The sequence below is a fragment of the Cnephaeus nilssonii genome (assembly GCF_951640355.1).
Source record: "Cnephaeus nilssonii genome assembly, chromosome: 20".
Classification (NCBI taxonomy): Eukaryota; Metazoa; Chordata; class Mammalia; order Chiroptera; family Vespertilionidae; genus Cnephaeus; species Cnephaeus nilssonii.
In genome coordinates, this window is record NC_137091.1 from 23,199,810 (window position 1) to 23,488,167 (window position 288,358).

At 43.7% G+C, this 288,358-nt stretch overlaps 4 protein-coding genes across 6 annotated transcripts in view; all 4 read left to right on the plus strand.

The window, feature by feature from the left end:
- Positions 1-10,507: 10,507 nt before the first annotated feature.
- NUDT7 (nudix hydrolase 7) lies at positions 10,508-21,798 on the plus strand. Its single transcript, XM_079800723.1, has 4 exons — positions 10,508-10,616; positions 13,583-13,736; positions 18,574-18,732; positions 20,445-21,798. Exons 1-4 carry the CDS (start codon positions 10,585-10,587, stop codon positions 20,811-20,813), a joined length of 714 nt encoding a protein of 237 aa, XP_079656849.1. The 5' UTR covers positions 10,508-10,584; the 3' UTR covers positions 20,814-21,798.
- A 33,534-nt stretch (positions 21,799-55,332) lies between these two features.
- Positions 55,333-207,826, plus strand: VAT1L (vesicle amine transport 1 like). 2 transcript variants are annotated; one of them, XM_079759506.1, is made up of 9 exons: positions 55,333-55,652; positions 80,314-80,443; positions 84,566-84,781; positions 123,701-123,843; positions 131,361-131,464; positions 133,566-133,621; positions 137,410-137,604; positions 203,524-203,607; positions 205,355-207,826. In XM_079759506.1, the coding sequence occupies exons 1-9, from the start codon at positions 55,426-55,428 to the stop codon at positions 205,451-205,453; spliced, it is 1,254 nt and encodes a 417-aa protein (XP_079615632.1). In that variant the 5' UTR covers positions 55,333-55,425; the 3' UTR covers positions 205,454-207,826. The 2 variants fall into 2 exon arrangements, with proteins under 2 accessions (XP_079615632.1, XP_079615633.1); XM_079759507.1 differs by lacking the exon at positions 55,333-55,652 and adding an exon at positions 56,597-56,711.
- A 30,104-nt stretch (positions 207,827-237,930) lies between these two features.
- On the plus strand, positions 237,931-245,058 carry CLEC3A (C-type lectin domain family 3 member A; the record flags this gene model as incomplete). Its single annotated transcript, XM_079759532.1, has 3 exons — positions 237,931-238,045; positions 242,702-242,785; positions 244,397-245,058. The coding sequence occupies 3 exons, from the start codon at positions 237,931-237,933 to the stop codon at positions 244,786-244,788; spliced, it is 591 nt and encodes a 196-aa protein (XP_079615658.1). The 3' UTR covers positions 244,789-245,058.
- A 38,790-nt stretch (positions 245,059-283,848) lies between these two features.
- WWOX (WW domain containing oxidoreductase) overlaps positions 283,849-288,358 on the plus strand; it is a 948,216-nt gene continuing 943,706 nt past the window's right edge. Inside the window, exon 1 of one of the 2 annotated variants that reach the window (XM_079799408.1) lies at positions 283,849-284,085. In XM_079799408.1, the coding sequence (XP_079655534.1) occupies positions 283,979-284,085 (107 nt within the window). In that variant the 5' untranslated portion in view covers positions 283,849-283,978. The remainder of the gene's footprint in view (positions 284,086-288,358) is intronic. The other variant, XM_079799409.1, reaches the window with a different exon arrangement.

Consider the following 288,358-nt stretch of genomic DNA (forward strand, 5'->3'; position numbering starts at 1 on the left):
TCACCTTTAACCTGAGTTATATAATTATCAAATATTAACAGCTATGTGTGTGTAGATTATATAGGTTGTATGTGTGTGTGTTTATATATAGGGTGTCCACCCAAAGTGTATACACACGCTTTGAATGATTATAAAGGCAGTGTTTATTAAAAATACATTTCATTTTCAAAATTGAGTTATGAGCTGTTAAAATGTGTAAACATTTTTGGGGACACTGTGTGTGTGTGTGTGTGTGTGTGTGTGTGTGTGTGTGTGTGTAGGCTTTGTACTACTTGATAGATTTATGGGGAAATATGCAATTGACTATAAGGAACATTTCCTACAACAACATAATAGAAATGAAAACTGCTTAATGTGTAGTATTACAGAAAAACATCTCACCCTAATTAACATGATCTCAGTATTTGTTAGAGAGAAGGTTATAATTTCTCAGTAAGAGTACAAACAAGCTTATGATCATAATTTTATGAGCTCTGAATTTAATTTCAATAGAAATTGAGATGTTTGTTTCCACTGTATCAAATTTGCCTCTGAATACTGGGAGAGTATATTATTCAAGATAGAATAGGCTAAGTAGCACATAAATAGAAATTTCCTTTCATGCTCACATTACATGTCCAGCACAGTGTGTGTGTGTGGTGGGGGAGGGGGGTGAAGGTGGGAGGAGTGCTCTGGTCTACTCAGTCACTCGCACCCCAGGCTAAGAGAGCTCTACCTTCTTGGGATACAGCTACCGCAGCCTGTGCTCTAGGATACTGGTACAGGGCAAAAACTGAAGACTTCGATAGGGCTTTTTCACTCTCTTATCACTTTCACTCACATTTCATTGGCCTAGCTGCAAGGGTAGCTGGAAGAGTGGTCCTCTATATGTCAGGGAACTAGAACTAGAGAAAAGAGAACTAGAAATTGGTGAACAATAGTAATGTCTCCACATGAAGCTGAAATATGTTGCATTTAAATCCCTAGTAAGAGCAATAAGTAATAAAAATGATCAACAATCAACAATAAGATCTTTATAAATCAGTATGTGTGAAGCTGCCATTTATGAATAATTTATTATGTGCCAGGCACTGATTATCCTATTTTACATATATTATTTCAACTGGTGCTAAAATAGCCTACGAGGTGATCCCATTATTTATTTAGCCAGCGTAAACCTCTAGCCAATCTGAGGCAGCATTTGAACTCAGTTCTGTCTGGACTCCAGAGCACTCAGATCCAACCCAGGTACAGTACTCCCAGGTAACAATGCTAGTCTCCTCTCCATTCTTCAAAGCTCTCTCTGGTTACACATTGCCTTTCTGTGGACTGTTAGGGTTACCAAAGGAAGAATGCATGAGGCCAAAGTGGTAAGGGATTATGAATTTATTATGTCATCTGGAAAACCAGATGGGCTGAGCCCCAAAATGGTGCCAGCACCCAAAGATGGGGAGTCAGAGGTTTCTAAAGGATTCTAGGCGGGCTTTTTCTGGGCAGAGAATTCTCTGTGGGGGTCTGGATTCTGGGAAACTCCGGAGGGAGAGATCATGGTCTTAGCAAGTGGAATGTGGTCTAAGCAGGTAGAATGTCCACTGTGAAGTGGCCTAAAGGTCAGTTCCCAGAGGAGGGGGTATTGATTCAATTATTTGATCAGACCTAACATGGACTACGTAGTGATTTAAATCAGATGCTAGCAGGGATGAGCCCTAATCTCTGTAGGACCTCCCTTGGTGTCCTGGAATGAGTCCAGGAGGGCATCCAGGTAGGACTTTGTAAGGTCAGGTCCTAGCACAGCCTGAAGTCTTAGATGCTGATCTATTCTCATTTTCTCTTCTGTCCTACTGAGAGAGATGGGGCCCTGGTTTTCTCCAGCAGCTAGAAGAGCCCATCATCTCTGAAAGCACGACAAAGAAAATGCAAATTGGAAACATTTAGCAGGATGTAGACATGGAATGGAAAAGAGAGAAGGCTTCTTGTCAACTTTTACCTGGAGGTTCAAAGATAACCTTAAGTGCAGCGAACATCTTGCCCACCTTGCCCTCAGCTTCAGGTACAATTTCCTCCCCTTTCCCATGCAAATAATTCATGATCTCCAGTCATTTTTAGTTTTAATAGCAGGCAAACCACGTAAACCATTGTTGTTGTTTTTCTTGAATCCTCACCCAAGAATATGCTTTCATTGATTTCTAGAGAGAGATGAAGGGGGAGAGAGAAACATCAATAGGTTGCTTCCCATATCCTCCCGACCAGGGATCAAACCTGCAACTTAGTTATGTGCCCTGACTGGGAATCAAATCCACAACCTTTTGGTGAAGAGAATGATGCTCCAATCAACTGACCCACTTGGCCAGGGTTAAACCATTATTTTAATAGGCAGAGTATGCATTACAAATAAAGTAAATATGCCCAGCCGGTGTGGCTTGATGGTTGAGCGTTGACCTATGAACCAAGATGTCATGGTTCAATTCCCAGTCAGGGCACATGCCCAGGTTGTGGGCTCAATCCCCAGTAGGGGGCATGCAGGAGGCAGCCAATCAATGATTATTTCTCATTGTTGATATTTCTATCTCTCTCTCCCTCTCACTTCCTCTCTAAAAAATATTAAAAAAATAAAGAACATCTGAAGTCATATATATATACATATATATGCATACATATGTATGTATATATTAACGGGCTATCAAATGGACATTTACAAAAATAGACATAAATAGCATAAAAACCTTGCTCAACAGGATCAAAATGCCACCGAATGCATGTTGACATTTGAGTAAAATGGTTTTTATTCAAATCCTAGCTTCATCTACAGCTGCTCTAGGACATTCAGTTCTTTACCTGCTGTCTGCCTCAGCACGTTCATCTGCAAAAGGAAAGAAAAGTCTCTCTACCTGGGAGGGTGGTTATGAGGATTAATGAAGCCCAACCATGCAAAGCAATAAGCACACTCTCCCTCAGTGCCTCACACGCAGGCCCTCCACACAAGCGGTGGCAACAACTCACCCAACTGTGGCAGGAGATTAAGAAAAGAAAGCTAGAACCCCTGGGGCTGCTGTGTGGAGGATGCGATAGGGGTACATTTGTACCTGTATTAAACAGGGCGTACATTTTAATCTCTACACAAGGTCGGAGGAGGTCTTGCATTGTAGAGACTATAAACATCTCATTTTCCAGGAGGCCATACAATAGGGCTAGTTAGCTGTCCAGAGTCTATTTGGGGAACAAAATGTACATTTAACTATGAAGAAAGACAAAACAACATTAAAGGAAACATGTTCTGCCTTCTCTCCTCGCCTCTAAAGCACGCCTGTATTCTGAATGACGAAGCAGAAAGGAGATACAGCCTGGCAGCCCGTGCCCTTTCCCAGAAGGATGACTCACCGCCCCAGTGACTGCCCCAGGGAGACCTGTTTATGAGGATGGCGACCTCGGAGAGGCTCTGGCTGTGCAGGTTTTATGCTCTGTGTTATGCCTCATGTAGATAAACTGAAGCACGTTCACTTTGAATGCACAGTCTCATAAAATTTCATAAAAGCAGGCACCATGCATATATTGTGTGTGTATATATATCAATGGACGTGCTGTGGTCTGGTAACCTAGCCAGAATTCCGGAAAATAGATTGTGGCCACAACCCACACTGCCTCTTCCTAGGTAGAGAACCCAGCACTCTCTAGAGCCCTGGAGGTGCCTACAACATCTCGCACCCACCCCCTTTACCGGCCCCCCGCCCCTCACATGCATACACCCCACTGCCCTCCGCAGCTAGAAGTTGACCCTATAAAGCCAGCCAGTCCTCCTCTCTCACTTCCTTCATGAAAGGGCCACAGTGTACCCTAGCAGTGTCACCGCCCACTACTAGGTCCACCCTTTCTTTAATCAAAGCCAGCTTCTTTCTACAGGACTCTCCATGGCTTTTATTCTTCAGTGTCTCTTCTTCTAGAATGAATGTCACCTCCCCCTCTAGCCCACCAAAATCCTTCCTCTTTTTCAAAGCTCAGTTGAAATGTTTTTCTATATTTATAGTTAGAAGAAAAAAAAAGCAAAATGTATTAGTTACCTGGGTACTGAGGCCAGAGCAATGGAGAAAAGATGTCTCTCTCTCTCTCTCTCTCTCTCTCTCTCTCTCTCTCTCTCTCTCTCTCTCTTCTCTCTCTCTCTCCTCCCTTCCGCCCCCGAGCTTAGAACTTAGTGGAGGGAGGCAGAGAATTAGGGCGAACTCACTATGTATTAGATCACCTAGTGATGAGTGCTATGAAGAAAAACAAAGCAGATGAAGGGAATACGGAATGGCAGTGTTTTAGATACTATCTGGGGCAGCAGCATCAGGCTTCTCTGTCAGATGTTCCTTTATTCCCAGGGAGAAAAAATTTATCCTTCCCCTACAAGCCTACCCATTGCACTACCCCAAGTGCCTAGAACAAAACACCAGCTCAGATCTGTGTCAGCGGGGATTATGGGGTAAAAAGAACTCTGCGACCAAGTACATCAGAGGAAAGGGGGGCTAAACAAAGTCTGGAAACGTTACCATGTGAACAGATTATATGTCTGTGAGAGGTAGTTATCAAAGGCAGCCTTTCCAAATGTATTTGACATCAGCGCCCTCCCACAGGGCACATCACAGGTGTAAGGTTGCTTGGAACACATTTTGGAAAGTACTCTATTTCCCCTTCCACAATATTAACTCTGTAAGGACAGGCATGGCATCCAATCACTGTGTCCAACACATAACTCAATACAGTTCATCCTATGTAATAGGCATAAAGAAATAAGCACTTTTGTTTGCTAACAGTTTATTGTCTTGGGTAAATCGAAAGGCTTATTTCAAACTCCTCACTGTTGTGATGGGAGGTGGGGTAAGAGTAGGTGCCTATTGGGGGTAATGTGAGCTTACTTTTTTTTGGGGGGGGGGGTGGTAAAAGAAAGGTGTTAGTGACACTTGCTTCTAGCCTTCATTCCCCAACAATACCCTGGGAAGAAGCCTCTAGAATGTTCCCCCAAGCATATGTTTAACCTGGAAGACACTGTACCCTTTATGGAGGTCTTAAGCAGATACTTCCAAGAAGGTTGCAAGAGGGAAGGAAATTCAGAAATTGCAAATCTGCCTATGCTAATATGGTAGCCACTAGACACATATGGCTATTTAAATAACCTAAGAGCATATAAAATGTAAATTTTAGTTCCTTATTCACACTAGCCACATGTCAAGTGCTCAATAGCCATATTTGGTTAGTGGCCACCGTATGAGAAAGCACAGATATAGAGAATTCCCATCACGGCAGAAAGTCCCATTGGACAGTGATGCAAGAAGTACAATCCTCCACCATCAGATCTGAAATTACTCCATGACAACCCATGTTCTTTTCTGCCTCCATGAAAGAACTCAAGTAAGGACCAATGCCCACCCTCTCTCCCCCAACAAGAGTAGTGTGCAGCCATCTTCAGACAAACAGCCATAGGAAAAGCCAGAGGTTAGCATCAAATGGACAGCATCCTTCTCAAAGGGCCTGTCCTTCTATCTCGGGTCTGTCTGTCTGTCTCTCTGCCCCCCTGTAGTACTAATTACCCCAGATACACCAGGAGGCTGCATGCCAGAGTGTAATCCCCGTGAACAGAGCGCAGAGGGCATGGTTTTCCTTGCGGTATAAGCAATGGGCTGGATAAGGTACCAAACCAGGTAAGTGGTGGAGTCTGGATTTGGGGAGGGATGTGAGTTTCCATCTCCCCTCACCAACCCATAAAAGCAGGAGTTTAACTAGGGTTGGGCTGTGGGCAGACCGGAGGCCAGGGTGAGGACACAGAGGGTAACTCCCTGTGGAGTGGAGTCTGTGCTTCCTCCACAGACACTGAGCTTCCCCATGCGCTGGAAAACCTTAAGCCAATTTCACGACTCATTCACAGGCTAATTGAGACCAGACTGTGCCTCATTGTAAGGCAGAGTTACAGCATTACACCATTACGTACATCCTAGGCCGAGCCTTCATTTAGATCACAAATTTCCCAGCACAGTTGTTATTGGTAATTAAACCTACTTGATTGTTCCATTACACAGAGATTCCATGACAGTAAAGAAATTAAACATAACTAATCTTTAGCTCATTTCTAAAGGTGCAGGGAAATGAGAACCGACAACAGCATAAAATATGTGAATGATGCACTCCCATCATTTTCTGTCAGTTTTTGGCAGGCCTGGCTCATGGAAGCTCAGAGATTTAAGACCCTTTAATACGCAAGCATATATCTGTTTTACTGTTACACAATAAAAATTAAACATGGATGAAAAACAGCATGAATCACTTTGAAAAAACCACATTTGCAGCGCCCAGATGTAAATTCCCAGCAATTTACATGTTTGTAATCCAGGGCAGTTCTAGAAGCAAGTTCCCTCTAATCTGTGTCTAACCTTTAGTTCCCGGGCTGATTTCCACTCTTCTATTTTTCCAGATTCCAGTTCCGTTTCTCCCCCTTCAAAGTGTAGACATATCAGAATCACCCAAGGGTCTGGTTGCAAATGCAGATGCCTGGGCCCCACCTGTGTCAACATCCCTGAGGCTGCTGTCCAACAACCTACATGTGTAATCAGCCCCAGGAGACCCTTGTGCAGACTAAAGTCACTCACTGCCACATGTGATACCAAAGCTCTCGAGTACAAGAATTAACTGTCATGTGTCTCTATATCTCCAGCATCCAACTCCATGCCTAGCCATGAACGGTCATCAACGGGAGGACATATGGACCCAAATTCATAAGTTCTTTCCTTTTTCAAATGGGTCTTTAAAAAAAAAAATCAAAGACCACATTATGTAGGGATCTATCTGCTCCAGCCCATTTTTTACAAAATAATCCACTCACCTTTCCTGAGACAGACCTGCCCACATTGCCAACTCCAAAGACCAGAAAGAAAGATTGTTCCAATGCTACCAGGAATGGTGCTTTCTCGTGCTGGTGGCCACCATCTGCCCTCCCCTCTGGGGCAAGGAGGTGGCTTCTGTCCTCAACATCAAATGTCTCTCTTGGAGCACTTAAACCAGTCTTTAACTTTTACAACAGAATCACCTAGAAGCTTGCTCAGAAATGCATGTTCCTGGCTGAATTTCCACCCTGAGATAAGTGCCCATCGGGTCAGATTTGCGGCACTGAGTTGTCTGTGATGATTTTCATGCGGAGGACCCTGACCGATTCTTGGAGAAATTCCCGTTTAATTCCAGTCCTCAAAAAAAACTCCCTCAACTTCCCCTCCTCAAAAGGTGGGAAGGCTATACCCCTTCAGTGCTCTCTGATTTGGCAGGAGGTGGGGGGCGGGGAGTAGATGGAGGATGAATGCCCAACCCAGCAATGATAACCGTTATACTCTGATGGATGCGATACTTAATATGAAAGCCCTTCCCTGAGACTGGCCTCCAAGAGCTTAGAGACCCTCCTGTAAATTAAGGAGGGAATGGGGGAAACTCACATTTCTTGAGCATTAGAAAATAATGCTAAGGGCTAAGTATTCCTGTTCTCTTACCATCTCTCCACAGCCCATCTAAACCTCACCATGTATCCCCAGGCAGAATTAATAGTTGGCCTGCGGCACCTTACTCCCCAGAGCACTTATTCCCTTTCCTCGATTAGTGAATTTATCTGGCATTCAAGCCAATGGTTTGCTGTAGGTCTTTTTTTTCAGACATCCTTTGCTCTAAGGCAGGTTGGAGTTTCTTTATCTCTGCAGCGCCCAGGCTTGGCTGTAAGGTGCTACTCAAATAAAGGTTCCAGGCGGGTGGGCTGCAGGTAAGGTCCACCTTGGCACCTAGGAACTACTTCTTTGAGAGAAATGCACATCGAGGTGTTGGCTTTTCATGCTGCCCTGAACCTTTTTATAGCTGTGCTTCTCTTCAACCCATTTTCTAGAATTATGTCGCTACCAACCAATCCGTGTACAAAAGCTACAGAGATGAGTACTTTTCCCTAAAGACATTGCCCATTAACTGTGAAGCCTGTGTTGCTTTGCAGGTTTGAAGATACATGCACACATATACATGTATGTGTATATACCATGTATATATAATCTTATTATGATGCATTTCACCTTGTATAGTTCCACGTGCTATGGCTCCCAGCCTCTCTGATCTTGAAAGAAAATGCTGTGCATTTAGCCTTGACGTACAGCAAAGTGTCTCCATCCTGCTTTTACATTAAGAGCATCCCCTGCTACACTCTGACATCAGGAATATGGGGGGTTTCTGATATCAGGAATATGGGGATTTTTCAGAAGGTATGAAGCATCTTTTTCTGGTTCCTGGAGCCCAGACTTTTGGGAGAGCCCCCTGTTTAGCTCCAGTCTCTCCCTACTTCCATTGCACCCACCCCGATTCCATAGAGATCTTCCTGAAAACCCAGACTTGTTATTCCCCTCTTTAGGCAGAAGGTCAATCTGCACCTTGCCGAGGCTTCCGAAGCCTTTTCACCTGTTTCCAGGGCTCTTCGCTCTTGCTTGGCTTCTGTTGTTCCCTCTGCCCAGAAAGCCATCTCCCCCACTTTGGCCTCTTGAAATCCCACCTATTCCTCAAAACCTACCTGCGTGCCAACTGCAGCTCCGTGGATGGGATCCACACCTGGCTCCACAATTCACCTGTTGTGTGACCCTGAGCAAGGCACTTGACTACACTGAGCCTCAGTTTGTTATTCTTCAAATCGAGGATTCAATCAAAGGATGTCTAAAAGACAAGAAACTAAAATCTCCAGAAGTAATTTTTAGTCCCCAATTCAATCCTCTGAACCGCTTCCCCTTCCCTTCTCCTACAGAGCTGAGCATGCACTCTGTGTTACTAGACTGAGTCGTGTTTATTATAACCCCCAATAGATTAAGAGGTCTTAATGGTCAAGGCGTCACACTTTAGACAGGCCTAGCACATAGTAAGCATGCAACAGATATTAGAGGAAGGGTTAATTTATCTCCTCATTCATAATCAGAGCCATATAATTCACAGGTCAGTTGCTTCTGAGAGGTGATGTTGAAACAAATGAACTCAGAGGTCAGAATGATCTAACCTTGAACCCTCGCTGTGTGAACTTAAGAAAGACATTGTTTTTTATTTCCTAATTTGGAAAGTGAGGATGTTAATACCGCTATAGAAATGACCCTACTTCATAGGGTTCCTCAGAGGGTGAAGTACACAAATGTGGGTGAGGTGCCATCATTGTTATTATTAGGCTGTCATCAAGCTTTTGGTTTGGGCTCACAGCCTTGGCAGACTCACTAGGGGAACATCTAAGCTCAGTGGTTTTAGAGATCTTGGGAACTGTGGCCCAACTGTCCCACCACCCAGGGCCACACTGTGAATTTCACAGTCCCTAGGCAATTTTGGTTTTATGAACCCCTTCCTCCATAAACTAATAATAATAATAATAATAATAATAATAATAATAATAAATTCTATGTTATGACTGTGTTGGTATAAAGATGAATGTAATCAGGCTGGATTTATTATTTTATATTGCTTATTATTATATTCATTTTCTTCTGATTTTAAAAGAAATGAAAATGAAAACATTATTGTGGGTTTCAGGCATTGCACCTCCTGTACAGGACAGAGAAGTCAGCCTGGCCTTACGTCTCTGAAGTCTGACCTCCCAAGTGCCAGCTCCAACCAGGCTCCCTCTCACTGGCTCTTCTCAAGCCACTCCTCTCGGGTCTTTGCACACCATGGAGTCTTCGCACAAATTTGTCCTTCTTCCTGGAACTCTCTCCTCTGCCCCCTTCCCTTGTTTACTTTCCACACAGCCAGAATCTCCTATGCACAGATCAGTGGTCCTGACCCCCATTTCTGATTCAGCAGCTCTGGGATGAGACCCCGGAGTCTGTATTTAACAGCACCCGAGTGGTGCTGATGCTGCGGGTCCTGAACTAACTGCACTTGGGGACAGCTGCCTTGGAGGGCTGCTCTTGTTTCCATTCTCTCCGGTAGGTAAGCCGTCTCTGATCTGATTTGGTCACGTTTCTCCCACAGATGTTCTCCAAGGACTGAAGGCCTCTGCTTTATCTATGTAATTTTCTGCTTCCTGTCTCTCTCCCCCATTTGACGGTAAGCTCCACGTGCCTTTTTGCCAGCTGTGGGATTTGTACCCAGCACATAGCAGGTGCTGAGTAAATGCTGTTCAGAAAAATGGAACCAACTTAACCTCCTAGCAACAGTAAATACGAGTGTCAGAATCCTCTCAACTCACCAGCACTGCATTTTCGTTTTCTCTCTCCTTTTTTTTTTTACAATTCTCAATTTCAGAATTCCTCATATGCCCAGTATTCCAAGGACAGAGCAAGGAGCAGGGCAGAAACCGTTTCCCAGGACCTGGAAGGCCCTGCATTAAGCCCCGCAAGCCCCGCCCTCACGTGTCGTCCCGCCCTGATTCTCCGCCTACGGCGCCAGGCCCCGCCCACTTCCCCACGCCCCGCCCCATCACCATCTCTGGACTTAGGCCCCGCCCCATCGCCGACTCTGGCCATAGGCCCCGCCTCCTACCCGTCCCTAGGCCCACCCTCATCCCCTCCCCAGGCCAGCTGCCTCTGCGCATGCCCGGCCGCCCCAGCACCGCTGAGGAGTCACCCGCTGGAAACAAACTTTCCCGGAACAATGTCGCGACCCCGTGCTCCGGAGACAGTCAGGTAAAGCCTCCCCGGGCCCTGGCACTCTGAGCCGGCTTTGATCGGGGCGGGGCCGAGCTGATCGCGGGCCGCGGGTCCTAGGGGCTTTTTACCCGCGATTGCTTTTGCCGAGCCCGCACTCTGCCCTCATCTCCTTGGCCGCCGGCAGGGTCCAGGGACCTCTGCATCTTCTCTGGCCCCAGACGGAGCCGGGCTCTGGCATCTTGAGTTAACACCTGTCATCATGGGTTCCCCCGTCCCCCAAGGGCAAGGCGTTCCCCTGCCCAGCCGCTTACGTCTTCTGCTCCAGGCGTCTCCAGAGTTCGACCTCTGGAACCCCAGCCCGCACCTGGCAACCCAGGGTTCAAGTCCTCCGGTGGCTACTCCCAGTCGTGGCCTTGGGTCTCAGTTACATAACCCTGTGGTTCTGGACCAGATTAGGCGCTCACCTCGCTGGGCTGGTGTGAAGATGAAAAGAGAAAAGCAAGGCAAGAGTGTGGGGATAAGCCCATGCTCAGAACAGGGTGGCTGCTACGTTTTTGTTAGTGTTTTTATGGTGATGATTCCCAGGATCAGCCCCTAATGTGGACAGACACATTTTTGCAGACTTGGCATCTGCTGGACCCTCTGATTAGTCCTGGGGCCTCTTCGAAGCCACACTGGGCAGGCCCGTTTCCTCTTCTGGATGCCTCCCTGGAGTTCCCAGCACTCTGATGCCTTTCAAGCCTTTGGTCGTTATTTTGCAGTCCACTGTGGTTATCCAACCACTTTTAGGGAGCATCTGCCAGTAGAAAGAGGCATAAAATAGCAAACACCTCCCACAAACAACTGCTCATTTAATGATGGAGACATGACAGTAGTCATCATTCGTAGGCCACTAGCTGAGTACCAGCCACCGTATAGGAAATATGTCTTTAAATCCTCATAAATACTTTCAAACATGTCACAGGTGAGGGGAGGGGAGCTCAGAGAGGTCATTCCTAAGCATTTTGAAACCAGTTCTAGCTGACTTCCACATCTGATTTTGCCCTCTCTGCAAAACTGCCTTTCCCATAGAAAAATTACAACTAAACTGTTAGTTTATTGGGTTGTCAAGAACAATGTGCCACAAACTGGGTAGCTTACAAAACAGAAGTTTATGCTCTCACAGTTGTGAAATCTAGAAGTACAAAATCCTGCCATCCTCCCGGCCAGGTTCTCGGGGAGGACCCTTCCTGGCCTGTGGCAGCTTCTGGTGTTCCCTGGCTTCTGGCAGCATCACATCCCGTCGCTGCCTCTGTCTTCACCTGGCCTTCTTTCTTGTGTATCTGCCTCTCTGTGTCCTCTCCTCTTTTTATAAGGACACCAGTCACTGGAATTAGGGCCCACCTTAAAACCAGTCCTAAACTAATTACATCTACAGAAATTCTGTTTCCAAGTAAAGTCAGATTTGTGGTTTAGGGAGGACACTATTTAAGCCACTACACAAACCAGCAGCAAAATACAGCATTCAAAAGGACCCAAACAAATTCACAGTCACGGATTCAGGGCACCATTTGTGGTCATAAATCCCAATACTCGTATATTCTCAAAGTGTGTTCCCCTGGTCTGCAACATCACCATCGCTTGGGAGTTTGATGTAAATGCTAAGTCTCAGGCTCCACCCCACACTTACTTCACACCAGCCCAGTCACAGTTTGGGGTGGGCCCAGCCAACCCTCCAGGGGATTCTGTTGCTGTTAAAGTTTGGGGACCACTGTTATAAAGCAGTTGAATATTTAATAACAAAAGGAATGCTTGATAACATGACATAAGGGCCAGATTAAGAGAAAGTTCTTAACTTTACAATGATCTGACCTTACAATGTCTTATTTAGCAAACCTGTCTTACCTGAATATAGTTATGGATTTTGATAATTAACTATTGCTTTGTTAAAAAGTATTTTACCATAATTTAAATTTAGTTTTCAAATGAACTTGTGCACTAAACTGTGTTCTTAGTACATAGTTGCACCCCTCACCCATGGGGGATACGTTCCAAGACCCATAGGAGATGCCTGAAACTGCAGATAGTACCAAACCATAGATATATATACTATAATGTTTTTTCCTACACAGAGTTAAGACAGTGGTTGGCAAACTCATTAGTCAACAGAGCCAAATATCAACAGTACAACAATTGAAATTTCTTTTTGAGAGCCAAATTTTTTAAACTTAAACTTCTTCTAATGCCACTTCTTCAAAATAGACTCGCCCAGGCCGTGGTATTTTGTGGAAGAGCCACACTCAAGGGGCCAAAGAGCCGCATGTGGCTCGAGAGCCACAGTTTGCCGACCACGGGAGTAAGAGATTAACAATGATAATACAATAGAATGAGTATAACAATATACTGTAATAAAAATTATGTAAGTGTGGTCTCTCTCAAAATATCTTATTGTACTGTACTTACCTTTTCCCTTATGGGAAGCACTTTACATCTTCTCTTTGGCATATCAGAATTGCCAGCATCATTACTCTTGTGCTTTGGGGCCATTGTTAAGTAAAATAAGAGTTACTTGAACACAAGCACTGCATCTGATCACCAAGAAGGCTACTGAGTGACTAATGGGCAGGTAGCATAGACAGCCTGGACACCTGGATAAAGGAATGATTCATGTCTCAGGTGGGATGGAGTTGGGCAGGGCAAGATTTCATCACCCTACTCAGAACAGCACATATTGAAAACTTATGAATTGTTTATTTCTGAAATTTTTAACTTAATATTTTTGGGCTAAGGTGAACTGCGGTTAATTGGAAAGTGAAACTGTAGGTTTTTGCCTCATTTTATCTTGCTGAAAATCATGTTATTTTTTTAAAAAATTATTATTTCTGTCATGTTATTGAAAAGTACACCGAGACTCAGAAATGGTAAACCTCAAGATACTCAGCAAAGCAGAAACATAGGCAGGACAAGGAGATTTTTTAAATTATAACGCTGGTACTATAATGTTTGGTTTATTTCCCTTTTAGAAACAGTTTGATAGATGATGCTAAGGCCCGCTTAAAAAAGCATGATGTTGGGACCAAATATTCTCACTTGTCGTCTAGTAAATATTCCATCCTTTTACCGTTGTTGGCTAAAGAAGGAAAACTTCATCTGTTGTTCACCCTCCGGTCAGAGAAGGTAGGTGACAAGAGGTTCTGCCATTAAAGTCTCATGACATTTGAAAACCCCATGAAATGTTGTCACTTGCACACATTTTGAGGCCAGAGATTCCCAAATGGACTTTCAGAATTGTGATGTTTGAGGAGCCACAGGATAACATGGCATTTTGGGGAAATTTTTTGGAAAGAAAAATAAGTAATTTAGAATACTTTTAGACCTGGGTTTCTTAACCTTGGGGCCACTGGCATTTGGGCTGGATAATTCCTTGTTGTGGAAGCTGCCCTGTGCATTATGGGATGTATGTTCAGCATCATCTCTGGCCCCTACCTACTAGATGCCAGTAACATCTAGTTCACACACACACACACACACACACACACACACACACACACACACACACCTTTGTGATAACCACAAAAGTCTCTAGACTTTGTCTCCTGTCCTGGAAGGAATGGGGGAGAGGGGGGACAGTTTGCCACTGTTTTAGACCAATCCCACCCCAGGTATAAAGTGAAAATTCTGGAGCAGCAAAGTTAACAGTCTGGGCCCTGAAGCTGGCTGCCCATGTTTGAATGCAGGCTCTCTCCTTGTCAGCTCTGTGACTCTGTCTTACTTAGTTCTCCTCTCTGTGCTGCAGTCTCACTTGCAAAATGAGGACAAAATATTAACACCTGTCTAATAGGGCCTCCGTGAGAATTTCACAGGGTAACTAATGTAAAGCTTCTAAAACAAGCCTGGCACTTGGCAAGGACTCGGTAAGTTTCAGATGTCATCATTATTAGCGCCATTAGCAGACAGACATGGCTTGAGGTTTTTAAGATAACTGTTCAACTTAAAAAAAATATTTGGCTGGGAATGGAGTTCCCCTGGGTACACACCTGGGTACGGTCATTGTCTCTTGCTGTTAGGGGTACTTCTGAGGAAAAGTTGGAAAGCAGTAATTTCAAATTGTCACAAGTACAAAAAAGAAAATGGGCCATAATAAAGTGTCTTTCTACACAGAATAACCAAAAGTATCTCCATAGGGGAAAAAGCAAGCTGAAATATCAGCTGAAGTTTCCTGGATTTGGTATTAGACTTGTGTGGATTCTTTCCTGTCTGGGTCAGATGATGACAATCAAGTTTCCAAGGGGAGATACTTAACGAGGAACCAGGGGACCAGGTCTGTTCCCAGCTCTGCCGGGAAATACAGCAGAAACTTGTTTTTTTAATTATCAATTGAACAATCATGTAGAAAATCTAGACAAGACCAAAACGGGTCTCTGATCTCTGTTTCACCTAGAGTAACTTTGTCTATTGACTATTAAGTGAGAATAATCTTAGACCATGAACTCTGATATGCAAAGGTCACATTTTAAAAAAAAGTATGTAAAGCTAATTAAATTGAACTCTAAGCCTCTCTGGCTGTGAGGGCAAGAAATTCCCTCGGGCATTACCTGAGCTTGCCTCCTCCCTGGAGTCACACAAGCTGGGCCCATGGATTTCCTCCCGGTAGATGGGGAAGGAGGCGCATGTCATCAGTCCCTCCTGCGCAAGTGTGGGCTCTCCTGCTAGCTCTGGAACCTGGAGCAAAGTTCTCTCTGAGCCTCCGTTTTCTTCCTAAAATGGGACTGAAGACAGTGCCTAATGTTATGAGGGTAAGGATATCGCTCTCCCTCCTCCTCATGCTCCTCCCTCTTCCTTCTCCTCTCTCCCCCCTGTCATTGTCTCTCCTCTCCTCTCCTCTCCTCTCCTCTCCTCTCCTCTCCTCTCCTCTCCTCTCCTCTCCTCTCCTCCCCTCCCCTCCCCTCCCCTCCCCTCCCCTCCCCTCCCCTCCCCTCCCCTCTCCTCTCCTCTCCTCTCCTCTCCTCTCCTCTCCTCTCCTCTCTCTTCTTCTTCTCTCTCTTCTCCTCTCCTCTCCTCTTCCCTCTCTTTTCCCTCTTCTCTCTCTGCTCCCAGCTCTCTAGGGCTTGAAACAGGCAAGAGGAAATTCAAGAAAAAAAACATAGATGGAAGTCTAAGGAAATTAGGCTGCAACCTTATTTGGCTTTTGAGTAGAATTCCATAAGGTTTTATTTAATAAAAATATTATGCTTTTTTACAAAAAGAAAAAAACTTATGTACTTAGATAGGGCCCTTTCTGATCTGACAGTTTGTCAATCATCATTTTTATGAATGTACTAGAAGCCCGTTGCACGAAGTTTCGTGCAATAGACTTTCCTTCACCTGGCTGCCAGCACGTTTTCCGCCAGCACCAGTTTTCCTCTGGCCACCTGCCGATCTGAGCGCCTCCCAAAGGCTGGGGGCGGGACTCGGGAGGCGCTAGGATCAGCGGGTGGCCAGAGGAAAACGTGCTGGTGGAAAACTGGTGCTGGCAGCCACGCAATCGGCCACCCGGAGTTCCGCCACCGGCACCTTCAGCCGGCCCCATGGGTCCTCCCGCAGCGCCGGCCATTTAGGAGCGGGGGGCGGGGACTCGCGAGTTCCCACCCCCCACTCCTACCGCCAGCCAATCGGCCTCCCTGAGTCCCGCCCCCCCGCGCCTCCAGCCGGCCCAATCGTGGGCGTAGCGGAGTGATGCAATTTGCATATTACCTTTTTATTATGTAGGATTTTCTTTGAAACAGCATGACATTTTCTTACGAGTATTTAAAATAGGCATTAAATCAGGCCTGCATTTCTGTCGAGCCCGATGAGTCCCTGCAGGTGTCCCTGTCAGTGTGTCAGTGGTCCCTTGCTGCTGAATGAGCTAACGCTATGGAGTAAGCTTTCAGAGGTGATGTGGCATTAGGTCTCTCTCTTATGCATTTGGATGGTGAATGGTCAAGACAGTAGAGACATGTCCATCAACCTGGTTTTCACCTACACTCATGTCTACAATTGATGTGAAGATGGGTGAGGTTTCTGTGTATTGTAGCAACTTCTGCACTGTTACTGATTTTTTAAATGTATTTTTGTTACTGATTTATTAACAGAGAGGAACTTTAAAATGTTTTCTTTCATTTTTAAGAAGCCTGCCCAAATGGGACTTTAAACTGTAGAACATTACAAAATTTATAATGGCATCTTACGTGGATATATTGGCCCCAGTGCTAAAAATGCCTGCATGACCTTTTGATTTAGCTTCTAAACGTCAAGAACTGTCCTTACGAGTTCTCATTAATAAATATTTAACATGGGCCAGGCGCTGTGCCAGGCACTGCAGCCATCAGCTCATGTGACGGACTCCCTGAGGACAGACATTACCCGCATTGCACACTGTTGAGAAGACGCAGACCCAGGACCCCTGCTGACCTTGAGGTCCCCTGGACGGTTCAGGAGAGAAAGGATGGTGGGCACTGGCGGAGTGAGTGTGAAACAAATTGAGATCACGTTTGCTTAGAAGTTTGGTCCTGCAGAGGAGAGAAGCGGGGGTTGGAGGGGGTGGTTGTGCTCCTCCAGCCGAGGATAGGAAAGAAATCATTTTAAAGACAGAGATTTTTAAAAGGGGGGAATTATTCAGGATGCTACAAATGGAGACAAACGGTTCTCCTGAAGTCGGAGGCATGGGATCAAGGATATATGTGGAAGGGGCTTTGCAGGGAGAGGCTCCTGTTCCTTTAGTCTGTGCAGAGATAGGGGGTGGCATCACAGGTCAGTGCTGACGACCGCATGTTCTGTGTAATGTCTTAAATGTATGGTTCGATACTTAAGGGCGTGGCTCTAGAATTAAATCCTGGTTTATGTTCCAGCTCCACTACTCACCCTATGTGAAACTGGTCAGATTATTTAACCTCTTTGAATTTTAGTTCCTTTATCTAACAGTGTAAATAATTCCCAGCCATCGTGGCACAGTGGTTGAGCGTCAACCTGTGAACCAGGAGGTCACGGTTTGATTCCCAATCAAGGCATATGCCCGAGTTGCAGGCTCGATCCCAGTAGGGGGTATGCAGGAGGCAGCCAATCAATGATTCTCTTCATTGATGTTTCTATCTCTCTCCCTCTCCCTTCCTCTCTGAAATCAATTTTTAAAAGTATTTTTTTAAAAGTGGAAATAATAATATTATAGTAGCCTATATGCTCATTAATGGAAAGATAAACAAATTACAATATATATATACAGTGGGAAACTATTCATCCATAAAAAGGAAAAAGGTACTGATACATGGTACAATGTGGAAGAATTTCAGAAACATGACGGGCTAAGCGAAAAAAGCAGATGCCAAAGGTCACACATGTCATATGATTCCATTTACAGGGAATATGCAGGAAGGTAAATCCATAGGGACAGAAAGTAAGGGCAGGGAGGGGAGGCAAGTGGGAATCCACTGCTTGGTGGGTACAGTCTCTGGGGTGATGAGAATGTCCTGGAACTAGACGGTGGTAGGAGTTATGTAACACTGTGAATATTTTAAATGTCACTGATTGTTTAGTTTAATTTTATGTTATGAATTTCACTCAATTAAAAAATAACTTTTAAAAAACAGCTTATAAAACTGTTCTGATGACTCAGTGAAAAAAAGTCCCTGTGAAGCAACATAGTAAGCACTCAGTAAAAGTTATCTATTGGTAGCATCGCCCTTTTCTTTATCCTTTCTTTCAGCCTCCGCCCCCCATCAATGTAAATCTGTTTGTGTGTGAATGGTATTTGGGGGGGGGGGGGCAAGGGGGAGAGGGGCAAATAGAGAAAAGTCAGAAGTGAGAGCAGTTTTCAAAGTTCATTTTTATAAAAAGATTCAAGTACAACGTGTTTTCTGCTCCTGTTCTTTACGTATTTCCACTATTTTAAGAATGCCCTGCAGCACAGCATAGAGGTTCAGTAAGTGCTTATTGAGTGAGTGAGTGAGTGGTTCCCACATTGGAATCACCCTGTGCCGCTCTGTTTCTCACTGTCCAGCTGAGACGGTCGCCTGGAGAAGTCTGCTTCCCTGGAGGAAAGTGCGAAACCACGGATGCGGATGATGTGGCCACGGCCCTCCGGGAGGCCCAGGAGGAAGTGGGGCTGTGTCCTCATCAGGTGGAGGTTGTCTGCCGCCTGGTGCCGTATCTGTTTGATGTAAGGGCTGGAATGGACTGGGTTTCTTGGACTCGTGAGCTCCCAGTGCACCCACTGGCTTCAGGATGGCAAACCTGACCTCTGAGAGTGCCATCCGTAGAGTGAAGAGACTGGTCCTTGTGTGGACTTTGCCCTTATTAGCTAAGTGGCCTTGGGCAAGCCCCTTTTCTTGTCTGGTCCCTTCCCCCATCCAGAAATGAAAGGGGAACTCCATCAGTGGTTTCCAAACTGGGTGCTGTGGAATCCTGTAGGTACTTCTACACTAAACCCCAGGCCTCCCCGCCAAAATTCCCAGTAGAACCTTTCACTTAACAACACTCTACATTTATTTTCAAGCAGTTGTGAAGGTAAATAGAAATCCTCCCACATATAAATATATGAGCTACGTAAAATAGTTCATATATGATTTTATATATATAATTTCCCATAAATGGGAATATGCCACAATATTATGTCATTTTTCTATTGATAAGATGATTTTTCCTATACTGATAGGGAAAGTTATCTATCGCATTTTTTTAAGGGGCATATTATCCCATTACGAATTCGTGCACCAGTGTGGTCCCTCGGTCTGGCCTGCAGCTCTCCGACATCCCCCGAGGGGTCCCAGAGTGCGAGAGAGCACAGGCCAGGCTGAGGGACCCCACTGGTGCACGATTGGGGCCAGGGAGGGACTGCTGGAAGGCTCCAGGGCATGTCCGACCTGTCACGCCAGTCCCCATCGGCTAGACCCCAGCAACAAGCTAACTTACTGGTCGGAGTGTCTGCCCCCTGGTGGTCAGTGTGCATCATAGCGACTGGTCGAACAGTCCAGTGGTCAGACACTTGGCATATTAGGCTTTTATTATATAGGATATGGCTATACTCCTAATTGATCTACCCTAAATGTCTGTCAATTGAAGGGTGGTAACTTTAGAGTTTTGGGCTATTGCAAATAATGCTTCAGTCTTGTGCAGTAAGTCCTTACTTAGCATTGTCGACAGATTCTGCAACTTTAAGTGAACAACATAACAAAACCAATTTTACCCTAGGCTAGTTGACATAAACCAAGTTCCCACAACATCTCATCAATGTTATAATGGAACGAGATTATTAGAGGACCTGAGCATTTGTATTTTTTCTCACTGGTAGGAATTTACTTACACAACTGCAATTTCTAAGTCAGAGGGACCATGAATTTATAATGCTAAATTGTCATTCCAAAATATTGTGCCTTCTTATATTCACAAAATATTTACAAAGCTATCTTACAGAGGCTGCGGGTAAGGGCAGGGACTCCCCACATTTCATGGGTAACATAAAGTTTACAACTGTAGCAAGTTCCTCCTGCCCTGCCCACCTTATGTACTGATTACTTCAGCCTTTCTTCTTCTTTTTTTTTTTTTCCTTCTTTTTTTTAAAAAAAATATATTTTTATTGATTTCAGAGAAGAAGGGAGAGAGAGAGAGAGAAACATCAATGATGAGAAAGAATCATTAGTGGGCTGCCTCCTGCATGCCCCTGCCCCACTGGGGATGGAGCCCGCAACCTGGGCAGGTTCCCTGACAGGGAATCGAATTGTGACCTCCTGGTTCATAGGTTGATGCTTAATCACTAAGCCACGCTGGCCAGGCCAGCCTGTTTTCTTAGTTTACATGGAAGTGGCATGACTTTCACATTTGCAACAGTATCTCTTCACTTCTTAATTTGTGTATTTTGTTTTCTGCTTTTAGACAAATACATTTATAACACCAGTTGTAGGGTTCATAGACCACAATTTCCAGCCCCAGCCGAATCCCGATGAAGTGAAGAAAGTGTTCCTGGTGCCTCTGGACTATTTCTTGCACCCACACGCCTACCACCAGAATCAACTGACACAATCTGGTCATCATTTTATTATTCATTGCTTTGAGTACACAAATCCTGAAGATGGTGTGACTTACTATATCAAAGGACTAACAGCAAAATTCGCTGTGTTCATTGCCTTAATTATTTTGGGGGAAAAACCCACCTTTGAGGTTGAATTTAATCTCAACGATCTGACATCATCCTCGGAGGAAACCTTCCTGAAGCTTTATAAACATGCACCAAGCAAGTTATGATTTATGAGACCAACATCCAAATAACTATCTAAGCAGCTTTGTGTGTGCTTATCCGCGGAACAACAATAATGCCAGCTGGTGGAATTTGACAGGTGCGAATATTTTCCAGGCAATATGAAGATAAAAACCTTGCCTTATTTCCAGTTGCCCTCTGTTATCTGAAAGAGCAAAAGTTTTTCAAAAGTGGAAAATGTGTTTATGGTATTGCATAATTTCACCCACAATATATTAGCCCCATTTTTATTACATGGGTAAGAAAATGTATCTGGCACACAGTAGGCACTTAATAAACATTTATTAAATATATAACCATGTAGCATTTCTCTTTATAAGAGCTAATATTTCTTTTTTTTAAATATATTTTATTGATTTTTTACAGAGAGGAAGAGAGAGGGATAGAGAGTTAGAAACATCGATGAGAGAGAAACATCGGTCAGCTGCCTCTTGCACACCCCCCGAATGGGGATGTGCCCGCAACCAAGGTACATGCCCTTGACCAGAATCGAACCCGGGACCCTTGAGTCCGCAGGCCGACGCTCTATCCACTGAGCCAAACCGGTCTCGGCAAGAGCTAATATTTCTTTCTGTCTGATGTTACATATGTCAGCAATTTCTGGCTGGCCATCAAAATCTCTTGTCCCTTTATTCCATGGCAATAGAGTTGAAGCTGAGACCAAAGCGCCCTGGTAGAAATAGCATTACCCAGAATGCTTTGCAGGTAAATGTGGCTCTCTAGAACTTAGTCTAGGCCAATGGGATGTGAATGAAAGTTGACTTTGCAGGTCATCTCCAATTTAAGAGGTAAGCCAGCCTCCCTGGACTCTTTTCCCTTTTCCATGAGCTGCAACATGAATTTATCTGCACCCCAGCTTTGACCATACAGATGAAGACAATTCCTAGCAGAATGGCAGAACCAAAAGATCATAAGAGCTTGGATCTCTGAATGACTCTGTGGAGCAAAGCAACTTGCCACCCTGAACTATTCACGTGGGAGTTGGGACTATTATATGGGAGAAGAATAAATCCTGTTACCTTTCTGCCACAATAATTTGTAGTCACTTTGTTTGAGCAGAGCTATAACCCTAAATATAACACTTGAAAATGGCCAGGTAGAGAGTCACCCAAACCTGAGGTGTTTGCCAGCAGTTAGAATTGGGATGAGTTGTGACATGTAACATGGGCTCTGTGACAGGCACAGGACACCCTTGGATATTAGTGGGGCTCAGCAGGCGTCACCCAGAGCAGCTGTAATGAAGGGATATGCCTACCAATTGGGGGAAATGATGTTGTCTACCTCAAAATGCTGAGAGCAGGAAAACACTGATATACCCCATATCAAAAGTCATAAAGGCAAACATTCTGAATTGCATGCTTTGAGATCTACCACTTTTTACATGGGCATCCCCATATATCATGCCTTACATTTAACAGAAATTTTTTAGTTTATGGTATTAACCATCCTGCATGAGGTCAAGGAAGCAGGTGAGTAAAGCAGCATAACATGGATTGTCTGGGGGCAATTGCCCATCTTACTGACTTACTACATTTTTAGAAAGCCAAACCATTTTTAATAAGACTGCAATCGCTGAAAACAATCATGTTATACTAATGCCGTAAACCCATCAATCAGCCATGCAACTGCCCAGTGCTGCTGAGCTTTTATTTTCTGAGAGTTGGCAGAGGAAAATATCCGTGCTGCTGTTTTATACCCGTAAGTGTTGAAACAGCACAAATCTGGCTCCAACCATGAAAGCAGATGTTGGGTAAGGTTCCCATTAACAGTCTGTAACGAGGCCTGCATGCACAGGCCTAAATTGTCTCTGAACAATTACAGAGCCATTTGCAAATGTGTGCTTACAATCTGACAGCAGTGTAATTGCCGGGCAGATTGTTGACCTCTCGGGCAGTGCAGAAAGTAGCCTTTCTGAACTGTTGTGAACTCCACAGACCTGCCTGGTTTCTAAGAGGAGTTGGCCTACCCGAAGTCTACGATCTGGATGACACTCGTGGCCACTCAATTTAAGGAGCTAAATATTTAGCGATGGAGGTATTGTCCCCCCGCCCCCGCCCCTTTTTTAGTGGTGTATTTTATGACATCTATGTCCAAGGTTCTAGTTAAATATCCTTTGGTTAAAAGGAGCAGAAGTCTAGAAAATCTGGCTGAAATAAAAGCAAGTTATTGGTAGAGTGCTGATTCCAGGGAATCTACACAAGTCACGGAACAAGTTGGGCTCTAGAAGCAAAGCACTGGGCAGTGACCTCAACAGCAAAAGGTTGTGAACCTTCTTCACTTTTGCCTCCTGTTACATTGTGACAGTAACCATCTGTTTGGGTTGATTGACGTGGACATAGAAAATCAACAGAAGCTCATTGGTTCAGTCCTCAGTTCCCTGGCGAAAGCTTCATTGGGCCTAGCTTGGGTCACCTATGCACACATCTCCCTGAGTCACCTGAGTTACCAGGCTGTGGGGTTAGAGCATTTCTCAAGTCAGTTAGGTAGACAACCCAAAATGTCTATTCTCTCCCGTCCCTAAAATCTGTAAAGTCTGAGGATTCTGCCATCCAGAAAGCTCAACTCTCTCCTTTGCATCCCCTGCAGCCCTGCGTCTGCAGTCAGAAGGCCTGGATTAGAATCCCAGCTCTAGCATCAACCTATTCATGGACCTTAAGCAAGTTACTCTTCCTCCACAGGCCTCGCCTCAGTTTCCTCTTCGTAATGTGGGAGAAATACACTTTTTGTTTAGGGATGTGAAGGGGGTTAAAGGAGCTAATATATGTGACCCCTTTAAGCATGCCCAATTGCTCAGAACAGTGCCTGGGAAATAGGAAGGGCTGAATTACATGTTAGCTAGTAGCTATGACATTATTATGACTGTGGCATTTGTTATAACAATAGCAATAATCACTGTCATTTCTCTAGTTCAGAGCATCAACATTTTCCTATACACAGGTTCCTGATCTCTCTTGGTTCACAGTAATATTTCTCACAGCACATCCAGGCCAAAGAAACACTTAATTTTTTTGTTAATGTTATTACATTTAAACAATTTAATGAGTGTTTATGTCCTACTAATGTGGTAGTCCTTTGAAAATATACTGCATGTACATTGAAAGAAAAAAATACTTATTTACTTCAATCTTAAATAACTGCAATTTCCCATTAGTTGGGCACCCCAGTTGGGCACACAAGTAATGGAGGATCAGATACAGCCACGTGATAGGGATAAGCACACAGTCAAAGAGAGGCGGGACACCTGCACAGATTTGGGACTCAGGGAAGACATCCCAGAGGAGATGGTGGTTGAGCTGAGCCTTGATGGATAAGGAGATGCCATCTCAGGTAAGTAGGATGGTGGTAGTGATAATGGGGACTATTACACACCTGCTTCTTTGCTTTCATTATTTCATTAAACATGCACAACAAATCTCAACAAATAGTACTATTATTATTCCCATTTTTAGATGGGAAATTTTAAGGATCAGAGAAGTTAAATATTTTCCCATAGTCACACAGCAGAGCCACATGTATGCATTTCAAAGTCCATACTCTTTCTACTATATCAACTTATTCCAAAATCAGGCTCATTTCATAGGCACAGAGGCAAGACTAGAAGGTTAAATGTATGTTTCCCTTGAATCACTATGGGTGCAAGGAAAAACAATTCACACCCTCATCATGTCCTCCAGCTTATTCAGCTGGTGTTGCACACAGTGAAATGAGTCATTAGCTAGGATGATTTTAATTAAAATGGACCATACCAATTAATAATTTAAAGTGCTGGCATACTTGTTAATTTAACAACTTTGTGCATAGTGCCAACTTTCCCGTTAAAGAACTGAGATGGGAAAATATTCCTCCATCCCTTAGACAAGATGATTAAATATAATTCAAGTCTTTTTCTTATTTCCAGTTGGCTTCTTATATGAGAATAGCACAAGGTTTTGATAAAATCGCTGGAATGCTCATCCCAGGTCCAATTGTCTTATTTGAAGTCCTTAATGGGCTCTGTGTGCATCTTCCATTCAGAATTCTTGATTGCCCTCCCATCACCCCTCAGACACCTCCCTGTGCTTTCCACTATTGAACACTACTCAGATTTTAAGAGTCAATCCCTCTGTGCTCACTTCTCCAATCATCCCTACTTTATAGCATGGACACTGCTCCATTGCACCCCTCTGCCTATCTGTTTAATATATGTACAATTTTGTGTTTATTCCAGCCACGACCCTGGAAGGAACAGATCCACAAACGATGAGACCCCTCAGTTTGACTTCCCCTGACCTGTGGTGAATGGGCCAGGGATCAGTGGTCAACCCATTAAACTAGATGCCAGTAATCTATGACTTGTGTGGTCCACTTAAATAATTGAGCTTAGCCTATTAGATTTTCCAAAGAATTTGAACTATGCCAGAAGATAATATGTGTTTGGGAACTATTTTAGCCATGCGCATGCTGATGAGGAAGCCCAAGAAGTCAGAGTTTCAAGGTTAGTTGGCCAATAATTGGTGGAAGTGTGTCTTTGATCTAGGCACTAGGTATGTTAGAGATTCCACAAGATACAACTGGAAGAAGAAGAAATATTTCCTGAAGCAACTTAAGGTCTCATATTCAAGTCCATAAATTTTTATTTTATTGGTGTAGCCTTGGTCTAGTACTCCCTTGACTATAACTTTCCTCATTTTTCATTTTATATTTTCAAGACTTTATTCCTTACTTCATCATGATTGTCAATAGCACTTTAGTTTCCTTTCTTTCTCTTTCACTTATTTCCCATGTGAATCTTGAAGTTTCCCTTCTGCTTATTTTTTTTCTGCCTTCTTAATTCATTTGTGTCTCTATTACTTTGTGAACAGATTCTGCTCTGGGCTCATTTCATCTCCTTCCACCAGCCTGAAGTTTTTCTTTTAAATCCCCTACATCCCAAGGAGTTCATAAAGCAATCTGAGACATTACCTACAGGTGTTTTGTTTTGTTTTTTTCTGACTATAAATCTGTATGGCCTAACATCAGATCAAATAATAAACTTATGATAGTTTTGCTAGAACTCCTAACCTGTTGTAAACACATATCAATGGACTTAGCCCCCTGTAGTTAATTGAATACTGGCCCCCAAAAGATATGTCCAATTCCAAACCCATAGTACCTGTGAATGTGACTTTATTTGGAAGTAGGGTCTTCATAGATGTAATTATGTATCCTAAGGTGATATTATCCTGGATTTAATGTAGGCCGTAAATCCAATGACTGGTGTTCTTATGCAAAAAAAGGAGAAGGAGATTTGAGACAGACACAGAGACATAGGGAAGAAGGCCATGTGAAAAGAGAGGAAAAGATTGGAATGATGCTGCCAGAAGCCAAGGAACACCAGGAGCCACCAGAGCTGGGAGAGGCAACTCCTGATGTAGAGACTTCAGGAGAAGTGTGGCTTTGGCAACACACTGATTTTGGACTTTGGTTGGAGAATAAATTTCTGTAGTTTATTTTTTTATATTTCTATTGATTTCTGAGAGGAAGGAGAGGGAGAGAGATAGAAACATCAATGGTGAGAGAGAATCATTGATTGACTGCCTCCTGCATGTCTCCTACTGGGGATCAAGCCTGCAACCAGGCATGTGCCCTGACGGGGAACCGAACTGTGACCTCGTGGCTCATAGGTTGATACTCAACCACTGAACCATGCCGGCCGGGTAAATTTCTGTAGTTTAAAGCCACCAAATCTTCAGTAATTTGTGACACCAGCCCTAGGAAAAACTAATTCCCCTCACTTCTGAAACCACCTCTCATTTAAGGAATAGCCCTTCCTTCTGTCTCAGGATTAAGATGGGAACACTGCACTGTTGACTGCCCAGGGACTGACCCCCAGCCCAAGCTCAGTTCATCATATTTCTTCCCTCAGTGGTTCCCTCGAGTTTAGAACAAGCAGCACCAGAGTCTGTCTGCCTGCTCCCTGGAGAACATCCTTGGATGTTCTCACTAACTAGCTCAGTTGCTATATTGTAAGTCCCATGAGGGTAGGGGCTGCTCTTTGCTGGTACTCCCAGGGCCTGACATTGTCTGGCATGCAAAATTTCCCAATGTTTCTGATTTCAGTAGTTCAACCCAGAAATCTGAGTTGTCCTTGACGCTCACCTTTGCCCTCTATAGCAGACACATCGCATTGAGATCTAGTCCATTTCCAACAGCAATTCTTATATCTCTGTTTCTGAAGAATTTTTCTAAATCCATAGTAGGTAGGTTGGAGGTGGTCCCAGAACAGCCCTTAACTAATGACTAGTGGAATTTGGTATGTCAATAGCACAGTTTCTTTGCCCCTCAGGTGGGATAATTTAAGGCACAATTCTTAACTACCTTCAGTTGTCCATGATGGAAGCTGGCTTAATACTTCACTTTTTAGAGGCTGCCTGCCCCACTCCCATACCAATGTGCCCATGTATTCCAATACCTTACTTGAATCTTTGTCTCAGAGTTTGTTTCTAGGTAAACCCAAACTAAGATACTCCTATATTCAAACTATCACCAAATTGTATTGAATTTATCTTCTGAATATCTGTCAAATCTAGTTCTTCCTATATCTGCTGACATGAACTTAGTTTAAGTCATCATAGACTTCTGCAAAATATACGTATATCTGGTAACCAGTGTTCTGAATCATTTTCCTCTACAGCTATAGTTATTTTTTCAACATTTATATATGATCATATTTTCTTTGAGACACCTTGATGGCTTCCCATTGTTTTTATTTTTTATTTTTAAATATGTTTATTATTTCAGAGAGGAAGAAAGAGGTAGAGAGAGCCAGAAACATCAATGATGAGAATCATTGATTGGCTGCCTCCAGCATGCCCCAAACTGGGGATCGAGCCTGCAACCCAGGCATGTGCCCTTGACCGGAATCGAACCTGGAACCCTTCAGTCTACAGGCTGATGCTCTATCCACTGAGCCAAACAAGCTAGGGCTCATGTCTCAATTTTACCCTAACCACTTATTGCAGTGGTTGGCAAAAAGTAGATGCTCAACAGATATTAAATGAAAGAATAAAACTGAATAAAAAGGCAGCTATTTTTCATCATATAGCCAATTCACTGGGCTGAGAAGAAATTCAGTCTCTTCCCAATAGCTTACCTGACAAATGTCAGCCTAAGGTGACCAACCTTGTTGTTAGTCATCTCCCACTTACTGCATAAGGTGTATAAAGTGCCCTACCAAGAGTGGACATGAATGAGCAGCTCTTACCTTTAACCAATTTTGCCTTGTAACTTATTTCCATACCTATCTGTCTTGATGAGCCACTAGAGATAAGAATTCACCTGCAGTCCATACACAAGTCTCCACTTTTCTGTGTTTGGGGCCCATGCCCCTTCACATCTAGAATAATTTGACTTAAATCCCCATTGTAATTCCAGGGGGAGTCGCATCTCTTCTAATCACCTCTGGTTGCATTTCTAGCTTCAATGAATTTTAGTTCTGCATTCTGTATTTTGAGGTCTTCCCCCACCCCTTAACCCAAGTGCCAACCCAAATCCAGGACAGAACCTGCTTCTGATTTTTCCCAAGACTGCCTTTCATATAAATCTCTGAGTGACTTTAGTTGGAGACATAGGGGTGTCAGCCAGGTTAACTTACTTTGAAGCATGAGAGAGCAAAACAAAATTTAAATATTGTGCTTTCTTATTTTTACAAGGTCCTGCCCATTTCTGCCAAATCCGGTTCCAGATTGATGTATTCCTCAGTGCTCTTGCCCTTGTCCTTCTCTTCACTCTTTGCTTGCACTACCAAAGTGGCACTCATTTATTTGCAGAAGGGTTGTCTCTACCTATTTGACTCCTTACCTCTCATGCCCACTAGGACTCACCTTCCACATCCAATAAGCCTAGCAGTGACGTTTTCTAAATAAGAAGAATTTATCTACACATGGTACATTGATTCCAATCAACTTTTCCTTACTCCACTGGGTCTTTCTGTTTTGTTTTTTTTTTGTTGTTGTTGTTTTTTTAATGAAATGACAGGGTCAAGTGAGGACAGCCTTGTAGCAAAACCCATGGGTGCTAGATTGAAAAAAAAAACACCAAAAACCCTACACTTATGAAAAACACATTTTATATGTAATTTTTTTTTATCTTAAAGGAGATAGATGAGCCTGAGAAATGGTGATGGGAGTGAATGATAAGATCAGAAGTTGAACTTGACATAAGAAGCTGTATTTGAGGAGTGGGCAGGGGAAGATAGGGATAGGCAGGGGTGGTGAAAGGAATAACTTGGAAACAAATAAAGATAACATTGGGTCACCAGCCAGTGGAAGTGGGCATTGGCCCTGGTGTTGCCCATTAATATATAGGTGACCTTGAAGACATAAATCAATCTTTATGAACCTCGGGTTCCTTATGTGTAAAGCAGATTTGAACTAATTGGTCTCTAAACAACTTCTACTTCTGAAATCTCTACTCTGGACTTTCTCGAGCCATATTTGAACATATACAAGTACTAGTATTTAAGCAGTTTTGCTTAATGTTTTACAAAAGAAAAATCTGAGGAAAAGAAAAGAATTGCCTATTTGTCTACTGTTTGAAGCATGTGGAGAGTTCATTTTGTGAAAATACCATTTTGGGGAGATTAATTAAAAATTCTGACATTCAAAGCAGGGATTTGGGGCAGGAATGTACAAGTACAGAACTCTGGGTAGAATTAGACAGGCATTTAAACATTGAACCTTATTAGGTATATAGTTAGGCATTAAGAAGGGGACATTTGGAGCCAATATTCCAAACCCAAGTGCTTGGTTGGCTTTGTGTGTTTTGTTTGAATTATTGCATGTTTAATAGGATTTAGCTACAGTGCCTCTGCTTAACAATCCGTTTCCTTGGCAATGCAATCCTCAGAGGGGCAAAGGCCATATGGAAAACATGGGTCATTTGTAATTTAGTAACTGAGATGAAAGGAATAGAATTTAATTCAATGTACATCTTTGTATCCCCCATACACACACAGTAAGGAAAATAGTGACCAACACATGGTAGGCATTTAATAAATGAAAAGTACTATACTTATAAAAAATAAACAATATGTCTTGTATTATAATAGATGCCCAAACATTCTTTTCCAAAAAATTGTTATTAGACAAAATAACTACTCTTCTCAGTAGTTTAATTGGCATTATCCTTGATTCTGCTTAGGTTCTCCTCCTGCATTCACCTGCAGTCCATACACAAGTCTTATTCATTTAGCATCCAATTCAGACCCCAAATTCAACCATTTCTCCCCATTTCCCCTGTGACACCTGGACTCAGCCACCTCCCACTGAGATCTACAATAGCCTTCCAACTGTTCTCCCCCTCATTCCTACTCTAGCCTGCTGTACTCCATCCTTCAGTCAACACCTAGAATGATCTTTTGAAAACATGGCTAACATCCTATCATGGCTTAAAACTTCATGGCTTAAAACCCTCTAGTACCTTTCAATTGTACCTATAATAAAGTTCATCTTTCTTTCCTGGCTGGCTGACGAAATTAGCACATCCTGGACCCTGCCTACTCCTGACCCCTCTCACTCCGGGTCACTTCTCTGGCTTCATTTGTGAACAGAAATGCATATGATCTTCCTTCTCTTCCTAAAACATTTCAAGATCATCTCTAGGATAGAGCTTCTGCACAAGCTGTCCCTTCTCCCTGGACTTGCATGGCTGGCAGTAGTTTTATTATAAATTCTCAGTATACTTCTCTTTTCCAGGAGAGTCCTACCACAGGCCACTCTCTGTTACACACCCATATTTTAATTTTCTGCACACCACTTCTGTATATATTTTTGTATTTTTATCTGCTTGTTTATTTGTTCCCTCCCCCCTTTCCCATTAAAACGTAAGTTCTGGGAGTGTGGGGATCCTTTATTATACTTTATTTTCTGCCAGGAATGTAATAAATAGGTCTTGAATAGATAAATGAATTAATTTTATTGAAAATGAAATGGTCAAGTCATTTTGCCACAGAGAAGTAGGTCAACACAATAATGAAATCATATCAATGATTAGGTAAAATAAAATATTCCCAAACACTTCAATATTTTTTAATATTGACAATTTCTTTCACTAAAAGATATTTTGTAATTGTGTATGCATTCTAATTATGTTTTATAAGTATTAATATTTTTCTTTTTTTAATGTCTAATTTAATCCAGCTAATTATCCCAGCTCTATATGTGCATACATTAGGAAAAAATGGGGACACCCTAAACACCCAACAACTTGTGAGCCATTTATTTTTATTTTTAAAAATTCTTCATTGTTGAAAGTCTTACATGTATCTCCTTTATCGTGAACCATTTAAACAAATTATAGTAAATGATAGAAAAGTATATACTTTTGTCAAATAATTTTATTCATACTTCTCCATGTAGAAGAATATTCACAAAAGTATTTAAAATTCTCTTATTGGGAAGGAGGTTGGGATTATGACTATCCTTTAAATCAAAAACCTTGAGTGGCTATAATATAAGCAAGGTTAGAGTAGAATGAGAGTTTTTTTCCCCCAGATAAAACAAAAACAAACTAATCCCTAGGTTTATAAAAGATGAAAAATAAAAATTTAAATTCTGAAACCAGGACTTTCAGCTGCAGGATTCAGCTGGGGTGAGGAGATAAAAGTAATCCTTGGTGCATCTTTGGCAGGCATTGGCTAAGCTGATGGCTAAGCATGCCTGCAGCACCATGATAGAATATTGATGACTTTGAGACCTTCCCTTTCATTCTCTCTCCTGCACCATTGCCTGCCTGCCCTACTATAGCTTCCTTCAACATGCCTTGCCCCACTCCCGCCCGCCAGTCTATTGTATTCAAGTACCTGCCTTACACATTGGTCATGTGTAAAACACTCAGAGAAGTTTGAGGAAGTTTTCAAATATAAGGAAGGTCTGTGAGGCTGTGACCACCCCCTGTCTTGGGCATTAATTCTTATCAACTAATTCACATGGGGGCTGAACCATGTCCTGGGAAAGTAAATTAAAACTTGCCAACAATGGGGTCCAGCAATGTGCTGGCATGTCAGAGCTTGGTGGGGGACCCCACTGCAAGCAAGCTGCCAGGAGCACCACAGGGCCCCTAGGAGAATATCAGCCTGGAAGGAAGAAATTCTGGACTAGCAGACTGAGACTGGACAAAAGCACCAGAGAGTTCTTTGGAATTTCTGAAAAGGGGAATCATGGTACAAGATGAACAGTGCTGCCTGGTTTCCTGCTGCCACTTCAGCAGCGCCCAGTGCGTGCAGCCTCCGAGGAGAAACATGTGCCCTCAGAGAGCTGAGTGTGCGAACCCTGCAGGGCTCTGACGTGCTTGCCCCTCACTTGTCTTAAACAATGTTGCTGTAGCCAAAACCGGTTTGGCTCAATGGATAGAGCGTCGGTCTGCGGACTGAAGGGTCCCAGGTTTGATTCCGGTCAAGGGCATGTACATTGGCTGCGGGCACATCCCTGGTAGGGGGTGTGCAGGAGGCAGTTGACCGATGATTCTCTCTCATCTCTCTCTCATCGATGTTTCTAGCTCTCTATCCCTCTCCCTTCCTCTCTGTAAAAAAATCAATAAAGTATATTTTTAAATAAAAAACAAACAAACAAACAAACAAAAAACAATGTTGCTGTATATCTATCCCAAGACCATCCCCTAAGACTGGTTCACCAAGATGCGGCGGGGGGGGGGGGGGGGGGGGGGCGGGAGAGGGGGGGAGATACCTTGCAATCATGCAAAATGTCAAGGCCACTTGACAGTCACAAGCATCCTGAACTGAAGACATGAGTGTAAGTTATGGCCAGCTGTGGGTAATTATTTGAAAACAAATTATTGTAACTAAATAAGAGTCTGAGACTTCACATGCAGAAGACACTTGCTTCTCATTCCACAGATTTTTAATATGAGACTAAGAGCAGATCCTTTTGTGGGATATGTAGATTTTGAAAACTTTCATTCCTCTTTCCACCTGGATGAGGCAACTCTTTCCCTGTGGCCTCCTCTTCCACCAACTCCTACTGGAAACAGGTGGGTCTAAAAGGATCCACATAACAAATGGGATGAACAAGTATGTGTATTTACAGAGCTCTTTCATACTGCTTAGTTGTCCTGGTAATGCTATGTGCGAGACTGAAACAGTCGCACAGTGTGAGTAAGCTGGTTTGGTGACGTTCAAGGCTTGCCTCAAAACACAGGGCTACTGCCTTGCTGGCTAAGTGATTGAGCATCGACCTATGAACTAGGAGGTCACGGTTCTGACACATGCCTGGGTTGCAGGCTCGATCCCCAGTGGGGAGTGTGCAGGAGGCAGTCAATCAGTGATTCTCTGTCATCATTGATGTTTCTATCTCTCTCTCTCCCTTCCTTTCTGAAATCAATAAAAAATATATATATTTTAAAAGAACATAGGGATACTTAAGCAAGGATAACTATAGCAGAACCCATTCTCCAGTTCCACCTACGTCAATTTTCCCATGAAAGAGGAGCAAGATCAGGTACATTACGGTAGGACTGTATAGTAGCTATGTTTTCAACCTGCCTGGCATGTTTTCCTATCTCCTTAGGCCAACTGTCATGAATGAACTTCCTGTCTACAGTGTCTAAACCATTATTTCTTGCTTAAGCTAGTCTTAATTGGGTTTCTTGCAAGGGACCCTAACTTCAAATGTATTAACTACCAACATCTTTGACTTTTCCCAATCATTCCTATTGAGGTTCCTGTCATAGATCCCAGTGCTATTTTTCCGGCCGAGGCACCAGAATTATAGACATTTTAAAGAACATTATGAAAATAGGGGTAATGCAATATGAGGCAATATTAAGTTCAGAAGACCCTTACGAGTAATGTTAAGAAAAAACACTAAGCGGATGACAAAGTGGGAATAGACTGCCAAGCATTCTATCCTTTCCTGTCTCCACTGCAGGCAATCTGATAAAATTCATTAATTTTGCCTCCCAGCTAAGAACACATTAGGAGATAAGCTTGATGAACTTTTTCATTAAGGCCATCCATGTTTGTAGGGCAGGCAGTACTTAAATTAACGCTCATGCTCTGCTAGTTGGGAGGAAATAAAGTTGTGTTTCTGGGACCAAGCTCATTAAATAAATTCTCTTGGCTACAAGAACTCAGACCCCAGGGAGAGCTAAAAATAAACAAATTAGATTATCGTGATCGACTCACATTTTGCAGTTCATTTTTCTATACTATAGAATTTCCCTCTCCAGCTCTGCAGTTGAAGCTTGGCTACGTTGAAGAGAAATGAACTCTGCTGTCTATTATTTATTTCTCAATTTATCCTCAGTTACTCGAAGGTTTGATCAATAAAAATTAAATCATTAAGGGGCCAACATATTAAAAAAGCAATACCAAAACGCTTGGGTTATAGAATTCTGTTGTCAGGTTTAAAGCCCAAAGGAGAGAACCCACCCCCTCCCCCGGCATTTCATTTACATACTGCCTGCGGCTGCTCTGGCTCTATTTGGATTGAGTTCAGAATTGCCTCAGAGACAATCACAGGACTTGCAAAATATTGACTCTTGACCCTTTAGTAGAAAATGTTTGCTGAACCCTGACCTACATGCTTTTCCAGCATTTTCCTATTTAACCCTCTTGATGCTACAGTATTTCCATTTCCACTTTACAAAAAAGAAATGGAGACCCAGAGAGGATTACCAGTAAGTAACTTCACGGAGTGAAGCTGGGCTCAATTTACTTCTAATGGTAAAAATTCATTGTTCTTTCTTTTGTTTTGTTTTTTAACAAAACCCACAGCACCAGTATAACCATTCCCATGGCTAGGAGACCACCAAAGCCACAGACCTGGTGGGGGGTAAAGGACACGGTCTCCCTCAGTGGCTGCTGGTCCCATTCTAGTTTTGAATCTGCACGTTCTCTTCCCATTTTATCCCCGTTCCTGCCCCCTTGGACTTGCTGAATGCCCTTGGCTTCCCTGATAGAACTCTTTGCAAGCATTTCTCAGTCTACTTCCTTCTCCACCCGCCAACAGGAAGGGGGTGCCTTTACTTCTCCGCCTCTCAGCCCCACACTCTATGGAGGACGCCCTCTGCCCAATCAGCATTCGGACTGTCACTTTACCTAAAAGGATGCTCTGGCCAAAGCTGTCAGCCTGGGTCCTAGCAAGTCCAATTTCAATCCCTGGTGACATGAACATATTTCATTGGGGATTTGAAGATGTCCATTGGGGTGGACCCCAGACATTACAGAAAATCACTGCTCTCTCTTCAAAGTCCAGCACCACCTGTATATTATTGATGATGGAGAAAAGATGGTGGAGGAAAGCAGGAAACCCCCACTGATTTTGGAGTTAGGTCATTCTGGCCCCATCACGGCTGACCCCATGCCGATGTGGCCAAAGTTCTTCAATCCTGCGAGACTCCACATTCTCATCTGTAAAGGAAGCATGAAGGTGCTACCCTGCAGGCTGTCGGAAGTGATGGGGACAATAAAAGTGTGCAGCCTCCAGAACCCTGACCAAGCAGGCACTGAGCAAGCACTGTATTCTACCCCCATTCCAGGGTCCTCACTGCATGACTCCTGCCCATCAGATTTTTATCTCTAAAACGATGTGCCCACGGCGGCCTCTCTAAAACTCTCCAGTTTGATCACTGCACTTGTGCTCACATCACTGCTCTCGAATCTGTTGCTACTCAAAGCCTGGTCCCTGGGCAAGCAAGATGGTCCTCACTCCAGAGCTAGTGAGATACACAGAACCTCAGACCCTTCTGAGGAGCGGAATCCACACTGTAAACACATTCCCAGGGATTCTTGCGCATGTTGGAGCCTGAGAAGCACAGCTCTGCTTCATCATCTGCTATCATTACCATCTGCAATGCTTGTTCTCTAGTATATGCTATCTGGTGTGTTCGATTTCTATGGCTGCTGTAACAAGTGATAACAGATTTGGTGGCTTTAAAACAGCACAGGTTTATTCTCATGAACTTCTGGAGGCCAGAAGCCCAGGAGCAGTTTCCTGGGTTGAAACCAAAGTGTTGGCAGGACCTGGCTGCCTCCAGAGGCTCCCAGGGAGCAGCAGTTCTGCTGCCTTTTCCAGCCTGTAGAGCAGCATCCCTTGGCCATGGCGCTCCTCTCCGTCTTTGAAATGAGCAGCGCAGCATCTTGCTTTAGTCTTCACACAGCTCTGAGTCTCTCCCTCTGCTGTATCCTGTGATTATACTGAAGACCCAGCAGTCCATCCAGGATTCTCTCTGGGTTATAATTGGAAGTTTCTTAACCTAATCACATGTGCATAGTCTCTTTTGCCATGTATGGCTATATTCACAGGTTCCAGGGGTTAGGATATGGATGGTTTGGGGGGGCAACTATACAGTCTATCACGCCGGGGTCTCTAATTTGGCACTTAGTAGGTCTTTAATAAAGGTTGGTTGACATTTTTTATTTATTTGGTGGATGTCATGCTTAGTATATGTCCACCTGGAGATGCGTTTATGGAGACAGGCAACTAAATAATTCACTATAATTTGTCATAATTATTTATGAGCATATCCCTGAGGTTCATATGTTTTCAATGGAAAAGGTAATTAACCTTCAAGGGTTCACAAAAGAGGTGAACCGAGTCTTGAAAATGAATGGAAATGTGGCATGTGACTGAGATAGGGAGAGACATTCTAAGCAGAGGGGGCAGCATCTGAATAGCACGGAGACACCAAAATAAAGCCTTTTCAGGGGGCTTTAAGCATGAGGGGAAATAGAGTGTAAATGTGAAGCCAGGAGATCAGAGAATGAAGCACAGAGAGTCAGTAAGGATCATGTCATGAAGGGTTTTGAGTGTGTCACTAAGGAAATTCATGTCTATCCTATAGATAACAGGCAATGGCTGAAGGGTTAAAATCAGGGCATTGACAAGACCAGAGCATGGTGCAGGAAAGGTTATTTGCTAACAGTGTGGAGGCTGTTTTGCAAAAGCAAGACACAACTAAATTACCGTTTCAGTTCCTGGTAGGTGTTTGATAAATATCTGCTCAATGTCTCTCATTTGTCCCATTATGCTTGAACTGCCATAGGAAAAGGGACCCAGAATAACAAGATGTTCTGTTCCAAGCAGATGCCACTCTGATCTGAGCTGGGGACACAGCTGCTCAGTAGTAATCAACATGCCAGTTGCTATTTCAATCCTTTTTAACTCGAGAGGGGACGCCAGGTATTAAATGGCGAGAGCGCTCTTGGCACAGCATGCCTGGAAGGCACCTCGATTCCCTCAAGACAAGCTCAGTCTGTTCTCTGCTGGGCGCTTAGATTCAGAAGGTTTGTGCTGGTCTTAGCTGCCTTTTGAACGGGCATCTCCAGGCAGCTCTGAGGTGAGCAGAATTAAGGAGCACCGGCCCAGCCACCTGAGCTGTCCTTTGGTTGTCAGATCCGTGGACCATCTGTTTCAACACAGGCAGCCAACTATTTTCCTGGCTTGTTGAGAGATGCAGATGATGATGATAACAATGACCATTTGATCACTTACTATGTGCCTAGCTCTTGCTTTACCTGTTTCTAATACTGTGGAGTATCACCCACACTAAGAGATTCATTTTATATTGCAATGCATATGCACACATATGCTTGTAAACATTCCATCAAACCACCCTGAGTGCAAGCACTATGGCATCTTCTATTCCATTCTGCTCTGTTTTATTTTGTGTGTGTGTTTTTAAATGTTGGTCATCATGCACTAAATTGACTTAGTGATCTAGAGTTCAAGAGTAAAAGGTGAGCCGAAACCGGTTTGGCTCAGTGGATAGAGCGTCGGCCTGTGGACTGAGGGGTCCCGGGTTCGATTCTGGTCAAGGGCATGTACCTTGGTTGCTGGCACATCCCCAGTAGGGGGTGTGCAAGAGGCAGCTGATCGATGTTTCTCTCTCATCGATGTTTCTAACTCTCTATCCCTCTTCCTTCCTCTCTGTAAAAAATCAATAAAATATATATTTTTAAAAAAAAGAGTAAAAGGTGAGTATTATTTCTATTATCCTAGCAAAACAATAAAGGGTGAGGTGGATTAAGCAACATGCTCAAGACATCACAAATCTTAATCTACTGCAAACTCCATGCTCTTCCCATCATGTCATCTCTCATCCCAAACCAGAGTCTGCTATTGGGACAAATGCCTCAGTGAAGTGATGACAAAAACCACAGCAGTGACATCAAAAGTGACGTGATAACAACCGCAGCAGTGACAGAAAAGAATAATAATAGCTGACACCTTTTAAGCTCCGATGACACGGTAGCCATTGTGCTAAGTGGAAGTGTTCCGTGCTTGCCTAATTTAAACGATGGAGAAATAGCACAAGAGAGACAACATAATGAATGCAATGGAACGTGTACTGAATCAAGCACTGGAGGTTTTGTATTTGCTCAACACTCATCACTGCTCCTACTAATCGATTCCTGTCTCAGGTTACTCAACTGTATATGGAGATCAATGACTCACCTGACACCAGCTAACGACACCTGTCCCTCCCATTAGTTATATTAAGAATCAAAAGCGCTAAAGCCCTTTGTAAACTATACAAATGTCAGTTCTTTACTTGTTTTACCTTTCTTGAAAGTCCCACTTTGCAAAGAGGTTGGAAAAATGCAAAGCCCTCAGCTTTGCCCTTTTATCAAAGAAGACAAATATGAAAGTCATAGTGTTCCCTGCTTCAGAAAAAGGACCAAACACAACAGGGCATTTTGCCAAAAAAAAAAAAAAAAAAAAAAAAAAAAAAAGAACTTGTTTCTTTCCAAGGTAACAGTGATCTCCTGGCTAACATGTACATTTCAAACAGGAGCTTGTCCCTTCCAGGCCTCTTGGGATGTCCGTCCCTTAACTGCCATGCTACACAGGCCCTGGTGATAAACTCTGGGATTTAATTTTGGCTGTAGCCTGTAGCAGCCCATAGAATGTAGTATATTTGCCATGTCACTAATCCCTCCAAGTCTCAGCTTCCACAGCTAAAAACTGAGAAAATGGTGGTGTCTTCTTCCTGGCATAGCTGTGAGGATCAGCACCTTAATAGGACATATGTGATAACGTCATCGCTATCTGAGACTCAGTTTCCCCATTTCAGGGTTGTTGTGAGGATGTCAGGATGGGCTGTGTACAAGGTCCCTAAGACTGTTCATGGCAGTAAGAGTGGCTCCATATCTCTTATCCCTCTTCTTGGCTGGGAAAAAGGAAACCCTCATTTCCTCTTGCTTATTCTTGGGGCTCTCTCTGTGCCAAATGATTTGCTTTGCACATAGTGGGCTCTTGGTTAGTATTTGTGAAGAGAACAGCACTTGAGGAGCAAGTTAACCAATATTCCAGAGTGGTGAGGGGCCCAGGCCACACCAAATCTCCTAAAGTAGGTTCCAGGAGAGGAAAAGATGTCACAGGAAGTCAACTTGCTGCTGGTGAGGAGTATTCAGGAGGCAAGAAGGCAGGGCACTGCAACCAGGGTTTGAAAGGTTAAGACTTACCTCAGGTCTCCCTGAATTCATTCATTCATTCATTCACTCACTAGTGAGATCTTTCTTTTCCTTCTCTGAGCTTATTAAACCCAAGGAGAAGTTTCATCTTTATCACCACCCTCTGAAACATCACCTTGGCCAGCCTCAGAGGCCTTCATTCCAGCCTTCCAAAGAACCAGTCATGAGGACTGGCGGCCACTCTCACCAGATAGACTGCAGAGCAACAAGCAGGGCCAGAGCTAATGCAGCATTTCCTCTGCACACAATGCGACTGCACCACTGTCCTGTGCAAAACACAGGGCACGGGGCCAGCTGTCTGCACTCTAGCGCCTCTTCTTCTCACCCTTGCTGTGCATCCCAGGGGAAATCACTTTACCTCTCTGGGTAGCCGATGGGATGCATACTTGTTAATATGTAAATATGACACAGCTGTGGAAAAGAAAGGGAAAAAGGACAAATAACGTTCTCATGAAGTGACTAGTGTTATTTAATGTCACAGCAATGTGCCCAAGGACTAAATTGTGTGTGTGTGTGTGTGTGTGTGTGTGTGTGTGTGTTTGTGTGTGTGTGTGTCCCACACTTTGGGAAAACCTGCTATAAGGTAAGCCACTGTAGGGGCAAGACTAGAGTCAGGAGAGTGAGACACTCCCCTCGAGATGCAAGATTTAAAGGGATGACTCAAAAGTGATTAGGTAAATAACATTCTAAGGCGTGATTTCTATAAATTGAAATGAATGAGAAAATCCATGATAACTGGAACATCAATATGTTAATAAAGACAGGATCCACCCCTGTGTTTGCACAACTCAGTCTCACTTGCCTCATCCTAATCCTGGATCTATAGGTAGTGTCTGCTCTTGGTGGGTATGGCAGTAGTAGTACTTTTCACATCTAGAGAGTACTCTTCAATTCCCAAGACATTATTAGCATCTTTCATCTGCCCTGTGGCCTCCTGCACACCCCCACCAATGCAGAACCTTCTTTGCACCCACTGAAAGGTCACTTCTAGAAGTTGGAAGGGAAACAGCTTTTTAATTTAGACTCTTCATTTCCTACTAAATTCACTCACACTCATTCACTGTAACAAGCTTCTACTGGTTAACTTATTTCCTTTCTTATGCACGAAAGGAGCTGAAGGTCTAAAAATCATTGTCCACCATGTGCCCAGAGAAGCAAACAAAGAGGGGAGGAAAGAAAAGCAAATTTTCAGAGAGAAGCAAAGAGGAAACACCACACTGCCCCAGAGAAGGAGAAAGCACCGGTCTGTGTCCCAGACTTCTTCCTTGTTCAGCTCCCCCATCTGCCCTTGGTGTCCCAAACACCACCTTGCTTTCTCTTTAAGCTCATTGTTAAAGGTTTTCATTTCCTTTCAAGAAGACAGATGTAATGAAAAAGCCAGGCCCCCTTTCACAGTCAGTCTCATTAGCTCACCCAGCACTCTTCATGGCTTCTTGTCCTATTTGGTGGGAAACTGCCCCTTTCCCAACCAAGAGGTGAAAATGAATTAGGGAATTTGTAAAATGTGCCAAATAAGTATCCCTCGCTGCTTCCTCTGCTTATGCAAATCAGCCCTGGGCATGTACAGATGCACTTGTGCAGACTCCACAGCACAGAATCCTTGGGTCTGCTCTGTGCTTCCCGGACTTTGAACAGAGCGACAAAACACACCAATGAGCATTCTTCAGCTCTGAGAGACTGTGATTCTCGTGATCAAGGGCTGACGGCATGGTCAGGGATTGAGAAGTATTACTGTTTGAAGAAGATGGTCTGGGGATTAGTGCTTCAGACAAAGGGTATATAAATCCCAGTTTTGCCACTTATTTGCCGTGTGTTGTTGGGCAAGAAACTTAGTCTCTCTGGATCATTTAAACTCGAAATGTTTACAGTGGGAATAATGTCTTCCTGGCAGGAGTTCTGGGAGAATGAAATATGGTAGTGTAGATATGAAGGGGAAATGAATTGCGCTCCACAAACTGGGTGTAAGAAATGTCACATTTGTTTCTCTGAATAAAATTGGGCCTACTAACCAGCCTTCTGCATCTCAACAACAAACAAGAAAGTAAAAACAGAGGAAAAAATCTATGGTGATCCCTCTCCCCAGTAGGATGACAGAAACACAACGATCAGACTCCCCTCAACTTGTGAAAGCCCTTAGAGGTCTTCCAAAGGGCAGAGCATCCACTCGGGAGGCTCCTGGTCCTTGCTGATATGCGCTTGGAGGAGGAGCTCTTTATTGCTTTCACCGCATGGCTGAGAGCAAGGGCTTTGCCGAGGCTGAAGGTCCTGGTGCCTGGAGCTCAGCCTCTTTATGAGCTTCCTCCCCACAGCCACTTTCTCTGATGCCTGTCCCCTCTCTGGTGCCCAGTGAGGACATGGGATGAAGGACCCATCGCTTCTTCCTTCCTTCTTGCCTTTCTTAACTTCCTTTCTTTTTTCCTGAAAAGGAGGCTTGGCCTCTCAAAGCCAATCGAAGGACTGAACTCTGGGGAGTGAAAAGCAGGGGTAAAAGTGCCCCCAGAAAATCCCTGGGGACCTGAGTGACTGCGGGTATGGGTTTGGTACCAGCCGATGTGGTCGACCCCAGGTTTTTCACTTCCTTAGTGGGGTACACCTCAGTTTCTTGTAAACAGAAATAAAATAAAGATAAAAGTATTCTTTCTACCTCACAGAATATCGTGTCAATTAAGGAAATGATATATATAAAAACATCATACACCACACAGCTATTCACTTACTTCACAAAAACGACTTCTTTCTTCTCCCATCAATAGAGCTGGGAGGGAAGATGTATGCTGGAATATATATTTTCTTAAAATGTGTAAGTATAAAAGCAATACTTATTATTGGTAGAAAAATGATAAAGTACAGATCTGCATAAAGAATAAAATTTTCAGGATATCCATAAAGTCACCAACCAGAGGTAAATCACCATTAAGACCTTTCTTGGTATTTTCAGATCTTAACATCAAGTACAAATGCACACGTGTAGGTAGCACTTATCCGTGCTCCTCAACCTGCTTAAATATCCTGGTCTTGATAATATTTTCAAAGGCCCCATGGTTTTCAATTGTATGGCTATGAAAAACAAGTCTCTTATCCTGTCTCCTGTTGTTAGAACTTTAGGTTTAGACTATTATAATTAATGCTGCAGTAAAAATGCTTAGAGCTGAAATACTTGCACGTCTTTAATTATTTCTTTAATATATCTTTCTGAAAGGGAATTGCTGAGTCAAACGTTTACATCTTCTAAAGGCTTTTGTTTCACTTGCAGAAATTTCCCTCAAATGCTTGTACCACTTCCAAAAACACTTCCTACAGAGCCTTTGTCCTAGGCCTACAACTGCACTGGATTGTAGTATCAAAGACACACACAGCGACACACAAACACATTCTCACACACTTTTCAAATTTACTTGCAAAAGAAAGGAGGTCAGTATTTAAGTTTGTGTTTATTTCAGCCTACCTTTTCAGATGCTTCTTGCTTACCAACTGGAAAATTCTTAAATTGCTGCCCTGTTTAGATGTTCTCTCTTGGGTCTTTTCTATGAATAGGAATGGTCTTGTCACTTGAGCTGTGTCTCTCTGAAAAATGACTTTTACTTCTGAGCATATGCCTTCCCATGAAATCCCAGGTTAATCCCCAGATGTCCAAAATTATAGATGGGAAAGTCTTTAAAAGATTATGTAGCCCACCTGTTTGCAATACTCTTCTTAAGGGAATAATTTTCTTTGTACACAATTAGATAAATTTACCTGGAACCCTAGAATCTTTTTATTAAAAATAATTAAACCTTCATTAAACTCTAGGGTGTTAACTGAAGTCAGTGAGAGCTGCTGCTCAAATGGTCTTGATTAGTAGATTTCCTCTGAGTTTCATTTCTGGGGCAAGACCGTGGAAAGCCAAGTTACTCTTGAATGTTCCCCTGGCTCGTATTTCCTGTAGAATACTTGGTATTCTGATAAACACCTTGGTCTTATGCCGACATGTTATTTCTTCAAACCATGGCTGAAGTTCCCTAGGCTTCAAAATACCTTTGCTCAGTCTCTTTTCTCACAATAAGTGGAACTCTTTTCTGCTATATCCTAAAACTTGTACTTCTCTCCTCGTTCCTGCTAAATCAGTGTCCAATCTATTCGTGTTCAGGAGCTGAAGACCTAATATAAACTGTTTCCTTTCCTCCCTTGCCACCTCCTTTGAGCATGAACTCAATGCCTGTTCTTATTCACAAGTAAACAAATAAGACACGACCCTGGCTTTCTAGAATGAGATATAGCAACAGACACGCAGAGACAAGACTACACTGATTTCTGTACTAAACACTCTCCATTTCCCTATTTTTGGAACTTTAAAATACCTTTTTAGTTTTAGACCACCCCACTAACTTTCGGGGATACGTTCAATAGACTGTGACCAGCCCAGCAAATGTTTCCTTTGCTTCTTTAGTTGTGACACCCTAATGAAAAAAAGCAAAGGGAAAGATCACAGTGGGCCTTAGTCACCTTTTCTGGTTGCCCAGCATCTCAATCTTTTGCCCATGTCTGGGGGATGCTCCACGTTGAACCCAAGTCCCACGCTAGAACCCATTGACAAGATGTTGCTTTGCCAGTTAGGATGTAGGCTCATGGTCCAAGCTCCACTAATCAGATTCACACCCAACCTGGGTTTTGCAGCAAGGTAGCAGAGAATTGATTCTGGTGATGGGTGGCTGGAGCAGTAGTAGCGTGTCAGGATTTTAGTAACAACAGGGCAATGGAGTAGCAATGGTACCTAGTGTCTGCTCTTGGTGGTGGAGCACAAGCTGAAGTGTTTCATGTTTACTAGCAGTGGTGACAGCAGTGTCCTCACCTCAAGGGTTTCATGCATAATTTTCCTGGGGTCTTAGCTGCTTCCCAACCTCCATGGTTTCTGCAGGACAGCAGAGCCTAGCTCTCTAATCTTCCCAGGGCTTCTGTAAGCTACCCATCACCCCTCCAGTAAACTCCTTTCTTTTATATGTTCAATCAGCCAGTTTCATGAAGAATCTTGACTGATAAAAAGACAATACAAAACGAGACATTTATGTCATGTGAAGACCAAATAACCTCATAGCTATACAAGTCACTTTTGCAGCAGCTGGAATATAGGAAAGTGAGGAGAAATCTAGTTATAACAGGATATTATGGGAAATCTGGATTCAAAATAACCTGCCCCTTGGTAGTGAATACCATATTTTCATTACGAAGATTGACTTTGTTTGACCGAACAATACCTCCCATCACATTGAGTTATTGTTGTAATTTTGAATTTTATTGGGGTTTTTTACTGCTTAAAAAATGTAATATGTAAGTGTGTTTTGCTCTTTTGGAGCTGTTTATAAGAGCTGTAAGTTTAAGGATATTGCAGTTGAATTGTGCTCATATAAGTAGTATATGACAGCGATAGTTTAAACCAATATGCTACAGCAGGTGCCAGCCCTGCTCAACCCATATATCCGTAACACTCACCTCTGCACTCCTACAGCCTCGCCGAGAGCACCTGCTACTCCCTGCCTGAGGGCCTTTGCCTATGGGAGCCCTGTTGGCCAGACAGCAGGGCAAGCTGTACGTTCTGAAATGTTAATGCTCCTGAAAGCAGCAACAGCCCTCAACAAATGACAGAAGGAGAATGATTGGTGCATAAATATCCCGGCTTTATCAATGCCCACGTAGGAAAACTGAAAAGCATATTCTACACCAAGCATGTCAAACTCGCGGCCCGTGGCCACATGCGGCCCACAACGGATATTTTTGCAGCGCAGCCAATATAACGGTATGTAAGAAAACTTTAATTTTATCATTGCTCTTGTTCTATTTTATACTATACTTTTCGAAATAAACCTATGTTTCTACGAAAATTGAAGCTTGTGTTTTTTTGCGGCCCACATAAACTTAAACCTTATTTATTTGGCCCGTGTTAGCCTTTGAGTTTAACATACTTGTTCTACACTCTCTGTTGGAGTTTCTCAGGGGGGTGAGTCCCAGGTGACCGACCACTTGCTTACAGATGCATCCTTCACCCATTTCCTTTCATTCCCCATCTAACGTTTCTGCGCCACTACCAGTGCTTCCTGGGATGCTCTCCCAAATAAACCCGGAGGAGGCACATCCTAGTCTCAGGGTCAGCTCTAGGGGAGATCTTAACGGAGACACCTGCACACCCGTCAGCATTGTCCCGCCCCCCTGTGTTAGGGGCTGGCAGGGATTGCCTCCATCGCTCATACGCCTGCCATACAATTTGATTATTTCCAAGCTCCATAGGCTAAGGGTACAGGAAGCTATTGGAAGAGTGATCGCTACCCAGGTTGGGAGCAGAGGTAGCAGGTTGGGTGCGGTTCCTCTGGGCCCCAGACCTCTACCAGGGGCACACCTGCTATGACACCGGAACACAGCGTCAAGGTTTTGCTTTGCTGCTGCTCTTGTAGCTTCAAACTTGTACCTAACATCCACATGCCGCTGCAAAAGCAAATGCTGCGAACACCTGGCTCTGCTGGATGAAACTCAGCAGCCCCAAGGTCACAACCTCCTTCAGGGGGTGTGGGGGTCAGGATAAGGTCTGCCCAGGAGTCCCTAAACAACGTCTCTGCCTCTCCCTCCCCAGGACTGCAGGAAGCCCCTTCTCTGTAGCAATCTGTTCCAGTGTGAGAAACGCTGCAGCAGGTCAAGGGAAGGAGGAAGGATGGCACGGGAAGGCAGCCTGAGTAAGTGGTGACTCACACTGCCTAGAGATAGGGTGAGAGTTGACATTTGCAGTGATGTGATGAGTATTGGAGACTTTTGTCTTCATTACCTTCATTTAGTCTCTGTTCTGTTCACCCCCCTCCCCCATCACTGCTTGTGCTGCTCAGAGAATCAGCCCCTCCCCACAGACCTCATCCTACAGCCTGCCTCAGTTCCACTGTGGGCATGATTGAATTGAATCCTTAAGGTTAAAAAGAAAAACATTGCTCATGATAACCAACAGGATAAACAGGCGCATGCAATGCCAAAACTCAAAATCAATATCCGAGAGCCTGTTCCTATTTGGAAGGGCTGTGGTGAATTAAATTAATGTGTGTCCTTTGATTTTTCCTTCAACAAAATATGAATGGTCTCTAAAACAAAATCACCCAGAATGATTTAGTAGCCTTCTAAAACCAGCTCCAAATGTATGCAACTGTCTGGAAGGAGGCCGCACGACACAGGCTTTTGAATGCATCCAAAGGACACACAGTCCTGCAGGTTGGAAACATTCTCCTTGTGTGTGCTGTCATCTCAGTAGTTACATTTCTGATCAATGTCGTTTCTGCAGGGAGAGGAGCCCTTGTGCCAGGCCACTGCCAACATTGATGGCTGATGTGACCTCAGCCCCGGGCTGAAAAGTCCCCTGAGCATCAATTAGTCCAAGTATCCGCTTTTGCCACCCTAGAACAAGGACATTTCCAAAGTCACACAGGCAGCAAGTCAGAACCAAAGGCTGCCTCCCTTGCAGGATCTGAGGATCTGTGGCTTAGAACACGGTTCCTCAACTTGGACATCATTGACATTCAGGGCTGGATAATTCTTTATTCTGTGCATTGTAAAACGTTTAACAGCATCCCGCCCTCTGCTCATTAGGTGTCTGTAGCACCAGCGTTGACAATCAAAAATGGGTGGGTAGGTTGGAGCATCTTCTCATGCACCAAAGGGTGGCAGGTTCGATTCCAGGTCAGGGCACATACTGAGGTTGTGGGTTTGATCCCCTGTTGGGGCTCGTGTGGGAGGCAACAGACTGATGGTTCTCTCTATCTCTCTCCCCTTTTCTCTCTCTCTCTCTCTCAAAAAAAAAAAAAAAAGGCAATAAAAAAGATTTTATAGTTTTACACAGTCATTACTCTGAAACAGTCTCAACCAACTAGATATGGGCCATTAAAATAATAAAGGAAACAAAACTCTCAGGGAAATCAGCTCTTGGCCCAAAACAGAGACATCAGGGAAATAAAAGACTGGGTTAGCTGGAGGATTCTTTCATACTGATTTGTAGTATTATGATGTGTCAGCTTGTAAGAAAAAAAAATGGTGGTGATGGGATGGGCGGCGAAATTCTCCCACTTTCTGATTTCTCCTGGACTCCACCTGAGGAGTAAGTGCTTTGTTTACTTCTGAACCTGAATTTTACATCCCCATCCATCCCATTACCATTATTCACAATGATGTATAGCAAAGTACTTTGGGGAGAACACAGCTCTCAGCAGCATTTGAAAGAGGCAGACAGCACCATTGTAGAGATGATTCATACAAGAAATCATATAGCTGCACACCAGGGGGAAAACCCCAGATAATATTCAGGGAAGGGGGTAAAAGAAATCACTCAGAAATTATCTTTTAACATAAACAAGGCTCCAAAAACATAAACTACTTGATTTAAATCCCCTTTTCAGTCCTACGTGGTATATTCTCCTTCTCACTTGGTATGTTTACCAAATGACATTAAACAATTGACAAGATTATCTCTCTATGGATAACAGCCAGTTATGGATAAAAGAATAAGAGCAGGTGCAATGTTTCTGATTCTATTCATACGCGATCGGGTTCCTAGAGAGCTGAGATGGTTCTCAGTGTCTTGATTCTAGCATCTTTGGGTTATGAAAAGGGAATTGGGGTTTCCTGTTAACTTCTGTTAAGAAATTACAGTTGAATTCTTATGGAGAGAAAATCCAACAGTGTGAAAACTAGGAGAGAGGGAAGGAGAGAGACAGATAGACAGAGAGAGAGAGAAAGAGAGAGACCTGGGCTCAAACCCACAACCTAGGTAAGTGCCTTGACCAGGAATCAAGCCTGCAACCTTTTTGGTGTATGGGACAACATTCCAAGCAACTGAACCACCCACCCAGGGTGGTAAAAACTCTCTTTATAAAGTTGTTGAGAGGGGGCATTGAGTCCCAGAGATTGAGATCCGTGGATAATTTTGTGCTTTCACGAGGCACAGGAAGGAACTAGCCTCCATTCTCCACACAGTCTAACATTCATTTGTTAAAAGCCCCTCAGTGGCATCTGCTAAATGGCACTGCTCTACCTCCCAAAAGTATCTCTCCTCTTCTATATTAATTATAGAACCCTGATTTTTCCCGGGGACATTGTCACCACATTTCTCAGCCTCCTCTGCAACAGCATGTGGCCATGAGAGTTCGGTAGATGTACTGTCGCGGGGCGGGGGGGGGGGGGGTTGTGGGGGTTGTGGGGGGGGGACTCCTGCAGTCTCCTTTAAAAGAAGGCTGTGGGCCTTTCTCCTCCTCCCACTCATCTCCATCCTGCTACTTGAAACATGGATGATGTTGGCTTCATCTTGAACCACGAGAATGAGGGTCAATCCTCCATTTAGCTGATTTAGAGATGGAAGGAATATTGATTCTTGATGAATTTGTGGGGCTTTCATACCATCGTTATATCGTCTATCTTCTTTAAACCACTTTTTAAAATTTGTTGCTGAATCTAATACTTTACCATCACTTGCATAGTGAAGGCTCCCCTGACCCTTCAGATAACACCTAATATTTCCTCTTCCTAGCACTTACCATACTAGTAAATGATTCATTAGTTATGTGAGTTTTTGGTTTAACATCTGTAGCAGAAAATGTTGGTGCTCTTGAAACTCACCATTACCACACACAAGACCCAATGGCTTTCAACTGAAACACCTGCAACTCATTTCAGACAGCTTGGGCTAGGTGCCGATTTTCAAACAGCCCATGTGCAGGGCAGAGCAAGAGAGGTAGATGAAGGACCCTTCAGAAACATCCCAGGACTGACAGAGTTGATGGATACTTCATTTACCTCGCCTCTCTTTGTTTTTAACCCTCCATTGATTTTCAGAGAGAGAGGGAGGGAGGGAGGGAGGGAGGGAGGGAGGGAGGGAGGGAAGGAGGGAAGGAGGGAAGGAGGGAAGGAGGGAAGGAGGGAAGGAGGGAAGGAGGGAAGGAGGGAAGGAGGGAGGGAAAGAGGGAGGGAGGGAAGGAGGGAGGGAAAGAGGGAGGGAGAGAGGGAGGGAGGGAAGGAGGGAGGAAGAGGGAGAGAGGGAGGAAGGGAGGGAGGGAGGGAGGGAGGGAGGGAGGGAGAGAGAGAGAGAGAGAGAGAGAGAGAGAGAGAGAGAGAGAGAGAGAGAGAGACATTGATTGGTGCCTCCCACATGTACCCTGACTTGGCCAGGGATCGGGCCTGCAACTGAGTTACGTGTCCTTGACAGGAATTAAACCCATGACCCTTCAGTCTGCAGGCTGATGCTCCACTGAGCCAAATCATACGTTGCCCCTTGATTGGGGTACCTTTGAGGTGTGCTTTACACTAGAGCCATCTAGAGTCATCCTGCAGGATTTAACCTGCGACATTACACACCTTGTATTGACTTCTTTCCATCTCCTGTCTCATTTCCACAGACTCCTACTTCCTGGAATCACCACACAAATAACACTCAGATCCTTGAATTAAGAAAGGGTTGCTTTTGGGGAATCCAACCTAAATTGATATATAGAGTGTCCCAAAAATGAATACACACTTTTTTTCTGATAGTTCAATTGATGTTTCTTTCTTTTTTTTTCTTCCAGATTTAACCCATAGGAGTTCATAATTATTCAAACTGTGTATACATTTTGGGGGACACCCCATACATCTACTTAATTAGAAAACTAGCTCCATGAGGACTGAGAATATGTTTGTCTTTTTCATCATTCTACCTCCAGTACTAAGCAGTAGCCCAAGGTCAGTATTCCAAAGGTGCTGGATACATACTGGTTCACATTATTCCCACTCTGACACATCTGGAGTTTGCTGCCTATGACTGGTCCTGCGAGATATCAATAGGCAGCGTATTTCAGCTCGTTCCGCATGAGCTGCACACCTATCCAGTGCTTCTCTGAAGATAATGCTGTGCTCATGGCATTCATGCTCCATTATCTCTTAAATTGCATCAACACAAACTATAAGAAATTGTGCACATATCCTTTAATATGAGCCCCTGGATTTTAGTAAGCAGTTTCATTGCCAGAATCTGTTGCCTCTCTCCATTATTGACCTTCTAAATGTGTCTCCTTCCTCTTGACCTACTCTATGCCATTTCTGAAAGGTACAGCAGCAAAGACATTATAGCATGGTCTTAAGAATCCACATGTTAGAGTCAAATGGCTCCCACTTCAAAACCCAACTCTGCCACTGACTAAGTAGGTGACCCTGGGGAAGTTACTCAGTTTCTATTAAAGTTCTGTCTGTGTAAACTAGGCATGATAGTGTCTATGGCACAGGATTACTTTGAAGATTAAGTAATATATGTGTATGTATAATAAATGATTCTCATTGTGTTCAGTAAACTACAATAGATTTAATAGTAAGGGATATAGTTGAAGACACTGAGTATCTGCCCCAGGTAATATATTTCTCTGGAAAATTATTCAACCATCCTAAGTTATTTAAAACCCATTCCTTAAATCATACTAAAACTGTTTCCTATATATTCTTATTCAAATACCTAACCTTTGTTGGGTGACACTCCCCTAAGATGGCCAACACCTTGAGGAATTCCTGCATTTGACCCTCTACACTCCTCTCACAGGCACTTACACCTTTTCTCTGGCCATATACAAGTTAATTGAGCTGAGCTTTAATGCTGTGTTTCAGCAGGAGTGGCCACCGTTTCACACTGTCCTACATGTAAGATATTTCACAACTGAAGCTCCAAGTGAATGCCCAAGGAATCAATTTTATAAATTGAAAATAGATTTATTGTGTTTGTTTGAAGAGATGCCTTGCAGTGTGGCTCTTACAACATTCCTTAGGGAGGAGCAGATTTGGGAATACTTAACCATCCAAATAGTGGTAGATGGCACACAGAAGAAGTATTCCTCCCCAAGCAGCACAGACTGCAATGTGTTTCCTTTCGGTTGTTGTGACAATCAGCTGCATACCAATTATAATTGGGGGTTTGTAAACAGCCAGAAGATTTCCTTGGAGAGAGCAATTACTAGTATATTCCCTTTAACATACTACAGGGCAAACACTTTCTCTAAAACATGCTGTGTGCTGAGTGCAAAGTAGATTTACTTTACTAATGCTGAAGGAAAACCTTCAAAACCAAGGCAAGGGATCTTGGTGGGACAGAAACATGAAAAGGCCCACATAAGAGCAGAGAATTTAAAAAATACCATGGAATATTATCAATCAGGGGAAGAACTGATTTGGCCCATCCAGATAAACATGCATGGAAATTGTTAAGAGCATCAATTTGGAGTTGGTTTTGTATCTATCTTACTACAATCCCTGTGTTCCTTGGAGCATGAAAACTCGCCATGTGAAGGCTCACTTTCCTCTTCTGAAAAGTGGGAATGATAATGCTTACCTAATAAGGTTATTCTAACAATCAAATTACAAAACATACCTAAAGTGTTTAGAACAGTAGACACCCCCAAAACAGTACCATCTATCACATGTTATCACTGCTGATCCCATATATCCCCTTGGAATTCACCATTACCTATATAGATAGATAATGGCTTCCTACTGAGAGGACCTGCAGTTCTCTGCTTGGGGATTTTCTTTTTCTTTCTTTTTTTAAAAAATATTTTTATTGATTTCAGAGAGAAAGGGAGAGAGAAAGAGAGACAGAAACATCCATGATGAGAGAGAATCATTGATTTGGCTGCCTCCTGCACGCCCCCACTGGGGATCAATCCTGCAACCCAGGCATGTGTGCAACCATGACCTCCTGGTTCATAGGTTGTCTCTCAACCACTGAGTTACTCTGGCTGGGCATGCCGGGGGGATTTTTCTCATCCCAGGTACATGGGGTGGGAAGAAAGTGCCAGGGAGTTAACACTTCCAGAACAGACCTTAGCCAATCATGCAGAAAATGTAGTGATGAATACTCATTTCCTCATTCCTTGCGCAGGACAACTGTGAGGCTTGTTCCACTCTGCCTCTCATGGGTCTCCTGTGGGCTTGAGCCCCGTTTGTCCCTGCGGGAACCTGCTCATTAGTGCACCTGCATTGGCTTCTGTCACTTCCCTGTCTCACTGTCTTACTTCCTGGTAGGAGCTTCCTGGGATTACCTCCAAAGCAAGCCTCTGCCACTCAAAATCTTGATGAGGATAAAGTCCAACCTAACACAATACTCAACGGGCTTAATAATTTGGACACTTGGGTTTACAGTAAAATGTTCAATTCGCTAACCAAGCCTTGTCTATTCAGCTTCCTTTCAACCCCTTCTCTCCCATCCCACAGCCACTGCCTCCACTGAGGCTCTTCTTGCTTATTTAGTTTTTCTGCACCACAGTCTCTGACCGACCTCCATGCTTCCAGTACCTCTAGCGTCTAACCCATCACCCACTTACTACCAAAGTTATCATCCTAAAATACAGTTCTGCTAATGCCAGTCCCTTACTGTTGTTTTTTAAGACTTCAGTGGTGCTCACTGCCTCCATGATTATGTGATATCCTATATAATAAAAGGGTAATATGCAAATTGAGCGCACCTTTGCTACGCCCAAGCCACGCCCACCATCCAAAGCCACGCCCACCAGTCAATCAGGGCGAGTATGCAAATTACCCAACAAAGATGGCGGTTAATTTGCATACGCTGAGGGAGGGAGGAGTGAAGACTGAAGACAACTTAGAAGGAAGACGGAGGAAAAGCAGAAAGCAAGATGGCTGCCAGAGGGAAAGCCCGGGCGGGGCGGGGCGGGGCAGAACGGGGTGGAGTGGGGCGGAGCAGGGCGGGTGGCATCGGCGCATGGGTGCAGGCGCAGCGGCCGCAACAGCAGCGGCAGCGGCAGCGCATGCAGCCGCAGCGGCCGCTTGCAGGATTTTTCCTGCAAATGGGCTACTAGTCCTATATAATAAAAGGGTAATATGCAAATCTACCAAACAGTGGAACAAACGGTCGCTATGATGCACATTGACCACCAGTGGGCAGACGCTCAACGCAGGAGCTGCCCTGTGGTGGTCAGTGTGCTCAGCCACAAGCCAGGCCGAAGGCTGGCGAGCGCAGCAGCAGTGGCGGGAGCCTCTCCCGCCTCCGCTGCAGTGCTGAGTATGTCTGGCTGCGGCTTAGGCCCTCTCCCCATGGGCCTCAGTTAGTATTCCCCGCGAGCTCCTGGACTGCTAAAGGCACAGGCCAGGTTGAGGGACCGCCCCCACCCCCTGCAGTGCATGAATGTAGTGCACCAGGCCTCTAGTATTTTATAACATGGTATGCAAAACCCTCAAAATCTGGTTTCAAACAACCTTCCCACTTCATCTCCAGTGATTGCTACACATAGGCAATGCTCAGCTCACACAGAAAAAGCCAGTGTTGAGTCAAAGCCCTATTGCTTGTCACCTTTTTGTGTGTGTTTGAATGTACATGTGATCTTCCCTGTCTGAAGAACTGGGCTCAACCTTCATGGTCAGCTCAAATGCCCCCTCCTCTCTGAAGACTTCTCCACTCCCTGAGCAAGTCGGTGGTTTTCCCCTCTGGGCTCCCACTATAGCATCTGTATTCACTGACTCATTTATTCATTTAACAGGCATTTTCTACTATAAACCAATCACGCTCTAAGTTTCAGGGAAACCATGCTGGATAAAAGGCAGAAAATGCATGAAGATCACAGATGGGAAAAGGAAATAGAGCTTATCAGGAAAGCGTATAAAAGTTTGTTACTCACTGCCATGAGTTTTCCATAAAGGATGCTAACCCAACCTGGGGGTTGGAGAGCCTTCCACAAGGAATGGACACTTGAGGTGAGCGTGCAGTAGGAGTTATCACCAGATGAAGGACATGGAACACAGGTTCCAGGCCTGGGGACAACCGGAGGTAGGGGGAAACACAACACATGTACTCTCTGAGGAACAGAAGGCCAGGGTGTTGAAAGCATAGAAGCAGCGGGGAAATGGAGAGAGAAGAGACACTTAGACCATTCATTATGAGTGTCTGTTTGTGGGCTGTGTCATCCCTGCCTTACGCTCCCAGAATGAGCTCCTCAAAAGTAAGGACCATGTGTCACTGAAAATCATACCCACCCAGCACTTAGCACAATGCAAATGAACAAAATTCATGTATCCACTTGATGGATGAGAGTTGAGGCTCAGAAAGGTTGAATGCATCGCCTAAGATCCCAAGGCTGGCAGAGGCTGCACAGTAACTAGAATATGCACCTACCATTCCTCAAGTATGTTTCTTATAAACTGGCACAAAGCAACCCCCCAACTTTTTATCTTGAAAACTCAAGTTTTCCTGGGAGTTCTTTTTCGAAGGGCTCTATAACAAAAAATAAAGCATAAAGCCAGTTACTGGTGTGTGTGTGTGTGTGTGTGTGTGTGTGTGTGTGTGTGTGTGAAATGAGAGAGAGACAGGGAAGGAGAGCAGAGGACGCTTTTTATAATGGCCCGAAATGATGAGGGGCGGGGGTGAGAATAAGACGCTCTTAGTGCTGCTGAGTAAAGACCACCCTCACTGACCCTGGATGTCCTGAGCGAAAGGACTCTGAGTTTGGACTCTTCGCATGGGTGAGCGGGATGGGATCTCTTGCCTCCCGCTTCCAGAACCTCCCTGCACTTCCAGCCGGGACCGGTGGTGTGGGAAACAGCCCAATTTCCCGTCTCTCCCGCAGATCCGTGGGAGAGGAGGCAACCTCGTCGCGGGCGGCATCCTCCAGGCCCAGACATTCATCTCTGTCCATTTCAAGGCCCCGAGCCTGAGCCGTAAATAACCAAGTACTGCGCCTACAACGAAGGACACGGTGGCTTTTCTGCGTGTTTTATTCGCGGGCGGCATCCTCCAGGCCCAGACATTCATCTCTGTCCATTTCAAGGCCCCGAGCCTGAGCCGTAAATAACCAAGTACTGCGCCTACAACGAAGGACACGGTGGCTTTTCTGCGTGTTTTATTCACGAATCTTGAGAAAAGTCTGGCTCTGGGGCTGCAATCAAGATCCTGCTTTGAGACTGCTTCAGAAATTGGAGTTGAGACTTCGTTTGGCAGTAAAGAAAAGAGGTGAGCGGGTGTGGGCGCAGCTCTTGTGAGGATTACGGCGGAGGCTGTGGACCACGGCGCCGCTCGCCGGGGCTGCAGCCATTGCACAGAGCACCCCACATTCAACAGGAGGGACCGCGGGAGCGGACCTCCGAGCCCCCGCAGCCGCCGCAGCCCGTGCCCTCGCGCCCCCCGCGCCATGGCCAAGGAAGGTGTGGAAAAGGCGGAAGAGACGGAGCAAATGATCGAGAAGGAGACAGGCAAGGAGCCTGCGGAGGGCGGCGGCGGCTCGCACCGACTCGGGGACACCCAGGAGATGCGCGCCGTGGTGCTCGCAGGCTTCGGGGGGCTCAACAAGCTGCGGGTCTCCAGGAAGGCTATGCCCGAGCCGCAGGACGGCGAGCTCAAGATCCGCGTCAAAGCCTGGTCCAGTATCCGCGCCTTTCTCGCTTTCTCTCTGTGCGCGCTCGGCGCTCCCGGGAGGCGGTGGCGGAGCATGGTGGGGCCGGGGGCCGGGGCCCCTGCCGCGGGCGCCCCGCTCCGCGCCCTGACCCTGGCCTCAGAGCCTGTCCGCGGCCAGCCGCCGCTGATGCTGGGGAGGATGCTGAGAGGTGGCCCTTCTCCTCCCCAAGCCAGATCCAGGGGTGACCAGGGGAGACTGAGCTCCCGGGAGGGGACGCGAGGGTGGATGGTGGCATCCGGCACTCTGGGTCTTTCGCTGCGGGGGAAGCAGCCAGTATAGTGTGTTTGATGGTAACATGGTTAAAAAAATAACTACAACCGTCGGCTTACTGTGCACCAGCCATCGTTTTTAAGTTTTATGTGAGCAATCGCATTTAATACTTCCTGGGACCCAGTGAATTAGGTGCCTTCAGCATCTCCCGTTACAGGTGCGGAAACCAGGGTTCAGAGAGAGTGAGTGATTTGCTGGAGATCATCCAGCCGCAGCTAAGTGCCACGGCCAGGGTTTGGTCATTGATCCTTGTCATCTCTATGTGACCTGCTGATGGGGCTGGGGACATGTGTCCTTTTTCCTGCTCCTGCACACTTCCCTCCTTGTGGCCTGGGATGGGAAAAGGAACTGGGAAGCTAGGGGAAAGGAACTGGGAAGCCAGAGTTAGGTACCAAGCGTCTAAGCTTGGTGTTGGTGGTGTTGGTAGTGTTGGTGTGTGTTTGTGTGTGTGTGTGTGTGTGTGTGTGTGTGTGTGTGTGTGTGTGGCGGGGGTGGGGGGGTGGGGGGGTGGGGGTGGGAGAATGGGAGAATGGGATTCAAGCCTGAAGCCTAACCCTCCCTCTTCCCCCCCCCCCCCCCCCCCCCCCCCCCCGCTAGCATCTTCTGCCTGTCTCTGAAAGGGGAAAATCCCAAATCTGATTAATCTTCCCCGAACTCCCGCTCCTGTCTTGGATGGACTCATCAATCTGAGTGACCTTCCCTTCCCCACTCCTCCTGGGGGAACTTCCTTGGAACCAAACGGATGCCAAGTGGTGTGTTTAAGACTCTCTGGTTGCTGTCACTATAGGATCTTTCCCCTGCAGTTCTGGGGGGAGGGCTCACCTGGAATGCTTACTGGACCCAACTGAGTTCCATATGCAGCAGCTTGGGAAGCTCCTCAGGGGAACTTGCTGTTAGCACAGTCAGATGGCCTATCCCTTCCCATCTACTATATTTTAAATCCCGCAACAGACACTGCTTCTTAACACAGCAGCCAACTCAACCGTTCCCAGAACCTGGGACCATATCTACAGGCAAAAGAAAAAAGAAAAAAAAAAAAAAGGCAAAGGAGATCCCCCTGCCTTGCTACTTTGAGAGCAGACGCAGGTTTCATTTGCCAGACTGGAAGGCAGCTGGTGAGAGAAGCAGGGACTGGTCTCTGGCTGGCTCTGCATATATGTAGCTGGTCATGCTTGACTCTAAACAGGACGCTTGGGCTGGGCCTCGCCCTGGGGAATTCAGGGCAAGGAAAGAGGCTTTTGCAAACTGGGACTCCTATATAGTTCTATTTTGTTAACTCTTGACTGGACCAAACCGATTGATCCCTGAAGGCAAAGCTTATGTCTGACCTTTTCACAGATAAATCCCCAGTGCGTGGCACAGTACATCCTAAATAAGTTATCGCTGGATGGATAGAGAAAAAAAATGCTTGGAGGGGGATTGTTGCATCATTACTTTTCTTCACTTGCTGATGGAAGAATGTCTGCCTAGTAAGAATAAAATCATGTATATTGATAATTCACCTTCCATAACCACCAATCAAAAATATGTTGTGTGTGTGTACGTAGGTGTAATTTATGACTCTCCATCCAAATTGAGATTGGTTCTAGGAATCTGTCTGAGTATGTATCCAGGGAGTGAAAATGTTGAAGCTCCTTTTTGAAGAAAAGGCTATCAGCTGTAGTGTCAATAGGTCTGGGTTCTCCAGCCTTATGCTAAGTGCATAAATGCTGACAGGCGCTGAAGCATTTTGAGATAATAAATGTCAAGATGAAAGCTAGGAGATTGATTTTTCAAAGCCAGATACACAATCCTGTTCTTCATTAGAGCTGTGTGCATGTGTGTACACACACACACACACACACACACACACACACACACACACGGCAACCACTGCAGAACCTTCACCCCAGTTGCTCAGAAAGCCAGCCAGGGCTGGGGGCATTTGGAATACAGTATTGCAAAGGCCCCAGATTGATTTCCATTTCACCAAGCTGGAAGCAGAGTTCATCCGTTTTTTTAAGGGGGGTGGGAATAGGTTTTGAAGATTGCCTGCTGGGCCCTTCCTCCTCCACTGGGCTGGGATTGGCTGGCCAAAGATGCTCATTGATTGTAAGTTTAGCCTTGAGAGCCAGGATGACTCATTCTGTATTTTTATGAATCAGTGGATGGCCTCCTGGATGAAGGTCCCCCTTTTATCTGCTCTCTATTTTTAATGGATAAGCTTTATGCTTGGGAATAAAGCATAGTTCATCTGAACTAGTATTCAGAATGAAGGTCCAAGTTGGTTTCTGTATAAATTTGATGGGTATGGAAGAGAAGGGGTGGGAGGGGGGAATACATATGATATCTCACTTATGGCCCAATGAGATAGGTATTAATGGTAGAGCAAATTGGGGCTTGGAGATGTTGAGTAATTTGCCAAAAAACATCACACAGATAGTAGAGTTAGGATTTGAATCCTGGTCTGTCTCTCCTGAAAACGCTGTTATTTTCCTTTTATTCTATTTTGTCTCTCTCCATGGTAAAGCCACGAGAAATGTGATTTACTTCTCCAGACCTCTGGCATGTCAGCTTGCTTTCCCTTTTTCCGTGAATTTAGCTCCTTTGATCTTTTTATGTCTGGCTTAAGGGAATGCTCTGTGGCTGTTTCCAGAGTAAAATGGCTTTTCCTCTAAAGTAGAGACATGATGGTCAAACACAGCTCAAAAAGAACCAACTCAAGGAGCGTGGGGTAGGAGGGATAGGAGAGTTCTCTGTCTAAATTGTTACAAGAACATTAACTCTGATGGGGAACTCATTTTATCAACCATTCTCTGAACAAGCTACATGGCAAGTGATTTAAGCACCAAACGGAAGCAGCACGATGCCTTTGGAGAAAGATGGGCCTGAATGGAAGGCAAAGCCCCACCACTTTTTATCTGTGGACCTACCTCTTAACTCCTCTGAGCTTTCCATGCCTTGACTGCAAAATGGGGATAATAAGATGGACTTCATGGTATTGACAGGATCAGTTGCAGGAAAGAGACTGACCCACAGTTGGCACTAAATGAACCGTAGCTATTGTGACTGTTGTCATTTCTTGGTGCCTTGATAACTTTGGAGGCTATCATTTTAATCGTGTATATAATTAGGCAACATCATGTCACATCTGCTTAATGATTAAGAGTAAGATCTTCCTAGACACGAGTCCCAGCTCTGCCACTTGCTAACGGGGTGTCTTAGGTCTGGTCCCTGGAAGTAGAGCCTGAGACTGGGATGTTTTTTTAAGTGGGTGATTGAGGGCACTTTCAGGAGAATGGGAGCAAGAGGAGCAGGGCAGGGAAAGAATTAAGTAAGGATTTGGTTTCAGCTGGATCCCATTAGGAGTTCTCGAGCATGAATTGTACCACAGAGCTAATCTGACCTAGAAGCAACAGGAGAAGCATTTTGCACCCCTCCACTGCTCGTCCTTCCCACTTTCTTCAGTTAGTTTTGGACTGTGGGCTACTTCCTGAGTTAGGGCATGTAGCCTTTCGAGCAGAGTTGGCTTCTGTTTGACTGAGGGCAGTCCCCCTTGGAAGTGGGGAAGCAGGGAAGGGGACTGCCCTATTCCCATCCCCCCTTGCAACCAGCACTCCCAGCAGGTGGTGGATGGGTGCACTTCCTAATAAAAGGGATGGGGTGAAGCACTGACAGCGTGCCCTCTACACTGATGGTTAACCTTGAACAGGTTGCTTACTCCTCTAAACTTGAGTTTCCTATAAAATGGAGATAAACATAGCACCTTCCTTTAAAGTGTTGTAATGGAGTTTAAATGAGATACTATGCACAGAGTTCTTTCTGATGATGCCTGGCACATAGCAAGTGGTCAATAAATGATAGCAATTAGTATTTCAACTATTATTTTTGGTTTCCATAGACACCGTCTATAGTTTATCATTCACACTGGGTCTCTTTTGAAAGGGGCACTAAAATAATTGTTCTGGGACTACAGGAGCGTGGTCCCCCCTAACAGGTAAGGATCCGATCGATGCCTTTGCTGTGAGCAGTCTTGTCACAGTAGAGCTTCTCTGGGGAAGGAGCTGGTAGAATCTGGGGCGGAGGGTCCCAGGTGGGGCTTCAGGAATGTTTTTAAGTGGCCATTAACAAGCCTTGTCTGGTTTGTGGCTCCAATTGGCGTGTGGTGGAAAGGCACTAATGGATTGGGGACGTTTATTTCCCCAGACTGATTTACAGCAAGAGGCTTCATGAAACTGCTGGAATGAGACCAATTGGATGAAAAATGGTTCCAGCCAGTCATGGCTCCACTGGTTGATCTGAAAATGGGCTGAGGGCAGGCCACACTAGAGGAAAGCCAACAGATTGATGGGACCCTATATATCATGAGGGTAAATTATATTGGAGATACGAGAAAGAACTAACATTTATTGAACCCTTGTTATGAGCCAGGAACTGAGTTGCCTGTTATATACTCTTTGTTCCATTTTATCCTAATGGCAACTCAATAAGACCGGGACTGCTGTCTCCATTTTAAAGATGGGAAACTGCCATTCAGAGGCATGTCAAGATCACTAACTGCTAAGTGGAAGAGTGGCATGATAATCCAAGTTCTGCCTTGTTCCTGGATGCTTTACATTTGGGAGTTGGAAAATCAGAGAGACAGTGACAAAGGCGAGAGAGAGAGAGGGAGAGAGAGAGAGAGAGAGAGAGAGAGAGAGAGAGAGAGAGAACACAGACAGACAGACACAAAGACTGGAATCAGGAATATATAGAGAGAAGTGTTAACTAATAAGACTCAAAATTGTACAGTGACATCTTGCCTCCACCCTCCAAAATGAAATGTGTTTTGCCTGGACAGCGAGGCTCAGTGGTTGAGCATCTACCTATGAACCACGAGGTCACGATTTGATTCCCAGTCAGGGCATATGCCCAGGTTTTGGGCTTGATCCCCAGTGTGGGGTGTGAAGGAGGCAGTCGATCAATGATTCTCTGTCATCACTGATGTTTCTTTCTCTCTCTCTCTCCCTTCCTCTCTGAAATCAATAAAATATGTTTTTTTAAAAAGAAAAAATGTTTTAAAAATATGTTTCTGCATCACATCCACTTTTCCTCCCTTCATTTCTGAGGTATGGGATGTTCTTGGGATTCATCAAGGATCAAATTGCTATGCCTGTTGACCCAGAATATACATGCTAATTAAAACCAATCACCACTCCTGAGATCCACTCAAGACATTCGAGCTCCTTCCTCTGCCCCCTTGGCCTCAATTGGGCTATTGCTACTCTGGCAGCCTGAGCACAAAATGGCCCCAAACAACACAGCATTAAACTGTCACTGCTAGATCCAAGGAAATGCAGCCAATATGATCTTCCCTGTGTTTATGAAATAAACAAATGGAGTACATGAGGTTAAGTGGCACAGATGTTGTAAAACTGAGAAATTGCTTGGAGTGTGTCTAATACCCAAGCCAGGAGCCACCCTGGCACAGAGATGGGAAGAAAGTGCTCGGAATCACTCTGTGTTGGATGGAGATGTCAGGATTTGACAGGAAAGGATGACTATGCTGAGTCACACTGAGCCCCATTTGGTGATGGGAAGATGGAGCTGCTACCTCAGGGTTCTTTCTTATTCATTGAAGTTTGCATGCTCCCTTTAACTCTGTCCTCACTGGTGAGGGCTGGGGATGGTGACAATGTCTGGTTCTTTAGCCAATAAATGGATTGAGTTCTTGTCTTCCTGCCATTCAAAGACAAAAGGAAGCCCAGAATCAGTGATTCTTCTATTTCATCAAAAAGGAAAGTATAGAATAACAGACAGAGAGTAGGTTCCCATAAACATCAGCCTGATCTTAATTATCAGGCACTAGACGGAAACCAAGGGCAGGTGGCTCATGATGGGCACAGGGAATGATGACTGATGATCATGCTCACTCTACCTGCCACTTGCAGCATCTTTGCAGGGACAGAGCTAATATTCTTGCCCATTTTTCATCTGACTCCCTCAACTCCATGAGCATATTATCCTTCCTTCCTAAAGAGGACATTGGGACTCAGAGATGAGAGCAAATAGTTAGAAGCTTCAACAGATCTGACTTGCAGACTCACTCTGCCTCACCATGCCTGTGTGATCACAAGCAAATAACACTTTTTACTTGCCTGTATCACCACCTTGTAATAACACTCACTTTTTGGCATCATTTTTTTAATTTTAATTTTTTAAATTAATTTCAGAGAGGAAGGGAGAGGGAGAGAGAGATAAAAACATCAATGATGAGAGAGAATCATTGATTGGCTGCCTCCAGCACACCCCCATGGGATGGAGCCCACAACCTGGGCATGTGTCCTCGACTGGAATCGAACCTGGGACCCTTCAGTCCATAGGCCGACTCTCTATCCAGTGAGCCAAACCAGCAAGGACATGAAAGTCCTGACTATTCCTTGCACACTGCAGGTACTCAATAAAGGTTATTTTCCTTTCTAAGTCACTTGAGCTGTAAAAGACTGAAAGAGGACTTGATGCCATCCACTTAGTCCTTGTCCTCCCAGCAAACTGCATAGGGTGCTGGCTTTTGAATTGCATTCCCAGGGTTGGGAATGAATTTGAACTGATCTATTGCTACCGTCACACCAGCTGCCTGCATACCCACCGATGAGTGGCAGCAGAGGTTTCTCTGATACCGGGGTGTGCATACATAGTCCAGCCTCTGGACTTTGGTTCACTCTCATTCCAATGAACCAAAATTCATGACTTTGGCACATCACTGACACTCAACACTGACAACAGAGCTCACCCAGGCATGGGAAAATAGCACCTCATGGCCCCAAGTTCCTGGCACTTCTCATTCTTAATAGGGATCTTTTATGACATCTTGGCATTTGTCATAGAAGATAAAGTTCAATTTGAAACAAGAAGAGACTCTTCATAAGAAAGGGCAGCAGGAGTGCAATTTCAAATTAGTTTGATTCCTAAGTGTGTGATCTCACACAGAAAACCGGCTGGAGTCATGGTATTAAAATGAGTAAATTTAATGTCTGAAGGCCCAGGAGACAAAAATAGATACTCCAGTCAAAGGGGCTGTTTCATCATTGAATGTGATATTTTCTTGATGAAAGCACGCAGTGAGCTTCTGACTTCAATCTCCTTCTGTGTGTGACTCTTCACCCCTTAGCCAAGCCTCGTCCCCACCATTGGTCTGGAGTCATGAACCCCCTTGGCAAGTAAAAGCATTGGGTCCCCTCCCTCCTGACTTCTCTAAACAGATGTAGTCCCCAGAGCGTAGTGCAAGATAATTCTCTTCTGTGAGAGGAATGATAATGATTTATTTTTTAGACAAGACTATACACCCAAACTGGATGGGAGGCAGTATGCTTTTTTGTTATAAAATAGTTAATGTTGGAAGTGGAACAGACCAGAATTCAAATCTTGGCTCTGATAATGTTAGCAATTATTTATTACTAGAAGCCCGGTGCACGAAATTCGTGCACGGCTGGGGGTTGTCCCTCAGCCCAGCCTGTACCCTCTCCAATCTGGGACTCCTGGAGGGATGTCCGACTGCCCGTTTAGGCCCGATCCTGGTGGTATCGGGCCTAAACGGGCAGTCGGACATCCCTCTCACAACCCAGGACTGCTGGCTCCCAACTGCTTGCCTGCCTGCCTTCCTGATTGCCCTAACTGCTTCTGCCTGCCAGCCTGATCACCCCCTAACCACTCCGCTGCCAGCCTGGTTGATGCTTAACTGCTCCCCTGCCAGCCTGTTTGCCCCCAACTTCCCTCCTCTGCCATCCTGATCACCCCTAATTGCCCTCTCCTGCAGGGTTGATCACCTCCAACTGCCCTCCCTTGCAAGCCTGGTCCCTCTCAACTGTCCTCCCTTGCAGGCCGGGTGCCTCCCAGCTGCCCTCTCCTGCTGGCCATCTTGTGGTGGCCATCTTGTGTCCACATGGGGGCAGGATCTTTGACCACATGGGGGCAGCTATATTGTGTGTTGCAGTGATGATCAATCTGTATATTACTCTTTTATTAGATAGGATAGAGGCCTGGTGCACGGGTGGGGGTCAGCTGGTTTGCCCTGAAGGGTGTACTGGATCAGGGTGGGGTTCCCTTGGGGTGTGGGACGGCCTGAGCGAGGGGCCTGTGGTGGTTTGCAGGCCAGCCACGCCCCCTGGTAACCCAAGGGGAGGCCCTGGTATCTGGAATTTATTTTCCTTCTACAATTGAAACTTTGTAGCCTGGGGCGGCAGCCATTTCTGGGGCGGCAGCCATTTCTGTGGCAGTTAATTCACCTTCTACAATTGAAACTTTGTAGCCTTAAGCGGGTGAGCCTGGCCAGGGTGTGCGGAAAGCTTTGCTTCCCCTGTTGCCGCTGGCAACCCTGGCCTGCTCTCTCAAGCTCCATTCTGCCGCCATTTGTTTCAATTTGTTTACCTTCTATAATTGAAACTTTGTAGCTTGAGTGGAGGCTTAGGCCTGCAACGGCTATGGAAAGCTTGGCTTGCTCTGTTACCTGGGAAACCTTGCTCTCTGTGGCTGTAGCCATCTTGGATTGGGGTTAATTTGCATACTCGCCCTGATTGGCTGGTGGGCATGGCTTGGTGGGTGGGCATGGCTTATGTAGCGGAGTGATGGTTAATTTGCATATTACCATTTTATTAGAGAGGATACCCATACTCTGTGGATATAATAATGACTATGGGGCACATTTTGTGTGTGTGTGTGACTATAAAATATAATGTATCTTAAGTACTTAGCAATGATGTTGGCACATTTAATATTTGTTGAATGAATGAAGACCTCTGTCACATAGTATATATCCAATATAGTATATTGATGGTGGAGAGGAGATGCAAAGAAATAGGACATTAGAAAGTTCCTCTCTACTTCATAAAGTTTTCTATTCAGACCCCACTATCTCCCCCCAAAGGGTATAAGACCTTAACATCAAAAGAGGCCCAGACATGGCCAGATGGCAGATGGCTCAGTTGGTTGGAGCATCATCTTGTACATCACAAACATACAGGAGGCAACTGATCTATGTTTCTCTCTCTCACATCTCTCTCTCTCTCTCTCTCTCTCTCTCTCTCTCTCTCTCTCCCCTTCCCCTTCCCCTTCCCCTTCCCCTTCCTCTCTCACAAAAAAAATTAATAAAAACATATCCTCGGGTGAGGACTAAAAAAAAAAAGGGGGGGGGGGCCCAGATAGGATGTCCCACTATACCATGATATAAGCAAGAATATCCAGATGAATTCCTGAAAAAAAAAAAAAAAAAAAAAAAAAAAAAAAAAACAGGAGAGGAGGAAAAAAAACCCCAAATGCATTGTGCTCCTACTGTGTGCCAGAAACTGGGCCAAGCTTAGAAATATTTAAACAGAAGACCAATCACTTCTGTCCTGACTTCTTTTTTTCTTTATTTTGGCCTCCCTGGCCACCATGATGCATTTGTTGCTGGAATTCCTGGCTCTCCCCTTTCTTTTCCTTCCATCTTTTTTCTCTTTTCTCTCCTCGCAAGTTAGTTTCAGGTGCCCCTACTGCAACGAGCTTCCTTCGTGGCACTAGAAAAGATGGTGGCCTTTAGGTCCAGCTGCCTGGTGCAGGTGTAGCAAGAGCCAGTGCAAAGGGAATTTTTTTCTTCCAATTTTCATATATCAAGGCAGGAATCTGATTGGCCCTTTGTGAATCACATACCTGCCCCCTGATCTCTTTTTCTCTGGCCCAAGGGAATGAGGTGCTGTGATTGGACATTGTGATTGGACATGTGTGTCTCATGCCCTCCTACCCTGACCTAGAATGAGGCATCATGACTGATAGCCCCATGAGGAAAGCATGAAGTGTGAGTGTGTGTGTGTGTGTGTGTGTGTGTGTGTGTGTGTGTACGTGCACATGTGTTGTGTTGGGGTGGGGGTAGATACTCCAAAAGGAAAGGAGGACAGTTAGCAGAAGACAATAGTAAGAAACACCTAGGACTGATAAAAAATGGTAGCCACCATGGGGGATAAGAGTATGTCTTATTCACCAGAGAAAGTGAAGAATCAGAGAGGGGACTGGAGAAGACACCTCCATTCTCTACCCTGGGACCTTAATTTTTCAGCACAATGTTATTGGATCATATTAAATAACATGTATAATACTTTCAACTTTGAGGCCCATCATTTTTTCCAGTTGCAGAGGGTAGTTATAGCACCCTGGGAAGGGGTAGAAAATGCCTCGCACTATTGATAGAAAAAATGCTCATTCTCCCATCCCTTTAGATTAAAGCTGTAACAGGTGTGGGGTTTTTTTTTGTTTTTGTTTTTTTAGCCTGTTGATTGAATGTATTGGGGCAACACTGGTTAACAAGATTATACAGGTTTCATGTGCACAGTTCTACAACACATCATCTGTACACTGTGTTGTGTGTTCACCACCCCAAGTCAAGTTTCCATCCATCACCATTTATCCCCCCTGTATCCTCCTCCAATCTTGGAAATTCCAGAAACATTCTCTATTATCGTTTAACTGATGAACGCCAAGCCTGGTGCTTGGTTAACAGCAGGCACTCAATAAATTTTTGAAGAATGGGTGAATATGTTACTGACATTTCCCAAAACTTAGGCAGAAGTTGCCATCTCACTTGTAGATATGGCTTTCTTAATACAAACAGTGGCCATTCTAAGCCAGTGTGGCTTCCAGCTCCCCTCTGTCATCTCAGCTTCCTCTGATAAGAGGCCTATATCTCTCCAGCATGCTATGTTTTCAGGGAGATTTACCTCTCCTTTACACAGTCTGTTCTCTTGAATCTCCAAGTTTATCTCTAATAACTACTTTCCCTAGGCTGGGGAATGTGGGTTTCTGACTTCCCAAGATGCTCTGTAATTTTCTCCTTATCGACATCGGCTCTATGGAGTGCGGGAGGCCAGGGCTCTTGGAGAGCACCCACTGCAGGGCTTCTGATGATTGTTATTCCAAGAGCACTTGCTTGTATACCTGGGAACCCCAGAGCCCACCAGCTGGATATGAGAACAATGCTTACCTAAAAACATACTGTGCTAATCATTTTGCAATATGTGCGTATATAAAATCATTATGTTGTACACTTGAACCTAATGCAATGTCAATTATATCTTAATCAAACTTGAAAATAAATACTTCAAACTCTTGGAGGGAAAACAATTTTCAAACAAACCATATGTCCATGACTCTGTCCCTATCTTTCTTTGTAGGTATCAGGACCCCAACCCTTCAATATCTTCCAATAGTTGCAAGGGTTTCCCAGGGGCTATTGCTTGGGCGCTCAGAACAGTTATCCTGGTTCCCCATTGCTTCTGGCCCTCTCATGTTGCCTGTTCTGCTCCTCCTACCTTACCCTGAAGCCATGAATGACTTTCCCACTTCCTCTCCACTCCAGGTCTGGCCCTCTGCTTGGGCTGTGGTGCCCTTTCCACCCAACACAGATTGCAAAGCAATGTATATTTAGTAGGCCTCCTTCTTAGGCTAATCAAATTAATAATAATGAAAGTCTTGGCATTAATTATTTATCATCATTATTATCATAATGACCTTTATTGAGTACTCTCTGTGTGCCACAAGTACTGAGTTAGGTGTTTTAGGGGAATTTCTATGATACCAAACCTTTTACAGCTAAAGAAACAGGATCAAAGAGGTGAGGGAGCTTGTTAAAGACCACACAACTAATAAGGCAGAGAGCTGTGATGTGACCCAGGGTTTGTCTCTCCTCTCCAGAGTCCACATCTTCCCTCACTGTACACCCACCTTTTCCTGCTCTGTCTTAGACACAGCCCCTGGAGCTGACCGGTGACCTGAGTCATGGCAACTTCACACCCAGAGTCAAGCTTTCCTCTTGTTTTGCCACAGGCTTCTTCATCCAGGCTTGTATTCTCCAGCTCACACTTAGGATGAGTTTTGGGTTTTTCCTTTCCCTAAGAAGGCTTATCTGCTCTTCATGCAGATAGATGTATATGATGGGGCAACCCCACTGGCTGAGACAATCCGAATTCTACAGTGAACTCTGATGAGGCTTTCCAACTGCATTCTACATGGCCCCCTGCCCTTCCTCCCAACACAGACACACTCGCTCCTTTAAATAGACTATCCATCAAGTTACAGACATCCTTTAAAAAAAAAAAAAAAAAGATCCCTTGTCTAAGATTAGAAAGAATTGCTTTACTTATCTATGCCACATCTAGTTCAATCAGCTAATGAGATGCTATTAAACCTGCAGTTCCTATGATTCATCTGAGCGACTTTGTGATTGGATCCTCTTTATCCTCCTGGCTAAACTTGCTAAAATTGTTCTGATCAGGGACCTTGTAATAAACTCTGACTCAACATTTGGCAGCCAGGACCGGAACCAGGGGTGTGTAACGCAGCTAGCAACGTGCCCACCTTCCCGAAACGGTGCTTTCAGGTTTATCTGCCTTCAGATCCTTGAGAACCTTCTCTGTCTGACCACAGAGGAGACGGCCTATGCCTCTGGGACTGCTGCTTCATGGGAAAGAAAGCAAAGGCAATTTTCACCCTCTCCTCTCCTGGGAGCCTCAACTGTCTCTGCCCTCAGCCAGCAACACTTATGAGAGACTCAACTTCTTCCTTTTGCTCTTTTAACAATTTTTTCTTTTCCTATTTTCTCCCCTCCTGCTTCCACCTTTTGTGGCCTTGAAGTAGTTGGGCCTATTTGCTCTTGAATAGAAGCCCAACTTCCAACATACTTAAAAAGCACTGTCAAATTCTGTTTGGTCCTTTAGAAAACACAAAAGCTGGATCCATTCATGCTGCGGAGGGAAACTTCTCAAAAATACACTTTCCATTTGTATCTCCCCAGTGCCTCCTATTACCTCCACTGTCTCCCTGCACTCTCCTAACTCTCCCAGGCTCTCAGCCCCTGCCCTGCCCCCTCTTTGTACCTCTGCTCACTTTTCACAACTATTCTTTTCTCGTTCAGGAGTAAACCTTTGCTTTTCCCAAAGCAGGCCTCTGCTCTTCCTTCTCCCCCTTACCACTCCCAGCATACACACAAGGCTGCCAGCCAACCATGGCTGAGATAAGTTAGCAAGAAGAAAGAAGGAAAGAGCTTGAACCACTCCTACGTATGTTCCTATTGACTCCTTTAGTGGAGGAACCATTGTTTGCAAGACTGGAATGTACTAAGCAGTGAACTCTGAACAATGGGTTTTAAAGCACTCTGCCTCTCAGTTGCTTGTAGTGTATGGGGAAGACAGTAGGGTAGTGATTCGATGACTGCCTCTTTTGTAGGCTAATTAAATGTAGATATTAGTTAACTGAAATTAAAAGTTCAGTCCCTCAATCATACTAGTCACATTTCAGATGTTCTATAACCACATATGGCTGGTGGGCGCCATGTTGGACCCACACACATACCCATTTCCATCACTGAAGTATTCTATTAGGCAATGCTGCCTAGTCTTAACCCCATTTTTCCTATTGAAACAACTGTTTCACTAAACGCTTTTGTCAGCAGCAATGAATTATAATATAACAGTCATGTTATAGCAAAAATAGATTGTTTCTCTATGGGGATCCTGTCCCTCTGGGTCTCCAATAAGAAGTCAAGCACTGCCTGACACTATCTTTCCCCTCCATGGAGAGGTGGGGTGAGGCTGGAGAGGTTGGGGAGCAAAGGACACACCGTTCCTAAGTGATACTTTCCTGTGGATGCCTCCATGCCTCCTGCAAAGTGAGCCAATAACTGCCCTCTGTGCTAACTCTGACCCTTGTACCACCTCCTATGGGCAACTGTCATGCTATGTAGTCATTTATTTGTTTATCTCTGAACTCTTGGGAGGCAGAGTTGTCATTGTCACAGTTGTAACATTAGTGTCATGCTCCAAACCATGGAAGGTCTGCTGAATTTAAATGGAAGTAGATCGAATGTTCTACATAACCAATCACTGCCAGGCACCAATTTGAAGCCAATGACTTGGTCAACATCTAACATGGAGCATAGAAATTTTAACTTTTAGGAGCCTTCTTAGGACTAAATACCTGCTGTGTCCCCAGGAGAGGCTGAGAATAAATAAATGACTCTAGGCCCCAAAATCAAGGTGGTCATCTTGGTATCAAGGAAAACCTGTTTTGGGCCCATTTGTACCATACTTTTCAGTTTCTGTTGAAAACTGGCTCTTGATATTCAGATTCTCAATCTATTTCTTTGGCCACTTTGTTCCATGTTTGAAATACTACTGAAGGGTGTTTTTTTTTTTTTTGTTTTTTTTTTAAATATATTTTATTGATTTTTCACAGAGAGGAAGGGAGAGGGATAGAGAGCTAGAAACATCGATGAGAGAGAAACACCGACCAGCTGCCTCCTGCACAGCCCCCACCGGGGATGTGCCCGCAACCAAGGTACATGCCCTTGACTGGAATCGAACCTGGGACCTTTCAGTCCGCAGGCCGATGCTCTATCCACTGAGCCAAACCGGTTTCGGCTGAAGGGTGTTTTGAATACTAATTCAGATGTATTATCTGAATCTATTTCCTCTCCAGGAGGGAACAAAAGAGGCTTGTACAACTATAACTATTAGCCCTCACCATCAGCCCAGATTTCATGGATAAAAGGGATCCAGGTGGGGCAATAATAAGCATTTACTTAATAAGTAAAGTGGTAGGTTACAAAAACATTGACCACGTCAGACACTGAGGGGACCAGTATGACGACCCATGGACCAGCAATGGTCTGAGAATTTAGAACACACTCCAACCTGGGATGGAGCGCAGATGACCTCTCTCCTGAGGTCCATCCAGGACAATTGTGGTTGTTCTCAAATGACAGATGCCATTGGGGATTTGCAAAAAAAGGTGTCCTTGCTTTAGACAAGGAGAAGCAGATTTGTATCAGTCTATTCTCACAGTCTTGAGATAACAAAACAGGTGTTTAAACAAACCCAAAAGGAAAAAACAGGAAAAGAGTTGGGAACAAAGTCCTTTAAGATCAATGCCTATTGCCTTAGGCATTTTCAAGTTATCAGCTGAGATGAGCAAACAAAAAGGAAAACTTCAGATCTGGGGAAATGAGGGAATAACTCAAATACCTGCCTCTCTGCCCCGTTTGGATTTGGAGGTAAATGCTCTGATGAATATAGCAGCAGCAAGACTAAAGAAGAATAAAGAAGGGCACACCTTCCGTGATGCTTTTGCTCAGAACAAAGCCTCACACTAAGCCCTCTCCCTCTATTACTGCTGGCAGAGGGTGCCGTGGCTGCTGGGTCATAGATGTTCACCAAACTGAGGGAATCCCAAATTCTGCCTTTGCAATTCGATGGTGTTCTCACAATGTCCAGGTCTCCTCCAGCATTCTGTGATCTCTGACTTCCAACACACACAATGAAAACCCTGTGCTAGTATTTTTCATGGGTTTTCCTGAGCGATTTACCAATCCTACATGTTTTTTTCTTTAATAACAGAAAATTGTTTATAAAACCCTATAAAAGGCCCGCCTTTTCTTCTCAGCGTTGAGATACAACTGACATTTAATATGAAAGTTTAAAGGGTAGAATGTGTTGCTTTGATACTTTTATAAATTGCAAGTTGATTACCTCCATAGTGTTAGCTACCACCTCCATCCCATCACAGATTCCATTTCTTTTGTGTGTGACCACATTTAAGATCTACTCCTGCATGCATTTTGACAGTTCATCTGCCTTTACCCTTCTCTTTTTTCTTGGTCTCCATGCATCGCTTGATTATTTGATCCCTTCAATTCCTCTTTTTTTACCTTTCTCTCATTCCTTCAGGTCCCTATTTAAAGATCTCATTCTCTTCTCTGCCTTCCCAGCATTAGTGATAAGATCACCCAGACCCTTTCTCATCAGGGACTGCTGTGCAAAGGAGCTCCGTAAATATTCACCGTCAGTTACAACTGCTCTAACCACAAGGGAGTGAAACCCGAAAGGGAGACGGGGCCACCCTTCTTGTAGTGGATACTGAGCACACCACTCAGAACAGCCTTTTAGGACCCAGCTGTTCCTTCTCCCAGCTACTGGGAGTGATGGCTCCTGAGGGCTTGTGGCTGCATCTCCCCAGAAGAATTAATTGCCTTCCTTGCCCAAGGTTGCACACCCCCAGCCCCACAGGCAGCTCTCATCTGAGGAGTAGCTGATGCAAGGGTACAAAGGTCCAGTCTCCTTGCCTTGATTCACGAAGACTTGAGGAACCATAGTGACTCTGAAATTTCTGTGGATAAATTGAGTCCATTTCACTGCTACATCAATGTTCAACTTCTCCCTCTACCCAATCCAGATTCCATCACACCCAAACAGGGTGTGGTCCCCTACAGCCTTCCCTTCTGCAGGCAGATCTCAGTCTCAGAATCTGCTTCTCAGGGAACCTGACCTGTGACACCTTCTTTGTGTGATGATGATGATGATGATAATGATGATGGTGGTGATGGAGGAGGTGGTGGTGGTGATAATACTGTGTGAGGCACTCTGTCTTACATGTACTGGCACATGGAATCCACACCAATGCCCCCAGGATGAGTGTGTTACTATTACATTTTTAAGACGAGAAAATTAAGAATCAGGGAAGTCAAGCAACCTACTTGAGGAGCCAGAAAGCTAAAGCTAAGAATGAAATTCGGCCCCGGTGCTTGCAGAGGACCACTAGGACAATTCTTTGGGGAAGTTCTGGGCGTCAGTGTGTTGTGTTAGCACATCTTCTGATAGTTGTGCGAGCCCTCTGCCTACACTTCTATAAAACTACTCATCACAGCTTTGCAATGGGCTTTTCTGGTTCTACTTCCCCATGAGAATTTTGAGCCCCTGTTAACTTTGGATATCCAGTACCTAATCTGTGTTCAGTATATAGCATGTGTTCAGTGTGACAGACGAGTTGAGAAGTCCCCGCTTTGCAACTGGGGAAACAGAGTGATGGTCTCTCAAAAGGAGAGCAAAGTCCAGAAGTTAAGACCAAAGGCGCCGGAGTCACATCACTTGTGTTCACCACTTGGCTTTGTGAACCTCCATGTGCCTCAATTTTGTGCATAATATAATTTATCTCTTAGCATCATATGGTTGTCATGAAAATTAAACATTATATCATGCTTATAAAGCACTTAACATGGTGCTTGATACGTAGTAAGCACTCCATAGATATTATCTATTACAATTACTAGCCACAGATAATTCCTTTTCTCCCGCTGGCCCATCTCAGAGAAATTAGAACGGGGTTCCTAGAGATCGGCTAGCTTCCTGGGGCCCCTCACACAGTCACAGAGCCCTCTGTGAGAAATGGCACATCTTTTCTTGGACATTCTTCATATGCACAGCTGACATTGGGCTACTAAAGCAGTTTTTCTCAGTCCTAATGGCACATGAGAGTGTGTGCCTCTGCTAAAGAGACTCTCAGAGTTGGGGCCAGGATGTGCACATTTAGGAAAAAATAAAAATAAAATAAACACCATGAGGATCCAGACATGCATCCAGATGATTGCACTAGAGGCTCAGTCAGGCTGTGCCATATGTGGTCAGCAATTACTGCTATTGGGGGAAAGGGCAATTCACTGCCGTCACCCACCAAGTGTGAGGCCGCATGATATTACTGCATACTTGTTACACATAAATTCAAAGTGTCTTAGAGATAGTTCATAGAATCATAAGAGCTCATGAGTCAAGGAAACTTGAAGCCTGTCAGCTAATCCTGTGTTTCAAATTCCCTCCATGACATCTCATGATCTTCACAAACATCCTCAGTAACCAGGAGCGTGACAGCCCATTTAATACGTTTATCAGCAATTTGGACTTACATGCCAATGGCCTGATAACTACATTTTCAAAGGATACAAATCTCAGAGGAAGAGCCAAGAATGAAAGAATTTAGGATTCAGGAAAGAGCCAGGCAAATTGGAATGATGAACCTAATCTAATAAGACCACATTTAATAAGAGTACATATCATCCATTGGATTACAATAAAAAAATTCAACTGCCCTAGTGGACATGAGAGAGCTTTTCATTTTCTTATCTATTTAATAATCATCTATTAATTTTTATCTAGCCTCATTCCAAAAAGGATTTGAAGTAGCTTAAAAAGACATGATACAGCTGTGGTTCTCTGTGTGGTCTCCAGACCACCAGAGGCAGAATCACCTAGAAATTTGTTAGACATGCAGATTCTTGGATCTCACCCTAGACCTAATGAGTCAGGAACTGACGGACCCAGCAATCTGTGTTTTAACAATCCCTTCTGGGAATTCTGATGTGCAATAAAATTTGAGAACCACTGTAATAGAGTTTAAGATTTTTAAAAATGGAAACTCAAAAGCATCCTGAAAGTTGAGAGGATGTTGAGTGTTAGGATAACATAGAGAATAAATGACTAAAGCCCTGAAATTTTGGGAGAGGGGCACTACAAATTTGGCTCAGAGCTTCCTAATAGCCAATGCAAAAAAGAAATATAATCAGAACACTGTACTGGGCCTGTAAGATCCGTACCACCAATCCTTGTGCTGAGATTCAAAGAAAATTCCTCTGCATGAAGAAGCAAATATGTATTACAACAAATGATATGCTTAACAGTATCCCTTTAGTAAGCAAAACAATGAATTTCTGAAGGTTCATTTTTTTGGCCATCGACCTCTTAATTAAATCAATGATGGGGCAAGATTTAATTTCTACTAAGTGTGAGATCAAAATGCTCTATGTCTGCATCAATACAGAAGTAGGCTGCTTGAAGAGGGACATTTTTCTCATACTGTTTCTTTGTCCAATGGTCTGTCAGTGTTTGGATTCCCAAGGTCACTGCTGAAGATACCTACAACCTGAGGAAGGAAGATGGCAAGAGATCTAAAATCCTTTCATTTGAACAACCCCTGCCCTCAGTAGAAGAGTAAAAGACAAGGAGCCCTGTCTATGTCCACTTGTCTCTGCTTTGCTTAACTCCTTTAGGTCAATTTTATCTCAAATTGGAAAGTTAACAAACTACAGCTGAGCTGATCTTCTGTCATCCACTTAGTGGTATCATTTAAGAAATCATTTGTGTCTTCTTTGATATTACTATTGTATCCAAAAGAAATGAACAGATCCCAAACCACAATGTTGGGAGAATACCTAGCAGCCTACCATGGATAATAGAATGACAGCTTAGCAGTCAAAATTCAAGCTTGGAAGTCGTATGAAAAGGGCTTGTTTCCTAGGTCTGGTACCTACTTGCACAAGGTACTTTATCTTCTCTAAGCCTCACCTTTATCTTGCAGAAAAGGGATATTAAAATAGTTCATACCTTAGACCTCACATGTAGCATCACCACCATGAGGGATGATGACTCCAGTAGACTCTAGCAGATGGACTCTACCGGAACACTAGCAGACTCCAGTAAAACACAACATGAAGACAGCTAAGCAACCCTGAGACTTTACAGTGTTGACATTCATCATAATAGATAACAGAAAACATAAGAGGCCAAGACCAGCTTGCCTTACTTTAGCTTCTAGATAGATATTAGTATCCCAAGTTAGTGTCTTTTATGAAGACCACCAAGCATCTCTCCCTCTCTATCTAAACTTTAATTTTGATATTTTAAGCAGAGCCCACGGGATAAAGGACCATCAAGTGACCAGAGTGTGGGAGCTGGGAGGGCTTCAGAGACTCAGCCCAGACCCCACAGCTCACTGGTGGCAGCCCAGGAACTAGCACCCAGGAACCCTACATCTGTTTCCTTTGACCATTTCCTCTTAGTCTTCTTATCTCTGAATATTGAAAGTATTGATTTCAGTAACATTTACTTTACTTATTTGAGATGTCATGGTGTCATGGAATATACAATGAGCAAAGAGTTTGAAGACCTTCATTCAAGTCTCAGTTCTGCCAGTTATAAATTGAGTTATCTTTGACAAGTCAGTTTTCTTATCAGAGTCTCAATGTTCACATCTATTTAATGGGAATAATTATAGCTGCATTTCTTATCTCTCTGGGATTGTTACAAGGTTTAATGAGATGTGTGTGAAAGCACACAGTAATATGCATTATGCTATGCAAATGTAAGAGTGCTATTATTTAATCCTAAATTTCCCTGTATCTTCTATCACATCCCTCATCCTGTAATTTGAGTTTTTCAGGGTCCCTATCTCAAACCTCTGTCTCCATTCCTTCAGGAGACTATGACTCAGTAATAATCCTTTAAGCCTAGCCTTTGACTAAGCTTTAGTCATGGGAGGAAAAAAATAAAAGTCTTAGTAAAATTATACCAATGTTTGAGAGAAATAGGATTACCTAGCAGAAAATTATGTCAAGCACTTTCCAGAATTACTTTTTTTTTTTTTGCAATGATCTTAAATGTTTAAGAGCCATATAAAAATCAGCTAAGTGTAACATCTTAATATCACCCTCTATGTGGATCTGAGTCATCAGGTACACTCATTTGCCAACCCCCCAAAAAATTCCAGGTGAAAATCAAATTATCTTAGAGAATACTGGAAACCATAATTATAAACACGTATAGCTTGATCTGCCCTGTTTGTTTTTTTCTGGTGGGGTGGAAAAGAAAAGTTTTAGATGGACCCAACTTTAGGTCCATGGCTTCTCAATTCACTGTCTGTGTAGCCTTGGGCAAATGGCTTATTATCTCTAAACAATGATACTGGTTTGTCTGAAAACACAATGAGGTCAATGGGTAAGATTTAGGGTTATTGATTGTGGTATTTGCTTTAATGTATATCTTTTGGTTTTATGAGACAGAGACCACACACATAACCAAAACTAAGAGGTTCTATTATGAAGACAGTAACTATAAAAAAACAACTCTTGGAAATCAGAGAGCAGGAGGCACACTGGGACTGGGCGAGATTGGTTCCTCCCATTCTTGGTCACAACAGTGAAAACTGTAAAGCCTGATCCTGGTATAGGCTTTTGGGTTGACTCTACTGCTTTTCATGTTTTTTCTTTTCTTTAATTCTTCTACCTACTGGGTTTTCACTTTGCTTCCCCAAAGCACAAGCCAACTAGGTCTTTCAAGCTCAATTCTATCTTTTGACATGCTTTCTGATAACAAGTTGTTCACTTGCTGCATGGTTCCCAATTCATAGTTTTTGAGCAAACATCCAGTTCCTTTATTTCATGCTAAGGAATGGGTTCCTGCTTAGATTATGGATGGCCACTCCTCCACCATTGGGTCCATCACTAGTATAAGCATCTGTTAAAGAGATAAGCTACAAACATGGTGCCTTGGGCGTGCCTCTTCAGCAAGGACAGTGGGTAAAGTTCCCACAAAGAAGTCATTGTCATGTGTAATGGCTCAGGTTCTAGAATTTGCTTGAATTCTAATCCTGACTTTGACTGTTTCTGAAGATATAAGGAACTTAAACAAGTTCCTTAAGCTTGCTGAGTCTCAGGTCCGTCATCTGAAAAACGGGTATGATAGTTCATATCTCACAGAAGTCTGGTTGAGTTATAAATAACAAAAATAAAGCACTTAGCACAGTTCCTGCCACAAATAAAACCCTCACTAAATGCTCACTATATCCATATCAGAAGGTTGTGTGGGCGGGCACCATGAGAAGGTCTACCTATAGAAAGGTACTCCATTAACAACTGTTCACCTTTCCTTTGTGCTGAGATAAACAACACTGACTCCTTTCCTGTCCCTCAGGATATAACTGCTTCAATTTTTTTTCCTGAAGATGGGTGGCATTCTCCATGACCCTGATGGGATCACTGCATACCCCAGTGAGCAAATGGGATGATACAGGATTTCATAGTCAATTTTAGTCCTTCTCACTGGAATTGGGTAGCTGGCTCTCAGTTTCCCATCACCGTGCCCATTTCATTCTGGATGGAGATTGAAGGCAACCCAATTGAACAGGGTAATGAGTGTCCATGGTGATGCCTTCACCTGGGGGCTGGCATGTTTACCGAACTGTCAAGTAACTTCTTCTGGCATTTCTCCATCAGGGTCTGGGGAAATCATAGATTTTCACACAAAGGAAAAACAGTGTGCTGAGATGGAGTGTTTGATTTGGGACATAGAAATTCCTTTTAAGTGATGCTTTATTTATTTGGTGGTGTTTATTTATTTGATGGGCTATTTCACAGAAATGAAGATTATAGACAGCTGAAGTTTTTCCATTTCAGTTCTGAAACTATTTTTAACCCTTGTTTAATAGAGTCTTCCTAAACTGTATTACATACTTCTGCCTTCTTAACAGAGGTTGCAAATTTCAAGGCTAATGTTTGAGTACTTCCTATGTATGTGGCACCACATTTATGTGATTAACTCTCATTAATTTTCCCCATAAGCCTGTGAGAGAGGTATTAACATAACCTTCATTTTACAGAAGAGGACGTTGAGGCTTAGAGAGGTTAAGTAACTTACCCAAGGTTACAGAGGTAGAAGGTGATGGAGGTGGGATTTGTGCCCAGGACTCCCCAAGCCCTTTAGAAACCGGCCATGTTATTGGAGAACACTTTGGTTAAGAAATGACTCTAAAGGCTATTAACCTTCAAAGTTTGACCTTTGCAAATCCACACACACATTTCAGAAATGTGTCCATTTCTCTGAGCATCCCTTGGCCACTTTTGAGAAGTAGTATGCAAACTGGCAAACACAGATTTTTGAATATTCAAGAATAATCCTTCATTCAGCAGGTGTTACTTGAGTACCCACTATGTTACTGTGCCAGGCATCCTGGAGGCAAAGGAATATGAGGCACACAGCTGCTTTCAAGGAGGACACACACTAGAGGCACTCCAGTGGGACAACATGTGAAACATGCCTACTTTGTGAGCAGGAAACCCTTGAGAAGATGGTGATTTTTGAACGTACCTATCAAGGCAATTGTCCTCCTCATTAATACCTGCTCTCTATCGATCAAACTGATGAGTTAAGACTAGCGGGAATTAGATGCTTCCTTGGCTCCAAAGAGGCCAAGAAAGAAATAGGTGAGCTGTGTTTAAGAGATAGTTCAAGTTATCTTGCTTGGAAAAGAAGCTGTAGTCAGATGTTAATAAGCTTTGGGCCAGACCAAGGAGTTTGGTTTCTATAACCCAACTCTTTCTTAGATGGTGGTTTATAAAACCAGGAAGTCTATTAGAAACACATCTGGCGGAAAAAATACATGTTTAGCGGGATGTGTTTTCTCATTTAGTTAGTAAATGGGTGTTAAATGCAACTCCCAATTGTAGCTCTTAAAAATATATACAGTTTAGACCTAGCTGGTTTGGTTTAGTGGATAGAGTCGCAGACTGCGGACTGAAGAGTCCCGGGTTCAATTCCGGTCAAGGGCACATGCCCAGGTTGTGGGCTCAATCCCCAGTAGTGGGCATGCAGGAGGCAGCTGATTAATGGTTCTCTCTCATCATTGATGTTTCTCTCTCTCTCTCCCTCTCCCTTCCTCTCTGAAATAAATAAAATTACATTAAAAAAATATATATAGTTTAGAGCAGTGGTCAGCAAACCGTGGCTTGCGAGCCACATGCGGCTCTTTGGCCCCTTGAGTGTGGCTCTTCCACAAAATACCACGACCTGGGCGAGTCTATTTTGAAGAAAGGGCGTTAGAAGAAGTTTTAGTTTAAAAAATTTGGCTCTCAAAAGAAATTTCAATCGTTGTACTGTTGATATTTGGCTCTGTTGACTAATGAGTTTGCCGACCACTGGTTTAGAGCATCATTACAATCAATTATACGGTTTTCCAAGGTGATGACTTTGACATACTTTAATGATAATGTTCTTATCTTAAAAGTAATATGTTAATAAAAAATATGGAGTAACTTCTTTCATCCAGAGATACCTAAAGATTTTGAAAGCAGCCCTCCATTATTCCTACATCCAGTGGTCCATCCCTGTGATCTCTCTTCTTCGAGTCACCCTCCTCCATCTGGACATAATGTCGTCTCTTGATGACTCATATTCACCATTATGGGTGCTGTTTATGGCACTGCGCTGATGTCAGTTCGTGTGATAGTTGGAGTGTGACGGTTCTTTTGAGACCTTTTAAATTAGGTCCTTTTTCTCCTACTCTGGCTAATGGCCATTATGTCTGGCTGCTTTCCATGTGTCTTATAACTTCTTCCTAGTGTATTTTCTACCCATGATTAAGTGCTAGAATGGCTAATGACCTGGCTAGTCAATGTGTATTTCTAAAGTAAGAGTAAGCTGGCTCAGAGAGAGCGCAAAGGGACTGTCTTTTGAATTAGAGTGTAAACTCTGCAATGGCTATTTTAACTGCCAGGAAAGCATTACTTGTCTATAGAGATAATTGAGGTTTGCTTTATTGGTGACATTGAGCTAAGTGATGTTACTATTGGGCACCCTCTTCCAGAAAGGAAAAGAGAGAGAGAGGAATGGGGGGAAGGAGTGAGGGAGGGGTAGGGAAGGGAAGAGAAGAAAAGCCATGCCAGTGCTTGCTTTGGGATCTCATTTTGAATTTCTCTCTTTTCACATTTGCTGATCACAGTGGTTTAAACTTCATTGACTTGATGGTGCGACAAGGGAATATCGACAACCCTCCCAAGACTCCTCTGGTGCCAGGCTTTGAGTGCTCGGGGATTGTGGAAGCTCTGGGGGACAGCGTGAAAGGATATGAGGTAACATTCTGACTTTTGACTGAAAGAGTAGTATCAATCTGGAATTCATTGAGATAATGAAAGATTATGCAAAAATGCTTGACACAATCTAAAATGTGCATTATTATTGATGTCTTATTGGTTGGTTTTATTAACAATGTTTATAAATGACAGGACTTTCCAAAGGTCTCAGTACCATCTTGGTGCTCCTGGCAACAGTCTGGTGACCAGAGAAAATCTTGTCATTCCCTCTATTCATACTATACAGTTATTAAATAAGAGTATTTGGCTTTGGTTTAACTAAAGTGTGTATACCCCCCTCCTCCCACCCATAGATCACACTTTCCCATCACTTCTGGCCCAAAAATCAATTACAAAACACAAAAGTTGGGGAGAAATAGCCTCTATGTTTTAATGTTTTGATTCTGTTAACTATCTACTTAACTGATACATTTAAGTAATCATTTATAATCATTATTTCAGACAGTGGGGATGTGGTCTTTTGGGGTGAAATTTTTAAAAAATATATTTGTATTGATTTCAAAGAGGAAGGAATAAGGAGAGAGAGAAACATCAATGATGAGAATCATCGATTGGCTGCCTCCTGCACACCCTACACTGGGGATCGAGCCCATGACCTCCTGGTTGATAGGGTGACACTCAACCACTGAGCCATGCCAGCTGGGTTTGGGGTGAAATTTTAAAGCCACAAGGTAGCGGTACCTGAGAGTGGGACGGAGTAGGCCATGGGTTGATGGATTGGGAGTAGAGCAGTGGATAAAGAGGGTTATTATATCATTCTGACTATTTCCATACATGCTCAAAATTCTCCATAATAAAAAATTTAAACAGTGAAAAGATATAGGACTCTTTCTCCCATTATAATGCAAATAGACTAGAATTTGGTCTATAAAATCTGAAAACTGTGGGCAAATCAATCACACAAAATTGCAGTAGTTTGGAGTCAGGAAAACCAATGGAAATTAGGTACAAGAGCTTTCTCTTATAACTAAGTGCTTCCCCAGAGAGACATGAATGCAGCTAGCATCTGAGAATCCACTATAACCAGAAACACGGGCAAGTTATCTTTTTTTCAGCCTCACCACAGCCCTGTGAAGTAAAGATTGTTACTGTCTCCTTAGAGATGAGATTCAGCAGGGTTTATTAATTTTCTGTGGAGTCCAAAAGGTGGTACATAGTAGTAGAACCTGGATTCGGGTCACCAGAGCCTTTTCACTCCCTCATGATCTTTGCCCTTGCTCCCAACCTGCAAATGCTGCAATGCTAAGTGCAGGAAGAAACATCCTATAAAATGCAATGCCAAGATGCCCTTGGAGTTGACTTGGAGCCTGCTGATCAGTCTCAGTGCATCTGAGCCTCAGTATACTCTGAAAGTATCAATATGCTCCAAGTTCATTATGATAAATGTCTAGAAATATCTTCTCACCCCTCATTCTTTTTGTCCATGGTTTTCAGATAATATAGCAGAGAAGTGTTGAGCAAGAAGTATGTGTGCTTTTTCTTTTCTTGTATATGACTTTGCATTTTCTGTCCCCAGATAAGCAATATAACAGAGGCAGCAGCATCTCTCCCCGAAATTGCTGCATATAAGAAATATTATCTGCTCTTCACTCCTTCACAGGGTCCCAAAGGAAAAGATCATACTACTAACTCTATTAATTCTGAGCATTGGATTAATAACCCATTATTTTAGAATATAACAGCAGGTAGGGATGTTGTTGACTTTGGTGTAGAGGGAGGACTTACTCTGCTTGATTATAAATATTTTCCCTTCTATATATGACCTTTCTTCCGCTAGTTAGCTCTGGCTTGCATATTGTCCAACCTATCCTTCACCCCCACTTCCCTCCAGTGACTTTCAGCGGCACAAATAAAAGACGCCACCTACAGGTTTCCAGTCAGGGGATGATTTGGGAGAAAACCAATACTAAAATTCCTTCTATAATTTTGATTTAAGATTTTCAATCCTGTTAGAGATGGAATTCCATGCAGCAGCACACTAATAGCTCTCCTGGTTGATCGATTGCAACAGAGGCTTGAAAAACTGTAGCCAGAGGCACAGCAGTAAAGGAATAATTCTGTCTCCATCACCCAGGGCTATTTTTTTCTTAACAGAATCAAATAATGAAATGAATTGGATTTTTTTTAAGTTGCCTACCCCTGGTCTCTGGGACTGGGGCTGGTCTGATGGCTTAGCCACTTTTGCCATTTGATAATGAAATGAAAAAGAGGGAGGCAGTCAGCCCTGCTCTGGTGGCTGTGACCCTCACTGTCAAGGTGGTTGAAATACTCTTCATTCCACTCCATGTTGATACTGGAGGCCATTAGCCACTCTGGGGTACTGAGTCTGTTTTGGGTTTTGGATTTTGATGATTCTGTGCAGGAGAGGAAGCCAGTGTTAGACCACAGTGATCCTCTGGCCCAAGTCGTTTCATTTAAGGTGATATTCCCAACATTCGTCATTTAGTCTTTAACATTCTCAGGGATTAAGACATTCATTGCCAGTGGGACAGCCTCTTCTTTCCATCAGTTTCATAATTAGACAGCTACTCCTTCCGTTTCATAAAGTTTACTGGGTCTATATTTAGCTTTTGATCATTAAACAGTGAATTCCATGAGATCAAGAACCATCTGTTCTTTTTAAGTCAACACTGATTGCTCTTTCCTCATTTTACATGCATACTGCCTAGTGCATTGCATGCATATGATGTTATTTAATCTTCATAAGGACCCTTTCCTAATAATATACCCATTTGAGAACTGAGGAAACTGAGGCTTAAAGAGTTAAACTAACATTCCTAGACTTGGTAGGTTCAACTGTTGGACACCCTTATATAACTTTGTCTTTTTGTATCCCTTATCTCAGGTGTAATGAATTATTTTATCTGCAGTCAGCCTGCCTAGATTCAAATCCTGGCTCAGCTGCTCTCTAGCTACATGACCTTGGGCATATACTTTAATCTCTCCTTGCATCAATTTAAATGTCTGAAATCTACAATCATTCATCTGTAATATGGGATTCTTATAACCTATCTCATAGGAGCCTTTTGCAGTTTGTTGAGTAGGGATAGAAGAGAAATACTGAGCTACAAAGAAATTAAAACAGCAGTAGGATCCATTATAAATATATATACGACAACACACATATAGGAAAGCCATTAATTTATTGAGAATTTATTAGGACCACAGCAATTTGAGTATTGCATTTGAAAGTCATAATACAAGCCACTAACATAAATAGCAGAATGGTTCGCTTTAGCTAGCACTCTGCAGCTCCTACAAGCTATTAGTATTGGTTCACTTGTTTGTTTTTTGCTTTAATAATGATAAAGTATGAAAAAAAACTTAGCATACCATCATAACGGCTTTAACGAGATGATTGCTCTTTTTTTTTTTTTTGCATGATAAAACACAGTACTTAGCCATGCCTTTATAGGGGTTTTGAAGATTACGTGAGTTAAAACATGCGATGTTTTTAGGACAATGCCTGCCATATAATATATGTCCAATAAATGGTAGTTGTTCTCACACCCGGTGGCATATTCCTATTTGCCTCTGAGCCTGGTTGCTCTTGTCAAGTCTCCACTTAATTCACATGGCTCTTCTGATGCACCGCATTCCCGTCCACAGTGATGGGTAACCCAGTGCTAACCTTTGATGCAAAGGCCACAATGAACTAGCCTGTCAGAGCATCCATGTGGGTTGGCAGAGAACAAACAAGAGTAGATTTTACTCCTAGCCTTGGCCCATTAACCTTTCTTGTGGTTCAGTTTTTCTCGGCTCCAAAACAGAGAGGTTAGTTAGATGAGTGGTTGAGTTAGTAAAATGACCTGACACTGACATTCCATGGTGTGCAATGTGCTCCACACTGTATATTTATGCTTGAGAAGAGGGGTAAAGAACCTGGCCTCCATGGTCCCTGGGAATATTTTATAGATGGGCTTCAAAGCATCCAAAAATGCCTTGAAATTGGAAGGCAGGTGAGGGGTGCATATTTGAAGGTGGTTGTGTGTTTTTTTTTCTGGGAAGGAATCTATAATTTTCATCATATTATTGAGTATTTGAGAAACCCCTCAAAAAGGTTAGGAAACCTCCACTAACCCTGTGCTTCCCTGTGCCCAGATTGGGGACCGTGTCATGGCGTTTGTCAATTACAACGCCTGGGCAGAGGTGGTCTGCACGCCCATGGAGTTTGTCTACAAGATCCCCGACGACATGAGCTTCTCTGAGGCTGCTGCTTTCCCCATGAACTTCGTCACAGCCTACATGATGCTGTTTGAAGTTGCCAACCTCCGAGAAGGGATGTCTGTGCTCGTGCACTCGGCTGGTGGCGGCGTGGTAAGTTGGCTGCTTGTGAGGCCTCTTCCTCAAGGCCATGATGGTGAAAGTGGAGTGACACCCACGTGACAGTGAGATTCCTATGTGAGCTATTTCCAGGAGTAGGGATGATCTCTGGTGAAGCTCACATGGATGGAAGAGATCGTATAGATCAGGCGTCCTCAAACTACGGCCCGCGGGCCACATGCGGGTGTTTTTGCCGTTTTGTTTTTTTACTTCAAAATAAGATATGTGCAGTGTGCATAGGGATTGGTTCATCGTTTTTTTTAAACTATAGTCCGGCCCTCCAACGGTCTGAGGGGCAGTGAACTGGCCCTCTGTTTATAAAAAGTTTGAGGACCCCTGGTATAGATGATTGTGTTGTGGATAGGGTGAGCCTCAGAGATGGTTTCTCTGGAGTTTGGGAAGGTCCCCAAGATGGCATGTTAGGACTCAGTGGGTCTCAGAGATGGTTACTGTAAGCAGCACTCTCAGTCTTGGTATGATGATGAACTGTTTCTGTCAATCACTGTGAGATACCTCACACGCACGGTCCTGCACTACTATTATTTGAAATGCCAAAATGGTGGATGATTTACTCTTTCAATACATTGCCATGAATTCAAGATTGTTCCTATATTAATGACATCCTTATTCATTTGTGTTCTGATGTATTTTCTTGAGTGGGAGAGAGGGAGACTGAAATTGTACTAGCACAATCGGAATGTCACATAAACCTACTAGTAAGTACACCCGTGAGAGTAGTTGCACGTGCGAATGTCATCTGTCAGGCATGTCTTTGACAAGGGGGAAAATAATTACTGCTCTGGAGTTCAGGGATGACAGAAATTTCTTCCATGGCTTGGATGTGTCTCAGTGACAGCCACTCAGTACATACTGCATGCCTGCCACATGACAAGCCCTGTGTTCCCTTCATGGTCTACTGTGGTTGGAGTAGAACTCCAGTCTTTCTGTGAGAGGTATTACTCATTAATTCAACGAGTATTTGTTGAATACATACTATGTTCTGGACTCAATGGGTTAGAGATTAATAAGAGAAGGTCCTGATATCCTATCTAGTAGGGTTTGAGAGGTTCTCAGTGTTGGAGATTCTGTAGTTTGATGAACTCAGAGATGTGAACTTTTATGCTTGGGTCTAACTTAGAGATATTTTCACTGGAGGTCATGCTAACATTGATTTTTTTTTTTAAATATTGAGTTTCTACCATTACCAAAACCCTACAATGTATAAAGCATTTTTCCTTTCTGAGAAGACAAGTTCACATACAAAATAAAAAACAGGAAGGCAAAGAGATGACACTTGAGGAATGCCTTAAGAGGAATATCTTCAATCACTTTAGCAAATTTGCTAATGGCTTTTGACCATGAATAAAGATATAATAAAAGCTAAACATCCCTTAGAAAAGAAATAGATTTCAGTGCCAGCTAGTGTGCGAACAGCAAGCAAGCCATTTAGAATGCTGGCATTTATGATCTCAGTGTGCTCAGCATACAAAGCGTTGGAGACTTGTTTTCATATTATCAACAGAAGCACCAGTCTTTACAATGATGCTAAACCCAGTTCTCCCGAGAGTCAGTTTCTAAACATTAGCACTGATGATGTTTCCTTTTGTGTTTTTAGATTTTTCATTTAAATGGCCATATTCCTGGAACAAAGAGGCATGTGTCAGGAGCATGTGTCTTACAAAAGAGAAAAAAATTCTGCAAATGAAAGTTTTTACTATGCCATATTCTGGGCTTTACAGACATTACAATATAATAAGAACTAAAATGTGAAACAGATGAAGCCCCTGGGGAAAAGGGACAATAAGGGTAGGAAAATAAGTTGTCACACATAATGTAGGCTATGATGTCCTAAAGCTTTGCTGAAGATGGACAGTAGTCTTGGTACTTAGCTTCTTAATACTGTGTGCAAATAGGGAAAAATGACCAGCAATGTGAATACATAGTATGTATTCAATAGTGTCCACTTGGTGGAAATAACCAGTTATGGTAGAGAATTATAATTAGTACTGGGTTTTGAGAACTGAGGAATATTTCTCAGTGTTTTTTCATAAGAAATATATGCAGAAATGTGATTAACATCCTCAACAAACTGTTACAATAAATGCCATTATTTCCTTGATTTTTTTTTAAAGGTGTATCTCTAGTATAGTCTAGTAGCACCAAAGTAAAGCAAAATATAGTGAAAGAAAGCAAATATCCTGGGGCCAAAAGGAAGCAGTCTGTCTTGATCTTAGGTCAGTTTAAAGGTGTGGTTGGACTGCCCATCTCAGGTGAGTGGGTCTTCTTGAATAGTGTTTCTTCCCCGCAAGATTTGATGGGTGGTGTGAATCACAGTTCAAGGTTACCATTAAAGGAACGACTTCTGGCCAAGTGCACACTTATATATATGAACACTCAACCAAGAGGTGGTGGAGTTGACCCTGTCTTACAAAATCTAAGGAAGCCTAATGAGAACCAAGACCTTTCCACTGCCCCACAGTGGGAAGACCACTGAGTCACCCTCAGGTAGAAATAGCTTCCTTCCAAGCAGTCTCTGCTTTTGTGGTGGAGGATGCTCCCTGGGAGCACTTTTTTTAAAAATATTTTTTTTTATTGAATTCAGAGAAGGGAGAGGGAGAGAGATAGATACAAACATCAATGATGAGAGAGAATCATTGATCACCTGCCTCTTGCACACACCACTCTAAGTATCAGGTTCACAACCCAGGCATGTGCCCTGACTGGGAATCCAACCATGACCTCCTGGTTCATAGGTCAATGCTCAACCACTGAGCCACACCAGCACTTTTAATGTATAATCTGTGTTACCCTGGAGGGGAATGGAGATGCTTCCCATCGCTGTTGGACCAATCTGATAAGTGCAGCCATTGGCTGCATGGTTACTGTGGCAGGCAGGATAATACCCCTCAATCCCCTCATAGACATCCATGTCTAATTCCTGGCACCTGTGAGCATGATACCTTACACGGCAAAAGGAATTTTGCAGATGTGATTAAGGTAAGGACCTTGAGTAGGAGAGATTATTCTGAATTATCCAGATGAGCCCAATGTAATCACAAGCGTCCTTAAAGATTGGAGAGGGAAGGAGGAGGGTCAGAAAGAGGTTTAAAGATGCTACATTGCTAGCTTTGACGATGGATAAAAACCATGAGCCAAGGGATGTGGGCAGCCTTCAGATGCTGGAAGAGACAAGGAAATGGATTCTCCCTCTGGAGCTTTCAGAAGGAACACAGCCCTGCTAACACCTTATTTTGGCCTAGTGAGGCCCATTTTGGACTTCTGATCTCCAGAACTGTACTATAATAAATCTGTGTGTGTGTGTGTGGGGGGGGGGGGGGGGAGAATGGTTTGAGCCACTGAATTTGTGGTCATTTGTTATAATAGCAATAGGAAATTAATGCAGACATTTCTCTGGGCTGCCTTCCATTTCATTGTGGAGAGCCCACAGAGGCCTGAACAAAAGCAAGTAGCAAGTAGCAGAAGTAGGATTCATACCCTAATCTGGCTGATTCCCAAGACTAATTCTCTTTCCATTTTATAACCTAAAATGGTGGGATAACCCAAGTCATTCATTCCTTCATTTATTCATGCATTTAACAAGTATGTGTTCAACTTCTACCCAGTGCTATAGATTTTATTTTATTTATTTTATTTTATACTGTGAATGAGGATTTTCATATTTTTCTTAATTGAATTTGTGGGGGATACATTGGTTAATAAAATTATATAGGTTTCAAGTGTACAATTCTATAATACATCATCTGTGTATTGTATTGTGTGTCCACCACCCAGAGTCTAATCTTTCGTCACCATTTGTCTCCTGTTTACCCTCTTCTACCTGCCCCAAACCCCTTACCCTCTGGTAATTATCCTACTGTTATCTGTATCTATAAGTTGTTGTTTTTTGCTTAATCCATTCACCTATTTTATCCAGCCCCCAGCTGTCGGTCTGTTCTCTGTTTGCTAGTTTATGTTATAAGTGAAATCATATGGTATTTGTCTTTCTCTGACTGGCTTATTTCACTTAGCATAATATCTCCTAGGTCCATCCATGTTGTCCTGAAAGGTAAGATTTACTTCTTTTTTATAGCTGCATAATATTCCACTGTGTAAATGTACCATAGCTCTTTTATCTACTCACTAGAGGCCTGTGGGGATCGGGTGAAACCGGCAGTCTGACATCCCCCGAGGAGTCCCGGAGTGCGAGAGGGCACTCTGCAAAGTTTCTGTCGCTCAGCAGCTCCCCGCGTTGAGCGTCTCCTCTCTGGTGGTCCTCGTACATCATAGCTACCAGCCAGTCGGCCAGTTGTATAGGTTTTTATATATATAGATGTACTGATGGGTACTTGGGCTGCTTCCAAATCTTGGCTATTGTAAATAGGGCTGCAATGAACATAGGGGTGCACATATTCTTTCAAATCAGTGTTTTGGGTTTCTTTGGATATATTCCCAAAAGTGGAATTGCTGGATCATAAGGCAGTTCCATTTTTTATTTTTTGAGGAAACTCCATACTATTTCCACAGTGGCTGCACCAATCTGCATTCCCACCAACAATGCATGAGGGTTCCCTTTCTCCACATCCTCACCAACACTTGTTTGTTGATTTATTGATGATAGCCATCTGACAGATATGCGGTGATACCTCATTGTGGTTTTAATTTGCATTTCTCTGATGATTAATGAGGTTGAGCATCTCTTCATATGTCTATTGACCATCTGCATGTCCTCTTTGGAGAAGTGTCTATTCAGGTTCTTTGCCCATTTTTTAAATTTGATTGGTGTTTGTTTGTTTGATGTTGAGTTGAGTTCTTTATAAGTTTTGGATATTAACCTTTTATCAAATGTATCATTGGCGGATATGTTCTCCCATTTAGTGGATTGTCTTTTCATTTTGTTGATAGTTTCCTTTGGGGTATAAAACCTTTTTAGTTTGATGTAGTCCCATTTGTTGATTTTTTTTCTTTTATTTCCTTTGCCCAGGGAGATAAATCAGAAAAAATTTTTTTGCTACAAGAAATGTCTGAGTAACTATAGACATTTCAAGGAGCCAAAATATTGTGGCCTGGGCACATGTTTCCTAACTTGGTGTCGAAGAGGTGACAAGAAGATTAAACCTAATTAGAATAAAGTTTCCTAAATTGACCTAATAGTATGTGTGCAGTTCTAATGTCACCAAGATTTCTTTTTTATTTTTATCAAAGTCTGGGATGGAGAATTTGCAAACAGAATATGACAAATGCCAGTTTTAAGCTATAATTTTGAAGGAAACTTTAATATAGAATAGGAATATAATTTCATCCAGAGCATGTTACTTTCTCAATGGAATTGCCCAAGTGTCTATACATCTTTGAAGACACTCTTTTCCTCTGACAACAGCACAACTAGACAGTCTGAGAGGGTAATGCCTCTATTCAAATGGTTGAAATGGGTTTATAATCTCTTAAAGGAAAAAATAACAAAATAAGCAACCAAGTGGAGCTCATGTTAAGAATTTCAAGATGAGGGTTTTGTTGCTAATTCCATTTCACAAGCTACTATGACTTTGAGTCTCTTGATTGGTGATGTGCTCCATTTTTGGAGAGTAACATTACTGTTACTAAGTGGTTAACTGCACTTGTGTGTGACATTTGATGCTTTCCAGTTTTTAGAGTCCTTTTATCTTTTCCTCATCTCCTCTGAACAGAGAGAGTACCAGCCTGATCTGGGCCACAGATCTTGGGAAGGAAAGCAGAACTTAATTTTCAGACAGAGTTAAGTAGCTACTGCTCAATTATTAAATTCTATTCATTATGGATGGGGCATCTCCCAGTGTCATTCAAATCACTTCAAAGGAGAAACCACAGAAGGAGGAGCGGAATCTATAGAGCAGGCGCCATGAGGCTCCCTGATCTCATCTATGGGCCCGTGAGCAGATGGCCCTCCCTGAATGACTGATTAACCATACATTGTCTTAATCTTAAACTGGGAGAGCCTGGGTGAGTAGGAATACTCAGTGTGTTGGAGGATTGGGACATATTGGCTAGTCATTCAATTTCAGCAGAAAGACATGACCGTCAGCAAAATCACTATAGGAGAATATTTTGTTGAGACAAAACCATCCTTGATCATGGAAGGCACCAAGCTATCCAGCTACCCAAGCTAGCCACCCAAGAATTGTAGTTAGCTCTTCTCCAACATGTTACAAGTTCCCAAATCCTATGATTCATTTATTTATTCTTTCACTCATTCAACATATATGGAGTGAAGGTCTACTCCATTCAGGACATTGAATTATACACTAGGTATTCAAGAGAATATGACCGATTTTCTTCCATTGAGAAGCTTGATAAATCAAACGTGGGCATATAAATCAAATGACCATGTGAATAACTGCAAGTGCTATAAAGGGAGATACAAGCTGATCTCAGTGCTTATAATAGGAACCTGAACTGGGATAGAGGTGGGGGATGAAATCAGGGAAGGCTTCCCTAAGGACGTGGCATTTGTACATCAATCTGAGGCTTATAAGCAGGTAAATTGGACAAGAGTGGAGGAGGGGCGTGGGCATTCATAAGAACTGGAGATGGGAGCCAGGCAGGCTTTCATGTAAATAATTCCAGGTAATAGGGTATTTCTTATATCTTCCTACCTCTCCCTGTGCCATCAACCATTGTTTTACTTTTGGCCCCAGCATCTCTCATCCAGATTACTGCTGCATACATTTAACTGGCCTCCTGCCTGCAATTTCCTGTCTAAATCAGCCCTTTACTCACAGCCAAAGTTTTTTTCCCAACACACCAATCTGCTCTGGTCATTCCCTGCTTATAATCAACAGAGACCCCCACTGTTGTCAGGATAAAGTTCTCCTTGCTTCTTGGCACAAATGGCCCTCATCATCTGGTCTCTCTCTTTCTCTCTCCTTCCATGGGGGGTGTGGCTGAGCTGGATATCCACCAAGCTCTGTGTTCTCCTGTAGATAGAGTTGCTGCTGGTAAGTGGCTGCCCAGCCAGGGGCTGTATTTTTAAGTACCTTCCCCACCTTTGCCCCTCCATCTAGCTGGGACTATGCATCTGTACTTGTGCCAAGGAGGTGAGGGCAGGGCCATGTGATATGTAGCACTTCTAGGCCTGTCCCTTCTTATGAGAGTCTCTGTGCTCTTTCTCTTCCGTTTCCTGGCAGATGTTAAAGATGGCAGAGCCTGCACCCTCCCAGGAACCTCAATAACTACACTTTCATCCCTTGTCCTGTCCCTGCCCCATTGCCATTTAGACTTAATGTGAGAAAGAAGAAGAAAGAAACTCCTATTATTTAAACTACTGACATTCCACGGGTTACTTGTTATAGCAGCTAGCATTCCCCTTACTCCACACACAGAGCATATGGCTTTTCCACCTCTCCAGGCCGCACCTTCCTTCACCCTCTGCTCTCCTAAGAGTAATGGTGGAGTCAGGGGTCCTGAAGTCAGGTAGTCTGTGTCCAAAGCCCACCTCCCTCGGCAAGCTACTGAACTTCTCAGTTTCCTCATTCATATAATGGGAAGAATAACAATACATTCATTCCTCAGAGGGTTTCTATGCATGTTCAATGAGCTTATGCTCAGGAAGCACTTCACATTAGGACCAGGTATAAAGTAACTGTTAGCTGTTACCATTATTGTTATTAATTATTGATTTATTCGTCTTATTCTCTTCTCCAACCTGTATGTCCCTCCATCAGAGCAACTGGTCTTGTTCATTTTGTGCCTGTTTCCTAGCACATAATAAATGCACTAAACATTTGTGAATCAACAAGCGTTGCAAGTCATTTTTCCTATGCTCTAGAAAAGTTATCTGCGGAGCTAATGGGAGCCTTGTTATTGCATTAATCCCAGAAGAAGAAACACATTCCAGAGTGGTCTTGCAAGTTTCCATCTATTAGGCAGTGTTTGGTGCCCTTGATCATGCCATCCCACATTCTGAATATTCTTCCCAGATTTTTTTTTTTTTTACCATATCTGATTGCATTATTAGCTGAATGAGGTCCCCTCTTCATGGCCCCTGTGGCTGCCCCAGTCAGCATCCCCTCCATCATCCCATGTCCAGCTATGCTCAGTCTGTATCCTTCAGCACCCCAACTAGCATTTGCACAAATGAGATCTCAGAGCAGAAAGGAAACAAAGATGGACACCAGCTTGTGTCAAACTAGTTCGTGGCAGTGAAGAGATCAGATGATGAGTTCTAGAGTGACGCTCCGTGGGTTTAATCTCTCCTCCACCCTCAGATTCAATTTCCTCCTCTGTAAAGTGGGATGGTATTAGTGCCAGCCTTCGACGGTACTTATGAACTTGGAGCATGCTTAGCATATGGTAAACACCCAGTGAAATTTAGCTATTGTAATTTTCCAGGTTAATGAAGAGGTTCAGTGTTGTTTTTAAGGCTATAGTGTTAATGGGTAGGAGGGTCATATTTGAACCTAAATATCTAGTGCCAGGAAGTCCTGATCCAGTGTCCTTAGCACTAAACCACAGCAGTGGCTTCAGAAACATCTGCACTGCTCTCATTCTTTCACTTGTCCCATCCTGTGCCTCTGGATAAGGGGGACTTCACTATAGCAAGACCTCGTGGTCCCAGGGGCCTGCAACAATAGGAAACAGAACCTCTGAAAGTTTAAAGAAAACCAAGTGGCTCTATCTTACCCTTTGTGAATAATCATAGGGATGATGATTAATTGTATCTCAACATCTACAGGAAGGGCCGTGGTCTGGGGACTCGCTGGAATGGATAAAACTCTCATTCTCTAACTGATGACCCCAAGGAACACATCCTCACCTTCCTAAATGTCAGAGATGCTTCAGAGACAAGTCATAAAGCCAGGGCCCACTTCCCTGCTTCTGGAACCTCTGATGCTCGTGACCAGTGGACTTCCACCTGAAATGTGGACTTCTCACAAGTCAGGTGAAGGTTAAGACAAACTATATCTAAAAACACTTCTTCCAAGCTATCTATGCCTGCTTTTTTTTTTTTCTAGATGCTTTTAACTCTTTTAGAGTCAATCATGACTGGGTCAAAGAAACAGTCTTTATCATAAACATTAAAAAGGTTAAATTTGACTTCTGAGACAAGATTCATTGATTCAATATTAGTTGAATTAGTAGATCAGTTCACAAGGGGATAAGAGCTAAAATAGATTGAGTCCAGTAATTTCCATGTCTGTCTACGAGGTAAATGCTATTGTATCCTCATTTCAGTGGAGGAAACTGAGTTACAGAGGGGTTAAGTAACTTGCTCCAGGTCACACAATGATGAAGAGGAAGAGCTGGTATGTGAACTCTTTGAATACAGAGCCCATGTTTTTAAGTACAGGGCTGTGCTGACAGGTAGGCAGTGCTGAAAGCAGTCCGGCTTCTACTTAGAGTGAGCTGGAATAGATTCCACTCCAATGGCTTTGTTAATGGGCTTTCTTCCCCAGTACTGAGGACAACCAGGGGTTTCCCCAGAGCTGAGGAATCCTTGGGAGGAGGGGAGGAACTTCCATTGATACAGCCAACTTCTTGAAGAGTTGATCAGATTAAGTCCTGGGGTTGCCCTTGATTCTAACTATCCAGCTGAAATTAAGCCCCAGGCTGCCATGTCCATGAAGGCAGGGATGGTGTGATCTCATTATCCCTGTATCCTGAGCACTGAGCCTAGTGCCCAGCACACTGATGTTACTTGAAATACATTTGTAGAGGAAATGAAGGAAGAAAGAGAAAGGGGAACGAAAGGGGCCAAAAAGGCAGCAGGTAAGTTATGGAGACAGCATAGAACTTAAGGGCCTAGATTCTGGAAACCCAAAGTTAGTTTTCATCTTACGTCCTCTGGTTTCCAGGCGAGAGAGCTGGAACAAGTATTTTAATTTCCTTGGGCCTTGTTTCCTCATCTATGAAAGGTATAATACCCAGCTCATAGTTTTTATATGAGGATTATGTAATCAGCTTAGCCTACTATCTGGCACAAAGCAAACTCATATGTCAGCTGCTATTATTACTATTGTTATCATTATCTGATTAGAAAATAGTATTCAATAGTTCTCTGGCATTTGTAGCCAGAATCAAAAGAGCACCAAATAGGACAGGCAGCTGGTTGTTGAAACTTTGGAGCAAGGTGCAGATAAAGTCAATTTCCGCTCCCTCTGTGCATCTTCCCTGACAGCCGGCTGCTCTTTGTTCTCATGTATTAGCGAGAACAAGCCGCTTTCCAAACATCACTTTCTTCAAACACATAAGACATAATTAGGCTTTTAAGGAAAATTTAACTCCATCATTTCAGTCCTTGGACATGCGCCAAGAACTCTAAGCACAAGGACTAGTCTTTGCTGAGTTTATATGACCCTGCGGACCCATAACTTCCCCAGCCACATACCCGAAAGGCCACAGTTGCTTTTCAGAATATTATTGCCCTTATTAAGATGAAAAATCAGTTCAGCGGGAGAAGATGAGATGCATAGCAAGAAGCAGCCTAGTCTGTTCTCATGGGCACCCACCAGGGTATGGGGTATCCTGGCCCCCAGGCTGGCCACTGCTCACTCTGATTGTGTCCATCCTACAGCTTCACCATGAAACACGCAACAGTATCTCTTGTGATGTTGTCACTTTACCTCCTAGATCAAGCATGTCAAACTCAAAGGCCAACAGGGGCCAAATAAACAAGGTTTAAGTTTACTAGTATGTGGGCTGCAAAAAAACAAAAGCTTCAATTTTCATAGAAACGTAGGTTTATTTCGATAGAGGCTTGCTGAATACAAAGGGATGAAATAAATGAGTAATCGTTAATATAAAATAATAGAACATTTTAATAAAAACTAATATTTTTCCTTGAACATTAACTTACCAGACACTGAATAACTGCACAAATTAATAAGGGTAACACAAATAAACCTATTTTTCTTGTCCTCCAAAAGCGAAATATTTCCTGTTGCACATACCAAACAAGTCAGTATAAGACTAATGATGTGGCAATCAGCTGCTAAAATATTCACTGCTAGTATTAGTGGAGAAAAATGATGCACTTGCGCATAAGGCACATAAGGGAAAAGAATGCAACATGATTATAGTAATCAGTCATTAGCAAACTTTGTAGTTAGTTATTAATAATTATGTATAACAGGATATTGTAAAAATTAAGTTACAAAATTTTTATTAAAATGTTTCTTACATACCATTATATTGGCTAGGCTGCAAAAAATATTTGTTGTGGGCCACATGCTACCAGTGGCCTGTGAGTATGACATGCTTGTCCTAGATGAAAACTTCCCTATCTATTACTCTCTCACTAGCACACCCCACCCCCATAACCCTTTGCACCACCGTGATCCCCTTGTTTAAATTTTTAGAGAATCAGAGAAATAGTTAACAACAGTTGTTAAGCATTCAGTCTTTGGAGGAGATTTCCTGGATTTGAATCCTGATTTCTATGACATTACTTAGTTGTGCTTTAATTTCCTCATGTTTAATATACACTGAGTGGCCAGATTATGACCTCTGAACGCATAATAATCTGGCCACTCAGTTTATGTCCTATATAATAAAAGGCAAATTGTCCCCTCGACCAGGAGTTCGACCAGCAGGCAGGCCAGCTAACCGCCCATGTCCCCTCCCCCTGGCCAGGCTGGCCGGACCCCACCCATGCACGAATTCATGCGCTGGGCCTCTAATATATATGTATATACACTCAGTGGCCAGATTATTATGCATTCAGAGAGCATAATAATCTGGCCACTCAGTGTAGTTATTATACTTAGTTCATAGTACTGGGAATCTGGAATGAATCAATATGTGTAAAACATTTAAACAAGGCTTGAACATAATAAGTACTCAATAAATGTTGTCTAATATAACTGTAGTGGGTGCTGCGATGTGCCATCCAGAACCCCCTTCAGGACTCGGTCACTCATTTCCCCTGGCTGCCAGTACAGTACAGTTAGCTACTGATGACTCACCGCTGTACCCCTCTCTACGGGAAGAGAGCTGCCTCACTCAAGGGGCAGTCCGCATCTAATCATTGCTGGATGGAGGACTGCAAAAGCCCAGTTCCCTTCCTCAATGAGACAACTTTGGAGATCTTTGTGGAACTGACTAAAGCATCTCTTGCAACCATCACAGCTCAGTCTCTCTCCGTCCAATCTTCCTTCCTTCCCTCACTCGTTTGCAGATGCTATTCCCAAGAGTACTCCCCAGTGCAATCTCCATTCAGAGTCCTTTTCCAGGGGTCCTGGACTACAACAATTATTGTGATGACCATGTGGATTATCCAGAATCATATCTACTGTACAGCCCAAGCAAGCCTGCTTGCCTACCTGGTCCACTGGTTGAATTCCCCAAAGATGGCCCTCATTTAGACCTTGCTCCTCAGCCTTATGCTTACCTAGTTCAGAAAGTTTATCTTCTTTCTGAGAATTCTCCCTGCTATCTGCTGAGTGACCAGAAGAGGCTAATAATGCTAATGGGTTGAATAAGTGGGTCGACAAGGGAGCTGGAGAATACTTGTTTCTAGCTAAACCATTTGCATGTCTCCTGGTATTAATAAACCCAGAATGTGTGCTAGCCAAAATGACTTCACAACATGGCCCTCGGTGTTAGCCCCCTATGGTGGGATTTGATGGAGTAAGAAGCAAAGTTATTTTGGGCTCAGCTTAAAGAGGAGAAGCTCAAATAAACGATTAAAGGTGTATTTCTCTTTACTTGGGCAAATTACTTAATCTCTCAGCTCACCAGTTTCCTCATTTTATAATGAGGATTAAAATGTTAATATGAGTGTTCAGTGAGTTAATTCATATAGAGCAGTGGTTTCCAAAGTGTGGTCCCTGGGCCATCAGCATCACCTAGAACTTGTTAGAAATGCATGTTCTTTGTCCCCATCCTAGACCTACCATGGAATCTGAAATTATCTGGTACTATGGAATCTGAAACTCTGGGGTGGAGCTAACAATCTGTTTTAACAATCCAACTAGAAGACCCCAATGCATGTTCAAGTTTGAAAGCCGAAGATACAGAGAGCTTGGAACAGAGCCTGACACTCAGAAGTTCACCAGGAATTAGGTGCCACTGTCATTGTGTGATGGTACTTTGTAATGCACATTAAATGCAAACTTAAGGAATACCTTTGTATTCATTTTCATCTTCTGTATTTGTATATACTCGTTTATGCTTACTATGGCATAGAAATTTAGAGTCTTGGAATTCAGACCAACCTGCATCTGCATTCCAGATTCAACAATTTACTTGATCCTAACCAAGTTGCTTTTTTTTAAAAAAAAATTACTTTTCAATTACAGTTCACATTCAATATTATCTTGTATTAGTTTCAGGTGTACAGCATAGTGTTTAGACAGTCATATACTTTACAAAGCGATATCCTGATCTTTCAAGTTGTTTCACCTCTCTACGTCTTAATTTCCTTGTGTGTAAAATTGGCACAATAGCACCGCCCTTCTATGGTGGTTGTTCAGCTAAAAAGATAATGGAGACAATCCTTAAGGCAATGCCAATTCCGACTGAGCATGCAGTAAATGGTGCCTGTATGTCCAAATCATACCCTGCCTTGGAGGTAATAGGTAATGGAATAATGACCTTGTACACATTTTAATGTTTGCAAATGTTTGCAACCCAGGTTATTGTGTGGGGAGGAGGGTGAGCAGGGAAATCTTTGTAAAATGGCACCTGTATGTGTCACACTGGAATGAATGGTTATTTCAAAATCTCTCAACACCAAACCTGTGCTTTTCTGATGTCCAGCTTCTCTGGCTGCTCCCCCAGCTGGTAAAAGGGCTGACTTTTTGCTGGAGCATGAAGTTAGTAGTTAGAAAGTGTCAGTAACACACTTTACGGTAAAATGCCAAGAAAGCCCCTAAGGAGTATTTGGACACGAAGGCTGCTATTTATCCTCCTTGGTTTAATTTTTTATTTTGTGTCCATAAAAATCTGTCTGGCATTCATGACCATGTTCCTCAGCCTGCAGCAGGCATTCAGGTTTGCATGCCAGGTTGTTGACTCAGTTGGTAGTAGAGTGCAGTGGTTAGGGCTTTGGATGTGGCAGATGTGGGCTCAAACCCTGACCCTCATTCTCATTTGTAAAATGAGAAAACGAATTTAACATCTATCAAGTAGTCAGCGCAGGGTCTGGCACATAATACCTACTTAGCTATTTCTAATTCTCTTGGAAATGATATTATTAGACTATCCAGCATGGATTTAAGGAGGCATAATTCAAATTATACAAACATGCTTGTTTTTGCACTATTTTTTCTCCTGTTCATCTTCAGGTTTAATTGGGGTCACAAAAACTCCAGTCGCAAACCTGAAGCAAGCTACATAGATTTAAAAGTTAATCATTAGCCCAGCCATTTTGGCTCAGTGGTTGAACATCAACCTATGAACCAGGAGGTCACAGTTCGATTCCCAGTCAGGGCATACGCCCGGGTTGTGGGCTCAGTCCCTGGTGTGGGGAATGCTAGAGGCAGCCAATCAATGATTATCTCTCATCAGTGATGTTTTATTTCTTTCTCCCTCTCTCTTCCTCTCTGAAATCAATAAAAACACATGAAAAAAAAAGTTAACCATTAAATCAAAGGCCCTCCTCTACAAACGTAATGTGTTTCTCATGCGTATTGCTAAATGCTCTTATACAACTCTGATGTTGGGCAGGCATGCACATTTGTACTTCCTCCTTGCCGACCCATTGCACATGGCAAAATGTCAGAGCCGCTGACCCAGCTTGGAGCAGTGGAGGGATGATCCTCTCTCATAGATGTCTAGGCCATACTGAGGCTGAGTCAGGTGTACCGGAGGGGAAAGTCCTGTCACACTGCCTGCCGGCCTGTCTCCTGTCTCCAGGTCTCCTTGCCTTTAAGACCTGGGGCTCCATTGTTCTCACAGGAGAAAGGGAGGCAGGAGGAGTTCCTGGGTGATTGCTAGAGCCTGGAGGCTGGTTCCTTGGGAGGGCCATTGTCCTGAGCTCAGCATGGGGATGGGATGTGGTGTCAAAATAAGAGTTTCAGCTAAGGCAAGGACAAGCCTGGACCCCACTTTTTCTGAAAGCCATGGTGGTGCCCAAGACTGTATCCATCAGGGGAAGCTTCCAAGGACTTTCAAAACCAGGCTGGCCACTCTTTTCTAAGGGAAAACATTGAAAACTCTTTTTGGGGCCAAATGAACCCTATATGCCATGGGGAAAGACAGGATGGGCCAGCTGAAATAGAGCCATATCTCTGGGTGTCCACTCCATGCTGATACTGCGCTGGGCCCCGGCAGACAAGGCTTGGAGGAGACAGTCCTTGCATCCGGAGGACCCCATGGTCTCTGGAGGAGAGTGTGGAATCTGCTCTAATTGAAGCAATAGAATACTCTGGAAAAAAGTAATTAATTCTTCATGGGGGAGGGATGATATGTCAATAGAATTGTTAAAGATAAATGGGAGTTTTCTAAGTTGCCAATAAAAATGGCACAAAGGCTGGAGGAAAGCATGGAGCTCAGATGTCAGGTAGGTGGTGACACGGGACAAGGGCAGGCAGGGATAAACCACCAGAGCCCTGACCCACCTCGAGTGCTGGCTTCACAAGACTCTTCCCTCCCTGTCTCCTAGCTCCCAGTTATTAATTTCATTTATAACTCTGGACAGATGTATTGATCGATGGATCAGTGCCAAGATACTATGCAGGAGCAATTTTTAAAAAAATTCAAATCGTCAATTTTCCAAATTCTATACCTAATGTGTATATGTCTTATATATGTGAAATTAGGCATGGGGTGCATTTTTGCTAATTTTTACAAGCATTCTGTCAGTGCCTTGCACTTATTGTATTATTTATGCTCACAAGAACCCTATAAGGTATCAACCCATTTTGAGATTTAGGAAATTGAGGTTTGCTGAAGTCAGTTAACCAAGGCCACATGATTGGCAAAGAAGATGGATGTGGAATTCACACTGGGATGGGTCTTTCTCAAAGCCTGTGTTGTAAACTACTAAGGTAGGTCAGGAAACGAGGAAGAAGACAGCAGGTCCGGGTCTACCCATCTGCTCATTTTTTTCTGCCTACTTGCCTATTTTTGGAGCATCAGAATGACCTTGCTACAAGCTGTCTTTCTCCATGGCATACAGGGTCATGCTGGCCTCTGAGGAGCCAGGTGGGCAGTGGGAGGACAGGAGTGAAGCTTGTGGAGCAGGGCAAGGTGGTGGGTATGCACCCAGCTTAGAGGGTGGGCACTTACTCCCCTGTCTCCAGAGCCCCAGCAGAGGGCCAATCCCATTAGGCTTGCCAGATTCAGCAGGTATGGATTTTATCTGGCAATTCTTACTTCCCAGGGCCCCCAAGAGTTCTTTCACAATAATTTCTAAACCTTCAAGGGAATTAATTACCCTAGTGAGTCTGAAAAGCTGGATTTGAGGTGATAAGGAGACACATCCAGTCAGAATTGCATTAAGGAGGGCAAATATTTTAAGCTTCAAGAAAAGCAATTAAAAGGAATCCTATTGTCTAGAGCCCATCCCCATGATGGGAATATGGCTGTGTGTTCAATGCCAAGACCTGGACTCCCCTTCCCAGGGCCAAGCAGAGGCCAGTCTTACGCCCAGCTGCTCAGGATTCTTCCCCAGCACACAACTCTGCAGCATGGAGAGGTGCTAGGACCTGAAGACTGGGGCAATGAAGACGGGACAATGGAGGAGACCAGCCTTCCTCAGCCAGAAAGTGCATGAGGCAAGTGGTCGACTCTACTAGTCACCAGACAGGCCTTTATTGAGCAATTACTATGTGCAGGCAGCATGCTAGGTATCTAGAATGCAGTGACAAGTAAGGGAGATAGGCACATAGCCAAGTAAATATCAAATATATATATAATGCACTGTGTATATGTGTATAGTTTATAAATATCTATAAATAAGAATGTGTATATATTATAAAGAATCAAGGATATATATATTTTTGAGATGCTATCACAGAGAATAAACAGGGAGAAAGACACACTGCCTGTTGAATCATCAAAGATGACCTCACTGAGTGGGTGACATTTAAGCAGAGACAAGGAGGTAATTATATGAAAAGCAAGAAAGAAGCACATTGCAGGCTTCAGGAACAGCAAACACCCCAGGAAGGAAGTGCTGATGGTATTAAGCCATTGAAAGAGAATTATTATTCTTGTCTAATCACAGAGTTGGCTGCTGAGATCTAGCCTGTTACCCACTAGGCTTTGTGGCAGACACCCGGACACCCACCAAGCCCCCATCCCTGAGGTCAGTGCAGACAGTCCCAGTTCAGCCAGCAGATTCCTGCAGCTCTCAGCCTGAGGTTGTTTTCTGCAACTTGGCCCTTGCTGAGGACAGGCTGGAAGCTTCTGGGAGTCATGGCCTTCAAGAGCATCCCTCAACAAACGAGCGATGGAAGCTGGGGGGGATGAATACCTGAGCCTCCTCCCCCAGGTGGGAGAATTACGAGGTGTGTTCTACATGGCCTCTCAGACTGGCCCCACGAGACATGAGCTCTAGCTGTTCTCTGGGTAAGCCATTTTATAGGCTTTCTGCCTACCCCATTTCTTCATCTCACTTCCTGGGGACAATTCTCAAATAAACAATGCACACACAAATTTTCATCTTATGATCTGCTTTTGGGGAAACCCAAACCCTCTGAACAAGTCATTTATGATCAGCCAAAGATTAACTCAAACATCTCTCCCCATCATCTCCTCCCCACCGTTTTTATCTCCAGCCATGCCTGTCTATTCATCTTCCCCTTGCAACCACGCAATTTTCAACCTGACAGCCCTTGCTGGCTCTCCTTATTTCTCTACCTGGAAAATTCCTATTTATCATTTAAATATCACTTCCTCTTAAAAGCCTTTCCTGCTTTCCCATTTCTACATCTTCAACATTGTCTTATTGATATTGCCTTCCCAGACTCCATCCATCCATCCTAGAGATATGTATTAACTACCTCCTTATGCCAGACAGGCACCAGCATGCTGCACCTGTCCTGCACAGGCCTTCCTGTCTGGATGGATCTTTTTGAGGTCAGAGTAGGTCTTAGACATGTCTGTGCTTCTAGTACACAGCACAGGGTTCAGGATAGAGTGGGTGCTTGGCAACTGCTTGATCAAATTAAATAGATGAGCTTTACCTGTTCCAGGCAGACAGCATCTGTGTAATGATAATGATGTTCTTAATTACACAGAGGTGGATACATTTATTAAGCATGTGGAATTAATAAGTGAGTATGTTATCATCAAAATGTGAACGACATGTAGCCAATTTCATTACTTAAAATAGCTTGTAAGCCATTAAGCCAGTGACCATGCTTGATTTCCCAATACAAAAATTATTCTTCAAAGCAGAAATGGCTCTCAGCAGACTCTACTTCATCACTCTGTGAACCAGAGCCTGGAATTCCTGCTTTGCCTTCCAAATCTTCTCGTTAGAACTGTGCTAAGCTGTCTGACCTTGTCATTTCATACTGGTAAGGTTACCATATAAAATACAAGATGCAACCTATCTACTGGCAATATATTTTTAAATATATTTTATTGATTTCAGGGAAAAAAGGGGAGAGAGAGAGAGAGAGAGAGAGAGAGAGAGAGAGAGAGAGAGAGAGAGGTCCATGATGTGAGAGAATCATTGGCTGCCTCCTGCACACCCCACACTGGGGATCAAGCCTGCAACCCAGGCATGTGTCCTGACCGGGAATCGAACCGTGACCTCCTAGTTCAGAGGTTGACACTCAACCACTGACCCACACCGCTGGACACTGGCAATATCTTTTAAAGAAAGAATCAAACAGGCAGCCAGTCTGTAATCAAACATTGAGCATCTACACTTTGTCCCACCATGTGGTAGACACAAAATATACTGCAGGTAAAACTGATTTAGACTCTGCCTTCTAAAACTTACAAAGATTTATGTACCAAAATTTTTCACTGAAATATGGCTTATAGTGATATGGCATTCTAATTTCCCATAAAACAGGGATTGGTAAAAATGGAATTATGGTAAATCCACACAATAGAATATGTCCCAGCCATTCAAAATTATGACGTTAAAGAATTTTTATGACCCACAAAAATGCTCACAATATAAGTTTAAAAAAATTGATCAGGGTACACATGGCATATTCAATGTGATTCCACTTCTGTGGACAACCAAATATTGATACATTTTTTCAAGTTGAAAAATTACTGGAACACAATAAGCCAAATTATGTAGAGTACTTACTTCTGAAATATGACATTATAGTTGACATTTTTATAGTTTCCTATATTTGCCAAATTTTATTCTTTACAATTGGCATGAACATATGTTGTCTTCATAATACTTCTTAAAAAAGACTTAGTAAGAGATCAGAACAGATCCTTTCATTGCAGAATGTGGCACTTCTTTCTCTCGTCTATCAGGAGAGCTTACTAAAATGCTCAGAGTCTGTGCTGTGCTTTGGGAAGTAATGGCTTCAGTCTAGCCAAGAGTTTTTGTGAATGAGGAAGCAGAGAGGAAACAATGGAACTGTGAGTGGTTTACCTTTAACTCTTGTGTTGATTGTGATCTATAAATATTTAGTGGCCAAAAGCAGTGGATATATGGGGAGAGGAAAGAAGACAGAAGCCAAACCATCTACCTCTCCCTCTGTCCCCCATGCTTCTCACCTCTAAGCACGTGGTCCTGGAATTGTGTTGCCCCAATACTGTGTCAGCAATGCACCTCAGGGCCTTGGCAATAATTGACCCATGTGTACACCTGACTTTTGCTACAATGGAGGACACATATATGCCTGTCCTCCAGAGTGTGGCCATGGAAGAGCTGTAAAATGCAGCGTAGCATGTGATACAACTTGCTGTGAGTAAAAGCAGCAGCTTAGATTGAAGCTGTTGCCTCAGGAAGATTGCCTATTTACTGGGCCTTGCGGAAAACTTGTCTTATGCGTACATGTAGAGAGCCTGGTCAGACCACTAAGCAGTTCTAAAATCAAGTGACAAAACCAAGGGAACAGTAGGATACTGGCGTTGCCTTTACAGACTGTAAAGATAATTGCTTTGCTATGGTTGTGAATAGCAACCTCGTCTTGCCTATTTTTTAGCATTGTTTTGACATTTTGTTTTTTTTTTTGTTTTGTTTTGTTTTTAAATATGTTTTATTGATTTTTTACAGAGAGGAAGGGAGAGAGATAGAGAGTTAGAAACATCGATGAGAGAGAAACATCGACCAGCTGCCTCCTGCACGACCCCCACTGGGGATGTGCCCACAACCAACGTACATGCCCTTGACCGGGAATTGAACCCGGGACCCTTGAGTCCGCAGGCCGACGCTCTATCCACTGAGCCAAACCGGTTTTGGCTTGTTTTGACATTTTGATTCATATAGGTGTGCTAACCAAAATTCTGTTACATAAAAGTAGGCTGAGAACACGGAAATATCTAGAACTGCTAACGCTCAGGTGGAGGGAGAGGGTCCCACTGTGCCGCATTTAAGAGGATTTTTACCCTACAGGCTGTTGTCCGTAGTTTCATTGATCAAAGAGAAGAGATTGAATGGACTGACCATTGGTCAGGTTGGAGAAAAGAAGAGTCAGGATGTGGAAGTAATAACAAGGGGTATGAGACACACATGTCTATTTTTGTGTGTGCCATATCTCCTGTGGACAAAACCTACAGAGAGGCTACTCATAGCACATTATAAATAGAACCTCTGAAACAATTAGAATTGGCCCCAAATAGAATGGGCTAACTTGGGAGGCAATTAGTTCACCATGTTCATGTCATTAGTTTTTCTCCTGGAAGTATACAGGAGGGAGCTGAGTCAGGCTTCCTCCATCAGGAAGGAGATGGAGTGGGTGACCCAAGAGCACGTGGAGGTCTTTGGAGTCTGAAAATCTATGTTCTCAGTGCTCCTTGTGTTTCTCCCTTCCTGTCTCACATGTGTGAATGACTGGCTGGAGACCTTGTTGGGGAGACAGAGAGGAACTAAAGTCCTTAACCACAGTATTAGCTGGTGCCAGGCAGGATATCCAATCATGTATGAGGTCTCATCCTTCACTCCTTTTACCCACCTTGAGGAGGGCACCATTGCCACACACGTGTGCAAATACTAATGTTCTGAAGGCTCACTCATGTGACCTGCTCAATTCCAGATGGCTAGTAAGTGTAGTCAGTTGTACTCCATAGGCCCTTCATGTCCAGAGCCCACCATTTAGTATTCCTATAACCTAGCACAGTGCATGTGCACAGAACACAATGATTTCTGTGTGTGGCACATACATTTTTACTGAATGGGACAATAAACACATTTTTTTATTTGCAGGACAGTGAAAAGGATACCATGAAAGGAATAGGGTGTGTCCTGAGATGTGTCAAAGAAGGAAAAAAATGTCAAGAGATTTTCATTCACTCGTTCCCACATTTTATGTACACTTACTGTGTGCCTGGTGTTCTATGGGGGTGGGGTGGGGGGACTCCAGATACAGAGATATTAACCACAGAGCATTGGACCTGGTGACATCACTGTTTCAGTAAGGGAGACGGCTTGATAAACAATATTAAGAGTGTAATAATTTTGCACATGTTGCATTTACAAAGAAAGTCCGTTAACTGAATGTTAACATTCCTTGGGAAATGAACTGCTCTTCAAAGAAAGCGGATATGGGGAAAAGGTCAGCGGCTAGCTCTGAACATCCCCGGGGGAATGCCCATCTAGAGACCTGCTCTGCACCCTCCTTTCCTACAGGACTGAATTTTAAAGGCACTCTCATCTGGAAGCTTTCGATGCCACCCTCCAGCTGGGAAGGGTTCTGCACCGCTCAGTTCAGAGCCTCAGCTCTGGGGTTTGAAGCTGCAGAAAGAGCCCCAATGTCTGATCTCTGAGGGCTGGCAGGGGCCAGCAGTGATCTGAGAGCTTAAGTTTCCTGCCCAGGGCGGGTGCTTCCAGTGAAGTTGTTGGTCACATCAGACAGGTATTGAGACCAAGGCCAGGCTCCTATGGAGAGGCCTGGTAAGGAGGCGCCTTCAATGGACAGGGACACTCAGAAAAAGGCAGGAAAGTCAGACCGCTGAGTGGTGAACACCATCCTTCCAAGTAAGGGCAGTTGCATCCGCTGGGCACTACTGCAGGTTGGTCTCACAAATCCCAGCGTTTAGGGCTCAGGAGATATAATAGATGGGGAAAGACGGGAGTAGCTTATACTTCCTTAGTGAGCTTAAAGTGAGCTTATACTTCCTAAGCCCCCACTTTTTGGACAGTCCATTGCAGACCCTTCTCCAGGTGTGTCTATTTGACAACCCTATGAGGTAGGCAGTATTATCCCACCTTTCAAGATAAAGCTGTCAGTTGAGAACAATTGGGCCATGTCATTCAAGTGAAGAGTGGTGGATCCAGGGTCAAAATTCAAGTCCCACAATGCCTACATTTATGCTTTACTCTCCTGGCCACCATATTAGTTCCTTTCCTTAACTTATATTAGGATGGCCACACCCTAGTAGATGGGATGACTCTATATTTGTCCAGGGCACTTCCAGTTTATGCCTGTTGAATGAGCAAAATTAACAATAGCATCCCCCTTCACTCTCAAAGAGTACCCTGATGTAGACAGTGATCACCTTACCTAATATGTTTTTGGTTGAAATAGAAGCATTTATCAAAACCACAGCTCCAGACAGTGGGGACAAATCATAATTTGGCTGGAAAAGTGAATCCGGCATCCCACTATGCAAACATAGTCATCCAGGAAATTTACGCGGATGCACTGCGTGGAAGGCAGCCAGCCTGGAAGTGGCAGTGCCCCATCATGGTTGAGAGCCCTGGTGAGGGGATTGGGCCATCTGGTGGGCTGGACTAGCTTCCTGGCTAGGATTCCAGCCACATGGATGCTGGAGTCCAGCTCTTGGGCAACGTGGGAGTCTGTGGGTGATGGGTTGCTCTGTGGCCACCCATGGTCTCAGTTACTTGGAAAGTGGTACTGATGACAGACACAGACTTGGCATGATCACCATGAGGGCTTGTTAGTAGAGTACCATGTGCATTTGGGAAAATTATACACTGCAAAAAAACACTTCACCCTGGGGCAAGCAGGGGATGCTGTTTTGTATTCTTTTATGAGATGGTCAGTCATATGTGGTCACAAGACGGCAGAGGACAGGGTCAGGAAAACCATATTTATTCTGTTCATGGGTCCTAAAGCCAGAAGGCACAACACACCACTCAGAGCCACCTGGGACCACACCAGGTGGTCAGGAGGCAGAAGACAGGAACAGAGGAAGGGCTTAGGCCATGGCTGTTATTGGGGTTTCTGCAGAGAAGGCAAGGCAGTTGGACAGGTTAGGACTGGCTTGTCTGGACAATTGCAGTGGGGTTTGGGCTACAGGGATGGTCTCTACTGCCTGGTATGTGGTCCTGGGATAATTAAGGCAGAGAAATGTTCCCTCTTGGGTGTATGGGCCAGATAGAGAAGTCTGGCTCTGGATTGGTTAGTTTGCACATCAGTGGCATGCTCCCAGTTGGGCACTTTGTTATTTCTGAAAATTGGCTAGCCCAGGGAAGGGCAGTCTCTCTCCAGCCAGAAAGGTTCTTAAGATGTCAAAACATCATCTTACCTTATAATAGAGAAACATGCAAATTGACCGCACCTCCGCTATGCCCACGATTGGGCCGGCAGGAGGCTGGGGGCGGGACTCCGGGTGGCATATCCGCCATTGAGAAGATCAAGATGGTGGTGCCCAGTGGCCGGGCCCATGCCTCCGCTCCCGGGGGTGCCTGGGGCGATCGGCACCCCGGGGGGTGTGGCCGGGCCCATGCCGCCGCTCCCGGGGGTGCCTGGGGCGATCAGCACCCCAGGGGGCGTGGCCGGGCCCATGCCGCCGCTCCCGGGGGTGCCTGGGTCGATCGGCACCCCGGGGGGCGTGGCCGGACCCATCGGCACCCCGGGGGGCGTGGCCAGGCCCATGCCGCCGCTCCCGGGGGTGCCTGGGGCCATCGGCACCCCGGGGGGCGTGGCCGGCCCATGCCGCCCCTCCCGGGGGTCCCGGGGGCGATCGGCTACCCCGGGGGGCGTGGCCGGCCCCGCCCGCCCCTCCCGCCCCTCCCGCCCCTCCCGGGGGTCTATCGGACACCTGGGGGGCGTGGCCGGCCCCTCCCGCCCCTCCCGGGGGTTCCGGGTCGATCGGCCACCTGGGGGGGCTTGGCCGGGCCCATCCCGCCCCTCCCGCCGCTCCCGGGGGTCCCAGGGGCCGAGGCTTTCCGGGCCTTGGGCACCAGCGGGGAGCCTGCAGGGATCGCAGGAAACCACTGGGGGTCGGCTCCTGTGATCGGTAGCAGGGACGCTGGGTGTGGCGAGCCCAAGGCCAGGAAAGCCTGGGGCGGAGGCTTTCCCGGCCTTGGGCACCAGTGGGCAGCCTGCATGGATCGCCGGAAACCACTGGGGGTCGGCTCCTGCCATCCTTAGCAAGGATGTTGGGTGCTGCAGAGCCCAAGGCCACCGCCCGGGGCCAAGCCCCGACCCTGAAAAAGGCAGAAGGCGGTGGCCACAGCCAAGGCCTGGGTCCCTGGTGCCGGCAGAAAACTGGTGCAGGCAGCCAGGTGAATGAAGGTCTATTGCACGAATCTTCGTGCAAACGGGCTACTAGTTAATATATAAATTGTTTTAAACAAACAATACAGATACTCCTATTTCAGCTGCCAGGGCTCGCTGTGGCTGCCAGGAAGTAGGGGAGTGGGGATTCCTAGCCATAAATTGAACCCTTCCACACCAGCTACCTGCCCTGCAGCGGACTGTCACAAATCCCCGGGGCCTGAGAAAAGCACTTAACCTGGAACGAGTAGGGTGAAGATCATAACAGCCTGTGCATTCTTTAGCAGAGGTGGGAACCTTCTTTCTGCCAAGGGCCATTTGGATATTTATAACATTAATAGTAGCCCTGCGCACGAATCCGTGCGCCAGTAGCTCTCTGCGGGGCCTGGCTGCTCCGTGCCCGCTGCCCAGAGGTTCTCCTTGGCCCAAAGGCCCTCTGCGGCCGGGGCGGGACACTTGCCTTGTCGCCATGGCGATGAAGCAAGCATTCCACCAGCCTACTCATGCTGCCCACTCTCAGCGGCCATCCCCCTAGGACTGGGGGACTCCGGCGGAGCTGAGGGGACTGGGTGCCACCATCTTGTGGCTATGGGTGCCGGCATATTTGTGATGGAGTGATGGTTAATTTGCATATTACCCTTTTATTAGATAGGATTTGTGGGCCATACAAAATTATCCACTTAAAAATTAGCCTGCTCTATTTAGTCAAACATTTAATTGACTCACCTTGGCAGGGCCAGACCAAATGATTTCATGAGCCTTATATGGTCCACGGGCCAGATGTTCCCCAACCTTGCTTTAGTGTAAGAAGAGCAAAAGGGGCCTAGGATTTCCTGAGTATTTGCTGTGTGCCCAGCACAGTACTAAGTACTTTTTCTGTATTAAATAGCACTTTGCATTGCTAGCCCATTCTCCATTTTATAGGTGAGACCATTGAGGCTCCGAGAGGTGAAATGTCTTTCCAAAGTCACACAGCCCATCAATATATCAAGGTTTCAAATTCAGGTTCGCCTGACTCAAAATATGCTCAACATCACTAATCATCAAGGAAAAACAAATCAAAACCACAGTGAGATATCACCTCACAGCTGTTAGGATGACTATTTTGAAAAAAAAAAAAAAAAAGATAAGTGTTAGAGAGGATATGGAGAAATGGGAACCCTTGTATACTGTTGATGGGAATATAAATTGGAATAACCATTATGGAAAACAGTGTGGAGGTTTCTCAAAAAAATTAAAACTAGAACTACCCTATGATCCTGAAACCCCCTCTGGGTATCCATCCAAAAGAAGTGAAGTCAGGATCTTGAGGAGATATCTGTACTCCTGTGTTCATTGCAGCATTATTGCAAAGACACGGAAACAACCTAAATGTCCATGAGCAGATGATGAATGGATGAACAGAATGTGGTATAGACATGCAATGGAATATCATTCACCTTTCTGAAAGAAGGAAATCCTGCTACAACGTGGATGACCCTGAAGGACACTGTGCTAAGTGAAATAAGCCAGGCACAGATAAACAAGTCTTACACAATCCCATTTATATCAGGAATCTAAAATAGTCAACTCATAGGAGCAGAGAGTAGAATGGTGGTGACCAGGGGCTGGGGGGAAGGGGCATAGTTTCAGTTTTGCAGGATGAGTAAGTTCTAGAGATCTACTGTGCAGCATAGAGTCCATAGAGGACAATATTGTATTGTATACTTACACATTTGTGAAGAGGGTAGATCTCATGTTAAATGTTATCACACACAAAAGGAGGCAAGGGGGAAATTTTAGAGGTGATGGTTAAGTTCATAGTGGCAGTTTCATTGATGTATACCTCAAACTCACCACGGTGTATACGTTAAATACACAGAGCTTTTTTTCTATGTCAGTCACATCTCAGTTTTTTATGAAGTCCACCTTTTCCTCTCCCCGTATCAAAGCTGACTCCTGAAGACCCTCAGAGATGCCAGGCCCCAGCCCTCCCTGTTCATAGGAGCAGCTCGAGGCGGAACAGGAGGAGGATCAGGACTCAGCTTCCTGCTCCTGTGTGTCCAAGGCTCCCTTCAGAGCCAGCTTGCACTGGGTGTTGTTCTGAAAGAGGGGACCTCCTACAGTCTGCGTCCCTAAGGCCCCACCTCTGGGTTTCTCCAGCTCCTGTCTAGAGGCTGCCTTTCCTAATTGCTCCAACAAAAATCCCCCATGTGATTCGACCCTCCAACATTCCACAAAGTGAAACCATACTGACCTCCCTCTGGGCCAGAGCAGAGCCGGCCTGTCACTGGTGTATGATCACTATAGGCCCAGTGCTCCTGGGACCACCTCCTCAGAGGTGAACCCTGCGAAAGTGAAAGTCACCTCCCTCCCACCCTGGTCCCAAAGCTGCCTGCGCTGCTCAGCGATGACTGGTCCTTAGGAAACACAGCTGTGCTAACACCAAGTGTTGTAGCACCAAGTAGGGAGCTGGGCTCAGGCTGGGCAGTGGGAGGCATGCTTGCCCATCCCTTCATGCACCTCCCTATGTTCCCACAGGTGACCAGGTTCTTGGGAGCAGGCCTCGGCTGGCAGGTGTGCATGGGTGGGAGGTCCACCTCTCCCGGCCCAGGGAGCATCTGCAAATTGCCCGAGGGGAACCGGTGCCATGAACTAACTCTAGTAAGGGTCCAGAGGCTCTTTGAGAAATACATTTCTATGCCCAAACCGATTTTATCTGAACTTTTATCCTAACAGTCTTTCTATATTCCTCCCTCAGTTATTACTCTCATCTTACCCTTCTCCCCTCTTCATGTGAGGTTGAAAAGAAAAGCAGGAAAATGTTTACTCTTGGAAAGCACACAGATTTTGCCCCATCGCTGATGGAAAGTTGTAACGCTGCTAACAAGATATGGGGCAGACCTTGTCCATGTCCCACCAAGGGGTAAGGCAGGAAGTTGGCAGAGCAGCTGGACGGGCCTTCATTTGAAGGGCACACATACCTGGACTCAGCCTGCAATTGCTCTCTGGCCCTGGGGCCTCTCTGGCCACCTTACTTCTTGCTCACCACACTACTGTCTCTTCTGCTATTTCCCCTTTCAACATATAGTAACTGGGACCCAGTGCTGTGGACATAGGGAAGAATGAGATGATCCTCCCTTAAGGAGTTGACAGTCTATTGGGAGATAACAAAAGAAAGAGATCTTTAAGGGAGAGAGAGAGAGAGAGAGAGAGAGAGAGAGAGAGAGAGAGAGAGAGAGAGAGAGAGAGAGAGGGAGAGAAGGAAAAGGAGCAGGAGGCAGAGGAGGAGGAGGAGGAGGAGGAGGAGGAGGAGGAGGAGGAGGAGGAGGAGGGGGAGGACGATGACGACGACAGAGGAGAAGGGAAAGAAGAAGAATGGGGAAAGAAGAGAAGAATCACAGCTTAGAGTGAGATGGCTGAGCAGTGATGTGCTAGTTTGGGGCAAAGCAGGAAATATTAACTCTTCTGGGGATCTTCAGGTAGGCTTCCCAGAGAGGTGGCTTTAAAGGTGTTGAAGGAGAAACCAGTGTATTGAGCACCTGCTTTGGGTCATCTCTTCTGAGTCACATATGTTACCTCCTTGGACCCCCATATGGCCTCGTTGAGTAGACATTGACCTCCCTGGTTTAAAGAAGAGAAATCTGAGGCTTGACCAGGTTAAGTGGCAACTCCAGAATTGAATCAGATTGGGACCCAGGAGCTTTACTTTGCTCTGTAGCATCTGCTGTGTCTCATTCTATGTCACTGTTTTGGTGCTCAATAACAAAGAACAAAGAAATTAGGTTCAGTGACACGAAGGCTTGGGTTTAATCCCATCACTTCCAGTTGCTAGCCTTTTTGAGCCACAGTTTCCAATTACTAGCAGGATAACCTTGAGTAAGGTCACTTGATCTTTCTGAGCCTGTTTTCATGATGGGAATGTGATGTTGGGAGGGCATAAAGTGCCTAGCACAGTGCTTGACAAAGAGTAACTAGCCAATAAGAGATGGCTCCCCTTCTCTCCTTTCAGCCTCCAGATCCACTGTCTTGCAGCACAGGACAGTGGTTAAGACTGAATGCTGAAGTCAGGTCATGCGGGTTCAAATCTTGCCTCTGCTGTTTACTTGCTGTGTGACTTTGGGCAGTTACACAACTGCTCTGTGCCTCAGTTCTTTCCTCTGGGAAATGAGGATGAACTAGTGTACCCATTCTTCACCCCCTGGCCTTGCTGCTTCTCAACTGAGTGACTGTGCAATGATATCAGCTGACAGTCTGAGCAGGGGAAAGGTTTAAATGTTCACCCTTGCAGTCAATAAATGGGCAGAGCTAAGAGTGACCAGGAAAACCTGGGGTTCGGCAGCATAGCTGAGGCCCAGGGAGCAGGGAGGCTGAACTCCTCTAGGCATCGGAGCCTCAAACCTTGCGAAGAGGGATGGGGGTTATTTCTCTCCTTGCTTCTCTGACTCACAGAAGACTGTGTTAGTCAGGCCCTGATCTACCGGATCCCATGTACTAAACCCACGCGCTATGATGTCAACCTCAAGTAGGAAAAGAGTACTGTCGCAATGCCGAAACAGATCAAATCAGAAGAAGGGAAACTTTATAGACTGCCAGATCTCAGCACTGGCTGTGCATTAGAAATACCCAAGGAACTTATAAAATACGTACTAATACTCAGGCCTCACCATGGTTTTAAGTAACATATCTGATATTAAGATATCCTGAGCATCTTGAGGCCTCAGCATCTAAATCACACGGAGGCAGCAGGGCCATTTGAAGGTCATTCTGTATGATGACAAACTGAGCTGCGCCAGAATTCCCGGAAGGCTTGTTAAAACTCCTATTCCCAGGCTGCACCCCCGAACCCCTGAATCTGTAGGTCTGGGCGGGGCATGAGAATCTGCATTGCTAACAAGTCTCCAGACAGTGTGGCTGCTGCTGGTTCCAGCTCACATATTGACATCCTAATATATAAAAACCCAGGGTCCGTAACATACAAAACGACCGAAGTCTCGACCAACCAGAAGTCAGTGCTGGGTTGCCGTGGCAACCCAGAACTGACTGCCTGCCGCTGTGGGCACTGCGACTCAGCACCAACTGCCAAGGGGGCTCTGGATCAGGCCCGAAGAGAGGCCTGGAGAGAGAAGCAGCCTGTAGCCTCCGTGGCAGCTGTTGATCAGCCCTTGCCTCTCTCTTTCTCTTGGGGCCTGGCCAGCAGCTGCACCTCTGATCAGCCCCGCCTCTCTGATCAGGCCCATTGATAGGCCCGGAGATGCTGACTGGCATAGAAATTGACCAATCAGAACCTAATCTGGGTGAACTGCAAAGGCAGAACCTAAGGTGGGGGCTGAGGAGGGGTTTTAAGGGCAACAGCTGTTTGGTGTAAGGTGTAAGAAAGTGGTTCAATTTTTTAATGACCGTTTTGGCAGTATAGTGCATATGGCTGTCTATCAGTCCATATATAGGGATTATGTATTTTTGTCTGCCAAGAGCATCTCCTCCTGATGAAAAAGGCCACCCCTCCCCCCATTTAAGCAATCCTATCCTATATAATCTATCTATACTACTAAAAGGGTAATATGCTAATTAGACTGGGTCGACCAGCCATCTTCTGGACGTCCGACTTCCTTCTGGACAAAGCCATGGTGGTGGGGGTCAAGCAGAGGCCATTAGGGGTGATCATGCCAGCAGGGGAGGGCAGTTGGAGGCGAGATCAGGCCAGCAGGGGAGAACAGTTGGGGGCGAGATCAGGCCAGCAGGGGAGGGCAATTAGGGGCGATCAGGCAGGCAGGAAGAGGCAGTTAGGGGTGATCAGGCAGGCAGGCAGAAAGGTTAGGGGTGATCAGGCAGGCAGGCAGAGGGGTTAGGGGCAAGCAGGCAGGCAGGCAGGCAGGTGAGCAGTTAGGAGCCAGTGGTCCCAGTTTGCGAGAGGGATATCCGACTGTCGGTTGGACATCCCTCAAGGGGTCCCCGATTGGAGAGGTTACAGGCTGGGCTAAGGTAACCCTCCCACTCCCCACCCCCAGCCCCCCCACAAGAATTTCGTACACCGGGCCACTAGTAAGAAATAAAAGATATTGTCTACTACGTCTTCCCAAAGAATGTGTCTACTGCTTTTTGGATTAAGAATTGTTTCCCTACTTAAATTTCAAGCAGTTGAAAAATGCTTGTCCCACTCTTCACTTTCCCTCCTTTTCTCTCTTCCCCCTCAGACACATATCCCTGGAGCTTCTGGCTGTTGAAGTTCTCAGTACATGTGTGTTCCAGGGAGGGAGTGGCATGTGTAGCTCAGCAGTTTTGCAATGACAAACAAGATAAAGATAAAGAAAGGCTGGCTGATTCTTCATGTGTAGCGGGCGAGAACAGAGAATGTTCTTTGATGGCAATCACATGGATCAGCCCACACAGTGGGATTTGAATTTCCTCTCCTTACAACAATCAAGTCAACTAAATTGTTGACAGGCAAATGACAGCCCTGATCTGAAAAAAAGTCTCCTACCTTGTGTCTAAATTCCAATGTGGGAGTTTGTATTGTCACAAGTAAAGCACAAGTATGGCTCCGGTATTCAGTGTACAAGAATGATAACATCCAGTTATCTTTTCTAGTCCAAGTGCCTCTGCTTTAATGAAAATGAAAGAGTAAAGTGACAGTTCCTCAGAAGAAAAAAAAAACCTCACCTTGCCATTTCCTACAGGCATCCTCTCAGGACATTCACAAGCTCTTTCTGCTCATTCTTTTCCCTTCTTTGACCACATGAATGGCCTGTGGTTTCCATGAGCTGCTGAAAAGTGGAAACAACTTTCAGAAGAGTTCTGTTTTAAAAGTGATCTCAGAAATAGTCAAGCTGGCAGTAGAGGGCTTCATTTTCCACCAAACTTGGGGAAATGAGTAAACTTTCCTTCTCTATGGGGGCTTCTTCAAATAGACTTTCTTTAGCCCGGATAAAGAACCAGGCAGTGTGACCTACAAATTGTAGAACCAGAGAAACCATCGAGATCGTCAAGTCCAAGTTCCCACTTTATTTGGTCTCTCCCTTCACGTGTCTTCATGACTTTAGTGCTCATTTTCTGCACACTTGTAAGAATGTAGTAGTGCACCAGTGTGGTCTTATCCTAGGGTTCAGTGGTTGGAAGTGGTATTTGTACTCTACTGGCATAGATGTATAATTGTACTTTTAATAGCATATTTATTTTATTAATATCTGTTGCCTCTATTAGAATGCAAGCTACAAGATAACAGGGACCACATATGACTTTGTCCACCTTGGTATTTTCAACACCTTGCTTAGTGTATAATCTATCAGGCACTATTCAAATAGTCCTGTCATGACAGAATGAATGACTCAATGAAGTAACAGAGAGGCTAAGAGTCAAAGGATGATCAGCAATCAGCCAAGAAAAAAGAAAGGGAAGAGGATTCCAAGCAGTGAAAATTGCATGTGTAAAAGTCCTATGGTCAGAGTGGGTGGACCTTAGGAAAGAATGAGCATTTTTCCATATGTTCAAAGCTAGAATACTGTTATATTGTGAGAAACAGCGGGGGAGTTAGATAGTATCTACATTACAGAGGCCCCTTTAAGCCAACCATTCTTTGCCCCTTACTTAGTTGAATCTCTGATGCAGAGTCCTGAATCGCAGCACACTGACAGGGTCATCTGTCCTAAATTCCCATTTAGAGAGTAACCAGAATTTCAACCAGGCTCAGTCCTACGCTCAGGGCAGTTACAGCTAACCACTTGCATTTATTGAGTACTTAGGATGTAATAGGCAGTGCATCAAGTCTTTTGTGGAAATTTATTTGCTCCTCTAATCATTTATTCTCTGTGCCTAGTTAGGGATGCAAATCAGCTCTCTTGTAACTACTTTTCCTGGATTCCCCACAGTCTATGATCTGCTTGAGGGGACTCTAGTCCTGGAATTAGGATTGATCTGGTTAAAGTATGTTCACCCAGGTGAACCTGAGGCATAGCCATCCAAAGAGCAACTCAGTGAAGCACCCCAGACCGATGCCAAGGACCAGGGCTTTTCTCTAAGACTCCAGTCCCATGTCAGCAACCTGAGTGCTTAGCTAGATGGATAGGAAGACTCCTAGCAGAGTGGCCTTGCAGCTGAATTGGACTCCCAGCTCTATCATTTACAAGCCACGTAACCTTGGGCAAGTTCCTTTCCCTCTCAGAATCCCCATTTTCAGGTATAAAAGGGAAACAAAAATACTCTAAAAGTGGTTTGAGGATTTAATGAAGCACTTGCACTCAGTACCTAGCACATGTTGAGACAAAAGGCACCACAGCTGCTGTTACTGCCACATGGGGAGCCACGGGGAGGAGGAGCAGAGGCTAGCTGCAGAATTTTTCATCCTAAAGAGGGAAAGGAAAATCAATTAAAAACAAGTACATGCATATCTCCCTTTATTGCTGTTGCTGGGAGAATGGATTGTCTTGTTCATTTTATGTTTCGGGTCTGCAGGTAAATTGCAAAATCCTTTTTATTGAAAATTCATTCCTCCTTCCACAAATGTTTATTGAGTCCGTGCTGCTTGCTAGGCATGTGGGAGAAACAAGGATAAATTAGGTGCTGCTCCTGCATTCACCTTGGGAGTTGGGGAAGTGAGAGTACAGATTTTCTATAAATGTGAGGGGAAGCACTGTGCTGCTTAAATATAGAACTCATAGCATTATTTCCTTTAGGAAATCACTGAGGATCTTGCAAGGGCCTCTCATCGCCTGATTGAAGTTTTACAGAGCTAAAAGGTGTGTGTGTGTGTGTGTGTGTGTGGCGGGGGCGGGGGGTGGGGAAGGGGATGCTGCCAATAAATGGGCCCTAAATTTGTGTTTTTCACCCATTATCTATACTAATAAAAGGGTAATATGCTAATTAGACTGTGTCAACTGGCCATCTTCCGGACATCCGACTTCCTTCCGGACAAAGCCATGGTGGTGGGGGCCAAGGCAGAGGCAGTTAGGGGTGATCAGGACAGCAGGGGAGGGCAGTTGGGGGTGACCAGGCCGGCAGGGGAGTTGGGGACGACCAGGTCAGCAGGGGAGGGCAGTTGGGGGTGATTAGGCTAGCAGGGGAGGGCAGTTGGGGGTGACCAGGCCTGCAGGGAAGGGCAGTTGGGGGCAACCAGGCTGGCAGGGGAGGGCAGTTGGGGTGACCAGGCCAGCAGGGGAGGGCAGTTGGGGATGACATCAGGCCATCAAGGGAGGGCAGTTGGGGGTGACCAGGCCAGCAGTTGGGGGCATTAGGCAGGCAGGCAGGTGAGTGGTTAGAAGCCAGTGGTCCTAGATTGCAAGAGGGATGTCCAACTGCTGATTTAGGCCCAATCCCACCCACAGGGATTGGGCCTAAACTGAAAGTCAGACATCCCCCGAGTGGTCCTGGATTGGAGAGGGTGCAGGCTGGGCTGAGGGACCCCCCCCCATGCACGAATTTCGTGCACCAGGCCTCTAGTTATTTATACAATAGTATAAGTTATTATATAGAACACTTGCATATTATACTAATTATTTTACATATTATGTATGCCTATATAATAATCATATTATTACATTACAATCGTCCTCCCTTTATCTACATTCCAAGACCCCCAGTGCCTGAAACTGCAGCTGGTATTGAACCCTATATATGTTATGTTTTTTTCCTACACATGCATATCTGTTATAAAGTTTAATTTATAAATTAGGCACAGCAAGAGCTTTATAACAATAACTAATAATAAAATAGAACAATTATAACAATAAAAAAAGTTACTGGAACACAAGCACTGTGACACCACAACAGTCGATCTGACAACTGAGACGGCAACTAAATGACTGGCACATGGCAGCGGATTCAGTGTGGATACAGCTGGATCACAGGATGGCTCACATCCTGGGCAGGATGGGGTGGGATGGTGCGAGGTTTCATCATGCTACTTAGAACTGTGCACATTTTAAAATGTATTAATTGCTTATTTCTAGAGTTTTTAATTTATTTAAATCTTCTAACTGAGGTTGACCTAAGGTAACTGAAACTGTGGAAAGTGAAACTGCAAATAAGGGGGTGATACTGTATTATTATACGAGTTATATATTACAAATGGAATATTATGTACTAGATATTAATTATATATATACATATACATATACTATATGTACTATTAATATACATATACATATACTGCTAATTATGTTATAATATTTGTACATAAATGTATTATATATTACATATATAATACTCATATTTTATATTAAATAAGATAAATATATAAGTAACTCAGATACTTATGTCATTTTACAACCACGTGTATCTTTTCATTGAAATGAAAATGCTAACATTCTGCTTGGGTCAGAGACTAGATATGTTAATTAAATCTATGCTTTATGCCCACTCTGCAGTACTAAAGACATAGAAATATGCAAAATGAGGGGGCTTTCTTGTTACATGAAAATATTCTAGTTTCTCCTGCATCCTTTTAGCAAGTATTAGCAAACTCTTGCTATGTTCCAGGCTCTGCCCTGAGCACTGGGCTACAGAGCCAAGTGAGTCAGTCCCTGACCTCATGGAGCTCACAGTTAGCAGCCACAGAAAGGTGTGGTGGCCGTTGTCCTGGAGGAAAGAACCACAGGTCTGTGGTGTCACAGAAAGAGGCAAAAGACTCTGCTTGGGACGCTGGGAAGGGTTTGTAGAGTAGAGGCCTCAGGGGTAGTGGCTATGTTTGAAGATGTAGATGGATGGGATGATAGGTAGGGGGAAGCATGTGAGAAAACTAGCACTGATGGCCCTGAGTTCTGTTTTAGATACATTCAGGAGCTGATGGTGGGATAGTGGATGTGCTCTACTGCTGATACATATTAGAAAGAGGGACTAGAAAACTGATATTTTACTCAAGGTTGCTCTGCTGCACAGAACTCAACTCATGGCCAATGTCAATCAATGATGGCTCAAGTTCAGTGTTGCTAGGAAGCAGATATTGGAAAGTGGAGGAAGTCATGTTAACGAGGTAGACTGGGTCATATCTGTAAGGGCTGACCTTGTGTGATTAAAGTAAAGGGTGTACTTTTCATTCTGAAAGCCATGATAAGCACTGGGAAGCTTCGAAACAAATAGTGAAATGCTCGGTATTCTGTTTGAGAAAAATCACTCTGTCCACAATGTGAAATGCACATGAAAACAGCCAGGCCAATCAGAAGAGTGCTGTCATAATCTAGGGGAGGAATTATGGCAACCAGACTAAGAAGTGACAGCCATAGAGAGGTTGAGTGGAAATAACATGCTTGCTGACTAACTGGATGTGGGGACAAGTACAGAAGGGAAGCCCAGGATAACCCCATGTTCCTAGCTTCAGTGATGGGTAAATGCTGCGATTCCATCCACTGAGGCAGGAAATGCAGTAAGAGGAGTGTTATGAGTTGAATCATGTCTTCCCAAAATGCATGTGATGAAATAACCCACAACACCTCAGAATGGGCCCTCAATTGGAGGTAGGTTCCTTCCAGAGGTGGATCAAATTAATCAGTTAACTGCCACACATCCAAAACTGAAACCATCCCCATATGCCACGATATTTTGAATTTAATTTAAAAAATCTATTTGCAATGAATATTATAAAAAGAAATAAGGTACTCACAATTCGGGTGTTCTTGAATATTTTCAGCTGAAAATTCTCACCAAAAAATGATTTTAAAGTTGGTCAGGGCTGCCACTCAGGGAAAACATTTTTTTTTAATAGACACGCGTGGCATGTGGGAAAGGTCTGCCGCTTGAGTCTACAGACGCTTATGGCGTACATGAGTTAAATGAGGTCATTAGGGTGAGCTCTAATCCAATCTGACTGGTGTCTTTATAAGAAGGGGAAATTTAGCCTGGCCAGTGTAGCTTGGTGGTTGAGCACTGACCTATGAACCAGGAAGTCACAGTTCGATTCTGGTCAAGGCACAGGCCTGGGTTGTGGGCTTGATGCCCAGTAGGGGCGTGCAGGAGACAGCTGGCCAATGATTCTCTTATCATTGATGTTTCTACCTCACTCTCACTCTCCTTTCCTCTCTGAACTCAATAAGAAGAGAAAAAAAAAAACACATAAAAAAGAAGGGGAAATTTAGACATAGGCACTCATGGAGGGAACACCAGGTGAAGACACAGGGAGAAGATGAGAAGATGGCCATCTACAAGCCAAGGAGAGAGGCCTGGACCAGACCTTTTCCTCACAGCCATGAGAAGGATGCAGCCCTGTCAACACCTTGATTTCAGACTTTTAGCCTCCAGAATTGTGGAACAATAATTTCTGTTGTTTAACTCACCCAGTGTGCAGAACTTTGCTACAACAGTCTTAACAAACTGATGCAAGGAGTAACTCATTTGGACATGGTCATGAGTTCTATCTTAGATCAGTTGAGTTTGATATGTTATTTAATAGCCCGGTGAAGATAGGTACCAAAATGATAGCTCAATACGCAAGTCTGGGACTCAGTAAGGGACTTGGGACTAGAGATGGAGATTAAGGTGTGCCAATCATTTCTGACACTCCAGCATCTATAGCACAATGTGACTGTACATATTAGGAATTTAAAAAATATTTGAGTGGATAAATGTCATGTTTGCTTAAGGACAGAGGGCAGGAGGAACTACACAGTGATTAGAACTCATTCTAATCTCCCATCCCAGCACTAATGAGGCTAGCTCAAGCCCTATTGAATTTGAGAGAATTGCTATGTTGATTGCTGATATTTATACTCATGAGTGAGTAAAATCCCCTCTTTGTTCTCTAAAATCAGAGGATAAAAAACTTAACCAAATATCAAGCTATTCTAAGAACTGAGAGCTATATAGCTTCTTTGGAGCCTTAGGTTCACACCCATGTTCCGAAGTGTTGACCTCCAAGTGTCTGCTTACCTTAAATGTCAAAATAAGTTGACAACATGGCATAATAGAAACTGGCAATAACTGGAAATCAGGAGACCTTGCTTTAAATCTCAGATCTCCCTCGGAAGAACTGGGTCACCCTAACCTTCCTGAGTCTCCTCCCCTCGTCCATAAACAGTGACAGGAAAGGTAATTGGATGATCTTCCAAATCTGGCATTCTGATTCTTGCAATGTTGCCTTTAATTGTAAATGTTGGAAGAATTAAATTTCCACAAATTGACCTGCCAACCTAATTTAGTCCACCAATACGAAGAAGACATGTAAACAAAGTGATAGGCAGAAACAAATATCACAAATGTCTTTGGTAGAATAAGTTCCCTCCATAATAATTTATGGCTCCTAACGATGGCAGATGGAACACTGAAAAGAGACAGTATTTGGTTGTAGAATGCAACTTATTTACCAGCAAATTGTTTTTTGGGGGAAGGTTTCTGAATGTACATGGTCACAGTATTTTGTCCAATGATTTAAACTTCCAAGCATACTGAAAAAGAACATGGAAAAATCCATCTCTAGCTGCGTTTGTGGTTTCTCCTGGATCACTTAATAGTTAAACCTCATGCATTGGCCTTTTCTTTATATGCCTGGACTTCTCTGCCCTGGATATAATAAGTGACTAAAGGGTACAGATGATTAAGATTTACTGAGTACCTATTAAGTGTCCTGTTTTGTGGCAGGTGCTTGACCTGTGTTACAGATTACCTCATTTAACACCCTTATAACATATGCTGTCAGCCACACCATATCTTCTCGACATGCTGAAGGTTGCTTGCTTAGAGCTTCTGTCTGTCTGTCCAAGAGGATAAGCCAGACATGCACCAGAGTTACTGCTGCAAGAGCAACCCTCAACCAATATCAGATGGAAATTTGGTGGATAAATATTCCAGCTTCCTCACCACTTGGTTGGGATAACTCTGAAGCATATTCTACACTTGCTCACAGTCTTCAGAGGGCCTGAGTTCCGGGTGCCCCTGGGGAATACGGGCTTGATAACATACCCTTTATGGACTGCCTTCTATTTCTGTCTTGACACCCTGGTATTTCCTGCAATTGTATTCCTGATACAGTACTAACACTCGCATCTTTGCCTCAGTGTCTGCTTCTCAGGTATCCAAACTAACACATCCCCCAAGGTCCCTGTGGAGTAGGTACCATTATTGCTAACTTACAGAGAGGAATCTGAGGGTCAGTATGGTTAAATAATAGTTGTTAAGTCTTGGTGCTAGGGTTTTGCTGGCTCACAGAGACATTCCTCTACACCAGTGCTTCTCACCCAAGGGAGATTTTGTCCCCCAGGGGACACTTTGAGATGTCTGCAGTCAGATTTGGCTCCTAGGAGGTAGAGAGAAGGGAGGCTGCTAAACAACCTATAATGCACAGTTCAGCTCCCTACAACCAAGACTAATTCAGCCTACAAAAATGGCCAATAGTGGCAAGCTTGGGAAATGCTGCTCTACGCCCAGCAAGGCTGGTTGTTGGATGGTAGCTCTCCCATGTGACTTATCTATTGTATTTCACTTCCAGGGCCAAGCTGTGGCTCAGCTGTGCTCCACTATCCCCAATGTGACTGTATTTGGAACAGCTTCTACTTTCAAGCATGAAGCCATCAAAGACTCCGTGACCCACCTCTTTGACCGAAATGCGGACTATGTGCAAGAAGTGAAAAGGTAAGGTGTTTGCTCAAAGGAGCACCAGGGTGGCCCTTGCTCTTCTCTCTCTAAAAGAACAGTTGCATTCATCTGGAAGGGGGCTAATACTACCATAGTAGTAATAGTAAATATACATTGAGGTCCTAGCATGACTAGCTCTGTGCTAAATATTTCACCTATATTAGCTCATTTAACCCTCTTAACAACCCCCTTGTGCAGAAGATAAAACCCAGGAATAGAGCAGTTAAGTAGCTTGCAAAGCAAATTTATAACTTGCAAAGCCGTTATGCTAGCTCAGTGGTCGGCAAACTCATTAGTCAACAGAGCCAAATATCAACAGTACAACGATTGAAATTTCTTTTGAGAACCAAATTTTTTAAACTTAAACTTCTTCTAACGCCACTTCTTCAAAATAGACTCGCCCAGGCCGTGGTATTTTGTGGAAGAGCCACACTCAAGGGGCCAAAGAGCGCATGTGGCTCGCGAGCCACAGTTTGCCAACCACGGTGCTAGCTGCTGTAACACTGCCTTAACACGGAGAAGTTTATTTCTCATTCATTCACACAACAGCCTAAGGAAATGTAGACTCCAACCTGGGTATGACTGAGAGCCAATGAAGGACCAGAGTGGTGACATGATCAGATCTGGGTTTGGGGCAGTCACTGGTGGTATGCAGAGAACAGATGGGAGACGGGAGGCTGGAGGCAGGAGATCAGTCTGCTGGCTGTTGCAGTCATCCAGGGGGACACTGGCTTCTAACCTAATCCATTTCCACCGGTGATCCTGCAGCTATTGATCATGGCTATGTGCATGTGCATCAAGTGGAAAACCCAGCTGCCACCGTGTTCTCAGATGATTTGTGCATCTCAGCCCTCCTGCTGCTGAGTTTGAGGCTGGCCCTCAGGTTCTATTCCTGAGGAGGGTTTAGGGATGTCCCAGAATTTTCAGTTGATCAGCACTAAATTGCAAGGTACAAAGGAATTAAGTTTTCCAGCTAGCATACTAATAATAGGATCACAATTTTCTGCAAATCACACAGTAAGATGGAAAATCGAAGGACTAGAGGGATGGGAGGCCTGGCTATCTGAGGTGGTGGATTTAGATCAGATTAAGTGAGAGTTTCTTGGAGAGTCTACTGATAGTCTGAATTTTCAGATTTGCTATTAAGTTTGAACAGAGAGATTTGCATGTAATTTAAAATTGACCCAATATTTCCGGGGGGGGGGGGGGGGTGGGGTGGAGGGTGGGCATGAAAAGAGAGCTTTACAGGGAGATACTAGAAGTTTCCCATCTGGTTCTCAGAAGTCTGTAGATTGCAGGCATAGTTTAAAGACTTCCAGGATTTACCTATGCCTATTTTCATAACCCTTAGGTAGTCCTTCTTTTACCTAGCGTCTATCAAGCTGTGGTGGGGGAAATAAACTACCATGTCCCTTCAGCAATCTTTTCTTTCATCCTCTTAATGATATATTTGAGAGCATCCTTTCCTTTATTCATGTACTGACTCACTTAATAAATATTGAATGTCTCTATTGGGCCAGGTACTGGGTCAGGGCGGGAGACACAGCCAGACCATTTCAAGAGTCACCATTACATGGAGCTGGAGTCTAGTTGGGGAAGAGGAGACAATTTTTTAAAATTCCTTGATTTACAAGTTCAATATGTGCCCTGCTGGAGAAATGCAAGGTGCCAGTAAACATGCAGATGGGGAAATCAGACACATTTTCCATCAAAGGGTGAGATTTGGGCTGAAATCTGAAAGATAAGAATTTGGCCAAAGGAAGAGCACTTCTGACTTGGGGAGTGGTATGTGCTAGGGCCCCGTGTCAGAAAAGGCTTGGGAAATTTGAGAATCTGAAAGGAGACCGGTGCAGCTGGAGGCGGTAGGATGTGGAAAGTAGTGAGAGAATAGACTCAGGAGGGGCAGCTCTTCTGAAAATGTGAGGGACAGTCTATGGCCAGGGAGCTCCTGAAGTTCCCATTTCCCATGTAGCTGCTCCATCCCCTTGTCCCTCTCTGTCCTTGACCTGCGACCTTTAGCCCCCAAACCAGTGATTTCTCCTGATGTCAGCAGAGCAAAAGGCAACAGCATCTGAGATCCCTCCACCATCACCTTCTTTCAAGTGTGACTTCCAGCAATTCCTTATGTGTTTAAATAGAAACCCTGGAATTAGACTAAAAATGACTGGGAAGCTGCCAATATGTGTATGCCCTCTGTCCCACTAATCCTACCCTTAGGAAATAATCCAAAAGAAGAAAAAGGCAACAGGTCCCTGGTCGCCTATGCAGAGCCAAGCACTGCTTCTGATGCACGGCAGGTGTGCAGCATATGTCCCGGGGGAATTATAGCATCGTCTGTAACAGTGAAGATGCAGAAGCAGCCTCCGTTATCAACAGAAGGAAATTAGTTCAGCAGATTACGCTACACCCACACACTTGAGTATTATGCAGCCCCTAAAAAAAAAAAAGATAATTATGGAGACTCTGTCACAAAATGAGAAAAATAGCCGTGGTAGCATATTGAGTGAAAAAAGAAGAATGCCAAATTTCATCTACACGGTGATCACAGCTTTGTATACATTCTCAACTCAAAAGGACATAAAATGAAAGGAAAACGGGGGTGGGGGTGGGGGGTGGGGGGGAGGATCCAACTGCTAACGTGCAATAGGAGGTGGACGCAGAGTAGTTCTTTCTTTTTTTGATCACGGATATTGTTTATTACACTATTATGTGTCTGATAAACTAGAAAAAAATAATAACATAAAATTCTGTGAGATGAGAATTCTCTTTTACACCAGCCCATCGGTAAGGTTCTCTGGAACACATTCTCAGCTGTGAGCCAGGCATTGCGAAGGAAATAGGGGGGAGTTATTTATAATATAGACCTAACCTTCACATCACTTTCTCCTTCTCTGCTTGGGAGGAGAGAAATGACTATGCTTGAAACCAAGTGTTAAGAGTAAGAAGCCTTGAATCATGTCCATCTGACTGTAGGGCCATAAAAATAAAGAGGAGAGAAAAACCAGAGAGAGCACCAAGGTGGACAGCCCCAAAGCGGGTGTCTGAAGGATGGGAGGGATTTCAGCAGGCAGCGGGAGGAGGGGAGCCAGTCCCAGGCAAGGCGAGTGAGCCCGGGCCAGGTGGATAATAAATAGCCCCAGGTTTTGTTGGTCTCCTCGTGCTCTGCTGAGCATTGCAGTTAGACTGTTGTGTGTGTACCTCAGACAGTCCTGCAAGGACAATTCCTCACTTACAGATAAAGAAACCGAGACTTAGTGGAAATTAATCCTTTCTGGATAGAACAGAAAGTGATCCAGAAAGGATTCCTGGATGTGGTATTGCTAACTCAATGTGGGAGCCATTAGCAGTAAACACTTCCTAAGAAGCACAATGTGTGCCAGGCACTGTGCTCAGCACCCTGTAAAGAGCCTATTGTGTACTGAGTGCTAGCTTAGCCCACTGTGTTCGGTCTTCTATGAGAGGCCTACTGTGTGCCAGGCACTGTGCTGGGCACTCTGCAATAGTCTCATCCCTCCGTCATGAACTTGGAGGTGGTGATTAAAGCTATAGCACAGGTGAGTTCTCAGAGGAAAGGAATTCAGAAAAAGAACTGAGTGGAGCACCAGGGTCCAACTGGACATGAAAGTTATAATAAAGTGGAATCAATTTCTTGGCCAAGTAGAAAGGTTTCTGTCCCAGTAATGGCTCTATGGGACTGGCCACCACTCAAGAGAAATTCTTCACTGATCCATGTGGGTGGGAAGCATTCCCAATAAAGGAGTGAGGAATTGAGGACCAAGGAAGGAAAGACACAAAAGTCTTGGATCAGCAATTCCAAAATATCTTGCTGCTGACTCCGGCCTGGAGAATCCTGAGCTGGGGCTATTTGTGTTTGGATCTGGAGAGATTAATGACAGCAGGAGAAAGCAGACATAGCAAATGTGGCACCTGGTTCTCTGCCCTCACCCTCTCCATGTTTGTGTCATCATGATTATGTATGTGTACACAATGGAGCACCCCCAAGATTGGGGGTCTAAGGCTAGTCCTGTGCCTCTGGGAAGCGACCTCACTCTGCTTATGCTTCTCATGATTATTCCATTAAAAGGAGCTGCTCGGCCGGTTGGCGTGGCTCAGTGGTTGAGCATTGACCTATGAACCAAGAGGTCATGGTTCAATTCCCCATTAGGGCACATGCCCAGGTTACAGGCTCATTCCCTGGTGCAGGAGGCAGCCGATCAATGATTCTCTCTCATCACTGATATTTCTATCTCTCTCTCCCTCTCCCTTCCTCCCTGAAATCAATAAAAATACTTTTTTTAAGAGGAGCTGGTAGGGTGTTTTTTGATGTGGGTATACTTATTTTAAATGACCAATTTTAAGCCTGAATTCTTCAAAGACTAAATTAAATTGACCGCTTCTCCAGAGTTGCTTGCTAAAACCGTCTTTTGATAATTATACTGGTTTGGGCATTTATTAAGTCTTAAATTCAGAGCAGTGGAAAGGCCATCAGCATTGCACTTAAACTAGACTGACATTTGAATTCCAACTGCGCTGGTTACATCTGCTTGGGCAAGGTGCTGCATCTGTGAGCCTTCATTTCTTCATCACAGCAGGGGAGTAAAATGCCTGCCTCACAGATGGGTCATGAAGATTAATTATGAAATGCCTGGGGTATAGGAGAACTCAGAAAATGTGAGTGTCCTTTGAAAGAAGTACAAGTAGAGAGATGTGGAATACCAATCTAAAAAGTTTTCTTCATTTCTTTTATTTATTCATTGACTTATCCATTTAATCATTCATTCATACAACCTATCAATATTTCTTGAGAACCAATGCTTCGTCCAGCAGGTTGAAAAAGGCTGAGGATGAGCAGCACAAGCATGGTCTTATGCTTGTGTCATGGGGCTTATGTTTTGGTGGAAGAGGCAGTCAGTGAGTAAGTAAACAAATAAATAGAATAATTACAGCCCACAGTAGATACTAAGAAGTATCCCTTGTGGACACTAAAGCATAAAGGGAGCTAAAGTAGAGATTATTTGGGGGTGGGAGCTGTCACTTCAGTGGGGTGATTAGTTACAGCTTCTCTGGTTAGGCCACATGTGAATAAGGCCTGAAGGATGAGAAGGAAAGAGCCAGTTCTAAGGAGGATTGATTGGCAGGATGTGGGAGGAAATGTGGATCTGCGAGTAGAATATAGATGTGAGAAGCATCACCAAGGAAGCGAGGATTCAGGGCTGGGCAGGTCCATCAGGAGTGCCCTGGAAGTGTGCACAGCCTAGCATTTGGGACGCTGCTCCTGAGCACAGCCATTCTGCAGGCAGAGAGAGAGAGAGGTCTTGGGAAAAATGGAGTTCACAGGGAGGATTTGATGGCCCAGGAGGGCTGGCTAGTAGAAGCAGAGCAGGGTCCCACTGCCAGAGGAATGAGCAAACTTGGCAGGAAATGGGCCTGGTGGAGGTGACGAAGACAGGTGCATAGTTACTCATCCCAGGATGTAAGGTGGAGACCTGATCACCAGGTATTAGGCACCAGCTCAGAGCTCACCAACAATCTGTGTGCTTCACCTCCTTCCTATCCCTCCAGCCTCACTGCAATCTCCCTCTCATTGTCTCTACTCCAGCCCTCACTCTAGCTGCTTCCTTGACTTCCTGCTCATCAGGCTCCTCCCAATCATGGGGCATTTGCACATGTTGTTCCCTCGGCCTGGAACACGATTCCCAGCACTGTTTACTTAGCTAACTCCTTCACCCTCCACTCATCACTTCCACAGTGACCTCTTTTCTGGCAGCCCTGATTGAGCAAACCCACAATTTAAATGGTCTCATAATACCTTTATGACACTAGACCCATTCTGTTTCCATTTAATTTTATTTGTGTAATTATTGGTTACCGTCTGCCCAGTGTAAGCTCCAAAAGGGGAGAAATGAAATCTGTTTGTGCTCACCTGTATATCACCCAGTGCCTAGTGCAGTGCCAGTGCTAATATTTAATGAGCAAATTAATTACTAATTTAACAATTGCTGGCGTGGTTCTTGAGTAACTAGCTTAGACCACAAGTCCTCAAAGTGTGGCGGTAGAAGCAGCACCATCAGCATCTCCTTGGAACTTGTTAGAAATGCAAATCCTTGGGCCCCTACCCCAGAGCAACTGAAGCTAGAAGGAGAGGGGTGGACAAGTTACAATCTGTGCTTTAATGAGCCCTCTGGGAGATTGCCATGCACACTTCTGTTTTCGATCCACTGGCCTAATGCCCTCGTTCTGAACTTAGGGGTGGGGCTTAAAAGAACACATCTGTGTAGATAAGAGCTATATTAGGCTGAAGCAAAACTGATAATTTTGGATAAGCCTTCGTAATGGGATGGATTTTAGGCTTGACCTGAGGGTTTTGAACGGCATATTCACATTAAGGCTCGGCTGTCCATTTAATGTCTGAACTCAAGAGATGCCCATGAAATTTCCTAGTTAGTGACATTATGGACACATCTGTTGACATGTGCTGCAGTGCCTAAATTTTGCTGAGGATGAGGGTGGGGGTAGAAAAACTGAACTGTGTGTGAAAACAAGATAATCATGCAAAACTCACACATCTGAGGGAACACTATTCTTTTCTGAGCAGAGCAGGGCCCAGCCACAATTGGGAGCTCTGTGAGCATAAGTATTTTTCCTACAGTCTCCAGAGTTCCCTCCTGCATAATATCTTCTATTAGTGGAAGCCCAGTAGATGTTTGTTAAACGCATGTGTGAGTGAGTGAATCGGTGAAGGTATAAATAAATGAATGGAAGAAGGGATCTTCTTCCTAATAGAGTACAAATGGTGGATCCTCCCTACTGCAATAGGAAGATCCTCTCCTTTTAATCCTCTTCCTCTAAGACTATGTTTTAGATTGAACCTGGGGATTGAACAAATGGAAGTTTGCAAATTAAATTAACATGATTGTTATAACTTCACTGAAGAGAGATGGGGAGAGGGAAGAAAGCCAATCCCTCTGAGACCAAAAGCCTTAGGAAGACAGAGAACATGGTTTTGTTCACCACTCTATCTCCAGCACCTTGGACAGAGCATGGCACATAACTTAAGGCCCTCATATATGAATTGACTGACTGACTGACTTACGGGGTGATTGTTATGTGGCTGGCAATGGGCCGAGCATTTCATTGGTCACCTCATTTTATTTTTACCACATGCCAGCTCCACTTTACAAAGGAGAAAGCTAAGGCACAGAAAAGCTGAGGGAGGCAGCTAGATACAATGTAGACTGTCTGACCGTGATGTTCATGCTCCTTCTCTAGCCCAGGCTGGTTCTCTGTATCAGCCACCAGCCAGATTCTAGGCTGTCTCCAGTTTTATGAAATTGTATAGCTGGACTTGGGAGGATAAATGCATCTCCTGGGCTTCTGCCTTATTTATTGCTATTCCCAAGAGCTCTTAATCTTCCTGATTCTGGGAGTAATCAGTATGACACAGGAAGGGAAAGGGATTGACAGTTTGGTCCCTGACTGGTTACGGTATTGTCCTTTGTGTTCCCGCCATTTAGAATCTCTGCGGAAGGAGTGGACATTGTTTTGGATTGCCTCTGTGGGGACAACACCGGAAAAGGTCTCAGCCTTCTCAAACCCCTGGGAACCTACATTTTATATGGTGAGTGCTGAACAGTAGTGGGGGACATGCTCACCGAACATTGCTCAGGTGCTTACAGACAAAGGCTCTAAAAAATGAAATGTGTTGCTAGGTTAGGGTGCAATGCGCTTGGGGTGTTTACTTTTTTGATGTGTCCCAAAATATTGCTGTTGGCATTAGTTGTTTTCAATGATAAAAGTGGCATATGTACCTACTGCCCTGTTACTCCCAGGAGTACTTCTTATTCCAAAAGAGATCAAGCCAGGCCAAACCAATGGAGTCACTGAAATGGGACTTGACCCACAGAAAGTGGCACAGGTGGGAAACCAAGGAAGGACCCACAGTAGGATGGAGAGGAGTGGCTGCTATATTTGGGGTTTTAAAGGCAGTTCTTCAGTATTAGAGATGAAATTACAAAAAGAAAACAAACAACAGACTCTCCTTCCTCTAAACTACCCTTGTATGTCCCAATCAAGATAGAAGCCCTGGGTAGACGGGGAACAGACCTGCTTCTGCATCTTGTGTTTGGGAGGATTTATGAAAGACAACAGGGAGCAGGTTTTCTCTAGCAGAGTGAGACCCCCAGAGCCCCTCCTCTCTTCTTCTTCTCTTCTTTCAAAGCAATTTAAATATTAGTCTCCACAAAGTCAGAAAAGTATATCTGAATCCAGATGTTATGTTCCAAAGACAAATGATATTGGGTTATCCAACATTTGAAATTTTTGGTACTTCTGTGCCCTTTATGTACATCAGAAAATTGAGCTTTAGTTCTGTATAACTTAGAAAAAATACAGTTTCCTTGCTATTAGCTGAGACACTTATAAAAGAGATAACCAAGAGATATAAATATGCAAGCATCTTTTTGTTATCATCCAGTCATTATGTAAGAGAGGGAATAAGCTTTCCATTGCTGGTGTATTTTGGTATTTTCAATAGTGGCCACATATTTAAAAGCCCTTGGAGGTGGACACGAAATTTTTAAATTATTACTATTGATAAGAGAAGCACTGAGCATCAATGCACAATGTAGGGATAATGGGTATGACTCACATGGTGTGACTAAAATGTGAGTCAAATGAAGATGGAGAGTTTTTGCATTTTTTACTTATTTACTGATTCTATTTTTGCCCCAGTTTCATAAATTTCATGGAATACAACCCAATTGTATTGTAGTGTCTAATTTATTACATCGACTACTTGATTACTAAGTAGTTGAAGCCTAGTACCATGATGCCTGGTGGTAGTCACCACATAAAATTAGAAGCAGTGATTAACTAGCTGCCAACCAGTTTAGGTAGGCCAAATAGTTAAGTTTAAAACATATATTGTTTTTTCATTAATGACAGTTCACTGAGAAGAATTTTCTCTCAGTTCTATGGGGACAAGAGAGAAAACTCCTTGAAAAGGCCCCAATATGGTATCTGAACTTGTAAGAGCTCTCTCATCTACCCCCTCTGGGAACCCACAGCAGTCTTTTCTCTGTAAGAGCATCTTAGGGAATCTTTCTCAACTTCACCTCCCGTCTTCCCTCTAACAGTGCTAATTCCAATTAGCAAAGCTCAGTTTCTCATACCATTTATCTCAAGTGGTTTTTTACCTTTCTGCCTAGACCTCTCTGGAGCTAAGGCATCGGCCACACTATTTCCGTGGCTTCTGAACCTGCTCCTCTGTGGGACAGTTTTTCCATCCACCTAAATTCTAGCTCAGCCAGTCTCTTTCTACCCCTGTGTGCCCCGCCCAAGGCAAAGCCCCAAGCCCCTCACTTGCTGAGGAGCCAACTTCAAGCCACAAAGGAGTCCATTTCTCAGTCTCAAAGAATGGAAACCAACCAGACATTTCAGCAACTCATCATTTTGTTAGAATGTTGGCTGAAATCACATGCCCAACTTTCCAAAGTAATGACATGGTCGCCTTGAGAGATGCTACTTCCTCTTTGATCCAGTGTAACTTGGTTCAAATCAAGGCACCTTGTCACCGCCCACCCCCTCCATTAGCCCCATTTCCCCAGGCGGACTCAAGCTCCTGACAGTTCTGGGCTGAACAACTGCCATTCTTTCATGCGTAACAAGGGATGGTGATTTTCATTAGCAGTCACTTGATTCTGGGAATCTTCCATTTTCAGGTTCATCCAACATGGTGACTGGAGAGACCAAGAGCTTCTTTAGCTTTGCAAAATCAGTAAGTACCCATGCACGGCTAATGTACTACAGTGGTGCGGTGGTTTGCATGAGCTCTCGCATCTAAGGACATTGACCTCATAACCTAAACCTTTTTTGCCCTTCACCTACATTGTTCATCTTCAGTGCAGCCTGCATTCCCGCCTTGCTCACTACACCTGGGCGGGACTGTGACTTGGGCTGCTTTTGTGTAAACAAGTCAGCAGGAGGGGCGGGAGGGGGGGGGGGCATGTGTGTGAAACTCCAGAAAGCTTTATTTTGATTTCTATAGAGATTGCTTATGTGTTGATATTTTAAATCGTTGGTCGAAAAGAAACCAATAGTGCATTTTATTTGCTTCATGGAAAGCAAATAAACTTTCTGACCGGGTTTCTGTGGGTACTTGAGATGTCTCTGAATCCTAATTTTACAAGTTGGAGATACAAATTGGATCACTTTGAGCAAGTTTATTAACCATTGACTTAGATAAGCATGATCTGAATACAGTGGTTACTTTGTCTGCAGTGGCATTCACCCCATTGTGCTCCTACTCAGGCCTACATTTCCACCTAGAGCTACACTTGGGTGACTTTCCCTGACAACAGGGGATTGCTGCTTCTCAAAAGAGCTTGCTTTTGTCTTCTCTCCTCCCATTTCCCTTATTTTGTTTCCCTTACTTTGCAAGCATCTTCTGAGCACCTGCTATTTGCGGCTCTGAGCCAGACACTGGGTATAACATCGAGTGAGATAGGGGCATCTGAGGCCCTTGTGATTCTCATGAGAAAAACAACTGAAATAAGTAAAACATACCAATAACATGATTGTAAATGGTCATAAAAGCTCTGAAGAAATGAAAAGCAGGTGCTGAAATAGAAAACGGCAGGGTGGGCTAGAGGCATTTTGAATAGATGGTCAGGTAAAGCTTGGTAAGTGGTTTAAATTCATTCTAAGTGTGGCTACAGAGTATTCATATGCCATTTAAGTGGCAACATTGGCTGCCAGAGGTTTCATCCCCAACATACCCTGATTCTGGAATGGTTACTACTTCCTGCCCCATGAAATGAGAATTAAAGGGTCTCTGTTTTCATTTGAACTTTAAAGTTCAGCTACAGAATAAACAGGGAGCAGGAAGAGTCTAATGAAGGATGTGTCTGGAGCATGTCCCCTGGAGACAGGCTTTGTGTCACTCACAGCTGCTTTGTTGCTATGGCAGTAATTACCGTGATGCTGACAGCCTGCTGAGGGTAACCAAATTGGTCCCAAATTACATACAATTGTAATAAGTGTTTTCTCTTTCTTCCCCAAATGCACAATCACAACACACAATTTTAATGAAATAATTGCAGGGTACCCAGGTTTGATGAAGGCGCACACAAAAACACAGCCAGGATGCAGGTTGACATTTTCCTGCCCAAACCAAGGGTGGCAATTATCAGAACACTACTAGCTGGAGGTCAAGAATGAAGGCTTCCCTTTCAGAGGCCCGGCACAATGTCAACTGGTCAGTTAGAAGCAAATTGAAAATAGGGCATGCCAAGGAGTGGAATGATACCTTTGTTCTTGAAGATTCTAGAAAGGATTTTTGTTCTATATATTCAAGAAGGCTTGGAAATGAAAGCATGTTTGTAATCACACTGGAATTTTTCCATCAGCTATCTTAATTACCTTCTACCTTAAAACTCACACAGAGCTTGTGCACACTCTTTGTCAAGCATGCCCTTTGCTTTCAGACCATAACGATGATGCTAATAATAGGTGAAGTTAGCATTGACGGGGCAGTCTGACTCCAAATTCAGAATTCCTGTTCACTAAATCAGAACCATTCCTTCCAACGTTCGGTGATAATAAAGCTAGTTCATACTTATAGAGCACCTACGCACTTTGTATGTAATGTATTAACACATTTACTCCTCAAGATGACCCCATGAGGAACCCCAAGGAAACTACACAAAGACAGGTTAAGTGACTTGCTTAAGGTTGCACAGCTAGTAGGTGGAGGAACTAGGATTTGAAACCAGGCATTCGGCTCTAGAACTCAACCACCACTGTACGGCAACTGTAGAATCAGCAAGGATTCATTTCACAAATATTTATTGAGGCTTTGCAGATATAGTGAAAATCAAGTCATTAATGGCGTCTTTGGCTTTTCTTCGATAAGTAACCCATGGTCAAATACATGGCTCTCCTAGAGCTGGCCCTCAGCCCCCGGGAATGTACTTTGGTAAAGAATTTTATGCATGAACCTATCCCTATGTAAGCCTGTCTTTCTCACACTTATTTTCCTAACAATATGACTTTTTCACTTTAAAAAAAATCAGACCTTTTTCTTTTTTGAGCCTCTTCAATCCTGGAAAGAGGCAGAATGTAAATAAACAGAGCGATAACACAGCTATTATAAATGCTCATAAGTGCCCACCATATTCCTCTTTGTCTTCAATATTAAACTGAGAGTAACCACCTCATTTCTCAGAACCCTCAAGAAACTGGAAGTTGAACTTCCAAATTCAAACTGGCACCAAAGGAAACACAATTAAATAAAAACAAAGCAGTTGGATAACAATTTCTGTAGTTTAGTGGGTGGCTTGCTTATTTTCATGTCTGATTGGGAGATAGGCAGCCATATTTGCCAGTTATGTGTATTCCCACAGAGGACTTTAAGCCAGGGTTTCTCATCTTTGAGAAACTATTGACACTTTGGGGTGAACAATTCCTTGTTGCAAGGTGCTGTCCTGTGCACTGTAGGATGTTTAGCAACATCCCTGGCATCTATACACTGGAGGACAGTACATTCAGTCATCACAATAAAAATGTCCCTAAACATTACCAGTGTCCCCTCAGGGGCAAAACTGCCCACAGTTGAGAGCTACTGTCTTAGCCCCAACACTATGTTTTATCCCTCAGTCCACTGTTCCTTATTCCTGTATGACACTTTCTTACTCTTCCTTATCTGATGCATTTCCAGTCACCCCTCCAGCCTTGTCGTTACTCCCCCAGGAAAGCTGCACCTGCAGTCAATGTCATCACCCCTACTGTGTCCCCCCAGCACACTTTGTAAACCTCTATGCCACCTCACTCCCTTCATCAACCCCTCCCTTCAACAACCCTTTACCACCACCAACATTCACAAAGCCAAGTGCGTTACACTGAATTCTCCCAGGGAACATCAGAGGCAATACCCTGCCACTGTATGTAGCTGAGAAAAATGATGCATGGAGAATAACAGGGAGCAAGCTGTACAGCCAGGATTCAACTCCAGAGCTAGTAATCCTAACCATATTCCTTCACATTCCAACTACACGTGGCCTAGTGGTTGATTTTAAAGGGCTCTCTCCCACCTTGATCCTGAGCTCTTCTCATAAGCACCACTGTCTGTAGTTCTCCATGCACTCACCTAATAGATGCTTTTAAAAAACACACCAACCTCATATGTGGAATCTAATGAACAAAATAAACTCATGAACAAAATAGATCCAGAGACATAGGAGCATGGAGCAGACTGACGAATCTCAGGGAGAAGGTGGGAGAGTTGGAGGTGGGTGGTGAGAGATTAACCAAAGAACTTGTATGCATATATGCATAACCCATGGACACAGACAAGAATGTGGTGAAGACCTGGGGCGGGTGTGTGTGTGTGGAAGGGGTCAATGACAAAAAAGGGGAACATCTGTAATACTTTCAACAATAAAGATAAATTAAAGAAAAAACACACACACCAACCAGATCTACCTCTCAGCCAGCTAGCACCGGGCCCACTGCAACCCCGTTTTGCTAAGAATGAGTCCTTGTAACCCGGCACCTCTCTCTTTGCAGTGGTGGCAGGTGGAGAAAGTGAACCCCATCAAGCTATACGAAGAGAACAAAGTCATTGCAGGGTTTTCCCTTTTAAACCTGCTCTTCAAACAGGGCCGCGCGGGCCTCATTCGAGGAGTGGTGGACAAACTCCTAGGGCTCTACACCCAGAAGAAGATCAAGCCCACTGTGGACTCCCTGTGGGCCCTGGAGGAGGTAAGAACGGTGTTTTCCCCAGCAATAGTCTCTTCTTAGTCCAGGCAGGTTTGGGCAGCCAAATACATTTTTTTTTCACTAAACTATTTTTCTCCAGGTTTGTTTGTTTTAAATGATGGTCCTAAAGTCATTGTCCCATAGTACGGTGCTTTGAATATAAAAACTATTTTAAATTCTCTAGTGGTTATTTTTTTTAATTGAATTTATTAGGTTGACATTGGTTAATACAATTATACAGGTTTCATGTGTACAATTCTATAACATATCATCTCTATGTTGAATTTTCACCACCCCAACTCAAGTCTCCTTCCATCACCATTTATCTCTTCTTTATGCTCTCCTATCTCCACCCCCCCACCACCCTTTTCCCCTCTGGTAATCATCATACTGTTGTCTGTGTCTATGAGTTTTTTTTTCTTTTTTATTCATCTCCTCACCTTTTTCACCCAGCCCCCCAACCTCAACCCCCTCTGACAGCTATCAATCTGTTCTCTGTATCTATGAGTCTGTTTCTATTTTGTTTGCTAGTTTATTTTGTTCATTAGATTCCACATATAAGTGGAATCATATGGTATTTGTCTTTCTCTGACTGGCTTATTTCACTTAGCATAATACTCTCCAGGTCTATCCATGCTGTCACAAAAGGTAAAATTTTCTTCCTTTTTATAGCTGAGTAGTATTCCATTGTGTAAATGTACCACACCTTTTTTATCCACTCATCAACTAATGGGCCCATGGACAACTTCTAAATTTTGGCTACTGTAAATAACACTGCAATGAACATAGGGGTCATATATTCTTTTGAATTAGTGTTTTGGGTTTAGTTGGATATATTCCCAGAAGTGGAATCTCTGAGTCTTAAGGCAGTTCCATTTTTCTGCCCAGATCTCAGCAGAACGGAGCCACCAGGACTTGATAGGTTGGTGCAACCAAAGTCTGGAGAGTGGAGATAATGGATCTCCTATGAGAGAGAGGTGCCAGTCAGGTTCACAGGAATGTGGTGGGAATGGCCCCACCACAAAGCCTTATAACTCAATCACTGACACCTTCTGAATGCCCTCACCTCTACACCCCTGCCCAAGCAGCTGACTCCTCAGCAGGGCACAAGCTTCAAAGGCCGGGACAACAGGGAGTCCAGAGGGTGGGGCTATTGCTTTTCTGCAAGCTGATGCCTAATGCCCTAGGGAGGGGAGTGCTCCTCCCAAAAAAAGATGGCATCTGTGGTGTGGGAGAGGGACTCAGCATAAGAATCTTGGCGGTTCTCCCTTCAGCTCTCTCCCCAGAGCCACAACCTCTAGTCTCTTCTTACACTACTCTAGTCTGCTCTGCCCTCCCTCCACTAGAGCCCAGGATGAGTGGCTGCAAATGAGATTTTTGTGCACTGGCCCTTTAAGAGGGCGCCAGTGTCTGTAGTAGTGTCTCTCTCTCTCTCTCTCTCTCTCTCAGACAGAATCCCTAATTTTATTTTATTTTTTTAAAGATTGTTATATATTTTTTATTCCTTTCAGAGAAGAAGGGAGAGGGAGAGAGATAGAAACATCAATGAAGAGAATCATTGAGGGATCGAGCCTGCAACCTGGCATGTGCCCTTGACAAAAAAGGAACACAGGACCCTTCAGTCCACAGGCTGACACCCTATTCACTGATCCAAACCAGCTAGGGACCCTTGCTGGTTTTCACAGACAGATATTATGTGTGCACCTCTTCCTGGCTCTGGTGCTCTGGTCTGGGGAGCCTCACTTGGGGTTTAGACCCCACACTTCTTAGGGGGAACCCCCCGCAGCTGAGATGTCCCTCCAGAATCTTACTAGTAGCTGCTGCCTGTAGTAGTGGGGGCCACCCCTTTTTACATCTCTGCCCTTCCTACTAGTCTTGTTGTGGCTTCTGTAAATCCTTGGTTATAAGACTTTTCTTCCGCTAGTCTTCAGTTGGTTACTCAGGTTGCTTGCTCTATCTATATTTTAGTTGTAAATGGAGTGTAGCATCCACCTACAACACTACCATCTTCAATTCTCTCTTCCCCCTAGTGGTTCTTAAACCACATGCCTCACCATACCATTTGTACCATAAACCTTTCCAGGTAAGCCACCAAATTTTAATTTATGTATATGATTTATCTTGTGTACAAGAGAGCATATATTTTGTTGCAGCATCATTGATATTGTCACCTTGTGGGTATATAAAAGACCAAGGTCACGGCTCAGAATTGAAATGATTTGTGTGCTAAGCCTGATGCTTGGGGCCCTTGTGAGACGTTGCTAGCTGTCACAATGGGCATTGTCATTATTGATGAATTGTTGTATCTACTGTTGGACTGTTTTCATTAATTGATCTACCCAAAGTTCCAGTATTTTAAAACCATTCCTTGATCATGAAAAAATTAAGAACCCCTAATGTTATCTTTACGAATACTGAAGTGTGACTGGTTGTTTGGATTCAGGTGAGATGAACTAGGAGGAGGTAAGGTCTAGAAAGTCCTTTAGGACAAGGAAAGTTTGAGATATTTGGGAAGCCAGTCACGGCAGTTACCTGTGAGGATAAAATGGAGAAATGTGGCCTAGGTTTCCAGAGGCATTTTACTAAGAAATTTTCATAACCTTGGCTTCAGAGAGCCATGAAGCTGCAGAGGAATGTTTTAAAATATATGGGAATGTGTGTGTTTTTTGTTTGCTTTTTGTACCGGGGAGTACCTTGTAGTACACTTTTTTTGTACTTTGGGGAGTCATGGTCACCTTTGAAAAGCTAACAAACACAAAATTCTGTGGTACAGAGAGTGGGTATCCTCCTGGTAAGAAGGCTGGTGCTATTTGCCTAATGGAAGAGGTTGGCCAAATGCTATGGCTTCCCTAAACACAGAAATCACTCTGAAACCCTTTGTGGGGGTCACTGTATAATCAAATAGGACTGGTCCTGGATCCATGCACCACAATACCTCTCTGATCCTGCAGTATTGTGAATAGTCTTAAAACACCCAACCACCAAAACCCTTGTTTCTTATGATAAAAGATATACATGCTGTTGTAGGAAACTCCTAAATGAACCAAAAGCATAAGGAGAAAATGAACTAACTGCAAGTCCATATTCCATAAATGGATAACATTATTAACATTTAGGTTTGCTTCCTTCCTGTCTCTTTTCTATTACAGATGCTCACTGTGATTCATTTTATTGCTAAATCAAATCAGATAATTGTTCATTCCTTCTGCTGTGTAATTTCCAAGATTGTTAGCCTATCATTGTGCTTTTCTTGAAAACAGATTTATTTTAATCCATATGGTATTCACTATGATATCTCAATGCTATAGAGTACAACTGGATGAAACCATTACCAGATTCTCAGTGGTCAGGAATGAGAAAAAACTGGAAATAGTCAAGACCAGAGATAAGAGATTAATTTGACCATGGGGCAAAAAAAGGGGGCTTAAACTTAGACCAGTGCCCAAAAGAGACCCAACAAAACTGGTAGCATTTAAGCAGAGGTTGAAATCAAAGAGGGATCCTGTTGGCCCAATGGTTCCTTGTTCTGATACTTGAAATCAATCCTGGTCATAATGGTAACTGAATTATCAAATATGTATTGAATAACTACTATGTGCCATATATTTGTCTATCTACTTTATCTATCTATCTATCTATCTATCTATCTATCTATCTATCTATCTACTTATCTATATGTTTATGTCCTCTATGTACATCTGTGCTTTATACATTAAAAGAATAAGATTTTTTTTTTTATTCTCCAAGAACCAATTTTTTTAACCCTTTGGGGATGGGATCACTTTCACTGAGAATGTATGCTATAGAATGACTTTAGAGAAGAAAGGTTAGATGTCATAGGATATGAAGGAGGCAAAAAACAAAACAAAACAAACAAACAGAAGAGCATGCAAGGCAGAGACACCTCATGAGCAAAGGGACAAAGAAAGAAAGATCATGATGGATTCCAGGGAACAATTTCCCTGTATTGATGTGACCAAAGGAAGGAATGGCTTAAGGAGAGCCTGGATGAATAGGTCATCAGGGTCCACATGGAAATCTAGATCTTACTCTAAGCCCCATGGGAGGCCACTAAAATGTCAGGGTTAGGAGGTCCTACACCATGATCCCAAGGGAAGAAGTAAAAATTATTAGGCTCCAACTGCAGAAGTCTGATGATATTCAAAGGAGATCTCAATCCAGCTCGGAAGTGGGAAGGGGGCACCAGACTAAGTTCAGTTCTCATTAGAGAGGGTCTGACTAGGCACAGCTGGGCACAGGTAAGGCAGCTAGGGGAATGTGCAGCTCCATGCATGCTGGAGCTAGGTCAGGATTGGCTCAAGAGCTGGGTCGACCAAGGATGCAAAGCAAAACTTCTCAGGACCCACACCAAATAGAGATGGGAAAGCTGAGGTTGATAGCTGACTGAATAATGGATCATATACAACTCCAGGACTTTACTGCAAGTGCTTCCAAATTCATGCACTTCCTTTCATCTTCACTGATGGCACCTCATGTAGCCTAAGCTGGACTCATCTTGTAAGGAACTCCTGATCAGTCCCACCCTTCCATCTTGCCCCTGTATAGAGCATTCTGTACCCAGCGGCCTGAGTGAACTTATCACTACCTTAGATCATGTCCATCCTGCTTTAAAACCCTCCATGGCTTCCCATGGCACCTGGAATCCAGGTCTGTACAGCCCTGCCCAGTCTAAACTCCTGACCTCTCATCAACCTCATACTGTCCACCTCGCCTCCTACATCTAATCTTCAGTGGCTTTTATGTCCCTGGTGCTTGAACCCACTCAAGCCTTTCCTGCCTTGCACTATTGAACCTGTTACTTCCTTTCTTTTGAACATTCCTCCTCCAGATTTTCAGAGCTTCCTTCCCATCATTATGTTTCAGCTTCAGTGAGACCTACCTGGTGAGGCTTTCCCAAACCGCCCTCCCCAAAGGAGCATCCCACACAGCCAACCCTGCCTGGGTCATCCTCTCTCCCTTTACCTTGTGTGATAGCTTCCATTGTATTCATCACTAGTTGAAATGATCCTGTTCACTTATTTGTCAACTTATTTAAACTCATGTCTCCCCCTTCCACTAGAATATAAACCCTAGATGAGGAGAAACCCTGACTATGCTGTTTAAGACCCCAGTGCCTGGAACAGAGTAGATAATAGTAAACTTGTATTACATGAGCAAATTAATTAATCCACCAACACACAAAAATATGGCTACTTGGAGATTTTCCATGTTTAACAATAAACATTTTTGAAAGGATGAATGAATGTACAAGCTATCTATATAATAAAAGCCTAAGCATCTATATAATATAATGTAAGCTATCTATATAATAAAAGCCATGCATGGCTGAATGACCAGAACGACCGGTCGCTATGATGCACACTGACCACCAGGGGGCAGATGCTCAATGCAGGACCGGCCCCCTGGTGGTCAGTGCGTTCCCACAGGGGGCACACAACTCAGCCAGAAGCCAGGCTCATAGCTGGCGAGCAAGAGGTGGTGGTGGGAGCTTCTCCCGCCTCTGTGGCAGTGCTAAGGAGCAGTGAGCCAAGCGGTAAGGAGCAGTGAGCAGGTGGGCGGTAAGGAGAGAGGGGTCCCAGACTGTGAGAGGGTGCAGGCCAGGCTGAGGGATACCCTCCAGTGCATGAATTTCATGCACCCGGCCTCTAGTCCTAAAATAAGATGTTACTGTAAGACAACTTGGACACAGTTGACATTTTGACTGAATACTGGTGCATTGTAGCATGTTTAGCAGCATCTCTGGCCTCTACCCACTAGATGCCAGTATCTGTGACAATAAAAAATATCTCCAGACATTGTCAAAATTGCCCCTACTTGAGAACCACTGTCTTTAAAAGAAGTCATATTGGTTAAGACAGTCATCAGGAAAACAAAGGAAGTGTAAGTGCCCATAGCAAGCCAGTAATCCATAGAGGGGAGACAGACGGCTGCTGCCTGTTTGCCAACAAAAACATCCACAGGCACTCATCACAACACCCACCAACTTTCTGAGGGCTCTTTTCTGCGATATTTACAGACATCTGTTGAGAGCTCCAGTTGGGCCAAACTCAGCTATTTATCAAGCCCACGCAGCTCTTCTGGGCTTGAAGAGAGCAGAGCATGCTTATTACTTGGGAACCTCAGAAGGAGGACTGTAATCATTCCCCCCCCTCCCCTTTGATAAATGATTTCACAAAATTGCTTTTCAGGCTGGCTCTATAATCTCATCTATGGAATATAAATCCCATAGGGATTCAAAGAAAATTTTCTTAGGCTCTCTGAGCTCTCAGACTAGATTTAATAATATCAGAGATGATTCGGGTTTCTTTTTAGCCATCTGTCTCTGACTTTACTTTAAATTTAATACACAAAGCAGAGTGGATACACTGCATCTCACATTTGCCTCCAAATATTACATGTGCAGCTGTACATTAAGTTGGAAAAAAGTTAATCTCTCCAAAAAGTTCAGAGGTGGGAAAGGTATGAAACCACAATTGTAAACCAAGAAGCAGTGATATCACTGAATACCTACTATGTGCTAGGAGGATGTCAAGTCTATTTTAGGATGTCAGGTCTACAGAAGGGATAGACCACGTGTCCCCTGACCTTTGAGTTTATGATTCCATTTTTGAGACAATTACAAAACAAAGAATAACTTAGGGTTCGATCTTGGGGTGTTGGGTTCAATCAAGTACAAGTGGATTCAGAAACGAGAGAGAATGCTGTTAAGGAAGAATGAATGTTCAGAGATGGTTTAAAGAATAAAATGGGGCCTGTTTTAGATGGGAAGGATTTAAATTCTTCAGATGATGTTGAGGTTAAAAAAAAAGGTGTTACAAGCAGGAGGGACATGAACCACAGAAGTAGGAGTGAGAATGGGGTGGGTGGGGTTGAGAGGTCTAAGCTAAGCAAAGCAGAGGTTGCTGACTCAGGAGGAGAGGAAATAAGATTGGTTTGGTCAGCGGAGTCAAATCTTGGCCTTCGCTGCCAGGCAGAGGAGTTGGAGTCACATTCTGAGTGTGGGGCTTGCTATTACAGCGTGGCCTAAGCAACACATACCACGTGATCCCCTCAGTTCCTGAAGCCCATCTGGTCCCAAGTATGACACTAGAAAGATACACACCTGGGCTATAGAGCGGTGGCCTCTGATTAAAAATGTATTTTCCCATCTGCCATTTAATAGTATACAGAGGGCTCTGTAATGAGCTGAAGTGTGTCCTCCTCAAATTCATATGTTGAAGCCCCTGTACGTCAGAATATGATTGTGTTTGCAGATAGGGCCTTTAAAGAGGTAATTAAGTTCAAATGAGGCCTGTGGGTAGGCTGACTGGTGTGCTTAAAAGAAGAGGAGATTAGGACACCTAGAGGCACCAGGGATGTGTGCACAGAGGAAAGACCACGTGAGCATGCAGTGAAAGATGGCCATCTGCAAGCCCAGGAGAGAGACCTCAGAATGAAACCAACACAGCTGGCCCCTTGATCTTGGACTTCTAGCTACCAGAGCTGTGAGAAAATGCATTTCTATAGTTTAAGCCACCCAGTCTGTGGTATTTTTTTATGGGGGCCCTAGAAAACTCATAGAGAGTTGCACAGAGATCTTGGTAGTTTTAAAATCTTCTATGAAAAGCATTATCTATAGCATTTTACAACATTGCTTACATAAATGTCTATGACTGTGCTCTCTATGATGGTACCATCAGCCGCCACAAGTTGCTATTTACATTTAAATTAAGTCAAATTAAAAATTCAGTTCCTTAGTTGTACCAGCCACTTCTCAAGTAGTGAGAAGCCACATGTGGCTAGTGGTTACCCAACTGGACTGTGCAGAGATGGAAGAACATACCTATCACTGCAGATATTTCATTGGAGTTCGTTTATAAGATGACTAGCGTTCCCGTTGCAGGAAAAATCCTGCAATAGGGTTTCTGCTGCACTCTACCCCGCCCCGCCTCCGCTCCTCCCTTGTCCCCCGGCCCACCTTCTCCGCCAGCCCGCCCCGCTCCTTCCTTCTCCCCCGGCCCTGCCTCCGCTCCTCCCTTGTCCTCCCCTGGCTTGCTTGCTTCTCCGCAGCTTTGCTCCCTTCAGCATCTCTTGGCTTCTGTCTACGCTGTCTTGATATGCAAATTAGCTGCCATCTTTGTTGGGGTAATTTGCATACTCGTCCTGATTGGTTGGTGGGCGTGGCTTGGGCGTAGCGAAGGTGCGGTCAATTTGCATATTTGTCTATTATAAGGTAGGATGCCGTCCTTCTATTGGAAGGTAGGAGAAATGTGCCTTGCCAGCAATCTGGCATGATTACCTTTTAGTAAATTACGTTAATTATGCCCATCCCGGTATATCTCTCTTTGCCTTGGCTACAGTGGAGTTCATTGCCCAAACGCAGTTCATCATTTAAGTGTCTCTAATTCCTCATTATGTGTCCACTGCATTTTTTGCCTTCATGTTAATAATTGCGGTTTAATTATGTGTGTCTTTCATTCTATGCCATCACAAAACCCATACAGAGATAAGTCTGTCTAAAAGAATGAATGAAAAGAAAAATAATGTGAGGCTGAGCTTGAAAGGGACCCTTATCTGTCTCAGCGCAAGAGGGTTACTTGATCAAAGGAAGATTAATGTTGAACTAGCAAGAGGGAGGGTACAGTGATCCAAGACACAGGGCTGAGTGGGTTTGTGATTGTCAGTTTTAAAAAAAGCTACAAGCTTCAATTCCAACACCAGACTGGGAAGTGAAGAGAAACTGAAGCCAAGCATCTGAAACAGATGCCCAAACCTAAACTAAGAGGCAAATACTCAAGGAGAAACCATGGAAAGTTCCACTTAATGATGGCAGGAGGCAACTGGCTGGCATAGACTTTCTTTAAAGATTTGGAGGATCCTTCTGAGACACAGTTTGGAGAGGGGAGAATATTTCTAAAGAATCACCAAAAAAGCAGGCAATGTGTGCTGTATCACATGCATGTTGATTTGGAGAATAAAGTGTGGCCAGCTAGTCTGGCCAGGAGCCCATTGCAGATTTTAGACATGACTGTAGGTAAGCCCCTAACTAAAGTGGGGGCAGTAGAATGGGAGAGAACAAGCAAATCTGAGTCATTGGAAATAAAGGGCAAAGGAGAAATAAGAGACAGAGATGACCAATGGGAGAGTGAGAATGGGGTGTCAGCAATACCATTTCAGTTAACAGTGCTACGAGCTGCCATGAAGAAGTTGACGAGCTGTGATGGGAGTTTAAGGTTATGGTAGAACATGCAGGTGGAGATGCCCCCGGGAAATCCAGAGCCACCTTGGCACTGAGGTGAGAGAAGAGGGCTGGATAATTATTACCACTACTGACATTTCTAGAGGGTGTACTCTGAGCCAGTCATTGCTCTGTGTGTCTTGCATGTATTAACTCACTTATATACTCCAACAACCCTAAGACCCAGCTACTATTATCCCCATCTTACAGGTCACAAAAATGAGGCTTTGGGGAAATTGTACTTGCCCAGAGTCCCTGCTTATAATGTCATTTAATGGAAATTTGAACCCCAGGGAAATCTAATGCATAGAAGTTGTTGAAAAAAGTAACAATGAGTAAGCTCATTGAACAAAACAATAAGCAAACTAATTATATTAGCAAACACTTAGTATAGCATGTGCCAAGTACTTTTCCAGGCACTTTCCCTTAATTAACTCATTTTCTCCCCATGATAATCCCACGTGGTGGGTACTGCTGTGATACATATAAGGAAATGGACTTTTTAAAAAATTTTCTTTATTGATTAAGGTATTACATATGTGTCCTCATCCCTCCAAAAAATAATAAATAAGGAAATGGACTTATAGTAAGGTGAAGTAAGTTGCTACAGGTCACCCAGCTGGTACATGGCAAAGCTGGCATTCAGAGCAAGACAGTGCATGCCATGGGCGTTAACTTCTTTACTGCAGAAGGAAGGGCATTAAGGCCAGAACCCTAGTATCCCCCACCCTTCACACAACAGTCTAAAGAGGAGGCATTCACAAACAGGTCAGTGGTGAGGGGGCCTTTGTGACTATCTGACAGGTCTTAGTGCTGGCTGCTGCTGACAGGTCAGGAAGCACATAGAACAGCCTTTGGATTTGGCCTGAGGGTAATTGGTGACCTTGCAGAAGGTGCTTTCAGTAGAATGTTGAGGGCAGAAGTCTGAATGCAGAGGGTCAGGTAGGGAATGCAGGTGTAGGGCAGGCTGACAGCCAGCATAAGTCTTTCTTTCAGCTGTGAGCACAACAAAGGCCTGGAAGCTAGCCAGAGGAGCAGTGTTCAGAGAAGGGCTGTTTGGAAAGTAGATTAGTGGTTGCCTAGGGATGGGAGGGTGGGGGTTGGGGAGAAATTGGAAGGGACTACTAATGGGTAGACTGTTCTTTATGGAGGCATAAAAATCTTCTAAAATTAGTGATGGTGATTGTTGCATAATTCTGTGGATATAGTAAAAATTATTGCATTGCATACTTTAAATGAGTGAATTGCATGGTACACAATTATATCTCAATAAAGCTGTTGTATACAGAAAGAAAGAGAGAGGGAGAAAGAGAGGGATGCTGTTTATAGTTGGGATAAGAGGACTTGGGAGATGGGGAGAAGGTACAGCTTGCAAAGTCCAGGTGCCTGGCCTCAATCCTCACTAATATTCAAGCTACATGGCCTTGTAAAACCATTTATTCAGCCTGGTCCATTCTCCCAGTTTTCAGACAAGGAAACTGAGGGTCCAGAAGTGATGGCTATGTTTGCTTTATGTCCCTAGTTTCTTTTTTCCTTTGCTGCATATACCCTTTTTCTCAAGTGGAATCCTAGATTTTTCAGTTCAACATAATCACCCCCCTCCCCAGCCCATGCACACAAGTCCCAATTTCCACACACACTTTCCCATCCCAGCATGTCCACGTCAGTGTCTTTTCTGCAGGTCAAACATATTAGCACCATCATGCCCCCAAACCCTGGGACACATCTGCCCTCACCCCTGCTCTGATCTATCCAGCATATCAGATAAACTGAGGCACAGCTCTGGTACCACTTCTCCATATATGGGAGGCTGAATGGCGGCCCTACAGATGCCCATATCCTAATCCCTGAAATCTTTGCACGTGTCACCTTATATGAAAAAAGAACCTCGCAAATGTGATTAATTTAGGCCTATAAAATGAGGAGATTGCTGTAGATTATTTGGGTGAGCCGGATGTAATACCAGAGTCCTTACAAGGGGGAGACAGGAGAGTCAGAGTCAGAGCGGTGATGTGACAGAGGATGCAGAGGGGGAAAGGTGACGTGATGCAGGGCCACCAGCCAAGGGATGCAGGAGAGGGCAAGGAAACAGACCCTCCCCTGGAGCCTGGGAAGGAACCAGCCCCACCCACACCTTGATTTTAAATCCAAGATCCATTTCAAGCATCTGATCTGCAGAACTGTGAGAGAATACATTCGTGTTGTGTTCAGCTACTAAGTTTGTGATGGTCTGTGGTAGCAGCAATTGAACAGATATTGGCAGAGGCTGGACTTTGAAGACACACTAGCAAGTGAGAAGGCCTGGTCTGAGCTCCAGGAGCAGCCAGAGTGGCAGAATTGAACAGCTAGACAATGACACAAGCAGGGAGTGCAGCCTAAAGGGTGAGAGTTGGAGGGGCTATGACGTAGGCTTGCATCACCACCTGGGCAAATGCCAGAGAGAGAGAGAGAGAGAGAGAGAGAGAGAGAGAGAGAGAGAGAGAGAGGAGAAAAAAGTGCATCTGGCTGAACACAGGGAGAGCAGGCCTTGATGGGGCGGGGGGAGGAAACAGTAAGGTTGAAGTCACCACCAATTGCTCAGCTATACCCATCACTCCAGCCCCATTGGAACATTGTGGTTCTTCAGAAACCTGAGCTGCTATTGCCTCCTGGCCTTTATTCATGCTGTTATCTCCATCCATTCTGCCTTTATCATCCTTGTCCTCCAGAAAAGTCCCTGCTCTCATTTCAAAAGTCAGAGATCATGTTGGCTCCTCTGCAGAAACACCCCCAACATCCTCCAATCTTGCCATGACCCCAACCCCAGGTTACAAACTCTGGTTTGGGGTCCCATGGACTTGCCTCTCTCATTGACATGTTCATGGACAGTTACATGTGAAAACAGAAAAGCAACGGTACCTTCCATCCATTTCTAAATGGAGGAATTAAATGACCTACAGGAATTAGATGTACAAAAGTTGCTTGGCCTCATGCTGGACAGCTATTATTCTTTCAGTGCATGGCAAATGCATCCCTTCCCCCTCCACTCACCCCAGAGTTGAGGTCTTTGGGGTCAGGACCTCAGGCAAGACAGCAAGCAGAGAGAACAGACATGTGCCATGCAAAGGATTTCTGGGGCCTCAGGGCACCAGCCTGGTGCAGCATCTGTCATCCAGGCCCTAACTAGATAACCTCATATCCACCAGAAACCACAGTGAGCTGCAGGATTAGGTTTATTCACAGCTCAGCACCCCTTGTTAGCAGTCTGGAAGCTCAGCTCTGAACACATTTCTGTTATGAAAAAAATGATTGCTCTTGCCTTCCCTCCTGTCATTTGGTTGAAAATATTCCACAAAATTGGATTTCCTTGTGAGCCAGAGACAGTGGATGTGGGCTGCTCTTGGGTGTGTTTTTTAAAGACCCAGGTGAGATTCTGCTGCGTCCAAAGGCTGGAAATGCCTGTTCGCTTCTGTTGGCCTTCCAAGTCAGTGTCGGGATCACTCTATATGTCTTACTTGCAAGGTGGCAGCAGTAAAACCGGTTTCCAATATTTTCCGAGGTATCTGTGCTGATGTGTTCATCACAGATTCTGACCTTTTCTCTGGACCTTAGATAGGAGCAATAGCTGTGCTGCAGACCAAGGTCACTTGAACATTAGAACATACATTTAAATCAGAGGTTGCACAAGTACAAAGCATACCCACGTTCCTCCCTCAGCCTCACTTTCCTCCACTGAAATGGTGCCACTCACGTCCCCTGTTACTGCAAAGGACCTCATGGTTATTGTGCAACCGAGTCCACATGCGTTGAACTCTTATAAGCTGTAAGCCACTCTGCCAGCAGGACACATATTGAAGAAGCCGCTCCAATCAGACGTGATAAGCATTTGAGCAGGAGACCCACGCGTTGGATTCTTAACCCTCCTACTTCTTGGCTGTTTGGCCACTAGCACTTCATTCCTCTGCGCCTCCTTTCCCTCACCTAGGAAGCGGGAACAAAGCACCCCATTTATCAGAGAAGTTGTGCATGAGTTTCCTGGGGCCGCCCTAATAATGTTCCTCAAATCGGATGTTTTAAACAACAGAAATGTATTGTCTCCCAGTCTGGAGGCCAGAAGTGCGAAATCAAAGTGTCGGCAGGGCTGGCTCCCGTGAGGGCTGTGGGAGGAGGATCTGTCCCGGGCCTCTGACCCAGCTTCTGGGGGGTTGCTGGCCATTTGGTGTTCCTTGGCTTGTAGAAGCATCATCCGACCTCGGTCTGCATGAGTTTGTCTCCAAATTTCCCCTTGTTACAAGGGCACAGTCATATGCCATTAGGGGCCTTTCTAATCTAGTGTCCCCTCATCTTAACTAACTATATCTGCAAGGATCCTATTTCCAAGTAAGGTCACGTCCTAAGGCTCTGGGGGTTAGGACTTCAACCTGTGAATTTGCTGGAGGGAAATGGTGAGCCAGATAAGATCCAATTGGAAAAATATATTGTAAGAGCTGAGGGGACAAAATTTAGCATAAGGATGAAAGGCACAGGCTCTAGAGTAATTCAGGTCCTCCTTTCTCCAACTGTAGCTGTGAGTCCTCGAAACGGCTATTCCCTTTCTCTTCAACGGGGATAAGGGCAGGGCCCACTCGCTGAGATTGCTGTGAGAACGCCATGAGGCCACGTGGGCACACAGTCAAGTCAGCCTCGGTGGCCCTCTTGGAAGGAGTAGGGATAACTCTATCCTCTTACAGTTAAACCTCCCAGGGCTGGTTCCCTCCCTCATTCGCCACTGCCAAGATGCAAACAGGCTGCTGGTGCTCCTGCCGTATGCTTTCATTCATGTCCAAAGACATTTGCGGGAGCTGCTTCGTGGAACAGAAGCTCTGAGCAGCACAAATGATAAACACATGCTGGTGTTTGGATCCCCCATCCTCCAACCATCTCCTTGCTTAGTAACCACTAAAACTGTCTGATTACTAAACTGCTAGCTTGTTTTGGGAGGTGCTGCCAGGAAAGGGCCATGCTCCGGTTAGTCTTCGAATGAACTCTGAATGACCAGCTGCCTGTGGAGCCCTGGACAGGGAACAAAGTAACAGGAGTGGCTACACGTTAGTGTTTGCACCAAGCCAGGCACTGTCCTGAGCACTTTGCACGCTCTGGCTCATCTAGACTTACAGCAATCCTGTGAGGAACTACTATTTCCCCATTGAACAGGTGAGGAGGCTGAGGCTCAGAGAGAAAGTTAAGGGGCCTGGACAAGGTCACACAGCCAAAGAAGCGGTGGAGCCAAACTGGACTCTCCGGCTGGCTCTCTCCTGAAGCTGTGATTGTAACCAAGGCTTCAACCTCTCCATGAGTGGGAATGACTTGGTCCCAGGCCCTTCACTCTGCTGCCGCATCTCCCTGATTGCAGGCTTCCTGGTTCAGGGGAAGAAGACCGTGGTTCATCAGTTCCTAACTTCTATGATTGCAGGCAGGTGACTCTGCATATCTCAGGCCCTATTTTCTGCATCTATAAAATGGGGCCGATAAGCCTTGCTATTCCTGCCAGTTTTAAAGTCTATTGCAAGCCATGTGTGAACTGTAACATGAATACTGCACAGAAATGCCTGAGTGGGTGCTTAATACAACTTGTTTTCCTTTCTTCCCACATATCCTCCCAAACACGTGTCATTGCCCTAGCTCCCCGAGCACATTCACACACATTACCATTCTGTGAGTTTGCTCAACGAACACCAATAGGGAGCGGATAGGGACGTGGTGACTAAGCTGACAGCCATGTGATGCTCACCGTCACCCTCTGGGGTTGGTGTTCTTATGAGAAGACTGAGGCAAGGAGAGCAGATGCCTCCTCCAAGACACAGGCCTCTAAGTGGCAGCACAAATTCCCTTGAATCCAAGGCCAGTATTTGAGTTTCACCACCTTCCTATCTATCTTACCCCAATGTCTACAAATTATAAACTAGTTGGGTTCATATTTTACTGCATTTTTATTGTTTGGCAATTCGACATGCTCCAAATGATCATCTTTACCACCCCAGCCACTGAATGTAGGGCTGTGCTGGGAGGTATAGAGGTGACAATTCACAGAGGGTCACCCCCACCATATACCTTCTTTTTGCACAGCATTTTACTTGCCTTGCGGGAATCAAGCCTCATAGGAAACCCACAAAGATAGGTAGAACAGGTGGCACTGTGCCTATTGTACAGATATTTAAAATGAGGGACTGAGGTCATTTGTACCTGGTAGTAGAACCAGGAATCCAAGCCAAGTTTCTTATTCTGGAGTTCACATGTGTTTGTGAGTATGTGTATACTTTGCTTATGTGTTTGTTTCACCCTTTTCCCCAGCAAACTTTCTTTCTTGCAATTTAAAGAGTAAGTTATATAAATATCATATAACCACAATATACAAGATTTAAAAAATTGAAGAAAAGCAGCCATAATTATGCCACCCTAAACAAAACTACTGTTAATTGTGTTAATGTACTCCATTCCTGGCTTAATTCCTACACCTACCCTCCTCCCCTTGCCTGCCCACAGGTGTAACTGTAAGTGCCAGATCTGCTCATGAGCATGTGTGAGTACCTGAGGAGTGTGTTATGATGCTTGTTTAAGGAGGGACATGGGGTCACAGCAAAACAGAGGAGGAGTTTGCTTTGGGTCATTAGGGATGAGGGCTTCAACATATGAATTTTGGGGGGAAATAAACAGTCAGCCCACAATACTTTCTAAATGCCCTAGAAAGACTTAAAATAATCCTTCTTTTCTTTTCTAAGTGATGTAAGAATTGTGGGTGAAGAAGTATGCTTTCAATATTGTTGGGGCTGTATATGGATTCGTTCCTTGACCCATTTTTTTTAATTTAAGAAAAGCTTTTTTCTTTCAATTTGCATGTAGTGGCATGTAATAGTTTTCAATTCATTTGTAAACAAACTTGCATTTATTGAGTATCTACTATTTACCAAGCCCAGCACTAGGCCCTAGAGCAGTGGTACTCAGCCTTTCTAATGCCGCGACCCTTGAATACAGTTCCTCATGTTGTGGTGACCCCCAACCATAAAATTATTTTCGTTGCTACTTCATAACTGTAATTTTGCTACTGTTAATGAATCGTAATGTAAATATCTGTGTTTTCCGATGGTCTTAGGCTCTACAGTTGAGCTCTATGGTCGTGGCCCACAGGTTGAGAACCACTGCTGTAGAGCCTATGCATTTACGATTCATTAACAGTAGCAAAATTACAGTTATGAAGTAGCAACGAAAATAATTTTATGGTTGGGGGTCACCACAACATGAGGAACTGTATTCAAGGGTCGCGGCATTACAAAGGTTGAGAACCACTGCCTTACGGAGACAGAAAAGCGATGTGCCAAAGTAGACACGAAAACATGATTACAATACAGTGTTGCAAGCTTAATAAGAGGGAGAGGTTCATAAGAAATACTGATGGCAAATAGGGGAATTCAACTCTACTTGAATGGTTATGTGGCTATGAAAGGCTCTTGTAAACCATCCTCTTACCTGTCAAAGTACTGGGCTTTAATTTGTACACCTCCTGTTGGCCACTTACAAAGACGACTGAATAGTTAGGTGCTCTAGATCTTGAAATGATTTCCCACAAGCAACCTTAAGTGTGTTGTCACGGCTTCACTATCTTTCAGGCAGAAGAGACTATGAAGCAGAATCAAAAGAGCAAAAGCAACAACGGAGAGGAGACACCTGCTGTTATTCTCACTGCCTTTGGCTCTTTGCCAAGATTCTAACCTTATTTTTTGAGTTTAAAAATTTGACAAGAAGCTTTGTTCAGATTTCCCTGGAGGAAGCCTCAGAGAGCAAACACTGAGCAGTCCCTGCGACCCCTGCTGAGAGCACTTCCCAGCTCAGGTCGATGTTTATAGTGTTTTCCTGCTTCTGTTTCCACTTGGCTGCCATTTTTCAGTGTCCTCTGCTGTCCTGTGATTCAGAGGTTGACTTCCTTTGTTCTCTTTTCTAGGCTGGCAGGCTTTCCCGCATCATTATTTTCTGTTTATATCATTAGATGCAGTTTAGGTTTGTTGTGTTACAGGATCTTTCCTTGATGCTTTGCAAATATGACTCACCCTTTATAACTTTCATCACCCATGTTTGTGCCTCCCCTAAAGTGTTTATAAGCTTATTACGGATCTGCAGTGTTGAGAAACATGCCTTTTAAAAAATAGTCATTAAAAATTCGTCAATAGCAGTGGCTACTGCTTCTCTTGACATTCCAAGCATTTTGTTGGGTCTAGGAGGTTCTGGCTTAGATTTATTACAGGTTTAAGTATTTTCTTTTCCTTGCCTGTTCTTGTTGGAGTTTCCTCTCACCATCACTCTGTGATTTTTGGATGGCCTTGGCAAAAAGGAAATTACTTCACCATCTTCCCCCAACAACGGGTGTTGAATGAATGGCTCTTCCCAGATGTACTAAACAATTCTTTAAAGTGCTTTCTTTATTTGCTCTTCAAAATTAGTATTGCTACCTACCCTGTGCTAGGGGATGCTGTAAGGTGAGGACAACATCCCACTGCCTTAGTGTCCACAGTCTGGAGGGGAATGATCTGATGTGGTGTAAATACATGAATTCCAGCACAAAGTAGTTCCCTTGGAAACAAAGCATGACTATGTCTGGGGGAACAAGGCAAGGCTTTATAAAGGAGGTAGCACTTGACCTGGTTCTCCATCACTAGGCCACTTCCTACTTAACCCTGTGGGTATCACAGCAGGACAGTCATATGATTGTCAGGTGTCCACAGACTCAGAGGATAGCTTAGGCTGGGATCCTCTCAATGCAGAGCCTGGGATACAGGCTTGTATGCCAGAATGTCTGTGAGAAGTAATCTGAGGGAGGGAGCATGGATGAGGCAGCTAGAGAGAATTCAGCGAATGAAGAAAGGATGTGTTGTGGAAGGCAGCTACTGCTAAGATAAGTGGTTTCCAACTGGATTCTTCCAAGAGCCTGAAGTGTTCTAACAGGAGCCACCCTCAGGAGGCGGGAGGGGAGGGTTATCTGGCAGGACAGGGTTGAAAGGCAGAGGCAATATATAGGCTTGGAAAGATTCAGAGTTTCACTGATATGAGTTTAAATCCCATTTCCTCCATCAACCACATGCATAATCTATTATGGACAAGTAAGTGAGTCTCTCTGAGCCATTATCTCCTTTCCTGCTAAAGTCAGATTGCATTAGAAAATACAGGTAGAGTGCTCAGTCATTAGGGAGATTTAGAAAATGCATCTCAAAACTGTCTTCCTGGGAAACCAAATGGGATGGCATTGTCAATGACTGTCATCTCCCGTTAGTCAAGGTGGCCCCACAGACACCAGCTCCCCAGTACATTTGGGCTGTATGTGCATGGGAGTGGGCTCCCCAGTGTCACATCAGCTACACCTCAGGGCAAAGCACAGGTACAAGCAGGACCCAAGGCCTTATCAGGTTGCATCTGCATGTGTGTGGTCCCAGAAGCTGTAGTAAGAGTATGACAAGGACTCAGAAGATTTAAAGGGGCATATAAGCGGTATCCAATACAGTGGAAATAAAAAATTATATGTGCCAGAGTGGAACTAGATATAGTGACCTATAAAGTGGTGACACCTTGCAAGAGGCAGCATAAAAAGCTCCCAAATGGGGGTATACACATAGTGGTATGCTGGTAAATGTTTTAAAAACCAGCCCTGGAAATGAAAGCCCTGATATTTCACACTTGCAAATTTCATGGTGTAAATACTCTCTCCCATGACCAGTATCAAGTTACCAACATGATGTCACTGAATGCACAGCTGGGAAGAGACACACACCACTGCTGTGAGAGCTAGCCCTCTGGGACACATTTCTTGGCCCCACATTCTATGGGTTGGCAGATAATAGGATCACTTGGAGAGTGGGTACCATCAGGCATCGAGCTCACTTTTGCTAATTTCCTATGAGGAGAAACCCTGGCTCTGTGCCTGCTTCATCACCTGGTATGGTATAACTAAGAGAAACAATCTCAGAACAGTCCAGAATTTTACCATGAAACTGTATTAAAAATCGACAGCCAGGCGAACTTCCCCGAGCAGCCCCAGGCCTCAGGACCATTTCTGCATAATTCTTTAGGCCTCTGTTTATCTCCCATTTCTGGGACAACCACCCACCAGTTCAAGCCCCTCCTATGTGCCCCCAGCACCCTTTACTTCCAACATTGAGATATATTTATTGTCTTTTTATTGTTCACATCCCCCATAAAACCTTAAACTTCCCAAAGGCAGGGGCAGACTTGTGATTAGTTTTACAGTCCCAGCATTTAATTTACTAGCACAGAGCCTGAAACCATGAATATTCTTTTTCTTCTCTCGCTCAAGGAAAAATACTGAGTAGTGCCAAGAGTTGTGTTTGCTCACTGAGCTGGGCTGTTTCCTTCTATGAAAAGGAAAAACAAAAGCCTGAAGCTATGTGACTTGCCATCGGTGAGGAGAAAGAGGGCACGTAATCATTGTTTAGTGCTTGTGTAGAGACAATGTGATAAAAGCATTGAGTGGCAATAAAAGACTGAAGTAACAACTCAGACAACAGAAGAAAAGCCATCCTGAGGTTCTCTAGGATTAATAGTCCAGTGAAAGCCCAGATAATAGAAGCTGTGAGAGTTTAGAAAAAGCGAGGAATACTTGCAGAAGGGCAGTTGGTTACCTTCTGACAACTGGATGGTCTTTCAATGGCTGAAAGCAAGCAGAGTAGAATAATGAGAGAACAAAGGAGAAACAGGAGGATGTGGGCAAAGAATGATGATAATAACAACAATATATAACCATCACCAACAACACTCATTGAGTACTTAGTATGAACTGTGCACTGTCCTAAGCACTTCCTATGCATCAGGTCCCCTTTAATCTTCACAATAACCATAGGAATAGATGGTATTATTTATCCCTCTTCCACGGAAGGAAAACGAGACATAGAGGAATTAAGTAACTTGCCTAAAGTCACACAGTAAGACCTGAAAGATAAAGCAATCACTAGTTTTAAAAGCGTTTTTAAAGATTAGTTTCACTTTTAATTCATTTAAATTTTTTTATAGCAGTTCTTTCTCCGTACATTGTATACTAGAGGCCCTGCGCATGAAATTTGTGCACAGGGGTGGGTGTCCCTCAGCCTGACCTGCACCCTCTCCAATCAGGAAGCCCTCAGGGGATGTCCTACTGACAGCTTAGGCCTGCTCCCCATGGCTCTCTGCTCTCTGTAGGACCTGCCTGCTCCACACCACAGTGACTGCCAAGCAGGCCTTGCTGGGTGCTGCCTGCAGGCCGAACTTGCCTGCTCCCCAGTCACCGCGGCGACAGCCAAGCAGGCCATGCTGGGGAGCTGCCTCCTCCCTGCTGTCAGTCTCCATGGAGGCAATGAGGTTGATTTGCATTCTCACTCCTGATTGGCTGGTGGGTGTCACAAAGTGACGATCAATTTGCATATTTTCCTTTTATTAGTGTAGATTTCCTCCAACCCTTACTTCCTTCTCTGCAGTGAGGACCAGAAAGACTTCTTGAGCTACTAAGTACTTGGCACTCTACCTATATTGTCTCATGCAGTCCACTCACAAACAAAACCACTTTGACAGGTAAGGAGGTGGAGGCTCAGAGAGATTCAGTAATTTGTCCAAGACTAGACAATTACTCAGTGGAGGAGCTGGGAGTTGAACCCGCATTGCTGGCATGACTAATTCTTTCCATGCCTACATGCTGCCTCTGTCCATCAACCAGTCCTGCCAGCTCACCCTGCCCCCCTTGTCCCAGAGGGGCTCCTACTGGAACACCACAGGCTCCTGGAAGAACACAATTGAAAACCATTTATCACGAATATGTCAGCAGCCAAATTGCTAGAAGGGAAGTCTTAAGAGATTCCTCTTCTGATCTCTTTTGGAAAACAGGAATGACCAGTAATTAAAATGTAATTAGAGTTGGAATATTTCTGGCAAACATATGAATTCTCCCCATAAGGATAATGCGGATCCTCGAAACTCCTCTCGGGTCCCTGGAGCTCTCAGCAGGCCCCAGTAGCTGCTGTGTAGGCACAAATAATATTGCTGCTTCAAGGGAGGAGAACATGAAAAGTGGGAAACAGCAGCTGCTCTTTTCTCCTGAAGGGAAATTTCAAAGATTTCCAGATAAAGCTAAAATGGGCTTCTCCCAGTGCGCTTCACAAACATGAATACCAGTGGTTTTGGAAATTCAGCATGCGATATCACTTCTTAGGAATACACTGGGCATTCTGAATCTTAAAAGACTGAGAAGTCCTGCTTTAAAGAGACTTCATTAATTCTAGGTAAACTACCATTTCCCAAAGTCAAAGTGTATTACTATTATCATCATGATTCTCTCTCATTATCGAAGCACACACTATGTGACAGGCATTGTGCTAGCAGCTTTACGTGAATTTTCACACTGAATCCTTACAAGTCTATAAGGTACAATCATGATCCCAGTTTTATAGATGATGAAGCTTAGAGAGACTAAATCATTTTCCTGAGGTCACATTGGTAATAACTGGCATCTGAACTTGGACAGTCTGACTCCAAAGCCTTGCTTATAACCATTACATGTGAACATTTACCATCATCCCACAAGACAGGGTCCTAGACAGGACAGGGCCTCAGAACTGGTTGGCAGTAACCAGCCAGTGTCTAAACCAGCCTGCACCACCCAGTAACACCAGTGCCCAAACCAGAATGCCAGCTTATTGACTGACAGTGGGAAACATACCCTCCATCTCAGGTACATGATATGTTTGGACTTGTCTATGGTGTCCCTTTTGAGGCCAAAATAGGGAATCCAAATGCTAATCAGCCAAGGTCCTTGGTTAGAATAAGGAAGTAATCAAGAGGTAATTGGCAGCTCCCATCACTTGCTCACTTTCCCCACTATCACGTCAGGTACCAAACCCTCCCATCAGCCTTGCCGGTGTTGCTCAGTGATTGAGCATCGACATATGAACCAGGAGGTCACAGTTCGATTCCTGGTCAGGGCACATGCCTGGGTTGCCACCTCAATCCCCAGTAAGCAGTGTGCAGGAGGCAGCCGATCGATGATTCTTTCTCATCATTGATGTTTCTCTCTCTCTCTCTCCCTTTCCCTCTCTAAATCAATAAAAACATATTAAAAGTAATCCTCTGGCTCTGAGCAGTTCAGCAACAACATTTACCAAGGCAATGTCTGAGGACTGCCTTATTTTATCAATCCCTTTGGTCATCTGCTTTTTTGAAAGCTAAAGCCACTCACTCACACAGCAAGTATTCAGAGAGCTTTTATTGCAACTCAGAACCATGTTAGACACTCTGAATTACAAAGTAGATGCAGTGGTGTGCTGGGGCTGGCTCACACCAGCTCACAGGAGCCTGTTGTTAAATACTTAGATATGTGAGCCGGTCATTCAAGAAAACTATTATAGTAAATACTAGAGCCCCGGTGCATGAAGATTCATGCAATAGGCCCTTCCCCTGGCTGCCGGCACTGGTTTTCCTCCAGCACCCGGGACCCAGGCCTTCGCTCTGGCTTCCGCCTTCTGTCTTCACTCTAGCCAGAGTCTTCGCTTCAGCTGGCCGGAGCCTTCAGTGTTCGCTCTGGCTGGAGCCTTCAGTTTTCTCCGCTCCAGCTGGAGTGCCGCTCCTGTAGCTCCCTCCGCCCCCTACCATCCCCCTCATAGCAGGCGTCCCGCCCCGCCCAGCTGCTCTGTGCCTGTGTATGCAAATTAACCCACCATCTTTGTTGGGTTAATTTGCATACTCCTGATTGGCTGGTGGGCATCGTGGAGGTATGGTCAATTCGCATATTTCTCTTATTGGCTATGCAAATTAACCCACCATCTTTGTTGTGACAGGCATTGTGCTAGCAGCTTTGTGTTAATTTGCATACTCGTTCCTGATTGGCTGGTGGGTGTCACGAAGGTACAATTTGCATATTTCTCTCTTATTAGTGTAGATTAAATTATATAAACTTACTATTTAAAAAATATAAACAAAGGTACTAGATATTTAAAGCTCACCACTTCTCAATCATTTTACTACATTTGACAACCTATGTTCCTGAAGTTATTTACCTTTATTTTATCTGAATGGGAAAGTGATATAATGGTGAGCTGCTGTGCATTGCTTCCCAGCTCTGCATTCACGGGCACTGCTTGGGTGACTTGAAGGTCAGCCATGGTAGGAGTAGTTACACCATGGAAATTATTTTGTTGATTGTCTCAGCTTAAGAAAGGAATGGAGAAAATGTGAATAATGCAGATAAGACTTAAAAATGTGTCCTGTCTAATGCTGAAGTTGAAAGAGTAACATTTGTATGAGGGTGAGAACTAGTTTAACCGTAGATCACGTGTCAGTCATATTTTAGTCAATAACACCAAACCTAATGGGAAAAGAGTAATTGGATTAGGATGCAATTCAACTTGTCAGATCATGATTGAATTGTGACCATAGGTTGGTACAGATATAAAAGTTCAACAAATATCAATGCAAGCATTCAATGCGAGTAAATTTACTATATGGACTTTAAAATACTATAGAGCACTGTGCACTTTAGTATCACTTGTAAATTGTAAACTACACATTCCCTATGTCACTTAAAAATTTATAAACATGTACCTATTTATATACTTTTTTGCCAGAGTCGGTTGTTAAACATTTACTGGCACACCACTGGCTCTGAGCATGATCCTAACATAGTAAATTAAAGTTCTTTTTTGGGGGGCTGGTAGGGGGGGTTGGCATGGCTGAAAGAAGACTTAAGGGGCAAGAAAATACACAGGGTGTCCCAAAAATATGTACATACTTTGAATAATTATTAATTCCACTGGGTTAAATCTGAAAAGAAACATCAATTGAACTATCAGCTGTTAAGTGTGTATACATTTTTAGAGACACTCTCTGTATAACAAAAAAGTACATTGTTTAATGTGGGAAAATATTGCAAAAAGCCTGGTAAGGACCCAGATGAGAGTCATCAGGGAACCTCCCAGAGGAGCTGGACTTGAGCAAAGCCTTGAAGGAAGATAGGGCAGAGACTGAGGAGCGGGTGAAAATGGCGCCACGGAGGCTCAGGGTCAGGAGAAAGTGCTGTCCGTGTTCCCTCACTGTGTAAATTACAAGATGGGCCTATGGTAATGGATGAATGGATGGAGAAATAACTGCAAGTAGGGCTGGAAAAGATGAGATGGGGCCAGATGGAGGGTCTTACAAGCCAGAAGCAGACCTGGAGACAGGGATTCAGGTGCAAGGTATTTACTTGGGATCTAGAACACCTTGCTAGGAGAGATGACAAAGTGACACAGGAGAGGCAAGGCAATCACTGCAAGGTGCATTAGCAAGCCAGCTACACCTGTGGGGAATTGGAGGTTAGCCCCATGGGGATCTATGCATGACAACATAATATGGCCACTGTAGAGTAATCCCACTGAGAAATGACAGGACTGGGATATTTAAGCAGTCCTTGGTTGAAAGCTGTTCTGAGATTGGGGAACATTAATGGGCTGGTACTTCTGGCCCTCTATGCAGGCAGCATCAGCAAGAGAAAGCCTTCCAACAAAGACACAGGTGACTGCCTGTGAGATCAGTCAAGATGCTGGGCCAAGAGCAGGGCAGTGAAAGCATCTGCTACACCTGTCAGTCCATTTGGGTTTGGTGAACTCAACAACAGTGATTCACTGTACAGGGTGGGCAAAATAGGTATACAGTTGTATGAAAACTACTACAATCTATCCTATCTAATAAAAGAGTAATATGCAAATTGACCGTGCCTCTGCTACACCCACAAGCCATACTCATAAGCCAATCAGGATTGAGTATGCAAATTAACCCAACCAAGCTGGCTACGGCCACAGAGAGAGCAGGAGGCTTGGGTTGCCTCCGGCGATGGAGGAAGCCAAGCTTTCCACACACCCTGGCCTGGCTTGGCCTCCGCTTAAGGCTACAAAGTTTCAATTATAGAAGATAAATAAATCCCAACAAAAATGGCTGCCGCCACGGAACGAGCAAAAGGCTTGGCTCCACTCCAAGCTACAAAGTTTCAATTGTAGAAGATAAATAAATCCCAGATACCATGGCCTCCACTTGGGTTGCCGGGGGACATGGCCGGCCTGCAAACTACCACAGGCCCCTCGCCCAGGCTGCCCCACACCCCAAGGGAGCCCCCACCCTGATCCGGGACACCCTTCAGGGCAAACCAGCTGGCCCCCACCCATGCACCAGGCCTCTATCCTATCTAATAAAAGAGTAATATGCAGATTGACCATCACTCCAACACACAAGATGGCTGCCCCCATGTGGTCAAAGATCCTGCCCCCAGGAGGACACAAGATGGCCAGCAGGGGAGGGCAGCTGGGAGGGACCAGGCCTGCAAGGGAGGGCAGTTGGGGGCGATCAAGCCTGCAGGGGAGGGCAGTTAGGGGTGACCAGGCCGGCAGAGGAGGGAAGTTGGGGGTGACCGGGCCTGTAGGGAAGGGCAGTTGGAGGGGACCCAGGCCTGCAGGGGAGAGCAGTTGGGGGAGACCAGGCCTGCAGGGGAGGGCAGTTAGGGGTGACCAGGCCCCCAGGGGAGGGCAGTTAGGGTTGACCAGGCCCGCAGGGGAGGGCAGTTAGGGGCAAATAGGCTGGCAGGGGAGCAGTTATGCATCAATCAGGCTGGCAGGGGAGTGGTTAGGGGGTGATCAGGCTGGCAGGCAGAATCAGTTAGGGGCAATCAGGAAGTCAGACAGGCGAGCAGTTGGGAGTCAGCAGTCCTGGATTGTGAGAGGGATGTCCCGACTGCCCGTTTATGCCTGATCCCGGATTGGAGAGGGTGCAGGCTGGGCTGAAGGACAACCCCCCCGCCCCCGTGACAAATTTCGTGCACCTGGCCTCTAGTATATATACAAAGCCTAATATGCAAAGTGTTCCCTTGGGAGAACACCAACCCGAGTTCGACCAACCCGAGTTTGATTGCTCACTATGATGTGCGCTGACCACCAGGGGGCAGCACAGAACGAAGGAAGGCCTCAGCCAGGAGGGACCCTACTTGTGCATGAATTTTGTGCACTGGACCTCTAGTAACTAGTCTACAATAATAAAAGCCTAAGTGACTATCGCAACTGAATGGACGACCGACCAGGCTGTGTAGGGCGACTAGGCCGGCAGGGGGGTTAGTGAGGGACAACCAAACGACTGAGCAGCAAGCTGGGTGGGGCGACCAGGCCTGCAGGGGGGCAGTTGGGGGGGGGGTGGCCAGGCTGGTGGGGGGCGGGGGGGCAGTAAGAAGCGACCAGGCCAGCAGAGGGGCAGTTAGGGGTGACCAGGCCAGTGGGGGGTGGGGGGCAGTTGGGGGCAATCAGGCAGGCAGGCAGATGAGCAGTTAGGAGCCAGTGGTCCCGGATTGTGAGAGGGATGTCTGACTGCCGGTTTAGGACCGATCCCCAGGATCAGGCCTAAACCGGCAATCGGACATCACCCAATGGGTCCTGGATTGGAGAGGGTGCAGGCTGGGCTGAGGGGACCCCCCCCCCCCCCATGCACGAATTTCATGCACTGGGCCTCTAGTAAATAATAATACAAGAACAACTCTTGCATACTCACAACTATAAACCTACTTTTGCCCCCACCCTGTGTGTTCTTGAACAAAGCATTGTCCTTGGAAATACAGCCTACTCAAGAACTTTCCTTGCTATGGGATCCTTATGACATGGTACAGAAGACAATGCAGGGGGTGTGGGTTCAGAAGATCAGAGTTCAAGTCTGACCAGTGCCACTTAGCAACTGTACGACTATGAAAGTCCACAGGATCTTGTGTCCTCCTCCTCATCTGTGAAATGGGATTATTACTACCTTCCCATAGGTTGTTCTGAGGATTAAAACTATACACGAGGGTGCTTTGTACCTTAGTATTCTGTTCCTGTTATCACATGTAGAAATTTCAAAGAAAGGTTTTCAAAAGCATCGATAGCAAAATTGTTTTTCTTTTAATCTATCCTTAAAGGGATCCTTTTAGGACATAGTGAATTTTGTTCTCTTTTTTAAAGGCACATCTTCAAAGAGACCTCTGTCACTTCTCCACTTTGTTGTTGGCATTCTGGGCAAAGAGCGTCCTCTGATTAGTGGTGCTTGCACTTATGGAGACATTAGTCATTTCCACAGTACAGTCGTGCCCACCGGCAGAGTCCTAACAGACACTGCTTTGATAAAAAGTCATCTCTGTGTATTACTTCAGTGAATCAAAGTTTATTATCCATCCACCAGCACTTGAAGGATTTGGATAAGAGCTATTCTGGAGTAATTTGTCTGCTTGGCCTAATGGAGCCTCTGAAATATAACCTAGATTCTCAGTGTTGCTTGGAAGCCTCACTTTCACTAATTGAGGGCCAATTTTGAAGGGTGATGAGAGAACAATAAAGGAAGGGTTTAGAGGAAATTTAGGCTTATCTCCCCAGTAAGTATAAAGATGGAAGATGGAAGGTGGAATTTCTCAGAAGGGGAGGAAAACTGGAAAAAATGAAAAAGGAAAGGGTAAGCCACATTGAGCTCTAACAAATAGTAGCGTAATTCCCCCTTATCTATGGGGGATACATTCCAAGATGCCTGAAACCGCAGATAGTACTAAACCTTACATATATTGTATATTTTCCTACATATACATACCTATGATAAAGTTTAATGTATAAATCAGGCACAGTGAGGGGTTAGCAATAATAACTAATAATTAAATAGGACAATCATAAAAATATACTGTAATAAAAGTTATGTAAATGTGATCTCCCCCTCTCAAAATGTCTTATTGTACTGTACCCTCCTTTTTACTTAAAGGAAGCATTTTAAGGCATCTCTTTGGCGTATCTGAATTGCCAGCATCACAACTCTTGCACTTTGGGGCAATTGTTAAGTAAAGTAAGGGTTACTTGAACACAGTAACCACGGCAGTCAATCAGATCATCGAGATGTCTATTACGTGACTAACAGGCAGGTAGTGCATACAGCATTGGGTAAGCTGGACAAACGAATGGTTCAAATCCCGGTTCAAATTTCATGGTTCAAATTTAGGATTTCAAATGAAGCAGGGCTGTGAGAGATTTCATCACGTTACCCAGAGCAGCATTCAATTTAAAACTGATAAACTGTTTATTTCTGGAAATTTCCATTTAATGTTTCCAGACCAGGGTTGACCACAGGTAACTGAAACCCCAGAAAGTGAAACCACAGATGGGCGGTGTACGGTATTCTGTGGAAAGTCAGATCTGTGCTTTATCGTTTCAATGATATTACCCTTCATTAAAGTATTTCCTTTCATCATATCACCTTTAATATTTGATAATAAAAATTGCTGAAGGGACTCAGGTCCCAGTGCACATTTAACAGAGATAATTAAATTCATCCCAGTGCAGTCCCAAAGATCCCTGTTCAACTTGAAATCATTGCAATTAAGGAGGCACTTTTCAAATAAAAAATAAAGTAAAAAAGAAGACACTTTCAATCCAATTCAGCACCCTCATGGCATTTTCTCTGGTTTGCTTTGTCTGTAGCTTCCATTAATAGGCAGTTTGCAAGGCTACAGATAGGGAAAGTGAGGCTCAAAAAGAGTGGTTTAGGGTGGAGAGAGATTAGGATTCTGTCTTTCTAATCTAAGGTCCCTCCACTCTGCTGCCTTGCTTTTTTGGTTCCAGTGAATCTTTTGGAATTCAGAAGAGATTATTACTGACGTATATACAAGGAATGAGAAGGATAAATGGCTTGTTCTTCCCTTGAGTGGGAGACACATGGGTTGAAAGGATTCTGAATTTCCTAACTTCCCTATCTTCATACATGGGGAGCCCCAGGAATGGAAATCAACTGAAACCAGACACTGAGATTCTGGAGGTGTAAGACGCTCCAGATCTAAGCAGCCCCTTCCTGCTATCCTAGGGAACACTTATTTGACACTCCACTAGGCAGGGAAATAAATAACACAGACATAAGCCTGAATCTTTTTTATCAAAAAGATACACTTTGAAGAATTTCATGGTCCAGTAATTGTGTGAATAGGGGACTATGGGAAGCTATGCAAAGGCAAGGTATTAAGGAATTTGCTAACTGGCTCCATAAACTAGAAGGTCCTCTCACTAACCTCACACCAATTGGTCCAGCAAGCTGTATGTTGTCTCAGAGGCCAAGAAGCCAGTTACTGATTCAAACATTTGGAAATGTTCTCATTACAACCCAATTAATGGTACTGCCATCCACACAGGCAGCCATGGCAGGCATCTCTTCTCCAAAGATAGCTATTCAAACATATATTTCGTCCACTATTCACTTTGACTTTCTCTTGAATCTAGTCCTTTCTCTTCACTCCCACCACTGCTGTAATTCCACCCACCATCTTCCTTAAGTTAGATTACTTCACTGGCCTCTTGTCTCCCTGCCCCCATCCCCTGCCCCCTGCTCTCCTTGTGGCCACACTGGAACATCAGGACCAAATGCCTGCTGAGAGTGTGGCTACTCACGGTGCACTTGTTTGACCTGGGCTCTAGGGAGGATGGAAAAAACCTCATTTTCCATTTGTTTTTTCAATATTCAGCTCCATCCCTGAAAATATAGCCTTAAAATGGGAAGGAGCCCGCTGGTGTTGTTTAGTGGTTGAGCATCAACCTATGAACCAGAAGATTACAGTTTGATTCCTGGTCAGGGCACATGCCCGGGTTGCAGGCTCAATCCCCAGAAGGGGATGTGCAGGAGGCAGCTAATCAATGATTCTTTCTCATCATTGATGTTTCTCCCTCTCCCTTTCTCTCTGAAATCAATAAAAACATGTTTTTTTTATAAAATGGGAAGGAAATGCATCAGCCTGCCCAAGCTGATGATGAGCATTCCTCTCACTGGACAGCGAACAGAGCTCCTTAAAAACTCAGTCTATAAGTAGTCTACTTGGTATAAAGCTTCCAGAGGTTCCTTGTTTTTTATCCTCCCCAGTATTCCCCCAACATTCTCCAGGGCCATAGCTTCATCTGGTGGAGCACACCTGGGCATCACCCCAGGCTCCGTCCTGAGGTGTAGTCAAAGAATTATATTGCTGCTCTAGCCAGCTTGGCTCAGTGAGTAGAGCGTCGGCCTGTGGACTGAAGGGTACCGGGTTTGATTCCAGCCAGGGACACAGGCCTGGGTAGTGGGCTCAATCCCCAGTGTGGAGCGTGCAGGAGGCATCCAATCAATGATTCTCTCTCATCGATGTTTATATCTCTCTCCCCCTCTCCCTTCCTCTCTGAAATCAATAAAAACACATTTTTTTTAAAAAATGGGAAGGAAATGTTTTTGTTTTTTAATATATATAGAATCATATTGCTTTTCACATTCTGCAAAAGGGGCATCTATAAGCCACATTTACCTTTTCCTTGCTGACCTTGACTCGCCTCCTACAATATGGTTTCAACATGTTACTATTCTAATAAGGTTGTACTAGGAATTCTTTCAGACTCAAACCAAACATCACCTCCTCCAGAGGGCATTCTTTGCTTGTTCCTCAGCAAGAGCCAACCATCCTACTGCCATGCTCCCAGGACCCCTGGGGTTCCTCTGCCTCACCTCTTACCACATTCTATATAATTCTTACTTTGCCTGTCTTTCTCCTCCATCCAACTTTGAGCTCCTTGGAGAAAAGAATCTTTCTTTAGTCGTCTCAGGGTTTAGACTACTGTATTTTCTGGCGTATAAGACGACTGGGCGTATAAGATTTTCCTGGGTTAAAAAGTCGTTTTATACGCCAGAAAATACAGTAGTCCAATATATCTAATCCATTATATCTAATCCCATCAATATAGTCCAATATACCGTATTTTCCGGCGTATAAAACGACTTTTTAACCCAGGAAAATCTTATACGCCCAGTCGTCTTATACGCCGGAAAGTACGGTATATAGCACAATAACTGGCCCAGGACAGGCGCCAGGAAATGTTGGATCAATGAAGTAATATATTTCTCTCCTCTCCTCTCCTCTCTTTTCTTCTTCTTCTTCTTCTTCTTCTTCTTCTTCTTCTTCTTCTTCTTCCTTCTTCCTTCTTCCTTCTTCCTTCTTCCTTCCTCCTCCTCCTCCTCCTCCTCCTCCTCCTCCTCCTCCTCCTCCTCCTCCTCCTCCTCCTCCTCCTCCTCCTTCTTCTTCTTCTTCTTCTTCTTCTTCTTCTTCTTCTTCTTCTTCTTCTTCTTCTCTCTCTCTCTCTCTCTCTCTCTCTCTCTCTCTCTCTCTCTCTCTCTGTCTCTCTCTCGACTATTAGTTAAAATTAAGTTGCTCAGGAAGTGGGTGTTATCTATCATTCCTTTCTATCTAGCTTCTTGTTTATTCAAGAGAGCCTTGGCTAGATAAACAATGCTGAAGCATCCATATCGCTTTTCAGTGGAGAGGCTGTGCCAGTAGGGAGGGGTAAGGGCTTTGAAACCAACCAGCAACTAAGAAAGGCTAAAAGTCCCCCAAGAGCTTTTAGGGGTGTGTGTGTGTGTGTGTGTGTGTGTGTGTGTGTGTGTTGGGATGCTCTGCTTGCAATCTGGGTGTCCAGAAGAAAACGGAAAGCTGTGCTTCCTGATTTGCAAACCCAATCAGGCCCTTCGTTGATGGGTGTTTTACCTAGACCAGAATGTTGTTTTGATTGGAAAGGATTCTGAGCTGATTAGTTGAAACAAAACATTCTCCAATTAACAGAAATCGAGTCTGGAGCTGGGATGGAAAGAGTTCAGCAACAGCGTTGCCAGGCAGCCTATTTCAAATTAATTGGAGGTGAAGATATGTAGAACCAAAGAACGCGCCCCGTCCCGTGCTCCACAGAGCTGGGATACTCGGACTAGGATGTGGGAATATGCAAGTGTTCATGAGTGAGTTTGTGCTGCCTTTTCAGATCCCATTTCAAGTGGTGGCATGAGCTAAAGTGAGTCTCTAACGTGAAATAGAGAAGAGATGACTGTGACAGAAAGAAAAAGAATTTATACTAGTAAAATATCCCTTACTATCTAAGTCACCTTGGCTCCTGGATTTGCAGAGCAAGAGTTCAGAAAGCAAAAAATACCTAGAACTTTTAAGACAGGCTCAATGATCCCATTTGACCAAAAAACAAACCGTGTCTGGACACAGCCATAATTCCAGAAGGAAGAATAAAGTGGTCACTGTTGGGACCGCACAGAGGTACCCAAAGCATATGCCTAGTCCAGCTCCTGGTACTTCTACTTTTCATCCAGTTCTATCCACTGAAAACCTTGGCTGCTTCTCCCCTGGTCTGGTGTGGAGTATGAAGTTTCAAAAGGTGGAAGACCCTGACAGAAGCAGGTCCGTGACAACTGCCAGAGTGGTAGCCCAGCAAGAGGGGAGGAGAAGACCTCCGAGTAGACCTCCGCAAAGCTGTCCGAAGGTCCCACCAAAACTCAGCTGCCATTTATAATAGGGGCAAAATACTCAGCATACCTCCCTAGTGCTTGAAAACCCCCACTAAGTTCTAGTTTAAAACATTACCCAATTATATAATGATGGCTTTATATTGTGTCTTCTAAGACAGAATATGTAAATGTATGTACTACTCAGCACACTGAGTATCTAAATGTGTGTGTATACCTAATGTGTATGTGTATGTATATATGTATTCCATAAATGTACAGATGATATCCTATCTACTAAGAGTAATATACAAATTGACCATACCTCCGCTACACCCACAAGCCATGCCAGTCAGCCAATCAGGAGCGAGTATGCAAATTAACCCAAACAAGATGGCTGCGGCCACAGAGCAAGCAGGAGGCTTGGGTTTCCCCGGCGAAGGAGGAAGCCAAGCTTTCCGCACACCCTGGACTCCACCCAAGGCCACAAAGTTTCAATTATAGAAGATAAATAAATCCCAACAAAAATGGCTGTGGCCACCGAGCAAGCAGGAAGCTTGGCTCCGCTCAAGGCTACAAAGTTTCAATTATAGAAGATAAATAAATTCCAGATACCAGGGCCTCCGCTTGGGTCACCGGGGGGCATGGCCAGCCTGCAAACCACCACAGGCCCCTCGCCTAGACTGCCCCATGCCCCAAGAGAACCCCCACCCTGATCCGGGATACCCTTCAAGGCAAACCAGCTGGCCCCCAACCGTGCACCAGGCCTCTATCCTATCTAATAAAAGAGTAATATGCAAATTGACCATCACTCCAACACACAAGATGGCTACCCCCATGTGGTCAAAGATGGCTGCTCCCATGTGGACACAAGATGGCTGCCACAAGATGGCCAGCAGGGGAGGGCAGTGGGGAGGGACCAGGATTGCAAGGGAGGGCAGTTGTGGGTGATCAGGCCAGCAGGGGAGGGCAGTTAGGACCAAACAGGCTGGCAGGGGAGCAGTTAGGCATCAATCAGGATGGCAGGGGAGTGGTTAGGGGGTGATCAGGCTGGCAGGCAGAAGCAGTTAGGGGCAATCAGGAAGTCAGGCAGGCGAGCAGTTGGGAGCCAGTAGTCCTGGATTGTGAGAGGGATCCCAGATTGGAGAGGGTGCAGGCTGGGCTGAGGGACACCCCCCCCCCCCATGCACGAATTTCATGTACCAGGCCTCTAGTGTGTGTGTGTGTGTGTGTGTTTGTGCATATACACAGAAACACACATTCATATAGGGAATCCATCAAAAGCTAACACAAATATCCATTCTTCTAGATCAGCAGTGGCAAATCAGTTTTGTCTCAGAAACCAATTTCAATGGGTTGCCAGTGGCTACCTGGAAATCTGTGCTGGGGAAGATTCTGAGGCCAAATCTTAGAAGAAGAAAGAAAGGCTATTACTGATAGGTGATATGCATGTCCTGGGATGTGGGAGAGAAATGAGTGGTAACAGGCTTCCTACACTTTCCCCGTTGGAGTAAGGAGGAACCCAAGATACTGTAATCCAAGACCCACTTGCTCGGACTCCTCATAGAATTGCTTTTACTGAACCATGTTGACATTGTGCTTCTTGCACTGAGAGGTACTACAATCAGAAGAAATTCTGTGTGCACCTCATAGGGCTGTTTGAAGAACTTTATCCACTTCAGAGACTCCCCTTTATGCAGACCCATGGGAGAAAGACATCCAGTGGGATAGAGAACTGTGTTTGTTGTAAGAAACTGGTTGTTTGGATCTCCTGGGACACAGGTCCTGTAATGAATTACGTTTCCCTCTGCAATGCTCTCCTTTCAACCTGTGCAGGACCTCTTGTATGTATTTTACCTGTTCATCTTCCCCCTAACTTAATTTTATGTCCTTACTAATATTTTCCTTTTGTCCTAATTTGATCACTTTATTTGAGACTTTTGGGCATTGATATCTTAAGTCACCTCAAATCCTTCATGAATGTGTAACAACCAGGAAATCATGTGCACCTCAGAAAAGCTTTTTTTTCACATCAGCGCCTATAGAGACAATCATTACTACCTGGAAAATTGAAGCTCGTGCAGCACTGTGTTTGATAAATGAAGAATCGTGTGTGTGTGTGTGTGTGTGTGTGTATGCACGCATGTGTGTATAGAATGCACGTGACTGAGGTCTTGGAATTAAAAGGCATAGTGTTGGAGCTGAGCTACCCAGAGCCATGCAATTATAGTAATTACCAAGGCCAGTTCTATCAAGGCAGCCGAGCCAGACAAGGTCCAATTGAACAGACAAAGGGAGCCTAAGATAAGCCATTGTTAGAAATGTGCTGCTTATTGATGGCTGGAAGGGAACATTCTTTTCCTGCCTTGGTCTCCGAATGAAAGGAGATTAATTCCTTATGATGCAAAGATAGGCAGCTGCTGCAGGCTTGTCACAGCTGGGAAGTGATGAAGATAGAGTGCTTTGGCATGTGCCAGGGAGGATGGGCTTACATGGGGGAGAAGCAGGAAAGGAAGCCTCCTCTCAAATAGGGGCAGCAGGAGAAAGGTGCTGACACTTGTGAAGCTCCTACTATGTGCCAGGCACTGTATTAAGCACTTTTTAGAAATTCTCATTAAACTTTTATTCCCAAAATACTTCCCATTTGATGCACGGAGAAGCTTAAAGACAATCAGCATTCTTTTATCTTTTTATAGTATAAATTATTTTACTAAATTTAGGGTTTCAAATGGGATAAAAAATGAATAATAATAAGCTTAATTAAGCACAAAGGGATAAGGCCCCTTCCCCACAGCCATGTAGCTACTATGAGGCAAAGCCAGGATTTCAACCTCAGTTTGTCCAGCTTCCAAACCCATGTGATTTGTACTGTACCCATGCCCTCGGAGTGTGGTCTATGAACTGCCTGAGTCGAAATTCCTAGGAGCTTCTAATGCAGATTCTTGGGCCCCAGTCCAGACTTCTTAATTCAGAACCTTGGTTGATTTCTAGTGTTGTGGTTCTTGAGACTTAGTGCATACAGAAAGCCTACGTTGCCACAATGGTGGGCTTTGAAAGGCCTCCCCGCAAATCACTTCACCCTCCCCCAGTAGCAGACCATGGAGCCTGAAACACCCCCTTTCCCAGGAACTCAGCTTTTGGAGGGTAGTTCTGTGGAGTAGGGGCACCTGTGAGTTTATCAGCCAATAGCATCTATTAAAAGAGCACTTGCCGGCCAGCATGGCTCAGTGGTTGAGCGTCAACCTATGAACCAGTGGGTCACGGTTTGATTCCTGTCAGGGCACATGCCCAGGTTGCAGGCTCGATCCCCAGTGTGGGGCATGCAGGAGGCAGTCAATTAATGTTTCTCTCTTATCATTGATGTTTCTATCTTTCTCTCCCTCTTCCTTCCTCTCTGAAATCAATAAAAACATATTTTTTAAAAAGAGCATTTAGTAAATTCTATAAATTTCTGTGTACTGTGCCGTACACCTGGAAAATATAAAATAATATTCAATGTCAACTGCAGTTAAAAAAGTAATATATTTTTTTAAAGGGAGCAACCTCACGGGCCATGATTCAGGTCTTCAGATCCCTGTCCCTGGAGGATTGATTTTAACAAAATCCCTGCCAGGCTTTTCTGGTCTCTGTTGACTTCCATAGCATCCCTCTGGCTTTTTTTCAGAAACCAGTCTCCTGCCTCGTTACTGAGCTTTTCCCTCTGGACCTTGATTTCCCAGTTCATCAAATGAGGAGGATGGACAAGGACATCCCCCAGGGCCCTTCTTGGGTCAAGTTGGTAGATGCAGCTTCTGAAAACAAACTGCCTTCACTGGTGGGGGAGTGGGGGGGGGAGGGGTGACTCCTGAGAAAACTGTCCCAGGGCAGCTATTTTCAGCTTCGTGGCCAGACACAGGCATGGATGAGACTCATTTATCAAACTAGCCTTTTCCCACGAGCCCTGGAGTCGCTCTCCCGCCTTGGGTGGGGCCCACTTTCCACCTCCCTCTCCCTTTACAGAAGAGGCTGTCTGTTCATGCAACTGTGAAGTTAGACACACCAGAGGTTGGACCCCATGGTCTCCTTCCAGCTGTGGGATATTGAGCAACTGACTCAACCTCTCAGAACCTCATTTTCTCCATTTGTACATAACGCAGATGTCTGCTGGGGGATCTCTTTCCCCTTAACTTGACTCAGACTCCCAGCCAATCCTGTGGTCTGTGGAAGCGTAAAACTCTTCTTTCTATATTTGCTATTTCCTGGGGCTTATGATCTGGTGGACTTTCTCGTGATTGCGGGCAGGGTCTCTGCTCCACCTGTGAGCACCCCGACATCAACTCAGCACCTTCGCTGAGTTCCATAATACACCCCACCAACCCAGCAAAACACACACACACACACACACACACACACACACACACACACACACACACAAGTATATTGAGCTTTAGCGAAAGTTGCTTGAGACTCGTGGGGGAGAGGGGTGTATGAGGGTGGGGTAGGGATCCCAACAAGGTGCATGAACCCTCAGACTTCTTTAAGCCTCCACCAATGCCCGCTTCTTTCCAACTCCTGGGTCTGGCTAAGTAATGTCTTTTCCCTCAAGACTTGGTATCAGCAAACATTGAAGCCCTGAGGCAGGGAGAAGGCCAGCTCATTCTCTGTTCCTTTTTGTTTTATCAAAAATTTTATTCCAAACATATGCCCTCTCCGTAAGAGGAATTCTGGTGCATAAAACTGTCTCTCTCTCTAATCATGTGTACGCTGAAGGTAAATATATCCTCTCGAGGCATTTGAGAGCATGGGTGATCCTGTACTTAAGAGCTCCTGGCCAGCTCCTATTCACAGTAGGTCCCTTAAAGTTAACAGCCCATTCCCCCACCCCAACCAATGCTGACAGCAGGGCAGATGGATGAGGCAGATGAGGCCCTTAGCAAGCAAAATTTAAGGAGGTCCTCACTCTCAGATTCATGTACAACCTTGAGAGTGAGTGCCTCCTCAAATTCTGCCTGACCCTGGTCCTGGCCCCGGTGACAGCACTGTCTGCCCCTGATGATGGTCATTTGAATCTGACAGGTGTGAATTTGATTCTCACTTCACCAGATACTTACTACCTGAACTTAATTGAGATGCATAAGCTTCACCTATTTATAAAATTTGGCTCCTACCCCTGAATGTAAAGGGTTTTTGAGGGAATTAAAGGTGACCATAGAAGTAGAGCTACTTCCCTCTGCCCGGAAAAAAAGGGATGATATCATATTTCCAGGTTTTTATATTTTCTTTGTTTCATTTAATAAAGTGAATGAAGCAGGAGATGAGACTAACCCAGAACCACTTTTCATAGTCCCCCTTCCTAAAATCGATTTTTCTTTTTCCCAGCACTGCAAATGACATGAAAGTCTAGAGGGGAGACGAAAGGATATTGAGTTATATAGATTGTGGACTTGGGGACTTGTTGCTAGATCATAAGGTAGTGACTTTTGAGAAATCTTTAAAACAACACAAAATGCCAGAAGCATCATCTTTCTTTAATTTCTCCCCTCTTCTTACTTTGGAAGTCCTTGACTATGAAATTGACTACATGCTTTATTTGGTCCTTTGATGATCATTGGTACATGTTCATTTGATCCTTTCCTGCTAATGATCCAAAATTAAAGAATAATAGAAAAAATAAAACTCAAAGATGTGGTAGTGATAAAGTCATAGAAATATGGTCAGATTTTTAAAAAATATATTTTTATTGATTTCAGAGAAGAAGGGAGAGGGAGAGAGAGATAGAAACATAAATGATGAGAGAGAATCATTGACTGGCTGCCTCCTGCATGCCCCCTCTTCCCCCCACTGGGGTTCGAGTCTGAAACCCAGGCATGTGCCCTGACCGGAATCGAACCATGACCTCCTAGTTCATAGGTCAATGCTCAACCACCGAGCTACATTGACTGGGCTAGAGTTTTTTTAAGGATCTCAGAATAAAAAATAAAGTTTGCTTCACAGCCCTGCCCACACCCACTAGCTTTTTGGACTGTGCAAATTACCAACCTAGAGCTCTGCCTGAGCCTTTGCCTTCAGCCCAGAGACACAGCATGTCTCATTCCTCTTGCAGTCTCCCTTTGTGGGGACACTTCTCCCTCTGTGTGCCCTGGAAAGGGACTCTACTCCAGTATGGCTGCCCTTGAAGATCAACCAATCACTTCCTCCAGATTTTCGAGGACCAATACACATTTACATATTCTACCTGTCTGGTGATGGATATGCAATACAATAGAACAATTAGTGGCTATTTATTGAAAACTCAGTACCCATCACATGGTTAGGAGGGCTTTGCATGTAGTAAGTACTGCTATTGTCCCCCTTTACAGATGGAGAAACTAAGGCTCAGCAAAGTTAAATAACTGGATGAAGGCTGAACAGCTAGTAAGAGTAGAACCAGGATCAAAACAAATAAGTCTATCTCCATAATCTGCACTCTTATGAATCTGTGTTGTCTCCCTGTGACCACCCTACCACACCCATTAATCCACATCAGTCTTAATTTGCAGTTCAGAAAATAAAATTGCCATAGCCATCAAGTTTTCAAAATTCTTTTTCAATTCTTACAATTAAGCGCTCCTGATCTCTGGAGCTGACTCCCTTTTTTCATGGAAATCAAGTCCTTTGGCTTCTAGTTCAATCCTTCCCCTTTACCACTAGATGTATCCTCTTCACAATATCAGAATAATAAAGCAATTTAGTATCTTTGGTGTCTTCATGGCTCAAGTGGAACATTTTCTTGGCAGGTATTGTTGACAAGGTTATTTTAATGTAGTTGATTCCAATCAGAGACCAGACCATTGGCTACCTGTGAGATGCCAGAGAAACCTTTCTCTCTCTGATCACCAGACTCCTTTCTGACAAATGCGTGAGTGGATAGCTCTGAATGAGAAAAATTATAACATCACTTAGCACAGTGTCAGGCACTTACAAAAGCTTAGTAACTGTTCACTAATCCCACTATTGTCACTGCTATTATTTCTCTCTATTATTCCATTGTGGATGGGGGCAGACTCAAAATGGCTTATATTGATAGAGAAGTCAGAGAAGTAAGTTGGTTTTTTTCCTTTTGTTTGTTTTTAATGAGCATTTAAAACCTTCCAGGTTGCCGCACCAGGATGCTCTGGTGTTTTCATGCTGTGCGGTACTGATGTACTTTGAATGTTCTTTATTTGTGCTCTGAATTCTCAAGATAGGTGGAATATGGCATCCTTCTTTGTCTAAAGAAATCCCCATCCCTCTCCTTCAATAATTCTCTTGGCTCAGCGCCACCTGAACAATGGGGCACTCTCTTCCAGGCAGGGAGCATTAATGAGGAAAAGATCAGCAACCTTTTTCTACATGGGTAGCAATGGAGTTTTACGAGGTGTGTGTGTGTGTGTGTGTGTGTGTGTGTGTATTTCTAAGACCATATATTTATATTATTCCCTAAGGAGTTTCAAGGCATGCTGAATTTCTTGCAGTGTTTAATACTTCATAAAAAAAGCCTTAGTAGCAATTCTCAGCTCTAGCAAATCATGGATGTGTTCCAGAGAACATGTAAAATATTAAAGTCAATTCCAAATGGAAGAAAAGAGCCCCATTTTCCCAAGTAGTCAACATATCTCAAAACACTGACATTTCCAGAACAGAAAATGTGGCAGATGGGGAATCAGACAGGGACTGTTTGGTGGGGCAGAGACCCCTCACAGAATGAAGCCAAGGCCACCCTCACCCTTACTCAGTGCTTTCATACTCACAAGATGGCATGACATAGGTGCTGTAATGACCCCAAATTTATAGTTGAGGAAACACTTAGAAGTTAAGCAAATGGTCTGTTGGTAAGTGATAGAAGTGGGATTTGATGCCAGCAGAAGGGTTCCAAAACCCCCTCCATGCTACTATCCTATGCGACACAACACACTCTGCTTCCTGCCGGTCTGTCTAGATGAGACACCGCATTTCCAAATGAACCTCCAACCCACATCCATAGCCTATATTCCTTATCCTTTTTGAAATGAGCCACCAACGCAGCCCCTCCCTCAACCCCTATCACTTATCCTTCTTGGACTGAGCCACCAACCCTACCCCCAAGCCCAAATTCCTTATCTTTCTTGGAATGAATCGCCAATACCAACACCCCCAGCTCATATTCCTTATACTTCCTGGAATGAATTACCAACACCCACTCCTGGGCCCGTATTCCTTATCATTCTTGGAATGAACCACTGAATTCCACCCCCAGCCCATATTCTCCGTTTCCTGGCTATGCATAGCCTCAGTGGCAGCCCTTAGGTTTTCCCCACAGTTACCACTACTGGTGTTCTTTGGGGTGGGTGCACTCCTCAGCTGTTTTCTGCACAGAGGGCACACTCCTACCCCATCCATTCGTTCTGTCTCTCACCACAGTGAGAAGGACCAGCAGGAGTTTAATCTGACCCAGACCTTTGAATGAGCACTTAAATTCAATTTCCTCACAACTCTAGTGGGTAGGCAATGTATTATCCCCATTTTACAGATGAGGCTCAAAAAATGATCACTTGCTCAGGAGCATACAGCCAGTGAGTGATGGAACTGAAATTCAAACCTAGGCCATTCTACTCCAGAGGGCAATGGCTTAATCCTTTTAAAGCATTTTAAAACATATTTTTATTGATTTCAGGGAGGAAGGGAGAGGAAGAGAGAGAGAGAAACATCAATGATGAGCGAGAATCATCAATCATCTGCCTCCTGCACACCTCCTACTGGGGATCCAGCCCAGAACCCAGGCATTTGCCCTGACTAGAAATCGAACTATGATCTCCTGGTTCATAAGCCAATGCTCAACCCCTGAGCAGCACTTAATACCTCTGGGGAACAAACGACAACAGCTTACATAGAATTAACTTTTACACCATGGGAGAGTCAGGCCTGTGAGATGTTAAAAGATAGATCAAGGAAGCAAGAGAGAAGGGTCCTGGGGTCAATTACTGTATTTGCTACTGTGAAAAATTCATGTTATATGAGACATATCCCAATTTCATAAATTTTGTGCAAAATAGTACCTTTCATCATGCTTTTTGGACAGTAATTTCATAGAGGGGAAAAACTTATACATAGAAGTGCAGAATGTGATAGTGGAATCCTAGTTGGAAATCATAAAGTCTGGATATGTCGCAATATTTCATAAAGCCAGAGGGGATAGCTGAAAATCGCATAGCTAAAATAAATATATTGGTCTTAGTGAATGCTGACACGTGGTGGGCTTACTAATAATATATTTAAGTTCAAAATATTAGAAAGAAAATCCAATTCCATACCTAAGCACTATGTCGACTTTAACTTGCTTCTTTTTTTGTTTGTTTGGGGTTTTATATAAAAAAAACAACCTTCCATATAATGGGGGTGGGGGTGGGGAGAGAATAAGAATAGAGAGTTGAGCAAAAGTAGGTTTACAGTGTTCATATGTAAAAAATGCAATAATTAATAAATAGTAATGCAAGAATAAACTGTTTCACATACTCAGACTGTAAACCTACTTTTGCCCCTGTGTATCTTGAATGTGATGTTTTTAGGCTAACTGTTTTTCCATTAAGGGAGTCATCACATATTATTTTGCCTTGGGTTTTCATTCATTCCTTCATACCTGGGCCTTCAGTGCAAAATAATTTTTTTATTCTTATTCTTTTGTTGCAATATGGGGAGAGGAAATGCATTGTATAAACTAGAAATAAACTACCTGTAAGAAACCCAAATTAAACAAAGTTCTTCAGGTTTCTTTCCTATAGGACTTTTTGTCGATAGAGTATGTGCACTGTCCTACTTGTTTGTGCAAACATTTTTCTTTGTAGCTCACTTAAGAAAGTTTCCTGAGACCTGAGTATTCCATGGAACACAGTTTTTAAAACTAGCTTCTTTACAAACATAAGACTATGTCTCTGCCATCAGACTGTCAAATCCTAGCAATGCACAGTTCAAATTTGGGGGAAGAACAGGGCAGTGCTTCACTGTTTAAAACACACAGAAACAGAGAGTGTCTGGGAGAAAGAATGTCACCTCCTACCAAGGAAGCAATCCCCTGAGATATCACCACTCATTATTTATGCCGGCTACAGCACCCCCAGGCTTCTCCTTCTTCTGCTCTGCCCACAGACCTGCATTCTTGTTTGCCTCCATGAATTCACAGAAACCCAAAGGGAAAAAACAAAGAGGGTCTTTCTTTACCAGGAGTGCAGAGCTAACACACAAGAGAAGAATGCTAGGGCTCAAGTATGCTAGAACTCTATGCAAATGGGCAATGCAGTGAAATTCCAAGGACTTGGGGAATATTCTCCCACACAAATCTCATTGGCTAAAACTGGCCACATGGTCCCACCTAATCTAATGAAGCTGGGAAACGTAGTTTTCCTAAGTATCCAGAAAGGAGAGGAGAACCAAATATGGGTAGCACAAGTGCCTCTACCCCAAGTCCTTAAGCTCTTGATAATTTCAGTGTTCTAAAGAAGCAAGTAGATTAATGTGATAGAATACTTCAAGTATCATATTGTACAGTTTCATTACTCTGTCTCATTTGAACTTATACTAAACCTGTAATATATCTTAGTTTTTCTTTTCAACTGGGGAAACTGTAGCTCAGAATGGTTGAGAAACTTGCCCAAGGTCCTTCAGCTAGTAAGTGACAAAGCCAGAATCAAACCCATACCTGCCTGACTGTACAAACTTATTTACCCCACAGGCTGTTGTGAAGACTGATTAAATAGAAATATATTTATTCCTTCGAATATGTACTAAACACCTACCTGTGTCATTTACTATTCAGTATGCAGGGGACTCAGGAGACACTGCCCTCATACACCTTAAGTTCATATTGGGTTAAACTAATAAATAAGAAAATAACCGAACAAGTTCAGTGAATGACATATTCCAGGAAGAAAAATAAAACAAGCTAAGGGGATGGAGGTGGGGGTGATGAAGAGGGCACTGTTTTAGATAAGGAAGTCAGGCAAAGCCTGAAGAAGTGATTTGTGGACCGTAACCTGAAGGAAGTCTTCAGCAGAGCAGGAAGAAGAGGGAATGCCAAGTGCAAAGTCCCTGAGGTAGGAATGGGCTGGGTATATTTGAAAGAATAGCAACAAGGCAAATATGGCTAGAGTAAGGGAGTGAGTGCTATGGTCTGAATGTTTGTGTTTCCCCAAATCCATATGTTGAAACCTAACCCTCAAGCTAATGGTATTAGGAGGCGGTATCTTTGGGAGGTGATTACGTTATGATGGCTCTGCCCTCATGCGTGATATCAGTGTCTTTATAAAAGAGGCCCTAAAAAGTTTCCTTGCCCCTTCCATGATATGAAGACACCTCACAAAGCATCTATGACCCAGGAAGTGTGCTCCCACCTAATCTGCCTGCATCATGATCTTGGACTTCCCAGCCTCCAGAACTGTGAGGAATACATTTCTGTTGTTTATAAGCCACTCAGTCTGTGGTGTTTGGTTACAGCAGCCTGAACAGACTGAGACAGGGAAGGAACAGTAAGTGAGGTCAGAGAAGCGGGCAGATGATACACAGTGAGCGGGGCATTGTATAAAACCTGGGGATTTTCTAACTATGACGGGAAGGAAGCCATTGGAGTGCTGTGAGCAATGGATTGACATGGTCTGATTTTCTTGTTCTTAAAAGTCCTCTGGTTCCTTTGTGCAGAATAGACTGTTCTGAGAAGGAGGGAATAAGAGTAGAGTAGGGAGAGCAATTAGGAGGCTACTGAAGTCATACAGACAAAAGATGGTGGTAGACTGGATACATTTTGAATATTGAATCAACCAGACTTATTAGTGAATTGGATGTGAGATTGACGGGAAGAAGGGAATCAAGAAAAATTCCCAGATTTTTGGCCAGAAAAAAAAAGATGAATAGTGTTTGTCTTAAAATAATAGCCCTTCAAAGATGTCTATGTTCTAATCCCTGGATCCTTTGAATGTGTTATTTTACCTGACAAAGAGGACTTCACAGATGTGACTAAGTTAAAGATCTTGAGATGGGGTGATTTTCCTGGATGATCCACACGGGCCTAATGTCATCATACAGGCCATTAGAAGAGGGAGCAGGAGGGTTAGAGTCAGAGAGAGATTTGAAGATGCTGCTGGCTTTGAAGATGAAGGAAGGGGCCCAGAGCCACAGGATGCAGGGGAATTCAAGAAACAGATCCTCTTGCAGAGCACCCAGAAGGAACACAACGCTGCTGACACCCTGATTTTAGCACAGTGAGACCACTGGACTTCTGACCCAGAACTGTAAGATAATGAATCTGTGATGTTCTAAGCCACTAAGTCTGTGATAATTGGTTATAGCTACAAGAGAAAACTAATATAGTGGTTTGTGGAACAGTGCTTTGAAAACTGTAAAACACTAAACAGTGGCCACCACGGAAAACTAGGAATTACAGCAGAGAGGACAGAGGGAGAGAGGATGGGTTCAACCCTAAAATAGAAGCATACTTAATTGTGTGGTAACTCAAGAGTTTTCAAGCCAAGCAGGAGGTGCCAGTTTATGATAGGTACTGAATCAGATGATGGAGGAACAAGGATGGGTAAGAGGCACGGACAGGTCTCGGGGACAAATTTAATGAACCAGCCTCTCATTTTATTGCTAAAAGGAACTCTGATATAGTTTGCATTTTTCCCCTCTTTATTTCAATTTTTAAAAATTTATTTGTTTGTTTGTTTATTTATTTATTTATTTATTTATTTATTTATTTATTTTGGAGAGAGAGGATGAGAGAGGGAGAGAGAGAGAGAAACATCAATATGAGAGCAAAACATCAATTGGCTGTGACCGGGAGTCAAATTAGCAACCTTTCAGTGCACCGGACAATGCCCAACTAACTGAGTCACACCATCCAGGACTTCTAGTTTGCGTTTTTGAGTGGAGAGGAAAATGCCTTGTGATGCTCACACAACATTTCTTACAGTCCTTTCTGTTCCCACATAATGTTTCTTCAGGCAGGTCTTTTCTCTTACTTCTGCCCCCAATGAAGTTTATTCTACTTGGTTCTAACATTCAACTGAAATCAGCAACATGATTCACAGTGTGTATGGCAAACCCGAAAAGATAATAAAAGATTCATTTGAAGAGTGAATTTTCTTTTCACTTGTAGGAGTTGTCTCTTCATCTGATCTGATATAATTCTAAAGTGATAATTGAGATTTTGATCAAGTGCAATTAAGAAATGGCATTACTGCTTATTATAGATAATGAAATAAATTGGCAGTGCAGGTAACAGAACTGATATTCTGCAGAATTACAACTCTTTGGGAAAGGAGAGGTGAGCAGCCTCTCGGGCACCAGGATTTATTTTAGTCCCCATACTCCCTCCACTGTTCATTCAATGAAATTTATGAGAAAATCTTACCCTTACTCTAAATCTCAGACAGAGGAGATCAGAAAGGGAAGTGAGAAACACGGGAAAGAGGTTCAGACTCACTGGACTGTCTACAGCCATTGCTGGAGACAGAATTGCTCAGTAAAATCAGTGCTGGCTGTAAAGTTAAGCTGACCGGAATTTAAAGCCCATCTCTGGCATAAATTACTTGTGTACCATGGACAAAACACCTAACCCCTCTGAGCTTCAGTTTTCCATCCATCGAAGAAGTAATAACACCAGCTTGCAGGGCTGTTGAGAATTCTAATTCGATAATGTATCTAAAATGCCCGGCACAGTCTAGAACTTAGTTGAAGCCTAGTAAATATTAATTTCATTTTTCAGAGCATCCTGCTTCTCTCTCTTCTTGACACCCTCTCTTCCTGATTTTTCTCTTCCAAGAGTCAGTGGCATATGCCTGGGTGAGGTGGAAGCAGGTAGGAAGAAAGTGGGAGACATGATAAGGTTCTGAGACCAGGAGAAACACCTGGTTGAAGGGGTGAGTTGGAGCTCTAGAGTTACACAAATGGAGGAAACAAGCTAAGCCTTCAACCCAGTAGCGATGCCCCTAATAGGTGAGGATCCAGAGGAGGCTGTTAAGCCAGAAGTTTAAAGAGAGTTGACAATTACCTAAAGGAATGTATTGATAGACCTGAGATAGAACCTGAGATAGTCTTGTGAAGGAAGATGCTAAGTCATTGAAGGTTTGGGACTGGGAAAATGTGCAATTCCAAGAATAAAAAGCATTGCTCTGAACAGGTCACCAGCAAGTCTGTTTGATGCTGGCATCAGGCACTGGAAAAGCCACTGATGATTAAAGTGGGTCTACACCCACTCATAAGGAAGACAGCTTGGCTCATGTCTCCACAACTGGGCAGTGCCTGGCAAGGCCACTCAGCCTCTTACCACCCCCTGGGAAGGGTGACTCTAAGAGTAGGCAGGGCAGAACCCTATCTCATATGAGCAACAGCCACACTGCCTACTCCCTCTGACTACAGAGACCCAGTTTCTTTAAGAGTAGGCCACCTGAGGCTGATTCCCGAGCTTCCCTCTGACCTAATGAATCAGAAGTTATTGGAAAAGGGTCCAGGTCTTCCATTTTATTATGCTCCACTGGCTACCCCAATTCCCACCGCAAGTTGGGCACCTCAGTTCTAAACTGCTGATGTGTGTCTTTCTCCCTTGCCTACTGGGCCCTGATTCAACAGATATTTATTGAATTCCAACTCTTTGCCAGGCTCTGTTTTAAACACTTTAGCTACATTTGTAAACAAAACTGATTTTTTAAAAAATCTCTAGAGCTTGCATTCTACTGTGTGGGGTGGGTGAGTGGAGGAGGGGAAAAAAAGCAATAAATATGATGAATAAGTGAATTGTTTTTCACTTTATGTTAGAAGGTGATAGATGCTAAGAAAGAAATATAGAAGGGTAAAGTAGGAACACGAGCATAGGGATGGGAGAGAAGGGGTGAGCTGGCTCAGGTGTGTCCCTGGATCCTTTCCTACTCTTGGTCCAGCAGACCTCTGCCACCTGCACCATCAGGCCTGGTCAGATCCGGGCTTCCTACTCTCAGAAAGCTGTCCTGTCCCCTCATGGTTCCTGTGGGCTCCACTCACAGAGGACAGTGGAGTAACCCTTCCCTGGCTGGCTGGAATTAGTTACCACCGCTCACAGCTAACTCTGGGAGAGTACCTGTCTACCCCTCTCAGTCTCTGTAGGGCTGAGCTTCCCAGTTCTCTGAAATGCTGCAAGGACTGGGGGCTTATTCGAGCAACGCTCAGTGGTATGCTGCAGCCACTGCGTGTACCCCTGTTAAAGCATCAGTGACATTACATTGTAGCTTACTAGTAAAATCAGCTATGGTGAGAGTAGGTGCACCAAGAATCATCAAGTGCTCCAAATCAGGGCTCCCCACCCCAAAACCAGAGATCACACACACACAAAACATTATTACACACTTACCATCACACCAGTGGTAACACTATGTGCCAGATACAGCCACACAGCAACTTCATTCCAAAGCCCCACCCTTCCCCCCTCCCTGGGGTAATCTGGGTGTGGTCCTTCTCATGCTTCCCGGATAAGTAAGATCAAAGCGTTTGAGATTCTGAACCAAACAGTACACAGAAGGGCTTGAAATAAAACAGACAGTAGTGACATGAAGGAATACAAAGGGTGAAAAATTCCTGCCCTCAATTTATTGCCTTACATCTTATTTGTTGTTGTTGTTGTTTTCCTAATAGTCATTACACCCTCTGAAACTGATGAGTTTCCAGGGTATAATAAATTTTAAAACATTTATCAGAGCAAGCACTAAAGTGACTCATTTAAGAGTATGGGTTGGAAAGAAGAATTGTCAGCATACTTTATATACAGTAATCAATTACAGTACATTCCTCCACAGTGGTTTCTATTACTCTTCTTTAAGATGCAATAATGAAAATGAGCTCACCAGACTTGAGGATGTTACTCGGTGTATCCTGAGTTTTTCCAAGGCAGGAGAGAGGGAATAGACATCCCCAGAAGTCTAAAGCTATAGCCTAAAGAGATTTAAACAAGTACAATTTGGCATGGAAAGCTTTAGCCAGTGGCATACTAGTGAATGTTTTAACAGTCATATCTTGGAGTATGGGAAGCTCAGATGTGTAGTATTTGCCAGTTTACATGGTGTAAAGATTCCCACCATGGCCAATTTCATTCTACCAATGTGCTGTCAAATAACTTGCTAAATTCCTGAAAATTTAACCATCAATTCTCATGAGCTCATACAAGCCAAGTCCAACATACCACTGACTCTAGCTTTAAAGTTAATATGAATTTTGCATTCAATGATACATCCATGCTGATTTAAAAATAATGATGGTTTTCTTTCTGCCTTCAAATGTTTTAGCATCATCTAATATAGCGTTTTCCAAAGTGAGCTCTATTCTCATGTGAGGTGACTTGGGATAGGGCATGAACATGAAGTAGTCTCACATTGAACCACCCAGTGGAAAGGTATTTCTGTCTCAATCCTCCTGATTATGTCAAAAGTGAAGTCTCAGGGGCGCTAATGTAATTTAACACCTCTTGCTCCTCTCCCTTTTAACAAAGAGGGAGCAGGCCTCAGGTTCAAGTCTTCAGGCAAGCAATGGTATCAAGCTAGAATGTAATGAAAATTGTTTCTTTTTATTTTACTTGCTATATCTAGCAAATAATGCTGTCTTTTCTCTACATATGGAAGTAGCACAGGGTTTACTTTTATATACTTCTTGTATTTATATACTGCAGGTACCTGGTTGAGGCATAAGTCACTGGGAGCTGGGAATCTTCAAAAGATGAGGTGCAGCCTCGTGTGAGGTGTGTTTGCAGGGCCCTCTGGGGGCAGATAAAGCCTGGAGGCAGCCTGGTTGCATTAGCGGTAGATTCCCTATCTTTGGGACCTCCCACTCCCATTTGTCTAAATCAGTGATGGCGAACCTATGACACGCGTGTCAGCACTGACACGCGTAGCCATTTCTGATGACACGTGGCCGCTGAGGCGGCCGCATGCCAAGGATGAAACATTTGCTGCTCCTGAGGATGAAACATTTGCGAAATAATGTTTTTTCCTCAAAGTGACACACTACCCGAGTTATGCTCAGTTTTTTGGCGAAGTTTGACACACCAAGCTCAAAAGGTTGCCCATCACTGGTCTAAATCAAACAGATTTAGATTCAAGCAGTGATATGCTGTCATATGCTGATTTGTAGCAGCTGCCAATTTCCATGGTGTAAATGTCCCTACCATGGCTAATTTCAAGCAACCAACATGACACCACTGAACTCAGAATTGGGAAGAAATGCGCGCCATCAACTTTTGCAAAGCAGTAGGAGCTGTCTCCAGCACACCACTGGATTACCACCCCTATTTGCCTTCCACAACTGCAGAACCAGAGAAAAGGAGAATTGTTTAAAGATGATATACCTTCAGAGTTCTGTCTCCACCTATGTTTGCTCACCTACTACATCATCACAGACCTAGCTCCCCTCCAGCATCTTATTTCTAATGCCTACCTCCAAGGCAGTGGCTCTCACCTTAGAATGACTCTGTCCTCCACGGCATAGTTAGCAATGTGTGGGGGCATTTTTGGTTCTCATAACTAGGGGAAATACTACTAGCATCTAGTTGGATAGAGGCCAGGGATGGTGCTAAACATTCCACAATACATAGTACAGCCTCCCACAACAAAGAATTATTCATTCCAAAATGCCACTAGTGCCAGAGTTGAAAAACCCCACTCTAAGGATTTAGTGAGGTGGGTCACTCTGGAAGATGCATTTATTCTGCTGGAATATTAGAAATCCCTGGAATGCCCATCCTGAGAAGGAATGGCATTGCCCCTGGAGTGTAATAGGTCTCACACTCCCCGGACGCAGTTAGGGAGCACCTTCCTGGGATGCAGCAGAGCTTCCTCCATCCCCCACAGGAGCTCCCACTGCACTTTCCCTGGTGCCTGCCTCCACATGTCCTTCAAAGACGCCTCCCAGCAAGGCAGCCCATGGAGCAGCCCCAGTTTCCAGAAGAGCAAATCCAATCACTCAGAGCATGAAATGTTTTTCCCTCTTCAGTCATTCGCAGTGGATGGACACCCTGGTACCTAATGCACTGCACACCTTCAATAGTGATTCAAGGACATTTTTGTTTGGTTGGTAGATTATTCTGTTTAGAATGGATGGATGCACCGTGAATTAGGTCTCTCTCACTGCCTTGCTTAGAGATTCTCAGCATCCAAATGCCACGTACTCATCCTTTCCACAAATCTTTTTAAGCACCTGCTCTGTACTGGACCCAGTGTTAAGTGTAAGAAATGAAATTATTTAGGGTAGGGGAGGCTGGGGGAAGGTCAATGGGGGGTGGGGAAGAGGAGATATATGTACTACTATATGTAATACTTTAAACAATAAAAAAGACCCCAAAAAAAGAAAGAAATGAAATATTTAACTGACATTCTTTGCCACGCTTAGGTGACAGGGCCATCGTGCTATAGGAGGAGAAAGGAAGCAGGCTCTAGAGTCACATGGATACTTGCTGAGTTTGAATCCCAGCTATGCCACCTTCTAGCAGTGTAACATCGGGAAAGCTACTCAAATTCTCTTAGCTTCAGTTTTCTCGTCCTTAAAAAGTGCAATGGTGCCAGGCCAGCATGGCTCAGTGGTTGAGCATCGACCTGTGAACCAGTAGGTCATGGTTTGATTCCTGGTTAGTGCACATGCTTGGGTTTGTGGGCTCGATTCCTAGTGGGATCTTGTGGGGGACAGCCAATCAGTGATTCTCTGTCATCATTGATGTTTTTGGCTCTCTCTCCCTCTCCCTTCCTCTCTGAAATAATTTTCAAAATATATTTTTAAGAACTGCAAGGGTGTCCCACACTTCTCAAGTTCACGAGAAGCACTAAATAACTAAATGGTTGTGATAGAACAATTTTAAGTACCCTGGTTCCCATCTTTAAATCCTAGTTCTTCCTTTTTTTTTTTTTTTTTTTAGCTATGTGACCTTGAGCATATTAAGTTCTTGGATCCTTGATTTCCTCATCTGTAAAGTAGAAAATACTGTGCCTGCCGTGTGCAAAGTTGTGAAGATTACAGAAGATGCTGCCTCTAAACCAGTTAGCTGACTACTACTGGCATGTTGTAAATACTCAATAAACATGACCGTTTTCATCATTACTGTTACCATTATATTACCTATAGCAATCAGAACTCAAATCGCTATTTTTGTCCACATTATTATTCTGGGTCTGCTTTAGTTTCTTAAATAGCTATGGGCGGCTCACTGGCACGTACCCCTGCCTCTTGTGCCAAGACTCTGCAGACTGTTGAACAGGGGGAAGGAAAACAAGCCAGGCAGATGCACAGGGCAGGTTTCTAATCATGCCACCTGCACGAGCGCAGAGATAAACCACACTCTCCCAAGCTTTCTTCATCCATGAGGTAATTTCTTTAACACCGGCCTGGAATCCCAAGTAATAAAGAAGGATGAAGCTAATTATAGACTCTATGGGGCACACAGGCCTGCCCGGCGTGTGTTCCTACAGAGTATCTAGGTTGAGCCAAAGTCCATTCAGAGTGCGCAATGGCACAACCATCCAAAAGCTGACAGGCTTCGTCTGTCAAATCCATGGGGACACAGACGCCACATCATTTGGTTTTGTAACTCCCACAATGCCTAGAATTGCTCTGACACTTAGAAGAGCCCCACCCCCAAAAAAAGTGCATTAAGTGGCTTGTGGTATCTGCACTTGTGAGACCATCGACTCACTTGGAAAAATAACTGATTCCTGATTGCAGAATTTATTTTTTAATTAGGAAATCTTCCTATAGTAAAAATGACACACTTAAAAATATTCTCCTTGAAAGAAAAATCTATATTCTCATTACCCAACAATAACCTTCATGTATATTTTGTTGTTATTTTTCTTCCAATATTTTATCTGTGTGCATTTGGGGGGTTTTGCTTTTCTTTTGTTTGAGCATTTGACAATTTAAAAAATTATAATCACACTACATAAAAAAATTTGTAGGCTGTTTTTTCCCCTCGTATAGATGTTTTATAAGCATTTTTAAACGATCATGGCCCCATAATATTCCAACATTGGGTGTATCAACTGTTCCCGTTCCTGGACAGTGAGGTGATATTTCATTTTTATTGTTGTAATTATAACAAACATTTTGGATATAAAGCTTGTGTTCTTACTATTCCAGATGTAAGATTATTTCCTTAGTATATATTCCCAGAAGCGGAATTACTAGGTCAGAGAATTTCGAAGATCTTGCAAGGCATTTTAAAGACCTTTGAAAGCCTCTATGAGCATGTCCTACACCAGTGGTCAGCAAACTGCGGCTCTGTTGACCAATGAGTTTGCCGACCACTCCCTTCCACTATCTGTTCTAGTTATGACTTCAATGTCTTAGTGTGAGTGAACTGCCACCCACCTCACTTCTCCCAAACTCTTCATCTGCTGTGGGGACCTTCCCAGACCCACCCTTCCTCATGACTCTAGGGGGTCTATAACTGTTCTCCAAGCTGCCCCTCGGGAATCAGTCCAGTTGGACCTCCCAGTGAGCCAGTGGTCCAGTCTCGCTGTCTCCTCTTGTGGCCCAGCCGGCTGAGGCAGTGAGCCTGTGAGTAGCTGGAAGATAACATCTCCTCATCTACTTACTTCACCCCCCCCCCCCCCCATGTAAAAGCCTGGTTTTTGTCTTGTTGCTATGGCAACACAATCTCAAGACAATAGCTATTAGCCTTGGTGCTTAGAGGGGAAAACTCAGCTAACAGACGTGAAGAAAAGGAAAAGGTTAGCACCCTCTGCCTCCCCTCCCTCCAGTTCCCCTCTGTGCCTCTGCCAATGGGCAGGGATAATTAAAAATTAAACTTTGGAGTTACACAGACACTGGCACCAGGAAGGTTCCAGGTCATCTGTTTCCAACGCTAATGAATATGGGTGAGGATAAATCAAATTATGTCCACCTCATTTCCGTTTGATGGAGAACCTTTCAAAACGTAGGTCGTTTTAGAGAATCTTCCCACCCTTTGGGGAATTACATGGCTTCCAAACAGTCTGAAATGACCTGAAAAGGCGAGATGGGGGTTGACAGTGTATATCTCTATATTCCACCTTAAAATCTTATCAGTTCCACTCCACATCCCTAATTCCCAGTTCTCACTGGTCTCCCAGTCTTTCCTCCACCAGTGCCCCACTTCCAACATCACTGGCTGGGTCATCATCCCAAGACACACCTCTGATTACGTCCAAGCAAAGACCTCTTCTGGCTCCCTATTTCCCCCAGAAGAGAGCCCAGCTCACAAAGCTGGGCACAGGGTATCCCCCACGCACATGGTGCCCCTCCCTAACTCTGGCTCCCTGCATGGGCCATCCCTTCCCGTTCAGGACTCTGTTCTTGCCTGGAGTACGTGCATATTTTCCCTCCCTGGAAAATGCCTTCCACTCTTGAAAACAAAACGTAATGCCATTTTTTCTCTGAGTCATTTCCTCCCCTGGGCTCACACGCCTCTTCTTTCATGTATAGACTATAGCTCGTCCCACACTCTATTGCAATTACTGCTTAGTGGCCTCCCCTCTGTGGCAGCCTATGGGCTTGTTCAGGGCAGGGGCCGTGTGGGTTCATCTCCATGAACGGGACCTGGCACATGGTAGGAGCTCAATACTGGAAGTTATTACCCTCACAGAGCTGGGTTATTTGGTAAAAGGATACATTTTTCTATCTGGGTAGAAAAGAATAACACCTTGAACTTCTGTAGCACTAAGCTTCTAAAGAACCCAAATCCTCTTGTATAATATCATTGTCAAACATATGCTGGGGTCCTAAAAAGGGTGTAACAGTTGAGTATTGGGTGCTGAAATTGTTATGGTTGTTGTTTGGAGAACAAAGCTCAAAGTTCACATTCATAAACTTTTTGGAAAATTCCAAACATATTCTAAAGTAGCAATAATAGAATACTGCCCTTCCCCACCCCCCTACTCTCACAGCCACATAACCATCAACTCAGATTCCCTAGTGATTGACATTTGGTCAAATTCATTTCTTTTATTGCTTCTCTTCTCCCATTATTTTTTCTGGATATATTTTAAGGCAAATCAGAGACATACTATCATTCCATCTGTCAATCCTACATAATAAAGCGGGAATATGCAAATTGACCATCACTCCACCACAAAGATGGCGGCACCCACAGGGGAGGCGGGGGGGCAGGGTGAGGTTCCATAACACAAGATGGCTGCACCCATAGTGGAGGCTGAATTCCTGTAACAAGCCTAAACAAGCTATCAGCAGGGACCTGAGGCCGCGCCCCCTACCTGGCAGGGCTTTACGGGGGTCCTCAAAGTGAGCCCCCCCCCCCCGGGACCTCAGGCTGCTCCCCTCGCCCCAGCAGCAGGCCGGGGGACCTGAGGCCGCACCCCCGCCCGGCATGACTTGATGGGGGACCTCAAGGTGTGCCCCCTGCCACGGTGCTGGGCTGGGGGACCTCAGGCTGCTCCCCCAGCCCCAGTGCCAGGCCAGGGGACCTCAGGCCACACATCCCTCCAGCAGGGCTTGATGGGGGACCTCAAGGTGCACTCCTCCAGGACCTCAGGCTGCTCTCCTAGCCCCGGGCTAAGGTACCTCAGGTCGCGCCCTCTTCCCGGTGGAGATTGTCGGGAGACCTGAGGCTGCACCCCCTGCCTGGCGGGGCTTGACAGGAGACCTCAAGGCGTGCCCCTCACCCAGCGGGGCTTGACGGGGGGACCTCAGGCTTCAACCTCCACCCCAGCACCAGGCCAGGGGACCTGAGGTTGCGTCCCCCACCCAGCGGGGCTTGACAAGGGTGGGACCGGATGGGTCTGGATCTAGCCCAATTGGGGAGGGGGAGCGGCCGGGTCTGGGTCTTGTGCGATTTTGAGGCTCATGTGGGTGGGTGGGTGGGCGGGGACTTGACTCTAGGTCCTGTGGTGTGCCCCAGACTCTGACAGGAGGAAGATTTTCATATACATTTTACTAATTTTCTTTCATCTCTGACACTTCTATTAAAATATTTCCTCTAATCCACTTTTAATGTGCACGAATTTCGTGCACTGGGCCACTAGTATTTCAAAACAGTCTAGGCTCAAATTCTAGTCTACTTTGTCTGTGACCTCAGGCAGGCTAATTAACCTCCCTGGTCCTCATTTTCTGTATGTGTAAAATGAGAATGATATGGCACATGCACCATGGGGTTCTAATGAGGAGTAACCCATGAAAAATCTGTGCCCAGCTTGTATGCTAAGTGGTCAGTGTTAGTCATCAGAAGCACTATGTCATCATTATCATTTCTAAATTTATAGCACAATAACAAGCATTTGTGACATAAAATATGACTGTATCAGCAATCATGGCTCTGAATGCAGAAGAAGGGAAGATTGGAGTGTAGAAAACGAAAGCCTTAGAGAACAAACAGGAGGCTAGGGAAATGATACTGGAGGGAGATGATGGGGTCTTGAGCTGGACAGTGACCAAGAGTGGAGTCAACACAGGAGATAAGACCACACACAAACACACACACACACACACACACACACACACACACACACACAGAGAGAGAGAGAGAGAGAGAGAGAGAGAGAGAGAGAGGAATTGCTAGTACCACCAGAAGCCAGGAGAGAGACATAGAAGAGATCCCCCTCAGAGCTTTCAACAGGAATCAGTCCCACTGACATCCTGATTTCCGACTTCTAGCTGCCACAACTGTGCAAGAAATTTCTGTTGTTCTAAGCCACCCATTTTTATGTACCGTACCTTGTTTCACAAGCTCTAGGAAGCAAATACACTATCCAAACATACCCATGAGTTTGTTATATTTTTTAATGAAAAGAATCATTACTTTAGCTGTATATACACTGGGTGTAATTTTTCAAGGTATTATTTCCAGGTTCTTGTCCATATGCAAACAGTTATTCACTTGGTTGTAGTTAGAGTCAAATACAGTTTTATGTCTGGACTTTTTGTTTTCACTTGACAGAACACTAATTTGTGTGTTTTTGTGTGTGTGTGTGGTTTTTTAAAATATATATTTTTATTGATTTCTGAGATGAAGGGAGTTAGACAGACTTACCAATGATGAGAGAGAATCATTGGTAGGTTGCTTCCTCGACACTCAACCATTGAGCCATGTCAGGCTAATTTGCGTTTTGTAATGCACGGGTACACATCTCTACTAGCCATTGGCTCACGCTAAATCCTACTGTTTCGTTCCTCAAAATGAAACAGGCCTTCCCACTGCATTTCCAGCATGCAACTCTGCTAATTTTTATGCTCATGTTGCAGTAAGACCTGGCTCATTACATCATGGCTTGTGGGTTGCCCGAGTAACCTGCTGAGTCTAACTTACGCACACACTTCCTCTGGCCCCACCACAGAGATCATCCCCTTAAACCATAATCAGATGAAACTCAGATGCTGAGTCCTTTGAGGGGCCACAAAGAGACACTGAGTGTGTTTAACTAATAGTCAAGCAATATCCTGCAGGTTTCTTAATGCACAGAGCAGAACTCAAGTTGTTTAATTTCTGCACAAACATGCAGAACCAAAGCTGAGAGCTGACTCCTCCTCAGGTGCCGTAGAATGGGCAGGGCTGCAGCTGTGGCTCTCTGCCACTTCCTAACACGAAATGATATTAAGGCATTAATATTAAGTGTTAAAGTGGGTCCTATCCAAATACCAGCCCAGCTTCTCCGGGGATCTTAGCCAAGCAGGGGGCTTGTCCTTCCTGTCCCCGCTGTGAGTCAGCCACCCCAGTGCCTGACTCATGGTGCACAATCAATGATATTTATTAAATGAAGCACCACGTAAGTTCAAGGGTATGAAATTCAGAGCCTCTGAATCACAGTTGTTACAAATAGGTATAGGGTGAGGCCAATGCATCACTTTTAAAGCCCCCCCTGATGGTTTTGATGCATGCAGTCTCCAGTCCACACTTTGAGAAAACCGAATCTAACCAATGAGCAATTTGAGGTCAGAGACTATACTGCGTGTTCCTGTTATTGAGCATCTGCTGTGTACCACACACTCTTCCCAGTCCTGAGGATGGAGCAGAGCCCAATCTCCTGTGGCAAGTCCAAGGTCCCCTGAGGGTACTGAGGTGAGGCAAGTGCCTGCCCTGGAAGAGCCCACAGATGGAGATGGGGGATTTGCTCACATCACACTGTAGGTCTCAACTGGAGGCGATTTTGCCTTCTGGGGGACCACTGTCAATGTCTGGAAACCTTTTTGCTCGTCACCTGGGAAGTGCTATTGCCATCCTGTAAGTAGAAGCCAGAGATGCTGCCAAACACTCTGTAATGTACAGGACAGCACCTCCGCCGCCAACCAAGAATTATCAGACCCAAAATGCCAATAGTCCCTAGGTTGAGAAATTCTTCAAGAGAGAATGAAATAAGTGTCATAACCAAGGAGGAAGCAAGATGCAAATGAAGTACAGAGGGAATAATGCACTACTGGCTCTACAGGGCACTTACCCAGAGCCCTGCAGCCTCCTTCCTCTCTCCTAACCCTCACCCTCCCTGGTTCCATCCTAGCCTCGCATGCCAAGCAACAGTGCATCGAGTTCTGGAGTTATACAGGATTCAATTTGAAGCTTGATTTCTCCATATTTCACTCTTTGACCTTGGACACACCATTTAATCTCGCTGAACCTCCGCAATTCTCCACAAGCAACAGGGACTCAAGAAGAAAAGGGAGAATATTTTTATGTATTTATGATTGACAGTCTGACAACCTCCCACATACCTCACAGGGTGGATGCAACACAATGCGATCAAGCATATAAGGTGTTTTGCTCTGTGACAGCCTCTGCTAAGCATTCGTCATATGTCAGCTGCTGTGATGATGATGAACTACATCCCCCACCACCCCTGCTTCAACCTTTAAGTTTACCTGATCTTTAGATTCAGCTCTTTGAGACTCTCACCTCCTAATACAATTTGTGAGCAGCTGATGAACCTTATAGCCCTATGGTCATAGGTGCAGAGTCTATAGCCTCCCTGTATCCTTCCCACTATGGGGGAGGATCCACGAGAAACCCCCCTTCAGTAAAAGTGGTGGAGGAACAGCTTTTCATAGGCATGCTGCTGGCAACTGCCTCTTAGGCAATCACTCTTTTATTTCCACTCCTTCCTTTAGACCATTCCGCAGGTCCCAGACAATTTGTCTCAGGCATAGCTGCCTCTATTGGCCACCTCTAATTTTGCATCCTTGCCACCCTAGCACCTGTCTAAATTACAGCTATGTCTAAATGGCATAGTCAAAGTATCTCAATCCCCTTAAGGCACTAAAAAATGCCCCAAATACCTTTCTCTCCAAGCCTAAAGAGAGATGGCCTCTGCCTTCTAAACTAGACTTTTCTAAATGTCAGCAGGTCTGGCTATCTTCCTTTTGAAAGGATGGCTACGTATATGAAAACTTTTTGAAGGGTCTTTGGACTCCTTATAAATCTAAACCTCTTCCACCAGCTCTCATATTTGGCAATTCCAGGTGAAAACATTCAGGGAACATGGAATGGTATAGTTACTAATCTGTGAATAAATAAAACCCAAAGTATCTGGAGGAAAGGTAGCTACATCATTAATAAGGTACTAGAGTGCTCCAGACAGAAACACAAAGTATCTCTCCCCAGTTGGAGGATTTGGGTAAAATATTCAAATAAAGTTCCAGCTGAACTTATATTTTGTTAGCTCTGCCACTGTCCAGTGGAATTTCATGAGCAGTGGGAGCTTGGTTTATTTCTTAGTCCATGTCCAGCACACTTGAAGAGCTTAAGCGATTCATGAGGATTTTCAAAATGTAACTCACCATCATCACCCTCAGTGCTCTGTGCCTTCACTGACTCATTTTGAGTAGAGCAATATTTAATTAGATGATTTATTTGTCCTTCTACTTAGCTGAGTCACAAACTTCTCTTGACCTTCAAGTCTCAGTCTAAAAGTTACTTCCTTTCAGTCGTTTTCCCTGGTTTTCATCCTTCTCTCATCCCCAATAAATTCCTCTTTTGTTCCCCATCACAACTCAAATGTCTTTTTCTGCAGGAAACAGAGATCATCTCCTGCACCTTTTTATGTTCCTCGCAGGGCTCACATGCTGGAATAAGCATCCTTTGGGTTTCCCCTTCAATTCTATTCAACCATCCAAGTCCAACACTGGGAAACATCCTACCTAATAAAAGGAAAGTATGCAAATAACCATCACTCCACTACGCCCATGATTGGGCCGGTGGGAGGCTGGGGGCGGGACTCAGGGTGGCTGATTGGGCTGGCGGGAGGAGCAGGGGGCGGGGACTCATGAGTCCCTGCCCCCACCCCCACCCCCCGTTCCTCCCGCCGGCCCCAATGGCCGGCCGGTGCTGCGGGAGGACCCATGGGGTCAGCAGAAGGCACCGGTGGCGGAACTCGGGGTGGCCGATTGTGTGGCTGCCAGCACCAGTTTTCTGTCAGGGTGGCCGATCGCGCTGGCAGGAGGCGCTCCGATTGGCGGGTGGCCAGAGGAAAACTGGTGCCGGCAGCCAGGTGAAGGAAGGTCTCTTGCACGAAACTTCATGCAACAGGCTTCTAGTTGTTAAATAATATAAAACAAACAGTGGAGGCAATTCACAATTCATTCGATTTTTTTCATCTTTTGCTATAGTTCAAAATATAGTAGGCTAAAAAGATACAGTTTTGGCTTGATTGTGGAATGCAGATTTCTGCAGAACATGACCATGATATATATTTGATCAAGAGGGTCTCTGTCAACCAAGTACCCAGGGAAAAAGGATCAGCCACTCCATTCAGATTCTATTTTTTGGCTTTTTGCATTCCCCTCTTCCTCACTCTTAAAACATTCTTGACCTCTTCTAAGCTAGTGTTCCTACTAATGGCCTCTTTAAAAATCCTCTTGGAGCATCCCCATTGCCTGTCCTATAGCCAAGCAGACACTTCTCTTATGATAGCAACTTAATGTTTCCCTTCCTTAAAAAATAACAGCCATCCTTACAAGGCCGACTAGATTGGGGCAATAAAGGTGACAAGGGTACAATATTTAAGGAGGTGCTCACTCTCAGGTTCTGACCCAGCACTTGCACGAACTTGAGAGTGAGCACCACCTTAAACTTTGCACCCCTGTCACCTCTCTTGTCTGATCCTACTCCATGCCATGCATTAATTTTTTAGCAAGAGAATAAAAGCAAATTTAATTCATATTTATGGGAACTCCACAGGCATGAGAGGGTCCTCCCTACATTACTGCAAAGATCCCATATGCAACTGGTCCAGAAAGAACTCGAGTGTTAAAATCTTTTCTCTGCCTTTCCAGTGGGAGAGTCCATAATCCCTGATGTTTCACTTCTCCAGTCACTCTTCCATTGATGTAAAAATCTCTGGGGCTCACTCCCTTTCAACTCCTGCAGTTACTTGACAGAACACAGAAATCAGATTCTAAGTCTACATGCAATGAACGTGTTACTTTTCAACACCCACTTTGGATTTTATAGAATCCCAAAGATGTCCATTGTTAATATCATAGATGACTTTGGTAGATGTGCTTCTTAATTGCAATATGACTCATTTCTTGTTTTCAAATCTTTTAATTTATCATCTAATCAGCACAGTGATCCATGGAATAATCCATCTTTATTTTATTCCTATTTTAGGTGGCTAGGCTTATTATTATTCATAACACAAGCCCAATGCTTTGATTATTAAGTGGTATCATTTGTATCCTAATGACTTGGTGCCTTACATGTCATTCAAAGGGAAATTGAATATTATGAAACATTAAATGAGACCCTCTTTACCCAAGTGTGAAGGAACTGACTATTCAGTTAGAAGGTGACTAGAAGATATTCTAGAGTTGTATGATCCAGTGTGGCAGCTGCATCCTTGGAAACTTTGGAATATAGTACCAAAGACCTCAACCAATGTTCCCAGCATCTTGCCCCACATTCCCTTTTGCTCCTTGTCCCCATGCCGACTAGCCTCTCTTCAGTCTCTCCTTTCACATTCTTCTCCCTGTGCTTGCAATGGTCCTCTCCCCCTTCTTGTCTTAGGTACATCCTGTGCATCCTTTAAATCTCAGCTAAATTATCACTTCTTTAGAGAAGCCCTCTCTAATCTTCCCAACCAGGTCAAATCCCCTATCCCAGTGGTCAGCAAACCACAGCTCGCGAGCCACATGCGGCTCTTTGGCCCCTTCAGTGTGGCTCTTCCACAAAATACCACGGCCTGGGCGAGTCTATTTTGAAGAAGTGGCATTAGAAGAAGTTTAAGTTTAAAAAATTTGGCTCTCAAAAGAAATTTCAATCATTGTACTGTTGATATTTGGCTCTGTTGACTAATGAGTTTGCCAACCACTGCCCTATCCATATTCTCACAACACCATTGTAGAGTTACCAAGTGGCAATCTTACATTTATTTGAAGTCTTTGGTTGATTAAGGCTGTGTCTCCTGTAAGATCATAAACTTCATGAGGGCAGGGGATCTTGTAGGTGTTTTCTCACCATCATTTTACCAGGCTTCCAGAAACCCCACCTCTTCTAGTAACATTGCAGACAGAAATAAGAATGATCATAACTACTGCTCTTCTGCAAACATGGTCTGAGCCAATTATATCTTCCCTGTGGGTCATGCTTGCATGCCATCTTGAATGCCAATGGACTTTGCTGATGCATAAACCATTGGTACAGGATCAACTCTGATAGGTCGGGACCCATGTGAGGGCTAAATAAATAAATCAGGAACACATTTTTTTTAATTGTGAAATTATTATTTTGATGATTAGCCTATTTAATAAATGAAACTGGGATTCCCTTAGGATAGAGAAAGCATATCGGTTTCACCCATTACTCTATAAACAGATCCTGGGATAGGGCTTTGGCACCTTTGACTGAGTGATTGACTGACTGAATAAGTGAATGGATAGAATAGCAATTATCACTTAACATATGAAAAAGTTGAGAGACAAAGTTATGATGTGACTTGATGGAGTGACATTACTGAGTCAAAGCAGAGCCTAGAACTTAATGATGCTCCCACTGCCTCCTGCCACCATCCCACCATCCACTTAGGACGGTATTAAGGTGTCCTCCACAGGACAAGAAGTGTCAGAAAAGGATCAGATGGCCTCCGTACTCAGGATTTTGGCCTCTTAAGGTGTTTGAATGATGTGGCTCAAATTCCTTTCTACTGTCTAGATGAGAAACCAGCTCCAGTGGAGATGGCCTGAGTATGCCCAGAATCCCTAGTACTGGAAAATCCTGCTACTAAGACCAGATCTAGCCAGCCATGCAGCTGGCAATGGAGTCTCAGACTGGGTGTGGGGAACCACACCCTGATTCTCAGCAGACTCCACTAGGCCACCCAGGCAGCACTCAGCAGGCCACCAAGGGGGGCAGGGACTCTGGGATACAGGATAGACAGGACAGAAACCTCTGGGTTTCTCATCTATGAAACTGTAATGCCAATACTCACCTCAAAGGCTTGGTGTACAGATAAAATGAAGCAGCATCTGTAAAATGCCTCATACTGTGCCGGATAAAGAATTGATCAAAAAATGGTAGTTTCTTTCTTTTCTAAGTTATCATCAAAAGGACTCTTTCACATCTCCAAGAGCAGCTAAGATGATAAACTCAAGCAGCACAACTGGGAATCAGACTTCTCTTGGAAAAACTCCTAACCCTCTCTCCATCCCCCACGTAGGAACTTTAAGGACTCAGTTCATTTCAGAAAGAAATGTCTAAAAGAATAGGCAGATTACAGCCAGCCCTGCAGGGGGGCTTTTTTCCTCCCCTAGTATCACAATAAGCATTACCTGGCAAAAAAACAGCCTTTTCTGCTTCCCTGGGCTCTGTCTTATTGGAGAAGCAGCCTAAAAATTGTTCCTAATCTCTAAGGAGTTTCCAGATGTTTAATGACTTGCCGGGGTAATAAACCACTGAATTCTGGGAAATCATTATGTGAGATGTTACCTACCACTTTCCTTTGACTTTGAGAATCAAACCAAGCGATATGGTCTGGGCAGAATCAGGAAAAGCATCAGTTTTGAAATCTGACAAACCTGAGTTTGAACCACAATTCTACTGTTGATAGATAAAGAATCTTAGGACAAATTGCTTATCCCTTTGGCACTGAGGTACTTATCTATAAAATGGGTATGATATACTATATCTTGAAAGGTAAGAAATCTTATGCAAGATAAGAATGTATTAGTTAGCGATTGCTGCGTAACAAATTACGCCCCCCCCCCCCCAAACATTTATTAGCTTAAAACAACATTCACAATCTTACAGTTTCTGTTTGTGAGGAATCTGGGCATGGCTTAGCTGGGTCCTTTAGCTCAGGATCTCTCCCAAAGCTGTCAGCCAGGGTTCTGGTCTCATTTCAAGGCTGAATCGGGGAAGGACCTGCTTCTAAGCTCTCTCACTGGCTGTTGGCCTTGCCATGTGGGCCTATGGAGATAGGGCAGCTCACAACAGGGCAGCTGTGTCATCAGAGCAAGAAGAGTCAGAGAAAGAGAGAGACTGCAAGACAGAGGTCACAGTCTTTTATAACCTAATCTTGGAAGTGGCATCCCATCACTCTTGTTGTATTCTACTGGTGAGAAGCAAGTCACTAAGTCTAGCCCACATTCACATGGGTGTGTCAGGAAGTGACCGGTAGAAGCTGTCTGCCACGATATTCCAAGATTCTCAGTAAATGGCAGCTGCTACTATGACCAACTATGAGAGTACTTTGCAAAGCAACGTTCACCACAGAAATAGAAGAAATCCACTGGATTATATATTATGATCAAGAAATTTGGCAATAAGGGGGTGAGGGCATGAGTGGGGGCGGGGGGGAGGGTGAGGGGCAATGGGGGGGATAAGGACTCATATGTAATGCTTTAATCAATAAAGAAAAAAAGACATTTAGCAATCATATGACACTATCAGTCTATTATAGATGCTGATTCTATCCAAAGACTACATTTAGAGATGCATTTAATTTATATTGAATACAGCTTTGATTACTTGTTACCAAATGACAATGTTTGGGCACGTGTTAAAAGGCACACATTTCCCTTACCTAATGTTTTAGCATATATCTAGTTCTTTTCAGATGTCCTTGTTTTTATGGGGATGCAAATACAAATATGCATCTTGATTTTCTCACTTAGCAATATTATAAAGGCATTTTATCCTGCTGTACATTCTTTGTAATTAGCACTTTAACAGCTACGTAACATTTCTATTCAGTAGAAAAATGTAAGAATCATGGTTTACTTAACCATTCCCTTTTTCTGTGTGTGACACATAAGTTTAATGTTTTGCCATTAAAAACAATGCTGTGATTGAGTGTCTTTTGTGTGGTAAGTTTCCTCCCCGATAGCTTGAATTATCTCTTTAGGATAAAATCCCAGGAAAAGCAATTAGAATGCACACATTTTAATGGCTCTGTCAAGTTTTACCCAAATGAGAAAACGGCTTTGGGTTTTATATAAGCAAACACTGCGCCATCAGCCCCAGATTGAGTTCCTCAATGGCAAACACCCTCACTTAGTTTTTAATTTTTTTAAAAACATGGCCTCTTGCCTCTAAGCAACATTTAATGACTATTGTGGGCTAAATGGATGAACAAAAATATTTAAAAATTTGAGACTTTAGGAAAAATATTTAGGCTAAATCTATTGAAACTTTTTTTTTTTTAATCAGGAGATGTTGAATTTTCATTTAGAAATCACTAAGAGATGTGAAGGAAGTACCCATGCCAAGCACTGGGCTCTCTTTTGCCCTTTTCTTATCCGTTTAATACTTACAGCACCCCCTACAGTTCATTTTCCACACAGCAACGGAATAAAATGCCCAAAGCATAAATCAGTGTGTCAAACCCTGCTTTTATAAAGGATCACAGGAAACATCTGTTGGCCCCCATCATTTGGGGGAAAAACCCAACACAGTAGGTCTTCTTTTATGGAGAGAATAGTAGTTCTCTGGAAATGTCTACTTACTTGTACACAAAATTTTCACCCTGTTCTAGGAATTGTGGGAATTTTTTAAAAACGTAGTTCAGTCCAGGGTATGAGTCATTTAACCAAACTGTGGGCAGATTGATAAAATATTTAGGTAAGCAGATGACAAGTGACCCTCAAAAATAATTTTACTGATCAAAATTTACTCTGGCTAAAGTGCCCTGCCACTGAAGCACATAAGTCTTAGAACTCCACAGTAAACTCTCCACCCCTTCACACATGGCCCTATTTTTTAAAAGGAATTTTAATTTAATTATTTTAAGAGCAATCACCCTCATATTTTAGACCCAGAAGACCAAGTTGTTTGTACAGATCAGAGTGCATGAGTGACACAACCAGAATTTATTTGTACCCAACATCCAAACCCATTTCAGGTTTTGCCGATAAACTTGAACCACAGCGCCCCCTGGTGGGAATGTGGTGGCTTGGCTTTTCCAGACCCTCTACCCTTGGGAGACATCGCACCTAACCTGCGCTTCCGTTTTTCTCCCTCTCAGGTGAAGGAGGCCATGCAGCGGATCCACGACCGAGGGAACATCGGCAAATTAATTCTGGATGTAGAGAAGACCCCGACTCCACTGGTGAGTCAAAAGCATTCAGTTCAACACAAGAGGTCTGATCAGGTGCAGGCACAGATGGGGCAGGGGGAAATATAGCAGGCCCTGGGCTGGCGGAGGTGACCAGTGATATCAAAGGATGACGCAAATAAGGGATGCCACAAACTGAGATAAATGCTGAGAAGGAACGGAAAATTCTTCAGTGAGAGCCTTCCAAGAGCAATCCGAGGGCAGTCAGGAAAGGATAGAAACAATGACCTGTGTCTATGACAAATGCCATTCATTGGCTGTCACGAACAGGAGGAATTCCTGGCAAAAAAAAAATCTAATAAATTCACATGCACATACTCGACAGACTGATGCCAACAGCCTCTGAGATGGCTTCTGATGATTGCATTGCTTTTGTTTTCTCTGATCGAGATAAAACCCTTATATCCAGGGATCTCACCAGGAATGAAGCATGTCAATCCCATCCCATAGGCTCTTGCAGTGGCCACTTGAGGTGGGGGGAGGGGCCAGGTACTAGTGTGGCAGTCAACACAGCAGCTTTCACCAGACGGCATGATTCAAAGTTCAGCTCTGAGCTCGTGTGTGTGACCTGGGCAATTACTTTGCCACAATTACTTTGCTGCAATTTACAGTCCCCGTCTGTAAATTGGAAATTGATAAATTCTCAGTTAGAATGATATGCTAAAACACTGTTTCTCACACACTAAATTCTAGGAAAGGTTTGACGAAGAAAATACTTAGGAAGGGTTTCTGTTTTCTCACATGTTTAATCTTGGAGCTACTTCAGTCATTTATGAAAGAGCAAGACCTAAAATGTCTTGCATGTTTTAGTGTAAGGCGTGTATTTTTTAAAAGTGTTTACTGGGCTTTCATAACCATCATTTAGTTTAGGTATGATGGCCATTTTTCTCAATGAAGGACTGTTAAATGAGAGGGCATTTTATAATGTGTAAGTCACTGATGACAATATGAATATAGCTTATTAAATGCTTACTAGGTTCCAGGTCTGTGCCAACAAGTGTTTTAAGCAGATGAGGGACCAGGTTAAGAAGGATAAGATGGCTTGTATCTGGGTCTTCTGTGCACCTGTGCTGTGTTCTTTAAACATGTGACCAAGTCTGTTCCAGCCCCATCAGTATAATGCAGACAGGTAGAGGCATCCTGGTCTGCTTGGTGCTTTCAAGCCAAATCGCTGGCACTGGCTTCCCACCTGTCTCCTTACCCATGAGGTCCTGCTGGGCTCCAGGGCTGGCGGGAAGGCCTGTTTGATGTCAAAGGTGTGTGTATGGTGGGGGTGGGGGGGTCTTATCAGAGCAGAATCTGAAAGGCAGACCTTTTAATGTGAGAACTGAAAACCTGCCTTGGCTCATATATCATTGCTCTTGTTCCTGAATCTCAGGAGGACTTTTACCCCGGGACTCAAGGAAACAGAGATGATGGAGAATGGGCCAACGCAGACCTGTATTTGGAGCATCTCTAGGGTGGGTGGAGGCTACAGCCCATCTGGATGGAAGAGTAGGCTCAAAGGAATCATCTCCCAAATTCCAAATACATGCACTCAAATCCTTAGCTCAGAGACGGCTTCTTGGGGTGCCCAACATAAGGCAGCTAATACCACACTGCCTTCCTGGGGAAGCAAGCAGTGCAGGGTTTCCTAGCTCTTGGCCTTTAAAGAAGTCCTTCCACATGGCTTCATCAGATGCTCAGAAAAGGTGGGGGTTAGGTTGCAGAGCCCTCTCACAAGTCTACTGTTGAATTACAGATGGCCAATGACAGCACGGAGACCAGCGAGGCCGGAGAAGAGGAGGAGGACCATGAGGGGGACAGCGAGAACAAGGAGCGGATGCCCTTTATCCAGTAACCCAGGACCCGGCCAGAAGAACGAAGGATGGTTTGAAAGAAGAGGAGCCACCGAAGAAAGCTCTTCTGTGCCCCAGTGAACAAATGCTGTAGTCCAGTGCGTGTCGTGTTTGTCTGCAGTCAGCTGAGCTAAAAAGCTTTGATCACTGTTGTTTTTTGAAATTAAGTGCCAACCCCATTCCATGCAGTGTTATGTCCCTCCCCCTCTGTGTATTACACTCTCCTATTTTCCCTGTTTCAAAACCATCTATCTTTGACTCCTTCTCGATGGTTCAAGACAGTCTGATTAATACAAGTCCACAGGCCCCATGCCTAGGAGACTAGACACGGGCAAAGCCAAGTTTGGATTGAAAGGTGTCATCACAGAGCATTATCCAGTTCCTAGAATTCTTCAGGCCAATGACACTTTTCACTGCCAACCACCCAGGCCTCTGCTGAGAGCACTTGCCGATTTGGCTGGCAGAATGAGAATAGGCCAGATGATTTCATGAGCCCATAAACTTATGATCTCTCCAAACAGTACTTTCCCTCTCCCCCAACTTCCTTCAACTGCTTCATGCTCAGAAGGTTGAACTGTTGTCCTCTCGCCTTCTGATGCTCAATCCCTTCGCTGGTTCTTATCCATAAACACAGGGAAACAGATGTGAAGTTTTCGGGATAAAAGATGGGTCAACAGCATGTGTTTGAAGACCAGCCACAGAGATTTCTCTCTGAAACCACATCTCATGAGCAAAATCCTCTCCTCCCCCACCACATAGATTGTATTTTAGTTTTAAGAAAACTCACCACATGTGGGTCTATTTCGGAAATCATTACTGAGAATCACCTGTGTTTGCACACTTGCTTTTGGTATTACCAATTTTGCTACATTCATTTCCTAGAATTGAACAGTCACGTTTACCATGGATCCCCCAAGGAAGACCTCCGTGGTAGACCATATTTGGAAAAAAAATCAGTGAGCATCGTTTTACTTGCCAAAGTGTGTTCCAACATGTAACAAATTCTAGTGGTATAAGAATTCAGTATCAGATGCCAAATATGTGGTTCCTCTCCTCTGAAATATAAAATCATGGTGCAGATTCTTTGCAGGGACCCTGCATTGGGCAAATTGGGGACCAAACTCCTTGATTACACACCTTTGTTCAATTTTCTAGCTCCTAAACTTCTAAGAAACCCTGCCCTTTGCCCCACCCCACTTGGCATGGCTGAGGTGAACAGTTCCCCTGCAGGAAGAGAAAGAGGCTCAGTGTCTCCACAAGGGTGCTTCTCATTCCCTCCTCCCAAAAAGGTGACTCCATCCCTCCTAAACCAAGCTGGGAACACAAGAAGCCCACAGGGTTAGCACCCCAGCTCACTTTACATGCTGGAAGATATTGGGGGGTTCCTACATTGCCCGATCTCTCCACCAACGGGCCCTAAAGGTAGACCAACTCTTCCTCAACGTGATGAAAAATGCATTTCAGCAATTACCTATTTCATTTTCAGTCCTTTTGTAACAAATGTCGCCTCATTAATCATGTTCTTTTTTTTCTCACCCTAAGCTTGTGATGATGACTTATTAATGCCAAATATTTATCTGAAGGGAGAGTCTCTCGTTGTGAATGTCTGTGGGAAATATGAAGACAAGAAAGGGTGCTGCTATCTCATGTGCAGAGATGAGAGTATCTCAAAGAGGACACAACATCCTCTTCTCCCTACACCCCAGGACTCCCCAGCATCCCAGTTCTGTGCCATTTAGAGAGATGATGTTGAGGTGTTATCCCAATACCTTTGCCAAACGCTGTATTATTGGTCATTCTTTCTCCCACAACCAAGCTGACAATGGGGTCTTAAGAAGACCATTTCTTCCATTTTGTCCAGCTACCCAAGTGACATTCCTGGTAAGCTGGACAGAAATGGCATTTTCTAGAGCCGGGGGAGCAAAGAGCCACTGGCCGTATCAGGGCTCTCCTCGGCCAGGTGAGTGGGACCCCACATTCTTGTTACATCCAGGGGAGAAGCCTAAAAGTAATTCCTCCCCAAATCTGTTTTCTCAACTAGCAAGATTAATAGAATAATCACAAACAATGCCAGTTGGCTCAAGAAAACCCTTCTGTCCCCTCAGAATACAGAATGAGAAAGCTAGAATTTGACCAATATGATTAATTAAGTGCCACGAAGAACAGGAAAACAAGAGAATCAAAAGGATCTGTGTAATGCACTCTGATCCCAAGCACCTTCTTTCCCGTCATGTGATGGTTTTCTGAAGGAGGTTTAAGAAGGTCTCAGTTTGCCTTAAAGGAACTGTGAAGGCTTCTCTGTAATCTAAGCTTGATTGGAGAGAACTGCAACATTGTCTAATGTATTTGTGGCTTTAGAGCTTTTGTTATATTGTGCCTACAAAGCAAATTATGTTTACACAAAAATATAAATAAAGTATTCAGCATAGCATAACCCTGCCTGGCATCAGTTACTCCACATCAATGGTTGTTGGAAAAGCACACACTGAAATATAAAGAACGGGTGGCTAAAAGAGGATGAGGAACTAGAGACAACATAGAAAATGTAGGGTAGAGATGAGACAAGTCTTTAAAAAGACATTCAAGTTTCTTCAAGTGAGAAAATAAAAGAACTACTAGAGACTTCATATAATAACTAGAGGCCCGGTGCATGAAATTCCTGCATGGGGGGGGAAGGGTCCCTCAGCCTGGCCTGCACCCTCTTGTAGTCCAGGAACCCTTGGGGGATGTCCAACTAATGGCAGGGAGCGGGCCTAAGCCGTCAGTCAGACATCCTTAGCGCTGCCACAAAGGTGAGCGAGGCTCCCGCCACCGCCACTGTGCTTGCCAGTCGCGAGCCAAGCTTCTGGCTGAGCAGTGTTTCCCCTGTGGGAGAGCATTGACCACCAGGGGGCAGCTCCTGCGTTGAGCGTCTCCCCCCTGGTGATCAGTGAGTGTCATAGCAACCTGTCGTTCTGCTGTTTGGTCAATTTGCATATTAGCCTTTTATTATATGAGATAATAATAATTGGAATGGCATTTATAAGGCACCTACTATATGCTTTTAAAAGAGCTCCGTACAACCCAGCTGGTGTGGCTCAATGGTTAAGCATCAACCTATGAACCAGGAGGTCACGTTTGGATTCCTGGTCAGGACACAGCCCAGGTTGTGGGCTCCATCCCCAGGGTGAGGCATGCAGGAGGCAGCCGATCAATGATTCTCATCCTTGATGTTTCTACCTCTCTCTCCTTTTCCCTTCCTCTCTGAAATCAATGAAAATATTTGGGGGTGGGGGAAGAGTTTATATACATATGCATTAACTCGCTTATCTTCCCCACAGCCCTGAGAAGTAAGGTTTATCATTATGCCCATTTTATAGGTGATAAGCCTGAAGCATAAGAGAGGTTTTGTCCTTTTCTAAGATCAGACAGCAAGTAAGTGATGGAGCCAGGATTTTTCACCACACTAGAATTCATGCTCTTAAATGCCCTACCATGCTTTCTTGTCTTAAAGCTAAAATATGATGCATTTCAAATTACCACCCTTTGGTCACTAGAAATACTTCAGGGATTCTGTTTCCTCTGATTTCAAGAATATGTCTGTCAATTCGTTTTCCTTTGTAGCAAATAATATGCCTATCAAGAAGCACTTCTTTTCCCTGGCCTTCCCTCCAAGCGTTCGAGTGAAGTGCTGATTTTAAAACTCACACGTCTCCACCATTTTTATTTTCTTGATCTAATATCCTAAAGGCCATCAACAAAATACACAAGAGCAAATCTCCAAAGGCTAAGACTTCACAAAAGAGGAATTTGTGATTAGGGAGGATTTACCTTGTTTACCATATTTCTCAGCAGGAAGCCAAAAGAAAACAGAGCTAGTCCCATGTCAATAAAGCGCCACATGTATACACCTCAGTTTACAAAGCAGAAGAGTTCGTCGTGGTGTCAGTGAAATGCTTACAAAGTCCCTGCACACAGGATTTTTCTCCGACGTTCTCACTTAATGCTCATGTGCTCCATGTACATCTCATGGCCTCTCAGAGCCAGTGCTGGTGCACTGTCACATTTAACACAGGCCAGCAGAAAACACGGGAGCCTAAACTAAAGCCCACATCTTCTCTTATAACCTGAGAATGGGGAAGAGGTCCAGCAGTTGGAAATAAATTACTTTCAGCAGTGTGGATCAGGTTACAGTAGTAATGGGGGTAAACTTTTCAAAAGCCATTTAAGGCATGGCAAGACATTTGTGCAATAGCAAAGAGGTGAGAACCTTTGAAGGGCGTACGGGAAGAATGGAGAGTAGAAAAGTGTAGCTGAAATACACGTGTGCAGGGTTTGAGGGGAGGAGACATGCATGATGGGAAGTGAGTCCCAGGTTTGGAGATCTTTGAATGCCAACCTGATAATCTTGGGTTGGATGGAAAGGAAGAAGGATGTACAATGGTGTGATGGGGAAGCTTGGGGTGTGGAGGCAATTACTATGGTAAGTGCAGGGTTTCATGGAAAGAGGGCTATGAGAGGGGTTTACAGGTGGTCTGGAGTTAGATATCAAGCACCTTGCCCAAGTTTGGACCCTCCAAGATCAGACACTGAAACAAGGATTTGGATGTCAGCAGTGTTGGGTGGTGAAAGGAAGAAGGCAATTCAGGGTGTGTCGCTGAGCAGGTTACTGCTGTGGAAGACCATAGACATGCCCCACAGTTGTACCACTTGAAAGGTGGGGAGTTGTCATATTTATCCATCAATTCCCATGCATCATTGATTGAGGGCTACTCCCAGCAAACGTGTTGTTTCCCTGGCACTCTCGACCTTCCCCTTGGGTGACCCACGCACATTGCTGTGGCCAGACAGTGCCCTCAGACCACCAAAGAAGCTGAGATGATATCTAACAGCTTCAAGGAGATATCAAACAAGTGTCCATAGCTCCTATAACTCTTCCAGGGAATTAACCCTTTATTCTGAAATTACAGGGGGGACACTCTTAAGGCTTTTCATAAACTACTAGAGGCCTGGTGCACAAAATTCGTGTACGGGGTGGTGGGGTCATCCCTCAGCCCAGCCTGCACCCTCTCCAATCTGGGACCCCTTGAGGGATGTCCGATTGGGCCTAAACGGGCGGTCGGACATCCCTCTCACAATCCAGGACTGCTGGCTCCAAACTGCCCTCCCCTGCAAGCCTGGGTCCCCCTCAACTGCCCTCCCCTACAGGCCTGGGTCCCCCTCCCAACTGCTCCTCCCTTGCTGGCCTGGTCTCCCCCAACTGCCCTCCTCTGCTGGCCTGGTCACCCCCAACTGCCCTCCTCTGCTGGCCTGGTCACCCCTAACTTCCCACAACTGCCCTCCCCTGCAGGCCATCTTGTGGAGGCCATCTTGTGTCCACATGGGGGCAGCCATCTTTGACCACATGGGGGCAGCCATCTTTGTGTCTTGGTGTGATGGTCAATTTGCATATTACTCTTTTATTAGATAGGATATTTCAGTCTTACTAATCACATCCCCATTCCAGTTATCCCATTAGTTCACACCATCCCTTCTTTTCTGCTTTTGTTTCCTTAAATGGTTTCTTGACTTAAAGACTACAGTTTCTGCTCAGAAGTGATAGCCAAAATGCCTCTTTGTCTCATCATGATGACTTACCTCATTGGGACTCACTTGCCAAATTTCAGCTCTCTTCATCTGGGGCAAGAAAACCTGGGGTTCTATGTTAAATAAAACCACATGTCTGTCCAACAAAAGTTAATGAACATTTACTGGGTGCAGGACCCTGTTCTGGGTTCTAGAAATAGGAAATAAAACAAAATGCAGACCTTTTTTCAAGAAATTTACAGTCTATGCCTGGCTGATGTGGCTCAGTGGTTGAGTGTCGACCTATGAACCAGGAGGTCATGGTTGGATTCCTGGTCAGGGCACATGCCCGGGTTGCAAGCTCGATCTCTGGGGTAGGGTGTGCAGGAGGCGGCCGATCAATTTTTCCCTTTCATCATTGATTTTTCTACCTCTCTCTCTCCCTGAAATCAATAAAAAAAATATTTTTTAAAAACAGAAATTTACAGTCTAGGACTATGCTATCCAATAAAAATATACAGGGTGGGGCAAAAGTAGGTTTACAGTTGTTCATATGGAAAATAATAATACAAGAATAAACTCTGTTTCATGAACTCACAACTATAAATCTTTTGCCCCATCTTGTATGTGAGCCACATGCAAAGTGACATTTTCTTATAGCCACATTAAAAAAGTAAAAAGAAACAAGGAAATTTAATTTTAAAAATATTTTATATAGACTAATATATACAGAATGTTATTATTTCAACACAGAGGTTACTAATGAGATATTTTTATATTCTTTTTTTCATACTAAGACTTCCAAATGTGATGTGCATTTTACACTCACAGCACATCTCAATTTGAACTGGACACTTCAAATGCTCAGCAGCATTTGCCAGTGATGAAAGAATGAGATGATTGACAAATACTCAGTAGCTTTCCTCCTTTTTATAACAACGGAAAAAAGATAGATCACTATATTTCACATCTAGATTTGCTTGTGGGAGAAAAAATAAATTGTTATGAACTGAATGTCCACCCACCCAATTCATATGTCAAAATCTTAACACCCACCATGTGATGGTATTAGGAGGTGGGTATTAGGAGGTAATCAGGATAAGATGAGGCCCCAAGGGTAGAGCCCTCATGAGTGGGATTAATGCCCCTGTAAGAGTCATGAGAGAGTTTGCTTCCTCTCTTTCTCCCTTGTGGGAGGATACACTGAGAGGTGGACCCAGCAGAAGGCAGGCCCTTATGAGAATGTGACCATGGTGGCATCCTGGTCTTGGGCTTCCAGCCTTTAGACTATAAGGAATAAGTTTCTGTTGTTGGTAAGCCACTGAGTTGATGATACTTTGTTAGAGCAGCCTGGACTGTGTGAAGCATACGTGTTTTTGAATTCTCTGACATGAGCAGAATTAGCAGCGCTCTAATTAGCAGCCAAGCAAAGATGCTGGGAAATATGCCCCATGAGTTATTCAGATTGGCACCCAAACACCCAAACAAAGGAGTGACTCAGACAGGAGCAACTGAAACCTCAACATAACACAGGCATATGCACTCACACATGTGCAGTGCATCAGCCTTGGAATCTTGCAAATCAGGGATCAAATTTGGGCAAATTGCTTGGCATTTGAGTTTTCCTTTACTAAAATGGGGATGATCATAATGTTATTTCCTAGAATTGTTATGAAGACCAAATGTAACAGTGTATATGTAACCAGATTGAAAGCATGACCCACAATTTCCAGGCTGGAAGCCAGAGGGTGAATGCTTTCAAAACAAATTTTTTTCATTCATTCAACAAACAGTGATCCAATACCTAGCATATTTCCTACACAATATTGTTAGTGTCTTAGTAGGAAAAATAAGAAATACATAGCCTCTGCCATCTAGGATCTTATAGTTTAATGTTGTGATAACAATAAGTTTTATCTCCCGTGCAAACGGCAATTTGTAGAGCCTGCTTGGAACTGAGAGCTTATTTGGGTGAAATATAGAGTAGCATCATTGATGAAAACTGTCAGCAGGTCAGAGGAGCTGTCTAGGAGAAGTATCTATATTTAAGCACACCAGTGGGGAAGTACAAGGCAGGTCAATGGAATGGTCCATTTAGCTATCGCATGTATCAAGAGAAGAGACAAAGTTTAGGAAGACTGGCTTATAGAAATCCAAAAATGTCCCTTCAAGGCTTCTGGATTTTGTACTGAGCAAAGGGTCTACTGGAGAATGACCATGAGAAATCTTCCCAAAATGAACTTCACCATTTTACTTGGTCCATTTTGGGCAGATGGAACATATAGATGGACCATATTGGAATAATAGTTTTGGGGCTAGTCCCCCAAGGTCCAACCATCGTCTATTTGGTCATGAGTTAAGGTGACCACTACACTGGCATGAGCGGGAGGAAAGGCTCGCCTCTCCCTTTCAGGAATGGGAAACCAAGAGGGGTTGGTGTGGCAGGCTTTCCTGAGGAGCTGGGAAGCTTGTCCATGGAGGCCCCCAGAAAATAAATCACCATCTATCAGAGCTGGGAGTCAAACCTGACAGTGTTACCACACCAGGCCTCACTGCCTGATGTGCTTAGAAGTCAATGCTATGGCACCAGCTTTTGGTGAGGGTATGTGTAACACTTCTGGCAAACGGCAAACCTTCAGTAAATGTTAGTGAACCAAAACAATACCTTGAAAATTAGACATCAGCCCCACTTACAGTTAAGGGCACTGAATTTCAGAGAAGTTAGGTGGCCTGCCCGTAAACACGGGGCTAGTTTGCCTTTCTACCCAGCTAGAAAGTAGAAGAATGCTGTCTAGAACCCAGGACTCCCTAAGGCAGAAAGGTTTCTTTCCAGCAGCTGGGAAATATGGGGGTCCCTGGTTCCAAATTAACATCCTCCTGGCAAGGTGGTCACTCCCACTACCTCCCCACACTTCCTACCTCCTCCTCCTCCACCCACAGAAGAAAAAAAGAAATTCCTCTCCACCAGCTCTGTGTAAATCAAGGTGCTCTCAGGAAGGCTCTAAATAGCCCAGCTTGGGTCACATGTCCATCCTAAATCAATTACTGAAGCAGAGAGACGGCTATTCTGATTGGGTAGCCTGGGTCATAAGACCACCCCTGTACCTGGTCATGGTAGGTGCTAGCACCCTGACTGACAACCCTAGAGAACCACATCAAGTGACAGAGGGATAGATCCCCAAATGGGATAATGGACATTTAAAACTGTGTTCACTATAGTATACCGAGCACTCATAGTGAGAAGGCTAAAAAGGGCTAATTCCAATGTAACCCTGATATTTGGGGCTAGTGATCTGAATCCAAGCCAGCAAGCTCAGTGTACATTCCTGATAACCTATAATTAAGTCCCTATCTCCTTCCCAGATACTGGTCTTGCAGAACCTATTACTGTGAACAGAGCACTGCCCCGGAGGGAGGGTTATTAACGCTGGTGCCAGGCCAGACCATCAGATATGGCCTGGAGACCCCCAACATTTGGGGCCCTCTTGCAAGGCCCACGAAAAGGACCAGAAGCATAATCCATATTTGCGGGACAAAGACCACAGGGGGATATAAAGGAAAGCCCCCATGCATGTTTCTTCACTCAGATTTGGAAGGCTGTTCCCTGAGTCCGCCTGTGTATTAAACAGTGTCCCTCCTCTTCTTTGAAGCGTCCTTGGTTTTCTTTGGTCTTCTGCAACAATAGTGCACCAGATACTGTTTTAAGCCCATGGCAGTCACCAGGGATGCCCCACCACACATTGTCTTGGTATACCAGAGTTCCCCTGCCCCTGTGGACAGTTCCTGGCATGCTGTCAGTTTCCCACCTCAAGCACCTGCACTTGTCTTTCCTCTTCTCTGCCTTCAGGCTTACTCCAGGACCATAGGGCACAAATGCACAAAGGTAACCCAGAATTACCATGGTGGGGTACGGGGGATAACACCTCCTAGGACAGCCTCAACCATGGCGGTTGGGAACCAATGGATAAATGCCCAGATTCCCTTTTCTCTGGTGTCATGATTTGAACCACATCCCATGTAGTATCTCAAGGGTCCCCTGGTGGTGTCAAATTTGCTCAGAGTGGTAATTTACTCATTAGCATGTTCTTATTGGCTTTTCTTCCTTCCTTATCTCATTCTCCCCACTCCCCCTCTCCTGCTTCTTGACACCACCTTCCAAATAAACTACCTGAACTCAAGTCCTTATCTTGCGGGGGCTACTTTGGGAAAACCCAAATGAAAAATAGCATTTTTGTGTGCATTAACTTCCCAAATACTCATAACAACCTATAAAGTATCCCCCATTTTACTGATGACAAAATGAAGCTCAGAAAAGTGAAAGAAAATGCTGAAAACTACACATAGCAACTGAGTTTCCAGAATTTGGGCCCAGAAATCAAGCTAAGTTCTCTCGAATGCCCAAGTCACTGAAAACACACACTACCAATTAACAACTTGGAAAAGTTATTCAAAAGTTAAGCTAGTGTCAATTAAAATGACTTCTGGGGCCAGCCGTTCTCAGTTTTCCAAAGCCCACCCAGGGAGTGAGAAGGGATTATTACTGTTTTCCTGACTCCAAGGCCAGCAGGAGGGGCCCAGCAGCCCTGAGGAGTTAAAGGGCTGTGCTGTGAAACAGGGAATCAGATCAACACACACAATCCCAATGCATTTGATCTTTTTATCCTTTGCAAAAATATGCATAAATACCTATTTACAGGGTCCAGGCTAATGCTCAGGTTGACTGCTGATATTAAGGGCTGCTCCAACTACTGTCTTTGTTTAGGGGCAGAAGTCTGGATATCATAATGATCCTTTGAGATTAATCAACCAGAAGGAAGTCAGTGCACTATCAAATTGGCACTTACAGTATTTAATTATTAACTAGATGAATTAAGAGTATATCAAAACTTCCCTTCTCATTCAGGGTCAATTGATCTGTCTATCTATCTATCTACCTACCTATCTCTGCTAAAGTAAATATTATCAAGGAGATTAAATTCAATTCTACAAATATTTCTTAAACGTTGGCTATGTGCATGGCCTGTTTTACCTGTTGTAAAGGATTTAGAGATAAATATAGCCTGGTCACTGCTGGTGAGGAGCCTGCTGTCTAGAACAATGATTTTCAACCTTTTCATCTCATAGAACACATACATTAATTACTAAAATTCTTCAGCACTCCAAAAAACATATATTTTTTGCCGATCTGACAAAAAAAACCCACAGGTATAATTTTGATTCATTCACACCAGGCGGCTATTTTGTGTTGGCTGTTTTCATTTTTTTATTTGACAAGCTAAGGGAAAAGAGGTCATTCAGGTATGGCATGTTTTAAAGATTATTGCCATACACCAATGTGCCTCATGCAGCACATGGATTGAAAATTGCTGATCTAGAAGACAGAGTGAGACAGGAACATGAATTACCAGAAGCAAAGCCAGCAGTCTAAAAGGGAGAGGAACATGGGTCTCTAGAGTACAAAATTGGGAGAGATGTTATTTGGACAGAGGGTAAGACAGTCTCTGTGGGATGGAAGTGGGGTGGACACCTGAGGGTTTGCCTGCCAAGAATTGACTTTACCCTCCTTACACCTCAGAGGTCAAAAGCAAGACTCAGAAGACAGAGGGGCCTGAGTTTGATTCCTGACTTTTGTAATTAACAGTTGCATGACCTTGATCAATCTACTTAATCTTTTGGGGCTTTTGTTGCCTCCTGTGTATAGAGGGACAATAACACTAAAACTTTATCAGGTTGTGGTATATATTTAATGAATCAATAGATGTCAGATGTTTGCGTAAATGTCTGACACAGAGTAAGAACTTGTAATTATGAGGCGTTTTGTCACCTGCACCTCATTTTCCTTTGGGGAATGACCCCACCCACTGTATGTTGGGTTGGGGATCCTATGAATAAAAGTGCTCTGTCCTCCTCCAGTCAAATGGGACTCATAACTCAGGGAAGGAAAAATGGATGTTCTCCTAGTAATGTGAAGCTAAAGAAGGGGGATGCAAACACGGGAAAATGAATGGAGCCCATTTATCCTGATGGCGTTGCCCTCAGCCAAGTGCTCACAGGAAAGTCAGCTTCCCTGCCTCCCACCTCCCCTGTATTCCAGCTGTTCAACAGACCACAGTTAGCCAAACCTGGCTTCTGTTGCACACAACAAGAATACTACCTGATATAAAGAGGGACTCTGAACTGGGCCTTGAATTGCTTGGTAGTGTTGTTACTAGAATAGTTCATCTCCCTGGTTGCATCCATGTATAGACAGCACCTTTATTTCCCAAAGGAAGGTCAGGACATGTATCCTGGAAAGGATTATTACTGTGCATCAGGGTTAAGAGGCAGTGTAAGAAACAGAGTGTGCATGACAAAATATAGGCACTGCAGGAACATTCCAAGTTTTTAATTGGGACACAATGGTCAAATATTTGTAATATAAAAAAATATAGAGCCAACATACCCACAATATAAGAGCAGTATTTTGCAAGTTTTAGAGGACCTCATGTTTATTATCTTGTTAATAAAAAAAGAGATTAGCAAGATGTAGAAAGACTTAGAAAGACCTACCAACATCAAATTAAAACTGCCTCCTGGACACCATAATCAGGATTTAAAGAGAACTGGACAGGGAAGAGCCTTCTCACTGTGTGATCCGTGCTCTCTAATGTATGTGCCCCGGTGATATGACTACCAGACTTCAGGGAAACCTGCTCTCAAGCAAGCAAGGCTTGTAGAAGCTGTGGTCTGTTGAACAGCTGGAATACAGGGGAGGTGGGAGGCAGGGGAGCTGACTTTCCTGTGAGCACTTGGCTGAGAAGACACACCAATGCACATAACTTAACACCCAGGTTTCCTCTGCCAGAAACCCACTTTGTCTCAACAGTTTTGAAACAGATCTTGGTTCTGGGTGGTGACAATAGTTTCTACAGCCAGCCGCTTCTATTTAAATGCTGGCTGAAGCCAACTTCAACAATGAATCATCCACAGAAGTTCAGTTTCCTCCACCCCAGGAAACTCGGGTGGAAAGACAAATCACCCGTCAGCCACTTCTACAGCCCATTTCTGGCTGCCAAGCACCTGCAGTCCCAAAATGGAGACAGAACCACCCCCCCGCCTCAACCCCCACTAAATGGTCCCAGTACTTTGAAAGGGCTAAATTTAGTGGTCCCAGGGAGTGCTGGAAAGGAAACCCCAGCCATTTCCATCGAAGGTTTAACTGTGTCTGTGGGGAGCTTAGGGATTCCCAAGAATATTTACTTAGCATTTATCACAAGGCAGGACCCTGTTAAGCACTTTGCATGGGTTATTTCATTTAATCTTCTCACTGTATGCTCTAACTTTACAGATGAAGAAACTGAGGCTAGGAGAAGTTAAGTAACTCACCCTGGTTTCGAGGCCAGCTATGTGGTGCCAGGATTGAGACCCATTCCATCTGCTTGCAGAGTCCCTGTGCTCCAACACCATCAGCCACTAGGCTGTGCTGCCCCAGGGAAAACAAAAGAGGCAACTGGCTGGTGGGTTGCCAGAACAAATACAGGATGCCCAGTTAAATATGAATTTCTGACAAGCAATAAATTTTCAATAAAATATGTCGCAAAATATTTCATGAGACATTCTTATACTAAAACATCATTTCTTATTTATCTGATATCCAATGTAACTGGGCATCCATCCTGCATTTTGACTTGCTAATCTGGAAACCCATTTCTTGGTAGGACCCACACCTACAGCCCCTGGCTCAGAAGAAGGTGGCTTAATTATTAGGGCCTGGGCTCAGCTACACCAGTGGAGTCTGGATCTTCTGGAATCTTCCATAAAAGTTGATATGCCCAGAGCTCTTCTAATCATTTCAGAATTTGGGGAGGGGAGGAGTTGTTGTTATGAGGGTATGGTGGTATATGAGTTCTAAAAAGATGCCAAAGAATCCCACAGGTAATTATTATCAAGAACTAAAATGTTTCTGTGGGCTGAACCTGCAGTACTGGATCTGATGAGACAGAGAAGGCTGGGCCTCAAGTCTCAAAGCCCAGACAAACCCTGGACCTGGATTTGTCATCTGTGTGACTTATGACAAGGCTTTCCTCTCTGAGCCTCAACTCCCTCCTATGCAGAATGAGAGCACTGGGCTAGGTGGGGGGTTCTCAAAGTGTGGTCCCTAGGTTGCCTGTATCAGAATAACCCAGAGAACTTTGCAAACAGGTACATTCTTGGTCCCCATCACAGACCAACTGAACCAGAAATTTTAGGGGAAGGGTCAGGAAAAATGCATTTTTATAAGATCGCCAATGGATTCTGATGCATCCTGAATTATAAGATCAACTGGACTAATTGATGAACCTTTAAAACTCTATGCTGATTATAAAGAAGCCAAACACAAGAGGCCACATATTTTACAACTTCATTCATATGAAATGTCCAGAATAAATAAATCTATAGAAACAAAAAGTAGATCAGGGTATGGGTAGGAGGGGGGAGGGAATGAGGAATGACTGCTTAATGGGTGTGGGGTTTCCTTTTTGGGGGTGATGAAAATGTTCTGGAATTTGATAGTGATGGTTGCACAGCCTTATAGATACACTAAAAACTAATGAATTTTATACTTTAAAATGGTGAATTTTATGACCCTGGCCAGGTAGCTCAGTTAATTAGAGCACTGTCCCCATACACCAAGGTTACAGGTTCAATCCCTGGTCAGAGCACATACAAGAATCTACCAATAACTGCATAAATAAGTGGAACAAAAATATCTCTCTCTCAAATCCATAAATACAATTTTAAATGGTGAATTTTATGACATGTGAATTATATCTCAACTTAAAAATATACTAAGAAAAAAATGATAATAAAAAAACCTACAATGGGACTACATGACCCTAGTCCAGGGTTCCCCAGAGTGTGCCCCCACAATTCGCTGATAAAGACCTCTATGAGAACTCAGTGTTAGAACCCCTTCCAGAAAGTCTTGAGTAGCTACTAGTGGGGAGGGCTCTGTCACTAAAAGACAATCTTTAGCCCAACTATTTCCACATTTACCTTTATCCTAAGAAACACATTACTAAATAGTCATGAAGTGGCTATATGTAGATGGATCTATACAGTATATGTGAGACTTCATATCCTCAGCCCACTGCCAATCTATATGGTTGGTATACAAATTTGAGGGCCAATGGCATTATTGTGCATGTAAAATAAACCAAAACACAATCTGTGTGTATATGTGTGCATCTATGCGAGAGTATGTGTGTGTGTGAAACTGGAGGTGGCTGGGCATCACTACGCCTCTGAGAGGGCCCATCAGAGTCCCAAAAGGCTCCCGAGGAAGCCTAAGGAACTGGTTCTCACACTTCGGTGTCAGTGAAAACAGAGAGCTTGTTAAAAGCCAATGCAACTGCAGACTATGGCACTCGCAGGGGCTCCTGTTTAGACAGTCTGGTAGCCCCTAGGAATCTGCATTTTTACACACACCAGCCCTGGGTGATTCCACTGCCTTATGAAAGACCCTTCTGCAATGCAAATGAACTCTGAGGCTGATCATCTAGCATCATTGCACAATCAGGAGGCCTCTTCCACGAGTAGTGCAGAACTTGTCAGGTATGTGTGTATGGGCGGGGAGGGGGGGGAGGAAGGGGAGGGGCGGGCAAAGGGTAGGAAAAGAGGAAGAAGGGCTTGCCACTTCTGTTTTACACTATTTGTATATTTAAAGAATTTCAGAAATGCTAAATTTACAAAAATATACAGATCTAAAATTGCATGAATTTTTCCCATTGTCATAGAAATTCCATGTAAAGGTCTTTGTGAAGGAGGCCTCCTTGTCCCCTCACTCCTCCCCATGCCAAGCCTTAGCCCCTAGAAGGACATTCAAGGCGCCCCCACCTCCACCCAGGGCATCTGGGCATCTGAGCTTGCTCCTCCTGCCACCTAGTGGTCAATCAAAAAAACATGCTCCTTGATGAAAAATATTTGTTGGTTGATTTTGGAATAGTGTAAGTAATAAAATAAGGCTTTTATTTTATTTTATTTTGGTAAAAAAACAAAACAAAACAAAATATGCTGCTAATTTATCTTCCTACCCTCCACCCCACTCTCATTCACTGATCCAGCAAACCTTTGTCAAGCTCCCATGGTGTTACCAGGCACTTTGCTGGGCTCTGGAGGAAAATAAGTCTGTTTATAAAGCTGGAAGGAACCCTACCAATTATTTATATAAGTCAAGTCATTTCCCATGGTGAAACTGAGGCCTGGGGCCATGAGGGACTTACACAAAGTCCCACATCAACTCCTCTGACAATTCACCTCAAACATTCTTTCCTTCACAAAATAGGGGTGTAAGTCTGAATTACCTGTGGGCTTTTAAAAAAAAATTATTCACCCAGGGACCCATTTCTAGAATTTCATATTTGGAAAGCCTAAAATGGGATCCCTCATGGTAAATAAAATTTTTAAACTTCACAGATATTTATTTCATACTAGTGCCCCAGTGCACAGATTCGTGCACATTGAAAGGAAATTAATTAGAAGTTGGCCGGCAGGGCGGGACTGTGCAAGACAGGCCAGACACACCCTGGAGCCAACCTCCCGCGGTCTCTCCCTGGCTGTCCCCACCTAGGGCATTGCGGCTAGAAGGGTGTCTGTGTCTGCAGAGTGAGCAGAGTCTCTCCAGCAGGTGGGGTCCCTCAGCCTGGCCTGCGGGGATCAGGCTGAAACCAGCTCTCCAACACCCCCCCCCCCCCCAGGAGTCCCGGACTACGAGAGGGCGGTTCTCTGGTGATGTACCTCGGAATCGGGCTCCCTCCTCTCTGGTTCTGGGTGCGTCACCTGAGAACTGCTGCTGCCAAGTCACTGCAACTCGGAAGCTCCTGCATTGAACATCTGCCCCCCTGGTGGTCAGTGTGCATCATAGTGACTGGTTGGATGGTTGGACAGCTGTTTAGCCTTTTATATATATAGATGTGTATGCAGACACACACACATACATCCAGTTGAAAACATGATTTTGTATCACAAGGCTCTTACCCAGTTTTCTATGTGATAATGATCTCCACTTATATGGCATTTTACAGTTTACAACTTTCCTTCACATCCATTACTGGGTTTGACCTACATACAGCAGTGTGCAAACATAACTTACATCCTGCAAATAAGGAACTTGTACTTCTCAAAGGCTGATTCTTCAGGGTCACATAACTAACAGCGATAAGGCCAGGTCTCAAATTCAGGTTCTGACAGATTCCAAATCACACAGTTTTCTGCTATATTGGGCTGCCCCTGGATGGTTAGTTGGACAATACTATGCATTAGGCCAAGACTGGAGGACTGATCCTTATGTAATATATTTTACAGTGGGAACCTACAATGTGCAAAGCATTGGAAGGAAGAGTTTTAGAGATGAACAAGATTTGACCCATGCCTTCAAGGTCCTTACAATGTCCTTCTTCCTCCCTCTCTGAAATCAATAAAAAACACAGTTTATAAAAGAAAAAGGTCTCTCTCCCCCCGCCACTCACTCACTCTCTCTCTCTCTCTCTCTCTCTCTCTCTCTCTCTCTCTCTCTCGAGTTGAGGGGGAGGGGGAAAGGGTAGACAGCATGTGAATCTTTGGCTGCTAGTGACTCTCTTCAGTAATCTCAGCAGGGGAAAATCAAACCTTGCTGATAGTTCTGGTGGCCTTCCCTGGAGAAAAGACTCCCCGGTCACTCACATCTGGTTCACTTCTGTACCTCTGGAATACTGGGATGGGAGCTGTTCATCCCCTCCCAAAACACAAAGAATGTGTTTCTCACAGCAGAAGTTTTGTAACCAGGAGGAGAAAAACATGCTAGGCAGGAAAAAAGCTGTATATGTTCATCATGGGGAATAATAACATATATCATGGGTAATTGTGAGCATTAATTGAGACTACATGTTCTCAAGAAGTAGGTATCCAAAAACATTGGAATTTAAATTCTTTGCAGGCAGAGTTTTATCTGTGTAGTTAACTTTTATATCCATGCACCTAGAACTCTTCCTGGCACATAGCAGGGCCCAACTGATGGACAAATCTGACATAGGGATGCAGACAGTGATCATATATTTTTAATTGATTTTAGAAAGAGAAGAAGAGAGAGAAAGAGAGAAACATCGATTTGTTGTTCCATTTATTTATGTATTCATTGGTTGATTCTTGTATGTGCCCTTGGTGAACCGGATGACACTCTAACCAACTGAGCTTCCTGGCCAGGGCATGGGACCATATTCTAGTCAATACTAATCAGTGATCTTCCCATTCATGGCCCAGCAAACCAGGTCTGACATGTCATCTTCTCACCCTCTCTATCCATTCTCCTTGACTTGACAAGCCTTGGCGGGGGTGGGGTGGGTGGGTGGATGGTATTAGTATTCCAAAGGCAGCAGTAAGGAGCATAAATCCTAAGTTATGAATATGAGCCACAATTGTATCACTACACCCAGGCCCTGTTTCCAGGAGAGTCTGATTAATACTTAATCAAGACTCTCCTTGTCAGTTATATAAAGTAAAGAATAAATCCAATTCCCCCGTCATGAGACTTCTTATGGTAGAACATTGCTTTTGTTAAATACCCAACATCTTGCTTTATTAAACAGTTATGCCCAACAAGTCATTGAACATCCTGGGACAGATATACAAATAAAAGTCAGCAGAAGAACTGAAAATTTTACTTCTCCCAGTGATTTCTATTGATCAGAAGTAACAAAATAAAACAAAAGAACAAAAGAGGCAGAGTGGCACAGGAGAATAAAGTTCTTGGAGTCATGTATGCCAAATCTTGCATCCTCAGGCATAATTCATGAGATGTGCGGTCTAGCAAGAGATACAGGCACTGTTAAATAACAAACTATCCAAAATACAGTGATTGTTGTTCCAAAAAGAAAGTACAGAATGCTCCACAACCCCAAGAGTTTAAAAGAAAGTTTTGACACGGAGTTCTTCCTAAAGGGCTGGAAATCTGAAAGATAAATGGGATTTTGGCATAGAGTGTGTTTGTTTACCCAAAGGCCATCCTCCCTGCCCTTTTGTTGTTTACCCAAAGGCCATCCTCCCTGCCCTTTTCCTTGTTTTCTTCAAGTATCTAGTAAAGCACCTATCGTCTCAGGGAAAGTTGGCATGGTCCATGTGTAGGGCCTCTGGGCCCCCATTCTGACCAATGACACATTAAGGGGAAATCTTCCAGAGAACAGCTGAGTGTATGTTTGCTTCCCTGAATAAAGGGAGGCATGTGAGGACCATAGTTCTGTCCCACAAAGCCCGCTGCTGTCAGCTTTCAAAGAGATGCTGTGAAGATGTGATGCTTGGGAGCTACTGCAACCATCTTACACCTGAAGAGAAGGCCTAGAGAATCGCAAAGAGCCTGAAACTGATAGCCAAACATTGAGCTGTGGAGCCCATGCTGGAATATGTCCCTCTAGATTTCTTATTACATAAGAAGAAGGTACCCCCGCCATCCGCCTCATTTGTTCAAGATGCTGTTACTTGTAGCAGAACATGCCCCTAAGTGATTCAGATTTGTAGCATGACTGTCAGGATTTTAGAAAGGATTTTTACAGCTGTTGCTAGATAACAAATCATCCCAAAACATAGGGGCCTTAAATAATAATCACTTCATTTACTCACAGTTCTGTGGGTCTACTGCTGTATAGCAAATTACCCCAAAACTTAGCAAATCACAATAACGCTGTAAGTGTATTATTTTACATAGATTTTGTGAGTCAGGAATTTGAGAGTGGTTGAACTGGGTGGATCTGGATCAGGGTGGACCTCTTCATAGGGCCGGCTGAATGTCTTCATGATATGGTAGCTGGCTTCTCCCAGAACAAGGAGTCCAAGGGAGAGAAATGAAAGTTGCAATGTCATTTATGATCTGATCTGGGAAGTCACATACTACCACTTCCACCATATCCTATCAGTGGCACGGGGAGGGGACTCCACAAGTGGTGAACCCCAACAAGTGATGCTGGGAAATCATCTTGAAGACTGGCCACTGTCACCCACCTTCTAAAGCTAATATCAGATAGGGCTCAATCAGACAAGCAAAACCATTAGAAGATATACATGTGTGCATATGCACACACATACTAAAGAGTTTACTAAGGGATTTGGGCTGATGTGATTGCGGAAGCTGGTGAAACTGTCCCTGTAAGGCTGTAGTCTTCGTGTCTGAGGCTGGAGCTTGAGTTCCACAGAGCTGGCTGTGGAAAAGGGAACATGGAAGTAAAGTGGAAGAAAAGGGAGATGAGCTAGAACCCGTGAGCATGAGCTGGAACCCTTATCAGCCTCTCCCTGACTCCTACTGTGATGACGTGGGAGTCTTGCAGGGAAAGCTGGTGCCTCAGCATAATTCAAAACATAAGGGAGGGGAGTTGTTGGAATCATAGTCGGGCCAGGCTGAGTTGACATCTTCCAAAGTCACTGCAGTGGCTTACTAGGGACACTGACTAGGACAGGGCACAAAAAAGCTTCTGGGTGCTGGGGATGTTCTTATTTTTTTCTTGGTACCAGTAGCACAGCCATACTTACCATTTGAGCATGTTTCCGTATGTGTGTTATACACTTCAGTCAGTAAAATGTTTACATTTAAGTTATTCATGTATGTTTTATGCAGAAGACTTAGGAAACTAAAAAGAAAAAAATCTCAGCATCCCCAATGTAACCATTTCTATTTTGATCTATCCCTAATCTATGCAGATACCCACATACACACCTGTTACTCCCCAACCCATAAGTTCTATTTTATAACTTCTTTTCCCTCTTTAGAAATATACTATGGGCCTTTTCCATGTCGACCGATATTCTTTTACAACAGAATTTTAATGATGGCATAGAAGGTTAATGAGCACTAGATTACTCTCCTTGTAATAATCCTCTTTCAATTTTTTGGTTGTTAGAAACAATTATTTTGCTTATCCCTTCCAAACTACTATTAATAGACCCAAGCCAGGACCATCTGCTCCTTTATTTCCAATAAGGGATACTTAAGGCAAGTACCGGGTTTTCAACAACAATCCCAGCTATCTGGTATATATTTTGGAGGATGGCCTAGTCTCCTTAGACAGAAATAAACTACAGAAGGAAGCGGGCGTGGTGAAAGTGGGTCTTTCAGAGACATCAGGCTGTCTCCTGGACTTGCTGTCTCCACACCCAAGCAGCCAAGCTCTGAGAATATTTCCTGTCTGCTTTCCACTGGAAGGAACCCTTCAGAAAAAAAAAAAAAAAAAAAGTATCCAATGCAAACTGGATGGCCCTGGCTCATCAGAGGAAAGGAGAAGCTGAAAAAGGTTCCTGAGATGAAAAACTAGACATTCATAAAACACTGACTCCTTCACTGTTTACCAGACATTCAAAATGGATGTGCGAGTGGTTTCCTGAAGGGAAAGAAAAGCTGGTTCGTATTCCAAAGCCCTAAAGGCTTTCGCCTCTGAGAAAAAGAGCAGTGTTTCCTAGGCACCAGCACAACTCTCCATTAATCCCACCATCTCCCTTCTCAACCCAAAGGACCTCTCCTCAGCACTAAGAAAAGATCTAAAACGGAAAGCTGCCTTTTACACATTTTTTCCTGGTGGGAAAATGGGTACATCCCTTTTCAATGGAGTTATGTATGATGATGGCATTTTGGGTTGTTATGAGATGATATTATGGTCAGGGAGCACAGAAATAGCTGAATCCTGCCTTGGCCCACCCAGCCCTCCTTCTCCATGCACAAGGGACAATGAAGAGTGGACACACGGACCTACCTGGTTAGTACAGAGCTTGTTTCCCAAACTCCACTAGGAGCATTCTGCAGTATACGGGGCTGGAACACAGAGAACTGCCCCAAAGTTAGGAGCTTCTGAGATGAAACCCACACCTCAGGGCCTTCACACCTTCCATCCGATTGCATAGTATAGAGGAACAAAGAGATGGGCAGAAATGTTTATGGACAGAGGCAAAGAGAAAGAACTAGCCATTTCCACGTGGAACCGTTTTAAGAATCAGTGACCCTGCCTGCTGGTCCACACAGCCCAACCTGTGTCCTATAAAAGTGACCCAATCTAATCACTATGCCTCCGCCTGGGAAGGAGACAAGTTAAGACCTTCTTCTCCTCCCCATCAAATATAATCAGCAATATGTATCAAGAGCCTTAAATATTCATCCCCCTTAGCCCAGTACTATTAATTTTACTTATTAATGCTTACTATGGGCCAAGCATTACTTTAAATGCTTTACAAGTATTAACTTATTTAAGCCCCACAATAACCTTATATTTTTTTAAATATATATTTTTATTGATTTTAGAGAGGAAGGGAGAGGGAGAGAGAGATAGAAACATCAATGATGAGACACAATCATTTATCAGCTGCCTCTTACTAGGGATCGAGCCCACAATTGGGCATGTGCCCTTGACCAGAATCAAACCTGGGACCCTTCAGTCCACAGACCAACACTCTATCCACTGAGCAAAAACCGGCTAGGGCTAACCTTATATTTTAAGTACTATTACTGTCTCTTATTTTGGAAACCAAGATGTGGGAAGAGTAATCCATGATCAAAGATCTGGTGGCAGAGCCTACATTTGATCCCAAGAAATCCAAGCTCAAGTCTCTGTTGTTAAGCATTAGACTACAATGCCTTTCAGTAAGTCCACTTATAGAACCGTGTGTCCTAAGAAAATAGCCTAGAATACATAAGAAAAGATTAACACACAAAGGTGTTTACCTCATCATTATTTATAAGGGAAGAATTGGAGAAACTTAAGTAAAGTAAGGTACATGGAATATTATGTATTCATTAAAACAATGAATAGCCCTACCCAGTTTGGCTCAGTATATAGAGTCGAACTACAGACTGAAGGGTCCTGGGTTCAATTCCAGTCAAGGGCATGTACCTCAGATGCAGGCTCGACCCGGCCCCAGTTGGGGCACATGTGGGAGGCAACCAATTGATGTGTCTCTCTCACATTGATGTTTCTCTCCCTGTCTCTCCCCATCCCTTCCACTCCCTCTAAAAATCAATGAAAAAAAATATCCTCAGGAGAGGATGGATAAATAAATAAATAAAACAATGTGTAATAACTTTGTTACAAAGCTACTATAGACCTACCCAAGGTTTCTACATGATAGAGAGAGCAGGGTTCCTCTGAACCATCAACCAGCCCCTATTGCCTATCATATTAGGGAAGTATTGGGCTTCCAGGCTCCCAGCAGAGGCTTTGGGACAACTCTCTAACTGGAATGAGCCCCACCCCTGGGTTAGAACCACTCAACATCCCCATCTATTTCATAAGCATTGTTACATTTGCTATTGGACAGGCACTGTTGCAAGCTATCATGTGTACTCACTAACTTAATCTCCACCTAGGAAGTAGGTACTGTTGTTATACCTTCTCTCCCTAGGAGATAAGAGACGCCACAGCAACAGCACACGGCTGAAAAGTCATAAAGCCAGGATTCAAACCAAGGTAGTCTGGTTCCAGAATCTTCAGCTGTAACCACCACCCCACCCAGCCATTTTAGCACAGAGCCTGTGGTGGGAGCCACCTTCTGCCCACCAGCCTGTGGGTGAGGATGTGTGTGGCCCTGTGGCCAGCATAGCCCTGCATTAAGAGTGAGGTACATGCAAGAGTGTGGGTCTGGACCTGGTTCTCTAGGGAAGGGGCAGCAGCAAGGACTAGATCAAAAGACTGCGGAGGGAAGACTGCCCTGGCCCCTTGCACACAAACACACCTTACCCATCCACCCCCAAAATGCAAGCAGAGACCTATGTGTAGTTGCAGTGGGCACAGGGAATCTCTATACCTTCCTCTCAATTCTGCTCTGAGCCTGAAACCTCTCTAAAAAAGGTCTATCAAAATTTAACTTTATAATCTCTACTTCCTATTTTCCTCACTTTCATGCCTAATGCATTACAGAAATTGCTTGAAGTCATTTTCTAACTCCTAAGATAAATTTTAGTCTTTTTCCTATTTTACTTCTTTGACATATTTGCCAGTTCTGTCCTCCGTTATCCCTACGAACCTTCATCTTAGGTTCAAAAAATCGCTTGTTGAATCACTGAAAGTAAATGCAATTTCTCACTAGCTTTTCCAACCACTTAATCCATGTCCTGTCTCCACCCACTCCTTAAATATCTGGGACCCCCATGGATTTGTCTCTGATCTTCCCCTTTTCTCCATATAAAATATCCTGGCTTCATACCCATCATTGGTTTCCCACTGTTACTATATCATTAATTCTCTACTAATAAATTATTGATTCACTCATTCAACTCTTTTTACCTCATTCAAGTGTCCAATATTATTTCCCATCATCAACTAGACACATCCAGCTGAGGGTCTCATGAACACCTTAAGACCAACTTGTCCAAATACCAAACTTGCTTCAATCTTTCCATCCTCCCCACCTTCTGATTCTCTTCCTCTCTTTATTAAGCTCAGATTCAAAAGAAATGTAAGTACGTAGTGCCTTGTACATACAATTTATCTAACTATTTGGCTCCTTTTCCTATTCTCTATGAGGAACAGATATCATGGACACAATATTGTTGGTTTACCCAGTAGGGTCAATTTCAGTTTCCCCATTCAGGCTTTCAGCTGCAAGAAGCACTTCCTGGAAAAGTGACCAAAAGGCAATCCCTTCTGATGTATCTAAACCAAAGGAATAGCTTGACCGTTTATTTGAGCCAGCTCAAGGGGAACACAAGATGACTTTAGTTCTGTCACTAATTTTCACCAGTAAAAAGGCCATGGATTCTGTCACTAATTTTCACCAGTAAAAAGGCCATGGATTTATAGTTGGAAAATTTGTTTAGTACCCAGAAAGGCAGACCTCCTCAATGGTTTGCTCTGCAGGCTGCAGTCCTCATGCTCCAAGCACAGGCAGTCTGCAAGCCTCTGAACGCCAAGGAAGAACAAGGAGCTCACTGTCGTCACCTCAAGGCCGAAAACTCTTTCTACCAAGTCCAACCTTCGGAGGCTCACAGAGAGGAATTATGAAGGTTTTCCACTGTGGGCTGCCCTTGCTCTCGGTAGCAGGGAGGTGAATACTGACTTACTTGTCTTCTTGGACTATCTTGGCAGCAGGGGCTAGGCAAAACTCACAATAAATTGGGAAAGCTGGTACACCTAGAGAAAACAGACCAACGGACTATTTGCCTTCCTTAAAAAATGTACTGTTTAGTGCAGTGAGTACTTGGAGGACGGGGCACAGGGGGATCAGAAAAGCCAGGTGGGGTGGCTGGAGCGGAACAATTTCATGGTGAAATCATTAAGAGTTAGGGCCTTATTATAACAATGATGGTGATAATGATGGTTCATTTTATTAATAGTAAGTCCACATATGAAATATCTGTTCTCTATCAGCCACTAACTATACTGCTTGTTTTTAGGGCATATTTTTAATCTTCCCAATAATATTGGCAAATACTCATATGATGCCCAACTTATAGGAATATTAGAGGTTAACTGGCTCACTCAAATCACATAGCTGGCAAATGAGAGCCCCAATTCAACCCCAGGTCTGCAGAATATCCTTTGTGCAATTCCCACTACTGCAAGTTGCTTGGGATGTAAGGACTAAAGTGAGGTGTCTGACTGTTTGCAGCCAAGGATGCAGTCGCTGCAGCCACTGTCTGAGTGGCTCTACAAGAAGGCAGGGTTGGATGGAGCCAGAAGAACACTTGAACCTAGAAAAAAGGAGGAAGCTAATTCAAGATGAGACCGCACACTAGAAACCAGCTCAGAGAAGTAACTACCAAAGGCCTAAAGCAAAAGCAAGGGGACTCAGGCAGAGGCCACTATAACTACCATCAGGAAGAGCCCAATGAAATTAGAGTGACAATGGAAATAGTGTAAACAGGCAAGTTAGACACAGCAATGTCAGGGGGCATTCATGAATTAAACTGGAGCAGAAATCTCTCCTTACAGGCTGCCAAGAAAGAAGAAGGAAATCTCTCCTTACAGGCTACCAAGAAAGAAGCCTGGTCACAATAAGAGGGGAGAAGATGTGGAGGAGAAGGAGGGATGTCTTCTGGGATAGCCCAACTTTCTTGCAATTAAACTGGCTGCCTTCCTGGGGAGAGGATTCTTCATCATGGGAAGTGCCGAGAAACCAATTCCAGCATGTAATAATTACAAGAGTTCCATCAAAAGGTTAATGGGACTTGGGCGGTTCAACAAGGGTGAGCCACATATGTAATTTACCTGTTGGAAATGGCTAAATGGCACTTCCCCCAGACCTGAACAGGATTGTCTGCTCAGGGCATTTTATTGCCTCCTGTTGGCCAAACACCTGAATAGCTGTAGGCTATTCCCCAATCTGACAATATCCTTTGATACCTTACCCTTTGAAGTGTATATCTCCACCTTGCCTGAGGATAAATTGTATTAATAAAAGCAGGGTCCTGAGTGAAGGAGGAGAGTCTTTAGCTCCTTCAGCTGAAGATCCTCTGACCCCCAATGCCTTTCAAAATTATCTTTTGTCCTTGGACTCCTTCTTGAATCTACATGCAGCCCCTTTCTCCAGAATGGTGAACCCTTTGTAAGGCTGGGAAAAGAACCCTGGCAGGAAGTGTTCAAAGCAGAGGTTTGTCTCTCTCAAACTTGGGATTCCATTGTTCTGATCCTACCACCCCTATTTTACCAGAAATATCCACACTGACCTCCTAGGTGAACCCATGAAGCTCCAAATCCCCTTTACCACCAGGTGGGCCTCACGCCACAGCTGAGCTCCGATGTGGGAGACCCAAGTCTGACCAAAACTTAGAAGTAAAGAAGCCTAAGTCACTTCACTCTCCAAGGCTGTCTCATCTACCATCAAACAGGGATAACAATGCACTCCTTACTGGACTTAGATGGAAAATCCTAGCACAGTAGTTGGAAGGAGATTAATTGAATCTAAATCGCCACTCTCTTTACTTCAAATCCACATTAGTGAACCATTTTATGTAAAACGTATTTATTAAATTTTCATTAAGCATTAGTCATTTTGTTAGGCATGAAGACTATGCTATCCAATATGGTAGCCACTAGCCACTGTCAGACAGCACTGGCCCCGCAAATCAGAAGCGAGTAAGACAAGATCCATGTCCACTGTAACAAATGTGCGGAGACAAATATAAAATAAGTATATGGTGTTTAGTAGTTCTATGATAGAAGTATGTTCAGTGTGGGTGCAAATGAGACCAAATCTGCAGGTTTTGGGTCAGAGCAGGGGTGGTTCTGAGGACCTTATATGGGTATGGATGTGAGGGAAGCCCTAGTTCCCTTTGATTATCTACTGTGACAGGATGTAACTTGAATGTTTTACAGACATGCTCCAATTTTCCCAACCATTCCACAAGACAGACACCCAGGTACAGAGAGATGACAAAACCTGACCATTGTCACAAAACTAACAAACAACAGATCTGAATTTTAACTCCAAATTATCCTAGTCACTGCTCATTACCTATATTCAATGCTGCCCCATTTAGCAGAGTCTCGGAACCCGCTTCCCTAAGACCTGTCCCAGCCTTCTCTTCAAATGCCCTGACACGTCTGCCAGTCACAGCTACAAGCAATAGCCCTAAGTAGAAAGTGGGCGACTTGCACATATACCATAATCAATCTTGCCTCCAAGCTTTTCAGGTGGTTTGTGCTGTATTCAAGTTCAGTCCTATCACTTCCACTAAATGCTGCTCGTGAACCTTGGAACAATCTCTAAACATAGTCAGCCTTGAATATTAACAGACAGACAGCAATGAAGCCAGAGAGACTTGTTTGTTAGAAGTTGACACTGGAGAACTGCTTAGAGCAACGTTAAAATAGCAACCGGTAGAATAAATAGACCAATTACACAGGATGGTCAGGGGATGTGTTGTAAACAGCAATTCATTAAAGAAAGTAAAACCCTGGTGACAGTTTTTATATCCTTACCAAAACACTTTTTGACTAAAGGCAATATTTTTATAGTTCCTATTCCCTGCCTATAAATGTGTGCTTCTTCTTAAATAGCCCTTTCAGAAGCCCAGGTCCAGCCCAGCAGAGGAGCTGGTGACATCATCCTGCTGCACAAAGAAGGGATTGTTCCGCCTCCAAAAAACCCGGTGAGGTCTGCCTTCCCTAAGGACAAGGTGGGGAAAGGGCCACCCATCCCCATTATCATTGATGTGTGTATAGCTCTTGATGTGATTTTTTTAAAGATCACTCCAATTCTTGCTTTTCAGGTTGAAGTTTTGGGGGTGGGGGCTCAATCAAAGGGCCATTTCTGATGGGGAGGCCCTGTCTGATGTCAACTGGCATTTGGGGCAAGGACAAAAATTCCTTACCTTGAAAATGTTCTCAGATCCAACTCTACCCCTGATCCCCACCCCTTCTCCTCTTCTTCTAGCCAATCCCGCAGCCATTTGGCTTCCATTGGTTTTTTCCCTGAAGGAGGCAGAACTGGACTTGGGATCTCCACAGGAGGAAGAGAAGTTAAAGGAAAGTTCCCATCCCTGTCTGGGTTCAGGGCCAAGCACCTAAAAAACCATCAGAACTTCCCCAATGCTAAGAGTGATGGTTTTTTAGCATGACTCCAAATGTTACTATGCCAAATGAGTCTTGGTCTCTTTACTCTTCCATGAGTTGAGTTGCTATTTCCTTGGTCAAGTACCTTATTGCTGGAGCCTCAGAGGTGGGGAGAAAGGAAAGCAAAAGCAAAACTGTCCTGCCACATATTAGTAAATATTTATTGAGCAAATACTATGTTCTCAGTGCTGTGCTATATGCAGAATTGAGCTAACCTGACACAGCCCCTGCCCTCCAGAACTTACAGCCCAGCCAGAGAGAAGGAAATGAACTAAGTACATACATTTTTAAATGAGTCCCAAATTACGATGAGGGCTACAAATGAATCAGTATACTTCAACGAAGAAGACAAAATAGGACCTTCCTAGATTATGCTGATAGAGAAGGTACGTCTGAGAAGGTGGCCTTTGAATTCAGACCTGGAGGACAAGAGGGACTTAATCATATACAAAATGGTATTAACTTAGACACACACAATGAGTAAAAGTTTGGAAAGAGGTGGGACATAGTAACAGAGATAAAGCTCGTGGAAAGACACAGTAGTGGTGGAAGGAGAGAATTAAATATGACTCAAAGTTGGCAAAGGTCTCTACAACCAGAGAAAGTCATCAAGAGTTTGGGCCTAGATGAAAAAGATGAATGGATTAATCAGTACAGATTGGTAGTTACAAAATAGCCATGGGGTTGTAAAGTACAGCCTAGGGAATACTAGTATAGTCAACAGTGTTGTAATAACTACATATGGGGCCAGGTGGTACTTGAAATATCAGGGGAACACTTTGTAAAGTATATGATTGTCCAACCACTATGCTGTACACCTGAAACTGACACAAAATAATATTGAATATAAACTGTAATTGAAAAACATTTTTTAAGAGTGGGCTTCAGCAAAACTATTCTGTATGCTATTGTAACGGTGGATACATGACATTATACATTTATTTTCTAAAACCCATAGAGCTGTACAGCACAAAGAGTGAAGCCTAATTTAAACTATAGACTTTAGTTAATCATAATAATATAACAATATTTATTCATCAGTTATAAGAAATATACCACACAAATGCAACATGTTAACAATAGGATAAATTGGGGGTGGGGGGCAGGGAGAGGAGATATCAGGGAGCCCTCTCTACTTTCTGGTGAACTTTTCTATAAATCTAAACTGCTCTAAAAAATAAAGTGTGTTAATTTTTAATAAGAAAGCATGGGCTCTAAGATCTGGCTAAAAGAAAACAAATCAAAAAAAGTGTCAGAGGCTTTCCTGGAAAGGAAAAGGAGTTTAAAAACAATATAGATGAAAAGAAATACTAAAAAACAATATAGATTTATTTTGAAGAAAACAAGACACCTTGTTCTTATAAGTTCAGTTTGAACACAGCACGTATCAAAGGTCCAAGAAAAATAATTAGTTCTCTACCAGTATTCTGCAACTTTGAAATCTCAGAGCAAAGGATTTGAGAAGCTGGCAAAAAGCATTTTTGATCAATCGTATGATCAACTGTAAAACATTGATCCTTTTTCCTATTCAAATCAAAGTATATTTTTCACAGCCCAGGGCAAAAGAGCGAGCCGTCTTCTGGGGCCAATCAAAACTAGATTTTAATTTCTACTCCTACCCTTGGGATCTGAGTGACACTGACCAAATCCTCTTAACTTTTCTGAGGTTCAGTCAGTTTCAATCAGCTGTCATATGGAGAGATTACTTATTCCATAGGCTTGCTGTGAAGACTAAAAAGAGATGGCATTCCAGAAATGGTACATACTATTATAATTCATGGTAAGGATATTATAGCTATCATTATTATTACTAGTGGCCTGGTGCACAAAATTCTCTCCTTCCACCACTCAGCCCGGCCTGCACCCTCTCCAATTTGGGACCCCTGTGGGATCAGGCCTAAACCGGCAGTCAGACATCCCTCTTGCAATCCCGGACCGCTGGCTCCTAACCGCTCACCTGCCTGCCTGCCTGATTGCCCCTAACCACTCTGCCTGCCAGCCTGATTGCCCAACTGCCCCCCTTCCAGCCCGATCACCCCTAACTGCCCCCTCCTGCTGGCCCAATTGCCCCCAACTGCCCCCCCCCCCGCCAGCCTGCTTGCCCCCAACTGCCCCCCCCCCACCAGCCTGATCGCCCTTAACTGCCTCTGCCTTAGCCCTGCCACCATGGCTTTGTCCAGAAGGACATCCGGAAGTTCTCCCGGTCTAATTAGCATATTACCCTTTTATTAGTATAGATAAGTACTGGACATTGTGCTAAGTGCTTATATTCATTATCTCATTTAATCTTTCCCACAGCCCTGTAAAGTAAGCATTCCTAGCCCCATCACTGAGATAAGAGAAGACTCAGAGGTTCAGTGATTGCCCAAAATTACACAGCTGATAAATGGGTGAGAGTAGAATGTAAACCCAGCTCAGCTTATTTTCAAATGCTTTCAAATGCCTACTCATAGACTGCCCATATCAATACAAGGACTTTGCATTATAAGTAAAATCTTTACTTTTTTATTTCACGGTTACATTGCTATATTATGTCTGACTTTCCCACATCAGTGGCCTTCCTCTGGTGTAAATATGTGGGTAGATTACAACGTGACTTTAACAGGGAGAAAATGAAGGTGCATTAGACTGTGGTTTTCCTTACTAAGATTCAGAAGGAATCAATCAATCACCCCTTGATTCTGCAAGCTCTGCTGTCTTTCCAGATAACAGCGTGGTAGGGTCAGTCCACAGAGGTATTTCCCCGAGTTTTAACTCACTCCAGCTTGGTCACGTCTGTATGGCAGTCCCTTGCTTTTGATAGAAAAGTCTATCTGGGCCCTAACTGGTTTGGCTCACTGGATGGAGTGTCCGCCTGCAGACTGAAGGGTCCCAGGTTCGATTCCGGTCAGAGGCATGTACCTTGGTGGCGGGCACATCCCCAGTGAGGGGGTGGGGGGTGCAGGAGGCAGCTGATCGATGTTTCTCTCTCATCGATGTTTCTAACTCTCTGTCCCTCTCCCTTCCTCTCTGTAAAAATCAATAAAATATATTTTTTTAAAAAGTCTATCTGGCTCCCAATACTTACTTGTCTTTATAGCCCATTGTTAAAGTTTTTCATTATATTTCTCTGTTATTTATATATTTCACTCGAAAGTATTATTTAAGTGGTTGGGATAGTTTCAAGAAAAAAAGTATTCGGTGTTTGGGGATCCCCGATAATTATAGTTGATATTTTACATTAATTCTTGTGGAAATAATTCACTATCTTAATTTTCTTTTCACTCTAAGAATGTAAGTCGTAATTTTTATTTTTTTATTTTAGAGAGAGAGTGAAGAAGGGAGAGAGAGATACATCAACTTGCTGTTCCAGCCCTAGCCCATTTAGCTCAGTGGATAGAGCATCAGCCTGCGGACTGAAGGGTCCCAGGTTCAATTCCGGTCAGGGGCATATGTCTGAGTTGAGTTGGGGACTCAATCCCCAGAAAGGGATTGTAGGGGGTGTGCAGGAGGCAGCCGATCAATGATTCTCTCTCATCATTGATGTTTCTATCTCTTTCTCCCTTCCTTTCTGAAATCAATTTAAAAAATCTATATTTTAAAAAAATTTTGTTGTTCCACTTATTTATGCATTTATTTATGCATTCAATCCTCATTGAACACACCACCTTGGCATATCTGGATGATCCTATTATCAACTGAGCTTCCCAACCAGGGCAAGGATGTAATTCTTGACAAATTCATAGAATCCTTATAAAGGGAGGCCTTATATCTTATCATGAACTCTCCACTTCAACCATCTTCATTATTTCCTGTAATCAAACCATTCCCAAGCTGCATGTGGGCTGTGCACATGCGCAAGTGGGCATAGACACACAGGTGGTTTTATGGTCTCTCTCTCTCTCTCTCTCTCTCCACACACACACACACACACACACACACACACACACACACACACTGTGGGGTAGGTTTGGGGGTGTGTGTAATTTTTTGCCCTGAAAACGGAATGAAACACTTTCCCAGAACATTCTTTAAGTGCACTCCAGAGCTCCAAATGAAAGACTTAAATGTTGGGGTTTCCCCAGAGACTCCCAAACTTCCTGGAATTTAAATTTTTTTAAAAAGGGAAAACAGGCAAAACCCTTCATCCCTCCGTTAACTCTAATACACTCTGAAAAGGCAAGTCAACTAGGAAGTGTAGCACCAATAGTAACACAGAAAACGTCTGCCATGAGGAAGGAGGAAGAACAAGGGGCCACCTCATGCCGTGGCCAGCCGAGGCTCTCAAGCATTTCGTCAGCAGGACGGCAGCCAGCCTTCCCAGCTCACTTTTATAAAGCTGGCCCCTGGCACTCCAGAGCAAGATGTAGCTGTGCAGTCTGCTTGTCCCTTAGCTACTTCAGAGGAGCTGGCAAAGTGGCCACCAGACCTGCCCGGGAGCCATGGCAAAGAGCGGACTTGTAATTTACGTCCTGGTTATCACCTTACTCCTGGACCAGACCACCAGCCACCCGTCCAAATTCAAAGCCAGGAAGCACAGCAAACGCCGCGTGAAAGGTAAAATACTGGGCTTGCTCAGGGTGGGGAGGGGCTGGACAATGTTCATTTCCAAACCCCTCCAGGAGACTGTCCCTGGTGACAGTGCCATGCCAGCACATGGGAATGACATTTCATGGGACTGAATGACCTTTTAATTCTCTGTAGAGTTTGATAATTAAAAGAGTCATGTAATAAGGGTATTTTGTTTTTTTACAGTGATAAAAAATTCTTATAATATAAAAAGAAATTTTATATTGTATATCCTTTGCCAAGTGGGTTAGATACAAAGAATGTTCTTTAGAGGGAGTCACCGGGATATGCGGACATCTGGTATTATGAATGAGGAATCAAACAGAACATATTGATTATAGAGTACACTGTTTGACTCGTAGAGATTGTGTGACATTATTCAAAGGTAACTGTGAAATAATTAAGATCTATTAAATGTGTAGTAGAAGACAGAGCTATTGGTAATTGTGACTTCTGTTTTGTCACTGGTTACCATGTAGATATATTTTCGTATCTTGCTATATAAAGACAGTATATACTACATATTTAAGCTTTTTCCTGTCATCGAGAAATTGAACCTCTCTTTGACTTAAACATATTTTAACTAGCAAAGTCATATAGTGTTTGAACACATTTTAATGCAAAACTAAATCTAAGAGCAATCTCAAATTTTGGGTGGCTTGAATTAGGTTGTGAGATTAAAAGTAAATGCTGCAAAGAACAAAAATGATGACAATTTATTTACAACATACTGAAACCAAAGCAAAAGGGAAAACACGGGTAATGTTTTATCTTATCCTCTGAGTCATTTTCATATCAGGATATTTTAAGGTAAATATTATGATACTATTTCCTTATCAGTTGCACTTCGTTATTAACAAAACACACAAACACACATATACTAACAAGGCTGGTTTTGATGTGACACAGCACAGATGACTGGTGGGCAGAAAGGGGACTTGTGTTGTGTTTTGATGATTATAAAGTACGCTTTTCTAGGGGAATTTATTTATACAATTTAAGTCTGATGCAAGGTTTTTTAAGTGGAATCTTTTTTCCTCATAAAATACTATATTGCCCTGGTGCCTTATTTAATGAAAGACTGAAATATTTCCCATGTGTAGGTACAGTTTATTCAGTATATTGCTGAAGATGAGGGCAGGGGATGGAGGCGAGAGAAGGTACTGGGTGATGTGGCACATTTTTGTTGCCAGCATTTCCTCACCAGTGGGAGGGAGTGCAAAGTGGTCACCACCCAATAGGGATGGGGCGAGGGGTATGAGTGTGTGAGTGTGTGTGTGGGGGGGGAGGGGTTTCTGGAGTAATTGCAGTTCAGGTCATAGAGAGCTCCTTCCTCAACCCCCACATACACACACATACACACGAACACACAGTTTTGTTTCTTGTTTTTACTGACTGGGTACACATCTTAAATATCATCATCTGAAAGCAGTTCTTGCTAATTTTGCCATCAGGTCCCACTAAGCAGATGCTACAGTAGGGGAAGTAGTAAGTCTAGGCTTGCAGAATAGTTCTCTCCCCAACCTCTCACACCCTTAAACTATTTTAAGTACCTGTAAATAACACTTTATGAAATCAAAGTGAAAGCTATTTCTCTCTCCCAATCCTCTCCACAGAATTACCCACTACTAACTGTTGCGAGGTAATATCCCCAGTTTTTTGAGTGCACAATTAAAAATTGATGTTTTTAACAAAATAAGAATTGGCTATGCAAAATGTCTGGCAGACAAACTTATTAATTTCATCTATTAACACTCAGATAGATAGCTTACCTCAGTCATTTTAACAGCCACATAATATCACACTATATAGATGGATCATGATTTATTTAATCTGTTCTCTTGGTGAACTTTTGTGTGGTTTTCAATCCATCTCTGATTCAGTGCTTCAGTAAACTGCTTTGTACACACCTACAGATACTTGCTGACTTGTGATGGGGTAACATTCTGATAAACCCACCATCAATTAAAAATATCACCTGGCCAGTGTTGCTCAGTGGTTGAGCATCAACCTATGAACTAGGTGGTCACCGTGTGATTCCTGGTCAGGGCACATGACTAGGTTGTGGGCTCAATCCCCAGAAGGGGTGTACAGGAGGCAGCAGATCAGTGATTCTCTCTCACTGTTGACATTTCTATCTCTCCCTCTCCCTTCCTCTCTGAAATCAATAAAAATATATTTTTTTATAAAAGAAGAAAATACAGTAAAAGTTGAAAATGCATTTACTACACCTAGTCTACCAAATATTGTAACTTAGTTTAAACGACCTTAAATGTGTTCATAACACATTAATCTACGGCCATACCACCCTGAACGCGCCCGATCTCGCCTGATCTCGGAAGCTAAGCAGGGTCGGGCCTGGTTAGAAAAAAAAACAAAAAAACACCTTGCTAGCAACACAGTATATACTCTAAAATATCTGCCTCTGCCCAGCATCACGAGAGAGAATGGTAGCACATAAGGCTTGCACAGGAAAAGATCAAAATTTAAAATTTGCAGTACAGTTCCTACTGAAAGCATATGGTTTTCACATCATTGTAAAATCAAAAACCATAAATTAAAACATCCTGTCAGAGACTATCTATAAGCATATTGATCCCTATGATAGGATGTTAGGATACATTCCTAGAAGCAAAATTTCGGGCTAATCACACTTTCTAACTGGCTCCCAAAATGACAGCCTCAATCTATGATGCTGTCTTCAGTGTATGAGCTTGTCCCTTCTCTGCATACCTTGACAGGCCAACATCACACCCTCAGTTTAAGCCCTGCCAACCTAACCAAAAGAACAAAGCCTTTTAAAAGTTGCATGTATTAGACTGTTCATGAAGCTGAGCTATTTTTCATATGTTTAGTGGTCATTTCTTCTGGGAATTATGTTTGCATCATTTCCACATTGTACCTATTTTGAAGAACACTAATAATAAAGTGAAGAGGAGTCTTTTTTTAAAAAACTCAAAATTGCAATTGAGTGATTTATTTCCAAACAAAAGATTTTTTGGTACTTACTATATAGATCTCAAAAAATGATGTGCTACAGTAATGAATAAAATGTAACTTTTACAGTGAAATAGTTGATCCCCGTCTTCATTGTAGACAAAACATTCACATTTGTCACAAAAGAAGCAGAAGCCAGGCCATCTGGATAATGACTTCCATAATGATTTCCCTGGGGCCTAATATTAATCCTTACGTCTTTATGTTAACTACAATGTTTACAGCTTCTCTGTAGAGGCCAGTTATTTAAATAGAATGGAGCAGGAAGGTGAGAGGGATGGGGGATAACATGTACAGAGTTGACAATTTGTAACTTGGAAGCAAGTCTTCAGGTCTTTACAAGCCTGGCCCCAACAGCCAAGGGTTTTGTTCCCTGAACATATTTATTCTGGATTGAATGGGCCCATTGAGGAAATGCTTAGGCTATTTATTTCTGAGCTGAGCTAGTGGATGTTTTGAGAACTGATGAGCAGTATGAAGTGAAACGGAGCTGGGAGCCACCTCTGAGTACCGCAGAAGGCATTTTCCTAACCCAAGTGTGGAGATACCTGGCTTGCAAAGCACAAGGGAATAGAGATCAGTGTGTTTGGATTTGGGACTGACTTGAAAAACCCAGGACAGAGCATAGATTCTCTATATGGCATCTCCACAAGGAGGCATCTAAGGACAGTCCCTGCCAAGCTTTGAGCATCTTCTCTGACCGAGACCACATGTTAGGGACCAAGCAGATGAAGGCAATCACTGTGCAGAAGTAGATGGGAGGGATGGGAAGAAATGGAGTCAGTGAGTATCAAATCCCAACTCTGTACCTTACCAGCTGGGTAACCTTATGCAGGTCAATTCAACTGTCTATGCCTCTATTTCTTGGGGATCGTGATGGTGTCTATCTCACAGGAATATTGAAATAATGAAGCTCTTAGCACATAGGGTATGGTGGCTTTTAATGCTTTTTAGTATGATTTATTACAATTCCTGCCTTTGAAGAGCTCACAAGCTGTCAATCTCCAAGACAGTCTCCATCAGTCCTGAAATCTTGTTGATTCATTCAACAAACATTATGTGTGCCTATTATGTGCCAAGGAATACTCTGGATAATAAGGCAGATAAAATTAAGTAAAATAATTATAGATTGGAGAAAGTGCTTTGAAGAAAAATAAAGGTTCAAAGAAAAAGATTGGCCAGAGGGATGCTAACGTAGAGAGGATAATCAGAAAAGTTTTCTCAGAAGAAGAAATGTTTACACTCAATAAAGAGATGGGTAAGAGTGTTCCAGGCATAAGGAACCCAAAGGAAAGGATCCCAAGATGAGATAGCTTGCTGTCGGATGCATCTGAGAGTCAAGGAGTCTGAAGCCTGGTGAAGGGAGGATCGCATGGGAAGGGGCTGGAGAGATAGATGGGAGCCCTACTGCACAGAGGGGACTTCTAGTATGATTGGCATTATTATCTCCACCAAACCCTATGAATCTTCCTGGCCAACTTATTTTCATGCTTTATTTTTCATGTACACTGAGCGCAATTTCATCAAAACCACCCTTGCCTTAGGTTTTGGATTTCAAAGTTTTAGTTTATTTTGTTTTATTTTCATATTATTTTAATCATATGCTTTTTATTTCTCCCTTACCACCCCACCCTAAAATATCCCCAGAAAAGGATGGAGACCTAAAGACTCAAGTTGAAAAGCTCTGGAGAGAAGTCAATGCCCTGAAGGAAATACAGGCTCTGCAGACAGGTAAGACCCCATCTCATTGATGCCTGTGATTTCCCAGCAATTCAAACCATACCTGGAGTGCTTGTCAAGGTCTAGGTGACATATTTTTAAAAGAGACATTGACAAGCCAGATGTGTCTTGGAGAAAGGATCCAAAAGCTGAGGAGATGACTGTTTTGGGAAATCAGCTTGATTTTCCACTCCCTTCTTTTATATATGGGTGGTATAGAAATAAAACTAGGCATTTCAATAATAGATTTTAAAAGTCTGTTCATAACTCTTCTCTTATAGGCAATGAAACAGAAGTGAAGTGAGTATTAACTACTTTAAGTAATTAGCATTCATTGGATGTTTACTAAGTGCTCATTGGGAGATCTGCTGAGATTCAATTAAACAGAGGGCCACAGGACTCAGGCCATGTACATCAAATGCAAATGGAAGGACGTTGGTTAGAACCACAGCTTGCCAATAGGGGGCAGCATCTGGTGTTCCTTACTTTCTGGAGCAGAGCTCCAGGGGTGAAGAAATGAGAGCCACACTGGGTGGTTCAGGAACAGCCTCGGCTTGCAAAACTCATACCCACAGGGAACAACACTCTCATAGTAACTCAAAAGTAGAACTTCGAGGGTCCCACAAGAGACCTGCCCAATTATAAGAGTTACAGCCTTCAGAGAAGACTTAAGTTATAGCTTTCAATCAAGTGCTTATAACTCCCAGACCATCCATGTTTCCAATTCAAGGTCATTTTTTACCATAAGCAATGTTGCCTAGCAACACTGGTGATATATCCCCGTTATCAGGTTTCCAGGGAAACAGAATTAGAAAGTTAAAAGAAAGTCAAATGTGCATGCAAAAGGAGAGTTTTATTAATGCTTCACCTACATTAGCACATTAATCTCTAACAATTTATGAGATACCTGCCATAGTTATTATCCTCATTTTACAGATGAGGAAACTGAGGCACAGAGAAATTAAATAATTTTCCCAAGCTTTACAAAGCTAGTAAATGTCAGAGCCTGATTTACCCATGCTTTTCGCCTAATCTATCTTTATGTTTGGTTTATCCTGGATATATAGCAGGGCTGAGTTATCTGCATAAGAAAAACACTGTCTCTATACAAACTCAGGCCTTTGTTTTTGTTTTTAATAATCATGAAATACCATTCCAGTTTCAAAAGTCCCACACATAGTGGAGCTACAATAACTAACAACCATGTGTATATCAAAGCAGCATGAGGCTAAAGGCCATATTTTAAGAGAGGGACAGACCTGGGTGTGCATAGTTGTAATTTCATGCTAAGTTATATTTTTACATGCTAAATTGTTGCAAATCACAACTTTTTCTAAGCCTTAATATCCTGATATGTACAGATGAGAGTAATAAAATCCCACTTCATGGGACTGTTGTGATTATTATATGAGTAAAGTGCTTGGAAAAGATCAAAATTTATCTTCTTGTACAGTGTATATACAATGGCCAACACATACAAAATCACCAGTAAATAAATGTTAATTCAGCATTACCATCACATATCATTCATTCCACAAACATATACTGGTACTTGGCAGGTCTGGTTCTGAATGTCATATACTCAACAAGCATTTTAATATGTCAAATCTCACATCTTTACAGTCTGTCTCCGAGGCACAAAATTTCACAAGAAATGCTATCTTGCTTCAGAAGGCTCGAAGCACTTCCATGAAGCCAATGAAGATTGTATTTCCAAGGGAGGGACCCTGGTAATCCCCAGAAACTCAGACGAAATCAATGCCCTTCGAGACTATGGTAAAAGGAGCCTGCCGGGTGTCAATGACTTTTGGCTAGGCATCAATGACCTGGTCACGGAAGGCAAGTTCGTTGATGTCAATGGAGTGGGCATCTCCTTCCTTAACTGGGACCGAGCACAGCCTAATGGTGGCAAGCGGGAAAACTGTGCCCTGTTCTCCCAGTCAGCTCAGGGCAAATGGAGTGATGAGGTCTGTCGGAGCAGCAAGAGGTACATATGTGAGTTTATCATCCCTTAATAGATCCTTCTCAAATGCATCTTCCAAGCATGATTTATAGGCTAATGGTTCTTAAGAATAAGTTAAATTGTCCATAGGAATACAAGAATTAGCCAATTTTGCTACAATGTTTCATTGTGATTTTTCCCTCCATGGGGCATGAGGGATCAGAAAATAATGATCCAGCTATGTACACACTGTTGAAGTGGCTTCTGCAAAACGGGCTTCAAATCCTTCTTTCTTTCCTAGTCCCTCTCACTTGTATAGACGAGGTCTGTATTAAAAATACAATAGCCAGAAAAGCAAGCTTCTCTTGAAAGATTAGTATGTATTTTGTTAATGAGAATTCTCTAAATCAGAGATTCTAGGTGCTATATAATCCGAAAACTTTTCAGTCTGATGCTCAATGTGTTCCATTTTAGCCTTAGTGCCTTGTTAGCCCATTCCCTCTTCTTGGAGTTGCTACATTGCCTGGTAGAACTTGTATCTTGTCTACCACGTCAGAACATATTCATGAGAGTCTCAGATTCTCATTAATTTTTTTCTTCAAGACCCCTTCCCCATACACTTTTTCTTTTTAATTCCCAATAAAGATCTGCAAGGAAATGATAAGGCAGCATATTTGGTCATTTTCCGCTTCCAGCATTACATTACCACTTCCAATATGAATGGCTAACCTTAAGGCAGAACAAGAGCAGCAGATTGTATGAAAAGATGGAAAAAGAAAAAATGTCTGATTTTTCATTGCTTTAGCATCCTATTGTCCTTTATGAAATTGAAGATGGATAATCTATATCTATATCATTGGTATAGATATATAGATATATAGATATATATTTGTTTCCCTTTTTACATACTTCATATTTCAATAATCATATATTTAAGTCTATAAGGGGCAATCTATCTTTGGAGGTTAAAAATTGGATTTAAATAAAACTATTTTGGAGTCACATCTCTGTGCAATTTTTTATTCTGCCAAATGCTATTTCTATTAAATTATTTAACTAGAGTGTGTAAAATAACTTCATTGCTTACTATGAAATTACAATGTTTAGGCTTGGGGGAAATGAGCTTTTTAAAAGCAAACAATTTTAAGTATATTCTGTACTTCAAAAGCAAACAATTTTAAGTATATTCTGTTCTTCAAATATCATTTTTTTCTTTAAATATTGAATGTATTTTGTATTATCATTCTCTGCAAACTTTAACTACATGTGCTTGGAATTATGTTTTGGTTCTTTCAATTGTACAATAATAAAGCCTGAATTCTGATCAATCTGGATGTATCTGGATATTGATTACTAGAAGCCCGGTGCACGAAATTCGTGCACGGCGGGGGGTTGTCCCTCAGCCCAGCCTGTACCCTCTCCAATCTGGGACTCCTGGAGGGATGTCTGACTGCCCGTTTAGGCCCGATCCCACCAGGATCGGGCCTAAACGGGCAGTCAGACATCCCTCTCACAATCCAGGACTGCTGGCTCCCAACTGCTTGCCTGCCTGCCTTCCTGATTGCCCCTAACCACTTCTGCCTGCCAGCCTGATCACCCCCTAACCACTCTGCTGCCAGCCAGGTTGATCCTTAACAGCTCCCCTGCCAGCCTGTTTGCCCCCAACTTCCCTCCTCTGCCCACCTGGTCACCCCTAACTGCCCTCTCCTGCAGGGTTGATCACCTCCAACTGCCCTCCATTGCAAGCCTGGTCCCTTTCAACTGCCCTCCCTTGCAGGATGGGTGCCTCCCAACTGCCCTCCCCTGCTGGCCATCTTGTAGTGACCATCTTGTGTCCACATGGGGGCAGGATCTTTGACCACATGGGGGCAGCTATATTGTGTGTTGCAGTGATGATCAATCTGTATATTACTCTTTTATTAGGTAAGATAGAGGCCTGGTGCACGGGTGGGGGCCAGCTGGTTTGCCCTGAAGGGTGTCCCAGATCAGGGTGGGGTTTCCTTGGGATGTGGAGCGGCCTGAGCGAGGGGCCTGTGGTGGTTTGCAGGCCGGCCACGCCACCTGGCAACCCAAGGGGAGGCCCTGGTATCTGGGATTTATTTTCCTTCTACAATTGAAACTTTGTAGCCTGGAGAGGAGCCAAGCCTGCTGCTCCCTCTGGGGCGGCAGCCATTTCTGTGGCAGTTAATTCACCTTCTACAATTGAAACTTTGTAGCCTTAAGCGGGTGGGCCCGGCCAGGGTGTGCGGAAAGCTTTGCTTCCCCTGTTGCCGCCGGCAACCCTGGCCTGCTCTCTCAAGCTCCATTCTGCCGCCATTTGTTTGAATTTGTTTACCTTCTATAATTGAAACTTTGTAGCTTGAGTGGAGGCTTAGGCCTGCAATGGCTATGGAAAGCTTGGCTTCCTCTGTTACCTGGGAAACCTTGCTCTCTGTGGCTGTAGCCATCTTGGTTTGGGTTAATTTGCATACTCGCCCTGATTGGCTGGTGGGCGTGGCTTGGCTGGTGGGCATGGCTTATGTAGCAGAGTGATGGTTAATTTGCATATTACCATTTTATTAGAGAGAATAGTTATTCAAACTATGTTGGTTTATATCAGATTTGACACAATTCAGGGGGTACTCATGATTTACATGTACTAGGAAAATAATTTTACCTGACAATAAAGAGGAAATATCTGTGGGGAAGAGGGGCACTTTAAAAAGAAAATTATACCTGCAATTGTTTTTGGTTGACCCTGGCCAACTCACTACTCCAATACAATCATAATCTCCTCAAAGATGATGACAACAATGAAACTGACACCATTATAATTAGCTAGTTGTTAATAATAGGAAAGGAGCGAAAGGGAGGCCAGACATTATAAGCATGGCCACCAGGAAGCTGCAATTTCACATTCTTCAGGGAACCACCAACCCATTCCTCACAGATTATTGGGGGAAAGGTACCAACAAATGGGAGATAGATATACACCCAGTGAAGTTGGGGTGACTAGGGAAGGTGCCTGACAGTCAAACCTAGGAACAAAGATCATTGGCCAGAATGGGTGGCCCACTGTAAACCCACAAAAATCGGAGGATACATAATCCCCCAAAGGAGTTTGCTTTTCTTGTGACTCTTGGCTCTTGGCTTGTGAGGCTTTCTTGTTCCTGCTTCCTTGCATTCACCCATGTTTTCTCCAAGCTATGCGGCCCTGTGAACCCCACATACAACAGACTGATGGACTGAAGCTGGGAACACACACTCAACTAGCCTAATGTTGTACTGGACTGTGCAGACATGGAATGGAAGCTCTGGACACTGGCTTTGATTCTAGCCCTATTGAAGCCATAGCTACACTTCTTTCTTGGGGGAATGAAGGGAAATGGGACGTTGGAAACTTCAGGGTTTGATTCCACAGAAAGAAAGCTTTCTACAACATCTCATCCTCCCATGTGAGTCACAGAAAATTCTTTTTCTTGGGATATCATGAGAAGCCCACTCCCACAAGCAACAAGTGGGGACATGGACCTCTCTCCACTGATAACAAAATTAGTAGACATCAATGGTAGTATGTTCTCATCATATTCCAGGTACTGTCCTGATTTTAAATAATTATTAATCTCTAGAACAACTCTGGGAATTAGACACTGGAACAATTTCATTTCATAGAAGAATAAAACTGAAGGAGAGAGATATATAGTAACCTGTCCTATAAGTCACAGAACAGGAAGTAGTGAAGTTGTAACCAGAACTCAACAAATTGCTCAGATCCTACACCCTTAGCAACTACAGGGGAGCTATGACATGGTCAAGTTTGTTCAACTAGGAACTGGAAGTGGACTCTAATCTGTTCTCCCAATTCCCTCACTTGGGGTAGCAATTTGGGCAAACAGCTGATCTTGATAAGGCATTCAGTCTGAGGCTGCTTCCCAAAGGGCTGAATAAAGACAACCATGGCTCACACAAATCAGTGTCAGAATTTGGGTTTCTAGGACATGGGGCTAAATAATATCATCCTCCCTGAGTACCCCAATCAGAAAGCTACAGAGAAGAAGCTTAATTCAAAGGAACAGATGAAATTTAGTAAGGGGAAATCAAGATGAGTTAGCAAGACAATGAGCACCTGGATGAGAGACGCAGCAGAACGGGAAGGAGTGGATTAAGGGATTATCTGGCTAGCCCAAGGTCAATCTCATGACCTTGACTTTATTGTTTAGCCAATCAACCAAAGTTCACACCAACAAGATTCACTAACTTATACTGCTCTAGGTCTATTTTTGCCTGTTAGGCACTCTTAAGCAAACAGTTGGTCTTTAGGCAAGATTGAGAAATGCGTCTTTACTCTTAGGCCAACTTTTCTGTCTCCATGAAAGCTGCCTGGACTATGGAGTGGAGAAACATCCTGAAGGTTGGTGGAAAGAGTGCCAGGAACAATTAGCAATGTTTCTCACAAGTTCATAGTTTCTCACAAGTTCACATTTGTACCACATAATTGTCATTCCTACTGTAAACAACTGCAGATATCAGTTACATTCAAAGCTCAACAAGCCTTACCAGGAAGCTGATTCTGATCTCTAAAGCAGTGCTTTTCAAACTTTTCTGTGCTTACAAACCACCTGGGGACCTTGTTAAACTGTAGATCCCATAGGTCTGGACTGTGACTCCAGATTCTGCATTTGTAAAAGCTTCCAGTGGAAGCCAACAGGCTAGACCACACATGACAAGCTGATAGCAAGGGCCTGTTACTTGCCCGGAGACAGTTTCTGATGGATTCCAGCAATTTTGCTTCTCTTTAACTCAAAAGTCAAGTCACTGTTTGAGTGAAAAACAATACTGAGAAATTTTTCCCACAGATGCTTCCATCCATACCATTAAATGAGGTACAAAGTAAAAATCAATTAGTTAAAGAAAACACCAATAGGAGAGACTCAAATTAGTGATTTGAAGGAGGATTTATTGCAAGGCTCAATGATTCCTTTCTCTTCCCTAGCACTGCTGAATAGCATTTCTTAAACAAAAACAAAAACAAACAAAAAATAAAGATACAGTCTTTCTTACATTCAGATTGTTAGGTCTGATCAAATAATTGAATTGATATACCCTCCCCTGGGAAACTGACCTCGGGATCATTGCCAACTGACATTCCCTTTGACTTAGACCACATTCCATTTGCTAGGACCAGTAACTTTCCCCTCCGACTTGCCCAGGATCCAGACCCGCCCAGAGAATTCCCGGTGAAAAAGCCTGCCTAGAGTCCTTTAAAATCTCTGAGTGCCGTTTTGGGGCTCAGCCCACTGCTGGGGCACCCACAGCAGATTGTGCTGGACCCCGCAGCATCAACTTCCTCTGGCCACTGAGAGTGGACTTCAACAACACAGAGGGCTGTTGGCATAGGGGCCACTTTTTCACTTTGTTTGGCTGAGTCTCCTAGAGACGAAGGGACAGCGATTTGGCTTCTGCCTTCTGCTGGGCACTAAGGTGAGGAAGGGTCTGGGAAAATAAGACTGTCCCCTGTCTTAGCCTCTTGAACCCCAACACCAGCTGACTACCAGGATCCATGACAACTAATGGCCATGACTGACTTCCCTCTTTGCCTAGTAATGGCAAAGCTAAAGTTACCCTACCAGCTTTTTTTTTTAAACAGGAGCAAGCAATTCACAAGATAATTTTTCCCCTCATTTGTAAATGGCAGGTAATATCTGAGACCATCTAGAAAATGGAATAATACTCCCACCTCATTTAAGATTTTATGACGATTTTATGAGATAGTGCAGCTAGAAAGGCACTGCACAGTCTGTTGCTCATAGGAGATGCTTAGAAAATGAAAATGATCATCACCAGCTGCAAACTGATTTCCAAGAACCGGGGGAAAGGACCCTCATGATTTTAGAAGCAACTGCTCAAATATCAAATATCAGGTGGCTCTGAGAAAAGAGAAATTACCTGAGTACCTCAAAGAATAATGAGAAGATTAAATGACAGTAATTTTCCAAGGTGTAGATTTAACCAGAATGAGCCATCTAAGTCAGCCCTAGAGTTTCCCTGTGGAGAGTGAACACTCTCAATTTTAAAATGTGTTATCTTTTAGTATAATATCATTTTCAAAAAATCCAGGCTACCATTTAACCTTTATGACACTGTGGGTTTTACTTATAAAAACATATATGACATAATAAGCCATGTTTTTAAATTTTCTGAGTCTCACTGTGTGATAACTCAAATTTATATAGTAATTTTTTCTTTATGCATATTTTATCTCACAATTAACATATGATGTTGGTTTTTACTACATGTCACTTTAGTAATGAGCAAATTAAGGGTGAAAGAGATCAAGTAATTTGTTAAGGCTACAAAGTTGGGAAGTTGTACAACCAGGATTAGAATCCATGTTCAAAAGACTCTGGGGCCAGTGTTCTTTCTAACACCCCAGGCTGCCACTCCCTTGCCATGCCATAATACAGGTTAAAATTAGCATGTGGCTAAATTATCTAATTAATCTAATAGCACTATTAACATGTGCCATCACTTTTACGTAGATAAGTCTAGAGAGCAGACTCTCAAGGTCAATCACCCAAAGGAGGAGTTCCAAAGCAGGACTAACTTACAAAACACTGATGTTGTGCACAGCTGTAACTGACAGAAGTGTCACAGTAATAAAAAAACAACCAAAAAAAAACAAAAACAAAAAACACCAGACTCTGGGCATTGAAATGCACAAATCATCTTATCTACATATTTATTAAGTTTATAAGATATCAGGCACTATTCTAGATTTTTAGGCATACAGCCATTAACAAACATACACGATTGAAAGGGAATTAATTAAACTGTTAATAGTAGGATGATAAAATTTTATGGGTGAATTTTATTTTCTTCTTTGTGTTTTTCTTATTTTACTCACTTTCTAAAATGAGCATAGATTACTTTTAAATCAAGAACAATGTTTTATGTGTATATATAAGTGGATTTCAATGGATCAGCTTATTTTGATACTTTGATGCTTGTCAAACACATTTTACAACTGCCCCCACTGACTCATTTGAGAGCTTAACATTTTTGTAGCCAAGATGTCCACTGACTTATGTTGAAGCCTACTTTGTAGAAAAAACGAAGACTTTTAAAAAAATATATGTTTTTATTGACTTTAGAGAGAAAGGGAGAGGGAGAGAGAGAAACAGATTGGCTGCCCCCTCCTAGGGATGGAGCCCACAACCCAAGCATGTGACCTGACTGGGAATCCAACCAGCGACCTCTTGGTGCATGGGACAATGCTCAACCAACTGCCCAAGTAAAACAAAGGCATTTTTAATAGCTAGACTTTGTCACCAATTCAAAGAAAGGGGGTAGGAGGAAGAGAAAAATAATCATGTGGAGACCAAGTCTTGAGAACATTTTCATTCACCAGAAACATGGATTCAGTACCCAGAGACCATATTTCATCCCAAGTTATAAAGTAGGGAGTAGTTTATGACTGCGGAGACTCAACCTCAGAGAGTGGAGCAAAGAGCAATCCTCACATGTGCAAATTTTGTAGGGAAATTTCTACCAGCGGCAAAACAATGTCAGACTTATACTTCCCTCCTTTCACTTATTTCAAATATTTTCTCTGACTTACTTTTGCCTAGCAGTTTGTACAGACTACAAAAGAACAAAAGCTCAGTCAAGAAATTTAAGTAAAGAAGATGTGGAAGGAAAACTAAAAAATTCAAAGGATTCTTCCCCTGATTTCAAAAATTGCCAGAGAAGAACACAGGCAAAGGAGGACATTCTTAGTAAATAATGTCTTTCCAGCTTCAGAGAGAAGAAATCCTCTTTTATGTTTAATCTACACTCTTTCAGCCATCTTTGAAGCCCCCCTCGTTCAGCCCACTCTGAAAGGTTTCTGTTGCTTTTCTGTATTTCAGAGTACTAAGTGTTTATACTGTTAGCCTCTTAAAAGCCTCTTTGCTAAGAAAGTGTGTGTGTGTGTGTGTGTGTGTGTGTGTGTGTGTGTGTGTAAAGTGGGGCGAGATCTGTATACTACCAGCAATGCAGAAAATGTGAAAAGCTTAAGTAGCTCTTTTGCCAGTGAAAAAGTCAAAGCTGATGGTCAAGTTAAGATTGATGTGTCAGCAATAACCCAATGATAGCAGACTGTGTTGGAGTCATAATTATCTCTTTACAAATGCCAAGGGCACAGGCAGACATTTTTACGAGCTCTGTGGATATTTATTCAAGCATGTCTGGCTTGGTTTATCTAGAGCTTTTGGTATTTGTTGGCAATTTTCTATGTTAAGAAAATATTTTTTAATCAGATCAACTTTATAGTGGTCAAAGGTCAAACAACTAATTAAAATTAACAGCAGCCCCAAATAAATGAATAACTTCCAACAAACTAGAGAGGGAGGTTATCTCAGGTTGGCAGCTCTCTAAATTAAAGAGCTGTGTCATTTTAAGCAGTCAATCTTACTTGGCTGAAGTGCTCAGAAATAAAAGGTTTCTGTGGTTTAGCTGTTGTTGAGTTGTTGGGTACAAGGAGAATAATCATTCTCGACATCATATTCAATGACAGCAGCAAAGTAATTAAGGCTCTGAGGTCAGACAGACCCAGGTAGAAACCAAGCTTCCTTTACTTACTAACTAGAAAACTTGTCTGAGTTAACTGGGCACATTAACATCTGCAAAGCTCATTTGCCATCTGTAGATGAAAATTAAAATAGCACCTTCCTTTCTGGGTTATTGTAGAAATTGAATAAGATGATATCCATAAGCTCCTTAGCAGATACCATTAGTATGTAATAAATGCTAGCTATTCTTGTTCTTTTTGTCATCACACTGTGAGCATATTTCCCAAAATGGCGCGCACACACACACACACACTCCACCCAAGGCAGATGATAGATTCTCCAAGCCAAAAAAAAAAAAAAAAAAAGCCAGAACCCTAGAGAGTATTCTTAGCTGCCCCGTGGCCAGATTCTCAGATCCCAAATCCTGTGTGCTCACTTGCTATGACAAACACTGGAAGGTAGCCTGACTAGAGAGGAGTAACAATTAGTCAACCTGAGTTCATATATGGGCTCCTCCAATAACTCATGGCCAGATGAGATAAGGCAAATTTCTTCATTTCTCAGATACTCAGTGTCCTCCCTTAAAAACTGCATATACTTGCTATGGTGGGATGGATCAGTTGGTTAGGGCATTGTCCTGTACACCAAAAGGTTTCGGGCTGGATTCCTGGACAGGTCACATGCCTAGGTTGCAGGTTCAATCCCTGGTCAGGGCACATATCTAGGTTGCAGTTCAATACCAGGTCAGGGTACATCTCTCTCACAGTGACGTTTCTCTCCCTCTTTCTCTCTCTCCCTTTCCTTTCCCCTGTCCAAAAAAAAAAAAAAAAAAAATCAATAAAATTATATCCTTGGGTGATTATTAAAAAAAGAAGATAAACTTAAAAAGACAATGGAATGAGGTATGTGGATGTGTCAATACAGTGCATGGCACAAAGTAGATGCTTAGTTAGCGCTGGATTACTTCCTGGAACTTACTTTGGGGTATCCCTGTTCTGAGGGCTCCCTATCCAGACCACAGACCTCTGGGGTGTTTCTAGTATAAGCTCATAAATGGAAACATGAAGAAGGTAGTCATTTTATCCCCACAATCAGAGCATGTGTGCTTACGACACAGCAAATAATCGTGTACTAAAGAGGCAGCATGGGCAGAAAGACACTTTGGACACATGACTACGCATGAGGTGAGCTGAGAAGGGGATAGGAAAGGGATACTTTGATTATTAAATATTTAAGTGGCATTCATAGTCAGTCCCTCTCTCTCAGCTTGTTTTATTCCTAGAAGGGGGAAAAAAAAAAGGAAATCTATCCTATCCTATGTGGCTTAGTGGTTGAGCATTGACCTACGTACCAGGAGGTCACCAGTTCGATTCCAGGTCAGGGCACATGCCTGAGTTTAGGGCTCAATCCCCAGTAGGGGGCATGCAGGAGACAGCAGATCCATGTTGATGTTTCTCCCTCATTGATGCTTCTATTTCTCTTTCCCTCTCCTTTCATCTATCTCTAAAAATCAATAAAAGGTATTTTGTAAAAAAGGAAATCTAGAGTATTTTTCACAGATCTTTCAACTGAAAATTCTGCCATGCTAGTCAGAGTTGACCTTTTCTTTCAAAGTAAAACAAGTATACTGGTGGGAGGGGAGAAGCTGAGGGCTATTCTGTCAGCCCTCTCTTATCTCCCTCACCCTCCTCTGATGGTTCCCTCCCTGAGATAGGAACAGTCCCCCTCTCACATGCTTCAAGTTAAAATGAATTTCTAGTGTCTTCCATAGAGATTTTTTTGAGAGAGGGATGAGGAAGAGCCTCACTGTATAAACAAGAACAAAGCATCCCTGGTATTTATTAAATAAATGTCACCTCTTATTCTCTCTGTGACCAAGGATACATTTTTCAAATTTCCTAACCTTTAGTTGTCCGGTTTAATAAAAATAAAAGTCAGTTGAGAGAATGGACAATACCAACCTCATAGTATGAGAGGTAAATTGGGTAATACAGGCTTTTAAGAGCCTGACACAAAGAAAATGCTCAATAAATATTCACTTCCCTTCCTTTAATATTTTTTTCTTTTGTGCACTGGGGAAAGAAAGGGGTAGGGAAGGGGGGGCAGGGAGAGAGCCTCAAAGGGACTATTGGGCTATTGAGAGTACAGATACCTTTTATTTTATTTTTTAACTTTATTTTTATTTTTGACACTATTACACATGTACCCATCCCTTGGCCCCCCTCCCTCTGGCCATCACCTCGTTTTTGTCTGTGTCTATGGGTTATACATATATGTTCTTCAGCTAATGTCTTCATTATTAAAGATGTACCCATTTCCCCCAACCCCTCCCCTCTGACATCTGTCAGTTTGTTCCATGTATCCATGCCTCTGGTTCTATTTTGTTCATCAGTTTATTTTGTTTATTAGATTCCACATATAAGTGAGATCATGTGATACTTGTCTTTCTCTGACTGGCTTATTTTACTTACATAATATTCTCCAGGTCCATCCATGCCGTCGAAAAAGGTAAGAGTTCCTTCTTTTTTAAGGCTGCGTAATATTCCATTGTGTAAGTGTATCACAGTTTTTTAATCCACTCATTTACTGATGGGCACTTGGGCTGTTTCCAGATCTTGGTTATTATAAATAACTAGAGGCCTGGCGCATGAAATTCATGCACAGGTACGGTCCCTAGGCCTGTCCTGTGATCAGGGTCATCTTCCCCAGCTGCCTGTAGCCGCCGCCCCCACCCCCCCAACCTCCATCACTACCTCCCCACTCACCCATTCCCCATTCGCCATTGGGTGATCGGTGCCTGATGGCCGGGGGAAGAGACCGAGAGGTCGGCTGTTCCTCCCCACTCACCGGCCCCGCCCCCACAGCAGGTGGCCATCAGGTGATAGGAGCCTGCCAGCCAGGGAAAGGGACCAAGAAGGGGTCAGTGTACCTCATAGTGACTGGTCCAGTGGTCATTCTGGTCATTCTGCCGTTAGGGTCAATTTGCATATTACCCTTTTATTATATAAGATGCTGCTATGAACATAAAGGTATACCCCTTTTAATTTTTTATACCCCATCAAGCCATAGAGCTTGCACATAACCTGGTATAATACATGATAGAAATATTTTCAAGATGGATTGAAACACAAGTAGATATTTTAAATGTGATGTTTCTCTCTCTCTCTCTCTCTCTCTCTCTCTCTCTCTCTCTCTCTCTCTCCTTTCCTCTCTGAAATCAAAGCTGTTGGCATAATATCAAATGAGCAGAAAAGAACAGAACTGGGCCACCAAGTTCTGGTCCATTTGCCAGATGCGTTATGAGGGATGAAGATTTTTCAATTTAGTTATCTAGCTGACATACCCAAGTCCCCTGACAGATATTAAGTAACAATCTAGAATCACTTTTTAGCAAAATCAGGAGGACATAAGAACATGGGCCTATGAGTAACAAAAGAGAAGAAAATAGTTTGTGGTGCTTTTTTTAAACCACTTATCCTGTATTTTATGGGGGTCACAAAGCCCATCAGGAAAGCATAAGCCTTCCTTTCATAAAACGGATGTATGTACGTCCACAAACCACTTGGTGCATAGTTTCAGGGGCCCCATAGGCTCTATTTTAGAATCCTCTATTTCAATCCATTTGAACTTGAACTCTAAACTGTGTAGCCATTATCTGATGTTTGTCAACCCATTATGAACTTCTGACAAAACATGTGCAAAGAGTTAGTCTCCATTAATTTTGGAGATTGAGCTATGCCCTAAAAAGCCATTTAAAGCTCCCAAAGTATAAGATTATATGCTTACCTCATTGTCAATCTAGGAAAAAGTCCTTATTAAACTGCTCAGAAGGCCCTGTGCATTTTATAGCTTAACTGCTGGGGAAGACACTGTTTACAGACCTCCTCTCTCCTGGCGGTGGCGTGAGCTGAAGAACCAGGAAGCGTCCTCAGAAAGACTAACTCTGAGCCCAGACCACCAAGACAGAGTCCACACTTCTCATAAAGCAGAGTTAAGAAGTTAAAAGCTTTCGTCTCTATTTCACAGAGTTTGTTTTTAAAACTCTGGATCCTTGAGATCCCAGTGTAAGATTTCCTCCCTAAGGCCTTAAGCTAAGACACTTCAGAAGTCACAAGTCCGATGTGGGGAGGGACTAGAGCTAAGGATTTAATTATGGTATGTCTTTGTCTATTCAAGTTGCTATAACAAAATACTTTATAAACTGGGTGGCATATAAACAGCAGAAATGCATTTTTCACAGTGGTGGAGGCTGGAAGTCCAAGATGAGAGGGCCAGTATGATTGATTTCTGGTGAGAGCCCTCTTCCAGATTGCCAGCTCCTTGGTGTAACCTCACACACTGGAAGGGACTAGATAACTCTCTGGGGGTCTCTTTGAAAGACACTAGTTTCACTCATGAAGGCTGAGTCCTTATGGCTCAGTCACCTCCCAAAGGCCCCTTCTCCTAATACCATCACATTGGGGGCTAAGATTTCAACATGGATTTTGATGGGACACAAATATTCAGCCCATAACAAGGGATGTTTGGGATAATTCCAACACTTGACTGAATCTCTGCAAATAAGTGAATTTGGCTTAAACCTTAAGAGTGAAGAGTCTGGAGTGAGGCTAATGGGGCTCAGATGTTACCCTTTGTCACTTGCTATCTGCATGACCTAGGGCAAGTGATCACTGCCTAGTACAGAGGCTGTGGTGCAACCAGATCCCCCTTCTAGGACACAGGCATTCATTTCTTCCAGCTTTCTGAAGTGTTGCCTCCTGGCTGCTTGCTGATGAGGCCTTCCTGAGAAATTGCCCTTCACTGAAGGGAGGTGCTTCGCTGCAGGTTATGCACTGTCCTGGGCAGCCTACATTGATGACCAGAGAGAGTGACCTGGGCCCTTGTCTCAATTCTGGGTCATCCTAGCTTCAGCTCTTCCCATGAGATCAGCAGAGATCTGCTCTATTGTAATTGCATCCCATTTCAACTTCTCCCTCTGTCTAATATCACTTCCATCCTGCCCTGCAAGTGTTTATCCTGAGGATACTCCTCAATAAACCTGCTGCATGAAAATCTTGTCTCTGAAACTATTTCCCAAGAAACCTGACTTATAGGAGGGAAGAGATCAACTAAAGAACTTATATGCATACATACATAACCCATGAACACAGACAATAGTGGAGTGAAGGGGCCTAGGGAGGGGATGAAGGTGGGGAGGAGGGTGGGCAAGGGGGAAAAAAGGAAGAACATCTGTAATATTTTAAACAATAAAGATAAATTTAAAAATAAAAGAAAAATAATATATTAGAAAGAAACCTGACTTTACGACACTCTAAAAGCCTCGTCGTCCTTATCTGTAAAATGGTAACTGTACTTGCATAATAGGATACAATGGGATGATGGCAGGAAAGTGTTTAGCACAGGTTCTGACACAGAGTAAGCCCTCCCAGAATCCCCAGGTTGATCTAGAGAATCAATGCAATTAGGATGAAAATCCAAGCTAGTTTCTTAGCGGAAGAAAAAGGACATAAAACATATAAACATTGACCAGCATTCATATGAAAATGCAGGGAATCAGAAAAGACAAAATAATCTGAAAAAAGAAAAAGATTGGAGAACTCACATATCCCAAATGCAATAGTTAGTACAAAGGTCGAGTAACCAAGATAGTGTGATACTGCAATAAGGATACACATAGATCAATGGAATAAAATTGAGAGTCCCAGCAATAAGCTTGTATATTTATGAGTAACTGATTTTTGACAAGGATGCCAACATCATTCAATGGAGGAAAATAGTCTCTTCAATAAATGATACTGAGACAACTGGATAGCTATTAGAATCCATTTGGAGCCTTTCCTCACACCATATATCAAAATTAACTCCAAATGGATACAAGACCTAAACATAAGAGCTAAAACTATAAAACTCTTATAAGAAAACCTAAGTGTAAATCTTTATGATTTTGAATTAGGCAATGATGCTTCAAGCAACAAAAGAAAAAAAAAGATGTATTGGATTTCATCAAAATTAAAACTTCTGTGCTTGACAGGAAAAAAAAAAAAGAAAGAACAGACAACCATCAGAATGGGATAAAATATTTGCACATCATGTATCTAATACAGGATTTGTATCTATAATATTTAAAGAATTATTTACAATTCGGCAATAAAAAGACAATCCAATTTAAAAATGAGCAAAGATTATATTCTACTTTGAAAATTATTTCTGCACATGAGTTATCTAACCTTCTAGGCCTGAGGGCACACACTGTGTTTTATTCTTTTCTGCATCTCCAGCACCTACCAAAAGAATGACCAAAAACTTGGATTTTGAAATAGGAGACCTATGTTAACGTATGACTCTGATACTTACTTAACAAGGTCTTTCATACTGGACAAGTTACTTCCCTCCGGGCCGAAACCGGTTTGGCTCAGTGGATAGAACATCGGCCTGCGGACTCAAGGGTCCCAGGTTCGATTCCGGTCAAGGGCATGTACTTTGGTTGCGGGCACATCCCCAGTAGGGGGTGTGCAAGAGGCAGCTGATCGATGTTTCTCTCTCATCGATGTTTCTAACTCTCTATCCCTCTCTCTTCCTCTCTGTAAAAAATCAATAAAATATATTTTTAAAAAAAGTTACTTCCCTCCTAGCTGCAAATGGAGTGCAATTCACATTTCTGCCAAGCATATTTTTGCCATCTCCCCCTCCCACCTGACAGTTGCCAAAACAATTTCTCAGAACACAAAATGAGATCATCAAAGAGGCAATAGCTGTTCCTAGGAGATTATCTCAATTTGGAAAGAAAAGTACAGTGAGACATTTTAACTTCCATTCTGCACCAGGCATAGAGATCTGGAAGAGCTGACTGGTAAAAATTCCTACCCTTTGCTGACTTCTGCCATTTTCCCCAGGATGCCATTTGAAGGCTCTGAAGTAAGTGGGGTGTCCCAGCAGGTCTCATCCCAGTCACTGGAAACTGTAAAGGAGAAAGATTAATTTTCCCTTTATCCTTTTCAGTGAGTACCTGGCTAAGATCCCTTTTTCTCTAGGGCACCTCATAAGCTTATCTAAGATGGTTAAAAGTTCTTCACTGAGGCCACTGTTACTCAAGATTATCTTTGGTAAATTTAATCTTCTTGTTCAAACTTCACACACAATTTTATTCATATTTGGCCTCACACTAGATCCAGTCTGGTTTCTAAGTCACACCTGGCCCAACCCCAGATCCAGTGGTCCAGTTTCTAAGTTAGATCCAGTCTGACTCTGGATCTGGTCCCATTTCTAAGTCAGACCCAGTCTCACTCCTACAGTTTCCAGACCCTGTCCAGAAAGAAAGTGCTCACATAAAGTCTGAAACTCTGTCATAGTAAAATATAGAAATGTTTAAAAATGCTTAAAGAATGTTAGAAAAGTTTTAAAATGCTTGAGTTAACTTTCCTTTAAACTTAAAGTGTAATATTAAAGACACATTCCCCACTGCCTTGAAGTGTGTGTACCCCAGAGATAAGGATTTGAACTGATGCAGAGTGACTTGTCAAGATAAACACTTGCGTAAAGTGACGTACTCTCCCTAGCCCCCTCGCCTTGTTTGAGATTAACATATCTGCATTGATGTAAATCATTGATAGCCACCTGAGCTGCTTTGGGTATGAACAAGCTTTAAATATGGACCCTGGCCAGCTAACGATGCTCGCCTGTTGAGATATCACAAAGGCCCGTCCCTTTGTCGGTCTGACAAGCGACCCTGCTCCACGCTCCTCTTCCTGCCAGATGATAGAATGGCCAGTAATCCCCTATTGAGATGCTACCGAGCTCTCGGGAGAGGAACACCGGCCCCCTGCACCGGGACCAGACCAGCTCAGCTGCTGGACCCCAGAGGACAGCACCACGGGGATCCCTAACTAAGCTTGTACCCGAAGCTCAGGAATTTGTGTGAGTAATAAAAAAGCTGTGTGATTTGCAACTGCATATGTTTCATGTGGTGTAATTCCTCCCGCAGTTAACTGAATTATTTTGGGTACGCTTAAAATTTAAATTAAAGCTTCTGGTCCCTCTGGTCCTAAGCCTGCCACTTGGTCCTGTTTGCGTAGAGTAGTCTCTTCGCTAACAACTACTTGAATGTCCCACACCTGCACGGTTAAAGTTTATCTCAAGGGAAGGCTTAGATAAACACCCCAGATCCTTTCCCAGGATCACTTGGGACAAACTCCTAAGGCAAAGCTGGGGAGCTAGGATCCAGGTTCCGAGAGGGCCTTGCCCAGCACCTCCTGAGGCAGCCATAAAGCAGCCAGCCAGGGGCTCAGCAGGTACCTTCTCCTGGTTGCTCATTGCTCCTGAAGATTGTCGGGGGTCTCCTCTGGTTCCCTCTGACACCAGAACTGTTAAAAGATAAACTGGGGCATATTAACAATTTCAAGAGTTTATCTGAGCAAAAATCAATTCAGATCAGGCAGCACATAACCAGAAGTGGTTGGGAGCTCTCCACCAACACCAGCTCTAGGAGAAGCTTTTATTGAGAAAGGGCAGAAACAAAGTAAGACAACTACTGATTGGCTCCGGCTTAAAGCCTAGTTAGTTGTTGTGATTGGTTGCCCTCAGTGCTGTGATTTTGTAACCCTGAAGCATTTGCAAGCTTAGATTTTGGTTTGCTTTTGTAGACTGCCCCAACATGAGAGCCATCCCAATCCAATGGCCTCCTTGTTTAATTAATTTAACACCAGTAAAGATAAATAAAGTGTTCTCAAGAGCTCTACGATCATTCTAGTGAACACTGAACCTGAGAGGAGGCCATGAGAACCCCCAGTTCTGTAGTTGGTCAGGTAGGTGTGTGAGTAACCTGGGCACCCAGTTGTTGGCTGGTGTCTGAAGTGGGCGCAGTCTTCTGGGACCGAGCCCTTAACCCAGGCGTCCACATGCGGGTGTTTTTTGCCGTTTTGTTTTTTTACTGCAAAATAAGATATGTGCAGTGTGCATAGGAATTTGTTCATAGTTTTTTTAAAACTATAGTCGGGCCCTCCAACAGTCTGAGGGACAGTGAACTGGCCCCCTGTTTAAAAAGTTTGAGGACCCCTGCCTTAACCTATGGATCCTGTGTAAATTCTGGGTAGATGGTTAGTGTCAGAATTGAGCTGAATTTAGGGGCACCCCCGTGGTGTTGGAGGGTTAGTGGGTGTTGGAAAAAACCTCAGAGAGAAGCCTACAAGCTGTCAAAGCAGGTGGCCCGGTTTCCCCTCCTCTAAGGAGCACCATTGCTGTCTGTGAGAGCCTGTACCTCTCCTCTTGGGCTAAGAAGCTTTCATTTCTCTCCCACTGGGTCTCAGGAGCAGGAGGCATGGCAGTCAAGATGGCAGCTTCACTCATTTTACAGGGAAAAGAATCTGTTTCGAGCTTCACCTCTGGAATAGAAAGTGAACTGCTAAACCGATACAACCCAGGCAGCAGAGGAATTAGGGTGTCAGTGACAAGTGTCTTCCCCTGTTCGTGCTGGTCTGTGGGGTTGCTGGGGCCCCTCATGTGTGCAGAGCCAGCCAGAGGGGGGCGGGGCTCAGCAGTTGCCACAGGGAGTGAGACTGAGCCACCTGGAAACCCCAGCAGGGCTCCTCCAGGGAGGCCAGGCCTACTCCATGGCACTGAGCTTCTCTGAGGACACCAGGGTTGCAGTTCTGGGTGTTTAATTCTTTCAGGCCCCATTCAGTATCACCAAGAGCCCCTGGAGCCGTATAGGTTCTAGTGTCAATCCCACTGCTCTTCTTTTCTGGGGGGATTTACACTTAGGAATTGGTCAACTTTTCCTTTTTAAATCCTCAAATCTCAAAGGATCTGATTGATTATATTCCCTTCTTCAAACAACAGGGGATACCAATCTCCTTCCAAAAGAGAATTACAGTGCCGAATCAGCCAGGGGCAATATGCAAACAAGTAGGCATGGCTGTGTCACAGCAAAACATTCTTCACAAATTCAGACAGACAGCAGATTTGACCTGTGGACTGTAGATTGACGGCCTCAGATTTACCCAGAAGCCCACTGCCTTTGTGCCATTCTGATTATTATTTGGGGCTGTCTGGGACTTTGTCTACTTTAATTTATTTTAGTATGCAGCATGTTAGTCATAAAGTACTACTCAATTAAAATTCTGTGTATTTACTGAACTCTGTTTTTCTCCCCCGCCTTTATATGTGTGTACTTGGAAAAAAGAATGTAGTTCCTTAGTTGCTATTTGCGTTTATTAGCACAGCAGCTATAAAATGCAAATAAAAAAGACAATTGGTTATTCTTAATGATAGTCCTCATTCTAGTAAACAGATCCTGTAAATGCTTAGGTAGAACTTCCAAAGATCACTGGTAGTCCCACCAATGTATTGGGTTCCATCAGGGATAACTGCATTTTAAAATTCTGTTCCATGTAATTGAAGAGTACAGTGGAATCTCGGTTCTCAAACTTACTGCCTTCCAGAAGGCTGTTCTAGAAGCGATTTGTGCGAAAATCGAATCATTTTTTCCCATTAGAAATAATGTAAATTGAATTAATCTGTTCCAGATCCCCAAATGATTCCCTGTTTTAACCTTTCTTATATACAGTACATGGTACTGTTTAATCTAAATAAACACTTGTTTTCTTAAATTTATGGAACCACTCCCTACTAGCCTGAAACTGTATCACTGCCTCCAAAATGCTATCGTCAGCTAACTGCTTTTCGTTTATCCAATCATCAACAGTTTTTCTACCTACTCCATTGCTTGGGATTGTTGTTTTGTGAGCACTTTCACACCCTTAGCAACAGTAGCATTCTTGATGGCCTCTTTATATTTTAAAATCCTGCTAATCATAGATTTCCCCAGCAACAAAAGCATTCTCTTCTTTGTTGCCTGAGAGACATTTTTTTGTCATGCTGAGGTATCAGCATGAAAGGGTTGTCAAGTTGAAAAGTGAAGTTTTGATCGACAACAGAGAATTTTTCTGTGAACAACTTGGGTGAGAACCAAATTGTTCTAAATGGAAGACATTCGAGAATCAAGGTTTGACTGAATAAGATCTCTCTTGTCCGGCTGTGTTGCTTAGTGGTTCAGCGTCAACCTATGAACCAGGAAGTCACAGTTCGATTCCCATTCAGGGCACATGCCTGAGTTTCGGGCTCAATCCTCATCCCTGTGGATGGTGTGGACCAGCTGGTTAGAGGTATGAAGGTCTCTCTCTCTCTCTCTCTCCCCACTTTGAAATCAATAAATATATTTTTAAATAAAATATCTCTTTTATGAGTATGTCTATGAAAATGTTTCTTACACGCCCCTGGGTCCGGGTGAAGCTGGATCCCGGGTCCGGGTGAGGCCATGCGCCCCTGGATCTGGGAGAGGCTGGGTCCCGGGTCCAGGTGAGGCCGCACCCCTGGGTCCGGGTGAGGCTGGGTCCTGGGTCCGGGTGAGGCCGCACCCCTGGGTCCAGGTGAGGCCACGCGCCCCTGGGTCTGGGTATAGCTGAATCCCGGGTCCGGGTGAGGCCGTGCGACCCTGGATCCGGGTGAGGCTGGGTCCTGGGTCCAGGTGAGGCCGCACGCCCCTGGGTCCGGGCGAGGCCGCGTGCCCCTGGGTCCGGGTGAGGCTGGGTCCTGGGTCCAGGTGAGGCCACGCGCCCCTGAGTCCGGGTGAAGCCGTGCCCCTGGGTCCAGGCGAGACCAAACCAGAGGGAGTCGGACCTGCATTACCACCATTTGTCCACCATCCAGAGCTGAGGGGTCAGTGCCGACATGTACACATAAGGAACTGGTGGACATTGAAATTGGGTCTCAAAAGAACTGTTGGTCCAGAAAGAAACTCACTACAGACTGATTCATTTGCCTGTCAGCATAACTATTATTGCTCGTCTCACATTCGGTTCTTATAAGTATATTTCTAGTAACACATGATCTCACTCATCTAGGGGAAATGATGAACAACATAGACTGATGAACAAGATCAGACCCAGAAACAAGGAGGCATTGATTGGACTGTCGGGCCTCAGAGGGAGGGTAGGGGAGGGTGGGGGTAGGGGGGAGAGATCAACCAAAGGACTTGTGTGCATGCATACGAGCCTAACCAATGGTTAAGGACAACAGGGGGGTGGGGGCATCTGTGGGGAGGGGTGGGGGATGGGAATGGGGGGATGAGGACAAATATGTGACACCTTAATCAATAAAGAAATTAAAAAAAGAAAAGAAAATGTTTCTTAAAGCAAGTCAGAGCATGCCTCAAACTTTTCAGGACCTCTGTTCAAAAGCTGCTTAAACATTTAATGAATGCTTAGCTAAGTCATGGGGATTGCAGAATGAGATATTTCTGTCCTTCGAAGTTGGACAGATGCTCTGAGTTGTGATGTTTCTATGGCTTCTTTTTGCCAACTTGGGCTGGCGCTTATGTGCGTCTCATGAATGAAACAGGTGCTTAACATTCATTTGATAAATGCTTGTTTGGAGCAGAGGGTAAATTGGCACAAGTAGTCTTGGTCTCAGATGCTACCAGTTAAGGTGCTGGGCCTGCTCCAAGTTCAGTGAATGACTCAAGGCTGTGGTCGGCAAACTACGGCTCTCGAGCCACATGAGGCACTTTGGCCCCTTGAGTGTGGCTCTTCCACAAAATACCACGGCCTGGGCGAGTCTATTTTGAAGAAGTGGCGTTAGAAGTTTAAGTTTAAAAAATTTGGCTCTCAAAAGAAATTTCAATCGTTGTACTGTTGATATTTGGCTCTGTTGACTAATGAGTTTGCCGACCACTGACTCAAGGCAAATTGCACCTTTCTTGATCTCAATTTTCTTATCTCTCAAATGAACAAACAGGACCAGATCTATTCCTTGAACACCTGTTTTAGCAATGTATTCTACTAAAACTCAGAGTGACCGTCATTTATTACCCACCAAACATTATCTGGGAACAGTGTTCCTCAACTATTTCTTCATTATTACCCGCTAAGGAGTATTTTTTAAGACATTTTTTTTTTCCTGATGGCAACTCCACCCTCCACCAGGAAGATTCTGTTCCTGCTCATTATTTTTATCCGCGACTTCCGTCTTTGATTTTCGCGAGACAAAAACTCGGACTCAACACCCACATTTTTTGGTATCATAACCTTCACTCAGTTTATATCTTACATAACTATAGTACACTTTAAAAGCCAGAAAATGGACTAATGGCCAAATTTGAGCTGAAATGCCAAAAAAGCATACACATTTTAAAAATGTTTCCAGACTCCATATTTCCCATATGCCAGACACTACCCCACCGAGAGAGCTAAGCCTGGCTTCTGGTACTGAAGCCCTATAGCAGGCGTCCTCAAACTACGGCCCGCGGGCCACATGCGGGTGTTTTTGCTGTTTTGTTTTTTTACTTCAAAATAAGATATGTGCAGTGTGCATAGGAATTTATTCATAGTTTTTTTAAAACTATAGTCGGGCCCTTCAACGGTCGGAGGGACAGTGAACTGGCCCCTGTTTAAAAAGTTTGAGGACCCCTGCCCTATAGTGTCATGAGGTGTCCATAGTTCAGGGGAAAATGTCTCTTATGTACAGCAGTTCCCACTTATCCTCGGGGGATATGGTCCAAGTCCCCTCCCCCCGCCCTCCATGGATGCCTGAAACTGTGGATAGTACCAAACCCAATATATACTGTTTTTCCCTATATATACACATACCTATGATAACGTTTAATTTATAAATTAGACACAGGAAGAGATGAACAACAATAACTAATAAAATGGAACAATTATAACAGTATACTGAAATAGTGTTTATATTAAGGTGACCAGATTTTAACATTGGTAAAGCGGGACACCATTGACGGGGGGGGGGGGGGGGGGGGGGGGAGGATTCTTGATTAAAAATTTGGTCTATATGGAGCAACAAAAATTTTCATAGAATGCAAAATAGTATTGTAATATATTCTTTTAAATTTTAACATAAGTACAATTTACAAATATAATAAATAAAAAATTATGTGTCGTATTATTTTATTCTTTGGCATATTTCTCATTTGAGTGAATTTTTTTAGTAGATTGCTGTCATTGTTTAAAAGGTCATGAATTTGCCATAACGTAAGTCGTAAGTGTCACTTTCAAGGCCGGCGCTAGACTTTTTGCCGCCACTATAAAATATAAATAATACGAGTACTGTCTGCTAAATTCAAGAAAATTTATGTATTTATGAAATAAATAAATTACTTACCTAAATTATCTGAATAGCTGATTTGTAATGACATCACTTGTTTAACTAGCTTACTAGCACGCAGTACAATGTGTATCGTCTGAGAGACAGTTACAAAATGTTTTCGTCGTTGCCAATCCCAAAAAGTGCCATTGTTCATTAAGTCCAAACAATGGTGGTCGAATTCTAACAACTGATCAACAATGCGAACTTTGATAAGCAGTTCTCGATAATCAGTTCTCAACAATTATTTGTTATTATTAAAGTTTAACATTATAAAATTAACAAAAATAATATAAAACTCATATCCTGGCTAAATAGCCACATGGCCGCTGAAAACCGTATATTCCCTTCCCGTCCTCCTGCCGTTCCCTAGCTTGTCGTGCATTCTTTTCAAAAATCGGGACTTTTTTAAAACGCCGCGGGATGCGGGACAAATTGTTAAAAATCGGGACTGTCCCGCCAAAAGCGGGACGTCTGGTCACCTTAGTTTATATGAATATGGACTCTCTCTTTCTCTCAAAATATCGTATTAAACTGCACTCACCTTTTCACTTAAAGGAAGCCCTGTATGGTTTCTCTTTGGCACCTCCAAATTGCGTTTTGGGACCATTATTAAGGAAAGTTAGGGTTCCCTGAACTGGAGCACTGCCATACTCCTCAATCAAGATGGCTCCTCAGTAACCAACGCACGGGGAACGCGTCCAGCGTCGAGACGCAGGACGAAGGGGTGATTCACGTTCTGGGTGGGACAGGACCGGAGCCAGAGACCACGCGAGATTTCATCCCGCGGCTCAGGAAAAAAACCACGCGAGATTTCAGCGGGCCACTCGGAACACCTCCCGGGTTTCACCACGCTACTCTGAAAGGTGCGCAATTTAAAACGGATGAATTGTTTATTTCTGGAATTTTCCACCTAATAATCTTTGGGCCGCAGTTGACTGCAGGTACCTGAGACCCAGGAAAGCCAAACCGAGGAGAAGGGGAGACGACTGTCCTGTTGGCTCTGGAGAAATGAATGGGTGGAGGAAAATGCTAGCCTTAAATAGCGTTTCCTGATTGTTTTCATGCAGAAACATTTAACACGCCTTTATTATGTTAAGGAACTAGAGTCCACAAAGGTATGTTTTAAAATATCCACAGTGATTCCAGATAATGCCCACACGTTCTCTGGCCTCGAGGAGGTGGACCATCATTTCCATCACGTGTGGGGTGACGTCCTTCCAGGGATCTGGGTTTGGAAGGGGTGGGGGGAGTAACTCTACGTGGAGAAACCTGATAAACAGGACCTCAGCCAGGCGATCAAGGTCTAGAGCAGTGATGGGCAACCTTTTGAGCTTGGTGTGTCAAACTTCGCCAAAAAACTGGGCCTAACTCGGGTAGTGTGTCACTTTGAGAAAAAAACTAACTCCAAGATTCTAGTCGCAAATGTTTCATCCTCGGCATGTGGCCGCGTGTCATCAGAAATGGCTACGCATGTCAGTGTTGACACGCGTGTCATAGGTTCGCCATCACTGGTCTAGAGGACCCAAGAAGACATGACAGCTAAAGGTAATGTGGTGTCCTAGATGAGGGTCCCAGGAAAGAGAAAAGACATTAGGGGACATTTGAATAAATAGGAATACACTTTGGACTTTAATTAATAATATCGTCTAAATTTTGCTTTGTCTAAGAAAAAAAGAGAGTTTCTCTAGAAACCTGACTGCAACAACTCTTTCCAACATGGGAATGCCTTCCTGCAAACTTGTGTTTTAACTAACAGTCTCTCTTTTATCCGGTGTGAAAGGACTCAGGGATAACATGGGTGACTGTCATTCAAAACAAACCCAAATCCTTATTAACAATTATATTCAGTTTTTGTCCTCACTTGTTTTTCCCCCCAAAGTGAATAAAGGAGAACAACAACAACAAAAAATACCCAAGAGTGGAGAAAAGGTTCTAGAACCAGGCTGGTTCCACTCTTTACTGGGTGTGCAACCTAGATAATTTCCTCAAATTCTCTAAGCCTCAGTTTCCTTGTCCTACACTGGGTATAATAATGCCTTGCCTACAGGCTTTTACCTAAATGTATGGTCCATACTGATAACTTGATCTAGTTTACCTTACTCCGCTGTGTCTCAGTTTCTTCAACTATAACATGTTACACTAATACTAGTATCTACTTCAAAGTTTAGGTTGGGTAATATATATAAAATGTTTGGCAAGTGCGTAGGGTCTATTAAGTATTTAATAAATATTAGCTTTCCTTATTGAAACTCCATCTCCATAGCCCTGGGTGGAAATACATATTAGTAATTGAAACCAAAGTCAAATAGCAGAAGAGAATCCTGTAGAGCAGTGGCTCTTAACCAGGGATGACTGTACTTTGGGGACATTTGGCATTTAGTTGAAATAGAGAGCAGTGACCATGTGAGTTAATCCACGCCAGACCTGTGGCCAGGACCAACCAGAATGCTCTGTTGTCAGTATTCTTTTCCTCCACAATCTTCTTCATCTGTTTCTTCCTCCAAGTGCCTACACCAGAAATCCGAGCCCACAACCTCTATCTGGATCTCTCTTGCTTATGGGATCAAGATCACGTCTGCAACAGAGGAATCCCTGAGCTTGCATCTGAGAATCAAACATCCAGGTTTCCATGTGAAAAATCTATGAACCTTCTGACACCAATAGATGGCTTTGGCATGTCCAGCTTGTGATTCCAAAGTTGTTGAATTTCTCCATCATACTTTCAGCAGCTCAGTAACTATAGGGAGAACTGGGTCAGGATTTATTTATATTTTGATCATCTAAGAAATTCTATAGTGCCTTCAACTTTGTGTGGTTTTATTTTCAAATAAAGATTGTCATCAATGCTGCTATTATATATAAAACTGTGTAAATAACATTTATTGATTTCTGAAAAGCAGTTCTATCATTCTACCCCAGAGTTTTTAAAAAAAATGTTTTCAGGCACAGTATTGGTAAATCACACAAATTGTCATATTTCTAAAGGACAAATTTGCTAATATTTGAATGTAAATCTTTATTATTAGTAATCTGTGGTCGTGTAACAAATGACTCCCAAATTTAGCAGCTTAAAACAGCACAAATGATGTCACAGAGTCTGTGGGTCAGGAATCCAGGTGGGGCTCAGCTGGTTTCCTCTGGCTCAGTGTCTCTCACCCAGGTTGCAATCCAGGTGTTGGTCAGATCTGCACTCATCTCAAAGCTTAACTGGGACGTGTGTGTGTGTGTGTGTGTGTGTGTGTGTGTGTGTGTGTGTGTGGTGTGAACCTGTTTTCAAAATCTCTTATGTGGCTTTGGCAGGAGATATCAGACCTTTGCCACACAGGCCTCTGTGTAAAGCAACTCATAACATGGCAGGTGGATGGCTCCCTCATCATGAGTGAGCAAAGAAGGAGAGGCTAAACATCTAAGATGGAAGCCACAGGCTTTTTATGCCCTAATCTCAGAAGAGACATCCATTTCTCTGCCATATTGTATTTATTAGAAGAAAGTTGATCAATCAAGTCTACATTCAAGGGGTGGGTATTACACAATGGCATGAATACCAGGGGATATGGTTGCTGGGAGCTGACATAGAGGCTGCCTTTTATTACCTGTGAGTATTAAGTCAGGAATGTCCTTAATCAACATACCAGATTACTTGTGGCTCTAGATTAAATAGCTCAAAAGCATCTTGGGTTATTTTTTCAGGCTTATTGTTTAGGTGGTCAGTGCGCATCATAGCAACCGTCTGTTCCGCTGGTTGTTCTGCTGTTCGGTCGATTTGCATATTAGGCTTTTATTATATAGGAGGATTTTTACATGGTTACAGTGATCTTGTATAGTCTTTGGTGCCCCCCCCCCCTTTTTTTTTGCACTTAGAAACATATCATAAAGAATAATGCATGTTTCTAGAGAATCTTCATAATCATCCTTTTAACATACACTAGGTCTTTATTATCCCAAGATCATTTGTTCTCTTAAGCAAGGCCTTAAGCCAAAACTGTGTTATAAATGGAGAGAAAACTATAGCTACAAATTATGAGAATAAGTTTATTCAAATGTAGGCGATAATAGCAACTTTGCTAAATCTTAGAATAAAAAATGAAGCAAATGTTAACTTTGGGGGAAAGGGATGGTTCATTTTTCCTGCAAAATTATATGATAGCATTATAGACCATGTCCCTCACAATTGATCTGCATATTAGGAACATAAAAAAAGGCCTCATTGGCAAAAACAATATTCAAGAACTTAATGAATTTTTAACAGTGGCTTTTTCTCTAGCTCTTAATCCAAATATATATTTTAAGTGCTCATTATCATCCATCCTTTATCTAACTCAATTGTTAACTAGTGTATTTCTGTGAGTTCCTTTGCTTGTAATTAAAGTGGTTCTCTGAAATCACCGGTATTGATTTTATGAATGCCCACACTTTGGAAAAATTTGCAATTCTGATTTGTAATTAATTTACATTGACTGTATTTGCATTATATTGTTAAATGTTCACTAGAGTTGACTATCAGTCAGACCAATCAAAAAGATATTGATGATGGGTGGGCATAAATTAGAAGTACTGTTAATGAGGAAGAGATGCTAATGGGTGAATATTTTAAAGGTGCAGAATTCATTATTGAACCATTTCCTATCATGATTTTTTTTCTTCAGAATTACTTCTCTCCCTAGACTGCAAACAGTATTTTGATGCTGGTATTTCTTCTAATGGACTTCCTCCTGAGGAGGTACAATGAGAGTGGGTGGCAGGCGTTCTTGGAGGCTTATAAAACTTCTCACTCTGAGTATCAGTTCTGCACAGGCACATACAGCCCACATCCCTACCTTCTTCCTTGCTAATACAGTCAAGGTCTGTTCCTGGTTTGCGGTTACTGGTTCCTCCCTGCCCTCAGGCGAATCACCTTTGTTCTGACTGGATAAACAGAATGCCGTTTTCCTTTTAAGTGTTCAGTTCCAGGATGGTGTGCGCCACAATTCTGGCCAATGAGGGTATCCTGGAAGATTTCCCTTATTCTTGAACACGGACAAAAGAAAGGGACATTTCTGCGCTGGCCTTTGTGACTCAGTTGTTTGGGCATCATCTTGTGCACCAAAACATTGCCGGTCTGATTCCTAGTCAGGGCACATACCCAGGTTGCTGGCTTAATCCCTGGTAGGAGGCAGCCGTTCAATGTTTTACTCTCACACATTAATCTTTCTCTCTCTCTCCCTCTGCCTTCCTCTCTCTCTTTAAAAAAAAAAAAAAAAAAAAAAAAAAGTGTTCTCTTGCTTCCTAATAATCCTATTTGGTTTGTGTTAATTAAAAAAATACAAAGGGGACATTTCCTTTTTCTGCCTCTGGATATTACCTTCTCACTTTAGAACTGTGCGTAGTGATCTTGGAACCATGAACAAAGCCAGAGCAAGAAGAGAAGGCAGTATCCCTTTAAGAATACGTTTTCAAGTTATCCCCAACTTCTTTTTTCTCTTATTGCTTTAGCTCTTGATGCTACAAAAAGAGATGCGTTCTTTATTGGGTGTTTTAAGTTCCTTCCCCATCCCAAAGTGATATCTACCAGTGTCTACAGGGGAAAATTTCTCAAACCAATCACCTGAAAATTGAATGGGCATATATATGATCCTCTAACCATTATGCTATACACCTGAAGATAATACAAAATAATATTGAATGTAAACTGTAATTGAAAAATAAAAACATGAATGGGCATGTTCAGCATATCTCCTAGCTAATCCATAAAATCTTTAAAATTCAAGGCCAAATTAATCTGCATGTAAAAGAAGTTAATTTAAGTGCTCTCTTCATCTAGGGCAGTGGTTCTCAACCTTTCTAATGCCGAGACCCTTTAATACAGTTCCTCATGTTGTGGTGACTTCCAACCATAAAATTATTTTCGTTGCTATTTCATAACTGTAATTTTGCTACTGTTATGAATCGTAATGTAATGTAATTGTAATGTAAATATCTGTGTTTTCCGATGGTCTTAGGTGACACTTAGGTTGCGACCCACAGGTTGAGAACTGCTAGCAGTGTCACCTAAGACCATCGGAAAACACAGATATTTACATTACGATTACATTACATTACGATTCATAACAGTAGCAAAGTTACAGTTATGAAGTAGCAACGAAAATAATTTTATGGTTGCGGGTCACCACAACATGAGGAACTGCAGTGTCACCTAAGACCATCGGAAAACACAGATATTTACATTATGATTCATAACAGTAGCAAAATTACAGTTATGAAGTAGCAACGAAAATAATTTTATGGTTGCAGGTCACCACAACATGAGGAACTGTATTAAAGGGTCGCGGCATTAGAAAGGTTGAGAACCACTGATCTAGGGTCTGCCAAAGACTCTTAGATTCTTATATATTATCTGAGTTTAATGGAAATTAATTTACCATTATTTTTGGTGTGATGTGCTAGTACATGGAGCACTTTGGCAGTCTGACGAACCTTCTCAGGCTTGCTTTTAAATGCATAAAATATGATATATGTAACAACAAAGAAAACTGATAGAATTGAAATACAATTATAAAAATATTTTCAAAGAATTTGTGATACAGAATATATGTGCTTTTTAAAATATTGTATGAAATAAGTTCTAGTGGCAGTTCTAATAACTTGGTTAATGTCAAAGACAAGATAAGCATGAACAGTGTTTTGAGATTTTTGTAACAACTGTCATGTCATAGAAAATAACCATGATTTTTATTGCAGACAATGTCATGGTGCTACGGTCACTGCATTTTCTTTTCTTTCTTCTTCTTCTTCTTTTTTTTTTTTTAAACATTTTTATTGATTTCAGAGAGGAAGGGAGAAGGAGAGAGAGATAGAAACATCAATGATGAGAGAGAATCATTGATTGGCTGCCTTCTGCATGCCCCACACTGGGGATCGAGCCCACAACCCAGGCATATGCCCTTGACTGGAATTGAACCTGAGACCCTTCAGTCCAGGGGCTGACGCTCTATCCATTGAACCATACCAGCCAGGGTGTCACTGCATTTTCAATGGAAGGAAATGCTAAACTTCAGGTAGAGTCTAATCAAAGTAGAGTTGTAATTTTTTTTTTTTTGTGGTCTCAGGTTAAGAACTGAATATAGATTGTACCTAAGCATCATCTTTATGATTAACCCTTTACCTTTCTAAACACAAATTTAAATAACTGCTTAATTTTCACTCTCACTCTCCATGGATACCAACTGTGAGAAATTTAGTTAGTTTCTTGGTTTGTTGTTAAAAATCTTGTTGGAAAAAGATTTTTATGAACTTGTGTGATGGATTTCCTGAAGCAGAGACCTAGGCTCTCAAGTTTCTTGCCTTTTGCTCATCCTATCTAATAAAAGGGTAATATGCAAATTAACCATCACTCCGTCACAAAGATGGAGGCACCCATAGCCACAAGATGGCGGTGCCCAGTCCTCTCAGCCCCGCTGGAGTTTCCCAGTCCGTGAGCGGCCTGGTGGAATGCTTGCTTCATCGCCGCGGTGACGAAGCAAGCATTCCGCGCCCGGCCACGGGTGGGCCTCTGGCCAGGCCGGGCGCGGAACGGCCTCTGGGCTGCAGAGAGCCTCTGGGCAGTGGGTGCGGAGTGGCCAGGCCCCACAGAGAGCTACTGGCACACAAATTCGTGCACAGGGCTACTAGTAGATAATTTAGACCCTCTTCTACTGAGCATTCAATGCCTATAAGGTGGACATAGAGCCCCATTGGAGGGGCACTGAGATGCCTTGAGTTCAGTGCAGCAGGAAACTGTGTGAGGTCATGCTCCCCCTCAGGCGGGCTGTGGCTGCCACCAGCTGGGTGAAGACAGGGTGTCACCATTTGACACAGGTGAGCTGCTGCATGGGGTGGGTTCTGAGGATTTGCTTAGAGTGCTCCCTTGAGCATGGGAGTGAAGAGGGGGTGGGAGGTTGGAGGGAACAGGGACATAAGTAGGGCAAGCAAAGTGCTATCTATCTACCTGGGCAGCTTATAAATTTCTTAAGGGCAGGGACCATATTTTCAGAGGCAGCGTGACATCATGGTACAAGTTGGGGCATCAGAACTCTGTCACGTGCTACTACCTAATACCCTCTCTCAGCTTCTGTTTCATAGCTGTATAGTGGGGATATTAATAGTGTACTCTTCAGAGGGTTGTTGTGAGATTCAATGAATTAATATGTCTAAAGTGGTTGGTAAGAATTGAATAACATTGGCCATATTTTCCATCTTTTTAAACCTATGGAGGTTTTTCTGTGCTTGGTACAGCAAATGAACACAGTAATTTCTTAATGAGTTAAAATAATGCCAAAAACTGAAGAACAAGAATTGAGTTGATTGCCTTTATTACAATAGCTGATTCAGATTGGTGCTATAGAGCAGTGGATAAGACAGTGGCTGTTGGGAAGATTGCCTAGAGCAGTGGTCGGCAAACTCATTAGTCAACAGAGCCAAATATCAACAGTACAACGATGGAAATTTCTTTTGAGAGCCAAATATTTTAAACTTAAACTTCTAACGCCACTTCTTCAAAATAGACTCGCCCAGGCTATGGTATTTTGTGGAAGAGCCACACTCAAGGGGCCAAAGACCCGCATGTGGCTCGTGAGCCGCAATTTGCCGACCACGGGCCTAGATTCAAACCCAGGCTCCATCACTTACAGTCTGTGACTAAATTAAGAGGGTTACTAGTCTTTCCTTACCTCCCTGGTAAAATGGAGAAAATACAGCATCAATCTCATAGGGTTTTTATGATAATTAAACAAACATCAAGTTTCTAGCACAGTGCCTACAAAATAATATTATTTGTTCCCAGTTATTTTATGTTTACTATGTAGCACTCTCTGTTCTAAGCACTTCACAGGCATTAACATTACCCCCATTTTCCAGATGGGGACACTAAAGTCTAACGTGATTAATCAGCTTGTGGCAGAGCAGACTTGCATGCAGGCATTCAGCATCCATTACACTGCCTCCAGCTGCATACGAGGGCTATTTTTAGTGGTATTGGAGATGTAGAAAGCATCAGGGATGAAGAGAAGGGCAAAGATAAAAAGATTAGGAAAACATTTTTAAGAAGAGGACATTCGGAACTTGAAAGAGTTATCCTTGTGTTTTCAGCTGAAGGAATGGAGGTCTTGGTTAAGATTGTTACCCCAGCACCCACTGAAGAACAAGAATTGATTGCCTTTATTACAACAGCTGATTCAGATTGGTGCTGTGGATAAGACAGTGGCTGTTGGGAAGATTGCCTAGAGCAGTGGTCGGCAAACTCATTAGTCAACAGAGCCAAATATCAACAGTACAACGATTGAAATTTCTTTTGAGAACCAAATTTTTTAAACTTAAACTTCTTCTAACGCCACTTCTTCAAAATAGACTCGCCCAGGCCGTGGTATTTTGTGGAAGAGCCACACTCAAGGGGCCAAAGAACCGCATATGACTCGTGAGCCGCAATTTGCCGACCACGGGCCTAGAGTCAAACCCAGGCTCCATCACTTACAGTCTGTGACTAGGAGGTGAAATGAAGGTCCCAGTGCAGTTCTGTCAGACTCTAGAAGCCATGCACCCTCATTGTCCCCATCATTTCCTCCATCTCTCTCTCTCTCTCTCTCTCTCTCTCTCTCACGCGCGCGCGCGCGCGCACACACACACACACACACACACACACACACACACACACACACAGCAGTGAGGAGCAGATCTAGTCCCGCTCTCTGGTTTTTATTTTAAGAATTCAATCATGATTCCAAGTACCTAGCCTATGAGGAAATGAGATGGCAGAGGAATGACTTTTGGGGGTATGATTCATTTTGTTTCTGCTAGGTCAACAAAACGTGCTTTGTTGCCTAGAGGAATTAAATCAGGCTGGTTAAATAACCCTGTTACTATAAATATTCTCTTGATTTATGAAAAAATAAATGTGTGTTGACTTAGATTAGTGCAGCTACAAAAATATATACATGGCATGGGTCCTTTTGTTTCAATTTGCATTTTAGTGTGGCCTTTAGATGTGAGCACCGGATTAAGCATTTGAAATAATGGCAAGAGTAATAATGATAATGAGAGATATACAATAATGATGATTGTTTATTGAGTGCCTGACTTGTGTTGGGCATTTTACTGGGAACTTTTTATTCATTATACTGCTTAATTTTCTCAAAAATATTATGAGGGCAGACTTCTGAATTGGGGAGTACTTTGTAAATTATATAATTGTCTAACCATTATGCCCTACACCTGAAACCAAATGTGAAATACGGAATATCAACTCTAATAGAAAAAAATAATAGCTAGCTTTGTGCCTGGCACTGTGCTGAAATTTTTGGTTCCCCCACCCCCTTCTGGAACATTTACATGAATACATCTGACAGAATCTGGGGTGAATCTTGGACTCCAGGGCTTGGAGTCCTTGGAGAAATTCATTTGCAAGAAAGTGACAGCTGAGGATCAGAGTGACATCTTGGAAGCTTTGGTTGCCCAAATAAGACACTCTAAACAAGTGGCGGGAGACTTTAAACCAAGCGTATCAAACTTGCGGCCCGGGGGCTGCATGTGACCCACAACGAATATTTTTGCAGCCTAGCCAATATAATGGTATGTAAGAAACATTTTAATAAAAGTTTTGTAACTTAATTTTTACAATATCATGTTATTCCTGTATAGTAAAAGCCTAATATACAAATTGACCGGCGGAACTACTGGTGGAATGACTGGTCGCTATGATGTGCATTAACCACCAGGGGGCAGATGCTCAACACAGGAGCTGCCCTCATCCCGCAGGCCCCAGGCTGGCCAAGGTGGGTGCCAGCCGGGGCCTTCTGATCACCCTGCCTGTCACCCCACAGATCAGCCCTGATCGCCGGCCAGGCCTAGGGACCCTACCTGTGCATGAATTTCGTGCACCAGGCCTCTAGTTATTAATAACGAACTACAACGTTCGCTAATGACTAATTACTATAATCGTGTTGCAGTCCTTTTCCTTACGTGCCTTATGCACAGACGCACCATTTCTCTCCACTAATATTAGCAGCAAATATTTTAGCAACTGATTGCCATGTCAGTAGCCTTGTACTGACTTGTTTGGTGTGTGCAACAGGAAATATTTTGCTTTCAGAGAACAAGAGAAATAGGTTTATTTGCGTTACGTTTATTTGTGAAGTTATTCAGTGTCTGATAAGTTAATGTTCAAGAAAAATATTAATTTTTATTAAAATGTTCTATTACTTTATGTTAATGCTTACTCATTTATTCCAGTCCTTTGTATTCAGCATGTCTCTATCGAAATAAACCTATGTTTCTATACAAATTGAAGCTTTGTTTTTTGTGACCCCACATAAACTTAAAACCTTGTTTATTTGGCCCATGTTAGCCTTTGAGTTTGACAAGCTTGCCTTAAACAGAATGGGCTCCTTAACTGACTGGGAGCAACAAGACTGCCCCCTGGAGGGTGATTCTTCTCTCTATAGGGCAGAACATAACCTGGAGTGAAGTTAGTCTGAAAAAGAATTTTGTGAATGTTGTCAAGTTAGCAATTATACACTAAAGCTACATTGAGGCCTTTAAATATAAATTGAACAGATGAAATTTCCAAACTTAAGTGTCTGATTTCCAGAAGTCACTGCAGTGGATGTGATGAGCTCACCAGGTGAGAGTGCCTCCTGGTGGCCCATGGGAAAATGAGCATAACTATTTAGTCCTGGGGACTTTAAGACAAAATCACTCTCTCCTAATGCTTCAAGGAATCAGGTTCTCTCTCTTTATTTTATTTATTTATTTATTTATTTATTTAGGTTCTCTCTCTTTAAAGCAAACATGGCAGAAGGCTGTTACATCTAGGTGTGTGTATGGGGAGGGGTGATATGAGTATTATTTGTACCGTTCTCAACTTTTCTGGATGATTGAAATATGCCTTTCATAAAAACATGTTAAAAAATAGGTTGTCAGAGAATAAATAAAAGCAGAACAGGTGTAATCACATAGAAAATAGAAGGACAGTACTTTAAGTGGAATATATTTAGCTTTATGAAAAATTCACTTCTTTTACCTTATTTTTCTCTCTTTCCCCTGGGAGAGTGAAATCCACTGGGCATCCACTTGAGGCTCAGCACTGGAAACCCCCTTTCTGGAAAGGCAGCCCACAGGGCATTTGGTTGAAAAGATGAGTTGTGGGGGCAGTACCCTTGTTTGGATTCCAATCCCAGCTCCTGCTGGCTCTTCCTTGCTAAGTGACCTTGGACAAATTACTTAAATTCCTTGTGCTCTGGTTTTGTCATCTGTAAAAATTGGGTTGATAATGAAACAGATAAAGTTAAATGACTTGGCCACTGTCACACACATTAGCTGAGTTTGGTTCCAATGGTAAATTACAGGAATCCATCCCCTGTCTCTCCATAACTATAGATCTTGGTTCAAACTTCTCTTAAAAGCCTCAATCCATAATTCTTTGTGTATCTGTTGGTCTTATCATAATTGGCTGATACTTAGATACAGGGGTGTTTCATTTTCCTTGATTTTTCTCAGAGACATAGCATAATTTTATTTTCACTTATTGTGTGTTTTGAGCGAATAAATGAAATGCAAACACAGCTTCCTATGTAAGGTCACATTGACCGGGAGAGAGTTTTCCCTAAGAAAGCCGTTCAATATTCTTCCTTATTGGTTACCTCCCATGAGAAGTTTATCAGAAGAGCAAAGAAGCTTCCCAGGACTCCTTAGCATAGTGAGTTTGGCAGCAAAACAAATGGCTTAATTTCCCAAGAAATGGTGACTTAAGTTAAAATAGATTTTGCAGAATTGTTGGGTTATTTGTGTGTCTGATTGAGAGGGAAATGACCATCATTGTGGTAGTGATAATGAACTAACGAAAAGTTCCTCTAAAACTTGTGCCCACTCCATGACAAAGGCCAAGTTGCTTTCAGCAAAAACTGATCAACCTTATGTTCACCACTTGTCAGTTGTTGCAGAAGTGATCAATCAAGAAGAAAAGGCAGTTTAAGCGTAGAAATGCTTGTCAGGAATTAGACTTTAGTCTTGTAAAAGCATGGGCAGATAGGGCCATCTGGTGTGCAGTTGTATAACCACACAGTGAATTTATTTTTTTTAGCCTCCTCACCAGTAATCCATGTGATTCCATTCACTTTATAAAAACAAACCATTCTTTAGTCTTCTTAGAGGTTCATATTAAAGACCTCAGCTCATTCCCAAACTTAAGGCTCCTCAAACCCATAATAATCTTACAAGTTAAACAGGGTTTGTCCTCTGAATAGATCCTTATAAGACCAATGTCAAAGCCATGTGTAAGTTAAAGTCCAAGGGGCACAGAAACTATGAGTAAATAGAGGAAGCCAGGGAGAGGGGGAGCAAGAGACCATGAAATCCACGAGAGAATAATAACACACACACACACACACACACACACACACACACACACACACACACAAACAATAACGGCCTGTCCTTGGGTCCCTCAGGCTCTTATAACATTTTAATTTAGCTCATGTGCACCCTGGTCGAAAACTTTGAAATGAGTCTCTGTTGCTTTCAGTCAAATCAGCATGAGTTAAACAGTATCAGTTTGTGCAAACTCAAAAGGCATAAATCTTAAAATCTGGCATGCCCACGCTCACAAGTCCCCAAATGCCTACATGTCTTATTTCTTCAACCTTCTGATAGAGGCCACAGGCAAGGTGTAGGAAGAGAGGAATCAAATGAGGTTATTACAACCATTTGTGACCATTATTGGTGTCTGGGCCACCCAGCCAGACTTCTGTCAGTTCATGCCTCTCATCTGATGAACTAGGAATTGGAGTAGCAGGTGCTCTCAGACAAGGCTAGAGAACTTAGCAATCAGAACCAGCAGTGTTTGAGTACCAACTATGAATCTCTGGCCAAAAATGGGCTTTTCAATGTTTTAAATCTCAGCGCTTGATTCACGAGTTAGTAATTTCCTGACTAATGGTCAGTGTAGATAAGTGGTTCTCAACAGGGGAACAATTGTCAAGTTTGGAGACATTTTGGGTTGTTACAGCTGTGGGAAGGGAGACATACTGGTATCTAGTGGGTAAAGGCCAGGGATGCTGCTAAATGTCCTCCAGTGCACAGGAAAGTGCCCTACAACAAAGACTTACCTGACCCTAAATGTCACTAGTGCCGAGGTTTGAGAACTCTGGTGTCCATGGCAGGAGAAGCAGAGAGGGAATTGTTAAAGTGGTGGGGAGAGCAGAGGGTTGGCCCAAAAGTTGAGAATTCTACCAAGTGGACCACTACCCAGTGTGGGGAAGATACCATACCTACCTTTGTGCCAAGTCACAGGCAACAGGTGCCAGTAGAGGCTCTGGTGAGGGTAACTCAAGATAAAAATCTAAGCAGTCAGTCCTTGAGAAACTAAGCAGAGGCAGAGGTACTGATTAGAGAAACTGAGGCTAATCGGTTTGACTCCATTCACTCCCCGCCCCCCCCCCCCCCTTACGATTAGGGGACTTTGTCACCTAATTTCCTATTCATATCTACCAAAGGAGTAAATTGGCTTGGGTGACAGGGGCAAGGGGTTAAATTGGGGTGAGCAAAAGAGCAGCTATTTAATGGTAGCTTATTTAAATGCACTCATATTTGGAAAGAGTGATGTTTCTATAGGTCTGAGATGAGATAGTGGACCTGTTAAAATGAAAACATGCTTTCATTAAGTTAGCTTTTGTTTTTTTCAAAGTAAAATGAATCCTCTAAAGAGCATGCAAATCAAGAATATCAGTTTTAGGACTTGAAGAAAACTAAAAGCAACACTGATCACCACCCTCTCCTTTAAAATAGGTAGTTCTTTTGAAGGAGACTTGCATTCCTCTAGTGATGTAGGCCAGAGAAATCATGGTCAGTAGATTTCCTTGTAATGCTGGCCTGTGTAGCAAGTTCCAAGGAGGGAATGTTCTGGAAAATGCCTTGGGTGAGGTGAAGTTGAAGATATGCTTCTGGTTTTTGACACAGGACATTAACCTTTTGCACTTGGATGTCGAGATTAAAATTACTCTTTGAATGTATCAATAATTTGAAATATAAAAAAATCCAAATAAATAAGTTTGTATGAAAAGAAACTCCAGATTTTTATTCTACTGCCGCGCTTTGTAAAATCTGGGGTATTTAAAAAATTAAATCCCGAGTAGAATAAAGCAATCGAGAAAAAAGCAAGTGAGTGCAAAGGGTTAAAGGATACTTACAGGTTCTCCAAGAGGATTTCAGAACATCCACTTTGTAAATTTGAAATTTTGTTTCAAATTAAGTTTATAGAAGGCAAAACCTAAGGGATCACATTCATTCATTCATCTGTTCATTTCATTTAATAAACCTGTTGGTCTAGGCCAATGGTCGACAAACTCATTAGTCAACAGAGCCAAATATCAACAGTACAACGATTGAAATTTCTTTTTGAGAGCCAAATTTTTAAAACTTAAACTTCTTCTAACGCCACTTCTTCAAAATAGACTTGCCCAGGCCGTGGTATTTTGTGGAAGAGCCACACTCAAGGAGCCAAAGAGCCACAGTTTCCCGACCATGGGTCTAGGCCAGGAGTGGGGAACCTTTTTTCTGCCAAGGGCCGTTTGGATATTTATAACATTCCCAACCATACAAAATTATCAACTTAAAAATTAGCCTGCTATATTTGGTCAGACATTTAATTAACTCACCCTAATGAATTGACAGGGCCAGACCAAATGATTTCCCCAGGCCTTATACTGCCCGCAGGCCTGAGGTTCCCCACTCCTGGTCTAGGCATTTTACTAACTGCTAGTGATAGAAAGAAGCGTAAGATGTGGTGCTCTATTAGTTTAGTCAGGCTTATTCAGATAAATAATTCTTAAACGTTAGCCCTTTATTATCAACAGAACCATGCTCTGGCTGTAAGAGTTTTCTGCAAGACTGGTTAATCAGATGAGTGAATGTGAATTTTTAACAGTCCTCAAGTTTTACAATATTGTGTTTACAGCCATAAATAAGTTTGTGAATCAGCCTGGGTGATGGAAAGCGCTGGAAGCTTTTTGAGCAGGAACGTTCACTCTTTCTAACGTCCTAAAACAAGCACAGGCGAGACTCCATAATATCAGCATTTGGCCACCCTTTCTGCTCCACTGTAGTCTGACTGGGCCTGAACTACATTTCCCAGGATGCCCACTTGGGAGAGCACCTCTAGGATTGGTCAGAATAATGCGGACGTGATTACGGGTCGCCCAGCAACGTGCGAAGTCCCGGGCCCCAATTGGATGTCCTCTCCCCTTCCCTGCGGCCGGGGTGATAAGGAGGCTCAGCTCCATTTCCACAGTCCTGGAGCTTCACCAGATTTTACTTCCAGCTGAGCGGCAGTGCCATCTCCTCGGCACTTTTACTACCGTTCTCCTCAGGCCCCGCCCCTTTTACCCGGTCAGCAAAGTAAATTCCGGAAACTGGATTACAGCTACCGAATCGATTGAGCGGCTCCGGGCGGCGTAGTACGCAGGCGCGAGCGTTTGGGTCTGGACGCGCGCGGTGCTCGGTTGAAGCGGGAGTTTCTGGGCGTGAGTCCCGGTAGCGGGCGGCTGATTGCACGGGTGACCCAGCGCCTCCTCTACCGCCATGGCAGCCCTGCGCTATGCGGGCCTGGACGACACGGACAGCGAGGACGAGTTGCCCCTGGGCTGGGAGCAGAGAACCACCAAGGACGGCTGGGTGTACTATGCCAAGTAAGAGGGCTGCAGGGGAGCCGCCGGGGGGCCGCCAGGCCTGGGAGACACCTGCAGCGGGACGCACCTGGAACCTGACGGCCTCACGGGCCCCGGACACGGCTGCCCTCGAACCCCGCCTGCGCGGGGTGGGGAACGGTCTGCGTTCCAGCTTGGTGAGGTCGGGCGAAGTGGCAGTGACACTGAGCAGCGTCCAGGCTCCTGAGAAGGGACCCTCCTCTCTCTGGGGCCTGGGGCGAGCCGTGGTCACTTGGGGGCGGCTAGGCGCGCCCTCTGCTGCTCAGGAAGCAGCGCTGCACAGTGCAATGATGGCAAACGGCCTTATCAACCCTCCTCCCCCCCAGAATCAGAAACAACAATAAAAAAAAATGCAGGTGTCCAGCTCTCTCCTCAGGGGTCTGGGCTGGGGACCTAGGAGCATGTGTTTTTAGCAACTGTCCTACTATATCTATGTATATGTGTATACGTGTGTGTATGCACATATACTATAGCTAATATAGCTTCATTATAGTTTCACGGGAAAGTTTTAGAAACACTAGCAGACCCTTGCTCCCTACACTTACTGTATGTACGACCTTGGGCCATTGACAGAACTCTCAGTCACAGTGTTCTCATCTGTAAAATGGGTTTATATGAGAGTTTTAGTTCAGGCAGTGTACATAAAGCACTTAGCTCAGGTTCAGTCAGTACGCTATGCTCCGTAAATGTTAGTGTTTCAGCACCTCCTGAGGCCTGAAATTAGAACCACCTGGGGACTGTCCTAAGGACAGATTTCAGGTCTTCACAGAGACCCTCAGGTAGCAGACACCTAATGTGGGGAATCTTTTTTTTTTTTTTAATATATTTTATTGATTTTTTACAGAGAGGAAGAGAGGGGGATAGAGAGTTAGAAACATCGATGAGAGAGAAACAACGATCAGCTGCCTCTTGCACACCCCCTACTGGGGATGTGCCCGCAACCAAGGTACATGCCCTTGACCGGAATCGAACCCGGGACCTTTGAGTCCGCAGGCCGACGCTCTATCCACTGAGCCAAACCGGTTTTGGCTCTTTTTTTTTTTTTTTAAGCTTTCCAGGTGAGTCAGATTATGACTTGGTTTTTAAATCAGTGTTTTTCAACATCTGGTAAACTCAATTATATCTTTTACTTGGTTTCACCTCCAGAGATTCTCATTTGATTGATTTTCCTCTCCTCCCCATTGGTATGTTGTATAATCTTCCCCAGTGAGTCTAATCTACCCAATATTGTAGAACCAACAGCAAAATAAGACATTGCTGAGTTCATTCAAGATTCATTGGGATTTTATGTGCCAGTCACTTTGCTGGGCCCTGGTTATACTGAGATCAATGAAATCCAGTTGTCACCCTTAATGAGTGCCCAGCCTTACGGGGTAGAGTGACAGTGAGGTAGTCCCGGTGCGTTGTGTGTAGTGAGCAGCAGTCTGTTGAACAGCAGGCATGTGTGGGTAGGAGGGCACCCGAGGTGAGGTGACCTGGTGGAGCTGGCACCTGAACTGTGCCTTAGAGCACCGGGAGAAGTGGGCAGGTGGAGGGGGCAGGAGGGCAGTCCAGGGAGAGGAAACAAACTCGAGCCCCTGCATGGCCGGTGTGGTGATGTAGGAACGAGCAGATCCAGGCAGAGGAGGAAGGGCCTGGCTTATGGATGCCCTTTTGTGCCTCATGGAGGAGCTGGGGCTCTGTTGTCAGGACTCAGGGGCCCACTGAGGGATTGGAGCCAGAAAGGGACACCGGGCTTGTGTCTTCAGAAAGATGATTTCTGCTCTGGAGAACGGAAGGGACAGTTCAGCAGCGGCGAGTCACTAGGCAGCTCCTGAACGGGCACTTGCTGTTCCCTGTGCCTTTTCCTGAAGGGCCCTTTCATCCCTCAGAGCTCTGCTTAATGCACTGCCCAAGGCCCCTTTGCTTTTGTCCCACCCGGGTACACCCCTCCCAGCACCTTGATCTCTGCCTCCTGGCACTTAGCATTGTCCATCCTTGTCTCATTCCTGCTCTTCCCTGATGGCTCTGTCTCCCAGGGGCTTTTTCTGGTTTACCTCTGTATCCCCAGTGCTCAGCACTGTAAAATAAATCCCCGGGGAAGGGATACATTAACTCATGTGGTGAAGGTGTACCGTGGGCCTCCGTGGGGAGGTGGTGGAGTAGGCCCTGGGATGGAAAAGATGCACACAACTGCTTCCTGCTTTCGGGGCCCTCTGCTCTTCTGTGGGGCCTGTCCTTGTCCGGGCCCCTTACCTCAGGTTCCTGGCTTCCCTTCTGGTTTGCCTGGAGCCTGGTGTTAGGTCTGCAGGTTCCCCATGTGCTCACCCTGCCTTGTCCCCTTGCCCCTTTCCCTGTGTTGGGTGGCCTTTCCCACTTGCTTCCTTCCTACATGGCATCCAGTGTCTGGACTTGGGGCTCTTCTTTCATGAAATATGATCTGTACATGCCAGCCAGCTCCTCTGAGAGCTTCCGGGAGCCATGGCCAGGGCCTCAGGGAACACCTACGTGTTCTCTGAAAAGCCACCCCCTAGCCTCCACCATTGCTTTAGGTCTCCCACTGGCCTGTCTGGCCCCAATGTTTACACTGACTGGTGACAAGGCATGGCTGGCTCCCAGCTGGGGGCACGTCTCTCCAGAACCTCTTTCCAATCCTCTGTTCCTTGGCTCTCAGGGCTGAAGGATGTCTCGGACCAGTCCTACCCCTGGATTCCCAGCAGTCCCCTTGGTCTCTCCTGACCTGCAAGCATCCTGACTCTTATTTCCCCGCTGAACTCTGGGTCACTTGTCTTTCTCGTGGGGTTTGGGAGCCTTCACTAATGGCCTAATAGAAGACTGCCCTTCCGGTAGTTCCTGTTTCCCAGCTGTCTTCCTCCCATTGCAACAGGGCCATGCCCAAGGACAGGCTGTAGCCCAGTGCAAGTGGGGTCTCGTGGAGTCCCCTTTCGGCCTCGCCCTCTTCTGTTGTGTGGTTTTGTTGGCTCCTGTGCTTCCCTACATGGCCATGGTGCACTCATGGACCTCAAGGCACATATATCATATGGCTCCAGGGCCACCAGTCAGGGCTCTCAGGGAGGGGCTGTTCCCAGCACCAGAGAGAGCTGGCAGGCCTTCTCCCCTACCTCTGCCTGATCCAGGAGATGGGGACAGAGGGTGAGGTCTCAGGGTTGGGGCAGCCCCCTAGGCCTCCCTGGGTGGCCTACCCAATCCCCCTTTTTCTTTTGATGCCCTCTTCGCAGCCAGCTTTGCCCCTTGGGGAGATGGGTCCCTCCCCCAGGGCGGGCTCTCCTCACAGGCAGCCCTGGGCCTCCCAGTGAACTTAAACTGCTTTGAAACAACAACAAAAACCTTATAAGAGCATACTTGAAAGTGAAATCCATGGAATATAGTATGAATTTAATTTCGATCCCTTTGGCTTAAATAAAGATGACTGTTAATTATCTTTTTAAATGACAAAAAGCTTAATGAAAGGAAAATAAGAGAGGGCTTCTGTTTAAGGGGGAATAAGATAACACTGGGGACGTGTGTCATAGTTATTTGTGCATTAAAAAGTCAGTTTAGGTTATAGTTAAAAAGAACACTTTAATTTTTATATGTAAGTATTAATATAATACTTCTATGTGAAAGGTATGGCTCTTAGGTCTTCACACGTTAACTCATTCAGTTCTCTTTAACCCCAAGAAGTGGGTGCTGCTATTATCCTCATTTTACTGATGCGGAAACTGAGGCACAGGAAGGCTAACGAACCTCCAAGGGCATGTGACTGGTGCATGGGAGAGCCAGAACACATGGGCATCAGGCTCTGGAATCCTCACAACCAAACCACACTGTCTTCGCCTCAGCTAGACCCAGGATCCTCCCAGGGGTCACTGTGCCCTGAGGGACGGTTGGCAATGTCTGGAGACAGTTTATGTTTTCACAGTTACTGGGAGGGGTATATTGGCATCTAGTGGGTGGAGACCAGGGAAGCTGCTAATCATCCCACAAAGCACAGGACGGCCCCCACAGCAAAGAACCATCCAGCCATGTGGCCAGAGTGAGTGTAAGAAGCCCTGGCTTAGGCATTTTCTGTCAAAGTGGAGAAGATGGCATGACAATGTTTATTTTATTTTATTTTATTTAAAAAAAATTCTTCTCAGGATAGGAGAAAACGGTGTTCTGAGTGAATGTTTCACCTTCTTGGGAAAGCATTTGTACATTCCACATGCTTACATTTGAGCACCTCCTGTCGGCCAGGCGCAGGGCTGGGTGCCTGAGGGTTCATCTGGATGCAAGA

Bases quoted from the DNA above. Each gene is read 5' to 3' on its own strand.
- NUDT7 (XM_079800723.1), top strand. From the start codon at position 10,585: ATGTCGCGACCCCGTGCTCCGGAGACAGTCAG. The intron at 13,737-18,573 runs GTAGGTGACAAG...CTCACTGTCCAG, and splicing joins TCACCCTCCGGTCAGAGAAG to CTGAGACGGTCGCCTGGAGA. The intron at 18,733-20,444 runs GTAAGGGCTGGA...TTCTGCTTTTAG, and splicing joins TGGTGCCGTATCTGTTTGAT to ACAAATACATTTATAACACC.
- VAT1L (XM_079759506.1), top strand. From the start codon at position 55,426: ATGGCCAAGGAAGGTGTGGAAAAGGCGGAAGAGACGGAGCAAATGATC. The intron at 123,844-131,360 runs GTAAGGTGTTTG...CCCGCCATTTAG, and splicing joins TATGTGCAAGAAGTGAAAAG to AATCTCTGCGGAAGGAGTGG. The intron at 137,605-203,523 runs GTAAGAACGGTG...TCTCCCTCTCAG, and splicing joins CCCTGTGGGCCCTGGAGGAG to GTGAAGGAGGCCATGCAGCG.